Source organism: Phyllobates terribilis, unplaced genomic scaffold (assembly GCF_046119375.1).
Source record: "Phyllobates terribilis strain yellow unplaced genomic scaffold, ASM4611937v1 Scaffold_3__8_contigs__length_932513732, whole genome shotgun sequence".
Lineage (NCBI taxonomy): Eukaryota > Metazoa > Chordata > Amphibia > Anura > Dendrobatidae > Phyllobates > Phyllobates terribilis.
Window position 1 is genome coordinate 53,400,075 of NW_027362763.1, and position 288,358 is coordinate 53,688,432.

Sequence of the window (288,358 nt, forward strand, 5' to 3'; positions counted from 1 at the left end):
CATTGTATGTACCACTGACCACCAGGGACCAGACGCAATGATAGATTGATAATGAACAGGTCACTGTCACCAGGGCCAATCATTCTACTTACCACTGACCACCAGGGACCAGACGCAGCGATAGATGGATAATGAACAGGTATTTGTCACCAGGGCCATTGCATTTACCACTGACCACCAAGGACCAGACGCAACAATAAATGGACAATAAATAGATCACTGTCACCAGGGTCAATCATTCAATTTACCACTGACCACCAGGGCCCAGATAATGGACACCCATGGTTGGATAATAAATACGTCACTGTGGCCAGGGCCAATGAACAGGTTACTGTCACCAGACTCAATCATTGTATTAACCACTGACCACCAGGGTTAAGACGTAACGATAAATGGATAATGAACAAGGGCCATTGGATTTACCAATGTCCACCAAGGACCAGATAATGGATACCCATAGATGGATATTAAATAGGTTACTCTCACTAGGGCCAATCAATTCATTTACCACTGACCACCAGGGACCAGATGCAACAATAAATGGAAAATGAATAAGTCACTGTCACCAGGGCCATTCATTTTATTAACCACTGACCACCAGGGGTCAGATACAATGATAGTTGAATAATGAACAGGTCATCACTGACCACCAGTCACCTGGTGGCTCCTTAGTTGCTTTTGCTGATATCATCAGTCGGTCGTGGCATGCTGGGAGTTGTAGTTTTGCAACAGCTGGAGACCCGCAGGTTGGAGACCCCTGCAGGAATCACCTTGTCGGACTTCTCTCTACTCTGGTTCTCCATTGGGGTCTCTCATCCGTGACAAGTCTATAACCAAATAGGACATGTGGAAAGCCCCTTTAAATCTGCGATGCGGGTGCCTCATAGTTAAAGGACCAAACTCAGAGACTTGCAGAGCATTTCATCCGGGATTTATAAGATAAGCACAGGGGCGTAGCTTTCAATTATTCATCACCGTGTAAATGGAGAAAGTAAAATGTGAGTCCGACGTCCTGGGAGCCGAGGAGATCGCTTTATAGCCACGAGCCTGGAAGACGTCTGAGCAGTAAATTCCTCTATTTTTAGTCGCAGCTTCCAGCTCTGACTTATATTCTTATCTTTCACAGTCAGCTGCAGAAAACCAGCACGAAGCCCCGAATAACACCCCGGGAAATTGGTGCTTGACCTGACAGCTGAACCGTAAGAGGAGCGGAGGACGGATATGACAATGCGCCTTCATTGAGCGTCAACGCGCCCTCACAGCGATGTCAGACCGGAGAGGTCGGGATCTGTCTACGAAGGGCGCGGCGGTGCCACGGGCGTGGCTGCACATGTCATCCACTACATTGCAATTCTCAATTTGTCATTTAGACCCTATGAGACGGCACAATCAGGCTTCGAGAAAGCATGGATCCGTAAAAAACGGAGCAAAAAAAACGGATGCAAAGTGGAAACCAACGCTTTTGTTTTTGAAATAATTCATCTTTAAAAAAAAAAAAAATGCGTATAAAAACGGACACCTGGGTATCCGTTCCGAATCCTTTCTGGATCCATTTTTACTGGATGCATCTCTGATCCCACAATCCATAATGATCCGTTTCCCATAGACTCTCCATTTTTTTTGGCAGGATGAAAAAGTTGTGCAGGAGATGTCAAACTTCAGGTATAAGACGGAAGACATTTTATGACACTTCCGTTCCGATTCACACGATCATGTCCTGCACCGGAACGTTTTATTTCCACATTTAATGATTCTAAAAATAGATCAAAATACGGAAATGATTACTGGACATGTGAACAGAGCCTTAGAGCACTGCGTGGCAATATTATTTAGGCACTGTCGCTCTTTTATTTGAGCATTGTATTGCAGTATTATAACAGCACTGTATACCATATAACATTGTCACTTAGGCAGTATATAGTGGTATTATTGTGGCACTGTATGGCATTATTATTTAAGCACTATGACACTCCTTTATTTTAGCTTTTTAATGTAAAACATTAATATCTCATCACTATATACAGTGCAAATAAAATGTCTACACGCCCTTCTTAAAATGCCAGGTTTTTGTCAAGTAAAAAATCCTACCAAGAAGAATCATTTCAGATCTTTTCCATGTCGCCCATAAGCTGTACAAATCCATTGAGAAAACAAAGTGGAATCTTTATTTCCCATCTGAGAAGGGAAATAACAACAACAAAACTAAAATAATGTAGCTGCATAAGTGTGAACACCCTCTTATAATTGTGGATGCGATCATGTTCAGAATTGGCCAATCACATTTATACATTTTAAAGCAAAAGCCGTGGTCTGTAAACAGCTGACAACACAGCAAAGGGATCTCATTGTTGAAAGTTATCAATCAAGAGAATTTCCCAAGCATTAGATCTACCGTGGACACTGTAAAGACATCATTAAGAATTGGCTTAAATTTGGCACAATGACATTACCTAGAACTGGACGTCCCTCTAAAATTGATGAAAAGACAAGAGGAAAATTAGGTAGGCTGCCAAGAGGCCAACAGCAACATTAAAGGAGCTGCAGGAATTTCTGGCCATTCCTGGTTGGGTCCTGCATGTGACAGAAATTTCCCGTATCCTTCATATGTCCAGCCTGTCGAGTGGGTAGATGGAAGCCTTTTCTTACAAGAAAAACATTCAAGTCTGGCTATCTTTTAAGAAAACCTACATCAGGTCTACTAGAAACATGTCTTATGAGACCATAATTTCAAAAGATATGTATGAAGGCTGTCATAAATTTAGAGGGGACTTCAGAAAAGTAATGGTGTGCAGATTTATGCTACCACATTATTTTAGTTTTTTTCTTTTTACACCTGAAAATATTTGTTTCTTTTTTTAAGGGATTTGTACAGATTCTTGATTCTTTTTGGTAGGATTTTTTTTTTTTTTTTTACATGAAAACAACCTGCCATTTTAACAGGGGTGTGTAGACTTTTATATTCACTGTAACTTTGTCAATTAGGCAGTGGACATTGTACATTTTTCATCTGTTTTTACATTTGCAGGCTCTATCTTAAATTTTCAGTTGTCTCTGAGCTTGTGGGTGGGGACCAGCTGCAATGATGTCTCCCATACACAGCACACGCAGACATGCACCACAAGTCTGTGTGTCTCACCATGCTAAGTGCTCCTCATTCTTTCTCAACCCTCTTTATCCATAGCGTATAATTGGATTTGAGCTGATTTTTTTCACAGTGAATGATAATTTCAGGAGGCAGGGGAAAGAGAAAAAGTGTCTCATAAGTGGAGAAATAAGCTTTTTTTTCTCTGATATATTTTTCAAAGTTACTTATATTCACTAATATCATTTATTTATGCAACGTATGTTGAAATGACAGTAATCATTTAAGTCTATGTAGAGGTGAGGAGGAGGAATGAGAAACAGAGAGCGAAAGAGAGAGAGAGAAAAAGAGAGTCACAGACACCAAGACTGGTGCTACTGCTTGTAAGTGTTTTATCTCACCCCAGAGTTGTTTTCACAGGTACACTGCTGAGTACTGTGTATAATGTCCTCCATGATATTGCTTCCCAGTAAGTGTTTTATCTCACTCTAGAGCTGGATTCACAGTTACACTGCTCAGTCCTCTGTACCGCAGCTGCTTCTGTGCTACATAAAGACAGGAGAGCAGGAATTCCTCATGTCTATGCGCTGTTTATGGGAGGTATACTAGCATCTAGTCTGTACCCACCAGCTCAGAGATAACTAACAATTAGAGATAGGTCAAAAATGTTAAGAAATGCAGGATACAAGTCATATAATGGCCACAAATAGTGTTTTCCTCCAGTACACACAAGGGACAGCCTATTCTGAAAAGTCCCCAAAAATTACATGTATGCTTTAATCATATGACTGTTAAAAATGCAACCGCTCTGCTATAGATTTCTTAAAGACACTGATGTTTTAACTACTAAGCCCCTCCAGACCACCAGGGACTTTACACAAATGATCTCCTAACCTTATGTAAATATGTGTGATGGAATAAATGAAGAGATAAAAAGTAAAAGTAACTGGGGTGAAGATGAAGTAGGAGAATTTTGCCATCACCATTGAGAATGCTGGAAGCCTAAGCAAGTGGAAACGCCCCATGGAAAATCTGCATTTGCCCCTGAATATACTGCTTGGCATAACATTTTCTTAGCATATTACAAAAAAACCTACATGATTTTTTTTTTTTTAAAGAAAGACAGTTTGATCAGCCCCTTTTTTAGTTAGTCCTCCATCCATGAATTGGATGCGAGGAGCAGCAATTTCAGTTTCCAGAGCTGTGTAATTCCTCATTACACCTTCGGAGGCACTGCAGGGAAATTAAACACTTGCAGGGGCTGAAGGTCCATACTGTGGAACATCCTGTTCTTAAAGGGATTGCATGAAATGTAACAAATAGAGCTAAAGGTAATCTCTCATGGTCCAGCGCTGATACTCCGGTGGTCCCCGCTAGTCACTGTTTTAAGCTCATTTGACCACTGCAGCGCATCACTGGCCTCTGCAGTCTCATACCAAAGATGCCAGCGTCACCTCTGAGGGCGATATAGTCACAAGCATGTAGCACATGTCCCAGCTTCAAGGAGCTAAACTGCTGCAGTGTCAGTCCGAAACTTGTGACATATTTTTTAGTTTTATCTAAATTCCTGCTATTAATATTAACAGGGATTATCCAAAAGGAGACAACCCTCTCAGTATCGCTCAGGAAAAAAAGGCGTTTGCACACAAGTAATGTGCATGTGAATTAGTATGAGACCCTGGAACGTCCCAATGAGTGGTACAGATCCAGATTGTGAATGAAGAAGCTCTTTCTTCCCCTCTCACTGTAGGAAGTCACAGCATAATATCAACCTTAGATGATCAAGTAAGATTACAAGCAGCAGGAGGTAAAAAAAAATTTTCTGCACAAACTCTAAATATTATTCTTCAAGAAAGTCTTCATTTTTTTGCCACAAGCCAAAGGGCAAAGTTCAGTAAAAGTTGGGTAAAACTCCTCCCAACAGGGTAACACTTTCATACCGCCAACCGTTGCTTGCACTGGATTTGGGCACTTTGCTGTTTACAAATCTATTTTAGAGTCAAGCAATGCAAAGTACGGAGAATTGTCTCTGGATCTCTGATGAATACTCCTGCTCGGCTGATATGGTGTTGGCGCTCTTAACCACTGACCCTCCCCCATCCAGCCTCGGGTTCTGTGAGTCACTAAATGCTGCTTGGCTTTGGGGATTTCTCAACAGTTTTGTAGAGAGACGTTCTTCACTTTCGAGCCTGAATTTCGATGACGGCGTTGGTAATGAGCTGCAACGTGTCAGATGAGGAGGCATCATTGTGACACAGAAGTTCTCAGGTTCGTGTTGGAATTGGTTTTACCTAGATCTCCAGAGAGCTTTTCGACCTTATCCTGCGGGATTGTTACCGTTATCTCCTTTACTGCGGTGTCGGGTACCTGTATCTCAACTCTTTGGCCATGGGGTCACATTGCGATCCGAAAGGTACAGCAACAAGCAAGTTGCAAAAAATGGAACACAGTCTTAAACTTCTCATTCTCTAAACTATGGTATTTTGGGGCTCACCTAGTAAGGGGGATTCTCTAAGCCATAGGTCAGGGTGAGCGGCACGGAATGAAGGCGATGGCACAGTGGGCAGGACTTGCCAGATAGCACGTGGATCAGTGAGGACCAGAATAGATTTTTTTGGACTACTTCTGATTCGGGGGATTACGTCGGATCTTCATGTTTTTTTTTTTTATTAATTGGTAAGCGAGGCGTACGGGAGTGTTTTTTAAAATAAAATTTTTGTGTGCGTTTTGTTTCTTTTAATTTAGTGGGTTGGTAATGGGGGTGTCTGATAGACCCCTCTCCATTGCTAACCCCTGGGCTTCATGCCAGTTGACATCCCAATAAACCATTACTCCGACTGCCAAAGCACAAGGGAAATTGGGAAGAGCCGAGGCTAAGAGCCAGAATTGGCGCATCTGTGATGCACCAATTCTGGGATGGCTGAGGGCTGATATTTTTAGGCTGGGAAGGGGCCAATAATCAAGGACCTTCCCAGCCTGATAATATCAGCTCACAGTTGTCTGCTTTACCTTTGCTGGTTATTAAAAATAGGGGGGACCCCACGTCATTTTTTAAAATTATTTAATAGGTTTAATAAGGCTAAAAAAACACTTTAGTGCCACATGAAACGTACTAAAGGATGAAAGTTTATTATATGTAGGGGGCTTGTGAAATTATATGTCTAAGGATATCTATCTATCTATTATCTATCTATCTATTATCTATCTATCTATCTATCTATCTGTCTATAATTGTATATAAGATTGCTTAATTAGTTTTGTAAACTAGTTTTTAAATTACATCGAGAATTACAGTATGTATAAGATGACAGTATGATGATGATAAAAACGCATTGCATATGGATGTCGTACGTATAATAGGTTAGAAAAATCACATTGTACTCGTGTGGCTCCCCTGAGGTTTCAGTCGCCACAAGGGTACTGCACCTCAGTAGAAATGTGGTATCTCCTCTTCCAGGTAAGGATGGAGCATCACCCAGGACCCTGCTTCACACTCAACACTACACCACTCCTGTCCTGCAGGGGGCCTAAATGCACCAGGGTACTGCCCCGTTCCGGGATAGAGGAGATGGGGGGGAACCAAAGATAGGGGGAACCTAGTAGTGGGTGAGGGTGGAGGACACACTTACAGGAAGCACTTATAGCAACATATATATCCAACGGCCATCTTAAGTTCAAGGTCTTTTGATTGTGGTCTTCTGTCAGGGTCCAGCAAGAGTCTGTAGCTGGCGGAAGATTCACGGTCCTCGTTCTCAGGCCTTGAGACGAGGAGCGAGTCAGAGTTAACCACTGTCTCTGCCCGGTCAGGGTCCCGTTCTAAGAAGGCCTTGGAGGGGAGCAGAGGAGATAGGCTCCACAGGCAAAAGGATCCCAGGCGGATACGGACGGAGCGGAGTCTCCACCTGTATTCTTTACTCTGGCTTAGCCAGAGGGATTCCTGCTGCAAGAGGGGTGACCGGCCCCCGATATCTGACTGTGTACTTCACGTCACTGTTGGAAAAGCCCGGCGGCTTAGTGGATCCCAGGGAGGGACACAAGCGGGAGGAGAAGGAGGAGAGGAACACACCAACGGGGTCTTGACAGGTGCTCCTGATCTACCTGGGAAGTGCTGAACCCCCTTCCTGGTGGCCGCAGCGCGCCACAAGAAGCAGAGAGAAGCTTTGCAGCGGCTACTTGACTAAAGTGAGTAAAACCTGGATGACTTCATTTACCATCTCCGCTTGGTTATTCCCGCGCGGCCCTGCACCCACCATCCCTCCACTCAGTTCATCTAACACTGCCCTGAGGCCTACTCCGCCTGTGGGGAGTAGTATCAACCAAGCTGCCAGAACATCAGCCTCAGAGGACTGTTGCAGCGCTGGTGGCCCTCACCAGACACCACAGGTGGCGTAGTCAAATAACCACTCATCAACGAGCCCATTTTTCATGTGACAGCCCTGGGCACGGACCGGGTCACGGCCACGATGACATCCCACACTGCCACCCTACATCGGCCCGGCTCCGGGTACCCCACCGCTCAGGGAGGGCGAGTCACTCGCATGAGACTCGTCCTTTTCTGGATCAACATTGGGCTGATATTTTTATATTCTAGTGTGACTCTAGCCTTATAGTAATATTCAGGTGCTGTATGGCAGTTTTATAATATCACTGGGAGGCACTGCTACGTACTTAACATTTCCTGCCACTATTCAGGCACAGTTTGGCAGTTTTATACATTTACTGTATTAAACGTCTATGATGGTATTATTTATCTGGATTATTTAGATACAATTGCCATATGACACTACTATGTAGGTACTGTGCGGATGTATTATTTAGGTGCAGTGGCAGGTTTATACCTTTACTGTATCAACCTTCTATGAAGGCACTACGTATCATGTTGTTTTATTTAGGCAGACTATAACAGTTTTACACATTCACCATATAGCACTACTATTTAGCTACTGTATATGGTTAAATTATAGTATGGCATTTGAAAACATTCTCTTCAGAGTAATATGATGTAGATACTGTTTGATGCTGTGATTTTTATAAAGTACCGAACTTTTAAACATTCACCTTAGTTATGACACAATGATGTCATGCCCAAGTTTCCAGACTTCCTCTTGTCTCCTGTCTTTTCTATTCTTTTTTTCTTTCCTTTTGTGTATGGTTTTTGGTTGTTTTTTTTGCTAGGAGATTTATTGGATACTTTGTAAGATTAATTGTCCATTGTGAGTGCATGGATAGGAATAGCAGAAAAAAAGAAAGAAGATATACAGTAGAAACCGTGTTACAAAGTTGTAAAACTTTTTATTATACGGGGATTAAAGGGGTATTCTTCACAAACCCAATAACAAATGTTAATTAATGTGCCCAAATGTTACTTAATTCTTTATCTAAAGAAGCATGTTCCCATTTTCTGACAACGAGCAGAGATCTTGCAAATGGTGAGAAATTAACGCACAAAACATATTAGAAAGTTGCAGAACTTTTTGCAAACGGGAAATCTGATACATTAGGTTGTGGGTGCTTGACTTTTAGGGGCGCAAAAAAAGGGGAGATGTAAGCTGCCAAACCAATGGTGTGCAAAAATGAGGCACTCACCCCAGGTAACTTACACCCGAAGGCCAAAAATTAGATTGTGAGCTCCGAGGGCCAGTTATGTGAAAACAGCCTGAAATCTATATGATGGCTCCATGTGGAGCACGATAAGAAGAGCTGGGGCTAACGTAACCTTTTCCTGCCGAGCGGAGCTGACATGATGAGGAGCACAGACAGTTTAATAAGGAGAGATGACAGCGCCGTCACTGTGAATGAGCCGAGCCCCGGCTCAGCGCCGCCGCTTTCCATTCCACCTCATTGTTGTGGTTGTCACTTGTGCCGTGGAGTGAAATGCACCTTGACAAGACGTCTTCTAGACTCCTGGGAATGGTGACGAGAAATTAACTTCATTGCAATTGGCGAATCTTAACCCTTCGCAGGACATTGGGAGCTCACTGTAAAAAAAAAAAATTAAAAAAAATGGCGCAATTATTTAGTAGAAAATGTGCGGCATACTTTTAGCTCTTCCACTTTTGCAAAACTATAACACCCAGCATGTCTGGGTATATGGTATCCTAACCGGGGATTAAATATTCAGGCCCCTTTATGGAACACACGGTGGGCCCGAAATAACCGGCCGTGATTACAGACCACCTGCCAGAACAGATAATTACACACATTGCCCATAAGATAGGGTAGGAAGATCGCAACAACTTTAGGCAAATATAATTTCCATGACCATACATCTTTAAAGGCCACCCCACTCTCTGACCCCGCAATGGAAGAATTCGTTGCTTTTCGGGAGGGTTTAGGAGGATTTGGAAACACCCTGGAGCAAGGCTTTAACTATACTGGGTGCAGGGGTTGCAGTTGCACCCAAACGTGTAAAATATGTTGGCACAAAATGCTCCTTTGACTTATAAGTGCTATTAAAGACCCTGTTGGGTTTCTGGCATTATAACCAGTAGCATAGCTATTGGGGGCAAAGGGTGCCCCCGGCTTCCCTTCAGAGGGGCCCACCCAGGACTGTCAACTATATTGGCACGCTGCCCCCTATGTAAATAATACTGCCCCTATGTACAAGAATATAACAACTATAATACTGTCCCTATGTACAAGAATATAACTACTATAGTACTGCTTCTATATACAAGAATATAACTACTATAATACAGCCCCTATGTACAAGAATATAACTACTATAATACTGCCCCCTATGTACAGGAATATAACTACTATAATACTGCTGCTATGTACAAGAGTATAACTACTATAATACTGTCCCTATGTACATGAATATAACTACTATAATACTGCTTCTATGTACAAGAATATAACTACTATAATACTGCCTCCTATGTACAAGGATATAACTGCTATAATACTGCTCCTATGTACAAGAATATAACTACTATAATACTGCTCCTATGTACAAGGATATAACTGCTATAATACTGCTCCTATGTACAAGAATATAACTACTATAATACTGTCCCTATGTACAAGAATATAACTACTATAATACTGCCCCTATGTACAAGAATATAACTACTATAATACTGTCCCTATGTACAAGAATATAACTACTATAATACTGCCCCTATGTACAAGAATATAACTACTATAATACTGCTCCTATGTACAAGAATATAACTAATATAATACTGTTCCCTATGTACAAGAATATAACTGCTATAATACTGCTCCTATGTACAAGAATATAACTACTATAATACTGCCCCTATGTACAAGAATATAACTACTATAATACTGCCCTATGTACAAGAATATTACTACTGTAATACTGCCCTCTATATACAAGAATATAACTACTATAATACTGCCCCCTATGTACAAGAATATAACTACTATAATACTGTTCCTATGTACAAGAATATAACTACTATAATACTGCCCCCTAGGTACAAGAATATAACTACTATAATACTGCCCACTATGTACAAGAATATAACTACTATAATATTGCCCCCTATGTATAAGAATATAACTACTATAATACTGCTCCCTATGTACAAGAATATATCTACTATAATACTGCCCCTATGTACAAGAATATAACAACTATAATATTGCCCCCTATGTACAAGAATATAAGTAATATAATACTGCCCCTATGTACAAGAATATAACTACTATAATACTGCCCTATGTACAAGAATATAACTACTATAATACTGCTCCAATGTACAAGAATATAACTACTATAATACTGCTCATATGTACAAGAATATAACTACTATAATACTGCCCCTATGTACAAGAATATAACTACTATAATACTGCCCTATGTACAAGAATATAACTACTAAAATACTGCTCCAATGCACAAGAATATAACTACTATAATACTGCCCCCTATGTACAAGAATAGAACTACTATAATACTGCTCCTATGTACAAGAATACAACTACTATAATACTGCCCCTATGTACAAGAATATAACTACTATAATACTGCCCTATGTACAAGAATATAACTACTATAATACTGCTCCAATGTACATGAATATAGCTACTATAATACTGCCCCCTATGAACAAAAATATAACTACTATAATACTGCCCTATGTACAAGAATATAACTACAATAATACTGCTCCAATGTACAAGAACATAACTGCTATAATACTGCCCCTATGTACAGGAATATAACTACTATAATACTGCCCTATGTACAAGAATATAACTACTATAATACTGCTCCAATGTACAAGAATATAACTACTATAATACTGCCCCCTATGTACAAGAATATAACTACTATAATACTGCCCCTATGTACAAGAATATAACTACTATAATACTGCCCTATGTACAAGAATACAACTACTATAATACTGCCCCTATGAAAAAAAAAACTACTATAATACTGCCCTATGTACAAGAATATAACTACTATAATACTGCTCCAATGTACAAGAATATAACTACTATAATACTACCCCCTATGTATAGGAATATAACTACTATAATACTGCCCCCATGTACAAGAATATAACTACTATAATACTGCCCCTATGTACAAGAACATAACTACTATAATACTGCCCACTATGTACAAGAATATAACTACTATAATATTGCCCCGTATGTATAAGAATATAACTACTATAATACTGCTCCCTATGTACAAGAATATAACTGCTATAATACTGCCCCCTATGTACAACAATATAACAACTATAATATTGCCCCCTATGTACAGTACAAGAATATAACTACTATAATACTGACCCCTACGTACAGGAATATAACTACTATAATACTGCCCCTATGTACAAGAATATAACTACTATAATACTGCCCTATGTACAAGAATATAACTACTATAATACTGCTCCAATGTACAAGAATATAACTACTATAATACTGCTACTATGTACAAGAATATAAATACTATAATACTGCCCTATGTACTAGAATATAACTACTATAATACTGCCCCTATGTACTGGAATATAACTACTATAATACTGCCCTATGTACAAGAATACAACTACTATAATACTGCCCCTATGTACAAAAATATAACTACTGTAATACTGCCCTATGTACAAGAATATAACTACTATAATACTGCTCCATTGTACAAGAATATAACTACTATAATACTGCCCCCTATGTACAGGAATATAACTACTATAATACTGCCCCTATGTACAAGAATATAATTACTATAATACTGCCCCCTATGTACAGGAATATAACTACTATAATACTGCCCCTATGTACAAGAATATAATTACTATAATACTGCTCCCTATGTACATGAATATAACTATTATAATACTGCCCCCTATGTACAACAATATAACAACTATAATATTGCCCCTTATGTACAGTACAAGAATATAACTACTATAATACTGCCCTATGTACAAGAATACAACTACTATAATACTGCCCTATGTAAAAGAATATAACTACTATAATACTGCCCTATGTACAAGAATACAACTACTATAATACTGCTCCAATGTACAAGAATATAACTACTATAATACTGCTCATATGTACAAGAATATAACTACTATAATACTGCCCCTATGTACAAGAATATAACTACTATAATACTGCCCCTATGTACAAGAATATAACTACTATAATACTGCCCCCTATGTACAAGAATATAACTACTATAATACTGTTCCTATGTACAAGAATATAACTACTATAATACTGCCCCCTAGATACAAGAATATAACTACTATAATACTGCACACTATGTACAAGAATATAACTACTATAATATTGCCCCCTATGTATAAGAATATAACTACTATAATACTGCTCCCTATGTACAAGAATATAACTACTATAATACTGCCCCCTATGTACAAGAATATAACAACTATAATATTGCCCCCTATGTACAAGAATATAACTACTATAATACTGCCCTATGTACAAGAATATAACTACTATAATACTGCTCCAATGTACAAGAATATAACTACTATAATACTGCTCCTATGTACAAGAATATAGCTACTATAATACTGCCCCTATGTACAAGAATATAACTACTATAATACTGCCCTATGTACAAGAATATAACTACTATAATACTGCTCCAATGTACAAGAATATAACTGCTATAATACTGCCCCCTATGTACAACAATATAACAACTATAATATTGCCCCCTATGTACAGTACAAGAATATAACTACTATAATACTGACCCCTACGTACAGGAATATAACTACTATAATACTGCCCCTATGTACAAGAATATAACTACTATAATACTGCCCTATGTACAAGAATATAACTACTATAATACTGCTCCAATGTACAAGAATATAACTACTATAATACTGCTACTATGTACAAGAATATAAATACTATAATACTGCCCTATGTACTAGAATATAACTACTATAATACTGCCCCTATGTACTAGAATATAACTACTATAATACTGCCCTATGTACAAGAATACAACTACTATAATACTGCCCCTATGTACAAAAATATAACTACTGTAATACTGCCCTATGTACAAGAATATAACTACTATAATACTGCTCCATTGTACAAGAATATAACTACTATAATACTGCCCCCTATGTACAGGAATATAACTACTATAATACTGCCCCTATGTACAAGAATATAATTACTATAATACTGCCCCCTATGTACAGGAATATAACTACTATAATACTGCCCCTATGTACAAGAATATAATTACTATAATACTGCTCCCTATGTACATGAATATAACTATTATAATACTGCCCCCTATGTACAACAATATAACAACTATAATATTGCCCCTTATGTACAGTACAAGAATATAACTACTATAATACTGCCCTATGTACAAGAATACAACTACTATAATACTGCCCTATGTAAAAGAATATAACTACTATAATACTGCCCTATGTACAAGAATACAACTACTATAATACTGCTCCAATGTACAAGAATATAACTACTATAATACTGCTCATATGTACAAGAATATAACTACTATAATACTGCCCCTATGTACAAGAATATAACTACTATAATACTGCCCCTATGTACAAGAATATAACTACTATAATACTGCCCCCTATGTACAAGAATATAACTACTATAATACTGTTCCTATGTACAAGAATATAACTACTATAATACTGCCCCCTAGATACAAGAATATAACTACTATAATACTGCACACTATGTACAAGAATATAACTACTATAATATTGCCCCCTATGTATAAGAATATAACTACTATAATACTGCTCCCTATGTACAAGAATATAACTACTATAATACTGCCCCCTATGTACAAGAATATAACAACTATAATATTGCCCCCTATGTACAAGAATATAACTACTATAATACTGCCCTATGTACAAGAATATAACTACTATAATACTGCTCCAATGTACAAGAATATAACTACTATAATACTGCTCCTATGTACAAGAATATAGCTACTATAATACTGCCCCTATGTACAAGAATATAACTACTATAATACTGCCCTATGTACAAGAATATAACTACTATAATACTGCTCCAATGTACAAGAATATAACTACTATAATACTGCCCCCTATGTACAAGAATATAACTACTATAATACTGCTCCCTATGTACAAGAATATAACTACTATAATACTGCTCCATTGTACAAGAATATAACTACTATAATACTGCCCTATGTACTAGAATATAACTACTATAATACTGCCCCTATGTACAAGAATATAACTACTATAATACTGCCCTATGTACAAGAATACAACTACTATAATACTGCCCCTATGTACAAAAATATAACTACTATAATACTGCCCTATGTACAAGAATATAACTACTATAATACTGCTCCGTTGTACAAGATTATAACTACTATAATACTGCCCCTATGTACAAGAATATAACTACTATAATACTGCTCCTATGTACAAGAATATAATTACTATAATACTGCCCCTATGTACAAGAATATAACTACTATAATACTGCCCCCTATGTACAAGAATATAATTACTATAATACTGCTCCCTATGTACAAGAATATAACTACTATAATACTGCCCCCTATGTACAAGAATATAACAACTATAATATTGCACCCTATGTACAAGAATATAACTACTATAATACTGCCCTATGTACAAGAATATAACTACTATAATACTACTCCAATGTACAAGAATATAACTACTATAATACTGCCCTATGTACTAGAATATAACTACTATAATACTGCCCCTATGTACAAGAATATAACTACTATAATACTGCCCTATGTACAAGAATACAACTACTATAATACTGCCCCTATGTACAAAAATATAACTATTATAATACTGCCCTATGTACAAGAATATAACTACTATAATACTGCTCCATTGTACAAGAATGTAACTACTATAATACTGCCCTATGTACTAGAATATAACTACTATAATACTGCCCCTATGTACAAGAATATAACTACTATAATACTGCCCTATGTACAAGAATACAACTACTATAATACTGCCCCTATGTACAAAAATATAACTACTATAATACTGCCCTATGTACAAGAATATAACTACTATAATACTGCCCCTATGTACAAGAATATAACTACTATAATACTGCTCCGTTGTACAAGAATATAACTACTATAATACTGCCCCCTATGTACAGGAATATAACTACTATAATACTGCCCCTATGTACAAGAATATAATTACTATAATACTGCCCCTATGTACAAGAATATAACTACTATAATACTGCCCCCTATGTACAGGAATATAATTACTATAATACTGCCCCTATGTACAAGAATATAATTACTATAATACTGCTCCCTATGTACAAGAATATAACTACTATAATACTGCCCCCTATGTACAACAATATAACAACTATAATATTGCCCCTTATGTACAGTACAAGAATATAACTACTATAATACTGCCCTATGTACAAGAATACAACTACTATAATACTGCCCTATGTACAAGAATATAACTACTATAATACTGCCCTATTTACAAGAATACAACTACTATACGACTGCTCCAATGTACAAGAATATAACTACTATAATACTGCTCATATGTACAAGAATATAACTACTATAATACTGCCCCTATGTACAAGAATATAACTACTATAATACTGCCCCTATGTACAAGAATATAACTACTATAATACTGCCCCCTATGTACAAGAATATAACTACTGTAATACTGTTCCTATGTACAAGAATATAACTACTATAATACTGCCCCCTAGGTACAAGAATATAACTACTTTAATATTGCCCACTATGTACAAGAATATAACTACTATAATATTACCCCCTATGTATAAGAATATAACTACTATAATACTGCTCCCTATATACAAGAATATAACTACTATAATACTGCCCTATGTACAAGAATATAACTACTATAATACTGCTCCAATGTACAAGAATATAACTACTATAATACTGCTCCTATGTACAAGAATATAACTACTATAATACTGCCCCTATGTACAAGAATATAACTACTATAATACTGCCCTATGTACAAGAATATAACTACTATAATACTGCTCCAATGTACAATAATATAACTACTATAATACTGCCCCCTATGTACAAGAATATAACTACTATAATACTGCTCCCTATGTACAAGAATATAACCACTATAATACTGCCCCCTATGTACAAGAATATAACAACTATAATATTGCCCCTTATGTACAGTACAAGAATATAACTACTATAATACTGCCCTATGTACAAGAATACAACTACTATAATACTGCCCTATGTACAAGAATATAACTACTATAATACTGCCCTATGTACAAGAATACAACTACTATACTACTGCTCCAATGTACAAGAATATAACTACTATAATACTGCTCATATGTACAAGAATATAACTACTATAATACTGCCCCTATGTACAAGAATATAACTACTATAATACTGCCCCTATGTACAAGAATATAACTACTATAATACTGCCCCCTATGTACAAGAATATAACTACTGTAATACTGTTTCTATGTACAAGAATATAAGTACTATAATACTGCCCCCTAGGTACAAGAATATAACTACTTTAATACTGCCCACTATGTACAAGAATATAACTACTATAATATTACCCCCTATGTATAAGAATATAACTACTATAATACTGCTCCCTATGTACAAGAATATAACTACTATAATACTGCCCTATGTACAAGAATATAACTACTATAATACTGCTCCAATGTACAAGAATATAACTACTATAATACTGCTCCTATGTACAAGAATATAACTACTATAATACTGCCCCTATGTACAAGAATATAACTACTATAATACTGCCCTATGTACAAGAATATAACTGCTATAATACTGCTCCAATGTACAATAATATAACTACTATAATACTGCCCCCTATGTACAAGAATATAACTACTATAATACTGCTCCCTATGTACAAGAATATAACCACTATAATACTGCCCCCTATGTACAAGAATATAACAACTATAATATTGCCCCCTATGTACAAGTATATAACTACTATAATACTGCCCTATGTACAAGAATATAACTACTATAATACTGCTCCAATGTACAAGAATATAACTACTATAATACTGCTCCTATGTACAAGAATATAACTACTATAATACTGCCGCTATGTACAAGATTATAACTACTATAATACTGCCCTATGTACAAGAATATAACTACTATAATACTGCTCCAATGTACAAGAATATAACTACTATAATACTGCTCCTATGTACAAGAATATAACTACTATAATACTGCCCTATGTACAAGAATATAACTACTATAATACTGCTCCAATGTACATGAATATAGCTACTATAATACTGCCCCCTATGAACAAGAATATAACTACTATAATACTGCCCTATGTACAAGAATATAACTACTATAATACTGCTCCAATGTACAAGAACAAAACTGCTATAATACTGCCCCTATGTACAGGAATATAACTACTATAATACTGCCCTATGTACAAGAATATAACTACTATAATACTGCTCCAATGTACAAGAATATAACTACTATAATACTGCCCCCTATGTACAAGAATATAACTACTATAATACTGCCCCTATGTACAAGAATATAACTACTATAATACTGCCCTATGTACAAGAATACAACTACTATAATACTGCCCCTATGAACAAAAAAAAACTACTATAATACTGCCCTATGTATAAGAATATAACTACTATAATACTGCTCCCTATGTACAAGAATATAACTACTATAATACTGCCCTATGTACAAGAATATAACTACTATAATACTGCTCCAATGTACAAGAATATAACTACTATAATACTGCTCCTATGTACAAGAATATAACTACTATAATACTGCCCCTATGTACAAGAATATAACTACTATAATACTGCCCTATGTACAAGAATATAACTACTATAATACTGCTCCATTGTACAATAATATAACTACTATAATACTGCCCCCTATGTACAAGAATATAACTACTATAATACTGCTCCCTATGTACAAGAATATAACCACTATAATACTGCCCCCTATGTACAAGAATATAACAACTATAATATTGCCCCCTATGTTCAAGAATATAACTACTATAATACTGCCCTATGTTCAAGAATATAACTACTATAATACTGCTCCAATGTACAAGAATATAACTACTATAATACTGCTCCTATGTACAAGAATATAACTAATATAATACTGCCCCCTATGTACAAGAATATAACTACTATAATACTGCTCCCTATGTACAAGAATATAACCACTATAATACTGCCCCCTATGTACAAGAATATAACAACTATAATATTGCCCCCTATGTTCAAGAATATAACTACTATAATACTGCTCCAATGTACAAAAATATAACTACTATAATACTGCTCCTATGTACAAGAATATAACTACTATAATACTGCCCCTATGTACAAGAATATAACTACTATAATACTGCCCTATGTACAAGAATATAACTACTATAATACTGCTCCAATGTACAATAATATAACTACTATAATACTGCCCCCTATGTACAAGAATATAACTACTATAATACTGCTCCCTATGTACAAGAATATAACCACTATAATACTGCCCCCTATGTACAAGAATATAACAACTATAATATTGCCCCTTATGTACAGTACAAGAATATAACTACTATAATACTGCCCTATGTACAAGAATACAACTACTATAATACTGCCCTATGTACAAGAATATAACTACTATAATACTGCCCTATGTACAAGAATACAACTACTATACTACTGCTCCAATGTACAAGAATATAACTACTATAATACTGCTCATATGTACAAGAATATAACTACTATAATACTGCCCCTATGTACAAGAATATAACTACTATAATACTGCTCCCTATGTACAAGAATATAACTACTATAATACTGCCCTATGTACAAGAATTTAACTACTATAATACTGCTCCAATGTACAAGAATATAACTACTATAATACTGCTCCTATGTACAAGAATATAACTACTATAATACTGCCCCTATGTACAAGAATATAACTACTATAATACTGCCCTATGTACAAGAATATAACTGCTATAATACTGCTCCAATGTACAATAATATAACTACTATAATACTGCCCCCTATGTACAAGAATATAACTACTATAATACTTCTCCCTATGTACAAGAATATAACCACTATAATACTGCCCCCTATGTACAAGAATATAACAACTATAATATTGCCCCCTATGTACAAGAATATAACTACTATAATACTGCCCTATGTACAAGAATATAACTACTATAATACTGCTCCGATGTACAAGAATATAACTACTATAATACTGCTCCTATGTACAAGAATATAACTACTATAATACTGCCGCTATGTACAAGATTATAACTACTATAATACTGCCCTATGTACAAGAATATAACTACTATAATACTGCTCCAATGTACAAGAATATAACTACTATAATACTGCTCCTATGTACAAGAATATAACTACTATAATACTGCCCTATGTACAAGAATATAACTACTATAATACTGCTCCAATGTACATGAATATAGCTACTATAATACTGCCCCCTAAGAACAAGAATATAACTACTATAATACTGCCCTATGTACAAGAATATAACTACTATAATACTGCTCCAATGTACAAGAACAAAACTGCTATAATACTGCCCCTATGTACAGGAATATAACTACTATAATACTGCCCTATGTACAAGAATATAACTACTATAATACTGCTCCAATGTACAAGAATATAACTACTATAATACTGCCCCCTATGTACAAGAATATAACTACTATAATACTGCCCCTATGTACAAGAATATAACTACTATAATACTGCCCTATGTACAAGAATACAACTACTATAATACTGCCCCTATGAACAAAAAAAAACTACTATAATACTGCCCTATGTATAAGAATATAACTACTATAATACTGCTCCCTATCTACAAGAATATAACTACCATAATACTGCCCTATGTACAAGAATATAACTACTATAATACTGCTCCAATGTACAAGAATATAACTACTATAATACTGCTCCTATGTACAAGAATATAACTACTATAATACTGCCCCTATGCACAAGAATATAACTACTATAATACTTCCCTATGTACAAGAATATAACTACTATAATACTGCTCCATTGTACAATAATATAACTACTATAATACTGCCCCCTATGTACAAGAATATAACTACTATAATTCTGCTCCCTATGTACAAGAATATAACCACTATAATACTGCCCCCTATGTACAAGAATATAACAACTGTAATATTGCCCCCTATGTTCAAGAATATGACTACTATAATACTGCCCTATGTTCAAGAATATAACTACTATAATACTGCTCCAATGTACAAGAATATAACTACTATAATACTGCTCCTATGTACAAGAATATAACTACTATAATACTGCCGCTATGTACAAGATTATAACTACTATAATACTGCCCTATGTTCAAGAATATAACTACTATAATACTGCTCCAATGTACAAGAATATAACTACTATAATACTGCTCCTATGTACAAGAATATAACTACTATAATACTGCCCTATGTACAAGAATATAACTACTATAATACTGCTCCAATGTACATGAATATAGCTACTATAATACTGCCCCCTATGAACAAGAATATAACTACTATAATACTGCCCTATGTACAAGATTATAACTACTATAATACTGCTCCAATGTACAAGAACATAACTGCTATAATACTGCCCCTATGTACAGGAATATAACTACTATAATACTGCCCCCTATGTACAAGAATATAACTACTATAATACTGCTCCAATGTACAAGAATATAACTACTATAATACTGCCCCCTATGTACAAGAATATAACTACTATAATACTGCCCCTATGTACAAGAATATAACTACTATAATACTGCCCTATGTACAAGAATACAATTACTATAATACTGCCCCTATGAACAAAAAAAACCTACTATAATACTGCCCTATGTACAAGAATATAACTACTATAATACTGCTCCAATGTACAAGAATATAACTACTATAATACTGCCCACTATGTATAGGAATATAACTACTATAATACTGCCCCCATGTACAAGAATATAACTACTATAATACTGCCCCTATGTACAAGAATATAACTACTATAATACTGCCCACTATGTACAAGTATATAACTACTATAATATTGCCCCGTATGTATAAGAATATAACTACTATAATACTGCTCCCTATGTACAAGAATATAACTGCTATAATACTGCCCCCTATGTACAACAATATAACAACTATAATATTGCCCCCTATTTACAGTACAAGAATATAACTACTATAATACTGACCCCTAGGTACAGGAATATAACTACTATAATACTGCCCCTATGTACAAGAATATAACTACTATAATACTGCTCCAATGTACAAGAATATAACTACTATAATACTGCTCCTATGTACAAGAATATAACTACTATAATACTGCCCTCTGTACTAGAATATAACTACTATAATACTGCCCCTATGTACTAGAATATAACTACTATAATACTGCCCTATGTACAAGAATATAACTACTATAATACTGCACCTATGTACAAAAATATAACTACTATAATACTGCCCTATGTACAAGAATATAACTACTATAATACTGCCCCCTATGTAAAGGAATATAACTACTATAATACTGCCCCTATGTACAAGAATATAATTACTATAATACTGCCCCTATGTACAAGAATATAACTACTATAATACTGCCCCCTATGTACAAGAATATAACTACTATAATACTGCCCCTATGTACAAGAATATAATTACTATAATACTGCTCCCTATGTACATGAATATAACTACTATAATACTGCCCCCTATGTACAACAATATAACAATTATAATATTGCCCCTTATGTACAGTACAAGAATATAACTACTATAATACTGCCCTATGTACAAGAATACAACTACTATAATACTGCCCTATGTAAAAGAATATAACTACTATAATACTGCTCTATGTACCAGAATACAACTACAATAATACTGCTCCAATGTACAAGAATATAACTACTATAATACCGCCCCTATGTACAAGAATATAACTACTATAATACTGCCCCTATGTACAAGAACATAACTACTATAATACTGCCCCTATGTACAAGAATATAACTACTATAATACTGCCCCCTAGATACAAGAATATAACTACTATAATACTGCCCACTATGTACAAGAATATAACTACTATAATATTGCCCCCTATGTATAAGAATATAACTACTATAATACTGCTCCCTATGTACAAGAATATAACTACTATAATACTGCCCCCTATGTACAAGAATATAACAACTATAATATTGCCCCCTATGTACAAGAATATAACTACTATAATACTGCCCTATGTACAAGAATATAACTACTATAATACTGCTCCAATGTACAAGAATATAACTACTATAATACTGCTCCTATGTACAAGAATATAACTACTATAATACTGCCTCTATGTACAAGAATATAACTACTATAATACTGCCCTATGTACAAGAATATAACTACTATAATACTGCTCCAATGTACATGAATATAGCTACTATAATACTGCCCCCTATGAACAAGAATATAACTACTATAATACTGCCCTATGTACAAGAAGATAACTACTATAATACTGCTCCAATGTACAAGAACATATCTGCTATAATGCTGCCCCTATGTACAGGAATATAACTACTATAATACTGCCCTATGTACAAGAATATAACTACTATAATACTGCTCCAATGTACAAGAATATAACTACTATAATACTGCCCCCTATGTACAAGAATATAACTACTATAATACTGCCCTATGTACAAGAATACAACTATTATAATACTGCCCCTATGAACAAAAAAAACTACTATAATACTGCCCTATGTACAAGAATATAATTACTATAATACTGCTCCAATGTACAAGAATATAACTACTATAATACTGCCCCCTATGTATAGGAATATAACTACTATAATACTGCCCCCATGTACAAGAATATAACTACTATAATACTGCCCCTATGTACAAGAATATAAATACTATAATACTGCCCACTATGTACAAGAATATAACTACTATAATATTGCCCCGTATGTATAAGAATATAACTACTATAATACTGCTCCCTATGTACAAGAATATAACTGCTATAATACTGCCCCCTATGTACAACAATATATCAACTATAATATTGCCCCCTATGTACAGTACAAGAATATAACTACTATAATACTGACCCCTACGTACAGGAATATAACTACTATAATACTGCCCCTATGTACAAGAATATAACTACTATAATACTGCCCTATGTACAAGAATATAACTACTATTATACTGCTCCAATGTACAAGAATATAACTACTATAATACTGCTCCTATGTACAAGAATATAACTACTATAATACTGCCCTATGTACTAGAATATAACTACTATAATACTGCCCCTATGTACTAGAATATAACTACTATAATACTGCCCTATGTACAAGAATACAACTACTATAATACTGCCCCTATGTACAAAAATATAACTACTGTAATACTGCCCTATGTACAAGAATATAACTACTATAATACTGCTCCATTGTACAAGAATATAACTACTATAATACTGCCCCCTATGTACAGGAATATAACTACTATAATACTGCCCCTATGTACAAGAATATAATTACTATAATACTGCCCCTACGTACAAGAATATAACTACTATAATACTGCCCCCTATGTACAGGAATATAACTACTATAATACTGCCCCTATGTACAAGAATATAATTACTATAATACTGCTCCCTATGTACATGAATATAACTACTATAATACTGCCCCCTATGTACAACAATATAACAACTATAATATTGCCCCTTATGTACAGTACAAGAATATAACTACTATAATACTGCCCTATGTACAAGAATACAACTACTATAATACTGCCCTGTGTAAAAGAATATAACTACTATAATATTGCCCTATGTACAAGAATACAACTACAATAATACTGCTCCAATGTACAAGAATATAACTACTATAATACCGCCACTATGTACAAGAATATAACTACTATAATACTGCCCCTATGTACAAGAATATAACTACTATAATACTGCCCCTATGTACAAGAATATAACTACTATAATACTGCCCCCTATGTACAAGAATATAACTACTATAATACTGTTCCTATGTACAAGAATATAACTACTATAATACTGCCCCCTACATACAAGAATATAACTACTATAATACTGCCCACTATGTACAAGAATATAACTACTATAATATTGCCCCCTATGTATAAGAATATAACTACTATAATACTGCTCCCTATGTACAAGAACATAACTACTATAATACTGCCCCTATGTACAAGAATATAACAACTATAATATTGCCCCTATGTACAAGAATATAACTACTATAATACTGCCCTATGTACAAGAATATAACTACTATAATACTGCTCCAATGTACAAGAATATAACTACTATAATACTGCTCCTATGTACAAGAATATAACTACTATAATACTGCCCCTATGTACAAGAATATAACTACTATAATACTGCCCTATGTACAAGAATATAACTACTATAATACTGCTCCAATGTACAAGAATATAACTACTATAATACTGCCCCCTATGTACAAGAATATAACTACTATAATACTGCTACCTATGTACAAGAATATAACTACTATAATACTGCCCCCTATGTACAAGAATATAATAACTATAATATTGCACCCTATGTACAGGAATATAACTACTATAATACTGCCCCTATGTACAAGAATATAATTACTATAATACTGCCCCTATGTACAAGAATATAACTACTATAATACTGCCCCCTATGTACAGGAATATAACTACTATAATACTGCCTCTATGTACAAGAATATAATTACTATAATACTGCTCCCTATGTACAAGAATATAACTACTATAATACTGCCCCCTATGTACAACAATATAACAACTATAATATTGTCCCTTATGTACAGTACAAGAATATAACTACTATAATACTGCCCTATGTACAAGAATACAACTACTATAATACTGCCCTATGTACAAGAATATAACTACTATAATACTGCCCTATGTACAAGAATACAACTACTATAATACTGCTCCAATGTACAAGAATATAACTACTATAAAAATGCTCATATGTACAAGAATATAACTACTATAATACTGCCCCTATGTACAAGAATATAACTACTATAATACTGCCCCTATGTACAAGAATAAAACTACTATAATACTGCCCCTATGTACAAGAATATAACTACTATAATACTGCCCCCTATGTACAAGAATATAACTACTATAATACTGTTCCTATGTACAAGAATATAACTACTATAATACTGCCCCCTATGTACAGGAATATAACTACTATAATACTGCCCCTATGTACAAGAATATAATTACTATAATGCTGCCCCTATGTACAAGAATATAACTACTATAATACTGCCCCTATGTACAGGAATATAACTACTATAATACTGCCCCTATGTGCAAGAATATAATTACTATAATACTGCTCCCTATGTACAAGAATATAACTACTATAATACTGCCCCCTATGTACAACAATATAACAACTATAATATTGTCCCTTATGTACAGTACAAGAATATAACTACTATAATACTGCCCTATGTACAAGAATACAACTACTATAATACTGCCCTATGTACAAGAATATAACTACTATAATACTGCCCTATGTACAAGAATACAACTACTATAATACTGCTCCAATGTACAAGAATATAACTACTATAATAATGCTCATATGTACAAGAATATAACTGCTATAATACTGCCCCTATGTACAAGAATATAACTACTATAATACTGCCCCTATGTAAAAGAATATAACTACTATAATACTGCCCCCTATGTACAAGAATATAACTACTATAATACTGCCCCCTAGGTACAAGAATATAACTACTTTAGTACTGCCCACTATGTACAAGAATATAACTACTATAATATTAACCCCTATGTATAAAAATATAACTACTATAATACTGCTCCCTATGTGCAAGAATATAACTACTATAATACTGCCCTATGTACAAGAATATAACTACTATAATACTGCTCCAATGTACAAGAATATAACTACTATAATACTGCTCCTATGTACAAGAATATAACTACTATAATACTGCCCCTATGTACAAGAATATAAATACTATAATACTGCCCTATGTACAAGAATATAACTACTATAATACTGCTCCAATGTACAAGAATATAACTACTATAATACTGCCCCCTATGTACAAGAATATAACTACTATAATACTGCTCCCTATGTACAAGAATATAACCACTATATTACTGCCCCCTATGTACAAGAATATAACAACTATAATATTGCCCCCTATGTACAAGAATATAACTACTATAATACTGCCCTATGTACAAGAATATAACTACTATAATACTGCTCCAATGTACAAGAATATAACTACTATAATACTGCTCCTATGTGCAAGAATATAACTACTATAATACTGCCGCTATGTACAAGATTATAACTACTATAATAGTGCCCTATGTACAAGAATATAACTACTATAATACTGCTCCAATGTACAAGAATATAACTACTATAATACTGCTCCTATGTACAAGAATATAACTACTATAATACTGCCCCTATGTACAAGAATATAACTACTATAATACTGCCCTATGTACAAGAATATAACTACTATAATACTGCTCCAATGTACAAGAATATAACTACTATAATACTGCCCCCTATGTACAAGAATATAACTACTATAATACTGCTCCCTATGTACAAGAATATAACTACTATAATACTGCCCCCTATGTACAAGAATATAACAACTATAATATTGCCCCCTATGTACAAGAATATAACTACTATAATACTGCCCTGTGTACAAGAATATAACTACTATAATACTGCTCCAATGTACAAAAATATAACTGCTATAATACTGCTCCTATGTACAAGAATATAACTACTATAATACTGCCCTATGTACTAGAATATAACTACTATAATACTGTCCCTATGTACAAGAATATAACTACTATAATACTGCCCTATGTACAAGAATGCAACTACTATAATACTGCCCCTATGTACAAAAATATAACTACTATAATACTGCCCTATGTACAAGAATATAACTACTATAATACTGCTCCATTGTACAAGAATATAACTACTATAATACTGCCCCTTATGTACAGGAATATAACTACTATAATACTGCCCCTATGTACAAGAATATAATTACTATAATACTGCCCCTATGTACAAGAATATAACTACTATAATACAGCCCCCTATGTACAGGAATATAACTACTATAATACTGCCCCTATGTAAAAGAATATAATTACTATAATACTGCTCCCTATGTACAAGAATATAACTACTATAATACTGACCCCTAAGTACAACAATATAACAACTATAATATTGCTCCTTATGTACAGTACAAGAATATAACTACTATAATACTGCCCTATGTACAAGAATACAACTACTATAATACTGCACTATGTACAAGCATATAACTACTGTAATACTGCCCCCTATATACAAGAATATAACTACTATAATACTGCCCCCTATATACAAGAATATAACTACTATAATACTGCTCATATGTACAAGAATATAACTACAATAATACTGCCCCTATGTACAAGAATATAACTACTATAATACTGCCCCTATGTACAAGAATATAACTACTATAATACTGCCCCCTATGTGCAAGAATATAACTACTATAATACTGTTCCTATGTACAAGAATATAACTACTATAATACTGCCCCCTAGGTACAAGAATATAACTACTATAATACTGCCCACTATGTACAAGAATATAACTACTATAATAATGCCCCCTATGTATAAGAATATAACTACTATAATACTGCTCCCTATGTACAAGAATATAACTACTATAATACTGCCCCCTATGTACAAGAATATAACAACTATAATATTGCCCCCTATGTACAAGAATATAACTACTATAATACTGCCCTATGTACAAGAATATAACTACTATAATACTGCTCCAATGTACAAGAATATAACTACTATAATACTGCTCCTATGTACAAGAATATAACTACTATAATACCGCCCCTATGTACAAGAATATAACTACTATAATACTGCCCTATGTACAAGAATATAACTACTAGAATACTGCTCCAATGTACAAGAATATAACTACTATAATACTGCCCCCTATGTACAAGAACATAACTACTATAATACTGCTCCCTATGTACAAGAATATAACTACTATAATACTGCCCCCTATGTACAAGAATATAACAACTATAATATTGCCCCCTATGTACAAGAATATAACTACTATAATACTGCCCTATGTACAAGAATATAACTACTATAATACTGCTCCAATGTACAAGAATATAACTACTATAATACTGCTCCTATGTACAAGAATATAACTACTATAATACTGCCCCTATGTACAAGATTATAACTACTATAATACTGCCCTATGTACAAGAATATAACTACCATAATACTGCTCCAATGTACAAGAATATAACTACTATAATACTGCTCCTATGTACAAGAACATAACTACTATAATACTGCTCCCTATGTACAAGAATACAACTACTATAATACTGCCCCTATGGACAAGAATATAACTACTATAATACTGCCCTATGTACAAGAATATAACTACTATAATACTGCTCCAATGTACAAGAATATAACTACTATAATACTGCCCCTATGTACAAGAATATAACTACTATAATACAGCCCTATGTACTAGAATATAACTACTATAATACTGCTCCAATGTACAAGAATATAACTACTATAATACTGCCCTATGTACAAGAATATAACTACTATAATACTGCTCCAATGTACAATAATATAACTACTGTAATACTGCCCCCTATGTACAAGAATATAACTACTATAATGCTGCTCCTATGTACAAGAATATAACTACTATAATACTACCCCTATGTACAAGAATATAACTACTATAATACTGCCCTATGTACAAGAATATAACTACTATAATACTGCTCCAATGTACAAGAATATAACTATAATAATACTGCTCCTATGTACAAGAATATAACTACTATAATACCGCCCCTATGTACAAGAATATAACTACTATAATACTGCCCTATGTACAAGAATATAACTGCTATAATACTGCTCCAATGTACAAGAATATAGCTACTATAATACTGCTCATATGTACAAGAATATAACTACTATAATACTGCCCTATGTACAAGAATATAACTACTATAATACTTCCCCCTAGGTACAAGAATATAACTACTATAATACTGTTACAAGAATATAACTACTATAATACTGTCCACTATATACAAGAATATAACTACTATAATATTGCCCCCTATGTATAAGAATGTAACTACTATAATACTGCTCCTTGTGTACAAGAATATAACTACTATAATACTGCCCCCTATGTACAAGAATATAACAACTATAATATTGCCCCCTATATACAAGAATATAACTACTATAATACTGCCCTATGTACAAGAATATAACTACTATAATACTGCTCCAATGTACAAGAATATAACTACTATAATACTGCTCCTAAGTACAACAATGTAACTACTATAATACTGCCCCTATGTACAAGAATATAACTACTATAATACAGCCCTATGTACAAGAATATAACTACTATAATACTGCCCCTATGTACAAGAATATAACTACTATAATACTGTCCTATGTACAAGAATATAACTACTATAATACTGCTCCAATGTACAAGAATATAACTACTATAATACTGCCCTATGTACAAGAATATAACTACTATAATACTGCTCCAATGTACAAGAATATAACTACTATAATACTGCCCCCTATATACAAGAATATAACTACTATAATACTGCTCCCTATGTACAAGAATATAACTACTATAATACTGCCCCCTATGTACAGGAATATAACTACTATAATACTGCCCCTATGTACAAGAATATAATTACTATAATACTGCTCCATATGTACAAGAATATAACTACTATAATACTGCCCCCTAAGTACAACAATATAACAACTATAATATTGCCCCTTATGTACAGTACAAGAATATAACTACTATAATACTGCCCTATGTACAAGAATACAACTACTATAATACTGCCCTATGTACAAGAATATAACTACTATAATACTGCCCACTATATACAAGAATATAACTACTATAATACTGCCCCCTATATACAAGAATATAACTACTATAATACTGCTCATATGTACAAGAATATAACTACTATAATACTGTCCCTATGTAAAAGGATATAACTACTATTATACTGCCCCTATGTACAAGAATATAACTACTATAATACTGCCCCCTATGTACAAGAATATAACTACTATAATACTGTTCCTATGTACAAGAATATAACTACTATAATACTGCCCCCTAGGTACAAGAATATAACTACTATAATACTGCCCACTATGTACAAGAATATAACTATTATAATATTGCCCCCTATGTATAAGAATATAACTACTATAATACTGCTCCCTATGTACAAGAATATAACTACTATAATACTGCCCCCTATGTACAAGAATATAACAACTATAATATTGCCCCCTATGTACAAGAATATAACTACTATAATACTGCCCTATGTACAAGAATATAACTACTATAATACGGCTCCAATGTACAAGAATATAACTACTATAATACTGCTCCTATGTACAAGAATATAACTACTATAATACTGCCCCTATGTACAAGAATATAACTACTATAATACTGCCCTATGTACAAGAATATAACTACTATAATACTGCTCCAATGTACAAGAATATAACTACTATAATACTGTCCCCTATGTACAAGAATATAACTACTATAATACTGCTCCCTATGTACAAGAATATAACTACTATAATACTGCCCCCTATGTACAAGAATATAACAACTATAATATTGCCCCCTATGTACAAGAATATAACTACTATAATACTGCCCTATGTACAAGAATATAACTACTATAATACTGCTCCAATGTACAAGAATATAACTACTATAATACTGCTCCTATGTACAAGAATATAACTACTATAATACTGCCCCTATGTACAAGATTATAACTACTATAATACTGCCCTATGTACAAGAATATAACTACCATAATACTGCTCCAATGTACAAGAATATAACTACTATAATACTGCTCCTATGTACAAGAAAATAACTACTATAATACTGCTCCCTATGTACAAGAATACAACTACTATAATACTGCCCCTATGTACAAGAATATAACTACTATAATACTGCCCTATGTACAAGAATATAACTACTATAATACTGCTCCAATGTACAAGAATATAACTACTATAATACTGCCCCTATGTACAAGAATATAACTACTGTAATACAGCCCTATGAACTAGAATATAACTACTATAATACTGCTCCAATGTACAAGAATAAAACTACTATAATACTGCCCTATGTACAAGAATATAACTACTATAATACTGCTCCAATGTACAAGAATATAACTACTGTAATACTGCCCCCTATGTACAAGAATATAACTACTATAATGCTGCTCCTATGTACAAGAATATAACTACTATAATACTGCCCCTATGTACAAGAATATAACTACTATAATACTGCCCTATGTACAAGAATATAACTACTATAATACTGCTCCAATGTACAAGAATATAACTACTATAATACTGCTCCTATGTACAAGAATATAACTACTATAATACCGCCCCTATGTACAAGAATATAACTACTATAATACTGCCCTATGTACAAGAATATAACTGCTATAATACTGCTCCAATGTACAAGAATATAACTAATATAATACTGCTCATATGTACAAGAATATAACTACTATAATACTGCCCCTATGTACAAGAATATAACTACTATAATACTTCCCCCTAGGTACAAGAATATAACTACTATAATACTGTCCACTATGTACAAGAATATAACTACTATAATATTTCCCCCTATGTATAAGAATGTAACTACTATAATACTGCTCCTTATGTACAAGAATATAACTACTATAATACTGCCCCCTATGTACAAGAATATAACAACTATAATATTGCCCCCTATGTACAAGAATATAACTACTATAATACTGCCCTATGTACAAGAATATAACTACTATAATACTGCTCCAATGTACAAGAATACAACTACTATAATACTGCTCCTATGTACAAGAATATAACTACTATAATACTGCCCCTATGTACAAGAATATAACTACTATAATACTGCCCTATGTACCAGAATATAACTACTATAATACTGCCCCTATGTACAAGAATATAACTACTATAATACTGTCCTATGTACAAGAATATAACTACTATAATACTGCTCCAATGTACAAGAATATAACTACTATAATACTGCCCCCTATGTACAAGAATATAACTACTATAATACTGCTCCCTATGTACAAGAATATAACTACTATAATACTGCCCCCTATGTACAAGAATATAACAACTATAATATTGCCCCCTATGTACAAGAATATAACTACTATAATACTGCCCTATGTACAAGAATATAACTACCATAATACTGCTCCAATGTACAAGAATATAACTACTATAATACTGCTCCTATGTACAAGAATATAACTACTATAATACTGCCCCTATGTACAAGAATATAACTACTATAATACTGCCCTATGAACAAGAATATAACTACTATAATACTGCTCCAATGTTCAAGAATATAACTACTATAATACTGCCCCTATGTACAAGAATATAACTACCATAATACCGCCCCTATGTACAAGAATATAACTACTGTAATACTGCCCTATGTACAAGAATATAACTGCTATAATACTGCTCCAATGTACAAGAATATAACTACTATAATACTGCTCATATGTCCCAGAATATAACTACTATAATACTGCCCCTATGTACAAGAATATAACTACTATAATACTTCACCCTAGGTACAAGAATATAACTACTATAATACTGTCCACTATGTACAAGAATATAACTACTATAATATTGCCCCCTATGTATAAGAATGTAACTACTATAATACTGCTCCTTATGTACAAGAATATAACTACTATAATACTGCCCCCTATGTACAAGAATATAACAACTATAATATTGCCCCCTATGTACAAGAATATAACTACTATAATACTGCCCTATGTACAAGAATATAACTACTATAATACTGCTCCAATGTACAAGAATATAACTACTATAATACTGCTCCTATGTACAAGAATATAACTACTATAATACTGCCCCTATTTACAAGAATATAACTACTATAATACTGCCCTATGTACAAGAATATAACTACTATAATACTGCCCCTATGTACAAGAATATAACTACTATAATACTGTCCTATGTACAAGAATATAACTACTATAATACTGCTCCAATGTACAAGAATATAACTACTATAATACTGCTCCAATGTACAAGAATATAACTACTATAATACTGCTCCTATGTACAAGAATATAACTACTATAATACTGCCCCTATGTACAAGAATATAACTACTATAATACTGCCCTATGTACAAGAATATAACTACTATAATACTGCCCCTATGTACAAGAATATAACTACTATAATACTGCCCTATGTACAAGAATATAACTACTATAATACTGCTCCAATGTACAAGAATATAACTACTATAATACTGCTCCTATGTACAAGAATATAACTACTATAATACTGCCCCTATGTACAAGAATATAACTGCTATAATACTGCCCTATGTACAATAATATAACTACTATAATACTGCTCCTATGTACAAGAATATAACTACTATAATACTGCACCCTATGTACAAGAATATAACTACTATAATACTGCTCCTATGTACAAGAACATAACTACTATAATACTGCTCCCTATGTACAAGAATACAACTGCTATAATACTGCCCCTAACTACAAGAATATAACTACTATAATACTGCCCTATGTACAAGAATATAACTACTATAATACTGTCCCCTATGTACAAGAATATAACTACTATAATACTGCTCCCTATGTACAAGAATATAACTACTATAATACTGCCCCCTATGTACAAGAATATAACAACTATAATATTGCCCCCTATGTACAAGAATATAACTACTATAATACTGCCCTATGTACAAGAATATAACTACTATAATACTGCTCCAATGTACAAGAATATAACTACTATAATACTGCTCCTATGTACAAGAATATAACTACTATAATACTGCCCCTATGTACAAGATTATAACTACTATAATACTGCCCTATGTACAAGAATATAACTACCATAATACTGCTCCAATGTACAAGAATATAACTACTATAATACTGCTCCTATGTACAAGAAAATAACTACTATAATACTGCTCCCTATGTACAAGAATACAACTACTATAATACTGCCCCTATGTACAAGAATATAACTACTATAATACTGCCCTATGTACAAGAATATAACTACTATAATACTGCTCCAATGTACAAGAATATAACTACTATAATACTGCCCCTATGTACAAGAATATAACTACTATAATACAGCCCTATGTACTAGAATATAACTACTATAATACTGCTCCAATGTACAAGAATAAAACTACTATAATACTGCCCTATGTACAAGAATATAACTACTATAATACTGCTCCAATGTACAAGAATATAACTACTGTAATACTGCCTCCTATGTACAAGAATATAACTACTATAATGCTGCTCCTATGTACAAGAATATAACTACTATAATACTGCCCCTATGTACAAGAATATAACTACTATAATACTGCCCTATGTACAAGAATATAACTACTATAATACTGCTCCAATGTACAAGAATATAACTACTATAATACTGCTCCTATGTACAAGAATATAACTACTATAATACCGCCCCTATGTACAAGAATATAACTACTATAATACTGCCCTATGTACAAGAATATAACTGCTATAATACTGCTCCAATGTACAAGAATATAACTACTATAATACTGCTCATATGTACAAGAATATAACTACTATAATACTGCCCCTATGTACAAGAATATAACTACTATAATACTTCCCCCTAGGTACAAGAATATAACTACTATAATACTGTCCACTATGTACAAGAATATAACTACTATAATATTTCCCCCTATGTATAAGAATGTAACTACTATAATACTGCTCCTTATGTACAAGAATATAACTACTATAATACTGCCCCCTATGTACAAGAATATAACAACTATAATATTGCCCCTATGTACAAGAATATAACTACTATAATACTGCCCTATGTACAAGAATATAACTACTATAATACTGCTCCAATGTACAAGAATACAACTACTATAATACTGCTCCTATGTACAAGAATATAACTACTATAATACTGCCCCTATGTACAAGAATATAACTACTATAATACTGCCCTATGTACCAGAATATAACTACTATAATACTGCCCCTATGTACAAGAATATAACTACTATAATACTGTCCTATGTACAAGAATATAACTACTATAATACTGCTCCAATGTACAAGAATATAACTACTATAATACTGCCCCCTATGTACAAGAATATAACTACTATAATACTGCTCCCTATGTACAAGAATATAACTACTATAATACTGCCCCCTATGTACAAGAATATAACAACTATAATATTGCCCCCTATGTACAAGAATATAACTACTATAATACTGCCCTATGTACAAGAATATAACTACCATAATACTGCTCCAATGTACAAGAATATAACTACTATAATACTGCTCCTATGTACAAGAATATAACTACTATAATACTGCCCCTATGTACAAGAATATAACTACTATAATACTGCCCTATGAACAAGAATATAACTACTATAATACTGCTCCAATGTTCAAGAATATAACTACTATAATACTGCCCCTATGTACAAGAATATAACTACCATAATACCGCCCCTATGTACAAGAATATAACTACTGTAATACTGCCCTATGTACAAGAATATAACTGCTATAATACTGCTCCAATGTACAAGAATATAACTACTATAATACTGCTCATATGTCCCAGAATATAACTACTATAATACTGCCCCTATGTACAAGAATATAACTACTATAATACTTCACCCTAGGTACAAGAATATAACTACTATAATACTGTCCACTATGTACAAGAATATAACTACTATAATATTGCCCCCTATGTATAAGAATGTAACTACTATAATACTGCTCCTTATGTACAAGAATATAACTACTATAATACTGCCCCCTATGTACAAGAATATAACAACTATAATATTGCCCCCTATGTACAAGAATATAACTACTATAATACTGCCCTATGTACAAGAATATAACTACTATAATACTGCTCCAATGTACAAGAATATAACTACTATAATACTGCTCCTATGTACAAGAATATAACTACTATAATACTGCCCCTATGTACAAGAATATAACTACTATAATACTGCCCTATGTACAAGAATATAACTACTATAATACTGCCCCTATGTACAAGAATATAACTACTATAATACTGTCCTATGTACAAGAATATAACTACTATAATACTGCTCCAATGTACAAGAATATAACTACTATAATACTGCTCCAATGTACAAGAATATAACTACTATAATACTGCTCCTATGTACAAGAATATAACTACTCTAATACTGCCCCTATGTACAAGAATATAACTACTATAATACTGCCCTATGTACAAGAATATAACTACTATAATACTGCCCCTATGTACAAGAATATAACTACTATAATACTGCCCTATGTACAAGAATATAACTACTATAATACTGCTCCAATGTACAAGAATATAACTACTATAATACTGCTCCTATGTACAAGAATATAACTACTATAATACTGCCCCTATGTACAAGAATATAACTGCTATAATACTGCCCTATGTACAATAATATAACTACTATAATACTGCTCCTATGTACAAGAATATAACTACTATAATACTGCACCCTATGTACAAGAATATAACTACTATAATACTGCTCCTATGTACAAGAACATAACTACTATAATACTGCTCCCTATGTACAAGAATACAACTGCTATAATACTGCCCCTAAGTACAAGAATATAACTACTATAATACTGCCCTATGTACAAGAATATAACTACTATATTGCTGCTCCAATGTACAAGAATATAACTACTATAATACTGCTCCTATGTACAAGAATATAACTACTATAATACTGCCCCTATGTACAAGAATATAACTACTATAATACTGCCCTATGTACAAGAATATAACTACTATAATACTGCTCCTATGTACAAGAATATAACTACTATAATACTGCCCCCTGTGTACAAGAATATAACTACTATAATACTGCCCCTATGTACAATATAACTACTATAATACTGCCCCTATGTACAAGAAAATAACTACTATAATACTGCCCCTATGTACAAGAATATAACTACTATAATAATGTTCCTATGTACAAGAATATAACTACTATAATACTGCCCCCTAGGTACAAGAATATAACTACTATAATACTGCCCCCTATGTACAAGAATATAACTACTATAATACTGTTCCTATGTACAAGAATATAACTACTATATTACTGCCCCCTAGGTACAAGAATATAACTACTATAATATTGCCCCCTATGTATAAGAATATAACTACTATAATACTGCTCCCTATGTACAAGAATATAACTACTATAATGCTGCCCCCTATGTACAAGAATATAACTACTATAACACTGCCCCTATGTACAAGGATATAACTACTATAATACTGCCCCTATGTACAAGAATATACTATAATACTGCACACTATGTACAAGAATATAACTACTATAATATTGCCCCAATGTACAAGAATATAACTACTATAATACTGCCCCTATGTACAAGAATATAGCTACTATAATACTGCCCACTATGTACAAGAATATAACTACTATAATACTGCTCCTATGTACAAGAATATAACTACTATAATACTGCTCCTATGTACAAGAATATAACTACTATAATATTGCCCCCTATGTATAAGAATATAACTACTATAATACTGCCCCCTATGTTCAAGAATATAACTACTATAATACTGCCCCCTATGTACAAGAATATAACAACTATAATACTGCCCCCTATGTACAGGAATATAACTACTATAATACTGCCCCTATGTACAAGAATATAACTACTATAATACTGCCCTATGTACAAGAATATAACTACTATAATACTGCTCCAATGTACAAGAATATAACTACTATAATACTGCTCCCTATGTACAAGAATATAACTACTATAATGCTGCCCCCTATGTACAAGAATATAACTACTATAACACTGCCCCTATGTACAAGGATATAACTACTATAATACTGCCCCTATGTACAAGAATATAACTACTATAATACTGCCCACTATGTACAAGAATATAACTACTATAATACTGCCCCTATGTACAAGAATATAACTACTATAATACTGCCCCTATGTACAAGAATATAACTACTATAATACTGCCCACTATGTACAAGAATATAACTACTATAATACTGCTCCTATGTACAAGAATATAACTACTATAATACTGCTCCTATGTACAAGAATATAGCTACTATAATATTGCCCCCTATGTATAAGAATATAACTACTATAATACTGCTCCCTATGTACAAGAATATAACTACTATAATACTGCCTCCTATGTACAAGAATATAACAACTATAATACTGCCCCCTATGTACAGGAATATAACTACTATAATACTGCTCCTATGTACAAGAATATAACTACTATAATACTGCCCCTATGTACAAGAATATAACTACTATAATACTGCCCCTATGTACAAGAATATAACTACTATAGTACTGCTCCTATGTACAAGAATATACAGTAACTACTATAATACTGCCCCCTGCGTACAGGAATATAACTACTATAATACTGCTCCTATATACAAGAATATAACTACTATAATACTGCTCCTATATACAAGAATATAACTACTATAATACTGCTCCTATGTACAAGAATATAACTACTATAATACTGCCACTATGTACAAGAATAGAACTACTATAATACTGCCCCCTATGTACAGGAATATAACTACTATAATACTGCCCCTATGTACAAGAATATAACTACTATAATACTGCCCCTATGTACAAGAATATAACTACTATAATACTGCTCCTATATACAAGAATATAACTACTATAATACTGCCCCTATCTACAAGAATATAACTACTATAATACTGCCCCTATGTACAGGAATATAACTACCATAATACTGCCCCTATGTACAGGAATATAACTACTATAATACTGCCCCCTATGTACAAGAATATAACTACTATAATACTGCCCCTATGTACAAGAATATAACTACTATAATACTGCCCCTATGTACAGGAATATAACTACTATAATACTGCCCCTATGTACAGGAATATAACTACTATAATACTGCCCCCTATGTACAAGAATATATCTACTATAATACTGCCCCTATGTACAGGAATATTACTATAATACTGCCCCCTATGTACAAGAATATATCTACTATAATACTGCCCCTATGTACAGGAATATAACTACTATAATACTGCCCCTATGTACAGGAATATAACTACTATAATACTGCCCCCTATGTACAAGAATATAACTACTATAATACTGCCCCTATGTACAGGAATATAACTACTATAATACTGCTCCTATGTATAAGAATATAACTACTATAATACTGCTCCCTATGTACAAGAATATAACTACTATAATACTGCCCCCTATGTACAAGAATATAACTACTATAATACTGCCCCCTATGTACAAGAATATAACTACTATAATACTGCCCCCTATGTACAAGAATATAACTACTATAATACTGCCCCTATGTACAGGAATATAACTACTATAATACTGCTCCTATGTATAAGAATATAACTACTATAATGCTGCTCCCTATGTACAAGAATATAACTACTATAATACTGCCCCCTATGTACAAGAATATAACTACTATAATACTGCCCCCTATGTACAAGAATATAACTACTATAATACTGCCCCCTATGTACAAGAATATAACTACTATAATACTGCCCCTATGTAGAGGAATATAACTACTATAATACTGCTCCTATGTATAAGAATATAACTACTATAATGCTGCTCCCTATGTACAAGAATATATCTACTATAATACTGCCCCCTATGTACAAGAATATAACTACTATAATACTGCCCCCTATGTACAAGAATATAACTACTATAATACTGCCCCTATGTACAAGAATATAACTACTATAATACTGTCCCCTATGTACAAGAATATAACTACTATAATACTGCTCCTATGTACAAGAATGTAACTACTATAATACTTCTCCTATGTACAAGAATATAACTACTGTAATACTGTCCCCTATGTACAAGAATATAACTACTATAATGATGCTCCTATATACAAGAATATAACTACTATAATACTGCTCCTATGTACAAGAATATAACTACTATAATACTGCTCCCTATGTACAAGAATATAACTACTATAATACTGCCCCCTATGTACAAGAATATAACTACTATAATACTGCCCCCTATGTACAAGAATATAACTACTATAATACTGCCCCCTATGTACAAGAATATAACTACTATAATACTGCCCCTATGTACAGGAATATAACTACTATAATACTGCTCCTATGTATAAGAATATAACTACTATAATGCTGCTCCCTATGTACAAGAATATAACTACTATAATACTTCCCCCTATGTACAAGAATATAACTACTATAATACTGCCCCCTATGTACAACAATATAACTACTATAATACTGCCCCTATGTACAGGAATATAACTACTATAATACTGCTCCTATATACAAGAATATAACTACTATAATACTGCCCCTATGTACAATAATATAACTACTATAATGCTGCCCCTATGTACAGGAATATAACTACTATAATACTGCCCCTATGTACAGGAATATAACTACTATAATACTGCCCCCTATGTACAAGAATATATCTACTATAATACTGCCCCTATGTACAGGAATATTGCTATAATACTGCCCCCTATGTACAAGAATATATCTACTATAATACTGCCCCTATGTACAGGAATATAACTACTATAATACTGCCCCTATGTACAGGAATATAACTACTATAATACTGCCCCTTATGTACAAGAATATAACTACTATAATACTGCCCCTATGTACAGGAATATAACTACTATAATACTGCTCCTATGTATAAGAATATAACTACTATAATACTGCTCCCTATGTACAAGAATATAACTACTATAATACTGCCCCCTATGTACAAGAATATAACTACTATAATACTGCCCCCTATGTACAAGAATATAACTACTATAATACTGCCCCCTATGTACAAGAATATAACTACTATAATACTGCTCACTATGTACAAGAATATAACTACTATAATACTGCCCCTATGTACAGGAATATAACTACTATAATACTGCTCCTATGTATAAGAATATAACTACTATAATGCTGCTCCCTATGTACAAGAATATAACTACTATAATACTGCCCCCTATGTACAAGAATATAACTACTATAATACTGCCCCCTATGTACAAGAATATAACTACTATAATACTGCCCCCTATGTACAAGAATATAACTACTATAATACTGCCCCTATGTACAAGAATATAACTACTATAATACTGCCCCCTATGTACAAGAATATAACTACTATAATACTGCCCCTATGTACAAGAATATAACTACTATAATACTGCCCCTATGTACAAGAATATAACTACTATAATACTGCCCCTATGTACAGGAATATAACTACTATAATACTGCTCCTATGTATATTTTTTCTCTGCTATAGTTCTGGCACCTCTGACATGGACAATTAGATCCTGCATTGTTGTGTTAGGAGCACAGTCTCTCTCACAAGCAGTAGAGTCTCCTCATTCTGTGGAACCACTGGATGTGATCAGGAATGGTTGGAGCTTGGGTTTCCAGAATGACTCGGTGGGTTTCCCCCATCACCACCACCTCCTCGGGGCTCATGTGATGCTCATTCCCCTTTTCTGAGGTGATAATCGCCTATTATGGGATTACACTGAATGGAGACTGTATACAGCAGTATCATTGTGCACCCTGAGCTTTCAGAAAGGATTGCAGTATTTGGGGAAGCAATCATTGGGATCCTGTAGCGTTGGCTCCATTTTAGTCCTTGTTTCCATTAGTACACTATTATGACTCCAACTTTGCAGCGTTGTTTATTAGGAGCTCCAGCGAGTCTGAAATCCTCTCCAGTGTCATTAGTGTCTTAGATTGCTGCATTATCCCTCCACCTTACTTTACACTGCAGCTGCACTTGTTCCTTGATTTTGCTGCCATTCGACCAGTCTCTAACCTTCTAGCTACACATTGACCTTGCCTTTTCTTGCTGATTACTATAGTTCACTAGTTTCCTCCCATTAGAAACTATCTGTGGGATTGAGATCTGCCACCATATTATCTCGGGTGCATCTCTCCCCATATAAAGATGGGGTCCTCTCTACTGAAATCTATGGACAGTTTTGGAGATTATTTACCCAGCAAGTCCAATAAAAGGTAATGCACTAAAAGTATTAAATAAAGACACTTAAAAGGATTGTAGATCCATCAACAGCAGCTTGCTGCTGGTTTCCATTTTGCAACAAGAATCTGAAGGCATGGATGGACGGCTGTGCAATAAACAATACACCAATACACCGATCGAATAATGCCATTAAGAGGCTTTATGAATTACACAAGGTAGAATAAGTTTCCATCTGCAATATCAACATTCATTTCCAGGCTGCGGTTTGCAGAGATTATTTGTACTTCTAAATTAATTTTCAGCACATTAGTAGTGAACGTTTCCCATTTACATGATAATGATCTAACGTTCTCCAATAACCTGCAGTATATTAAATGGAAAGCAGAGCTGATAAAGCCACGGACGAGGCGGCGGCGGCGCTTTAAAACAAATTTGCACTAAAATATTAAAGACTAATTTATTCTTTCCATATAAATGTCATTTTAATTAATCGTAGCCGGCACTTTTTACATTAGTTAAAGATCACCGTGCTCCTGGCGCTGATCAGATTCCGGTCGCCATTGTTCAGAGTTCACATGGAGTCTACATTGAGTCCTGCCCCCTGTTGTGAAATAAGTCGTGAAAGTTCTGCTTATATTCTGGAGAAAATAATTATTCATGTTTTATTTGCGAATCTGATTTTTAATTTCACATTACAAACTGGATACATTACCAAACAGATCTCGTAGACCTGACCTTAAAACTCGATGTCAGAATGGCTGTTCAGTCCTCTTTGTAAGTTTACATTTCAATCTCCCCTACCTGACCTAATTGACAGTTCCTCAATATCCCTCCTCCTCTGCTTCTGCTTAATTTCCACCCATCTATTATGATTGACAGCTCCTCAATATCCCTCCTCCCCTACTGCTGCTGAATTTCCACCCACCTATTATGATTGACAGGTCCTCAATATCCCTCCTCCCCTGCTGCTGCTGCTGAATTTCCACCCACCTATTATGATTGACAGCTCTTCAGTCCCTCCTCCCTGCTGATGAATCTTAATGCTCGTATCTTGATTGACAGCTCTTCAGTGTCCCTCCTCACTGCTGCTGAATCTCCATCCACTGAATGTGATTGATAACTCTTTAGTGTCCCTCCTTCCTGCTGTTGACAATTCTTCTCATATCTGTCCTAATATACAGCATCTCGGTGTCCTTTTTCTAGTCTGCTGCTGAGTCTCCACTCACTTATCCTGATCCACAGCTCCTCACTGTGTCCCTCCTCATTGCTGCTGAATTATCTGCCCACCTAGTCTGATTGACAGCATCTCAGTGTCCCTCCTCCCTTTTGCTGCTGAATATCTGCCCACCATCCTGATTGATGGCTCTTTATCATTCCTACTCCTTGCTGCTGAATATCTATTTACTCAGTGTCCCTCCTTCCTGTTTGCTGAATCTCCATCCACAAAGTCTGATTCTAAGCTCTTCAGTGTCTCCTCCCTACTGCTGTTGAATAGCCACCCACCAGCCTGATTGACAGCTCCTCATTGTCACTCCTTGTCAGGGATTCCAGCATACACACAGAGGGACGACACCAGGGAGATCATGCGATATCTCGCCGTTGCCATCACGCTGTTAGTATTTCGTCCAGAGTCACGAGCACGTGATCCAGACTACTCACTGCGTAGGTATCGGTAAGCGACCAGTGAGCGTATGGCAACACACCTCTGGGTTCCAAAAGCCTCTAATCCGTGTTTAGCGCCCTCCGTATAGTCACTGTCAGCTTCACGATAGCCTAATTATTACTATTCTCTGCCACCACCGGCCGAATTTGAAGTATAATACAGGCCGGCCGGACGCCTGCGTTTTGGTAGTGTATATGGCTTCGGAGAAGGGAACGATTACAAAACAAAAGAAACAGGACTATTAAATTTTATATTTAATCCAAAAGGGAGGCAGTGTTCAAGAAAAATATATACAAGGATGTTACAAAGGAGACATTAAAATAAATAGGCAGTTACATAAAATAAACAGGATAAAAGAAGATAACTTACACTATACGATCGCTGAGACGATTCAATATAGGTGTAGGAGGGGCTCAACAGTTGGTTTGAGCATTATCGAACGCGACTCGTTGCTTATAATTCTTATTTTCCCCTGGCAATGAGTGCTCCTGCACTGTCCATGAGTTCTCTTATACCTAAGGGAAGATCTAGCCGCATGCCCCTTGTGGTGACATCATGTGGGCTGGTCTCCAACCTGTACATTTTTATTAAAAATGCAAACTTCTGCAATAACTCATCACTCATTGATCGCAGAAGCTTGCAACCGACGCCACTTTTTCCCTTATGATTTTATCTTCAGTTAGAGACCACACACCGCATAGATGCAGTCTGCTATTCTGGTGTTTTTGCGATACAGCTCCCTGATTTTGCTTACAGCCCTGGAAAACTACATATACATTCCTGGTCTGATTTGGTCACTAAACATATGGGTCCCGTTACTGTCAGACGTACAGTACAGACCAAAAGTTTGGACACACCTTCTCATTTAAAGATTTTTCTGTATTTTCATGACTATGAAAATTGTACATTCACACTGAAGGCATAAAAATTGTGAATGTGGAATGTGGAATTATATACTTAACAAAAAAGTGTGAAACAACTGAAAATATGTCTTATATTCTAGGTTCTTCAAAGTAGCCACCTTTTGCTTTGATGACTGTTTTGCACACTCTTGGCATTCTCTTGATGAGCTTCAAGAGGTAGTCACTGGAAATTGTCTTCCAACAATCTTGAAGGAGTTCCCAGAGATGCTGCGGTCCAGCTCACCCCAAACCATCTCGATTGGGTTCAGGTCTGGTGACTGTGGAGGTCAGGTCATCTGGTGTAGCACCCCATCACTCTCCACCTTGGTCAAATAGCCCTTACACAGCCTGGAGGTGTGTTTGGGGTCATTGTCCTGTTGAAAAATAAATGATGGTCCAACTAAACGCAAACCGGATGGAATAGCATGCCGCTGCAAGATGCTGTGGTAGCCATGCTGGTTCAGTATGCCTTCAATTTTGAATAAATCCCGAACAGTGTCACCAGCAAAGCACCCCCACACCATCACACCTCCTCCTCCATGCTTCACGGTGGGAACCAGGCATGTAGAGTCCATCCGTTCACCTTTTCTGCGTCGCACAAAGACACGGTGGTTGGAACCAAAGATCTCAAATTTGGACTCATCAGACCAAAGCACAGATTTCCACTGGTCTAATGTCCATTCCTTGTGTTCTTTAGCCCAAACAAGTCTCTTCTGCTCGTTGCCTGTCCTTAGCAGTGGTTTCCTAGCAGCTAGTTTACCATGAAGGCCTGCTGCACAAAGTCTCCTCTTAACAGTTGTTGAAGAGATATGTCTACTGCTAGAACTCTGTGTGGCATTGACCTGGTCTCTAATCTGAGCTGCTGTTAACCTGCGATTTCTGAGGCTGGTGACTCGGATAAACTTATCCTCAGAAGCAGAGGTGACTCTTGGTCTTCCTTTGTTGGGGCGGTCCTCATGTGAGCCAGTTTCTTTGTAGCGCTTGATGGTTTTTGCAACTGCACTTGGGGACACTTTCAAAGTTTGCCCAATTTTTCGTACTGACTGACCTTCATTTTCTAAAGTAATGATGGCCACTCGTTTTTCTTTATTTAGCTGCTTTTTTCTTGCCATAATGCAAATTCTAACAGTCTATTCAGTAGGACTATCAGCTGTGTATCCACCTGACTTCTGCACAACACAACTGATGGTCCCAACCCCATTTATAAGGCAAGAAATCCCACTTATTAAACCTGACAGGGCACACCTGTGAAGTGAAAACCATTTCCGGTGACTACCACTTGAAGCTCATCAAGAGAATGCCAAAAGTGTGCAAAGCAGTCATCAAAGCAAAAGGTGGCTACTTTGAAGAACCTAGAATATAAGACATATTTTCAGTTTTTTCACACTTTTTTGTTAAGTATATAATTCCACATGTGTTAATTCATAGTTTTGATGCCTTCAGTGTGAATGTACAATTTTCATAGTCATGAAAATACAGAAAAATCTTAAATGAGAAGGTGTGTCCAAACTTTTGGTCTGTACTGTATGTAACTCACAATATTTAATATTTCATTTCAGAGTCGACGCGGCTAGAAATTTCTGTTAAACTCTCTTTGAAGCTTGGGAAAGCAACTTTCCCTGTTACACGCGAATTAGTGCAACCCTGCCAGTAATTACCCCCCCCTGCGTGTGCCAGGGACAAGATTCTTGCTTCTAAATGAAGTTATAACACTCCTTGGCTGCCCTTTTTTTGTGTAAGCTATTTCTCAGGCGTGTGTTAATTGGGGCTTTTGTGCTGAGCAGAAGGGGAATAAGGGAGAGGGGTGAACATCTATGTCAGGCAGATATGGAAGGACATTTTCCTGACATTAATATTTTCTTTACACTCCTCCATGCTGCTGAATATCCACCTACTCAGTGTTCCTCCTCCCTGTTACTGTATATCCGCCTAATCAGCGTCCATCCTTGCTGTTGCTGAATTTTCATCCACCAAGCCAGATTGACAGCTTCTCATTGTCACTCCTCCCTGCTGCTGAATTTCTGCATACTCAGTGTTCCTCCTACCTGCTGCTGAATATCCTCTCACGAGACTGATTGACAGCTCCTCAGTGTCCCTCCTCCCTGCTGCTGAATATCCACCCACTCAGTGTCCTTCCTTCCTGTTGCTGAATCTCTATCCACCAAGACAGATTGACAGCTCTTCAGTGTCCTTCCACCCTGCTGCTGTTGAATATCCTCCCAGTAGCCCGATTTACAGCTCCTCATTGTCCCTTCTCCCTGCTGCTTAATATTAGCACACCTGGCCTGATTGACAGCTCTTCAATGTCCCTCTTCCCTGATGCTGCATCTCCTTCCATCTATCCTAACATTCAGCCTCTCAGTGTCGTTGTTCTTTTCAGCTACTAAATTTCCACCCACCTGGACAGTTTAAGAGATTCTTGTGTCCCCCCTGCCTGCTGCCGCTGAATTTCTTCCCACCCATCGTGATTGACAGCTTCTCGGTGTTACTTCCCATGCTGCTATATCTCTGCCCACCTAGCCATAATGACATCTCCTTAGTGCCCCTCCTACCTGTTGGTGCTGAGATCTCACACTGCTCACTACAAGCTGCGGCTCTCAGTTAATATTTGTGGGCTAAGAAAAATGCCATATTTTTGTATCCAGATTAGAGTCATTCACTTACTTGGATTTACAAAGTAAGTATACTAGTCTCTTCAAGCCTAAGAAATCTATTTAATAAAGTATGAAGTTTGTATTGTGAGATTTTATTACGAACACCCTTTTTGCTTCATATAAATCAACGCAGGCTGAAAGTTTGGATTATAATAAATTAGTATTTAAAATTCTGTAGTAGCAAGTTTGGCATAAAAAAAAAAGGCTTCAATAATTTGCTAATGGGGAAATCATTTCATTGCTCCCAGTCAATGGGAAGGTGGGAATTTAAGTGTCACGCAAGGTATGGGAAAGACTAAGTGCAACACGAAGGGAAGAGGGGAAGGGAGCCCAGACTCTTGGGAAATGCGGAGTGGAGACCTCCTAGGATGATCTGATATCACTCTGTCTCCCCTATCTTCCCTATATGGGTTCCTCACCAATCGCCGCACAGGAACCTAAACCCTGTATTTCCCTAGTGCTTGACTCTGGATAGGGAAGGGGGGGATGAGCACTAGTTAGTCCCCACTAAAAACTAAAGACAACAAAGGAGACAAACACGGGGGAAAGTAACTTAGCTTGAGCCGACTTCAGGGAGATTACACCACCCGTCCTAACTCCAAAGAGGAAGTAAGCAAACTGCAATAGCTCCAAGCCTTCACAAGAGAATATGTGAATGTCACCGAAGCCTCCCTATAACAAACAGCAAGTATTTAAACACCCAGGCCTGTGTGTCAATTAGCAGGAGGGAGGTAGCCGCTGGGTCCTAAAGTGAGACAGATTTAAGAAGGTGTCTGTAATGAAATCTTCTGCAACCAACTGCAGGGTGACTGTCTGCCACTTCTGACACACCTGTGACATTACGGATTCTCAAGAGCTAGATCTTCTTTCTAAAAGACAGAGAAAAACTATGAGCAGCCGGGCTTGGCACCCAAGTATTCCTTTGGTTGTGCCCGGGATTGGGGGCAGAGGTAGGTGGAGTAGGCAGCTGCTGAGGTCGCCATTAGGAAGGGGGTGCAAAGTATGGAATCAAAAACAATGCTCTTTTCCTAAATGTTTGGGAGGTGAGCGGAGAATTTTTAGGGGCACGATCGATTGACTGCATTTCCTCCACCCATTCTGCAAATGGCAACTTTGGGCATATAATAAAGTGCAATGTGCAGGTTTATTTTTCCCATTCCTCATGTTTAGAGCCCTCTGTGATAGCATCACTCATTTCTCTATGATGATCACTCATTGCTCCTTTGTAACACTGCACTGAACCCCAAAAAAAAAAATCATCCTCGGAAGACGCGCTAATTACCTTCCTTCTTGACTTTTATAAATTGCTATTAAATTGATGAATTATTGCGGCTCCATTCGTCCGCACCGTCACAGGTTCTTTTTAACAAGAAGCTTGAAAAATTCTTCTAAAAATCAAAGAGGAGATGAGATTTATGATGTAAATAGTGCGTGTGCTAAATGAGGATGGAAATAGGTCAGCACATTTACATTGCAGGCGCTCTGCTCTACTCAGACGAGCATATGTTTAGCACTGAGAAAAGCAAAAAAAAACGGACTGGAAAATGTGGGAAATAGTGATCACTGCCCAAAATGAGAAACGGGCTTTGTATCTAACCATTGATTTAAAGGGAAATTACAGTGAGAAACTATTTAAAGAGGTTTAGGGATTGTCTCAAGGTAAGCCGGGGCTACACGGAGACTTTGGCCCCACAAGACCTAAGATGTGTCGCTACATCAAAACCTGCAACCCCTGCGACAAGCAACTGGCAAAAAGTTGGATTTTTTTGCAACTTGCTTGTCACGGTCTCTGCAACTTGGTTCACCTGCACTATGCTGCGTGTCGCCATACTATATATAATACAGTCCAAATATTACAATCATATATAATGACCTACTAATACAATGACGTAATGCTCAAATTATACGATGATACAGTGCACAAAAAACAGTGTCAAATAACACAACGATAGGATGCCTAAATAATACTGTCATACAGTGCCCATATACTTTGATTCAGTGTTCAAATCACACAATGACAATGTAACAAAATAATACCGCCATACAGTGCTGAAATACTACAAATATGTAATACCCAAATAGTACAACGATTTAGTGCCCAAATCACACAGTGATACGGTACTAAAATAATACAATTATACAATGCTCTGATAACAACTCTACAGGGCTTAAATAATACAGCCATACAGTGACTAAATAATAAAATCAATCAAATAATACAACAGCATAATACAACAATATAAGCATACAGTACCCAAATAATACAGTCAGACCGTGCCTAAATAATAAAATCATACAGTGCTCAAATAATACAACCGCATGATACGACAATATAAGCATACAGTACCCAAATAATACAGCCAGAACATGCCTAAATAATAAAATCATACAGTGCTCAAATAATACAACCGCATGATACAACAATATAAGCATACGGTACCCAAATAATGCAAATATATGATACAGTGACTCAGTGCCCAAATGATGCAGTACTAAATAATGCAATCATACATTGCTGAAATAATACAGCCATACAATTGTCAATTAATACATCCTTACACAGCATAAATAACACAAATGTATAATGCCCAAATAGTGGAAGGACACAGTGACAAGTAAACGCAATCGAAGTCCAAATAATACAATGTCCAAATGATATAATAACACAAATTTATAGGACGTAAATATTACAGCAATGGAGTGCCAATAATTTTACCGTACAGTGACTGAATAATACAAAGATTTGATTCCCAAATATATATTCCCAATCATACGGTGCTCAAATTATAAAATCATACAATGTATAAATTATGCACAAATAATACAATGATGCAGTCCCCAAATAATACAGCCACACCAAACCAAAATAATATAGGTGTATAATCCATAAATAATATAAATGTATGATGCCCAAATAATACAGTAATACAATGCTCACATACAACCGCCATACAATGCCCTATAGATCCAGACACACATTGCCCAATTAATTAAAGCAAACAGGACCCATATAATACAAACACACAGTCACTAAATAATATTAAGGTATAATACCAACTTATGCAAACATGCAGTAATTAAATAATGCAGCCATACAGTACCCAAATAATAAAATCATACAGTGCACAAACAATATACAATGCATAAATAATAGAGCCCGCATTATACAATAATGCAAGCATGAAGTGCTCAAATAATACGGCCATACCGTGCCAATAAAATATAAACAAAAACAGTTACCAAATAATGCAGTGAGTCAGGGCTCTATTCAATAATCCTGCAATACTAAATAATACAATGCTAAAATAATATTTACACCATGTAGGCCAAAATAATGCAACTATACAGTCACCAAACAATACAATCATACAATGCTCAACCATTACAACCATTTAGCGCCTAAATATATAGCCATTAGGACCTAAATAATACAGCCATTCAGTGCCCAAATAGTGAAATCATACAATGTGAAAATAATATAATCATACAATGCACAAATAATACTGTGTCCACATAATACAAGCATACAGTACCCAAATAATACAGCCATGCAGTGCCAAAATAATGCAGTCATACAGTGCACAAATAAACAACCATTAAGTGCCCAAATATGCAATCAAATATTGCCTAAATTATACAGCCAACCAGTGCCAAAGTAATGCAGTCATACAGTACCCAAATAATACAGCCAAGCACTGCAGAAATAATGCAGACATACAGTGCACAAATAATACAGCCAACCAGTGCCGAAATAATGCAATCATACTGTGCACAAATAAAACAACCATTAAGTGCCCAAATATGCAATCAATTGCTGCAGTTTCTGCTGGTGAAGGCATCGTCGCCTGTGGGGAACATGTTGGATTTCATGGAGCCAGTCCAAAGGAATAACTAGTTGTGACGAGTTTGGAAGTGTAAAAGCTGTTCTCTTGTGGGGGGTTTCCATTCTGGTCAATAAATGAGGCATCCTGGGTGGTGGCCCACAACTATCAGAATATCTGCAGCTAAATCAAAATGTTATGCAACCCAATATCCAATACCTCATCATCTATGGACCCATTCATGACTGCAACAGATTTTGCTGGATGTTAGGTGGCCATGGACATTAACCCCAACCAATTTTTCTTGAGTCTGCTAATACTCAGGTATCTTTGGTCCACCCTGAAGGAATCTCAGTAGATGCCACCAAATTTTTCTTCCTACAAATATTTGACTTCCATGACCACCTATAGATAACACGTTGCCCCTAAAGCTGGCTGTACACATGCATTGACCAAAATATGGCCAATCAACCATATGTCAGAACGTTTTTATGAATCATACAGCCAACAAATAGCCATCATGACCAATCATCAAGTTTTTGGGTTGACATTAGTTTGTCATCGTCCATCACGAACTATCGCTTACATGCAATCCTAAAGCAGTTATCTGCGATAAATGTTTTACGTTGGCTCATTTTGGCCTGTGTGTTTGGGCAACTTAAGAGGACAACCTGTCCTCGATGTTTGCCTTCCTTCCTATAGTTTTAGTCTCCTCCGGAGGGACCAGCCTCGGGAAAAAGCAGGTGGTCTCTCCATAAAGCCGAACTGGGAGTATCTGCTCAATGTCTTTTCAACTTGTGGTTCAGTTGTGATTTTTTTTGGTGGGGGCAAACAGATTGTCTCAAATTGTACCTTGTTCAGCTTTTTTTTGCCGTAATGTTTCAGTAAACGGTTTACAGGTTTTAACTTGGTCATCATCGCTCTAAGATAGTTCAGGTCATGCTTTGACTGACCCTCCGATGTTGTCCAGACTCATGACTCCAAAGGTCCAGCAGAAGACAATGCCATTCAGAGGTGACTTTGGAGCCTCTTTCATTTATTATTCCTTATTGATGATTTGTCTAGATTAGTATAGATGGAGGGTGAGCCAAAAGAACCTCAACCCAATGCTGATCTGAACACCAAAGTCCCATGGAGCCAAGATAGTAGACATTTGACTGAGCGATCTAAAAAGCTGACCGGCAATGTTGGATTGCATTACTTGGTCTGGTTGGACTGTATGAAATTGATTTATAAGGCCGCTCAAGCTCGAAGGAGAGAGGCATAAGAGGCCTGATAATAACATCTCCATATCTAGAAGTTCTCAGGTCAAGCTTCTTGCCTTGTAGCCTGTTGCTAAGATATATTCCTTATGTAAATGATATTTTCAACAACATCTTTACAAATACACATATTTTTAAGGATTACCATGGAAATGTAAACCTGGCAAGCACGACTGAAGCTTATACAGAAGCTACCTGTATAGTAAGCATCGAAGAACATGGCTTGGACTTCAGATGGACTCATCTCCGAGGTTAAGGTGCAAGTGTAAGAGAGATTTACTGCAAAGATAAGTCAATGACAGGAGCCGACTGTTACTGCAGACATTTCCCCAATATTGCGATGTGTGTGCAACATATGTCTAGTACATGAATTGTGTGTGTGCGGCACATGTCCTGTATGTGAGTGTCCCAGGTGAAATATGTCTTATGTGTGCAGCATATGTCTTATGTGTGTCCTGTATGAATGTAACAGTTGAACAGACCACTTTATTTTCCGTCACAACAGATGATGGTTATAGCTCGCCTACGGTGATTCAAAACACTTGAGGGTTGCAGAACTTAACTTTATATTCACTCATGAGTGGTCCTGTTCTGGGCCCTGGGGGAGCCGTACAATATTCCGTAAGTCCACCTTCATGTTGGGTTTGAAGTGTCTACCAGCTTTTGCCCATATTTTAGTGTCTCTGTGGGTCTCCACCTGTCACAGATTGTCCAGCCTATATGTTATTAGTAGGTCATCTGCCAATCTGTATAGTAAGCCCGGTATTTGCATGGGTCCTTGTGACCACTAGGCTACTTCTTTCCATGGATTTTACTCCCAATCACACTTAGCTACAGATTTCAGGGACCAACTGCACAGCTTCCCCTCAGGTGCACAGTCACTTGCTGCAGCCTATTGGCGAAACCATAGGTTGACGAGCTCAGGTGTACTACTATATGTAGTTTCAGCACCCATACACGGGTATGTGATCACCAATGACCCGCTAACCTGCCCCACAGCTAAACTCCTTTCTTCCCCAAGAACAGAGGCTGCTGTCCTCACAGCTGGTCCTCATGTGCCACAATCTTTTGATGACATTGGGGCTGACTTTGAGCCTGCTGCAACCATTTCACCAATATTTTGTCTCGCTGCAGCTATTGCTATTTTACTTAGTGTGGGTTCTTTTGGGGTATCCCAATGTTAGTCTCTTTTTTGAAATCACGCCCAATCTCACTCCTGTTTTTCTTTTCTCCTTAGTGCAGGGGATCTCTCCCTGACACGAGGCTTCAGCCACACACTGACCTTCTTCCTTCTAGCAGCCACTTTATATCAACTCCACTTGGTCTCTGCAACAACATAGCCATCTAGTGGCAACAGATAACATTACAGTCTAAACTCTTTATTGGGCTGCACACAGACAATGGCAAGAAAGAAAACATTGGAAACATTTGCATAGGTAAACAATCACATTAGCAATGGGTGGTAAGGCGCCATCATTTCAGTATCTGTCAGAATTAGTTTGGAGCTTCCCGTATTGTTAAAGAACGCCAATAGCCACATTATATATGGAGTCCTAGATCTAGACTATAAATGGTACGAGAATGTGATGTCTATAGGAATGGTCTTCATCAATGGTTATCCAGCTTTCGGAAAACTACAACTTCCAGACCACGGCTATCATCTGGGAATAGATTGTCACGGGTGTGTCAGATGTGACAGACAGTCGCTCTGGATCCGGCTGTAGAAGGTCACTGCACTTGGTATTGCAGACGCCTTCTTGATCCTCTCATCTCTGTAGTATTGTGATATCCTTCTCCCTTTAGGACCCAGTAGCGACCTCCACCTTCTGCTGCTGATTGACACACGCTTGCTTGGTAGTTAAAAACTCTCAGTTTCTCCAGAGAGTCGCCGGTGATAGTTCTATGTATCTCTGTGCAGGCTTGGAGTTCTAGCAGTCGGCTAGTGTCATCTCTGGTGCCCTTCGAGGACAGTTGGCATTATCTCTCTGGTGTCTGCTTAAACTAAGTGTATCCCCTCTGTTTGGTTACCTTGGTGTCTTTAGTTTGTAGTGGGGCCTGACTAGTGCTCACCCCGTCCCCTCCCTATATAGGGCCTCATTCTAGGGATATTCAGGGTTAAGGTTCCTGCCCGGCGATAGGTGTGGAACCTATGTAGGGACGGTAGGGTAGGCAGGCTGATATTAGATCTGCTAGGGGTCTCCACTCACCCTTTCCCTAGTTGTTGGGCTCCCTCCCCCCTCTTCCCGTCGTTGTACACTTATTCACTTATTCCTTCCCTCACCTTGCGTGATATAGATGTCATTTATAACATTGTCTATAGTAGAAAATGGAAGAGAAATCATAGGGCGCCACGGCAGTTATGTGCTCTGGTCATACTCTCACAGAATGTACAGGAGTCTTCTGGAAAAAAGAGGGGACCTCCTGGTTTCCAGGAAAAGTAGACTCATCTCTTGGGCACCACCAAGGACTTCCAAAATCTCCTGGAAAACAGTATTTCTGGAAGGATACTTGCACATTCTGGAGGGGCAGAAGAGGCGCGGAGCGGGTATGAAAAGGGGCATAGAGGAACGGAGGAAAATATGCACTGTTATCGGAACGTTATCCCTAAAAGCTGTCGATGGCAGCTCTACTGATATCAACAACAGTAACATTTGCACTTTCCTGGCCAGAACCATGTACCATGTAGGACGTCGTCAGCTGCGGCACTCGACAATAACGCCGTCAGTTGTAGAAATGTAAATGATGAATATGCATATAGAATAAATCCGCACCTTTCTCATTTCTCGGCAGCTGTCGGGGGAGGACGGTATAAATAGATCTCTCGTTAGGAGCACATTATGTGATTCGAGGTGTTAATCTGTAGACTGCGGGGCGAGAACAGGTGGTCATGTGACCCATTTAATTTTTTAATATTTAATTCTTGGTCAATATATTCTATTTATGCATTTCATACATGAAAGTTCTAACGACGTATACCAGCCTTACGGGGATCAGATGGACGCACATCTGATGTCCTTTGGGGAAATGGGGGCCAGTGGGTACGTTTGGGGCCACAATATCACTCTTATCTGCATTGGCAGCCATTAGGGCTGGCCCCACTGCGGGCGCTCCAGGTTTTAGCAGTCAGACTTTTGCTTGTGTGCAAACACTGAGAAAAACTTGTAAATGAATGTCACACGTGGAAATAATTACGGTAATTCCCGGCTTCTTCTACATCAAGTGGTAAAATGTGCAGAAATCTACGTTTTCAAATGAAATTCTGGAAATCAGGGGCGTAAGAATCTCATGGGTTCTAATCTGAGGTGTATCTAGTGGTTCCACTCAGGGAAGGGGGAACTTCTGAGTGGGCCCCTAACCGGTAACCCTGATTACAACTATGGTGGTGCACCCTAATAGTGGATGTAGGAGAACCTCAGCAGATGACCGTGCTGTTACTGAAAATAATCTCTATACAAAGACCAACACTGATATTTCCGCCATATGGTGACCATATAGTGGTACATATCAGTCCTGCAGAACATATAAGAGATTACAGTACAGTTATTGACGGTGACTTACAGCTGACGATCTCTTTGGTGGAATCATTCACTTTTCCCATGTTTTACATCTGGCCCAGACCGACATGACAACTTCTCCAGCCAGGACTTGTCTGCAGAGATTACAACACAGACACATCTGACTTCTCACATTTCCAGCCCCGTCCCCATCTATCCCCAACCTGAACAAACTCATCATCCTACTGATCCCCCAATACTGAGCCGCTGCTGCCATATGTGTCCCTATTACTGCTCCTGCTGTGTGGTATAATAACATTTCCTCTTACTGCCCCTCCTAGTAAAGCCACCACTGTGCCCCTTACATAGTAATAATGCCTCTTTGTTCCCTCACAGTAACCCCCACATTCTATAATGGCCCCACACTTTATGAGGGCCCCCACAATAGCCCCTAAACTGTATAATGGCCCCCTCATTAGCTCATACACAGTATAAAGGCCCCCAAAGTGGTCCACACAGTTTATGACAGCACCCCCACAGCAGTCCCCACACTGTATAATGGCTCAAACAGTTTGACAGCCCCCCACAGTAACTCCTACTCTGTATATAGCTCCCCACACTGTATGATGGCCCCCTCTGTGTTAGAACTCTCCTGTTAGGTTTTTTTTAGTTTGCTGGTCACATGACCATTTTTGCCTTTTTAATCCGGCTCCGCCCTCCTGGTCTTGCTGGACTTCATTGTATTTACTACTCTTGAGCTAGCTTGGTGCTCTGTTGCCGTTCTCTGTTAGTTTTGCTAGGTCTTCTGACCTCTATGCTTTTTGTTGTGTGTTTGTCTTTGACTGCTACTATTTCTGCTAGGAGGTGTCCAACTTATCCCAGTCCCTAGTTCTTGTAGGGATCCCTCCCTCACATCTATAGGTCTTCGTTCAGACTAGCCGAGGACTTTAGCGGGTCTGATCGCAGGATCAGGTTCCCCGTTACATCGTAGGGATCTAGTTTAGTTCTATTGTAGGGACAGTTCTCCTGTCTTTCCTTAGTCCCTGTAGCAGATCATAACAGTAAGTCCAGCCCTAAAAGAAAAAAAAAAAAAAAAATTTCTCTAAGGAAAGACCTCCAGTTTTCTATCATGGTCTCGGTTCAAGATTTAGCTCAACGCTTGCAGGGACTCTCTCTGGAGGTGGCCAAGCTCCAACAACACGTGAGTAGCTGTTCTGGAGCACATTTGGTAGAGCCAAAGGTACGTCTTCCTGATTTATTTTTTGGCGAACAACAAGATTTTTTTTGTTTTAAAAATGCTTGTTTATTGTATTTTCGTTTGAGACCCGGATCCTCTGGTGATGAATCACAGCGCATAGGGTTCATAATGTCACTTTTGCGCAAAGATCCTCAGGGATGGGCCTTCTCTCTCCAACCTAGTGATCCGTGCTTTAGATCAGTGGATAGTTTTTTTTCTGCTTTGGGTTTGTTGTATGATGATCCTGATCATGTCTCATCTGCTGAGTCTGAATTGAGACGTTTGAGGCAGGGATCAGGTAATGTGGAAAAATATTGTTCTCACTTCCGTCGGTGGTCTGCCCAGGTGGGGTGGAACGATTCAGCTTTGAAAAGCTTGTTTCTTGCAGGGCTAGGTGAAAGGGTTAAGGATTTACTGATTGCTTATCCCACACCTGGAAACTTGCAGGAGGCTATGCAATTAGCTATACGGGTGGACAGGAGACTGCGTGCAAGGGTTAATGAGAGCAAATCCTCTGCTATGTCAGCTCCGAGTCTTGAGAGGGTCTGTGCTGACAATGGAGAGCCGATGGAGATTGGGGCGATGGCACCCCGCTCTCAGGAAAAAGACCGCAGACTTTCTGAAGGCTTGTGCTTCTATTGCGGAAATTCTGGTCATTTTATTAAGAACTGTGTGCTTTGTTTGAAGAAAGAAAAAAAAATGGTCAGTTATGCCCGTATTGCCTGTTTAAATTCTAAGGGAGTATTCCTATCTGCCACTACTGCAGCTCAGGATGAATTAATTGAATTTCGGGTATTTGTGGATTGTGGTTCTACTCTGAATGTGATTGATGGGGGATTCTTGGAAAAACTTAGATTAGAACCTAAAACTTTGTCATCCCCTATTGCTGTGGTTTCTGTTGATGGCTCTCCCTTGAAGAGTGTTACTCATAAGGTCTGTGAATTTCCCCCTCACTATTAATGGTATTCACCAAGAGAATTTGGATTTGGTGGTATTGGATAATTTGCCTTCTCCAGTAATATTGGGGTTACCCTAGTTAAAATTGCACAATCCTGTACTGGATTGGTCTACCAATGAAATTAAGTCCTGGAGCCCTAAGTGTTATGACAAGTGTTGTAACGGGCGCATTGCTGCTGTGGATAAAGGGGAATTGCCTGTACCTATTCAGGATTTTTGGAGAGTTTTTTCTGAGGAGGAGTCACAAATTTTGCCTCCCCATAGAGACTATGATTGTACCATTGAATTTGTCCCTGGAGCGACTCTTCCTAAAAGTCGTTTATTTAATCTTACTATTCCTGAGAGGAAGGCTTTGGAGGAATACATACAGACAAGCTTGGACGCCGGTCACATTAGGCCTTCCAAGTCTCCTGTGGCTGATGGATTTTTTTTTGTAAAAAAAAAAGATGGCGGTTTACGTCCTTGTCTGGACTTTCGTGAGATTAATAAAATTACTGTACGCAATCCTTACCCACTGCCATTGATTCCTGATTTATTTAACCAGTTAGTGGGGGCCAAGTGGTTCTCTAAAATTGATCTCCGGGGGGCATACAATTTGTTGCGCATGAAGGAGGGTGATGAATGGAAGACTGCTTTTAACACTCCTGTGGGTCATTTTGAGAATCTGGTTATGCCTTTTGGTCTTACTAATGCTCCAGCATTTTTTCAGAATCTGATTAATGACATCCTTAGACCTTTAATCGGCAAAAATGTGGTTGTGTATTTGGATGACATTCTGATTTATTCGCCGGATCTGGAGTCTCATTGGCGGAGCGTACGTGAGGTATTACAGTTGTTAATGGACAATTCGCTTTTTGCTAAGCTGGAAAAATGTGAGTTCGCTGTACAGAGAATTAGTTTTTTGGGCTACATTATCTCCAGCGAGGGCTTTGAGATGGACCCGGTTAAAGTTCAAGCTGTGCAGGAATGGCCTAGGCCTATTGGTTTGAAATCGATACAGAGGTTTTTGGGTTTCGCCAATTATTACAGAAAATTCATAAAAAAAAATTCTATTATTGTCAAACCGCTGACCGATCTCACCAGGAAAGGTGCTGATGCGGTTCAGTGGACTTATGAGGCCATTGAAGCTTTTGTGTTTCTAAAGGAGAGGTTCACCTCTGCTCCCATCCTTATGCAGCCTGATGTGACTAAGCCGTTTTTGGTTGAGGTTGATGCTTCTTCTGTGGGGGTCGGTGCGGAGTTGTCTCAGGAAATCAAGGATGGATTACATCCCTGTGCCTTTTTTTCAAAAAAATTTTCTGAGACTGAACTTAATTACGATATTGGTAATCGGGAATTGCTGGCGATTAAACTCGCATTTGAACACTGGCGTCACCTCTTGGAAGGTGCTGAATTTCCCATTCAGGTTTTCACTGATCATAAAAATCTGATCTATCTTGATGCTGCCAAGCGCTTGAATGCCCGTCAGGCTAGGTGGGCACTTTTTTTCTCGCGGTTTAATTTTTCCGTTACTTATGTAGCACCCTGAGGATTCGGCTGCTACAGGGGTATTGCACCTCAACCCAGAGGTGTGATATTCCACTCCCGGGTAAGGATGGAGTGTGGAACTGAGCTCAGTAAGCTGCATGCACTACACACATCCCATTTCCGAGGAACAGACCAACGGTACTCCCACTTAGAAATGTGCAGGTACGACCGAGTCTGTTCCTGGCTGGAGTGGGAGGGGGGTGGTACATCCCAGTAGTGTAGGGGCAGATAGGGGGAGCAGCCTGGGTAAAGTTAGGAGCTCATTGGGTGCTGGTCACCTGAGCTCACACATAGAGGGAGTATTTAAGGTGGGCACCATCTAAGATCAGGGTCAGTCTGTGAGAGGTCAGTCAGTCTGCCAGAGTGTAACCTGAAGAGAGCAGAGGAGCAGAGCAGCCCAGCCCAAGAGTGAGAGAGGAGAGCCAGAAAGACCCAGAGGGGGAGACAGAAAGGAACTCTGAGAACCCAAGTACAACCCCAGGGTGAAGAGTTGGCAATAGGGTACCGGATCCCAAACTGGTGGGGGCTAAAGCATACCTCAGCCAGAGACCGGAGGCCGTGGGCAGGATCTGCCACGGCCACCCACCACATCCACCCTGAAGGCAAACCACGTGTAGGGTCAGGGAACCCAAGGCCAAGGGTCTCCCAACAGAAGGCCCGAGGGAGCTGGACCTAGGTGGATCCCTGGTGGGGACGGCCAGAAGAAAGGACAAGAAGGAGGGCTCAGGGACACGCTCCGGACTTGCTTGGGGGTTGGCTGAATCCAGGACCTGGTGGACGCAGCACGGCTCGGGTGGTCACTGAAGGCCGGAGTGACCGGAATATCTGCAGTAAGTAAACACCCTGAACTGCACAACCCGACTCTGTCTTTAATTATCATCTACGCTGCACCACCACAACCCCCATCCTCTGCACCTGACCCCCTGAGGCCATACCCCTCCCTTTGGGGGTTATACTATCTAAAGCTGCACCAACACCATCAGCCTCAGCGGACCCTGCTGCAGCGGCGGCCGTAGTGACCGCAATCCAACGGGTGGCGTAGTCGACATAACGAACTTTGTAACATCTGTAGGACTGCCACATACTCTGAGCTTGACACCCTGGGCACGGACCGGGTCACAGCCACTCGGAAGACTACAACCCCCATCTGATCCGGCTCCGGGTATTCCCCTAAAGAATATGGCCCAGGGGGCGCGTCAACTTTGGCGTAGTCGGCAGGATCACGTGCCCGCAACACCCGGGTACTTCGTGCCTGAAGAAAAGAACAAGTTTACCTCAAAAAGAAGTCTCCTGCCGGTTCCGGAGGGTCCCCGCCATCGGACTCCATCACAGATCGATTCCCGCCGGTTGTCCGCCATTAACAGCTTTTTCCCGCCATCCGCAGAGTTTCCCGCCACTGGGAGACGATTCCCGCCATTTCCAAAGGTTTCCCGCCTTGGAAGAGCGGACGCCATTATGGGCGTGCCAGAGGATGGCAAGAGGCCGCCTCCCATCGTGGGCCAGGACCGAAAATGGCGCCAAAAGTGGAAACCGCCCCCACCAACAGAGACTGTGATGCTAGAGGTGTCTGTCAGCGTGAAAGAACTGCCCCTGGAGCTGACAATCACCAAGTGGCCCTGGGACCGCCCTCGAAGTGGGAGGACTGAGAAGAAGAGAGCAAAGATGGGTGTCGCCTGGAGCAGTCTGGAGAGAGCGCACCCGGAGACAAGAAGCCTAGAGCTGAGTCCAGAAGAAGCTTACCCGGAGATGGGAGAAGAGCAGAGCAGCACCGGCCCGCTGGCCAGGAGCCTGCTGGAGACAACGGAAGGAGAGCAGAGCAGCACCGACCCGTTGGTCAGGAGCCTGCTAGAAGCAACGACCCCACTAGGTTTAGTGGAGGTCCTGGCACAGCTCCCCCGAGATCGGGAGTGTGCGCAGACTGCGCTGGAGGGCCTCGCACGGAGGATGGCCCGGGTGCAACGAGAGACGTTGGCGGAGTGGAGCCGAGAGATGGCCCAGCGGACCGAGACTCGTCAGCGGAGCACGCCACCCGAGACGAGGAGACAGACCGCCTCTGAGGATGGCGCAGGAGGACTGAAGGCCGGAGACGGCGCCGAGAAGGGAGCCGAACGAGTGGAGGCAGGTAAAGGGGACGTCTCTACCCCAAACCGGGAAACCGCGCACCTGCCCCAGCTCCCCGTCGCAGAGTCCGAAGTACCCCCTGCCGTGCCCGTAACCGCAACGTCACCGCCACAGACTAGGCCTCAACCGGAAGCCGCAGCCGCGACCCCTGTGACGTCACACGCCTCGACCCCGAGCGTGACCAAGCAGGAAGTACCACAAGCCTGGTCGCAAGGCCTAGTACCCCCGGGCGCCGCAATACCAACAGCGCCCCCTACCTCCGCGGAGCCACCGGCCTGGTCGCAGGGCCAAGTAGCCCAGGGCGCCGCCGTCCTTACGGTGCCCTTCACTTTCCAGGTGCCCCAGGCCTGGCCGCAAGGTCTGGGCAACCCGGGCGCCACCACCACAGCGCCCGTAACATCAAGAGTGCCGCACCTGGGTGAAGACCTGTTCGCCCAACATACGTGCCCGGATGGGCAGCCCTTCATATGGCCACCGGAGTTTCACCATCCTCGACTCCGGAAAGAGAGACCCCTAGACGAACCCCTGATTCCGGTTACAAAGCCCGTAAAAAGGACCTCGCCCCCGCTAGAGGAGGCACAGTTTGAGTGGGACCCCACCGGAGAAGACCTCATGGGGTTCACTCAGGAGACCCGGGCAGCTGCAGCGGAGCGTGCAGAGTGCTGCCGGCAGCAGCTCGAGGTCTTTGAGAGGGAGCGGAGAGAGAGGCGGGTCCGAGAACAACAAGCCCAAATAAGGAGCGCGGAGCAGAAGAGCCGGGCCAGGAGGAGTCCCCGTGCAGCCCATGGTCCCCCTTCCACCGGGACTGTGATCAAGTTCAATATGCAGCACGGGTGGGGCTTCATCCGAGATCACCGCACCCCAGGCGACGTCTTCGTGACAAGGAGAGACGTTGAGTCCCACCTACCGGAGGGGCACAGAGGTCGTGACCTGTATATAGGGGACGAGGTCACCTTCACCCGGCACAAGTGTGCCAAAGGACCCTACGCCCTCCATGTGCATCGCCTGACGGAGGAGGAGCTGCGGTGTGAGGAGGAGCAAGAGGACCCGGACGGGTCTGAAGCTAAAGTGAATCACAAAGAAAGAGCAGGAGGACGTCGTCGTTGAGTACAGCGGAGTAGAAGCTGTATATAGTTGCCCGTCGGGGCACAGTAAACTGTTGCTGCTATTATAGTCCCCGTTGGGACCAGCAAATTGAACTGTTACCCGTATTTCCCTTAATCCCTCTGACCGAGGACTGAGAGCGGTCATCCCTTTCCTAATACCTGGCCGAGGACTGAGAGCGGCCATATCCCCTTGTAAATAGTTGCGCTTCCTAAAGCGCCCCCTACCGGTTTTATAGGAAGACCATTTTTCTAGAGAAACTGTTGCACTTTTCCCGGGCACACGTTGCACAGTGTCCGGAGGAGAAGCTAGAAGCAAGAAACGACTACGAGAAAGTTTTATATGAAAAGTTTTAATGATGCTGCTAATATATGTTGTTTTATATGTTTTATTATGTTGTTTATGCAAAAGTTGTATGTTTTGGTGTTGTTTTATATCTTACAGCCCGAGGACGTGCTGTGATTTACCAGGGGGGAATGTAGCACCCTGAGGATTCGGCTGCTACAGGGGTATTGCACCTCAACCCAGAGGTGTGATATTCCACTCCCGGGTAAGGATGGAGTGTGGAACTGAGCTCAGTAAGCTGCATGCACTACACACATCCCATTTCCGAGGAACAGACCAACGGTACTCCCACTTAGAAATGTGCAGGTACGACCGAGTCTGTTCCTGGCTGGAGTGGGAGGGGGGTGGTACATCCCAGTAGTGTAGGGGCAGATAGGGGGAGCAGCCTGGGTAAAGTTAGGAGCTCATTGGGTGCTGGTCACCTGAGCTCACACATAGAGGGAGTATTTAAGGTGGGCACCATCTAAGATCAGGGTCAGTCTGTGAGAGGTCAGTCAGTCTGCCAGAGTGTAACCTGAAGAGAGCAGAGGAGCAGAGCAGCCCAGCCCAAGAGTGAGAGAGGAGAGCCAGAAAGACCCAGAGGGGGAGACAGAAAGGAACTCTGAGAACCCAAGTACAACCCCAGGGTGAAGAGTTGGCAATAGGGTACCGGATCCCAAACTGGTGGGGGCTAAAGCATACCTCAGCCAGAGACCGGAGGCCGTGGGCAGGATCTGCCACGGCCACCCACCACATCCACCCTGAAGGCAAACCACGTGTAGGGTCAGGGAACCCAAGGCCAAGGGTCTCCCAACAGAAGGCCCGAGGGAGCTGGACCTAGGTGGATCCCTGGTGGGGACGGCCAGAAGAAAGGACAAGAAGGAGGGCTCAGGGACACGCTCCGGACTTGCTTGGGGGTTGGCTGAATCCAGGACCTGGTGGACGCAGCACGGCTCGGGTGGTCACTGAAGGCCGGAGTGACCGGAATATCTGCAGTAAGTAAACACCCTGAACTGCACAACCCGACTCTGTCTTTAATTATCATCTACGCTGCACCACCACAACCCCCATCCTCTGCACCTGACCCCCTGAGGCCATACCCCTCCCGTTGGGGGTTATACTATCTAAAGCTGCACCAACACCATCAGCCTCAGCGGACCCTGCTGCAGCGGCGGCCGTAGTGACCGCAATCCAACGGGTGGCGTAGTCGACATAACGAACTTTGTAACATCTGTAGGACTGCCACATACTCTGAGCTTGACACCCTGGGCACGGACCGGGTCACAGCCACTCGGAAGACTACAACCCCCATCTGATCCGGCTCCGGGTATTCCCCTAAAGAATATGGCCCAGGGGGCGCGTCACTTACATCCCGGGTACCAAGAATGTTAAAGCGGATGCTTTGTCTCGCAGCTTTTCTCCCATGGTCGGTGTTGAGGAGGAGGAGGAGAGCATTTTACAAGAAGGTGTTGTGATTGCTGCTTTGGACTCCGTTTTGGAGGATGAGATTCTTAAAGCTCAGGAGAATGCCCCATCTAACACTCCCCATGGGAGGTTGTTTGTGCCTAGGACCTTTAGGAGAGATTTGTTTGTTGAGTGTCATGAGTCTCGGTTGGCAGGTCATCCAGGAATTTCTGAGACCAAGAGACTTGTGGGTCGCAGTTTTTGGTGGCCTGGATGGCAGAAGGAAGTCATTAAGTGGGTGCACCAATGTACTGTGTGTGCTAGATCCAAGTCTTCGCATGCTCCTGCTGCGGGGTTGCTTTGCCCTCTGGAGGTTCCTAGTGCACCGTGGACACATCTGGCTATGGACTTTATTACTGACCTTCCCCCCTCTGAAGGTTACACGGTCATCTGGGTGGTCGTGGACCGTTTTAGCAAGATGTGTCACTTGGTTCCCTTCATCAAACTGCCTTGCGCTAAGACACTCGCTAAGGCCTTTGTCAAGGAAATTGTCAGACTACATGGTGTTCCTACTGACATTGTTTCTGATAGGGGACCTCAGTTCGTGGCTCGTTTTTGGCGTGCCTTTTGTGACAGGTTGGGAGTTCATTTGTCGTTTTCATCTGGATATCATCCTGAGTCTAATGGCCAGACAGAAAGGAAGAACCAAGATGTTGAGCAGTTCTTGCTTTGTTTTGTGGCAGACAATCAAGAGGGGTGGTCTGAGTTTCTGCCACTTGCTGAATTTGCTCTTAACAACCATACATCCTCTTCTGCTGGGTGTTCGCCTTTTTTTTGTTGTTCTGGGAGACATCCGTCTTTTGGGTCATTCTCCAAATTGGTTTCGGCTGTGCCTGAGGAGGAGAGTTTTTCCGGTGATTTGGAGAGAGTTTGGACGGATGTGCGTGGTAATCTTCAGGAGGCTAACAAAAAATCTAAGAGGTACTTTGATAGGAAACGGCAAGAGGTTTTGTTTGCTGTTGGTGACATGGTTTGGTTGTCCTCTAAGAATCTGCGATTGAGGATTCCTTCTAAAAAATTGGGTCCCAAGTTCGTAGGGCCCTTTAAGGTGCTTCAGATAGTTAACCAATCTGCTGTTAGGTTGGAGGTTCCTACGTCCTGGAAGATTAACCCGGTGTTTCATGTTTCTCTGTTGAAAAAAGCTGATGTGTCTGATGGTGACGCCTCTGCCACTGTTCCTCCGGTGGTGGAGGATGGGGAATATGAAATTTCCCGCATCCTAAATTCTAGACGGTATAGAGGGAGTTTGCAGTATCTCGTCGCTTGGAAGGGTTTCGGACCTGAGGATAACTCATGGGTGAGGGCGGATGATGTTTCTGCTTCCAGACTTGTCAGAGCGTTTCACAGGAGGTTTCCTGGTAAGCCTGGGCCTAGGGGATCCGGAGGATCCTCTTAGAAGAGGGGGTACTGTTAGAACTCTCCTGTTAGGTTTTTTTTAGTTTGCTGGTCACATGAACATTTTTGCCTATTTAATCCGGCTCCGCCCTCCTGGTCTTGCTGGACTTCATTGTATTTACTACTCTTGAGCTAGCTTGGTGCTCTGTTGCCGTTCTCTGTTAGTTTTGCTAGGTCTTCTGACCTCTATGCTTTTTGTTGTGTGTTTGTCTTTGACTGCTACTATTTCTGCTAGGAGGTGTCCAACTTATCCCAGTCCCTAGTTCTTGTAGGGATCCCTCCCTCACATCTATAGGTCTTCGTTCAGACTAGCCGAGCACTTTAGCGGGTCTGATCGCAGGATCAGGTTCCCCGTTACATCGTAGGGATCTAGTTTAGTTCTATTGTAGGGACAGTTCTCCTGTCTTTCCTTAGTCCCTGTAGCAGATCATAACATGCAGTAGCCTTCAAACTGTATAATGGGCCCCATATTAGCTCCCACACTGTATATAGCCCCTGCATTAGCTCTCACACTGTATAATTGCCCTCACATTAGCTCCCACACTGTATATAGCCCCCGCATTAGCTCTCACACTGTATAATGGCTACCACAGTAGCACCCACATCGTATGATGTACCCTATGGTGGGCTTCAAACTATATAATGGCCCCCGCATTAGCTCCCATGCTGTACAATGACTCCCATATTAGCTCACACACGGTATAATGGCCCCCACATTAGCTCCCACACTGTATAATGACCCCCGCATTAGCTCCCACACTGTATAATGGCCCCATATTAGCTCCCACGCTGTATAATGGCCCCCACATTAGCTCCCACGCTGTATAATGGCCCCCACATTAGCTCCCACACTGTATAATGACCCCCGCATTAGCTCCCACACTGTATAATGGCCCCATATTAGCACCCACGCTGTATAATAGCCCCCGCATTCTCCCACACTGTATAATGGCCCCATATTAGCTCCCACACTGTATAATGACCTCCGCATTAGCTCCCACACTGTATAATGGCCCCATATTAGCTCCCACGCTGTATAATGGCCCCCACATTAGCTCCCACGCTGTATAATGGCCCCCACATTAGCTCCCACACTGTATAATGGCCCCATATTAGCTCCCACGCTGTATAATGGCCCCCACATTAGCTCCCACGCTGTATAATGGCCCCCACATTAGCTCCCACACTGTATAATGGCCCCATATTAGCTCCCACACTGTATAATGGCCCCATATTAGCTCCCACGTTGTATAATGGCCACACACTAGCTCCCACACTGTATAATGGCCCCATATTAGCTCCCACACTGTATAATGGCCCCATATTAGCTCCCACGTTGTATAATGGCCACACATTAGTTCTCACGCTGTATAATAGCCCCCGCATTCTCCCACATGTGTATAATGGCCCCATGTTAGCTCCCACACTGTATAATGGCCCCATATTAGCTCCCACACTGTATAATGACCCCCGCATTACCTTCCACACTGTATAAGTGCCTCCCACAGTAGCCCCCCCCATTGTATGAGGGTCCCCCATACTTTACGATGCCCCCACAGTCCAACCACACATTTTAAATAAAATAAAAAACATCCTATACTCACCTAATCCAGGATCTTGGCAAGACACCCAGTAAAATGTGGGCAGACCAACGTGCTGTCGCACGTACAGGAGTCCCGGTGTCATGATGTCAGTGCACCGGGACTCTGGAGTCTTGTGCATGCGTCGGCGCATGCCCTGCTGTTCCGTAGGCCGCAGGCTTAAAGCGACTTGAGGTCTATTTATGATTATCCTGAGCTTGAATAGAAAGCAATGTGGTTTCTATCATATCCGAACGCAAAATACATTACTTTCTCCTTAATGTTATTTGAAACCGATAGGCTTCTTTAAATCGGCGTGTGACGATATGGTTATGATGTTTGAAGGGTTCAATTTAGCTCTGTAATCCGGCTTTTTTAGACTTATAGACTTAGGCCACGGCCCCACTATCAGTATTTGGTCAGTATTCGGCCAGTATTTTTTCTTAGGTGTGGGAGTCAAAACCAGGAGTGGGTGATAAATGCAGAATTGGTGACTTGTTTCTATTCTACCTTTTCTCTGATTGTTCCTCACCTGGTTTTGGCTTCCACTCCTGAGAAAAATTACTGACCGAATACTGACCAAATACTGATAGTGGGGCCGTGGCCTTATTTATGCAACCTCATTATTTGAATTTTTTTATTTTCTTTTTCCACCCAAAAATATTTCTATTTATTTTTCAATGGATTTGTGCAGATTATGGCGACATTAACCCCTTTACCACCTTGGATTTTTCCTTTTTTGCGGTTTCGTTTTTTTTGCTCCCCATCTTCCCAGAGCCATAACTTTTTATTTTTCAATTAATATGGCTGTGTGAGGGCTTGTTTTTTGCGGGATGAGTTGTACTTTTGAACGACACCATTGGTTTTACCATATCGTGTACTGAAAAACGGGAAAAAAAATTCAAAGTGCTGTGAAATTGCAAAAAAAGTGCAATTCCACAATTGTTTTTTTTTTTGTTTTTTTTTTACCATGTTCACTAAATGCTAAAACTGACCTGCCCTTCTGATTTTCCAGGTCATTACGAGTTTGTAAATACCAAACATGTATAGGTTCTTTTCTTTTAGCATCCCGGCAATGACAACCGCAAGAGTCTCCTGCAGACCCCAGGTTGTCATGCCAACCCATCGGCGACCCACGGTCAAGTGACACGGGCACCGATGGGCGGGATTAGTGAAACGCCTCCGGCGCGACCATGTTAAATGCCGCGGTCAGAGTTTGACTGCTGTGGGTAGATCGCAATTCCACCCGCGGCTGTTAGGGGCACATATCAGCTGCTCAGATCAGCTGTCATGTGCCCGAAAACATGCGGGCTCAGCACCAGTGCCCAAAAGCATGCAGGCTCAGCACCGGAGCCCGCATGGAGGGCAGGGATACGACCTTGGAGGTACTCATACGTCCAAGTTTGTAGAGGGGTTCAAGGTGAAAAAAGTTCTAAATAATTTTACTTGGTAGGATTTTTTTTACTTGACAAAAACCTGCCATTTTAATAGGGGTGTGTAGACTTTTTACATACACAATATAGGGTCTGAGAGGAGCACTGTACTGCAGAATGCTTCAGTGCTTCAGTATATAGAGGCAGCAAAAGGAGCGATGTACTGCAGGATGGGACTGCATATACTGTAGAAGAGCAAAAGAGCAATTTACTGCAGGATGAGGCTGTACATAGAGGAGCAGAAGAGCGATGTACTGTAGGATAGAGCTGTATATAGAGGAACTGAAGAGTACTGATAAGCGAGTATGCCTCATTAACCCTTTCAGCAAGCACGCTCGGGTTGCCCACCAAGTATTTTGGCGTGCTCGGCGTTTCAATCATTGTCGCCTAGCCTGCAGGTGTCACGGCTGTTAGACAGCTGTGACAAATGCAAATGTGACGCCCCTGCGGGTTCAGTCGCCACAGAGGTATTGCATCTCACCCAGAGGTGTGGTATCTCATTCTCAGGTATGGATAGAGTACTACCCGGGACCCTAACACCTGCATCCAACACTACACTGCTCCAGACCATATGTAAACAGGAGAAGAAACAAGTGTATTGGCATACAAAAATTTATTAGTAATTCATATAAAATTCCATTAATAAATGGCAAAAAGTATATATTGTAAAGTGCACGCCTCTCGAAAAAGCACCCGAGAAACGCGCGTCGAGGCTGCCCTCCACGACAGACACCTGCCCTCATGTGGTCCCCTCTCTACATGTGACAATATTTGGGGTGAGTCACCAGTGTACTGTACATGATATGCACTATGGCAACTGATTAATTGTACAGGACTATGGTATACGTGATCCCCACACACTTAGTGGTATGTTTACTGTCCATGTATACCACCTCTTTCTGCCCCGCTTTATTTCCCCTTTTTTTTACCTCTACTGTCTTGTCATTATTATTTAATACTTATTGCATCCCCTCCTTTTAGGAGTATATGTGTGTAATATTTGTATGTTTTATGACATTTATGTAATTTCTTGTATATATCTATATTACCCTTCCTTTTGGGCTATAGATTAAATGGGGTTCTCTGATCTGCATATATACACTTGTTTCTTCTCCTGTTTACATATATCTTGTTCGAGTTGGCGACACGGATATGGGGTGTGAGTGGTATTTCATCCACACCAACTTAGTGTGAATCTCAATATGTGGGCTACTGTGTTTCTCACTACTCCAGACCAGCAGGAGGGGCAAGATGCGTCGCACTTCCTGCTGAGCCCTGACCCTGGTTGGAGTAGGGGGAACCAAAGTAGAGGGAACCATGTAGTGGTTGTAGGTGGAGGACGTAGATCAGGGGAGCACTTGTTAGAAGTGGTATAAAAAAGGGAACCATCTTGGAAAGACAAGCCAGTCAGTCAGTGGAGTTTGAGGGGAGCAGGAGCTCTGCTTGAGAGGAGGGCCTAGTGACGCGCCCCCTGAGCCTGTGTTGTGCAGGGAATACCCGGAGCCGGATCGCTGGGAGTTGTAGTCTCCGTGGCGATGACCCGGTCCGTGCCCAGGGTGGTCAAACCAGTGGCAGTTTTAGTATTATGCTAATTGTCCGACTACGCCACCCGTGGATTGCGGTCAGTGGGGACCGCCGCTGCAGGGCAGACCGCTGAGGCTGGTATTATGTGTGCAGCTTAGAATGGGATGACTCCCCACGGGAGGAGTATAGCCTCAGGGCAGCTAATGTGAATGATGGGAGTGAAGGTGTGAGCGTCCCAGTACTAATGGTGCTGGCGCGGCGAAGAAGCACAGAGACGTGTGGTTGCAGTTTCCAATGCTTTACTCACAGTTCTTTACTGGTCCTAGTCACCTCGGTACCGGCGGTGACTGCCCAAGCCGTGCTGCGTCCACCAGGCAAGGGGCTCGACCAACTCCCAGGCAATTCCAGAGCATGGCACAGGGCTCCCTTCTCTTCCCTTCTCTGGCCGTGCCCCACCAGTGACTCTACGTTTGTCCGGCTGCCTCGAGCCTTCTCTGGGCACACTGATCTCTGCGTCCCTGACCCTATGTGGTGTGCCTTCCTGGTAGGTGTAGTGAGGGGTCGCACCGAGATATAGTCACGACCGCCAGTCTTTGGCTGAGGATTAGTCGCCTCCACCAATTTGGGATCCGGTACCCTGTTCTGCTAACCCGTCACCCACAATCTCCTGGGCCTATGGGGTTCCTTCTTCTATCGTGTCTCTGGGTCTCTCTTAATGTGCTGTTCCTTGTTTCCTTTCTGTTCCTGTTCCTTGCTGTTTCTGTTCCTCTCCTCTGGCTCTGGCCTCCTCTCCAGGCCTGCCTCGTGGAGCTGGGCCCAGACTGAGCCACAGCTCCCTGTCAGCCCTCCTGGCTGAACTCCTCTCTGAACTGAACCAACTGTCCTAAGATGGTGCCCACCTTTTATACCTCCCTCTATGTGTGAGCCCAGGTGACTAGCAACCAATGGGCTCCTACCTATGCCCAGAGACCCACCCCTATCTGCTCCTACACCACTGGGTTTTCCTCCCCCTCCCCACTCCAGCCAGGGACAGATGCTGTTGTGCCTGCACTTCTGTCTAGTGGGAGCACCGTTGAGCTGTCCCTCGGAAATGGGGTGTGTGTGGTGCATGCAGCCTACCGAGTCCTGGTCCACACTCCATCCTTACCCGGGAGTGGAATATCACACCTCTGGTTTGAGGTGCAATACCCCTGTAGCAGCCGAGCCCTCGGGGTGCTACACTAGCAGAAAGGCTCAAGACTGAGAAGGAGAGGAGGAAGGAGAGAGGAGCAGGAGGAAGGCTCCAGGAACGTGAAAGGGATCCCAGCGGTACGGGCAGTGATGGAGGCCACCCGTACGCCCGAATCCGCCAGGCGGTGGAGGGATTGGGCCGCAGAGGGGACCGGCCCCTAATCAGTGAGAATTACAAAGTTCAACTGGAAACCGGAGGCTTCTGTACTTTCAGGGTGCAGTTGCCACATCCGCACTCAAGTCGCCAAAAAGGTAACCACATAGGATCCAGGGAACTCCAGGTTGCCCAAAAAGATCCGAGGATACCGGCTTGGGACATTGTTTGGCGAGGCGCAGGGCAAGAAGGGTGAGAGCCAGCACAGAAAGACGGCTGAGAAGGTCATATAGAACAGGGTCCTGTCAGGCACTCTTGAAACACCTGGGAGTTTGCTGAATCCCTGCCCGGTGAACGCAGCTCGACGTGGGAAGTAATAATCTGCAGTTGTAACCAGGAGCAAAGAAAGAACTGTGAGTAAACCCTGAAGACTGCACCCCACTGTCTCTGTGAAATTATTGCTGCGCCATCACCCCCTGCACTACACACCAACATCTTTAACATCTACACAGCCATATATACAGGGGATGAGAGGAGCAATGTACTGCAGGATAGTATTGTATATAAAGGGGCTGAGAGGACTTACATCCTGCAGATGGTACCATATATAAAGGGGCTGAGAGGAGTGATGTACTGCAGGATGGTACGGTTTATAGAGAGGCTGAGTGAAGCAATGTACTGTAGGATGGTACGGTTTATAGAGAGGCTGAGTGGAGCAATGTACTGCAGGATGGTACAGTATATAGAGGGGCACAGAGGAGAGATGTACTACAGGACAGTATGGTATAGAGAGGGGCTGAGAGGAGCGATGTACTGCAGGATGGTACCATATATACAGGGGATGAGAGGAGCGATGTACTGCAGGATAGTATTGTATATAAAGGGGCTGAGAGGACTTACGTCCTACAGATGGTACCGTATATAAAGGGGCTGAGAGGAGTGATGTACTGCAGGATGGTACGGTTTATAGAGAGGCTGAGTGGAGCAATGTACTGCAGGATGATACAGTATATAGAGGGGCGGAGAGGAGAGATGTACTGCAGGACAGTATGGTATATAGAGGGGCTGAGAGGAGCGATGTACTGAGGGATGGTACGGTATATAGAGGGGCTGAGAGGAGCGATGTAGTCCAAGAGGATTCTGACCTCCAAAGGTGAACGGTGGCAAGCAGCCGGCAACTGAGCGAGGTAGACAATGACTGTACTGGAGCCATAATTTCTAGAATTTTTTACCTTCATAAAAAGATTTCTGACTTTAAATGTTCAAGGCTGAATTACTTATAAATAAATAAATAAATATTACAGGAATTTTGGTGTTTTTAGATTGTCGAGGATCTCGGAATTACTCTACACTTGCTATTTTTCATCTTTCCTATTCAGACTGGAAGCATGAGAAGATTGTACAACAAACCCTGCTGCTTTACAGGGGATGTCCATTATTACCATGACCCATATGAATTGACAAGTGGTTGTCCAAGTAGTGGACATTGACCCCTTTAATATATAACAAGGCGGTAAAGTATCTGGGACCTGACATATGTGCTACTTATGTACTAAGAAGCCGGCTCTCTGGAGACATTGTGCGCTGCACAGAGGAGCTGTAATTACTTTTGACCATTACCTTTATTATTTATTTGATATCAGAGGAGAATTTCTTCCCTAATCCGTCCTGTAGGAATATCTGTCAGCTCCGATCACCATCTACACGTGACTGAGGTTGACTTCATTTCCATGTCAATGGCTACAAATCCCCGGATTCTACTCAATCCCCGGCGCATAAAACTCAGTGATGAAGCTTCGTCTAAACTTTTCACTTTTCATAATTTCCAGCTTTATAATGAAAGCGGAGCCACAGAAGGATCTCTCATTCATCATCCGCTCCCCTGACGGGCACTTTTTTTTTTCCTTTTTTTACATCTCTTTCCAGTTTAGGTAATTATATTTCTGAGCACAAAAGGAACAATTATTCTTAAATGTAACAGACACAATAAGTCGAGAGCAGGACAACCCCAAAATCAATATCGCAATCAGCTCTTTCTGTTCAGGTCGGAGAAGAAACTTTTCTCTATCGAGAAAAATGAAAAATAAAGGGAAGTTCTGCTTTTTCCACTATTGAGCTTCTCCTAAAGGGCCAGTGCTGTTGATTAGCTGCAGTGGTGATGTCACATCAACAGCACTGCAGCCAATCGATGAGCTCAGCAGGTCTGCCGACATAGACGATTCAAGATGCTGAGCTCAATGATTGGCTGCAGTGCTGTTAATGTGACATCACCACTGCAGACAATCACACAGTAGTAGCAGGGGAGACCGAGCACTGGATCCAGGGAGGCTAAATAAAGCTCAGTTAGTTTGTTTGTTTTTTTTGCACAAAACGGAGCCTTATGGTAAAAAAGTTTGTTGAAGGGGGACGGTCCCTTTAATTTTCCCATATAATGTGCTGAAAAACTGAAAAAAAATTCCAAATTTGTTGAAATGGTGAAAAAAAATCAAAATTTTTCTGTCGTGTGTTTCCTTTTTAGGGCGTTCATCTTGTGGTAGAAATAACCCAACAATGTGATTCTTCGGTTCAGTATGACTACAGTGATACCAAACTACTTTAGTTTTATACTTTAGTGGTTAAAAACAAATGAAAGAACTTTGTAAAAAAAAAAAAAGTTTAAGTCGCTATTTTTTGTTCTTCATCAATGGAGCTGTGTGAGGGTTTTTTATTTATTTTTTTGTACGGTGAGCTGACTTTCTTATTGATACCATTTTGGGACAAAAATAACATTTTGATCATTTTTTATTTCATTTTTGAGGAAGGTGCGATGACCGAAAAATGGTATTTTTTGCCTTTCAATTTCTCTTATTTCTTTATTATTCTTTATTACCTTACAGGTTAATTCATTTTATATTTTGATATTGGACTTTTACAGTAGTGACAATACTAAATATATGGTTTTGGGATATATAAATATGTATATATATATGCAGGGTGGTCCAAAAGTAGGTGGCCAGAAAATAATAACATTTATTTTTATTTACCGTATTTTTCGGACTATAAGACGCACCGGACCATAAGATGCACCTAGGTTTTAGAGGAGGAAAATAAAAAAATAAAAATTTAAGCAAAAAATGTGTTCATGATGCACTTTTAAGGGGGAGGGGGTCTTCTGCTGACACTGGTATAGGGGTAATGTCCCCCAATTCTGACAATATCCCTCATCCTGGTATATATGCCGCCCCCCTTTCTTTTGTATGTGGTCCCCATCCCCATCCTGGTATGCCTGGCATCCCTCCATCCTGGTATGCATGGTACCCCTCATCCTTATCCTGGTATGCATGGCACCCCTCATCCCTGTCCTGGTATGCATGGCACCCCTCATCCATGTCCTGGTATACATGGCACCCCTCATCCCTATCCTGGTAATGCATGGCACCCGTTATCCCTGTCCTGGTATGCATGGCACCCCTCATCCCTGTCCTGATATGCAGACACCCCTCATCCCTGTCCTGGTATGCATGGCACCCCTCATCCCTGTCCTGGTATGCATGGCACCCCTCATCACTGTCCTGGTATGCATGGGACCCCTAATCCCTGTCTTGGTATGCATGGCACCCCTCATCCCTATCCTGGTATGCATGGCACCCCTCATCCCTGTCCTGGTATGCATGGCACCCCTCATACCTATCCTGATATGCATGGCACCCCTCATCCCTGTCCTAGTATGCATGGCACCCCTCATCCCTGTCCTGGTATGCTTGGCACCCCTAACCCCTGTTCTGGTATGCATGGCACCCCTCATCCCTGTCCTGGTATGCATGGCACCCCTCATCCCTGTCCTGGTATGCATGGCACCCCTCATCCCTGTCCTGGTATGCATGGCACCCATCATCACTATCCTGGTATGCATGGCACCCATCATCCCTATCCTGGTATGCATGGCACCCCTCATCCCTGTCCTGATATGCATGGCACTCCTCATCCCTGTCCTGGTATGCTTGGCACCCCTAATCCCTGTCCTGGTATGCATGGCACCCATCATCGCTATCCTGGTATGCATGGCACCCATCATCCCTATCCTGGTATGCATGGCACCCCTCATCCCTGTCCTGATATGCATGGCACTCCTCATCCCTGTCCTAGTATGCTTGGCACCCCTAATCCCTGTCCTGGTATGCATGGCACCCCTAATCCCTGTCCTGGTATGCATGGCACCCATCATCTCTGTCCTGGTATGCTTGGCACCCCTAATCCCTGTCCTGGTATGCTTGGCACCCCTAATCCCTGTCCTGGCATGCATGGTCCCCCTAACCCCCATCAGGCTGCACATTAAAAAAACATAAACACTCATACTCACCTTTCTTCTCTCCTCCAGCGCTGCATCCTGTCTGCCTGCACTGATCTCTCCATGTGAGCCGCGAATGATGTCACTGCCATGCGCGGCTCACAAGGAGAGATCAGCTGCCGGAAGTCACTGCTCCCCACGCCGAGTCTGTGTGTGCGGGGAGCAGTGACTTCACTCTCCTTCATAGCCGGCACACAGCGGAGCGCAGCGCTGCGGCTCCTGATGCTGCCGGCTGTCTCCTGTGCCCGCTCATTAAAGGGCATGAATATTCACCCCCTCCCACGCCCATGGGCGTGGAGAGAGGTTGAATATTCATGCCCTTTAATGAGTGGGCACAGGAGATAGCCGGCAGCAGCAGCCGCAGCGCGGCTACACTGTATACCGCTATTAAGGAGCATGAATATTCAGTGCTCCCCACGCCCCCCATGGGCGTGGGGAGCAGTGAATATTCATTTTCTTTAGCAGCGGGGACAGTGTGGGCTGCAGCAGGCGGCTGCTGTCTCCTGTGCCCCGCTCCTCCACCGATACTGCTCCCCCCACACCACACATATATATACACCCCCCCCCCCCAACATTCGGACCATAAGACGCACCCCCTATTTTCCTCCAAACTTTTGGAGGAAAAAAGTGTGTCTTATGGTCTGAAAAATACGGTATATATAAAATTATATTTACTAACTCAAGTAGAACATTGACAATTAAATTTTATTCTGAACAATAATATAAAAGCCCTTAAATTTTATCAGCGCAGGTGCTCACACTGTTTTCCATTACAATTTGCACAGCTTTGAAGTCGCCTCTTACGCTTCGACAAACTTTTTTGCACAAGTCTCTTAATTTCTTGAAATGCATCTCTTATGTAATTTTTCAAATCACTGACACTTTTTGGTTTTCGACTATAAACTTTGTTCTTGAGTACTCCCCAAAAGAAAAAATCCATTGGGGTCAAGTCTGGTGAACGTGCCGGCCAATCAAGTGGGCCTCTTCGGCCAATCCATTTATTAGGAAATGTTTCATCGAGATCCTCGCGGACCACTCTTGAATAATGTGGAGGGGCCCCATCTTGTTGGAAATAAAGGTCATGTGAATTAGGCTGTTGCTGTAACTGGGGAACAACTTGATTCATTAGAATTTCGAGATACTTATCTCCTGTGACTCTTCCATCAAAAAATATTGGTCCTAAGACACCAAAACTTGAAATACCCCAAACATTGACACCAGGCTCATTTAGTTGTTGCTCTAATGTTAAGTGCATGTTCTCATTATACCAGTAAATACAATTATGTCTGTTAATATGGCCGGAGAATTGGAAAGAAGCTTCATCACTCCACATAATGTTATCTAAAATTACTGGATTTTCTTCAATTTCGTTAAGCATAATCTCACTAAATTGCAGCCGCCTGTCTGGATCGTCCTCCAATAAACCATGAATTAGACGTGGACGATCAGCTTCCACCCAATAGATTTCAGGATTCGCATGATAGAAACTTGTGAAATTCCCAATTCCAAAGAGGCTCTTCTCGTGGACTTTTTTGGACTCTGAACAAATGTTTCAGCAACAAGTTGTTTCTTCTCTTCTGTACAGACTGTTTTGGGTCGACCAGTTTTTGGAGCATTAAGGATTGAGCCAGTGGCATTGAATTTGTCACGAATGCGATAAATGGTTTGTCTCTTTGGCGCTTGAGCACCAAATGTTTCAACACAATTTGCTCTAACGGTTTCAGCATTTTGAGATTTCCAATACTCTGTTAAAATCCATTTTCTTTGATCTGTATTTAAATTATTTGCCATTATGTGTTATCTGAATTATCTGAAAAGAAAACAGATTTGGGGGAGATCTATCTGTGAAAACTAGATCTGTGAAACTGGCTTAGTTGCCCTTAGCAACCAATCAGATTCCACCTTTCATTTTCCAAAGAGCCTATGAGGAATGAAAAGTGGAATCTGATTGGTTGCCAAGGGCAACTGAGCCAGTTTCACTTTACCCCATGTTTGATAAATCTCCCCCTTTATAACCTTATTACACTTTCTGTCCACCTACTTTTGGACCACCCTGTATATATATATATATATATATATATATATATATATGTATATATATATATACAGTGCCTACAAGTAGTATTCAACCCCCTGCAGATTTAGCTGGTTTGATAAGATGCAAATAAGTTAGAGCCTTCAAACTGCATTCGAGAGTAGAATTTATGAACAGAAGCATAAATCTTACAAACCAAAAAGTTATGTTGCTCAGTTGAATTTTATTAAATTTTAAACATAAAAGTGTGGGTCAATTATTATACAACCCCTATGTTTAATATTTTGTGGAATAACCCTTGTTTGCAATTACAGCTAATAATCGTCTTTTATAAGACCTGATCAGGCCGGCACAGGTCTGTGGAGTTATCTTGGCCCACTCCTCCATGCAGATCTTCTCCAAGTTATCTAGGTTCTTTGGGTGTCTCATGTGGACTTTATTCTTGAGCTCCTTCCACAAGTTTTCAATTGGGTTAAGGTCAGGAGACTGACTAGGCCACTCCAACACCTTGACTTTTTCCCTCTTGAACCAGGCCTTGGTTTTCTTGGCTGTGTGCTTTGGGTCGTTGTCTTGTTGGAAGATGAAATTACGACCCATCTTAAGATCCTTGATGGAGGAGCGGAGGTTCTTGGCCAAAATCTCCAGGTAGGCCGTGCTATCCATCTTCCCATGGATGCGGACCAGATGGCCAGGCCCCTTGGCAGAGAAACAGCCCCACAGCATGATGCTGCCACCACCATGCTTGACTGTAGGGATGGTATTCTTGGGGTCGTATGCAGTGCCATCCAGTCTCCTTAGTCACGTGTGTGGTTGGCACCAAAGATCCCGATCTTGGTCTCATCAGACCATAGAACCTTGAACCAGTCTGTCTCAGAGTCCTCCAAGTGATCATGAGCAAACTGTAGACGAGCCTTGACATGACGCTTTGAAAGTAAAGGTACCTTACGGGCTCGTCTGGAACGGAGACCATTGCGGTGGAGTACGTTACTTATGGTATTGACTGAAACCAATGTCCCCACTGCCATGAGATCTTCCCGGAGCTCCTTCCTTGCTGTCCTTGGGTTAGCCTTGACTCTTCGGACAAGCCTGGCCTCGGCACGGGAGGACACTTTCAAAGGCTGTCCTGGCCGTGGAAGGCTAACAGTAGTTCCATAAGCCTTCCACTTACGGATGATGCTCCCAACAGTGGAGACAGGTAGGCCCAACTCCTTGGAAAGGGTGTTGTACCCCTTGCCAGCCTTGTGACCCTCCACGATCTTGTCTCTGATGGCCTTGGAATGCTCCTTTGTCTTTCCCATGTTGACCATGTCTGAGTGCTGTTCACAAGTTTGGGGAGGGTCTTAAATAGTCAGAAAAGGCTGGCAAAAGAGATCTTTAATCCACACATGTGAAGCTCATTATTCTTGGTGCCTGAACTACTTCTTAATACTTTTGGGGGACCAAACAGAATTCTTGTGGTTTGAGGGGTTGAATAATAAATGACACTCTGAATTAACTTTTTAAAAAAAAAAAAATTTGCTGCAGTGCATTTCCCACTTCCAGGCTGATCTACAGTACAAATGTCACAATGCCAAGTTAATTCCGCATGTGTCAACCAGCTAAATCTGCAGGGGGTTGAATACTACTTGTAGGCACTGTATATATAGATATATATATATCTATATATATATATATATATATATGTATTTATTTTCTATTTATTATTTCCAAATTGGGAAGACAAGTCATTCAAATTTCTATTATTTACTTAGTTTTTTTATATTTTTAATAACTTTTTTTTTATTGTTTTTTATTTATTTTTTTTAGGCTCCCAACTGGACTTGAACTTGTGATTACTTGTACTATAAGCTGCAATACTTCAGTATTTCAAAATATAATAATAACAATGATCTCGAATGAGGTCGAAGGCGATGATGGCAATGTCAACTTATCGGCACCCTGCAATTGTGTCGGGAAAGAAGGGGGACAGTGGATGCCGGAATGGACAGAAATTTATAGTAACATTTAAGTAAACAACAATGACTGGAGCTAGCTGTGATCACTGCTGTTTGAGGTGCCAGCTATATGACACAGCCGAAACCTCACCCTTGTATGAAGCGAGCACTGTCTGTGCACCTACAGGTGTATCTCACTAAATTAGAATATCATCAAAAAGTTAATTTATTTCAGTTCTTCAATAAGTGAAACTCCTATATTCTATAGAGTCATTACACACAGAGGGATCTATTATATAGAGTCATTACACGCAGAGGGATCTATTATATAGAGCCATTACACACAGAGGGATCTATTATATAGAGTCATTACACGCAGAGGGATCTATTATATAGAGCCATTACACACAGAGGGATCTATTATATAGAGTCATTACACACAGAGGGATCTATTATATAGAGTCATTACACACAGAGGGATCTATTATATAGAGTCATTACACACAGACTGATCTATTATATAGAGTCATTACACACAGAGGGATCTATTATATAGAGTCATTACACACAGAGGGATCTATTATATAGAGTCATTACACACAGAGGGCTCTATTATATAGAGTCATTACACACAGAGGGATCTATTATATAGTCATTACACACAGAGGGATCTATTATATAGAGTCATTACACACAGAGGGATCTGTTATATAGAGTCATTACACACAGAGGGATCTATTATATAGAGTCGTTACACGCAGAGGGATCTATTATATAGAGTCACTACACACAGACTGATCTATTATATAGAGTCATTACACACAGAGGGATCTATTATATAGAGTCATTACACACAGACTGATCTATTATATAGAGTCGTTACACGCAGAGGGATCTATTATATAGAGTCATTACACACAGAGTGATCTATTATATAGAGTCATTACACACAGACTGATCTATTATATAGAGTCATTACACACAGAGGGATCTATTATAGAGTCATTACACGCAGAGGGATCTATTATATAGAGTCATTACACACAGAGGGATCTATTATATAGAGTCATTACACACAGAGTGATCTATTATATAGAGTCATTACACACAGGGGGATCTATTATATAGAGTCATTACACACAGAGGGATCTATTATATAGAGTCATTACACACAGAGGGATCTATTATATAGAGTCATTACACACAGAGGGCTCTATTATATAGAGTCATTACACACAGAGGGATCTATTATATAGTCATTACACACAGAGGGATCTATTATATAGAGTCATTACACACAGAGGGATCTGTTATATAGAGTCATTACACACAGAGGGATCTATTATATAGAGTCATTACACACAGAGGGATCTATTATATAGAGTCATTACACGCAGAGGGATCTATTATATAGAGTCATTACACACAGAGGGATCTATTATATAGAGTCATTACACACAGAGGGATCTATTATATAGAGTCATTACACGCAGAGGGATCTATTATATAGAGTCATTACACGCAGAGGGATCTATTATATAGAGTCATTACACACAGAGGGATCTATTATATAGAGTCGTTACACGCAGAGGGATCTATTATATAGAGTCATTACACACAGACTGATCTATTATATAGAGTCATTACACACAGAGGGATCTATTTTATAGAGTCATTACACACAGACTGATCTATTATATAGAGTCGTTACACGCAGAGGAATCTATTATATAGAGTCATTACACACAGAGTGATCTATTATATAGAGTCATTACACACAGACTGATCTATTATATAGAGTCATTACACACAGAGGGATCTATTATAGAGTCATTACACGCAGAGGGATCTATTATATAGAGTCATTACACACAGAGGGATCTATTATAGAGTCATTACACACAGAGGGATCTATTATATAGAGTCATTACACACAGAGTGATCTATTATATAGAGTCATTACACACAGGGGGATCTATTATATAGAGTCATTACACACAGAGGGATCTATTATATAGAGTCATTACACACAGAGGGATCTATTATATAGAGTCATTACACACAGAGGGCTCTATTATATAGAGTCATTACACACAGAGGGATCTATTATATAGTCATTACACACAGAGGGATCTATTATATAGAGTCATTACACACAGAGGGATCTGTTATATAGAGTCATTACACACAGAGGGATCTATTATATAGAGTCATTACACACAGAGGGATCTATTATATAGAGTCATTACACGCAGAGGGATCTATTATATAGAGTCATTACACACAGAGGGATCTATTATATAGAGTCATTACACACAGAGGGATCTATTATATAGAGTCATTACACGCAGAGGGATCTATTATATAGAGTCATTACATGCAGAGGGATCTATTATATAGAGTCATTACACACAGAGGGATCTATTATATAGAGTCGTTACACGCAGAGGGATCTATTATATAGAGTCATTACACACAGACTGATCTATTATATAGAGTCATTACACACAGAGGGATCTATTATATAGAGTCATTACACACAGACTGATCTATTATATAGAGTCGTTACACGCAGAGGAATCTATTATATAGAGTCATTACACACAGAGTGATCTATTATATAGAGTCATTACACACAGACTGATCTATTATATAGAGTCATTACACACAGAGGGATCTATTATAGAGTCATTACACACAGAGGGATCTATTATATAGAGTCGTTACACGCAGAGGGATCTATTATATAGAGTCATTACACACAGAGTGATCTATTATATAGAGTCATTACACACAGACTGATCTATTATAGTCATTACACACAGAGGGATCTATTATAGAGTCATTACACGCAGAGGGATCTATTATATAGAGTCATTACACACAGAGGGATCTATTATATAGAGTCATTACACACAGAGTGATCTATTATATAGAGTCATTACACACAGGGGGATCTATTATATAGAGTCATTACACACAGAGGGATCTATTATATAGAGTCATTACACACAGAGCGATCTATTATATAGAGTCATTACACACAGAGTGATCTATTCTATAGAGTCATTACACACAGAGGGATCTATTATATAGAGTCATTACACACGGAGGGATCTATTATATAGAGTCATTACACACAGAGGGATCTATTATATAGAGTCATTACACACAGAGTGATCTATTATATAGAGTCATTACACACAGACTGATCTATTATATAGAGTCATTACACACAGAGGGATCTATTATAGAGTCATTACACGCAGAGGGATCTATTATATAGAGTCATTACACACAGAGGGATCTATTATATAGAGTCATTACACACAGAGTGATCTATTATATAGAGTCATTACACACAGGGGGATCTATTATATAGAGTCATTACACACAGAGGGATCTATTATATAGAGTCATTACACACAGAGTGATCTATTATATAGAGTCATTACACACAGACTGATCTATTATATAGAGTCATTACACACAGAGGGATCTAATATAGAGTCATTACACGCAGAGGGATCTATTATATAGAGTCATTACACACAGAGGGATCTATTATATAGAGTCATTACACACAGGTGGATCTATTATATAGAGTCATTACACACAGGGGGATCTATTATATAGAGTCATTACACACAGAGCGATCTATTATATAGAGTCATTACACACAGAGTGATCTATTCTATAGAGTCATTACACACAGAGGGATCTATTATATAGAGCCATTGCACACGGAGGGATCTATTATATAGAGTCATTACACACAGAGGGATCTATTATATAGAGTCTGTAACGGGTCTGGGAGGCGGAACCTCAGAGCTACTATACAAGGAGGCGGTCCTTGTAAGGGAGCGGGTGGCGACCAGGGAAGACGGGCTGGAAGTCTCAGCAGGTGAACGGGACAGTCTCTGAGTGAACGGGACAGTCTCTGAGTGAACGGGACAGTCTCTGAGTGAACGGGCTGGAGGTCACGGCAAGTGACCGGGGCAGTCTCTAGGTATAGGGTTGTTACGACCTGTGGCGGCTGAAGATAGACGTGAGCTCCCAGGTGAGCAGGCGAGAGTCTCTGGATGATCGGGTGGTCACAGCAAGTGACGGCGGAGCCTCCAGGAAGACCAGCGGACAGGCGACAGATGAGCGCTCCCAGGTGAGCGGGCAGAAGTCTCTGGACAGGCGGGTGGTCACAGCACGTGACGGCGGAGCCTCCAGGTAGGCTAGCAGGCAGATAGCAGATGTGCGCTCCCAGGTGAGCGGGCAAGCTGGTCCATAGACAGACTGACAGGAGTTGGAAGGCAGACCGTCGGACCTCAGGCAGGTAGCTGATGTGCGCTCCCAGCTGAGCGGACAGGCTGGTCCATAGACAGACTGACAGGATTAGTAAGGCAGACCGTCGGACCTCAGTCAAGCTGGCAGGTATCAAGTAATCAGGCAGGAATCTGGCAGGTAACTGGCAACGGGACCTGAGGGCTGAAGCACAGGTGAGACACAGGTGCAAACAACATTGCTCGGGCACCTCCATTTTGGAGGAGGTGCCTTATATACGGTAAAGTCCTCCGGCCATTGGCCGGGGACTCTTTAGGACGGCGCGCGCGGCCCCTTTAAGAGGGAGGGAGGGCGCGCGCGCGCGCCCTAAGCACAGTGGCCGGGAAGGAGCGCGCGCTGCCAGCAGAGCGGGAGAGGGACGCCGGGCACGGAGCAGAGCGGTGAGGGGAACAGCGTCCCTGCCTAGCAGAGGGCAGGGACGCCGGCACTACAGTACCCCCCCCTTTAGGCCCCCCCTTTTTTAGGCCAGATAGAAATTTAGCTAGGATGAGAGGGGCATGGATGTTCTCCCGGGGCTCCCACGTTCTCTCCTCAGGACCAAACCCCTTCCAATCTACCAGAAAAAAGGTCTTTCCTCTTACCCTTTTGGTGGCAAGAATGTTCTCTACCTCAAACTCGTCCTCAGCAGAAACCGGAGCAGGAGGCGTACCTGTAGACTTGGAAAAAGAGTTAAGCACCACGGGTTTGAGGAGAGATACATGGAAGGAGTTGGGGATCCGTAAGTTGGCCGGGAGTTTCAATTTATAGGCCACCGGGTTGATCTGACTGATGACCTCCAGAGGGCCGATGAACCGAGGCCCTAACTTGTAAGAAGGTATCTTGAGTCGAACATATTTAGATGAGAGCCAGACTTTATCTCCTGGACGAAATTGTGGAGGATCCAGGCGTTTTTTGTCAGCGTGTCTTTTCATACGCTCGGATGACAGAAGGAGTGCGGACCGGGTACTCTCCCATATGGAGGAAAATTTGCTAACGAGAGATTCCGCAGCCGGGTTGTCCACAGAGGTGGAGACAGGAAAAGGAATCCGAGGATGCTGACCAAAGACTACAAAAAACGGGGATTTGGAGGAGGATTCGCTCTCGTGATTATTATAAGAGAACTCGGCCCATGGTAGGAGATCCACCCAGTCAGAATGGTGGGCATTAACGAAGTGCCGGAGGTAACTGGTCAGGTTCTGATTGATCCGCTCCACTTGACCATTGGACTGTGGGTGGTAAGCGGAAGAGAAGTCCAGGGTGACGTCTAGTAGTTTACAAGTGGCTCTCCAGAAACGTGAGGTGAACTGTACCCCACGATCCGACACGATGTGGAGGGGCAGGCCATGAAGACGGAAGATGTGGCGGATAAAGTCTTTAGCCAGCTCGGGTGCAGACGGAAGGCCTGGCAGGGGAATAAAGTGAGCCATCTTGGAAAAGCGGTCAGCGACCACCCAAATGACCGTACAACCGGCAGAGACGGGGAGATCAGTTATAAAGTCCATTGCTATATGCTGCCAGGGGGCAGCAGGTACAGGAAGCGGAAGGAGGCGTCCGGCTGGCAGATGTCTCGGGACTTTGTTGCGGGCGCAGGACACACAGGCAGAAACAAAGTCTATTATGTCCTTGTGCAGGGTAGGCCACCAATAGTGCCGGGCAATAAGCTGGAGGGTCTTTTTCTGACCGGCGTGGCCAGCTAGTTTAGACGAATGGCCCCAGTGTAGGATCTTCTCCCGATCAGGTACTGAAACAAACGTCTTACCGGGAGGGAGACGATTTAGACTCACGGGAGCCACCTGCATTACTCTGGCGGGATCGATGATATGTTTAGGTTCTTCCTCGAGATCGGACACCAGAAAGGATCGGGACAAGGCGTCTGCTTTGACGTTTTTGTCAGCCGGGCAAAAATGAAGAACAAAATCAAAACGAGCAAAAAACAAGGACCACCGGGCTTGGCGCGGGTTAAGTCTCTGGGCATGCTGGAGGTAAGCCAAGTTCTTGTGGTCAGTGTAAATTATTACCGGATGAAGAGCCCCCTCGAGTAGGTAACGCCACTCCTCCAACGCCAGTTTGATGGCCAATAACTCTCGGTCTCCTATGGAATAGTTGCGCTCAGAAGAGGAGAAGAGTTTGGAGAAGAAGCCACAAGTTACCATTCTCCCGGAAGATGATTTTTGAGTAAGTACCGCTCCGGCTCCAGAGGAGGAGGCGTCAACTTCCAGGAAGAACTGCTTGTTGCCGTCCGGGCGATGCAGCACCGGGGCAGAAGAGAAGGCCTGTTTTAGGGAAAGAAAGGCCTCCTCTGCTTCGGGCGGCCACTCTTTGGGATTAGTACCCTTACGGGTGAGTGCGGAAATTGGGGCAGTCCGGGAAGAGAAGTGCGGGATGAAGAGGCAGTAATAGTTGGCGAAGCCCAGGAACCGTTGAATAGCCTTCAACCCCTCTGGTCGGGGCCATTTCTCGATGGCAGACAGTTTCTCAGGATCCATTTGTAGGCCGGTCTGAGAGATAATGTAGCCCAGAAACGGAAGCGAGGTCTGCTCAAAGAGGCACTTCTCATATTTAGCGTAGAGATGGTTCTGCCTGAGCCTGAGCAGGACCTGACGAACGTCCCTCCGGTGAGTCTGGAGATCCGGAGAGAAGACCAAGATGTCGTCCAGGTACACCACTACGCAGGAGTAGAGAAGGTCCCGGAAGATGTCATTGACCAACTCTTGAAAGACGGCAGGAGCGTTACAGAGACCAAAGGGCATTACCAGATATTCATAGTGGCCGTCCCGGGTGTTGAATGCCGTCTTCCATTCATCCCCCTGACGGATACGAACCAGGTTGTACGCCCCACGGAGGTCCAGTTTGGTGAAGATTCTAGCCCCCCTCAGACGATCAAATAACTCCGGAATGAGCGGATGGGGGTACTTATTCTTCACCGTGATCTGGTTAAGGCCTCTATAGTCTATACAGGGACGGAGAGAGCCGTCCTTCTTTTTGACGAAAAAGAAGCCTGCTCCCGCCGGGGAGGTAGATCTCCGAATGAATCCCCTGGCCAGATTTTCCTCAATATATTCGGACATCGACCGGGTCTCAGCAGCGGATAATGGATAAATACGCCCACGGGGAGGAGAAGTACCAGGTAACAGGTCGATAGGACAGTCGTATGGTCTATGAGGGGGTAGTGTCTCTGCCTCCTTTTTATTAAAGACATCAGCATAAGACCAATAAGGAATCGGAAGTCCAGGTAGATTAGCTGGGGTAGGAGAAGGACGGACGGGATGAACGGGAACCAGACAGGTCTTATGGCAGCCCTGTCCCCAGCGAAGGACTTCTCCGGTCTGCCAGTCAAGAACGGGTGCATGTTTCTGGAGCCAAGGTAGGCCTAGCAAGAGGGCGTGAGAGAGTCCAGGCAGAACATGGAAGGAGATACTTTCAGAATGCAGCATTCCCACCTGGAGAGTAATGGATTCGGTGATGAGTTGGATGGGGCGTGGTAAGAGCCCCCCATCCACGGCAGCAACAGACAAGGGTACAGCCAGAGGTTTGGTGGGGATGCGGTATTTCTCTACCAGGGACTGTGAAATAAGATTCCCGGCTGCTCCAGAGTCCAGTTGGGCTAGTTCGAAATAACGGTTCTCCCCGTAGACGATTGAAACTGACAACAGCAGGGATGGAGAGGATTTATTCTTGTCTAGGTGGACCTCTCTGAGCGAACCTAGACACAGGCGTTTCCCGATCTCTCCGGGCAGGCACGGATCCGGTGCTCCTTACTGCCACAGTAGAAGCAGGTCCCCTCGGCACGACGTAAGTCCTGACGGGTCTTGACCATCTTGGTCTGGTCGACCTGCATAGGCTCAGGAGGGTGTACCTGGTTAGAGACAGAAGGAGTGACGGGTTTCTGAAAAGTAGGAGCTAGACGTGGTAACCTCCTCTCACGGGTGACCTCTCTGGCACGCTCCTGGAACCGTAGGTCAATCCGGGTGGCAAGAGTTATTAAGTCATCGAGAGTGGTAGGAATGTCCCGACCGGCAAGTTCATCTTTAATACGGCCGGACAGACCCTCCCAGAAGACGGAAACCAGAGCGTCGTTATCCCAGGCCAGCTCCGAGGCAAGGGTACGGAACCGTATGGCATATTGGCCCACGGTGAGACTTTCCTGACGGAGGCGTAGCAACGATGATGCGGATGAGGTCTTCCGTCCGGGCTCGTCGAAGACTTTCCGGAAAGCCGTGAGAAAAGCAGGCAAGTTGGACACCAGGGGGTCTCCTCTCTCCCATAGAGGATTTAGCCAGGCCAGGGCCTCCCCGGTGAGATGGGACATGATGAATGCAATTTTGGCTCGGTCGGAGTTAAACTGGTGGGACAAAAGTTCAAAGTGCAGGGTGCACTGATTTATGAAGCCCCAAGCCTGAGCGGAGTCGCCTCCGAAGCGAGGAGGTGCAGAAAGCCGGGGTCCATGGTTGGATACCATGGTATTAGTGGGCAGCGGAGCTGCCGGATTGCGAGACATGGCACTGGCGGAGGTTGCTGGTGGAGCAGTCAGAGTGTCCAGGCGAGTATTGACATTCCGCAGGTGACCCAGGATGGACTCCTGTTGGGACCTTTGACGGGACAGTTCATGACACAGGTCCGAGAGCGAGGGAGCTTGGGTGCCACCGGGTTCCATGGCCCGAGCAAACTGTAACGGGTCTGGGAGGCGGAACCTCAGAGCTACTATACAAGGAGGCGGTCCTTGTAAGGGAGCGGGTGGCGACCAGGGAAGACGGGCTGGAAGTCTCAGCAGGTGAACGGGACAGTCTCTGAGTGAACGGGACAGTCTCTGAGTGAACGGGACAGTCTCTGAGTGAACGGGCTGGAGGTCACGGCAAGTGACCGGGGCAGTCTCTAGGTATAGGGTTGGTACGACCTGTGGCGGCTGAAGATAGACGTGAGCTCCCAGGTGAGCAGGCGAGTGTCTCTGGATGATCGGGTGGTCACAGCAAGTGACGGCGGAGCCTCCAGGAAGACCAGCGGACAGGCGACAGATGAGCGCTCCCAGGTGAGCGGGCAGAAGTCTCTGGACAGGCGGGTGGTCACAGCACGTGACGGCAGAGCCTCCGGGTAGGCAAACAGACAGGTAGCAGAAGAGCGCTCCCAGGTGAGCGGGCAGGAGTCACTGGACAGGCAGGTGGTCACAGCACGTGACGGCGGAGCCTCCAGGTAGGCTAGCAGGCAGATAGCAGATGTGCGCTCCCAGGTGAGCGGGCAAGCTGGTCCATAGACAGACTGACAGGAGTTGGAAGGCAGACCGTCGGACCTCAGGCAGGCAGGCAGGTAGCTGATGTGCGCTCCCAGGTGAGCGGGCAGGCTGGTCCTTAGACAGACTGACAGGATTAGTAAGGCAGACCGTCGGACCTCAGACAAGCTGGCAGGTATCAAGTAATCAGGCAGGAATCTGGCAGGTAACTGGCAGGTAACTGGCAACGGGACCTGAGGGCTGAAGCACAGGTGAGACACAGGTGCAAACAACATTGCTCGGGCACCTCCATTTTGGAGGAGGTGCCTTATATACGGTAAAGTCCTCCGGCCATTGGCCGGGGACTCCTTAGGACGGCGCGCGCGGCCCCTTTAAGAGGGAGGGAGGGCGCGCGCGCGCGCCCTAAGCACAGTGGCCGGGAAGGAGCGCGCGCTGCCAGCAGAGCGGGAGAGGGACGCCGGGCACGGAGCAGAGCGGTGAGGGGAACAGCGTCCCTGCCTAGCAGAGGGCAGGGACGCCGGCACTACAGAGTCATTACACACAGAGTGATCTATTATATAGAGTCATTACACACAGAGGGATCTATTATATAGAGTCATTACACACAGAGGGATCTATTATATAGAGTCATTACACACAGAGGGATCTATTATATAGAGTCATTACACACAGAGGGATCTATTATATAGAGTCATTACACGCAGAGGGATCTATTATATAGAGTCATTACACACAAAGGGATCTATTATATAGAGTCATTACACACAGAGGGATCTATTATATAGAGTCATTACACACAAAGGGATCTATTATATAGAGTCATTACACACAGAGGGATCTATTATATAGAGTCATTACACACAGAGGGATCTATTATATAGAGTCATTACACACAGAGGGATCTATTATATAGAGTCATTACACACAAAGGGATCTATTATATAGAGTCATTACACACAGAGGGATCTATTATATAGAGTCATTACACACAGAGTGATCTATTATATAGAGTCATTACACACAGAGGGGTCTATTATATAGAGTCATTACACACAGAGGGATCTATTATATAGTCATTACACACAGAGTGATCTATTATATAGAGTCATTACACACAGAGGGATCTATTATATAGAGTCATTACACACAGAGGGATCTATTATATAGAGTCATTACACACAGAGTGATCTATTTCACGTGTTTATTTCTGTTAATGTTGATGATTATGCCTTACAGCCAATGACAACACAAAAGTCATTATCTCAGTAAATTAGAATGCACCTGCATGAAGCGCAGTTTGTGGCTGGGCTTCATAGTCATAGGGAATGGATAATTTAAAAAAATATATATATATTTAAAAACAACATAACAACAACATAAAAAAACAACAAAAATACATAAAACACCAACAACAACATATCAGGCTATGTTCACACAGCATGTTTTTTTCAGCGTTTTTTGATGCAGTTTATGCAAATTTTCAGCTGCCTTTTGCATTACCAACAAAGTCCATGAAAAAAAAAGAATTCTCTGCTCACACATCATGGTTTTTTTTTTTGTTCAGGATTATGTGCTTTGCATGGTTTTTTGGAAAATAGAGCAGGTCACTTCTTTCAGCATTTTTTCACCCATAGGAAGTAATGGGTGGTGAAAAAAAACACTGAAAAAACACATGAAAAACACACCAAAATTTGTTTCAGCGTTTTTTCAGTGTTTTTGATGCCAAAATAGAATGGGGTTCTTTTTTTCACAGAACTTTATGTACATGCATAAAAAGAGACAAAAGCACAGTGAAAAAAAATGCTGAAAAAAACGCAACAAAACAAATGTATCAAAAAAGCACCAAAATTGCAAGAAAAATCCTGAACAAAATGCCCTTGAAGATCAGGTTTTGCTGTAGAAAATTGATGCAAAAAAAAAAAAAAAAGATGATGTGTGAACATAGCCTAAAAGTACAAATCAATTTCTTTTGTCGGAATGCAAATAAAGTCTAAAAAGCAATCAAATTAACATATTTTATATTGCAACTGTCTGAATTATTAAGATATTATAATATTTATCAAATTCAGTGAATGGCAAAAAGAAAAAAAATGAAAAAAAAAAAAAATCTAAATTTACCTGCAAAAAAAAACTAGATTAAAAAGTGATCAGAAAGATTTTGGGAAACCCAAAAGGTAGAAAGAAATAAAAACTAAAGTCGTACCAGAGTTCAACTCTAGCAAGCTAAAGTGAAAAAAAAAATCAAAAAGTTCTAGCTCTTGGAAGGCGAATGAAGAGGAGACCACTGGGATTCTGCCGCCCAAGAGCCCCGCAAAGACCTGGAGCCGGGACCGGACTGGATGTAAGCGACACTTCTGGGCTCTCTGGGGTGTCTGAGATATGAATCATTCCCTTTGATAAGTAGATGCTGTAATTACAGATCTGCCATTGGAAATGAAGAGTGACATATTCCATTGTGATGTCCCCGCACAGTCTATGGAGACCGCTCCTCGTCAAGGTGAGGACAACATTCTGCGCCTCTTTAATTGCCTGTTGAAGGTAATTCCAGCTATAACCTTTTATCTGGATAAAACGGTTAATTTTAAGAGGAATTCCATGATTAAGTGCCCAAACAACAGTGCCACACCTGTCCACAGGTGGTATATGGTACTGCAGCACATCCTCATAAAGTTCGATAGAGCTGAGCTGCAATACCAGACACATTGGATAAATGCTGGGTCCTCCACCGATCATGAGACGTTTCAGTCCTCCACCGATCATGAGACGTCTCAGTCCTCCACCGATCATGAGACGTCTCGGTCCTCCACCGATCATGAGACGTCTCGGTCTTCCACCGATCATGAGACGTCTCAGTCCTCCACCGATCATGAGACGTCTCAGTCCTCCACCGATCATGAGACGTCTCGGTCCTCCACCGATCATGAGACGTCTCGGTCTTCCACCGATCATGAGACGTCTCGGTCCTCCACCGATCATGAGACGTCTCGGTCCTCCACCGATCATGAGACGTCTCGGTCCTCCACCGATCATGAGACGTCTCGGTCCTCCACCGATCATGAGACGTCTCGGTCCTCCACCGATCATGAGACGTCTCGGTCCTCCACCGATCATGAGACGTCTCGGTCCTCCACCGATCATGAGACGTCTCGGTCCTCCACCGATCATGAGACGTCTCAGTCCTCCACCGATCATGAGACGTCTCAGTCCTCCACCGATCATGAGACGTCTCAGTCCTCCACCGATCATGAGACGTCTCAGTCCTCCTTGAATAGCTAGAAGGGAAGAAAGCTTCATTAGATGGATGTGCACACTGCTATACACCTAAACACCAGGTGGCGCCATAACTATGGAAGAAAAATGTCAACAACTCTTTACTGGATTATTTTTTTTAACAGAAAGTAAATTGCAGATATTTCTCACTTTTTATGATCTATACAATACATGTGATTTGTAATGATGGGATTACCCCTTTAACTCCCTCCCGGTAGTAGGACATACAGGTACAGGCTCAGGAGCTGAGACCGTTCCACACGTAGTGGCTGCCAGCTGTGTTATACAGCCAGCACCCAACTCTAAGAACCTGTCGATCTATGACAATAGCATTTAAATGTGCGCGCACCAACATTCGGGTCCCAGTCGCTGCCCTCTTTGTGCTCCCGTCAAGCCTGGACTTCATAGAAGATCGTTATTGTTACTCGTTATTTTGATGTTTTAATTCCCCAACAGAGACTAAAAAAAATTAATTGAATGGTAGTTTTAAAAAAAAAAATTAACACCCTGCCCCCTTTTTCACAGTCCTAAAATAAGGAAATTAAAAAAAAATATGAAAAAATGATATTCAGTATCTTCCACAAAAGTCCAATCTGCAAAAAAATATTTTAAAAATAGTTAAATACTGTAAGGCTCCGTTCCCATGATCAGTTTTTGCTGAGTTTTTTTATGCAAAAAAACGCACGTAACCTATTTGCTCCTACTGCAAATCTGCAACATCGAAAACTCACCAAAAGCTCATAGTGGGAACGTAAACTAAAGAGACAAAAATCTACACACCTGAATTGTGCTTTTTCTGTTATTTCGTTACACACAAAAAATGGAAAAAAAAAAGCGATTAAAACGTAATATTTAATCCAACATGGTACTGATAAAGTTTACGGCTCGGCATACAAAATTAATTAATTAATTAAAAATAAAAAAAAATCCCTACACAATTTTATTGAAGTTACTACTCTTATAATATGGTGACACAATCCAATTTTCATTTTTTAAATGTACTAAAATTTTAAAAAAAAAACTTTATGTTTGTTATTGCCCTAATCGTATTGATCTGGAGAATCTACCGTAATCGCCAGGTCATTTATTCTGCACATTGTACACTGTAAGGCTATGTGCCCACGATGCAGATTTTTCCTGAGCGTTTCTGCATCTCCCTGGCAGAAAAAAACCATGCGGATTGTACATGCGGATTGTACATGCGGATTGTGCATGCGGATTGTGCATGCGGATTGTACATGCGGATTGTACATGCGGATTGTACATGCGGATTGTACATGCGGATTGTGCATGCGGATTGTGCATGCGGATTGTACATGCGGATTGTACATGCGGATCGTACATGCGGATCGTACATGCGGATTGTCCATGCGGATTGTACATGCGGATTGTACATGCGGATGTGAAGCGTTCTTCACTTGCATTTCCGCATGCGGGTTGACAAGCGATTTTAGCATCACTTGGAAAGTGCTTGACAACTTGGTCACACTATATAATGCAACCGGTATGGATTTATATAGTGTGACCAAGTTAACAGTTAAAAAAAAGAATAAAAATGGTAAAAAATATACATTATACTCACCTTCTGATGGCCCCCGGTCTCCTTTTCCGATACGACAGGTCTTCCCGGTGTCTCGCAATGGTCTAAAAGGACCTTCCATGACGTCATTTAGTCATGTGACAGGTCACAGGACCACCGAAGTCAGCGGTCACGTGACCCGTCACATGACTAAATGACGTCATGGCAGGTCCTTTTAGACCATCGCGAGCCGCCGTGGAGCCAGGACGCATCGTACAGGAGACCGGGGGCCATCAGAAGGTAAGTATAATGTATAGTTTTTATTTTATTATTTTTTTTACAGATTCTATGGTACCCGAGTCTGGATGAGAGTCTCCTCTTCTCCAGAACCGGGTACCATACGCACATTGAATCGCTTAATATCCGCATGTGCACATGTAGTGATGCTGATATTAAGTCAATGCAAGTCAATGGCGGCGAAAACACCACGATTACGCAAAATAATTGGTAGTGCTGCGTATTTTTCCGCAATGATAATCCGCAGCGGAAATTTCCGCAGCATGTACACAGCACATGCGGATTATCATTGGGGAACATGGCAGACCTACTACCAAGCGTTTTTTAAGCGTTTCTGCAGGGGAATTGCCGCTGCGGAAACGCTTAAAAAACGCATAGTGGGCACACAGCCTACAGAAAACAATGGCAAAATTGTTTTTTCCACAATTTCACCGCACTTGGAATTATTTTTTACCGTTTTGGCAAAGTGAATGGTGTCAAAGCTGCAACTTGTCCTGTAAAAAAAAAAAAACAAGCCTTCATATCGGTATGAAGATGGAAAAATAAAAAAAAAATTATTGCTCGTGGAAGAAGATTAGGGAAAAAGTGCAAAATTGAAAATATACAACATCACTCAGATGTCTCAATATATATACTGTATATAGCAACATTGCATGTACATGAGCCTTCAGTACAGACTTGACGACTTTGTATCACTTTGATAACTTTTTTGTTCCAATTTTTGAAAATAAAATAAAATGTGCTGCCATGCTGTGCGAGATATAAGACCTCACCTGCCGTGACAGCCGCAGTAATATGTCATCTGTAGACGAGCTGTCAGCAGCCACTTCTCTGTGTTTTCTTTGCTCATTACGGTCTCTGCAACATGTTTCTTTTTATGATGGAGATCACATGAAAAATTACAGATCTCCACCGACAAAACCCATAGAACAGGTTTATGTTCCCAACGAGCCGGTAAGTGGTGCGGTCACCCGATAGCCCATCTGTCAATGTCACCGGTTCCTCAGAGCTGACACAAGAAGCCACGAGGCCGAGACAAAGCTTGAGTGAGCCATGTATCCAGCCGATGGATAATATAACAGATTAGGAGGGTTTAGTGTCAATGCCACAAATACTAGGAGAAAAGCCGAAGAAGAAGAAGATCATTGACAGGAGGATTTGTAAGGCTGAGGCCATCATCCAGAAGAAGATATTACAGATTCTACTACAACATCGTAAACCCATCTGAGCTTTCTAATTCTGAAGCCACGGACCGTGAAGGGATTGTCCAGTCTAGAAAACCCATTTATTGACCATAATAACTCTAAATTATTGGGGTGTCCTCTGCTCAGATTCTTTATCTCTTGCTTTTAAGTTTCATTTTTGGCTCTTTACACCATCATGCGGCAGAGAGCTCCATAGTCTCACTGCTCTTACAGTAAAGAATCCGCGTCTGTGATTATGATTAAACCTTCTTTCCTCCAGACGTAGAAGATGCCCCCTTGTCCCAGTCTCAGGCCTCAGAGTAAAAAGACCAGTAGAAACAGGGGCGTACATAGGAATCATGGGGCCCCATAGCAGAAGTTCTAATTGGGCCCCCCCCCCCCCCAAAAAAAAAGTAAATAATTGTCGGAGTCACAGAAGAGCAGATCTCACAACTTTCCAGCCTTTACATAGTAATTTTCTTCCTGCTGACATCCTAGATTCCTTTTTTATTGCCCCATAAAGTGTGATGCCAACAAAAGTGTCCCCCAAACACAGTATGATACCCCCATGGTGAATTCCTCCACATTCACAGTATAATGACCCTATTGTACCCCACCTCAACTCCCAAGGCAAAGTATGGTGACCCCAACACAGTATGATCCCCCAACTGTGACCCCCACACAGCCCTCCATGCAGTATAATGGGCCTACATACAGTATAATGGCCCCCACACCTCTCCACACTCCACAGAGTATAATACACTCGCCATGGTCCTCCATACAGTATAAGGCACTCGCCATGGTCCTCCACACCGTATAATGCACTGGCCATGGTCCTCCACACAGTATAATACACTCGCCATGGTCCTCCACACAGTATAATGCACTCGCCATGGTCCTCCACACAGTATAATGCACTGGCCATGGTCCTCCACACAGTATAATGCACTCGCCATTATCCTCCATACAGTATAATGCACTCACCATGGTCCTCTATTTAGTATAATGCACTCACCATGGTCCTCCACACAGTATAAGACACTCGCCATGGTCCTCAACACACTATAAGACACTCTCCAAGGTCCTCCACACAGTATAATGCACTCGCCATGGTCCTCCACACTGTATAATGCACTCGCCATGGTCCTCCACGCAGTATAATGCACTCGCCATGGTCCTCCACGCAGTATAATGTACTCCCCATGGTCCTCCACGCAGTATAATGCTCTCCCCATGGTCCTGTATGCAGTATAGTGCACTCGCCATGGTCCTCCACACAGTATAATGCACTCTCCATGGTCCTCCAAGCAGTATAATGAACTCCCCATGGTCCTCCAAGCAGTATAATGCTCTCCCCATGGTCCTTTATGCAGTATAATGCACTCGCCATGGTCCTCCACACAGTATAATGCACTCGCCATGGTCCTCCACACAGTATAAGACACTTGCCATGGTCCTCCACACAGTATAAGACACTCGTCATGGTCCTCCACACGGTATAAGACACTCGTCATGGTCCTCAACACAGTATAAGACACTCGCCATGGTCCTCCGCACAGTATAATGTGACGCGCCCCCTGGGCCGGGTAGGGAACCCGGAACCGGGCCTTTTGTGCGATGCTGTGGGTTGTAGTCACCGTGGCGGTGACCCGGTCCCGTGGCTCAGGGTGGTCAAACCAGTGGCAGTCTATTTATGGGGTTTTTGTGGTTTAATGTCCGACTACGCCACCCGTGGATTGCGGTCAGGATGAACCGCCGCTGCAGGGCAGACTGCTGAGGCTGGAGTTGTGGGTGCAGCAGAGTGTAGTACAACTCCCCACGGGAGGAGTATAGCCTCAGGGCAGTGTAGAGTGATGATGGTGGTTGTGGTGCGGGGCGTCCCAGTACTAGTAGTGCTGATGCGGTGAGAAAGCACAGAGACAAGGTGTTGCAGTTCAGGTTCTTTACTCACAGTTCTCATCCAGGTCACTTGTGCACAGATAGGACCGCCCGAGCCGTGCTGTGTCCACCAGGCAGGGGGCTCGATCATCCCCCAGGCAATTCCGGAGTGTGGCACAGGACTCCCTTCTATCCTTTCGTCAGCCGTGCCCCACCAGTGACACTACTTCTGTCCAGCTGCCTTGGGTCTTCTCCTGGGAGGACTGGGTGTCCACTTCCCTGACCCTATGTGGTGTGCCTTTCTAGTAGGTGTAGTGAGGGGTCGCACCAGTAAATGGTCACGACCGCCGGTCCTTGGTTAAGGATTAGTCGCATCCCACAACTTGGGATCCGGTACCCTGTTCTGCCAACCCGTCACCCGTAATCTCCTGTGTCCTTAGGGTTCCTTCTGCCTTCGTGTCTCTGGGCCTTTCTACACTTTGGGTACTTCTCTTTCTTTGCTGTTCCTTTCTGTTTCTGATCCCTTCTTTTTCTGTTCCTTCCTTCTGGCTCCGGCCTTCACCCAAGGCCTGCCTCGTGGGGCTGGGCCCAGACTGAGCCACAGCTCCCTGTCAGCCCTCTCTGGCTGAACTCCTTCTCTTCTCCTCCTGACTGTCTGACCTTCTTCTCTTTTCCCACCAGAACTAAGATGGTGCCCAACTTATATACCCTCCCCTAGTGTATGAGCCCAGGTGACTTGCAACCAATGGGCTCCTACCTATGCCCAGAAACCGTCCCCTTCTGCTCCTATATCACTGGGTTTTCCTCCCCCCTCCCCACTCCAGCCAGGGACATGTTCTGTCGTGCCTGCATTACTGTACTAATGGGAGCACCGTTGAGCTGTCCCCCGGAAATGGGGTGTGTGTGATGCATGCAGCTAACTGAGTCCCGGTCCACACACCATCCTTACCCGGGAGTGGGATATCACACCTCTGGTTGAGGTGCAATACCTCTGTAGCGACCGAACCCTCGGGGCGCTACATTCCCCCCCGGTAAACCACAGCACGTCCTCGGGCTGGAAAAGAGCAAAGACAATTCAAAAACATACAAAATTTTTAGAATGCATTCGCATATAAGACAATAACCATTTAACCCCTCCCTTTGTGGGAGGCACTTTTCTCTTTCAACAGATATTACACATATAAAATACCATAAAACTCTTTTAGCAGCATATAAAACTTTTCAGTATAAAACATTCTCAAGTAAAACACATTCTTGGGTACTGGCCGCCATGCAACTTGCGACCAGGTGTCCTTTCTTCTTAAAGGTGCAACAGTCCAGTAAACTTGTCTTGAGGTAGACGTTGCAGTCTTTTTTATAAAACCAGTAGGGGGCGCTTTAGGAAGCGTAACTATTTACAGGGACGGCCGCTCTCAGTCCTCGGCCAGGTAGGGAGGGGGGTGGCTGTTCTCAGTCCCCAGCCAGATTAGGGAAAAGGGATGGGGCAATTTTTATTAGTTAACTGTCCCAACGGGGACCACACTCTCAGTGGAAACAGTCCCACAACAGTTCTTATACCCTGACGGGTAACTACATACATTTGTGCGCTGCCACTTTTCAGTAGTGGTGTCCTCCTTGCGCACCTTCTTCCGGGTAGTCTTCAGGCCCGTCCTGGCCCTCTGGGTACTCGGGGTCCGAGTGGTACTGCTCCTCCTCTCTTACCACTCTATGGACGTGGAGGGCGTACAGTCCTTTTGCACCCTTGTGCCGGGTGTAGGTGACCACGTCGCCAGGGTATAAATCTCGTCCGCGATGTCCCTCTGGCAGGTGGCTCTCGACGTCCCTGCGGGTCACAAAGACGTCGTCGGTGGTTTTAGGGTCCTTGATGAAGCCCCAGCCGCGATCCATCTGAAACTTCACCACGGTCCCGGTGACTCTGGGACCGCTGGCAGCTCGGGGTTTCTGTCGGGCTCTTCTTTTCTGCTCCGCACTCCGTGCTTGGAGCCGCTCCTCCCTGACACGTCGCTCCTGCCACTCCCTCTCAAATGTCGCCAGCTGTTGGCGGCAGGACTCCAGTCGACGGGCTGCGTCCCCCCGGGTTTCCTGGGTGAACCCCATCAGGTTTTCTCCAGTGGGGTCCCACTCGAACTGGGCGTCCTCCAGTGAGGGATGGCTTATCTCTCTGGGCTCCGGAGCCGGTATCAGAGGTTCACGCGGGGGCTGGTCTCTCCATTGGTGGCTGCTGATCAGGTCGGTCGGCCATACCAGGGGCAGTCCGTCCGGGCCGGTGTGCTGGGCGAATAGATCCGCGCCCAGGGGCAGTATGGCAGGGGGCCCCGGTTCGGGAACAGCGCCCGGGGGCACTCGTCCTGGCGACCAGGCCGGTGGGCGTCTTCCGGTTGTGCCCGGGAGTGGCACCGTCAAGGAAGGGGGCGCTCGTGAGGCTGTGGCGCCCGGGTGCACGAGGCCTTGCGACCAGGCCTGTGACGTCTGTCTTTCGACCGCGCCCGAGGTTAAAGGGCACGGCGCAGGGCGGGGCGTAGCCGCGGCTCTTGCCGCCTGAGGCCTAGCCGGGAGTAGCGGAGGCATGGTGGCAGGTACGGTCCCCGGGGCTTCGGGTCCCGCAACGGGAGGCGGGGGCAGGCTTGCGGCCTCAGGGCTTTTGGTGATGATGTCCCCGTTACCTGCCTCGGTCTTTATGGCCTCCTCCGCGGCGTCGTCCCCGGACTCCGGTCCACCTTCACCGCCCTCAGAGGCAGGCGTGCGGCTGACCGGTGGTAGCGCCTCCTGCGGTCGGGTCACGGCTTGCCGAGCCAACTCCTCCCTCCACCCAGCGATCACATCCCGCTGTGCCCGGACCATCCTCCAGTCCAGGTCTTCTAGCGCAGCTTGCGCATGCTCCGGGTCTCTGGGGAGCTGTGCCAGCAACTCTGTCAGGCTGCATGGCGGTTCAGCCTGCAACAGTCTACGGACCTAGGTGCTTGTGGTGTTTGGTGTTCCTTCCATTCCCGGGTGCGGTCTGTCCAGACTGATCCAGACCGCACCCTGCCCCACAGATTTCTTTCCTGTCTGCCCCCATTGGGGGTGGTCTTGGGGCCATCTGCTGACAATCACTTTCAGGGGCAGCTCCCCCACGTTGATGGACATCTCTACAGCCGCACTCATGGCTGTTGTGGGCGGGCTCCTTCTTTGGCGCCATTCTGGGACCTGGCCCACAATGGGAGGTGGCTTCCTGTTGTCTTTTGGCGCGCACATTATGGGGTCCGTTCTGCTGGGGCGGGCGCCATTTTCGACACAGTCAATTTCAATTAAACAGTCTCTTTCTCTTCAGGCGCGCAATACCCATTTGTGGCGGGTTGGTAACGATCCTGCCGACTACGCCAAAGTTGACGCGCCCCCTGGGCCGGGTGGGGAACTCGGAACCGGGCCTTTTGTGGGATGCTGTGGGTTGTAGTCACCGTGGCGGCGACCCGGTCCTGTGGCTCAGGGTAGTCAAACCAGTGGCAGTCTATTTATGGTGTTTTTGTGGTTTAATGTCCGACTACGCCACCCGTGGATTGCGGTCAGGATGAACCGCCGCTGCAGGGCAGACCGCTGAGGCTGGTGTTGTGGGTGCAGCAGAGTGTAGTACAACTCCCCACGGGAGGAGTATAGCCTCAGGGCAGTGTAAAGTGATGATGGTGGTTGTGGTGCGGGGCGTCCCAGTACTAGTAGTGCTGACGCGGTGAGAAAGCACAGAGACAAGGTGTTGCAGTTCAGGTTCTTTACTCACAGTTCTCATCCAGGTCACTTGTGCACAGATAGGACTGCCCGAGCCGTGCTGCGTCCACCAGGCAGGGGGCTCGATCAACCTCCAGGCAATTCCGGAGTGTGGCACAGGACTCCCTTCTATCCTTTCGTCAGCCGTGCCCCACCAGTGACACTACTTCTGTCCAGCTGCCTTGGGTCTTCTCCTGGGAGACCTGGGTGTCCACTTCCCTGACCCTATGTGGTGTGCCTTTCTAGTAGGTGTAGTGAGGGGTCGCACCAGTAAATGGTCACGACCGCTGGTCCTTGGTTAAGGATTAGTCGCCTCCACCAACTTGGGATCCGGTACCTTGTTCTGCCAACCCGTCACCCGTAATCTCCTGGGCCTTTGGGGTTCCTTCTGCCTTCGTGTCTCTGGGCCTCTCTTGGTGTTCTCTTCCTTCTTACTTTCCTCTCTGTTCCTTTCTGTTTCCGTTCCTTTCCTCTGGCTCCGGTCTCCACTCCAGGCCTGCCTCGTGGAGCTGGGCCCAGACTGAGCCACAGCTCCCTGTCAGCCCTCTCTGGCTGAATTCCTTCTCTTCTCCTCCTGACTGTCTGACCTTCTTATCTTTTCCCACCAGAACTAAGATGGTGCCCACCTTATATACCCTCCCCTAGTGTATGAGCCCAGGTGACTTGCAACCAATGGGCTCCTACCTATGCCCAGAAACCGTCCCCTTCTGCTCCTACATCACTGGGTTTTCCTCCCCCCTCCCCACTCCAGCCAGGGACATGTTCTGTCGTGCTTGCATTACTGTACTAATGGGAGCACCGTTGAGCTGTCCCCCGGAAATGGGGTGTGTGTGATGCATGCAGCTAAGTGAGTCCCGGTCCACACACCATCCTTACCCGGGAGTGGGATATCACACCTCTGGTTGAGGTGCAATACCTCTGTAGTGACCGAACCCTTGGGGCGCTACAAATGCACTCGCCATGGTCCTCCATACAGTATAATGCACTCGCCATGGTCCTTCACGCAGTATAATGCACTCGCTACGGTCGTCTACGCAGTATAATGCTCTCTCCATGGTCCTGTATGCAATATAATGCATTCGCCATGGTCCTCCACACAGTATAATGCACTCCCTATGGTCCTCCACACAGTATAATGCACTCCCCATGGTCCCCCACGCAGTATAATGCTCTCCCAATGGTCCTCAACACAGTATAATGCACCCCATGGTCCTGTACGCAGTATAATGCAGCCCCCCATAGGGTAAAATGCAGCTTCCCCCCACCATAGGGTAACATGCAGCCCCCGTCCTCCAGTTTTATCAGTACTCACTGATTTATAAATAAATATACACTTACCGCTCCTTGTTCCCCGCTGCTTCAGTCTCTGCAGCACATCTCTGTCATCACCTCAGCAGCTGCCAGCTCCACTGTCTGACACAGCATGGCGCGTCAGAAGCAGAGGAGCAATGATGGGAGAGAGAGTGTCACATGACGTTCCCTCCTCCATCATTGCTATCAACCAGGGCCGACTCCAGGTTTTCGTGGGCCCCGGGCGAAAGAGTCTCAGTGGCCCCTTTAATACAGCATTCATGATGCACAGATACAACGGAGAAATATAGGTATACAACACAGGGCCCAGGCTGTCCCCTCATCCTTCATATATGTAGACATGCACACACACAGTACGCAGACGCGCACACACACAGTACGCAGACATGCACACACAATACGCAGACATGCACACACACAGTATGCAGACATGCACACACACATAGTACGCAGACATGCACTCACACAGTATGCAGACATGCACACACATAGTACGCAGACATGCACACACACAGTACGCAGACATGCACACACACAGTACACAGACATGCACACACACAGTACGCAGACATGCACACACACAGTACACAGACATGCACACACACAGTACGCAGACATGCACACACACAGTATGCAGACATGCACACACACATAGTACGCAGACATGCACACACACAGTACGCAGACATGCACACACACAGTACGCAGACATGCACACACACAGTACGCAGACATGCACACACACAGTACGCAGACATGCACACACACAGTACGCAGACATGCACACACACATAGTACGCAGACATGCACACACATAGTACACAGATGACTCGCCCCCTGGGCCGTGGGGCACTTGGAGCCGGGCAATAGGGAGACGATGGGGGTAGTAGTGGCGACCCGGTCCCGTGGCTCAGGGTGGTCAGACCAGTGGTAGTCCCTTTATAAGTTTTAAGTGATGTCCGACTACGCCACCCGTGGATTGCGGTTATTATGAACCGCCGCTGCAAGGTAATCCCCTGAGGCTGATGGTGTACGCAGCTGAGGTTGTTTAACTCCCCACGGGAAGAGTGTAGCCCCAGGGTTGTGCAATAGATGATGGGGGTGATGGTGCAGGGAGTCCCAGTACCGGTAGTGCTGGAGAAGCGAGAAAGTACACAGACAACGTACTGCAATCCAATGTCTTTTACTCACAGTTCATGTGCTCCGGGTCACTTCTGTACAGGTAGTGACCGCCCGAGCCGTGCTGCGTCCACCAGGTGTGGGGCTCGGTCAACTCCCAGGCAGTTCAGAAGTCTGGCTCAGGACCCCCTTTTGTCCTTTCTCTGGCCTGCCTCACCAGTGACCCACTTTTGTCCAGCTGCTGCGGATCTGCGCGGGTAAACGTGGGCCCCGTTCCCCGCTGTCCTATATGGTGCCTTCCTAGCAGGTTTGATGAGGTGTCGCACCAATAAATGATCACGACCTCCGGTCTTTGGCTGAGGGTAGTTTCTTCTCCACCAACTTGGGATCCGGTACCCTTAATCTGCCTGACCCTTCACCCGGTAATCTCATGGGTTCTTAGGGTCCCTTCCATCTTCTTGTTCCTGAGCCCTTCTGTTTCTCTGTCTCTTCTCCTTCTTTCCTGTTCCTTCTCTTCTCAGGCCCCGACCTTTTCTCTAGGCCTGCCTCTGAGCAGAGCTCCTACAGAGCCTCTGCTCCCTGTCTTCTCTGACTGAGCTGAACTCGACTGAACTCAGATCTAAGATGGTGCCCACCTTTTATACTTCCCTCTAAAGCATGAGCCCAGGTGACCAGCAACCAATGGGCTCCTGTCTTCATCAGGGCCCCCCTCCTGCTCCACCGGCGCTGCTTAATTGACTGCACCTCATCAGGGCCCCCTCGGGGCCTCCTTTCATCAGTGCCCCTCTCGGGGACTGCCTTCATCAGGGCCTCCCTTCATCAGGACCCCTTCTTCATCGGGCCCCCCTCCTGCACCCCCCGCTCCGCTGCCTGATTGCCGTCGCTGGCTCCCCGGCACTGTTTTCAGGCATGGCCGCGCGCTGTGCGCTGTGCTGCTGTGTCTGCTAGTAATGACGGCAGGGGCGACACAAGCACAATTAAAGGCGCAGTGTCGCCCCTGCCGTGTCATTACTACAATACACAGCCGCACAGCGCACTGCGCGCTGCCATGCCTGAAGACAGTGCCGATGGGTGGCGGCAGCAATCAAGCAGCTGAGCAGGGAGTGCAGGAGGGGGGCGACTGCTATGGGGCCCCCCCAGCTCACGGGCCCCATAGCAGTCGCGTGGCCTGCCGCCATTGGCGGTACGCCACTGAGTAGAAAGGTCTTTGTACTGTCCCCTCATATACTTGTACATAGTAATAAGATCACCCCTAAGCCTTCTTTTTTCCACAGTAAATAACCCCAAGTGTAATAACCTGTCTTGGTATTGCAGACCCCCCAGTCCTCTAATAACCTTGGTCGCTCTTCTCTGCACCCGCTCTAGTTCAGCTATGTCTTTCTTATACACCGGAGACCAGAACTGTACAGAGTATTCTAAGTGTGGTCGCACTAGTGACTTGTATAGAGGTAAAATTATGTTCTCCTCATGAGCATCTATGCTTCTTTTAATGCATCCCATTATTTTATTTGCCTTTGCAGCAGCTGCCTGACACTGGCCACTAAACGTGAGCTTGTCATCCACCAATACACCCAGGTCTTTTTCAGTGACAGCTTTGCCCAGTGTTTTACAATTAAGTATACAACTATACATTTTATTTCCTCTGCCCAAGTGTATTACCTTACATTTATCCCCATTAAAGCTCATTTGCCATTTATCAGCCCAAGCTTCTAGCTTACGTAGATCCTCCTGAAATATAAAATTGTCCTCCTCTGTATTGATTACCCTGCAGAGTTTAGTGTCATTTGCAAATATTGAAATACTACTCTGTATGCCCCCTACAAGGTCATTAATAGATATGTTAAAAAGAAGGGGGCCCAATACTGACCCCTGTGGTACCCCACTGTTAACTGAGACCCAGTCTGAGTGTGTTCCATTAATAACCACCCTTTGTTTCCTATCACTGAGACAATTCTTAACCCACATACATATATTTTCCCCTATCCCCATTGTTCTCATTTTATGTATCAACCTTTTGTGTGGAACCGTATCAAAAGCTTTGGAAAAGTCCATATACACAACATCCACTGCATTTCCTTGGTCCAGTCCAGAACTTGCCTCCTCATAAAAGCTGATCAGATTAGTTTGACAGGAACGGTCCCTCGTAAACCCATGTTGATATTGGGTCATGAGGTTATTCTTCTTCAGATACTCTAATATAGCATCTCTTAGGAAACCCTCCAGGATTTTACCCACAGTAGAGGTTAAGCTTACCGGCCTATAATTTCCAAGTTTGTTTTTTGTCCCCTTTTTGAATATTGGCACCACATTTGCTATACGCCAGTCCTGTGGTACAGACCCCATTATTATGGAATCTTTAAGGATTAAAAATAATGGTCTATCTATGACGTTACTTAACTCCTGCAGTACTCGCGGGTGTATCCCGTCCGGGGATTTGTTAACTTTAGTGATTTTTAGACGCACTTCCTGCTGGGTTAAGCAAGTGACATTTAATGGAGAATTTTTGTTATCACTGATCATGTTTTCTGTCATGCGATTTTCTTGTGTAAATACGGTTGAAAAAAAATCATTTAGCATATTGGCTTTTTCCTCATCCTCATCCACCATTTCACCCAGACTATTCTTAAGGGGGCCAACACTATCATTTTTTAGTTTTTTTACTATTTATGTAGTGAAAGAATATTTTGGGATTATTTTTACTTTCTATGGCAGTGAGTCTCCGTCTCAATTTTTGCTGCCTTGATTTGGTTTTTACAGTGTTTATTTAATGCCTCATCACTACCTACTTGCTTTAGTTCTCTAAATGCTTTTTTTTTGTCACTTATTGCGCCCCTTACAGCTCTATTTAGCCATAGTGGTTTCCTCCTATTTCTAGCATGTTTATTCCCATAGGGTATATATTGTGCACAGGTCCTATTCAGGATACTAATAAATGTCTCCCATTTGCTTTGTGTAGCTTTATGTCTCAGGATATCGTCCCAGTTTATTGCACTAAGATCATCTCTCAACCGTTGGAAATTTGCCTTCCTGAAGATTATGTCCTTGTAACCCCTCTACTACACATCTTATTAAAGGATACATGAAAACGTATTATTTTGTGACCACTATTACCCAAGTGACCCCCAACTCGTATATTTGATATGCGGTCTGGCCTATTGGTTAATATTAGGTCTAGCAGTGCCCCCCTTCTTGTTGGGTCCTGAACCAGTTGTGAAAGGTAGTTGTCTCTCATAGTAGTCAAAAACCTATTACCTTTGCTTGAACTACAGGTTTCTGTTCCCCAATGTATTTCAGGGTAGTTAAAATCTCCCATAATAATGACTTCTCCTTGAGTCGCTGCTTCATCTATTTGCTTTACGAGGATATTCTCCGCTGCTTCCATTATTTTTGGAGACGTATAACAAACCCCTATCAGTAATTTATTATTTTTTCCCCCTCCCCTTATCTCCACCCACAGGGACTCTACATTTTCATTAGATTCACATATATTCTCACGCAAGATGGGTTTTAAGGATGATTTTACATATAAACACCCCCCCCTCGCTTGTTTGTACGGTCATTTCTGAACAGACTATAGCCCTGTAAATTAACTGCCCAGTCATGGCTCTCGTCCAGCCACGTCTCAGATATCCCTACCATGTCAATTATTATCCAGCAAAATTAATTCTAATTCCTCCATTTTCTTGGTGAGGCTTCTGGCATTAGTGTACATGCATTTTATGTATCTCTCTGTACCTCTATTCCTTCTTACTATATTGACTGTTCTAACCCCACCCCCAATTTCTTTATTTGTGCCCAGGGCACTATCTGCACTATCTTCCCCACCTATAAAATGAATACCCATCCCCCCAATCCCTAGTTTAAACACTCCTCCAACCTTCTAGCCATTTTCTCCCCCAGCACAGCTGCACCCTCCCCATTGAGGTGCAGCCCGTCCCTAGCGTAGAGTCTGTAGCCAACTGAGAAGTCGGCCCAGTTCTCCAGGAACCCAAATCCCTCCTTCCTACACTAATTCCCTGAAATCATCTTTAAGGACCTTCCACTTTCCTCTAACTTTGTCATTTGTGCCAATGTGCACCATGACCGCTGGGTCCTCACCAGCCCCTCCCAGTAATCTGTCAACCCGATCAGCGATGTGGCGGATTCGAGCGCCGGGTAGGCAGCACACTGTTTGACGATCCCTGTCTTAGTGACAGATTGCCCTATCTGTTCCCCTAATAATTGAGTTCCCCACTACCAGCACCTGCCTGGCCTGCCCTGCTCTCCTATTTCCCCCTTTACTGGAGCTGACACTCCTCCGGCTTTCAGGGGACATGCCTTGCTGCAGCAGTAGTACCCCTGTACCGACACCGCCCTCATCTGCCAACTTTGCAAACTTATTGGGGTGTGCCAGATCAGGACTAGCCTCCCTGGCACTCTTCCCTCTACCCCCCCTTCTAACTGTCACGCAGCTAGCTGCCTCACTGTCCTGCAGCTCCCGACTACCACCCTCCCCCACATCTGCCCCAGTGAGCAGCAGACTCCTTTCCATATTGTCTATGGATCTCAGTGTTGCCAGCTGCTCATTTAGATCCAGTACCTGGGCTTCCAAACGCACAATGTGCACACATCTTGCACAGCAGTATGCACCCACGACCGTCTGTTCAAGGATTGCATACATGTGGCAAGATGTACACTGGATAGCATTGTCAATAATGGAGCTCATTTCCTAATGGGGATTGCACTAGACAGAAATGTTAAGTAAAAAGAAATGTAAAGAATTAAGAAAATACAGACAGCAATTCAGTCCAAATTCTTCCCATCCAAACTCCCTGAATCCAAAGTCAGTCACTGAATCACAAGTCACACACTTACTTCCGTTTGCACTTACGCTCCGGTCACACTCAGCTCGTTCACACTCGCTAAGGAAGAAGATTTAAAGAATTTTTTTTCCCCTTTAGCAGCAATCCAACCTACAGCTCAATGCACTTCCAAAAAGCCAGGTTAAGCCCAGGGCCAGCGAGGGCTTAGGCACGTGATCGCGCACTGGGGGAAGGACCCGTCTAGGGAGGGTGGGGTTGCTTAGGGACAGACACAGATTGGTGTCAGGAGGTGTCCCTTCCCTCATTATCCCTTCCCTACCACTAGGGCTCTCCTTCCCCCTCTATCTCCCATTACATCTGTGTGTTGAGCCCTCCACCGGACATCTTCTTGTCGTTCAGTGACACCTATGGAGCTTCGCTGTCAGAACAAGGCTCCATAGGTTGCATTACAGAATCGGTGGACGACGTGGGAACGTCATGGATTACTTCGAAGCTGCAGGGATAATAGATGAATGAGGGACTGTCTCTTATCTTTATTTATTTGATTCTCTCTTTTCATGTGTTTCAGGTTGAGAATTGTGGGCCACGTCGGAATCCTTTGTCTAATTTGGACCAGCATGGCTTTTTTTTTTTTTTTTAATAAATTGGTGAACCAGGGAGTCGGGAAGTGGTTTTTTTTTATATAAAATATTATTGTGTGTGGTTTTTTTTTCCTTTTAACTTATTGGGTTAGTAAAGGGGGTATCTGATAGACACCTCTCAATTACTAACTGCTAGGCTTGATGCCAGCTGACATTGCAAAGCTGATATCAACCCCAAAAAATATTACCACGATTGCCAAAGCACTAGGGCAATCGGAAAGAGCTGGGCAAAGCACCAAAAATAGTGCATCTAATGTGACGTGCCAATTCTGGGGCGGCTGCAGGCTGGTATTTTTAGGCTGGGAAGGGCCAATATCCATGGACTTTCCCAGCCTGATAATATCACCCCCAAGCTATCTGCTTTGCCTTGGCTGGTTATAAAAATTAGGGGAGACCACTCGTCGGTTTTTTTAAATAATTTATTTATTTAGTTCCCAGCAGCGACCTGGGAGTCTGAGATGAGTCCAGGCGTCTTCCCCATGCTGTTACCATTTGAGCACTGTTTCCATCCATTTCAATAATTATCCCCCCCCCCCTCCTCCTGTTAGGGTCTCCTGGAAAAATGATCAAGTTTCCCATTGACCACCATTATATTCGTTACTTGAGTCGAGCCCGTCCGAGCGGCCGACCTGCTCGATTTCAGTACCGAGCACGCGAGCATTTTGGTGCTCGCTCATCACAAGCTTTAATCAGTGCCAGATTTCTTATCCCCTCTGAAAACCCATGCACTGAGGTTTATTCACAGCCCGGGTCAGAATAATTGTTTTATGGAAGAAAAATTATATTGCAAAAAAAAAAATAACATTTAAAAATTCTACTAACCGAACCTTACAATGATATTATATCTGTTCTTCACCATAAATCTTTATTTCGTCCTCTATTATAGAATATTCGCTACATTTTTGTAAAGAAATAAAAAAAAAAAAAGCTCTAGAAACAATGTAATCTCAACCATTAGTTCCTGCACATAATATATTACTCGTGCATAGGGAAGTCACGGCACTTAGCAATTCCACATGGTAAAATTCCAAGGTTATTACGTCTCTGCTGAAGGTGATCAGTCTCCAGAGACAGACAATTTCAGATTTTAATTAATACATTTGTGAGGGTCATCAATGGGCCTCCTATCTCAGGAAACACTCCCGGGCAAGAGCTGATCGCCTGACCTCCATCCCACCCCACATCCTCATGATTACTTTTATACAGCTGTTTTCCAAGATTTGCCCTTCTGGAAGGATTACGCTAATTGTCACATGGCGAGTAAATACTTAGAGGAGGCTTGATGGCGTGGAAATCCATTATCTGGAAAAAGGCAATAAAAAAGTGGAAAATGTATCAAATCGTGTAAAAGATCAACATACTGTATGTGATAAAAACTGCAAAAAAATGATTTTGATTTGACACATTTTTATGTTGAACAATTTTTTTCTAATTTTACATGTGACTGTTTTAAGATAAGCCTGAAATCTTGCAGTTTTCACTCTTGTTACATAGACTCCAATTAGGATGATCACTTCTCCGCAGTTATCTCCATTATCGTCACAGACAGGCTTCATCTCCAGTAAACAGAGGAAGCTGATGAAAAGCTGACCACCTTTTAAACAGATCGGTTCACATTGACTTCAATGGTTTAGCAAATGGATCCAGCTGAAATCTTTTTTTTCAGTTGGACAAAAGAGTTAAGCAGTCGGTTTTGTTCCGGCTAAGAAAATGGACTGCAGATGGATCCGGTTTGTTAAATCATTGATGTCAATGTGAACGCATCCGTTTTAAAGTGCATTAGTTACGCTATTTTTTAAAAAAGCGATGGTTGTATTGGATAAAAGTACAAAAACAAAGTGTTACTTATACCACACTGTAAATAATATACAGACGTGACCCATATATCTGACTAATAGAGGTAAAAAAAACATTGATTTAGTCATTTATCCTGAGAAACCGAAACGAGGAAAGTCGCGCACTTGTAGTAGTTTGGGGGATGTAATGTTGAGAGGAGAAATCTTTATTCAGACTCCGTGTTTATTCTTTTCACATTCCAATCTGTAAAAAATAAACATCAGAATTGAAAGAGCAGGAAAAAGATTTCATGTGGTTACTGTAAGAAATTTAAAGGGGTTTTCTTATCTCAACAATCCCTTTCAATATTTTCTATAAGGTCGAGCAAAAAGAAATTCATAGGCGCTAAGGCTACTTTCCCACCATGAGTATTTGTTGCGTTTTTGGTGCAGCAGATTTTCTGCACCTAATAGGTGTGTTCGGATTACTTTAGTGGGCAGTTGTTTCAAAGACATTCTGCCAGTACTATAGGTACTTGAACTCACTCTCTATATGCGTGTATACGGTTTGACAGATAAGAGATCAGGAGCAGAAAGACATAAACCCGCCTTCACTTCTTGTAGCCACCCCTCACTTCCTGTAGAGAGATAAATACCTACCCCCACTTCCTGTAGAAAGATAAATACCCTCCTCCCACTTCCTGTAGAAAGATAAATACCCTCCTCCCACTTCCTGTAGAAAGATAAATACCCTCCTCCCACTTCCTGTAGAGAGATAAATACCCGCCCTCACTTCCTATATAGAGATAAATACCCACCCCCCACTTCCTGTAGAGCAATATATACGCACTCCCTGTAATCAATAAATACCCTCCTCCCACTTCCTGTAGAGGGATAAATACTCTCCTCTCACTTCCTGTAGAGAAATAAATACCCACTCCACTTCCTATAGAGAGATAATTATCCCCCTCCCACTTCCTGTAGAGAGATAAATATCTGCCCACCACTTTCTGTAGAGAGATAAATAGCCGCCCCCACTTCTTTTAGAAAGATAAATACCTGCCCATCACTTCCTGTAGAGAGATAAATACCCACGCCCTGACGTCCTATAGCGAGATACATACCATCCTCCACTTCCTGTAGAGCGATAAATAACCTCCCACATCCTGTAGAGAGATAAATACCCTCCTCCCACATCCTGTAGAGAGATAAATACCCTCCTTCCACTTCCTGTAGAGAGATAAATACCCGCTCCCCCCACGTCATATAGAGAGATATATACCAGCCCCCACTTCCTATAGAGCGATAAATAATCTCCCACTTCCTGTAGAGAGATAAATTTATGCCCCCATTTCCTGTAGAAAGATAAATACCCTCCTCCCACTTCCTGTAGAAAGATTAATGCCTGCTCCTCACTTTCTGTAAAGAAATAAATACCCATCCCCACTTCCTGTAGAGAGATAAATACCCTCCTCCCACTTCTGTAGAGATAAATACCCACCCCCAAGTCCTATAGAGAGATACCTACCAACCCCCACTTCCTGCAGAGCGATAAATAACCTCCCTCCACTTCCTGTAAAGAGATAAATACCCTTCCCCCACTTCCTGTAGACAGATAAATACCCTCCTTCCACTTCCTGTAGAGGGATAAACACCCACCCCCACTTCCTGTAGAAAGGTATATACCCTCCTGCCACTTCCAGTAGAAAGATTAATACCTGCTCCTCACTTTCTGTAAAGAAATAAATACCCACCCCCACTTCCTGTAGAGCGATAAATAACCTCCTCCCACTTCCTGTAGACAGATAAATACCCTCCTTCCACTTCCTGTAGAGAGATAAATACCCGCTCCCCTCACGTCCTATAGAGAGATACATACCAACCCCCACTTTCTGTAGAGAGATAAATAATCTCCCACTTCCTGTAGAGAGATAAATCTCCGCCCCCATTTCCTGTAGAAAGATAAATACCCTCCTCCCACTTCCTGTAGAAAGATTAATACCTGCTCCTCACTTTCTGTAAAGAAATAAATACCCACCCCCACTTCTTGTAGAGAGATAAATACCTGACCCCCACTTCCTGCAGAGCGATAAATAACCTCCCTCCACTTCCTGTAAAGAGATAAACACCCACCCCCACTTCCTGTAGAAAGGTATATACCCTCCTGCCACTTCCAGTAGAAAGATTAATACCTGCTCCTCACTTTCTGTAAAGAAATAAATACCCACCCCCACTTCCTGTAGAGAGATAAATACCCTCCTCCCACTTCTGTAGAGCGATAAATACTCGCCCCCAAAGTCCAATAGAGAGATACCTACCAACCCCCACTTCCTGTAGAGCGATAAATAACCTCCTCCCACTACCTGTAGAGAGATTAATACCTGCTCCTCACTTTCTGTGAAGAAATAAATACCCACCCCCACTTCCTGTAGAGAGATAAATACCCGCTCCCCTCACGTCCTATAGAAAGATACATACCAACCCCCACTTTCTGTAGAGCGATAAATAATCTCCCACTTCCTGTAGAGAGATAAATTTCCTCCCCATTTCCTGTAGAAAGATAAATACCCTGCTCCCACTTACTGTAGAAAGATTAATACCTGCTCCTCACTTTCTGTAAAGAAATAAATACCCACCCTCACTTCTGTAGAGAGATCAATACCCACCCCCCAAGTCCAATAGAGAGATATCTACCAACCCCCACTTCCTGTAGAGAGATAAATACCCTTCCCCCACTTCCTGTAGAGAGATAAATACCCACCCCCACTTCCTGAAAGGATACACGGACCCATCCACACTTTTTGTAATCTGTCTCGACATCTCTGATGATAGTGACAGATTACACTTTACAACATGCAGATCTCACGCCTGCCCTGATATTTTGTTACAATGTATCAATCGATATACAGTACAGACCAAAAGTTTGGACACTTAAAGATTTTTCTGTATTTTCATGACTATGAAAATTGTACATTCACACTGAAGGTATCAAAACTATGAATTAACACATGTGGAATTATATACTTAACAAAAAAGTGTGAAACAACTGAAAATATGTCTTATATTCTAGGTTCTTCAAAGTAGCCACCTTTTGCTTTGATGACTGCTTTGCACACTCTTGGCATTCTCTTGATGAGCTTCAAGAGGTAGTCACCGGAAATGGTCTTCACTTCACAGGTGTGCCCTGTCAGGTTTAATAAGTGGGATTTCTTGCCTTATAAATGGGGTTGGGACCATCAGTTGTGTTGTGCAGAAGTCTGGTGGATACACAGCTGATAGTCCTACTGAATAGACTGTTAGAATTTGTATTATGGCAAGAAAAAAGCAGCTAAGTAAAGAAAAACAAGTGGCCATCATTACTTTAAGAAATGAAGTTGGGAAAACTTTGAAAGTGTCCCCAAGTGCAGTTGCAAAAACCATCAAGAGCTACAAAGTAACTGGCTCACATGAGGACCTCCCCAGGAAAGGAAGACCAAGAGTCATGAAAATACAGAAAAATCTTTAAATGAGAAGGTGTGTCCAAACTTTTGGTCTGTACTGTATATTATGTTATTCTGTGATTGTCTGGGATGGATGCAAATGTTTCAAACCTTTGACTTTGACATCTAGATAAGCAAAATTGTGGAAAAAAAAAATTTTGCACCACTTTTTAGGTTGTTTTTAAATTTAATTTTTCCACAACAACTTTGCTTATCCAGACCTTTTAGTCATATTAATAAAATGCAACTTTTACCAAATGTCACATTTTTGGGGGCCGTCTCACTGAAGTCACTCCTTGGAATAAGGTTTCTGGAGGATTATTCAATTTAGTTTATTTTTGCTAATTTTTAGCAAAAAAAAATTGCAAAAATTGTTAAAGACATTTATGCTTCCTGACAACTGTGAAAATGCAATAAAGAAGATTAGATTTAAAGTGATGATAAAGAAAGAGGGATGAAGGCTGTAAGGCAGCAATGCCCAGGATGGCGTCCATCATAGAGGAGGGGGCTGAGCGCTCTCACTCACTGTATGGTAAGGCTGATGAAGCCTATTCTGCCCATCTTCACTTTCAATTCTTTCTCCTCACCTTCCACGAGATAGACCTTTTTTATTTTTTGTGACACCCCAATTTCCACAGCCAACACTAAAGAGCCCCCTGACGGAGGTAGCGAGCTTGTGTATACAGTATTGTCCAAAATATCGACTAATGCCTCAGGCATTTTTATCATCTTATTCATCTTTTTGTTGTACATTTGTCATCTTTTGCAGGGTGCAGCCGGGCATTTAAGTGTTGGCTTGAGGAATTGGGGTGTCGGTCCCTATGGGGTGCACTTATATAGTGCTGGGCAGCCACCTGATCTACTAGTTTAGTCATCAATAATAGACTGCAAGCCAGACACTGAGCACTACACGTACCTGTGTGACTGGCGCCCAATACAAGAGTCATCTGTGTGCATTTATAATACTAGCAGGGGTGTAACTACAGTTGTTGCAGAGGTCGCCACCGTGACCGGGTCCGGCAGGTGAGGGGCCCACCGATGCCAGCAAATACTTCAGCTGGATGTGCATCCAAGGACGCAAATTCTCCTGAAATGTATTGTGGCTGGTCCATGCACGGCAATACTTGCTGCCGAGTCACTGTGTACATACATTACATTACTGATCCTGTACTGATCCTGAGTTACATCCTGTATTATACTCCAGAGCTGCACTCACTATTCTGCTAGTGCAGTCACTGTGTACATACATTACATTACTGATCCTGAGTTACATCCTGTATTATACTCCAGAGCTGCACTCACTATTCTGCTAGTGCAGTCACTGTGTACATACATTACATTACTGATCCTGTACTGATCCTGAGTTACATCCTGTATTATACCCCAGAGCTGCACTCACTATTCTGCCGGTGCAGTCACTGTGTACATACATTACATTACTGATCCTGAGTTACATCCTGTATTATACTCCAGAGCTGCACTCACTATTCTGCCGGTGCAGTCACTGTGTACATACATTACATTACTGATCCTGAGTTACATCCTGTATTATACTCCAGAGCTGCACTCACTATTCTGCTGGTGCATTCACTGTGTACATACATTACACTACTGATCCTGTACTGATCCTGAGTTATATCCTGTATTATACTCCAGAGCTGCACTCACTATTCTGCTGGTGCAGTCACTGTGTACATGCATTACATTACTGATCCTGTACTGATCCTGAGTTACATCCTGCATTATACTCCAGAGCTGCACTCACTATTCTGCCGGTGCAGTCACTGTGTACATACATTACATTACTGATCCTGAGTTACATCCTGTATTATACTCCAGAGCTGCACTCACTATTCTGCCGGTACAGTCACTGTGTACATACATTACATTACCGATCCTGAGTTACATCCTGTATTATACTCCAGAGCTGCACTCACTATTCTGCTGGTGCAGTCACTGTGTACATACATTACATTACTGATCCTGTACTGATCCTGAGTTACATCCTGTATTATACCCCAGAGCTGCACTCACTATTCTGCTGGTGGAGTCACTGTGTACATACATTACATTACTGATCCTGTACTGATCCTGAGTTACATCCTGTATTATACTCCAGAGCTGCACTCACTATTCTGCTGGTGCAGTCACTGTGTACATACATTACATTACTGATCCTGAGTTATATCCTGTATTATACTCCAGAGCTGCACTCACTATTCTGCTGGTGCAGTCACTGTGTACATTCATTACATTACTGATCCTGTATTGATCCTGAGTTACATCCTGTCTTTTACTCCAGAGCTGCACTCGCTATTCTGCCGGTGCAGTCACTGTGTACATACATTACATTACTGATCCTGAGTTACATCCTGTATTATACTCCAGAGCTGCACTCGCTATTCTGCCGGTGCAGTCACTGTGTACATACATTACATTACTGATCCTGAGTTACATCTTGTATTATACTCCAGAGCTGCACTCACTATTCTGCCGGTGCAGTCACTGTGTACATACATTACATTACTGATCCTGCACTGATCCTGAGTTACATCCTGTATTATACTCCAGAGCTGCACTCACTATTCTGCTGGTGCAGTCACTGTGTACATATATTACATTACTGATCCTGAGTTACATTCTGTATTATACTCCAGAGCTGCACTCCTTCTTCTGCTGGCTTCAGAGCTGAACTCTCCCAGTATTCTAAGGCTACACAGCTCTGGTGATTTGCATTCTGGAAAGTGTCATTTGTACAGTATTTGTACAGTAATCTGCATTATAGAATCTCAACTATCCTGTTATTGTTGTGTTTGGTAACAATCTTACTGACTGTTTCCATACCCGTTGTCAGTACTATGAATCTCTCTCTGGTGTGTTTCTCTGTCACTTTGTAGCTTGTGGTAGATATTAATATTCTGTGTCTGCTCTGGTGATGGGATAATTATACTGTGATGAGTCATCACGGTTTCTTCATCTTTTCTTTCTCTGGATGTTGCATTATCTGGTAATATTTATCTGGGGTACCGGCTGGGATCCTCCTTGCTCTCACTGCTTACAGACCCGGACTAGGTAATGTCACCACACCGGTCCCTGGTGACTGCAGCGAGGAGCCGCGACCTTCATGATACGCTGTGACATTGTGCACACAGGGGACACTCCTGATAACATCCCTCCATTACAGAAGGTAAATCCTGTACCATAATTGCTGCCCCCAGCCCCCCACACACCTGGACCGGAGCCGCAATAGCAAAGTAATAGAGGCTGACTTTCTGTTCTGTGGCCGTCACTGGTACATGGACACTGTGGCCATCACTGGTACATGGGCACTGTGGCCGTCACTGGTACATGGGCACTGTGGCCGTCACTGGTACATGGGCACTGTGGCCGTCACTGGTACATGGGCACTGTGGCCGTCACTGGTACATGGGCACTGTGGCTGTCATTGGTATATGGACATTGTGGCTGTCACTGGTATATGGACATTGTGGCTGTCACTGGTACATGGGCACGGTGGCCGTCACTGGTACATGGGCACTGTGGCCGTCACGGGTATATGGACATTGTGGCTGTCACTGGTATATGGTGCGGTAGATCGGCTCACTCGACAGCACACGGAGGTAGACACAGGAACACTGTCTCTTTAAATTCTTCCCAGGTTTATTAGACAGGCAGCATAAACTGTGGTGAAGTAAAAATAAACACGGCCCTTTTGGCAAAAACAGGAAAACAAAACAAAATCGTAGCACAAAGCACAGACCTTTTGGCAGCAGGGATCCGCCCGCTCAGAGTTTAGCAAACAAACTATTCAGCTTTTCCTTCTGCCCAAAGTCGTGGTTTTGGCACCTTCAGTCATCAAACAGGGAAGTCTACACAGGGCATCTGCATTACCGTGTAGCTTCCCGGGCCTGTGCTTCACATGAAAACTAGAAACAACCTAGTCACGCGGGCATTCTTCCCCTTTCTTTCCCTCATCCATCTCAGGGGAGCATGATCTGACACTAGCCTAAAGTTTTGGCCTAATAGGTAGTACCTCAGGGTGTCAATTGCCCACTTGATGGCCAAGCACTCTTTTTTTCACGATGGCATAGTTTTTCTCACAGTTACAGAGTTTTCTGCTCAAATACAGGATGGGCTGTTCCTCTCCATTTACTTCTTAGGACAAAAGGGCTCCTAACCCGAACTTTGAGGCGTCCGTCTGAAGTACGAACTCCTTACTGAAGTCCGGTGCAACCAAAACTGGTCGCTTACACAAGGCGAGCTTCAACTCTTGGAACGCCAAGATTGTAGACCCTTGCCTGGGCCTCTTTTGCTTGAAGGAGGATCTCCTTCACAATCGGTATCACCCTCTCGATCCGGTACTGCATCTGGGCCACATGCTCGATGATGCTCTAGTGTGGTGTAACCTCTGCTTCCCAGGTATCCTTCACAATATCCAGAAGTCCCCGAGGGTGCCGTCCGTACAGCAGCTCAAACGGTGAGAATCCTGTAGAGGCCTGGGGGACTTCCTTAATGGAGAACAGCAGATACGGCAATAGGCAATCCTAGTCTCGCTTATCCTTCTGTACGACCTTCTTCAGCATGGATTTCAAGGTCTTATTGAATCTCTCATCCGTTTGCGGATGGTATACCGACTTCCGGGGTTGTGTAATCTGGAGAGCCTCACACAACTCCCTCTTTATCTTAGACATAAAAGGAGTTCTTTGGTCTGTCAGGATCTCCTTTGGCGAGGCTGTCTGGGAGAAAATAAGAACTAGCTCTTGGGCTATACTCCTGGCAGAGGAGTTTCTCAGTGGTATCGCCTCCGGGTACCGAATTGCATAGTCCAACACCACAAGGATGTATTGGTGCCCCCTGGCGGACTTAACCAAGGGCCCAACAAGGTCTATGGCAATCTTGTCAAATGGGACCTCTACAATAGGCAATGGCACTAGGGGACTTCGGAAGTGAGATACGGGAGAAGCTAGCTGACAGGCAGGGCAGGCCCGGAAGTAGTTAACAATCTCTCTGTGACAGCCAGGCCAATGGAACCTCTTAAATACCTGCTCTTGGGTTTTCTCTACTCCCAGATTCTTACCCAAGACATGAGAATGGGCCAAATCGAATACCCTACGCCTATAGGGACCCGGCACCAACAACTGCTCTGTCACTTCTTCTCTTAGTTTAGTGACCTGATGTAGCAGCTCCTCATTTAAAGCGAAATGTAAAACCTGGTGTCAGCCCCCGGCTCTTGAGCAACCCCATTTACCACAGACACATTGTCAAATGCCCCTTTTAACGCAAGATCCCGCATTCGAGCTATCCCAAAATTCCCCCCAGAAACACCCAATTCAGGATTCTTGGCCTGATTGGTCACCGTCTTGTCCTCGTCACCAGCAAGGACACACAAGGGGAACTCATCCGCCCGTGATTTCAATGGGGATTCATTATGGGTGTACCGACTCCTGTCTGAGTCACTTGGCACCCCCGCCTTCCGCCATAAGTCCCAGAACAAGCTAAAGTTCTGCCTTATTATCACTGGGTGTAGCAGGTCTTTAACCACTCCAACCTCATGGGAATAAGCGCCGCAATTCGTTTTTATAGTCACTCTGGCAACAGGGTAGTCCTTGGTGTCACCGTGAATACAGCGGACGCCCACGTTTTTCCCAGGGATCAACTGGTGGGGGAGTGTGTCCCTTATCAGAGTCAGCAAGCTTCCCGAGTCCAAGAGTCCCATCACCAGTATCCCATTTATTGTTACGGGACATGCCTGTGGCCCCTCACCAGGCTGACAGTCCACACTGCTGGCTGGATAGGCATAATACTAAGGCTGTGTGCCCACGTAGCGTTTTTCAAGCGTTTATGCTGCGGAATTTCCGCAGTCGAAACGCTTGTAAAACGCTAGGTAATCCGCACCCCATGGTCCCCAAGGGGATTCCGCATGTTCTATGCACATGCTGCGGATTTTTCCGCAGCGTTTATGCTGCGTACAAAAATCCGCAGCATGTCATTTAATTTTGCGGAAGTGCAGCGGAACTCCCGCCATTGACTTGCATTGAGACGCACAGAAACCGCGACTGTACATTTTTACAAGCGGCTTCTATGCGTCTCTATGTGCGGATGGTGCCCAGTTCTGGAGGAGAGGAGACTCTCCTCCAGACCTGGGTACCATTGTACCTGTAAAAAAAGAATAAAATAGCAAATAAAGTTTATACTCACCTGTCCGGCGTCTTCTCTCTGAATGCCAGCAGCGCTGAAGGACCTTCGGTGACGTCACAGTCATGTGACCGCAGGCCCTTCACCGCTCTGTCTCGCGATATGCCGGCAGCTGGGAACCAGCCAGGAAGCAGCGCTGCAGCCACGCCGGGGCCTCGGGGGTGAGTATAGCTTTATTTGTTTTAATTTTTACGGTTCACACTATATATGCTGTTTGCATGGATTTATACAGTGTGACCTAGTTGTCAAGCACTTTCCAAGTGATGCTATCGCCTGGAAAGTGCTTGTCAATCTGCATGCGGAAACGCATGTGAACCCGCATGTATTCTGCAGGAAAAACGCATGCACAATCTGCATGCGTTTTTTTCTGCCAGGGAGATGCAGAAATGCTGCAGAAATTTTCTGCTTCATTTCTGCATCGTGGGCACATAGCCTAACAGTGCATCCCCATGCTGCAGTCCATCTGTTTGGAGGACATAGGACATCGGGCATCTATGTGTCCAGGACTGTGACATCTCCAACAGGTCAAGTCTTTTCCAGCGGCTTTTGGCAACCCCTCAGTGACCCCTTGGGGCCTCAAATTTCCACCAGTTGTTGCTCTACTACCCCTCTTTTGAGATTCGGGCTCCTTCTGGGTATCCCAGTATGGAGATGCAACAATGCCTGGCTTCCTTAGGGACCTCTCAACCACCTGGTACGTTTCTACTAAGCCAAATAGGTTGTCTGCATTTTGGGGGTCCCCCTGGGCAACCCAGGTCTAGGAAGGGAGTTGATAAATTTGTCCATTACGACCTTCTCTACCATCTGGGCTGGGCTGGAGGACTCCAGCTGCAGCCACTTCTGTACCAGATGCAGCAGATCGAACATTTGGGAGAGAGGGGGTTTATCAACACAATACGCCCGGTGGTGGACCGTTTGAGCTTGTACAGACATAGTTACCCCTCAGCGTGCAAGTATCTCAGCTTTTAATATGATATATTCCCGGGCATCCTGTAATGCCAGGTCATAATAAGCCTTCTGGGGCTCGCCAATTAAATACGGGGCCTGTACCTCCGTCCACTCCTCCGGCGGCAGCATCTCCCACTCTGCTACCCTTTCAAACAATCAAAAAAGCTTCCACATCATCGCCAGGGGTCATTTTTTGCATCGCTCGTCTTACTGCCTTCTGGACGTATGTCGTCTCCTGAACTTAGCAGAGGGGCTGCCGGCCTTCCACGAACCACCTCTGTGAGTAACTGGTCTTGTTGCTGCTGTTGTCAGAGCTGGTCTTGGTGATGCTGCTGTTGTTGGATCTGTTGCATCAGCAGCTTACTTGTCTCCTGATGTGCCATCTGTTGCTACTGTTGGGCTTGCTGTTGCTGTTGTTGAGCTTTCACAAGGTGCTTAATCAGGTCTTCCATGCTTTCTAACTTCACTTCCTGGCTCACAGTTGACTTCATACAAGACATGCAGGTTATCCGCCGCCGTCACACGTGCTCCCTGGGAAACTTGCCAGCACTTCTAGCACCACCTGTGGTACATCAGCTCACTCGACAACACACGGAGGTAGACACAGGAACACTGTCTCTTTAAATTCTTCCCAGGTTTATTAGACAGGCAGCCTAAACCGTGCTGAAGTAAAAATAAACACGGCCCTCTTGGCAAAAACAGGAAAACAAAATAGTAGCACAAAGCATAGTCCTTGTGGCTGTGGAGATCCGCCCGCTCAGAGCTTAGCAAACAAAGGGTTCAGCTTTTCCTTGTCAGTACAAAAAGCACTGGAGTTCCTCTCTCCAGCCTTTCCGAATACTGAATGATTAAAAAAGCTGGCTATTTATAGCCCACACCACACCCTGGGGTGGAGATATGGTGAACAGCCTCCCACCCGCTCTACAGCTGTTCACATAAAATCCTAGCCCATTAAGAATGGCCGATTAACCCCTAGACACATAGTGTGCTGGAGCAAACTTTTAGGTTTCCCATCACTGAAGCAAATAGCCTCAGTGAAACATATCTCCCCTCCAGTACTTTGCCAATGACTTTGTCACAATGGGCACTGTGGCCATCACTGGTATATGGGCACTGTGGCCGTCATTGGTATATGGGCACTGTGGCTATCACTAGTATATGGGCACTGTGGCCATCACTGGTATATGTTAGAACCCTCCTGTTTGTTTTTTCTATCATTTTTTTTGCGGTCACGTGACCATCTGCCTTTATATACCAGCTCCGCCCTTTTGGCTGTGCTGGACTTCAGTGTTGTTTGACTATTTTGCTAGCCAGGTGCTTCTGTGCCTTTCTCTGTCAGTTCGCTTGGTCCTTTTGGGACCTCTAGTACCTTTTTGTCAGTTTATCTTTTTGTGTTCTGCAACAACTTCTCTGTTCAGGAGGTGTCCCATTTTTGTTCCAGTCCTTAGTTCATTTAGGGACCCCTCCCCTTTATGCTTTAGGTCTTCGTTCAGACTAGCCGAGGACTAAGGCGGTTCTGTTCGCAAGGAACAGGCAGCCCGCTACATCGTAGGGATTCAGCTTAGTCTTACTGTAGGGATAGCTTTCCCTTTTCTTTCCTTAGTACTTGTTGCAGATCATAACAGTAAGTCCAGCACAAAAAAAAAACTAAAGGAAAGAAATTCTGGGACCAGTATGGCTTCCGTCCAAGTTTTGGCTCAACACTTGCAGGGATTGTCTCTGGAGGTGGCCGAGCTCCAGCAACACGTGAGTAGCTGTTCTGGAGCGCATTTTGTGGAACCCAAGGTAGGACTGCCTGATGTTTTTTATGGTAAACAGCAAGATTTTTTTTCCTTTAAAAATGCTTGTTTGTTATATTTTCGTTTGAGACCAAGGTCCTCTGGGAATGAATCACAGCGCATTGGTTTTATTTTGTCACTTTTGCACAATGAACCACAGGGGTGAGCCTTTTGTCTCCAACCTAATGATCCAAGCTTAAGGTCTGTAGAAGAATTTTTTTCTGCAGAGGCAGAGCTCAGGCGTTTGAATCAGGGTCAGGTAATGTTGAAAATTATTGCACAGACTTTAGAAGGTGGGCTTCAGAAGTCAACTGGAATGATCCTGCTCTGAAATGTCTATTTCTTGCTGGTCTGAGTGAAAGGTTTAAGGATTTGCTAATTGCATTCCCCGCACCTGAGACTCTCAGGATGCCATGTAATTAGCTGTTCGTGTGGATAGGAGGCTGAGATCCAGGCAGAATGAGGTAAAGACTCCTGTAATGCCAGGTCCTAGTCCCCAGAAAATCTGCTCAGACGGCGGAGAACCGATGGAGGTTGGGGCGAAGTCGTTCCCCTCTCAGGAAAGAGACGGGAGGTTCGCCGAGGGATTGTGTCTTTATTGTGGTAAAGCTGACCATTTGATTAAGTATTGTGAGCTTCGTTTCAGTAAAGAAAAAAAAAAGGTCAGGTACGCCCGTATAGCTTGTTTACGCTCTGCAGGAGTATTTCTTTCAGAGAGTACTACTTTTCAGGAAAATTTGATTGAATTTCAGGTATTTGTGGATTGTGGTTCAACACTTAATGTGATTGATAAAGGGTTTTTGGAAAAACTTAAATTGAAATCCAAACCTTTGTCATCACCTATTTCTGTGATTGCAATTGATAACACTCCCTTGAAATGTATTACTCACAAGGTTGCTGCATTTCCCCTCACTATCAATGGACTTCACCAAGAAATTTTGGACTTGGTTGTATTAAATAATTTACCCTCTCCGGTCGTTCTAGGTTTGCCTTTGTTAAAACTGCACAATCCTTTACTGGACTGGTCTACTAATATGATAAAGTCTTGGAGTCCAAACTGCTATGATAAATGTTGTAATGGTCGCATTGCGGCTGTGGGAAAAGGGGAATTACCTGTACCTATTCAAGATTTTTGGAGGGTTTTTTCGGAGGAGGAGTCGCAAATTTTACCTCCTCATAGGGATTATGATTGTGCCATTGAGTTTGTTCCTGGAGCTACTCTTCCCAAGCGTCGCTTGTTTAATCTGACTATCCCTGAAAGAAAGGCCTTGGAGGAGTACATACAGACGAGCCTGGCTGCTGGTCACATTAGACCTTCTAAGTCGCCTGTGGCTGTTGGATTTTTACGTCCATGTCTGGATTTTCGTGAAATTAATAAGATTACCGTACGCAATTCCTACCCATTGCCGTTAATTCCTGACTTGTTTAACCAGTTAGTGGGGGCCAAGTGGTTCTCTAAGATTGATCTCCGGGGGGCATACAATTTGTTACGAGTGAAGGAGGGTGATGAATGGAAAACTGCTTTTAACACTCCGGTGGGTCATTTTGAGAATCCGGTGATGCCTTTTGGTCTTACCAATGCACCTGCATTTTTTCAGAACCTTATTAATGACATCCTGAGACCTTTGATTGGTAAGAATGTGGTTGTGTATTTGGGTGACATTTTGATTTATTCACCAGATCTGGAGTCCCATTGAAGTTTTGCAGTTATTGAGTGATAATTCACTTTTTGCTAAGCTGGAGAAATGTGAGTTCGCTGTGCAGAGAATTAGTTTTTTGGGCTACATTATCTCCAGCGAGGGCTTTGAGATGGACCCTGTGAAGGTTCAGGCTGTGCAGGAATGGCCTAGGCCTATTGGTTTGAAATCTATACAGAGATTTTTGGGTTTTGCCAATTATTACAGGAAATTCATTAAGAATTTTTCTATAATTGTTAAGCCTCTAACCGATCTCACCAGGAAAGGTGCGAATACGACCCAGTGGACTACTGAGGGCATTGAAGCGTTTGAGTATCTCAAAGAGAGGTTCAGTTCTGCCCCTATCCTTATGCGCCTGATGAGACCAAGCCTTTTTTGGTCGAGGTCGATGCTTCATCGTTGGGGGTCGGAGCAGTTTTGTCTCAGGAGAACAGGGATGGAGTACATTCTTGTGCCTTCTTTTCGAAAAAAATTTCAGAAACCGAACTAAATTATGATGTTGGAAATCGGGAGTTGCTGGCTATTAAACTCGAGTTTGAACATTGGCGTCATTTTTTGGAAGGCGCTAGATTTCCTATTCAGGTTTTCACAGATAATAAGAATTTGATCTATCTGGATGCTGCCAAGCGCTTGAATGCCCGTCAAGCTAGGGGGGCACTTTTTTTTTTCTCGGTTTCATTTTTCTGTTACCTATATCCCTGGTACTAAGAATGTTAAAGCCGATGCTTTATCTCGCAGCTTCTCTCCTACGGTCGGTGCCGAGGAGGAGGAGAGCATTTTACAGAAAGGAGTTGTGGTGGCGGCATTGGACTCCGTTTTTGAGGATGGGATTCTGAAAGCACAAGATGATGCTCCATCTAACACTCCCCATGGGAGGTTGTTCGTGCCTAGAGCCTTTAGGAGAGATTTCTTTGTGGAGTATCATGAGTCTCGGTTGGCAGGTCATCCAGGAGTTTCTGAGACTAAGAGACTTATCAGTCGCAGTTTTTGGTGGCCTCGATGGCAGAAAGAAGTCATCAAGTGGGTGCGTCAGTGTACAGTGTGTGCTAGGTCAAAGGCTTCACATACTCCTGCTGCGGGGTTGCTTTGCCCTCTGGAGGTTCCTAGTGCGCCTTGGACGCATCTCACAATGGATTTTATTACCGATCTGCCTGAGTCCGAGGGTTTTACTGTCATCTGGGTGGTCGTGGACCGTTTTAGTAAGATGTGTCATTTGGTTCCATTCATTAAGTTGCCCTGCACCAAGACACTCGCTAAAGCGTTTGTTAAGGAGATTGTCAAGCTCCATGGCGTCCCCACGGATATTGTTTCTGATAGAGGACCTCAGTTTGTGGCTCGCTTTTGGCGTGCTTTTTGTGACAGGTTGGGAGTCCATTTGTCATTTTCGTCTGCGTATCATCCTGAGTCTAATGGACAGACTGAAAGAAAGAAACAGGATGTAGAACAGTTTTTGTGTTGTTTTGTGGCGGACAATCAAGAGGGGTGGTCTGAGTTTCTGCCTCTTGCAGAATTTGCTCTTAACAATCATACATCATCCTCTGCTGGGTGTTCTCCGTTTTTTGTTGTACTGGGAGACATTCGTCGTTTGGTTCGTTCTCCAAATTGGGGTCGGCTGTGCCGGAGAAGGAGAATTTTTCCGGTGATTTGGAGAGAGTTTGGACTAATGTACGTTGCAACCTTCAAGAGGCTAACAAGAAGTCCAAGAAGTATTTTGACAGGAAACGTAAGGAGGTTTTGTTTACTGTGGGTGACGGGAATTGGATGTTTCGCCCCCAGCAGTTCGCCCCCAGCAATTCGCCCCCGGGTACATTTCGCCCCCGCACATTTCGTCCCCAGCATTTGGCCCCCATGATGTTTTGCCGCCGCACATTTCACCCCCGCACATATCACCCCCAGTTTGCCCCGGTCCGGGGGCAAAATGTGTGGGGGCGAAATGTGTGGGGGCGAATCTTCCTGGGGGCGAAATGATAGGGGCAAAATGTGCGGGGGCGAGGTTGTCCTCAAGGAACTTGCAGTTGAGGATTCCCTCTAAAAAACTGGGTCCTAAGTTTGTGGGTCCATTTAAAGTGCTTCAGGTTATTAACCCGTCTGCGGTTAGGTTGGAGGTTCCCTCCTCCTGGAAGATTAATCCTGTGTTTCATGGGACGCCACTGTCACAGTTCCTCCTGTGGTGGAAGACGGTGAATATGAAATTTCTCGTATCTTGAATTCTAGATGGCATAGAGGGAGATTACAGTATCTCGTCTCCTGGAAGAGTTTCGGTCCCAAAGACAACTCCTGGGTAAGGACGGATGATGTCTCTGCTCCTAGGCTTGTTAGAGCTTTCCACAAGAGGTTTCCGTCACTGGTATATGGGCACTGTGGCTTTCACTAATATATGGTCATTGTGGCTGTCACTGGTACATGGGCACTGTGGTCATCATTGGTATATGGGCACTGTGGCCATCATTGGTATATGGGCACTGTGGCTATCACTAGTATATGGCCACTGTGGCCGTCACTGGTATATGGACACTGTGGCCGTCAATAGTATATGGACACTGTGGCCGTCACTGGTAAATGTTAGAACCCTCCAGTTTGTTTTTTCCATCTTGTGTTTTGCGGTCACGTGACCATCTGCCTTTATATTCCAGCTCCGCCCTTTTGGCTGTGTTTGACTTCAGTGTTGTTTGACTATTTTGCTAGCCAGGTGCTTCGGTGCCTTTCTCTGTCAGTTCGCTTGGTCCTTCTGGGACCTCTAGTGCCTTTTTGTCAGTTTGTCTTTTGTGCTCTGCAACAACTTCTCTGTTCAGGAGGTGTCCCATTTTTGTTCCAGTCCTTAGTTCTTTTAGGGACCCCTCCCTTTATGCTTTAGGTCTTCGTTCAGACTAGCCGAGGACTAAGGCCGGTCTGTTCGCAAGGAACAGGCAGCCGGTACATCGTAGGGATTCAGCTTAGTCTTACAGTAGGGATAGCTTTCCCCTTTCTTTCCTTAGTACTTGTTACGGATCATAACAGTATATGGGCACTGTGGTCGTCACTGGTATATAGGCACTGTGGTTGTCACTGATATATGAGCATTATGGCCGTCACTGGTATATGGGCACTGTGGCTGTCACTGGTATATGGGCATTGTGGCTGTCACTGGTATATGGGCAATGTGGCTGTCACTGGTATATGGGCACTGTGGCTGTCACTGGTATATGGGTATTGTGGCTGTCACTGGTATATGGGTATTGTGGCCGTCACTGGTATATGAGCACTGTGGCCATCACTGATATATGGGCATTATGGCCGTCACTGGTATATGGGCACTGTGGCTATCACTGGTATATGGGCACTATGGCCGTCACTGGTATATGGGCATTGTGGCTGTCATTGTTGACTGGGCACTGTGGCCATCACTGATATATTGATATATTGGCACTATGATTGTCACTAATATATGGACACTGTGGCTGTCACTGGTATATGGGCATTATGGCCGTCACTGGTATATTGGCACTGTGGCTGTCACTGGTATATGGGCACTGTGGCCGTCACTGGTATATGGGCACTGTGGCCATCACTGATATATGGGCATTATGGCCGTCACTGGTATATGGGCACTGTGGCTGTCACTGGTATATGGGCACTACGGCCGTCACTGGTATATGGGCACTGTGGCTGTCACTGGTATATGGGCATTATGGTCATCACTGGTATATGGGCACCACGGTCGTCACTGGTATATGGGCATTGTGCTGTCATTGTTGACTGGGCACTGCGGCCATCACTGATATATTGGCACTATGGTTGTCACTGATATATGGACACTGTGGCAGTCACTGTTATGAATGCAGCCCGCCTGCAGTGTGTGTGTGCATAGTGAGCTGTCACTCAAAGTGCCAGGGCAGGATTACCACCATGCTCCTAATATTCTGAGGAGCCACACAGGGTTTTAGCGCTATTTACCTGCAGATTAGCGCCATATAAAGTTAATTATAAATAATGAAATTCTGTGCATTACATATGTAGCGCCCCGAGGGTTCGGTTGCTACAGGGGTATTGCACCTCAACCAGAGGTGTGGTATTCCACTCCCGGGTAAGGATGGAGTATGGACCAGGGCTCAGTTAGCTGCATACACCACACACACCCCATTTCCGGGGGACAGCTCTACGGTGCTCCCATTTGTATATATATGCAGGCACATCTGACTATGTCCCTGGCTGGAGTGGGGAGGGGGGAGGAAAACCCAGTGGTGTAGGAGCAGATAGGGGTTGGGTTCTGAGCATAGGTAGGAGCTCATTGGGTGCTGGTCACCGGAGCTCACACACAGAGGAGGAGGTATAAAAGGTGGGCACCATCTTAGTTCTGGGAGAAGAAAGAGAGAAGTTCAGTGGGGAGGTGACAGGGAGCAGAAGCTCTGTAGGAGTTCTGCTCAGAGGCAGGCCTAGAGAAAAGGCCGGGGCCAGAGAGGAGGAAGGAAGGAGAAGTAGGCCTAGAGAAGAGGCCGAGGGAAGGGGGAGAAGAAGGAACAGGAAAGGAGGAGAAGAGACAGAGAAGCAGAAGGGCTCAGAAACAAGAAGGAAGAAGGGACCCTAAGAACCCACGAGATAACGGGTGAAGGGTCAGGCAGAATAAGGGTACCGGATCTCAAGTTGGTGGAGGAGAAACTACCCTCAGCCAAGAACCGGAGGTCATGATCATTTATTGGTGCGACCCCCCTCCAAACCTGCTAGGAAGGCACCATATAGGATAGCGGGAAACGGGGCCCACGTTTGCCCGCATAGATCCGCGGCAGCTGGACAGAAGTTTGGTCACTGGTGGGGCACGAGCCAGAGAGAGGACAGAAGGGAGTCCTGTGCCATACTCTTGAATTGCCTAAGGGTTGACCGAGCCCCTCACCTGGTGGACGCAGCACGGCTTGGGCAGTCACTACCTGTACAGAAGTGGCTTGGAGTATACGAACTGTGAGTAAAAGACCCTAGACTGCAACACGTTGTCGTTGTGTTTCTTACCGAGCCAGCACTAACGGTACTGGGACGCCCTGCACCACAACCCCCACCATCTACGCTCACTGCCCTGAGGCTACACTCCTCCCGTGGGGAGTTGTACTATTCCCTGCTGCACCCACAACACCAGCCTCAGCGGTCTGCCCTGCAGCGGCGGTTCACTCTGACCGCAATCCACGGGTGGCGTAGTCGGACATTCATAACCATATAAATACACTGCCACTGGTCTGACCACCCTGAGCCACGGGATCGGGTTGCCACTACTACCCCACCGTACACTAGAAGGCCCGGTTCCGAGTACCCCACGGCCCGGAGTACCCCACGGCCCAGGGGGCGAGTCACATATATAGAGATTTGATACAATGTAATGCACAAAAATAAAAGTGAAAAAAAAAATAAAGATGCACTATAATCAAACATTCCCCCAAAAATAATAGAATGTGTCACCACATCGTCCAACAGCTCACAACCCGATGCGCGTTTCGACCCTACTTTATCTGGACGACCACTTAAGCTCTGAACTGCTGAGCATAATTTCCTCCTCTCCTTTATAGGTATGTGCTAAGTTTCTTACTTGTATAAGGAAAATATATATTCTTGTACCGTGTTAGCCAGTAGATAGAAAAATATTTAGATTTGAGAGTCCTCAGTGGTTGATACCTTTTAATGGCTAACTGAAAAGATGGTGATATATAAAGGATATATAAAGGAGATGAAAACCTCTGGAAGATTCCTTGTACCAGCCTGTTCACTAAGCTGCGCCCTTTCTGCGGGCATCTGTGCCTGTTGCAGATTTCAGCAAAATCATCAATTCTTAGACAATGTGGAAGAATGAACTGTTTCACTTGGGACATGCAGTAACCGTTATCTGCATCATCATAACATGGAAGATTATAGGAAGAAACAGAACACATACAAGCCACTGAGAAGTCATACAGTACAGGGAGGACTGACCACACATATCAATTAACTGTAACAGTTCACACAGTGCCATCTGCTGTGCCTCAACAGTATACGCCTGCAGCTGTTGTATACTCCAACAATAACCTCTTTCACCTTGTGCTGCAGAGTGTGGCACACTCGCAAGACTTCTATCAGAGCGCGATCAGTATTTTATAATCACTTTCTAATAAATACCTATGTGTGTGAGGAATGAAGCGTAAGCTGGGAACATTTCCGGTCCTAATTAAGTTAGGGTTCTTTTATATAAGCCACGTCTTCTAAAAAGCCACTGCTATTTTTGCCATGACCTGCTGCTCAATTATCACCCTGTTAAGAGCTCTCGAAGGTTGAAATCTTTGAGTCATACCTCCCAACCATCCCGGATCCAGCGAGACAGTCCAGCTCTCTGTCCCGCTGTCCTGGGCAATGAGCCAAATGTTTCGCCCTGAACTCATTTGTATAGTGCTGTGCAGCGTGAGCACTCACCTGCTGAGCTCACACTGTGCAGCGCTGAGTATCCCCTGAGAAGGCAGAAGCGGTTTATCACCACCTCTGTCTTCTCTCCTGCAGGCACAGAGCACTCAGTGAGCCAGTGTGCTAAATAGAAGCATCGGCACATGATCGCAGGGTCTCTAGTTGTCACAGAGCTGCTGAGCCCTAGCTCACCCAGATCAGCTCTACCAGTGACTTATCAGTGGATATTGTCCCTCCTAGAGATGCCTCAGCTACAGTGGAAATATGTACAATAATGAAAAAAGATATGTATGTCCCCCAGCTATGAGGTCTTGGGGGACAAATTAAGTTAAAAAAAATGTTTTAATTATCTATCTATCAAAATAAATGAAAAAAGACCCCCCCTCTAAATAATATACCATAATAATACAATAACATTTCATTATATAAGTTAAAGGGAACCTGTTCCTGAGCAAATGGCCTGAGGGCACAGAGCACCACTGAGGAGACGGCCCCAAGGCAGAGAGAAACACTGAGAGGGCAAAGTGGAGCGCTGAGGAGATGGCCTGAGGACAGAGAGGAGTGTTGAGCATACCACGTAAGGGCAGAGAGGAACGTTGAATAGACGGCCTGAGAGCAGAGAGTCAGAGAGGAATGGTGAAGAAATGAAATGATAGCCGAAAGGAATGCTGAGATGACCTGAGGACAGAGAGGAGCGCCGAGGAGACAGCCTGTGGACAGAGAGGAACACTGAGGAGATGGCCTGAGGACAGAGAGGAGCACAGAGGAGACAGCCTGAGGGCAGAGAGGAGTGCTGAGGAGATGGTCTGAAAACAGAGAGGAGCGCCAAGGAGATGGCCTGAGGACAGAGAGGAGCGCTGAAGAGACGGCCTCAGGACAGGGAGGAGCACCGAGGAGACAGCCTGTGGACAGAGAGGAACACTGAGGAGATGGCCTGAGGGAAGAGGAGAAGTGCAGAGGAGACAGCCTGAGGGCAGAGAGGAACACTGAGGAGATGGCCTGAGGGCAGAGAGGAGTGCAGAGGAGACAGCCTGAGGGCAGAGAGGAGTGCTGCGGAGATGGCCTGAGGACAAAGAGGAGCGCCAAGGAGACGGCCTGAGGACAGAGAGGATCGTTGAAGAGACGGCCTGAGGGCAGGGAGGAGCACCGAGGAGACAGCCTGTCGACAGAGAGGAACACTGAAGAGACAGCCTGAGGGCAGAGAGGAGTGCAGAGGAGACAGCCTGAGGGCAGAGAGGAGTGCTGAGGACATGGCCTGAGGACAGAGAGGAGCGCCAAGGAGACAGCCTGTGGACAGAGAGGAACACTGAGGAGACGGCCTGAGAGCAGAGAGGAGCGCCAAGGAGACGGCCTGAGGACAGAGAGGAGTGCAGAGGAGACAGCCTGAGGGCAGAGAGGAGTGCTGAGGAGATGGCCTGAGGACAGAGAGGAGCGCCATGGAGATGGCCTGAGGACAGAGAGGAGCGCCATGGAGATGGCCTGAGGACAGAGAGGAGCGCCATGGAGATGGCCTGAGGACAGAGAGGAGCGCCATGGAGATGGCCTGAGGACAGAGAAGGACGCTGAAGCGATGGCCTGAGGTCTGATGGGAGTGCTGAGAAGACGGCCTGAGGACAGAGAGGAATGCTGAAGAGAAAGCCTGAGGAAAGAGAGAAGCACAGAGGAGAGAGACAAAGGGCAGAGAGCAATACTGAAGAGACGGCCTGAGGGCAGAGAGCAATACTGAGGAGACAGCCTGAGGGCAGAACGGTGAAATAATCCGACGGCCTGAGAGCAGGGAGGATCACCGAGGAGACAGCCTGTGGACAGAGAGGAACACTGATGAGACTGCCTGAGGACAGAGAGGAGTGCAGAAGAGAAAGCCTGAGGGTACTAAGGAGCATTGAGGAGATGGCCTGAGGCCAGAGAAGAACGTTGAGAAGACGGCCTGAGTGTGGACTGATAGGATCAAGAATTTAGGTTTGAAATGTGATGGTCAGAAAGGTGACAAAGCTCATTGTAGTCAGTGGGGTTGGTTGGACTCTGTTGTGCGTTCGATGCGTTCTATTGCTCTGCTCCTATAATGGACAGGACAACCAAAGGATTTAGCAGTAGTGTGAACACAGCCTTCAAGGGTTGTCCACCACTTTCTAAACTTTTCTTAACGTGGCCAGGTGAGAATGAAGTGGTAAATGGGAGAGGTTGTGAGAGTGGTTAATGGAGTGGCCTAAAATTTTGCCTCGTGTGCTACACAAGTTCTGTCCCTCTTTCTCTTCCCTGAGTATAGTTTGTGATGTTTTGTTTAAAGGGGAACACAGCAATCTCAACCATTCTTTACAGGTCAGTACACAAACCCCAAAACGTTTTTTTTATCTACAGTATGTATATTACATGAAACTTCTGATAAATCCGCCCCATGGTGCCAAGGGAGGCCCCAACCTAACAAGTGAAGCAATTATGAAGGAAGCCATTCTACATAACAGAAACCTTCTGATTCCTAATATTGCAAATTGCTTTTTCGCAGCTGACTGACTCGGTTTCTCACTGCGCGCCTTTACACTGGATGCCTCCATCCTCATGCGGCTGGAGCAGCTGCCACCATCAAAGAGTACATGAGTCACGTCCATATGTACAAGGAATGGGCAGCCGCAGCCTCTTATTACTGCCGATGATGATGGCATACAATTGCTAGGAAAGCATGGTGCCATTATAATGGCATAGCAACCAGTAAAAGTATAGATGTCGTTAATGTATCACACACGCCGATAATGATACAGACCGGGCCACAGAGCTTCTAATAAATGAAGTAACAGAGGAGACAAACAGCACTGTGATAGCAGTTTGGATGCTAGTCTAAAGATTTTGACCTTTTTGTAGATCAAATAAAAAATGGAAACACTCCAAAAATTGAAACGGGAAGTGATAAGTAGGGATGGACAAACCCGTACGGTAAAGTTGTTACTGTTCGGGTTTGGCAGCCCGAACAAAGCTTGTTGAAAGGCTGAAGCGCAGCCAATCAACAAACTTTTCCGGTGTGGGCACTTCCGGCTCCATCACAGCCTTGCCAAGTATTGGCATGGCTGTGATTGGCCGGCACAATATGTAAAAAAAAAAAAGACGTAGGGTCGCCTCTATTTTTGATAACAAGCGTAGGTAAAACAGACAACTGCAGGCTGCAGCTATACCAGCTGTTTGCTTTATCTTGGCTGGTTATCAAAAACATAATTAAAAAAAACAGTATGGGGTCCCCCCTTCTTTTGATAACCAGCCAAGGTAAAGCAGATAGCTGGGGGCTAGTATTCTCAGTATGGGAAGCTCCATGGATATTTGGCCCTCACCAGCCTAAAAATAGCAGCCTGCAGCTGCTCCAGAAAAGGCGCATCCATTAGATGCGCCAATTCTGGTGCTTTGCTTGGCTCTTCCCACTTGCCCTGGTCATTGGCAAGTGAGGTAATATTTTGGGGTTGATTTCAGCTGTGTAGTGTCCGCTGACATCAAGCCCAGGTGTTAGTAATGGAGAAGCTTCTATAAGACACCCTCATTACTAACTCGTAGTCAAAAGTAATAAACACACAGCTAGAGTAAAGTCCTTTAATTGTACAATACACTCCCTGACCCTCTTTTACCCATTTATTGCCTTTAAAAAATTAAATAATCCACAGGGGGTCCGCCGTAAATCCATCCCATGACAATCCCTGACTCTGCTACATCCAAATGCAGTGGTGAGTGGTGACATCAGTGATGTGACCTCTCAGTATAACAGCCAGAACACACTGTCAGTAGCATGTGAATCCGGTTGCTGCGACGAGCGCTGACATCAGTAAGGTTATTGCAGTTCATAGCCGATGAACTGCGGTAACTTTACTGACGTCACTGCTCACAGCGTGAGAAATTTCTTGTCACAGCAGTGGGATTCACATGCTACTGCCATTGTGTTCCGGCTGCCGTGCTGAGCGGTCACATTACTGATGTCACCGCTCACCACTGCATCCGGATGACGACTTTATTCTTCAGGTTGGTGCGATTACAGCTATACAAGAATCATATCGGGTTTTTATGATTGACAGCTGTCACACACTAAAAGACGCATTTTTTTGTAAAATCTAGTTTTTGCATCACCATATTTTGAGAGCTATAATTTTTCCATATTTTGGCCGACAGAGTCATGTGATGGCTTGTTTTTTGCGGGATGAGTTGCCGTTTTTATTGGTACCATTTTCAGGCACGTGACATTTTTTAATCACTTTCTATTTTGCTTTTTGGGCGGCAGATTAAACAAAAAAAATTTTTTTTATGCTGTTCCACGTGTGGTAAAATTGATAAGATAACTTTATTCTTCGGGTCAGTACGTTTACAGGTGTACCGCATTTATATAGTTTTTTTTATGTTTTGGCGCTTTTACACAATAAAAGCTATTTTGATAGAAAAAAAATTCTTTTGCATCGCTTTATTCTGAGAGCTATAACTTTTTTATTTTTTGGCTGATGGAGCTGTATGGTGGCTTGTTTTTGGCGGGACAAGATGATGTTTTCAGCGGTACCATTTTTATTTATATTCGTCTTTTTGATCGTATGTTATTCCATTTTTTGTTTGGCGGTATGATGATAAAGCATTGTTTTTTGCTTTGTTTCTTATTTTTATTTTTTACCATGTTCACTAAAGGGGTTAACTAGTGGGACAGTTTTATAAGTCAGGTTGTTCCGGACGCGGCGATACCAAATATGTGTACTTTTATTGTTTTGTTGTTGTTTTTTTTCATAATAATATTTATTGATGGGTACATTATATTTTTATTTTTGTTGGATTATTGTATTTATTTTTTTTATATTTTTACAATTTTTTATTTTTTCATTTTTTAACACTTTTTGGACTTTTATACTTTTTACATTCTGATCGCCTGTGTAGCCTAGGGATGGAGCACTATCCCTGTGCTATACAGGCTGTCAGCGCTGCAGATGCAGATGATACTTTGGTCATGCACTGCGCATGACCAAAGTATCTTCCTGCTGTCTGGTGACCCGGATGTTGTCATGACATCGGGTCGTCATGGCAACATCCGGGAAGCCGCGGCAGACAGCGCTGGAGGCCGGGAGAGATGGTGAGTATCGCATTGGGGGGTTAATGTGCCAGGAGCGGTGTGGGACTGCTCCCTGCACTTAGCACTGGGTGTCAGCTGTGACAATCAGCTGACACCCGGCGGCGATCACGCCCGCACAGCCTGTGTGCGAGCGAAATCAACAGGGCGTACTAATACGTACCTGGCTCATAAAGCCCAGGGTGCAGATACGTATTAGTACGCCTTTGGCTGTAAAGGGGTTAAAGGACTTTTCTCTCTGTCTGTGTTTATTACTTTTGACTATGGAATTACTAATGGCGGTGTCTTATAGAAACTTCTCCATTACAAACCCCTGGGCTTGATGTCAGTGGACATTACACAGCTGAAATCAACCCAAAATATTACCTTGCTTGCCAATGCACCAGGGCAAGCGTGAAGTGCCGAGGCTAAGTGCCAGAATTGGCGCATCTGATGGATGCACCCTTTCTTGGGCAGTTGAGGTCTGGTGTTATTAGTATGTGAGGGGGCCAATATCCATGGCCCCTTCCCAGCCTATTAATATCAGCCCGTAGCTGTCTACAGGTCATTTTTTGGGGGGTCTCCCTTTTTAATAACCAGTAAAGACTAAGTAGACAGCTGTGAACTTATATTAATAGCCTGGGAAGCTCCATGTTTATTGCCTCCTTTCCCTCAGCTGGTTATTAAAAATAGGGGGACTGCACACCATTTTTTTTCTTTTATTTCTTTATTAGCTAAATACATGTACAGTAAGTTACACATGCACTAATTATATCTCACTGATATATTTCTCACTATGTACAGGCGCCGACTGGTGAATACTCTCATCAGCGTCGCCTGCTCTCGCTGCTATCAGCAAGAGCAGGCAAACCTGATGAGAGTAGAAGTCGTCAGCCAAATCCTGAACGGCGGTAACCTTGTCACAAATGGTCACAGCCGCTGGCTCATATGCTGTCCTCTGCGTGACAGCGTTGAAACCCGCAGCAGTCCACGATACCTAGCGGCTGTGACTGGCGGTGACTTCAGTAAGGTTACAACCGGTCAGAGCAGTTGTTTCCCACCCTGTTACACAGATGACAGTGTGGGAACCGCCGGATGTTCGGGCTCTCCATTCTGTTGAATGGGCTTTGGGTACCGTTCTGGTACCCGAAGCAAATTTTTTTATAAAGTTCAGACGGACCCGAACATCCACGGTTCCACCCATCCCTAGTGATAAGGAAACATTAATTCCCTATGTAATAATTAGACATCTTGGTCCCACATGGAACATTTCTCAGCAATCTTTTTTGAATGATTTTGTATGTTTGAAGTGCTGTCATTTTTTGCTGAACGCTAGTAGATACAAAAAAAGAAAAATATGAGATAACACAAAGATAGATAGATAGATAGATAGATAGATAGATAGATAGATAGATAGATAGATATAGGGGCAAACATATTGTCGGTGCAGCTGCAGAAGGGTATCAAAAAGGAGGGGTACAGAAAATTTGGACTACATCATTAAGCTAGTACCAACAGTAGCAGTAGGCAGAAGAAGAAGGAGCCCAATCCAGCACCATTCATTCACTGCAGATCGAGACTGGGGGAAAGCGGAGCAGAGGGTCAGCCTGATGCCTGCTCTGGTGTCTGTACTACAGTAGGCTACCGTACTGCAGTCACATATAGAACAGCTAGTGATGGGGAAGAGGCCGTCACATACAACAAATATGCAGGAGCACAGTTCTGCAGTGGTTGGGCTGCTTAAGCTCTTGATCCAGTGAAAATAAAGTAATGGAGACACTAACTTTTGTACAGGGGAAGTCTGAGAAGGCGCCCTCTGGCTGGTTGCTGCAGATGAGTGTGACATGCATTACTTGTCTGGTCTGTCTAACATATATGGTGTGCTTAATGTATACTCATGTGGCCCTCGTGAGACATGTGCGCTGTGCTTGTATGACTCATGCATTGTGCTCATGCAACGTGTGCTGTGCCTATTTAATATGTACACTGTGCTCGTGTGATGTGTCTGATGTGTGCACTGCAAAGCGTCTGATGTGTGCGCTGTGCTTGTGTGACGTGTTTGACATTTGCGCTGGGCTTGTATGTCGAGTCTGATGTATGCGCTGAGTTTGTTTGATGCATCTGATGTGCGCTGAGCTTGTGTGACAGGCCTGATGTGTGCGCTGTGCTTGTGTGATAGGTTTAATGTGTGCGCTGTGATTGCGTGATATGTCTGATGTGTGTTCTGGCCTTGTATGAAAGGTCTGATGAGTGCGCTATGCTTGTGTGACAGGTCTGACATGTATACTGTATTTGTGTGATGTGTCTGATGTGTGCACTGTGCTTGTGTGATATGTCTGATGTGTGCACTGTGCTTCTGTGATGCGTCTGATGTGTGCGCTGTGCTTGTATGATGCGTCTGATGTGTGCACTGTGCTTGTATGATGCGTCTGATGTGTGCACTGTGCTTGTGTGACGTGTTTGATGTGTGCGCCACTGTTCTTGTGTGATATGTCTGATGTGTGCGCTGTGCTTGTATGATGCGTCTGATGTGTGCGCTGTGCTTGTATGATGCGTCTGATGTGTGCACTGTGCTTGTGTGACGTGTTTGATGTGTGCGCCGCTGTTCTTGTGTGATGCGTCTGATGTGTGCGCTGTGCTTGTATGATGCGTCTGATGTGTGCGCCACTGTTCTTGTGTGATATGTCTGATGTGTGCGCTGTGCTTGTATGATGCGTCTGATGTGTGTGCTGTGCTTGTATGATGCGTCTGATGTGTGCACTGTGCTTGTGTGATGCGTCTGATGTGTGCGCTGTGCTTGTGTGATGTGTCTGATGTGTGCACGGTGCTTGTGTGATGCGTCTGATGTGTGCAATGAGCTTGTGTGACAGGTCTGACATTTGCACCGTGCTACATGTCTGATGTGTGCGCTGTGCTTGTGATGCGTAGGCTGTTTCCTCTGCATGAACTGTAACATAACGGATGTGTCTTGTGTGCTTGAATAATGCATAAGAAGCGTGCGTTGTTGCTTATTTCAAATGTCTGATGTGATGAAAGTTACACTCATCAACACTGAAATTGTAACACCAAGAAGGAAAAGTGATGGAGTGATGGAAATCACAGGATGGAGATGTTACTTATCTGCAAATGATGCAAAAATGGAAACAACATTTTCAAAACATCTGGATTTATTCAGTCTGGATATTGCAGAAAGGTTTGCAGGAAGATTCTGAAGGCACTTGGGCAAATCATCAAGATCCGCTGCTGGCAGCTCCTATGTCATCACCGCCCAATGACGTCCCATATGTGCTCGATGGGAGACAAGTCTGGAGACGCTGCAGCCATGAATGCTTATAGTAGCACCAGCAGCATACACACCTGACGTTGCATCACTCACTGCATCATCTTTACTCATCCCACACAATACGGACAGTGCAGTGACACATTCGGCTCTGCTATACCTGTCTATAAATCGATATATCCTTTGAGTAAGTCTCTACCAGTGGTTTAATTTCCCAGTATCTGGTTTTGTAGAGCTTCTCCTGTGCTGTCGAGGTTGGTGCCTTTAAGGCTCGTAGCTCTCTCCAAGGTCATATATAAAGATCGGTTGTCACTCGTGTGAAGGTAATGGCTTCTGTGAACAAGCTGCGGATAATCAGATCCATTTGTCTCAGTGTCCGGGATAAAGAGCGCAGGAATGTGATAGTTATGCAGCAATGTGGTGCGCAGTCATTAACGCGGCCGCTCTAACCGGAGCCATCCATTCTTCAGCCGTAAGAAGTAGACAACAGTGGTAATTGGAACAAGGCTTGGGAGTCTACCGGCGCGCCGGCCTATTTCTCAGCAAGGATAATTCTGATTATTCACCTGCGAGAAAGCAAGTTTCAATGGAGGGAAACAAGTGTCGAAATAGCGGCAAATTGTGCGTATAATAGCCGTTGTTTAACTCTTGAAGTGCAACTGCATTTAGTAAATGCGAAATGATGCCGGCTCTTAGCCTTTAATCTACTAAGAGAAAATTCAACTTTTACAACCCTTATAAATGGTATACAGTGTTCTAAAAATATGTGTCATATATCACCATGTTCAAATAAAGCCGCCATACACTTGTCAAAAAGAATGGTTATACAATGCGCATACTCATACAATACTGGTAGACAATGTGAGATATTTTTACTATTAATGTCACAGGTGTGCCAGGTGTTATAGATAGTCACTCTGATTCTGGCTGTAGAAGGTCACTGTATTTGGCATTGCAGACGCCTTCTAAATCCTTCTCACTTTAAGACCCCTCCTGCTGTCAATTGACACACCCTTGCAGGGGAGTTATAACCCTCAGTTTGCTACAGGGAACCGCCGGTGATATTTCTATGTTTCTTGGCTCTGGCTGGAGTACTAGCAGCTTCTTCTCTGGTGCCCTTGAAGGACAGTTGGCGTTTCCCCTCTGGTGTCTGCTCAATCTAAGTTAGCCCCTTTGTTTGTCTTCCTTGTTGTCTTTAGTTTGTAGTGGAGCTTGACCAGTGCTCACCCCTCCTCCGCTCTATCCAGGGCCTAGCTCTAGGGATATACAGGGATTAGATTTTCTGCTCGGTGATTGGTGTGGAACCAATATAGGGATGGTAGGGTAGGCAGGGTGTTATTAGATATTCCTCGGGGTCTCCACTTCCCCTTTCCCTAGTGTTTGGGCTTCCTTCCCCTTTTCCCTTCATGTTGCACGGAGTCTTTCCCACACCTTGCGTGACAATTAATGAATTCCTAAATAATGCAATAATAAAAAGAGCAAAAAACACTGTTATATTATACCACTTTAATTGTAAAGTGCTGGGGAATATGTTGGCGCTATATAAATAAAATGATTATTATTATTATTATACCAGAATAATGCAGTAATGCACTGATCATATAATATAATAATACTGTAGACTTATAGAGCTGCCATATAAATTGAAAAGTAAGCAATTTTTGGACCATGCCGAAATAATCCAATGAAGCACTGCGCAAACAACACGGTAATACTTTGTTGAAATGAAACCGCCATATACTTGTCCAAAGTGTCTAAGGTGGAACATTTCTCCTTGTGCGTAAGGAGACTTATATGCCATGCAATTCTTCTCTGGGTATTAAATATGCAAATAGCTCTTATACCCTGTCAAATGCCTCAAATAAGACCTCCTGCTTTGTACTGATGAGGGGCAATCACCCTGAAACAGGTGTCTGCAAATGGAGTGTCTGGTTTGGCTTCTTATTATCTAAGTAGTCAATGTTGACTTTTAACATTGCTACCCCACCCCCCATATGTGGCTCTAGAGTTCCTGTCCTCTTCCTTTCTGAAGAGGCTATTTGCATATATTACCAAACCATATGAAAAGTATCGTTATACAGCGGACATACTATCATAGAATCATAGAATGGTAGAGTTGGAAGGGACCTCCTGGGTCATCTGGTCCAACCCCCTGCTCAAAGCAGGATTCAGTAGATCATCTCAGACAGATGTCTGTCCAGCCTCTGTTTGAAGACGTCCATTGAAGGGGAACTCACCACCTCTCGTGGCAGCCTGTTCCACTCATTAATCACCCTAACTGTCAAAAAGTTTTTTCTAATATCTAATCTGTGTCTCCTCCCATTTAGTTTGATCCCATTGCTTCTAGTCTTTCCTTGTGCAAATGAGAATAAAGATGATCCTTCTACAATGTGACAGCCCTTGACATATTTGTAGACAGCTATTAAGTCTCCTCTCAGTCTTCTTTTTTGCAAGCTAAACATTCCCAAATCCTGCAACCGTTCCTCATAGGACATGGTTTGCAGACCAGTCACCATTCTGGTCGCTCTTCTCTGAACTTGCTCCAGTTTGTCTATGTCTTTTTTAAAATGTGGTGCCCAAAACTGTACACAGTATTCCAGATGAGGTCTGACCAAAGAGGAGTAAAGACCGATAATGACTTCACGTGATCTAGACTGTATGCTTCTGTTAATACATCCCAGAATTGTATTTGCCTTTTTTGCTGCTGCATCACACTGTTGACTCATGTTCAGTCTACGATCTATTAGTATACCTAAGTCTTTTTCACATGTACTGTTGCTTAGCTCTATTCCTCCCATTCTGTATATGCTTTTTTCATTTTTATTGCCCAGATGTAGTACTTTGCATTTTTCCCTGTTAAAAACCATTCTGTTGGTTGCTGCCCACTGCTCCAGTTTATTTAGGTCTTTTGAATCCTCTCTCTCTCTTCTCTAGTATTAGCTATCCCTCCTAGCTTTGTGTCATCAGCAAATTTAATCAGTTTACCCTCAATTCCTTCATCTAAATCATTGATAAAGATGTTGAACAATACAGGTCCCAGGACGGAGCCCTGTGGTACCCCACTTGAGACATTCATCCAGCTGGATGTGAAGCCATTTACAACCACCCTTTGAGTCCGATCACTAAGCCAGTTATGAATCCACCTAACAGTTGCCTGGTCCATTGCATACTTGGTCATTTTTTCAATAAGGATGGTGTGAGATACTTTGTCAAATGCTTTGCTGAAGTCAAGATATACTATATCTACAGCATTTCCCTGATCCACCCAGTCAGTGATTCTGTCATAGAAGGAAATTAAGTTAGTCTGACATGACTTGTTAGTTACAAACCCATGCTGACTCTGGTTAATCACTTCATTCTTATCCATGTACTTACATACATGTTGTTTAATAATTTGTTCAAAGATCTTTCCTGGTATAGAAGTCAGACTCACCGGCCTATAGTTCCCTGGGTCCACCTTCTTCCCCTTTTTGAAGATAGGAACAACATTTGCTCTTCTCCAGTCTTCTGGGACTTCTCCTGTTCTCCAAGAATTTTCAAAGATTATGGAGAGTGGTTCTAAAATTTCTTCTACGATCTCCTTCAGTACTCTGGGGTGTAATTCATCTGGACCTGGAGACTTGAACTCATTTATGTTAGCTAAATATTCCCTCACAATCTTTCTGTTTACAGATAACTTGGATTCCTCTATTCCTTTAAAAGGACAGTGAAGATCAGTTGATGTTACATTTTCTTTCTGAGAGAAAACAGATGCAAAATAGGAATTAAAAAGTTCGGCCTTCTCAACATCCTCTCTTACCATTTCTCCATTTTCATCCTGTAAAAATCCTATAGCATCTTTGACTTTTCTTTTACTTTTGACATACCCCCAAAATCCTTTTTTATTGCTTTTGACATCTCTTGCAAGCCTTAATTCATTGTCAGCTTTAGCTAACCTGATACGTGCCCTGCAGGATCTGCAGACTGCATTATAATCTTCTTTAGATATGCCTCCCTCTTTCCATTTAATAAACATTTCTTTCTTTCTTTTTAGCATGTGTTTAAGTTCTGTGTTCATCCATCCTGGTTTCCTTAAATGCTTCCCATTCTTCCTACTTTTCGGGATTGTTAACGATTGTGCTTTGAGAATCTCATTTTTAAAAATTTCCCATCCTTCCTGGACATTTTTGTCCTTAAGGACATCCAGCCATTGGATCCCTCCTATTCTCTTTCTGAGTCTCTTAAAATCTGCCTTTCTAAAATCTAACCTTGAAGTCTGAGTCTTCACATGTCTTCCTCCTCTAGTTATCCAAAATTCTATAATAGCATGATCGCTGCCTCCTAGGGTCCCAGCCACCTTTACCTCCTCAACCATTTCCTCCCTGTTTATAAGGATTAGATCCAAAGTAGCAGATCCCCTTGTTTTCTCCCCTACCTTTTGGAAGATAAAGTTGTCAGCAAGAGAGGATAAGAATTTGCTTGACCTGTTAGTTTTACTTGAGAGAGATTCCCAACAAATGTCTGGATAGTTGAAATCTCCCATGACCACTACGTCATATTTTTTGGAGAACTTGGTCATTTGATACATAAAGAGTTCATCCATATCTTCAGCTTGCCCAGGTGGCCTGTAGTAAATGCCTACAATGGTGTCCTTTCCGTTGTTCTCTCCTTGTATTCTTACCCAAACAGTTTCCACAGAACTCCCAGTCTCTGAAGCTTCAATCTCTGTGCAGATATACGCTTTTCTAACATACAATGCAACACCTCCTCCTCGTTTATCAAGTCTGTTTCTTGCAAATAAGTTGTATCCTTTTAGCCTTTTATTCCAATCATGTGTATCGTCCCACCAACTTTCAGTGATTCCAATGACATCATATTCCTTTTCCTGCATTAGTAGTTCCAATTCTCCTTGTTTGTTGCCCATGCTTTGTGCATTTGTATAAAAACATTTTAGTTTGTGATTGGTTTCTCTTCCTCCCATATTTTTATTATTTAAATTGTTTTGTCTTTGTTCTTCCTTTCCACTTCCAGTAGCAGAGATCTCAATAGTATTTGTCAGCTGTATGGCTTTTTCTGGCCTTTTGCTTCCCTTCCCACATTGTTCTAGTTTAAAGCTCTTCTGATGAGTGTAGCAAGGCGACTTCCAAATACATGTTTTCCAGTCTTCGTAAGGTGCACCCCATCTCTAGCAAGTAGTCCATCGTATAGGTAATTCATTCCGTGATCCAGAAATCCAAATCCTTGTTGACGGCACCATCGACGTAGCCAGTTGTTCACCTGTAGAATCTTATTCCACCTCATTGTTCCATGGCCATCCACTGGGAGGATGGATGAGAAGACCACCTGCGCTCCCAGTTCTTTCACTTTCTTGCCTAAGTCTTCAAAGTCACTGCAGATGGTTTCCAGGTCCTTTCTTGCGGTGTCATTTGTCCCCACATGTATTAGCAGGAATGGGTAGTGATCTGTAGGTCTGAAGAGTCTTGATATCCTGTCAGACACATCTTTAATTTTTGCTCCTGGAAGACAGCACATTTCTCTTGAGGTTATGTCTGGTCTGCAGATAGCGGCCTCTGTTCCTCTTAACAGGGAATCCCCCATGACCACCACTCTCCGTTTTTTCTTCACAACATTCTTCTTTCTCCATCCAGGAGGATTCTGAGGGCTTACAAGGTTATTCATTGCTGGCAAAGTCTTATCTTGCTGTATTTCTTCATGGTGCTCCTGCGAGAGAGCCTGTTACTGGTTCCTGAGCAGTATGGGTGCTGACTGCCTCTCGATCCTCCTGCTTCTGTGGGTCACATGCTTCCATTCCTCTGTTTCGTCAGGTGCAGTTCGAATTTCTTCTCTTTCTGAATCATGAAGAGATAATTCTGCTCTGTCTAAGAACTCTTCACCTGCCTTAATGATTTTCAAGGTAGTTAACCTCTCTTCTAGATTTCGCAACTTTTCCTCCAACAGGGACACAAGCTTGCATTTCTGGCATGTGAAGTTTGGCTTTTCCACTGGCAAGTCTGTGAACATGTAGCAGGATATGCAGCTCACCAAATGGCTCCTGGACTCTTCCATGTTCTTACTGTTAATGTTCTGAAAACAGTGAAAAAAAGCTTAACAAAAAAGCTTAAAAATGCGCGCGCCGTTAGGCACGCGGTTTACCGATGTCCTCTTTTCAGCTCCAACAGCCAAAATCCAGTGTTCTTTGAGCTCGCGGAGACTCTTCACTTACCCCAAAATGCAGTGGGAATATGCAAATTATCTCCTCAACACTCCTCCCCTGGTTTACCGATGTCCTCTTTTCAGCTCCAACAGCCAAAATCCAGTGTTCTTTGAGCTCGCGGAGACTCTTCACTTACCCCAAAATGCAGTGGGAATATGCAAATTATCTCCTCAGGACTCCTCCCCTGGTTTACCGATGTCCTCTTTTCAGCTCCAACAGCCAAAATCCAGTGTTCTTTGAGCTCGCGGAGACTCTTCACTTACCCCAAAATGCAGTGGGAATATGCAAATTATCTCCTCAGGACTCCTCCCCTGGTTTACCGATGTCCTCTTTTCAGCTCCAACAGCCAAAATCCAGTGTTCTTTGAGCTCGCGGAGACTCTTCACTTACCCCAAAATGCAGTGGGAATATGCAAATTATCTCCTCAGGACTCCTCCCCTGGTTTACCGATGTCCTCTTTTCAGCTCCAACAGCCAAAATCCAGTGTTCTTTGAGCTCGCGGAGACTCTTCACTTACCCCAAAATGCAGTGGGAATATGCAAATTATCTCCTCAACACTCCTCCCCTGGTTTACCGATGTCCTCTTTTCAGCTCCAACAGCCAAAATCCAGTGTTCTTTGAGCTCGCGGAGACTCTTCACTTACCCCAAAATGCAGTGGGAATATGCAAATTATCTCCTCAGGACTCCTCCCCTGGTTTACCGATGTCCTCTTTTCAGCTCCAACAGCCAAAATCCAGTGTTCTTTGAGCTCGCGGAGACTCTTCACTTACCCCAAAATGCAGTGGGAATATGCAAATTATCTCCTCAGGACTCCTCCCCTGGTTTACCGATGTCCTCTTTTCAGCTCCAACAGCCAAAATCCAGTGTTCTTTGAGCTCGCGGAGACTCTTCACTTACCCCAAAATGCAGTGGGAATATGCAAATTATCTCCTCAGGACTCCTCCCCTGGTTTACCGATGTCCTCTTTTCAGCTCCAACAGCCAAAATCCAGTGTTCTTTGAGCTCGCGGAGACTCTTCACTTACCCCAAAATGCAGTGGGAATATGCAAATTATCTCCTCAGGACTCCTCCCCTGGTTTACTGATGTCCTCTTTTCAGCTCCAACAGCCAAAATCCAGTGTTCTTTGAGCTCGCGGAGACTCTTCACTTACCCCAAAATGCAGTGGGAATATGCAAATTATCTCCTCAGGACTCCTCCCCTGGTTTACCGATGTCCTCTTTTCAGCTCCAACAGCCAAAATCCAGTGTTATTTGAGCTCGCGGAGACTCTTCACTTACCCCAAAATGCAGTGGGAATATGCAAATTATCTCCTCAGGACTCCTCCCCTGGTTTACCGATGTCCTCTTTTCAGCTCCAACAGCCAAAATCCAGTGTTATTTGAGCTCGCGGAGACTCTTCACTTACCCCAAAATGCAGTGGGAATATGCAAATTATCTCCTCAGGACTCCTCCCCTGGTTTACCGATGTCCTCTTTTCAGCTCCAACAGCCAAAATCCAGTGTTCTTTGAGCTCGCGGAGACTCTTCACTTACCCCAAAATGCAGTGGGAATATGCAAATTATCTCCTCAGGACTCCTCCCCTGGTTTACCGATGTCCTCTTTTCAGCTCCAACAGCCAAAATCCAGTGTTCTTTGAGCTCGCGGAGACTCTTCACTTACCCCAAAATGCAGTGGGAATATGCAAATTATCTCCTCAGGACTCCTCCCCTGGTTTACCGATGTCCTCTTTTCAGCTCCAACAGCCAAAATCCAGTGTTCTTTGAGCTCGCGGAGACTCTTCACTTACCCCAAAATGCAGTGGGAATATGCAAATTATCTCCTCAGGACTCCTCCCCTGGTTTACCGATGTCCTCTTTTCAGCTCCAACAGCCAAAATCCAGTGTTCTTTGAGCTCGCGGAGACTCTTCACTTACCCCAAAATGCAGTGGGAATATGCAAATTATCTCCTCAGGACTCCTCCCCTGGTTTACCGATGTCCTCTTTTCAGCTCCAACAGCCAAAATCCAGTGTTCTTTGAGCTCGCGGAGACTCTTCACTTACCCCAAAATGCAGTGGGAATATGCAAATTATCTCCTCAGGACTCCTCCCCTGGTTTACCGATGTCCTCTTTTCAGCTCCAACAGCCAAAATCCAGTGTTCTTTGAGCTCGCGGAGACTCTTCACTTACCCCAAAATGCAGTGGGAATATGCAAATTATCTCCTCAGGACTCCTCCCCTGGTTTACCGATGTCCTCTTTTCAGCTCCAACAGCCAAAATCCAGTGTTCTTTGAGCTCGCGGAGACTCTTCACTTACCCCAAAATGCAGTGGGAATATGCAAATTATCTCCTCAGGACTCCTCCCCTGGTTTACCGATGTCCTCTTTTCAGCTCCAACAGCCAAAATCCAGTGTTCTTTGAGCTCGCGGAGACTCTTCACTTACCCCAAAATGCAGTGGGAATATGCAAATTATCTCCTCAGGACTCCTCCCCTGGTTTACCGATGTCCTCTTTTCAGCTCCAACAGCCAAAATCCAGTGTTCTTTGAGCTCGCGGAGACTCTTCACTTACCCCAAAATGCAGTGGGAATATGCAAATTATCTCCTCAGGACTCCTCCCCTGGTTTACCGATGTCCTCTTTTCAGCTCCAACAGCCAAAATCCAGTGTTCTTTGAGCTCGCGGAGACTCTTCACTTACCCCAAAATGCAGTGGGAATATGCAAATTATCTCCTCAGGACTCCTCCCCTGGTTTACCGATGTCCTCTTTTCAGCTCCAACAGCCAAAATCCAGTGTTCTTTGAGCTCGCGGAGACTCTTCACTTACCCCAAAATGCAGTGGGAATATGCAAATTATCTCCTCAGGACTCCTCCCCTGGTTTACCGATGTCCTCTTTTCAGCTCCAACAGCCAAAATCCAGTGTTCTTTGAGCTCGCGGAGACTCTTCACTTACCCCAAAATGCAGTGGGAATATGCAAATTATCTCCTCAACACTCCTCCCCTGGTTTACCGATGTCCTCTTTTCAGCTCCAACAGCCAAAATCCAGTGTTCTTTGAGCTCGCGGAGACTCTTCACTTACCCCAAAATGCAGTGGGAATATGCAAATTATCTCCTCAGGACTCCTCCCCTGGTTTACCGATGTCCTCTTTTCAGCTCCAACAGCCAAAATCCAGTGTTCTTTGAGCTCGCGGAGACTCTTCACTTACCCCAAAATGCAGTGGGAATATGCAAATTATCTCCTCAGGACTCCTCCCCTGGTTTACCGATGTCCTCTTTTCAGCTCCAACAGCCAAAATCCAGTGTTCTTTGAGCTCGCGGAGACTCTTCACTTACCCCAAAATGCAGTGGGAATATGCAAATTATCTCCTCAGGACTCCTCCCCTGGTTTACCGATGTCCTCTTTTCAGCTCCAACAGCCAAAATCCAGTGTTCTTTGAGCTCGCGGAGACTCTTCACTTACCCCAAAATGCAGTGGGAATATGCAAATTATCTCCTCAGGACTCCTCCCCTGGTTTACCGATGTCCTCTTTTCAGCTCCAACAGCCAAAATCCAGTGTTCTTTGAGCTCGCGGAGACTCTTCACTTACCCCAAAATGCAGTGGGAATATGCAAATTATCTCCTCAGGACTCCTCCCCTGGTTTACCGATGTCCTCTTTTCAGCTCCAACAGCCAAAATCCAGTGTTCTTTGAGCTCGCGGAGACTCTTCACTTACCCCAAAATGCAGTGGGAATATGCAAATTATCTCCTCAGGACTCCTCCCCTGGTTTACCGATGTCCTCTTTTCAGCTCCAACAGCCAAAATCCAGTGTTCTTTGAGCTCGCGGAGACTCTTCACTTACCCCAAAATGCAGTGGGAATATGCAAATTATCTCCTCAGGACTCCTCCCCTGGTTTACCGATGTCCTCTTTTCAGCTCCAACAGCCAAAATCCAGTGTTCTTTGAGCTCGCGGAGACTCTTCACTTACCCCAAAATGCAGTGGGAATATGCAAATTATCTCCTCAGGACTCCTCCCCTGGTTTACCGATGTCCTCTTTTCAGCTCCAACAGCCAAAATCCAGTGTTCTTTGAGCTCGCGGAGACTCTTCACTTACCCCAAAATGCAGTGGGAATATGCAAATTATCTCCTCAGGACTCCTCCCCTGGTTTACCGATGTCCTCTTTTCAGCTCCAACAGCCAAAATCCAGTGTTCTTTGAGCTCGCGGAGACTCTTCACTTACCCCAAAATGCAGTGGGAATATGCAAATTATCTCCTCAGGACTCCTCCCCTGGTTTACCGATGTCCTCTTTTCAGCTCCAACAGCCAAAATCCAGTGTTCTTTGAGCTCGCGGAGACTCTTCACTTACCCCAAAATGCAGTGGGAATATGCAAATTATCTCCTCAGGACTCCTCCCCTGGTACTCATACAGTACTGTTAATCTATGCTTAATCTTATCACTATTTTGCGAAAGCCTAAATAATACAATAATAAAAAGTGTCATACTTTAGCCAGTGTATGGCGGTATTATTTTGGCAGAGTTTGACATTGGGTTTTGGGAACGTTATTACTGTATTGTGTAAACATTTACTAAATAAAGATAACATTTAGCTGTGTATGGCAGCATGACAAGTCCACTGTATAACTGTATTATATGACCAGTGTATGGCAGTATTATTTAGGCAGAATATGACATTCGATTTTGGTAACTTTATTGCTACACTATGTAAACATTTACTAAATAATAATAACATTTAGCTGTGTATGGCAGCATGACAAGTCCACTGTATAACTGTATTATATGACTAGTGTATGGCAGTATTATTTGGGGAAATATAGTTATATATTACACTTATCATACCGCCATACATAGCTAAATGTTACCACTGTTTTGTGAATGTCTACATAATGAAATAATAAAGTGCCCATAACCCCATGTCACAGCATGCCCAAATTATACCGTCATACACTGGTCAAATAAAATAGTAAAATACAGTGGACATATAATTTTACCATGCAGTGCTAAATATTACGGTTCAGTGCATGACTAAACAATACTGTATCATACAGTGCCCAAATAATACCACCATACATTGGTGAAGTGATACAGGCATGCAGTGGACATAATAATAGTGCCATTGCATACACATACCAGAATAGTACAGCCACGCAGTGTCATTGCATCCGCATGATAATTTCTATGTCTTCATTCATAGGATTTCCGACAAAGTTCTGACTTAGTTTGAAAAACTTTCTTTTTCTCTTGTCACTTCTATCAGGAACTCGATCCTCCAAGGTTTCCAGACCCAGAGACCACCAAGAGTAGTATTCGTGCCCTGAGACCCTGGCAGTAGGTAACCCTGAATCTGAATCTGTGTTGCCTGGAGGGGTCAGGTGTGCACGGCTCGGAGGTGATCGTCCTGTGCGCTGATCCTTTTATTAGATCATTATGCTTCTTGTATTTTTTACTCTCTTGTTACAGCCTGTAGAGATAATGATTTACGGAATATGTCAGCGGGAATCCAGGAAGGGGAATAACCCCAGACCACATCTGACCAAAGGAGCTTTTTGGAGCTTTTGGAGCTTTATGGAGCAGGATTTAAAGGGGTTTCTCTAGAATTTCTCTGAGCTCCACTGAAATGATTCGGAGTGACTGGAACTGTTGAATGCTTCATCCTCAGGTCACTACGGTTCAAGACTGCAGAGGCGACTCACCTTTATTACAAATGTTGAGTGTCGTGGACAAACACTTATTAATAGGAGTGCCACTTTTCATATTCATCTTTAGCACCAGTTTAAAAAATTAAGAGATCCTCTTCCTTAAAAGACATTTAAAGGACAGCTCTATAGGAACAGCAGACTTAAAACGCCAACAACGCTGAATGTACATGTCTGAAAATGGAAACCAGGAATAATTTTTGGACTTGTTTGCGCTGCTGATTATTGAAGACGCCAATTTCAGAAAATTAGTGAGACATGCGGTTTTATTCTACGCGTTTTGAAGTATAATACACGTCTTCCTCAGGAAAAAAACATACAGCTATGCTTCAAAAAACATTGAATAAAACCGCATGTCTCACTAATTTTCTGAAATTGGCGTCTTCAATAATCAGCAGCGCAAACAAGTCCAAAAATTATTCATGGTTTCCAAGTGGTTTGACAACCCATGGATCCGCAGCAGCTGAACAACATTCTAAAACGCACAATTCTACGGATCAGGTTAGTACAATCTGCTATTCTTAATTCTGAATGTTTAGCAGATAAGAGCTTATTGCGCTATCCTTTCTCCAGCCTATTTACTTACGACTGAAAATGGGTGTTACGGATCCGGGTGGTGGAACCTCTGTGCTGCGGCGAAGGAGGGACCAGAGGTGCGTGACTAAGTGCCTACTCAGACCGACCCAGGTCACACGGCGGCTCAATCGACTCCGTGAACCATGGAGGGACCGGGCAGGTGGACCAGGTGCCACTCTGGGACCGACCTTGTGTGAGAGCAGGTGACTCCCACAGGTCAGATGACAGGAACTGACCGGTACAGCAGATGAGCACGGCAGGAAGACTGGCGGGTGATCCGGGTAGACAAGCAGGCGGATACGGCGGATAGCCAGAGAGGTACTCCGGGTAAACGAGCAGGTGGGTATGGCAGGTAACTTGACAGGTGCTCCAGGTAGGCAGGCTGACGGGCACGGCTGATAGACTGGCAGGCAGGACTGTTAGACAGACTGGCGGGCAAGGAACCTGAGGGCTGAGGAGAGTGTTAGCACACAAACAACAACCTTGCGCAGGCACCTCCATTTTGGAGGAGGTGCTTAATATAGGGGCAGTCCTCCGGCCATTGGCCGGGGACTCTTTAGGACGACGCGCGCAGCCCCTTTAAGAGGGAGGGAGCGTGCGCCCTAAGCACAGTGCCCGGGAAGCTGCACGCAGTGCGCGCCTCAGCAGAAGGAGAACAGGAAGACGCCAGACCGGGACCGCGGCGGTGAGGGGAACGGCATCTCTGCCCAGCAGGAAGCAGAGACGCCGATGCTACAGTGGGTTACAACTTGTATGAAACAAACTCCAGTGCTGCACTCCCTGATCTGCTGGTGGAGTCACTGTGTACATACATCACTTATCCTGTATTATACTCCAGAGCTGCACTCACTATTCTGCTGGTACAGTCACTGTGTACATACATTACATTACTGATCCTGAGTTACATCCTGTATTATACTCCAGAGCTGCACTCACTATTCTGCTGGTACAGTCACTGTGTACATATATTACATTACTTGTACTTCACTAATTCTGAGTTACCTCCTGTACTATACTCCAGAGTTGCACTCACTATTCTGCTACCCAATTGTAAGGAATTATGGTTCTGTGCTCTCACCTGGGAATGCTGCAGGTCCGGTGCTACACTACTCCGGTCGCAGGCGCCACCATTGTCCTGACCCTGGAGGCGGAGCTTCTAAGTGTGCTGGGAAACCGTCCCAATCTTATGGAGCATCGTGTTCTGGTGTTGTAGAATGTGTGAGGACTCGGGACTGTGTGTCTCTCACTGATTTATCTGCCCGGAGAACATGGGACACCATGTTCCCCGGTTGCCAGACAATACAGGACGCTGCTGTGTCTGGCGCTAGGCAGTAGTGGGATTGTTTACATTCTGCTGTGGAAGCTAGCAGGGAGTGGCTGTCTGGGGATGATTGGGAAGTATTCAACACCTGATCATTAGGCAGGGTATTTAACTCTGCTTCCTGCTCAGTCATTTGCTGTTTATTGCAGTTCCCATGTGCTGCAGTGGTGAGTGGTGCTAGCAGTACATTTTCTACCTTTTCAGCGGTTTTCTCTTTTTCTCCTCTGGTTTCATTTCCTGGGGTTCTTGCAGAGATACTCACCTGGTCCTGGACTAGTCACCAGCCGCATCACTACAGTAGACGCCAGCTGTCCAGCGACAACGGGCCTGGGAAGGACTCTGCCAAAGTCCCCCTTCCATTACTGGGAGCTGGGTGAAAAGTATTCTCGGCCCTCAAGGGCTCGCCTAGCTGGGCAGCTTGTGCCAAGTGCATCTGTGGCTGCACCTTTGCTGGTTTGATGCCTGTCTTGCTGGGTCCCTCTACACAGCGCAAACACCAATTCATTAATGAAATAAAGAAGTTTTTTTTTTCTTTATGGAGCGGTGAGTGCGACCTGTTTTCTTTCTATTCTGCCACAATGCTTGCTGATGCATCGTTTCTTGGGGAGCACCCATAGCTCCTTGGATGCGGCTCAGACTGAGATATTTTCTCCATATAAGGACTATCAAGTAGGTTGTAATTCATATGGTGCCAGCATACTCTTTTTCAGTGTACATACATTACCTTGCTTGTCCTGAACTGATCTTGTATTAAACTCCGGAGCAGCACTCACTATTCTGCTGGTAGGGTTTCTATGGTAAATACATACATCACATTACTTTTCTTGTATGAAATTTTTATTATACTTACATATAGCTACCTCCAATTTTACAAGCTTCAGAGTTGAAAACTTGTAGCATAACCTGCTTGTGTAGAGTCTGCACAGGGCTTGCTCTGATGATTTGCTTGGAAAGTGCAGTCCATACCGTAGACTAGATGTGGGGAATCTCCAGCCCACGGGCCAACATAATTTACTCCAGCCCCCAAGCAGACTCCCGGGGACCAACAGCCCTTTAGTTCTTGCTCGGGCAGCCGGCCATTTAATTCTTCCCTAGAGTGTGTGTGCACGCGCATGTAGCATTCACTGCTGACTGAATACCTCGGCACACACAACACTGGATTCCATCCTGATACTGGTCAGTGCCACGTGCTCTGCACTCCCCTCCTGCTCGTTTCACCTTGTGTCACTGTCTACTGCAGCATGGCATATCCAATGTGATGTATACACCATCCTCAATATCTCCTATGTGATGTGTATACAGCAGTCTCAGTATCTCCTATGTGATGTATATACAGCAGCATTGGTGTCTCTTATGTTATGTATAAACATCAGTCTTAGTGTATGCTATGTGATGTATATACAGTTGTACCGTATGTGATGTACAGGTGAATTTCACTAAATTAGAATATCATCAAAAAGTTAATTTATTTCACTTCTTCAATACAAAAAGTGAAACTCATATATTATATAGAGTCATTACACACAGAGGGATCTATTATATAGAGTCATTACACACAGAGTGATCTATTATATAGTCATTACACACAGAGGGATCTATTATATAGAGTCATTACACACAGAGGGATCTATTATAGAGTCATTACACGCAGAGGGATCTATTATATAGAGTCATTACACACAGAGTGATCTATTATATAGAGTCATTACACACAGAGCGATCTATTATATAGAGTCATTACACACAGAGGGATCTATTATATAGAGTCATGACACACAGAGGGATCTATTATATAGAGTCATTACACACAGAGTGATCTATTATATAGAGTCATTACACGCAGAGGGATCTATTATATAGAGTCGTTACACACAGAGGGATCTATTATATAGAGTCATTACACGCAGAGGGATCTATTATATAGAGTCATTACACACAGAGTGATCTATTATATAGAGTCATTACACACAGAGGGATCTATTATATAGAGTCATTACACACAGAGGGATCTATTATATAGAGTCATTACACACAGAGGGATCTATTTCTAGTGTTTATTTCTGTTAATGTTGATGATTATGGCTTACAGCCAATGAAAACACAAAAGTCATTATCTCAGTAAATTAAAATAATTAACAAAAAACACCTGCAAAGGCTTCCTAACCGTTTAAAAAGGTACCTTAGTCTGTTTCAGTAGGCTTCACTATCATGGGGAAGACTGTTGACGTGACAGATGTCCAGAAGGCAGTCACTGACACTCTCCACAAGGTCCCAGAGTCTGGAGGAAGAGTGGAGAGGCCACAATCCAAGCTGCTTGAGGTCTAGTGTGAAGTTTCCACAATCAGTGATGGTTTGGGGGGCCATGTCATCTGCTGGTGTAGGTCCAGTGTGTTTTATCAAGACCAAAGTCAGCGCAGCCGTCTACCAGGACATTTTAGAGCACTTCATGCTTCCCTCTGCCGACAAGCTTTTTGGAGATGGAGATGTCATTCTCCAGCAGGACTTGGCACCTGTCCACACGGCCAAAAGTACCAATACCTGGTTTACACACAACAATATCTCTGTGCTTGATTGGCAGCAAACTCGCCTGACCTTAACCCCATAGAAAATCTATTATAGAGAATCTATGGGGTATTGTCAAGAGGAAGATGAGAGACACCAGACCCAACAATGCAGACGAGCTGAAGGCTGCTATCAAAGCCACCTGGGCTTCCATAACCCCTCAGCAGTGCCACAGGCTGATCCCTCCATGCCACATTGCCGCATTGATGCAGTAATTGATGCCAAAAGCTGCCCCGACCAAGTATTGAGGGCGTTTACTGAACATACATTTCTGTAAGCCAACATTTCAGATTTTAAAATAATTTTTCAAGCTGTTGTTATAAAGTATTCTAATTTACTGAGATAATGACTTTTGTGTTTTCATTGGCTGTAAGCCATAATCATCAACATTAATAGAAATAAATAATTGAAATAGATCACTCTGTTTGTAATGACTCTATATAATATATGCGTTTCACTTTTTGTATTGAAGAACTGAAATAAACTTTTTGATGATATTCTAATTTTGTGAGATGCACATGTATATACAGCACTCTCAGTGTCTCCTATGTGGTGTATATAAAGCAGTCTCAATGTCTCCTATGTGGTATATATACAACAGTCTCAGTGTCTCCTACATGGTGTATATACATCAATCTCTGTCTACTATGTGATGTATATACATCAGTTTCAGTGTCTCCTATGTGATGTATTCACAGCAGTCTCAGTGTCTCCTATGTGATGTATATACAGCAGTTTCAGCGTCTCCTATGTGATGTATATACAGCAGTCTCAGTGTCTCCTATGTCATGTATTAACAGCAGTCTCTGTGTCTCCTATGTGATGTATATACAGCAGTCTCAGTGTCTCCTATGTGATGTATATACAGCAGTCTGTGTCTTCTATGTGATGTATATACAGCAGTCTCAGTGTCTCCTATGTGATGTGTATACAGTTGTCTTGGTGTCTCCTATGTGATGTATATACAGCAGCCCCAGTGTCTCCTATGTGATGTATATACAGCAGTCTCAGTGTCTCCTTTGTGATATATATACAGCAGTCTCGGTGTCTCCAATGTGATGTATATACAGCAGTCTTGGTGTCTCCCATGTGATGTATACAGCAGCCCCAGTGTATACTATGTGATGTATATACAGCAGCCTCTGTGTCCCCAATGTGATGTGCACAGCAGTCTCAGTGTCTCCTATGTGATGTGTATACAGCAGTCTTGGTGTCTCCTATGTGATGTATATACAGCAGTCTCAGTGTCTCCTTTGTGATATATGTACAGCAGTCTCGGTGTCTCCAATGTGATGTATATACAGCAGTCTTGGTGTCTCCCATGTGATGTATACAGCAGCCCCAGTGTATCCTATGTGATGTATATACTGCAGCCTCTGTGTCTCCAATGTGATGTGCACAGCAGTCTCAGTGTCTCCTATGTGATGTGTATACAGCAGCCCCAGTGTCTCCTATGTGATGTATATACAGCAGTCTCAGTGTCTGCTTTGTGATGTATATACAGCCGTCTCGGTGTCTTCAATGTGATGTATATACAGCAGTCTTGGTGTCTTTTATGTAATCTATACTCAAGTCTCGGTGTCTCCTATGTAATGTGTATATACTGCAGACCTCCCACTGCTTGAGTTCTGTAAATATAAGGTGCGCAGTGATGTATTTCCCACTGTGAGGCGACCTGCAGTGTAATATACATCTGTGTTCAGAACTTACTGCTGCGAGTTCTTTCCAAAACTTATCACCAAGAGTCGTCTGTGCTCCAGACTGAAGCAAACCTGGAAAAGCAGTTACGAGTAGCAACATCATCCATACCAGCTAACATCACAGCGGCACCAAAGAGAAGCTGCTTCAGCCTTCACATTAAGGGTGAGTAAATAAACCGTGTGACCAAATATAGCAGGATCATTTTTAAGTTGATCATTTTGTACGGCAGCAAATAATATTATAAATATCCAAATGGCCCTTGCCAGAATAAAATGTTCCCCACCCTTGTAGTAGACTATGCACAGGGACATTATGTAATAAAAAACTAACTGCACCCTGAATTACGGGAACTCATCTAAACTGCTAGGGCTTGACATTCTTGCTGTTTCTGATGGACACTATCAGTCTGCACTTGGCATGTGTGATGGCCTTTTTCATACAAATCAGTTGGATTCATATGTCTGGTTCAATATTCCTTCACATCATCCAGCAGAGGCCGATCCACATTCACTGCTTATAAGTTACTCATCATTTTAGAGCAGGGATGTAAAACTCAAAACACGCAGAGGGCCAAAATGAAAAACTTGGACAAAGTCGAGGGCCAACCAGTATACAGAATAATGGGCCCCACATAGTCCTCCATATCGAATAATGGCCCCACATAGTCCTCCATATAGAATAATGGCCCCACCCAGCCCTCCATACAGTATAATGGACCCAACATAGTCCTCCATACAGTATAATAGGCCCCACATAGTCCTCCATACAGTATAATGGCCCCACATAGCCCTCCATACAGAATAATGGCCCCACCTAGCCCTCCATACAGTATAATGGGCCCAACATAGTCCTCCATACAGTATAATGGGCCCCACATAGTCCTCCATACAGTATAATGGCCCCACAGAGTCCTCCATACAGTATAATGGCCCCACATAGTCCACCATACAGTATAATGGCCCCACATAGTCCACCATACAGTATAATGGGCCCCACATAGTCCTCCATACAGTATAATGGGCCTCACTCACATAGTCCTCCATATAGTATAATGACCCCACATAGATTTCCATGCAGTATGATAGGCCCCACAAAGTCCTCCATGCAGAATAATGGTGCCACATAGGGGTGGTGGTTCTGGTGTTGCGGGCCAGAGTTTGACACGTGTGTTTTATAGAAAGACATTAGTGGGTATCCGAGGATCCTTCCCTTCCCCTGATAACCTAAATAAGAGGTCCTCACAAATAATACAGTCCTGCTCCTCGTTATTGGCACCCATGAAGTGTAAGTACATAATGTGGAATATCTCCTGAAAAAAATGAATCAAGTGAAACAGTTTTCTGTATAGAGACTCGTGTTAAATACAAAAGAGCAAATGATAAACATTAATTTAAAACCAAAAACAATGGGAGGGAAAAATAGAAAAACCTAAAACTTGCTGTGTACACTGGTTTTGGCACCCTTCATGAATTTTGTATGAAAACACATTTTGACTCGCCTGTGGTAAATCACAAAAGAGATTCTCCTGTGATTAATTGTCGGTGCCCATGTGACATGAATTAGCCAATGAATGATGGCTTTACTGTTTTAAAAAGCCACATGGTAGGCCCTGTTCCTTTGTCACAATGATGAAGACAAAAGAGCTGTCTGAGGACATCAGAACTGCTATTATTAGCAAAAAAAGACTTCCAAACGGTATAAGGCCATCTCAAAAGACCTTGGTATCCCAGTTTCAACAGTGTGCAATGTTCTTAAGAAGTTTGCCAAGCATTGAAACCATCAAGAACCTCCCTGGGTGTGGGTAAAAGAGGAAAATTGACAAGAGATGTCTTCGAAGGTTGGTGCGAATGGTGGAAAAAACACCACGTCAAACATCCAAATACCTGAATGCCAACCTGGAACAGTCTGGGGTCATGGCTTCAACAAGTACCATAAGTCACGCACTAAACTAAGCAGAGCTTTATGGGCGAAAGCCAAGGAAAAAAACATTGCTCAAGAAAAAAAGGAACGACTGATCTTTGCCAAAAAGTACCTTGACAAACCACAATCCTTCTGGGAAAATGTTTTGTGGACAGATGAAACAAAAATAGAGCTTTTTAGCAATACAAACCAACAGTTTGTTTACAAACATCACAATGAAGCTTCTAAGGAAAAAAACACCTTACCAACTCTTAAGCATGGTGGAGGATCCATAATGCTGTGGGGTTGCTTTGCTGTGTCTGGTACTGGAGGCCTTGACTGTATCACAGGAATCATGAAATCAAGAGAATTATCAAGAGATTTTAGAGCGAAATGTCCTACCCAGTGTAAGAAAACTTGGTTTCCAGTCAAAGATCATGGGTCATCCAAGAAGACAATGACCCAAAGCACACATCCAAAAGTACACAGGGATGGTTGAAAAATAAAAAATGGACTACAGTAGTCCCTCTCTATATCGCGGTTCACTTATTGCGGCCTCACTGTATCGCGGGATTATATTTAATTATTTATTGCAGATCTTTCCCTATATTGAGGGATTTTGCGGTACTGTACATGGCACACTATTGGCTGATTGATGGAATGCGACCGACCAGAGCATTGTCTTGTGTATCCTGAGTGCTGGGTGTATCCTGGGAACGATTAATAAGGGACTGGGAACGGTTTATAAGTGTGTGGGAAGGGTTTATAGAGCCTTAAAATACACTGCTCAAAAAAATAAAGGGAACACTCAAATAACATGTTACGGATCCAGGTGGTGGAACCTCTGTGCTGTGGTGCAAGGAGGGACCAGAGGGGCGTGACTAAGTATCTACTCGGCCTGACCAAGGTCGCACGGCGGCTCAATCGACTCCGTGAACCAGGGAGGGACTGAGCAGAGGGACCAGGTGCCACTCTGGGACCGACCTTGTATGAGAGAGCAGGTGACTCCCACGGGTCAGAAGGCAGGAACTGACCAGTACAGCAGAAGAGCACGGCAGGCAGGCAGGCGGGTGGTCCAGGTAGTCAGGCAGGCTGATTCGGCTGATAGCCAGACAGGTGCTCCGGGTAGGCAAGCTGGTGGGCACAGCAGATAACAGGCAGGTGCTTCCAGGTAAGCAGGCAGGCGGGCACGGCAGGTAAAGGCAGGCAAGCGGGCACGGCAGGTAACAGGCAGGTGCTTCCAGGTAGGCAGGCTGGCGGGCACGGCAGGTAACAGGCAGGTGCTTTCAGGTAAGCAGGCAGGCAGAGCCCATAGACAGACTGGCGGACTGGACTGTATGCAGACTGTCAGGTTGGAAAGTAGTCAGACTGGCGGACTGGACTGAAGATAAGACTGGCGGACAGGACTGACTTGCAGAGGACCTGAGAGCTGAAGCAAAGTAAGTATCACAGAGCAACAACCTTGCACGGGCACCTTCATATTGGAGGAGGTGCCTTTTACAGAGAAAGTCCTCCGGCCATTGGCCGGTGACTTTTTAGGACGGCGCGCGCGGCCCCTTTAAGAGGGAGGGAGCGCCCTAAGCACGGTGCTGGGGAAGCTGCACGCACCAGCAGCAGGGAGGCCGGAAGACGCCGGAGCAGGGCCGCGGCGGTAAGAGGAACGGCGTCTCTGCCTGCCAGGGGGCAGAGACGCCGACGCTACATAACACATCCTAGATCTGAATGCATGAAATATTAACATTGAATACTTTGTTCTGTACAAAGTTGAATGTGCTGACAACAAAATCACACAAAAATCATCAATGGAAATCAAATGTATTAACCAATGGAGGCCTGGATTTGGCGTCACCCCCAAAATTAAAGTGTAAAAACACACTACAGGCTGATCCAACTTTGATGTAATGTCCTTTAAACAAGTCAAAATGAGTCTCAGTATTGTGTGTGGCCTCCACGTGCCTGTATGACCTCCCTACAACGCCTGGGCATGCTCCTGATGAGGCTGAGTATTGTGTGTGGCCTCAACGTGCCTGTATGACCTCCCTACAACGCCTGGGCATGCTCCTGATGAGGCTGAGTATTGTGTGTGGCCTCCACGTGCCTGTATGACCTCCCTACAGCGACTGGCCATGCTCCTGATGAGGCTGAGTATTGTGTGTGGCCTCCACGTGCCTGTATGACCTCCCTACAACGCCTGGGCATGCTCCTGATGAGGCTGAGTATTGTGTGTGGCCTCCACGTGCCTGTATGACCTCCCTACAACGCCTGGGCATGCTCCTGATGAGGCTGAGTATTGTGTGTGGCCTCCACGTGCCTGTATGACCTCCCTACAGTGACTGGCCATGCTCCTGATGAGGCTGAGTATTGTGTGTGGCCTCCACGTGCCTGTATGACCTCCCTACAACGCCTGGGCATGCTCCTGATGAGGTTGCGGATGGTCTCCTGTGGGATCTCCTCCCAGACCTGGACTAAAGCATCCGCCAACTCCTGGACAGTCTGTGGTGCAACGTGACGTTGGTGGATGGAGCGAGACATGATGTCCCAGATGTGCTCAATCGGATTCAGGTCTGGGGAACGGGCGGGCCAGTCCATAGCTTCAATGCCTTCATCTTGCAGGAACTGCTGACACACTCCAGCCACATGAGGTCTAGCATTGTCCTGCATTAGGAGGAACCCAGGGCCAACCGCACCAGCATATGGTCTCACAAGTAGTCAGAGGATCTCATCTCGGTACCAGAATGACAGTCAGGCTACCTCTGGCGAGCACATGGAGGGCTGTGCGGCCCTCCAAAGAAATGCCACCCCACACCATTACTGATCCACTGCCAAACCGGTCATGCTGAAGGATGTTGCAGGCAGCAGATCGCTCTCCACGGCGTCTCCAGACTCTATCACGTCTGTCACATGTGCTTAGTGTGAACCTGCTTTAGTCTGTGAAGAGCACAGGGCGCCAGTGGCGACTTTGCCAATCCTGGTGTTCTGTGGCAAATGCCAAGCGTCTTGCACGGTGTTGGGCTGTGAGCACAACGCACATCTGTGTACGTCTGGCCCTCATACCACCCTCATAGAGTCGGTTTCTAACCGTTTGTGCAGACACATGCACATTTGTGGCCTGCTGGAGGTCATTTTGCAGGGCTCTGGCAGTGGTCCTCCTGTTCCTCTTTGCACAAAGGAGGAGGTAATTGTCCTGCTGCTGCGTTGTTGCTGTCCTATGGCTCCCTCCACATCTCCTGGTATCTGCTCCATGCTCTGGACACTGTTCAGACAGACACAGCAAACCTTCTTGCCAGAGCTCGCACTGATGTGCCATCCTGGATGAACTGCACTACCTGAGCAACTTCTGTGGGTTGTACTGTAGACACCGCCTCATGCTACTGTACCTCTAGGGGTGAGAGCAATGGCAAAATGAAAAAGTGACCAAAACAACAGGCAAAAAGGATGAGAACAGAGAAATGGTCTGTGGTCCCCACCTGCAGAACCCCTCCTTTATAGGGGGTATCTTGCGAATAGCCGATCATTTCTACCAGTTGTCTGTTCCATTTGCACAACAGCAGGAGAAATTGATTCACAATCAGTGCTGCTTCATAACTGGACAGGTAGATTTCACAGAAGTTTGATTGACTTGGAGTTACATTGTGTTGTTTAAGTGTTCCCTTTATTTTTTGAGCAGTGTATATACTGTATAAATACTAAAATAAATTTAAGGTTTCTACTTTGCAGATTTTCACCTATCGCGGGGAGGTCTAGAATGTAATATCCGCGATAAGTGAGGGATCACTGTATTTTAAAATGGCCAGCAATGAGTCCTGACCTTAATCCCATTGAAAATCTTTGGGGTGAGCTGAAATCAGCCATTGGGAAAAAGAATCCTGCAAACATTCAAGAGCTCGAACAAACTGGAAAGGAAGATGGGAGAAAACTCCAGCTGAGAAGAGCAAGAAGCTTATAGATGGCTACAAGAAACGTGTGGAGGCTGTCAGCAATGCCAAAGGGTGTGCAACCAAGTATTAATTAGGGGGGCAACCAAGTATTAATTAGGGGGCCTTTATTGCTGCACATGCTGTTTATTCTGTTTCTTCTTTGAAATTGCAGCATGGAAGTTGAAAAACAATGTTTTATTGTTGTATTTCTTTGGACCACTAATTAAAAATCCTGAGGATATAACTTTGGTACATTTCCATTTACTTCTGAAGATATTGTACAGTCTATGAAAAAAATGAAAGGGTGACAATAATGGTGAGCAGCACTATATATTTTATTTTATTAGCCAGATTACAGAAATCCCCTCACTGAAAAAGGGATGCTGGTACCTGGCTGTCATTTATTAATTTCCAGTAGGAATAACAGAGAAACAGCAGTGGAAATTAAGCTCCAACAACTATATTCTACAATTCCAGAGCCAACGGGTCTCTTTTAAAGGTTAACTGGGGTGATTTGAAATTATATATGATTATTATATCCAAGTTTGGATGATGCTAAGAAGACAATGGTGGATTGGGGTGGTGAGAGAATGATGCACTGTTATGTGCAAGTTTCTTCTTGCAGGTACTATATAACCGAGCATTCACCTGGCACAAAAAGCCTTTGAGTTTCCCTTGTACTTTTGCCAAACATTGCTAACATTTTTTGTGTCGTTGCCGGCTCAGACGACGCAGGTGAAGGCTAGTCAGCAAACATTCATTACAAGTTATGGTATCGGTTTGAATAGTCAGTGCTCCGTATTTTTTCTGATGTCCGTACACAGTGCCCTGCATATATGGAGAACGGAGGCTGGGGTGTAAGAAAGTCTGGAGGTTACTATGGTCATTCAAAAATGTTGCGGAGACTAGCAACTCCGCAAGAGAATTTGACATGCTGTGATCCTGAAAGGCGCGCCGCATGTCAGGGTCCGCGGGTGATCCGCAGCCTCAGATGCACGCATAGTGGACATGGGATTTCTAGAAATCCCATCCACTGTGCTGTAACATCTAGACGCTGTGGGTTTCGCAGTATAAACATGCAGCTTCAAACCTGCAGCGGCTCCAGATCGTGGCCACATACTCCAAACTCACCCGCAGCATATCAATTTCTGTAGCGGACTCGCTAGTCTCCGCTGCAGATTTTGACGGACTGAAATGTCATTATATGCTGTGGATCCGCAAGTATTGACAATAAAAGTGCGGCATTAGAACACAACGTTTTGGACGCAGCGAAAATACGCTGCGTCCAAAGCGCTGCTTGTTGCTGTTCGTGAAGACGCAGCGGCTAATGAAACAGCTGTGAGCTGCTATTAATAGCCAGGGAACATGCTTTCCTAATAGCACCTTCCTAGGCTAAAAATAACAGCTCTCCGCTGCCCCAGAAATTACTTGAATGGAAATGTTAATGAGATTGGGTGTATGGGATTAGCTGAGACCTAGCCCTTTTGTTTGGTGATGACAAGGTGTCAATCAGAACCTTTCATTACTAAAAGCTAATTAAAGTAAAGTAAAGAGTTAAATAAACACACTCACAGAGTAAACACTTTATTTGAAATACAACAGACACATTCTTTAATCATTTAAATTAACCAATATACTCACCCCAGGTCTGACGGTAATCTGGCCTTTATGGAAGAGTGGCAAGAAGAAAGACATTTTTGAAAGCAAGCCATAAGAAGTCCTGTCAGCAGTTTCCAAGAAGTCATGTACGAGACACAGCGAGCATGTTGAATAAGGGGCTCTGGTCAGATGAGACCAAAGGAGAACTGTTTGGGCTACATGCGAAACGCTGTGTGTGGTGGAAAACTAACACTGCACATCACCTTGAAAACACCATCCCCACCGTCACACATGGTGGTGGCAGCATCATGCTGTGGGGAGGCTTTTCATCAGCAGGGACAGGGAAGCTGGTAGGGCTGATGGTGTAGGGATTCACTTTCTCTGGTAGTCATTAGGCCTTAGGTAGCGCTCACACAGGCAATGCAGTTTTGGTCCAAACACATGCAGTTTTTATTGCTTTCCACAGGTTGCATAGCACCCAAACAAACACATAAACATAAATCCCTAGCCTTGTCCAGGCACTAACTAAACAGAACAAACCCTGGCTACTCATACACGGCTGACCCAGCCTCAGTTCGGTCAAGCAAAACAAAATAGCTATAGTCCATAGCAATTACTGATACTTGCGATTCTCCGCACATGGCATGTGCATTTAATCATGATCACATATGTTAGTGCGGGCTCACCTGAACAGATTACAGTTCTTTCTCCCGGAGAAAACTTCATACACAGAAGAGGCAGGATCCAGTTGTGGTATCCCCTTCCGCCTGGGCTCCAGCAGCTCCCAGCGACAAACAGAAGTATTCAACTCGGGGCACAGTTCACACTGAACAGGCTGCAGCTTCCACACGGTTCTCTGCAGCTCTCACAAACAGACTGCTTAACGCAGTCTCCCTTCAGAATGAGACCCCTGCATGACTCTCTCTCAGCTACAGTTCACATTTTGGCTGATAACTCACCAGCAGCACACTCGACTCTTCTTCATCCAGCAGACTGACACTCTCTCAGACCTCTCAAAAGACTGCCACTCCATGATGCTACTTCCTGATTCTTAGCAAAACCCTACATGTGCATCTAATCAAGGCCCTGCAGAGCTGGGATTTAACCCTGTCCTTCCCAGCTAAGCAACATAGGGAAGATGGATGGATCTAAATACAGTGTAATCCTGGAGGAAAACATGTTAGAGGCTGCAAAAAACTTGAGACTGGGGCGCAGGTTCACCTTCCAGCAGGACAACGACCCTAAACATCCTGCCAGAGATACAATGAAAGGTTTAGATCAGAGCATATTCCTGTGTGTGAACTGCGCAGTCACAGTCCAGACCCAAATCCCAGAGAATCTGTGACAAGATGTGAAAACTGCTGATCACAGACGTCTCCATCCAATGTCAATGAGCGAGAGCAAGTGTGCAAAGAAGAAGGGGCAAAATGTCACCTCTAGACGTGCAAAGCTGGAGAGACAGACCCCAAAAGACTGCAGAGAAAGCTGGAGAGACAGACCCCAAAAGACTGCAGCAGAGAAATCTGGAGAGACAGACCCCAAAAGACTGCAGCAGAGAAAGCTGGAGAGACAGACCCCAAAAGACTGCAGCAGAGAAAGCTGGAGAGACAGACCCCAAAAGACTGCAGCAGAGAAAGCTGGAGAGACAAACCCCAAAAGACTGCAGCAGAGACAGCATAGAAAGGTGGTCCTACAAAGTACTGATACAGGGGGCTGAATACTAATGCACATCACAATTATCAGATTTATGTTTTTTAAATAATTAGAAAACCCTGTATCATTTCCTTTACACTTTGTAGCGTCGGCGTCCCTGCCTCCTGCTAGGCAGGGACGCTGTTCCCCTCACCTCTCCACTCCGTGCCCGGCGGCTTCCTCCTGCTCTGCTGGCAGCGCGCGCTGCTTCCCGGCCACTGTGCTTAGGGCGCGCGCGCTCCCCCTCTCTTAAAGGGGCCGCGCGCGCCGTCCTAAGGAGTCCCCGGCCAATGGCCGGAGGACCTCTACCATATATAAGGCACCTCCTCCAAAATGGAGGTGCCCGAGCAATGTTGTTGCAAAGCCTTCACTCTGCTTCAGCCCTCAGGTCCCGTTGCCAGTTACCTGCCAGTCACCTGCCAGATTCCTGCCTGTTACCTGCCAGTCACCTGCCAGATTCCTGCTTGATACCTGCCTGATATCCCTTTACCTGCTTGCAAGCCTGCGGTCTGACGGTCTGCCTTCCGACACCTGTCAGTCTGTCTATGGACCAGCCTGCCCGCTCACCTGGGAGCGCTCATCTGCTACCTGCCTGCTAGCCTACCTGGAGGCTCTGCCGTCACTTGCCGTGACCACCTGCCTGTCCAGAGACTCTTGCCTGCTCACCTGGGAGCGCTCACCTGCTACCTGTCTGCTAGCCTACCTGGAGGCTCTGCCGTCACTTGCCGTGACCACCTGCCTGTCCAGAGACTCTTGCCTGCTCACCTGGGAGCGCTCACCTGCTACCTGTCTGCTAGCCTACCTGGAGGCTCTGCCGTCACTTGCCGTGACCACCTGCCTGTCCAGAGACTCTTGCCTGCTCACCTGGGAGCACTCACCTGCTACCTGTCTGCTAGCCTACCTGGAGGCTCTGCCGTCACTTGCCGTGACCACCTGCCCGTCCAGAGACTCTTGCCCGCTCACCTGGGAGCGCTCACCTGCTACCTGCCTGCTAGCCTACCTGGAGGCTTTGCCGTCACTTGCCGTGACCACCTGCCTGTCCAAAGACTCTCGCCCGCTCACCTGGGAGCGCTCACCAGCCACCTGCCTGCTGTCCTTCTACCCAGAGACTGTCCCTGTCACTTGCCGTGAGTACCCGTATTTCTACTCAGAGACTGCCTCTGTCACTTGCCGTGACTACCTACCCTTCTACCCAGAGACTGTCCCTGTCACTTGCCGTGACTACCTGCCCTTCTACCCAGAGACTGTCCCTGTCACTTGCCGTGACTACCTGCCCGTCTTCTCTGGGAGCCACCCGCTTCCTTACAAGGACCGCCCCCTTGTACAGTTGCTCAGAGGTTCCGCCTCCCAGACCCGTTACAGTTTGCTCGGGCCATGGAACCCGGTGGCACCCAAGCTCCCTCGCTCTCGGACCTATGTCATGAACTGTCCCGTCAGAGGTCCCAACAGGAGTCCATCCTGAGTCATCTGCGGAATGTCAACTCTCGCCTGGACACTCTGACTGCTCCACCAGCAACCACCGCTAGTGTCATGACTCACAGCCCGGCAGCGCCGCTGCCCACCAGTACCATGGCATCCTGCCCAGGACCCCGGCTTTCTGCACCTCCTCGCTTCGGAGGCGACCGCGCTCAAGCTCGGGGCTTCATAAACCAGTGCACCCTGCACTTTGAACTCCTGTCCCACCAGTTTATCTCCGACCGGGCCAAAGTAGCCTTCATCATGTCCCATCTCACGGGGGAGGCACTGGCTTGGCTAAATCCTCTATGGGAGAGAGGAGACCCCCTGGTGTCCAACCTGCCAGCCTTTCTCACGGCTTTCCGGAAAGTCTTCGACGAACCCGGACGGAAGACCTCATCCGCATCATCTCTGCTACGCCTCCATCAAGGAAATCTCACCGTGGGCCAATATGCCATACGGTTCCGTACCCTTGCTTCGGAGCTGGCCTGGGATAACGACGCCCTGGTGTCTGTCTTTTGGGAGGGTCTGTCCGGCCGTATTAAAGATGAACTCGCCGGTCGGGACATACCTACCACTCTCGACGACTTAATAACTCTTGCCACCCGGATTGACATCCGGTTCCAGGAACGCGCCAAAGAGGTCACCCGTGAGAGGAGGTTTCCACGTCTAGCCCCTACCTTTCAGAAACCTGTCACGTCTCCCGCTACTCCCCAGGCGCACTCACCCGAGCCTATGCAGGTCGACCAGACCAAGATGGTCAAAACCCGTCAAGAGTTACGCCGTGCCGAGGGGAGCTGCTTCTACTGTGGCAGTAAGGAGCACCGGATCCGTTCCTGCCCGGAGAGGTCGGGAAACGCCTGTGTCTAGGATCGCTCAGAGAGGTCGTCCTAGACAAGAGTAAACCCTCTCCATCTTTGTTGCTGTCGATCTCTATCATCTGCGGGGAGAACAGTTATTTTGAACTAGCCCAACTTGACTCTGGAGCTGCCGGAAATCTCATTTCTCAGTCTCTGGTAGAGAGATACCGCATTCCCACCAAACCTCTAGCTGTACCCTTATCTGTCGCTGCCGTGGATTGGGGCCTCTTACCACATCCCATCCAATTCATCACCGAATCCATAACCCTGCAGGTGGGAATGCTGCACTCTGAGAGCATCTTCTTTCATGTTCTACCTGGACTCTCTCACGCCCTATTGCTGGGGCTACCTTGGCTTCAGAGACATGCACCCGTGCTTGATTGGCAGACCGGAGAAGTCCTTCGCTGGGGACAGGACTGTCATAAGACTTGTTTAGTTCCCGTCCATCCTGTCCGTCCTTCTCCTACTCCAGCCAATCTACCTGGTCTTCCGGCTCCTTATTGGTCGTATGCGGACGTCTTTAATAAAAAGGAGGCAGAGACATTACCCCCTCATAGACCATACGACTGCCCAATCGACCTGATGCCCGGCGCTACTCCTCCCCGTGGGCGCATTTACCCTTTGTCCGCTGCTGAGACCCGATCCATGTCAGAATATATTGAGGAGAATCTGGCTTGGGGATTCATCCGGAAATCTACTTCCCCGGCGGGAGCAGGCTTCTTCTTCGTCAAAAAGAAGGATGGCTCACTCCGTCCCTGTATAGACTATAGAGGCCTTAACCAGATCACGGTGAAGAATAAATACCCCCTTCCGCTCATTCCGGAATTATTTGACCGTCTGAGGGGGGCTAGAATCTTCACCAAGCTGGACCTCCGTGGGGCGTATAACCTGGTCCGTATCCGTCAGGGGGATGAATGGAAGACGGCATTCAACACCCGGGACGGCCACTATGAATACCTGGTAATGCCCTTCGGTCTCTGTAACGCTCCCGCCGTCTTTCAAGAGTTGGTCAATGACATCTTCCGGGACCTTCTCTACTCCTGCGTAGTGGTGTACCTGGACGACATCTTGGTCTTCTCTCCAGATCTCCCCACACACCGGAGGGATGTTCGTCAGGTTCTGCTCAGGCTCAGGCAGAACCACCTCTACGCTAAATATGAGAAGTGCCTCTTTGAGCAGACCTCGCTTCCGTTTTTGGGCTACATAATTTCTCAGACCGGCCTACGAATGGATCCTGAGAAACTGTCTGCCATCGAGAAGTGGCCTCGACCAGAGGGGTTGAAGGCTATTCAGCGGTTCCTGGGCTTCGCCAACTACTACCGCCTCTTCATACCGCACTTCTCTTCCCGGACTGCCCCAATCTCTGCGCTCACCCGTAAGGGCACTAATCCCAGAGAATGGCCGCCCGAAGCTGAGGAAGCCTTTCTTTCCTTAAAACAGGCTTTCTCTTCCGTCCCGGTGCTGCATCGCCCGGACGGCAACAAGCAATTCTTCCTGGAAGTTGACGCCTCCTCCTCTGGAGCCGGAGCGGTACTTACCCAAAAATCGTCTTCCGGGAGAATGGTAACTTGCGGCTTCTTCTCCAAACTCTTCTCCTCTTCCGAGCGCAACTATTCTATAGGAGACCGAGAATTATTGGCCATTAAGCTGGCATTGGAGGAGTGGCGTTACCTGCTCGAGGGGGCTCTTCACCCGGTAATAATTTACACGGACCACAAGAACTTGGCTTACCTCCAGCATGCCCAGAGACTTAACCCGCGCCAAGCCCGGTGGTCCTTGTTTTTTGCTCGCTTTGATTTTGTTCTTCATTTTCGCCCGGCTGACAAAAACATCAAAGCTGACGCCTTGTCCCGATCCTTCCTGGTGTCTGATCTTGAGGAGGAACCTAAACACATCATCGATCCTGCCAGAGTAATGCAGGTGGCCCCCGTGAGTCTAAATCATCTCCCTCCCGGTAAGACGTTCGTAACGGTACCTGATCGGGAGAAGATCCTACACTGGGGTCACTCGTCTAAGCTTGCTGGCCATGCCGGTCAGAAAAAGACCCTCCAGCTTATCTCCTGGCACTACTGGTGGCCTACCCTGCACAAGAACGTAATAGACTTTGTCTCTGCCTGTGTTTCCTGCGCCCGCAACAAGGTTCCGAGACACCTGCCAGCCGGTCGCCTCCTTCCTCTTCCAGTACCTGCTGCCCCCTGGCAGCATATAGCTATGGACTTCATAACAGATCTCCCTGTCTCTGCCGGTTGTACGGTCATTTGGGTGGTCGCTGCCCGCTTTTCCAAAATGGCTCATTTCATTCCCCTGCCAGGCCTCCCGTCTGCACCCGAGCTGGCTAAAGACTTTATCCGCCACATCTTCCGTCTCCATGGCCTGCCCCTCCACATCGTGTCGGATCGTGGGGTTCAGTTCACCTCACGCTTCTGGAGAGCCACATGTAAGCTGCTAGACGTCACCCTGGACTTCTCCTCCGCATACCACCCTCAGTCCAATGGTCAAGTGGAGCGGATCAATCAGATCCTGACCAGTTACCTCCGGCACTTCGTTAATGCCCACTATTCAGACTGGGTGGATCTCCTGCCATGGGCCGAATTCTCTTACAATAATCACGAGAGTGAATCTTCCTCCAGATCCCCGTTTTTTGTAGTCTTCGGTCAGCATCCTCGGATCCCATTTCCCGTCTCCACCTCGGTGGACAATCCGGCTGCGGAATCTCTCGTTAGCAAATTTTCCTCCATTTGGGAGAGTACCCGATCCGCACTCCTTCAGTCGTCCGAGCGGATGAAAAAACACGCTGACAAAAAACGCCTGGATCCTCCACAATTCCGTCCTGGAGATAAAGTCTGGCTCTCGTCCAAGTATGTCCGCCTCAAGATTCCTTCCTACAAGTTAGGGCCTCGGTTCATCGGCCCACTAGAAGTTATCAAACAAATCAACCCAGTGGCCTATAAATTGAAACTCCCGGCCAACTTGCGGATCCCTAACTCCTTCCATGTATCTCTCCTCAAACCCGTGGTACTTAACTCTTTTTCCAAGTCTACAGGTACGCCTCCTGCTCCGGTTTCCGCTGAAAACGAGTTTGAGGTAGAGAACATTCTGGCCACCAAAAGGGTAAGAGGAAAAACCTTTTTTCTGGTAGATTGGAAGGGGTTTGGTCCTGAGGAGAGAACGTGGGAGCCCCGGGAGAACATCCATGCCCCTCTCATCCTTGATAAATTTCTGTCTGGCCTAAAAAAGGTGGGGCCTAAAGGGGGGGGGGGTACTGTAGCGTCGGCGTCCCTGCCTCCAGCTAGGCAGGGACGCTGTTCCCCTCACCTCTCCACTCCGTGCCCGGCGTCCTCCTCCCGCTCTGCTGGCAGCGCGCGCTGCTTCCCGGCCACTGTGCTTAGGGCGCGCGCGCTCCCCCTCTCTTAAAGGGGCCGCGCGCGCCGTCCTAAGGAGTCCCCAGCCAATGGCCGGAGGACCTCACCATATATAAGGCACCTCCTCCAAAATGGAGGTGCCCGAGCAATGTTGTTGCAAAGCCTTCACTCTGCTTCAGCCCTCAGGTCCCGTTGCCAGTTACCTGCCAGTCACCTGCCAGATTCCTGCCTGTTACCTGCCAGTCACCTGCCAGATTCCTGCCTGTTACCTGCCAGTCACCTGCCAGATTCCTGCTTGATACCTGCCTGATATCCCTTTACCTGCTTGCAAGCCTGCGGTCCGACGGTCTGCCTTCCGACATCTGTCAGTCTGTCTATGGACCAGCCTGCCCGCTCACCTGGGAGCGCTCATCTGCTACCTGCCTGCTAGCCTACCTGGAGGCTCCGCCGTCACTTGCCGTGACCACCTGCCTGTCCAGAGACTCTTGCCTGCTCACCTGGGAGCGCTCACCTGCTACCTGTCTGCTAGCCTACCTGGAGGCTCTGCCGTCACTTGCCGTGACCACCTGCCTGTCCAGAGACTCTTGCCTGCTCACCTGGGAGCGCTCACCTGCTACCTGTCTGCTAGCCTACCTGGAGGCTCTGCCGTCACTTGCCGTGACCACCTGCCCATCCAGAGACTCTTGCCCGCTCACCTGGGAACGCTCACCTGCTACCTGCCTGCTAGCCTACCTGGAGGCTTTGCCGTCACTTGCCGTGACCACCTGCCTGTCCAAAGACTCTCGCCCGCTCACCTGGGAGCGCTCACCAGCCACCTGCCTGCTGTCCTTCTACCCAGAGACTGTCCCTGTCACTTGCCGTGAGTACCCGTCCTTCTACTCAGAGACTGCCCGTCACTTGCCATGACTACCTGCCCTTCTACCCAGAGACTGTCCCTGTCACTTGCTGTGACTACCTGCCCGTCTTCCCTGGGAGCCACCCGCTTCCTTACAAGGACCGCCCCCTTGTACAGTTGCTCAGAGGTTCCGCCTCCCAGACCCGTTACACACTTCACAAATACTTACAACTATGTGTTGGTGTCATATAAAACCCCAATAAAATACATTTAAGTTTGTGGCTGTAACAAAAAAATGTGGAAAAGTTCACTGGGTATGAATACGTTTTCAAGGCATTGTAACTACTATAATACTGCCCCCTATGTACAAGAGTATAACTATTATAATACTGCCCTCCTGTGTACATGAATATAACTACTATAATACTGCTCCTATGTATAAGAATATAACTACTATAATACTGCTCCTATGTACAAGAATATAACTACTATAATACTGCCCCAATGTACAAGAATATAACTACTATAATACTGCTCCTATGTACAAGAATATAACTACTATGATACTGCTCCTATGTACAAGAATATAACTACTATAATGCTGCCCCTTATGTACAAGAATATAACTACTATAATACTGCTCCTATGCACAAGAATATAACTACTATAATACTGCCCCTATGTACAAGAATATAACTACTATAATGCTGCCCCTTATGTACAAGAATATAACTACTATAATACTGCTCCTATGTACAAGAATATAACTACTATAATACTGCCCCTATGTACAAGAATATAACTACTATAATACTGCCCCTATGTACAAGAATATAACTACTATAATACTGCTCCTATGTATAAGAATATAACTACTATAATACTGCCCCAATGTACAAGAATATAACTACTATAATACTGCTCCTATGTACAAGAATATAACTACCATAAATACTGCCCCTATATCCAAGAATATAACTACTATAATACAGCCCCTATGTACAAGAATATAACTACTATAATACTGCCCCAATGTACAAGAATATAACTACTATAATACTGCTCCTATGTACAAGAATATAACTACTATAATACTGCCCCCTATGTACAAGAGTATAACTACTATAATACTGCCCCTATGTACATGAATATAACTACTATAATACTGCCCCCTATGTACAAGAATATAACTACTATAAATACTGCCCCTATGTACAAGAATATAACTACTATAATACTGCCCCCTATGTACAAGAGTATAACTACTATAATACTGCCCCCTATGTACAAGAGTATAACTACTATAATACTGCTCCAATGTACAAGAATATAACTGCTATGATACTGCCCCCTATATACAAGAATATAACTACTATAATACTGCCCCCTATGTACAAGAATATAACTACTATAATACTGCCCACTATGTACAGGAATATAACTACTATAATACTGCCCCCTATGTACAAGAATATAACTACTATAATACTGCCCCTATATCCAAGAATATAACTACTATAATACAGCCCCTATGTACAAGAATATAACTGCTATAATACTGCTCCTATGTACAAGAATATAACTACTATAATACTGCTCCTATGTACAAGAATATAACTACTATAATACTGCCCCTATGTACAAGAATATAACTACTATAACACTGCCTCCTATGTACAAGAATATAACTACTATAATACTGCCCCCTATGTACAAGAATATAACTACTATAATACTGCTCCTATGTACATGAATATAACTTCTATAATACTGCCCCTATGTACAAGAATATAACTACTATAATACTGCTCCCTATGTACAAGAATATAACTACTATAATACTGCTCCTATGTACAAGAATATAACTACTATAATACTGCCCCTATGTACAAGAATATAACTACTATAATACTGCCCCCTATGTACAGGAATATAACTGCTATGATACTGTTCTGTATCAGGAGATGATAGGTAATACATAGAGTGGGGTATTGGTGTGTTCCTAATTCCGGCCTCTCTGCTTGTATATCTTACGCTGTTGCTCTGCTGTGGCAATATGCCTTTAATAATGACAGCTGGATACATCCGGCTGCCAAAACCCCAAACTTTCCAGATTCAGTAAGTCATGTCTTGGAGCTGCAGATCTTCTCCCACAATGCACAGTATTTGCCAAGGGATTAAAAGAATTTTCTGTAAACTTTGTACACAGTTACGGATCAGGGGTCCTGTATGTAGCTGCTCCTGGGCCCCTACAGTCTGAAGAAGCTTTTAGAATTAATGACATGGTTTGCTAAAACATTATTTTACCAATTTAAATCCCTTTATTCTGTGTCCTCCCTTCTGACTGTGCAGATACGGGGAGGTGACAAGTACACGAGAGAGAAGTACAGCAGGCAGGATTTATGATCCATTCGTGGTCTGGGCACAGCTGGGTGATGAGCACTTTGGGCAATGTGCCGCAAGCTTTGGTGAAGGATAGAGAAACGAATAAATGCCACCACAATGGCTCATCTGCACGAGACTATAGTGACCGATAAAAGACAGCAGATCGGCTGCATGAAAGCCGATCGGCAGTCAGTTACTGGCCTGATTACACAGGCAGACAAAGTTCATGTATCAGGTTATCGACAACACATCACCTGATTACACGGGCAATGTGCCGCGAATGATTGTCCACCGGCTGCAGTTTGCTTTAAAAAAAAGAAAGAAGGAAGCATGCATTACTCACCCTCCCCGAGTCCAGCGCTGAGTCCTGACGACTGAGCTCAGCAGCTCTGCCTGAGTTTCCGACACGAACCACTAAGCTCAATGATTGTCTGCAGCGCTGTTGACGTGACTTTAAATGGGGTTGTCTGGGACTTCAACATTGATGGCCTATCCTTAGGATAGGCTATCAGTGTGTGATCGTTGGGAGGGCGACACTCCGCAAGCACCCAGAGATCAGCTGCTTCCGGTATCGGTGGTGGCCGGAACTGCTCCTTTACGGAGCCGTGTTAATGGAAAGGAATAGTGGCCGCGGCCAGGTACTGCACTGCACATCCGCTCCGTATTGATCTGAATAGGTTTTGGATGTGCAGCATCCGGCAGCTGGCACTATATAATTGATAGAGCTGTGCAGCTCCGTAACAGAGCAGTTCCGGCCGACACCGGGAACAGCAGATCAGTGGGGATACCGGGTGTCGCACCCCCACCGATCACACACTGATGGCCAATCCTAAGGATGAGCCATGAATGTTAAAGTCCCAGAGAATCCCTTTAACGCTACCAGACACCAGGAGTAGCGGCGTAGACTCAGCGCTAGAATTGGGGAGGGGGAGTAAAGGACAGTTTGTTTGGTTTCTTTAAATAAGTTGCAGATGGTGGAAAAGGGTTTTCCAAAACGGGAAAACCCCTTTAAACCATAATTTAAAGATCATTGCGCCTGACGAATAGACCGTAAATGTGCATGATAAACCTGTCATGAGTAGTAGTGTCAGCATTAAGTAACAGTCACAGTTCCCCCATAACAATGACATCTAAAGTGCCCCCATAACAATGACAGATCGCTCATCTCAGTGAGAGCCACAGATCCCCCATATTAGTGACAGCCACAATGTCCTAATAACATTGACATTCGCAATACTTTTTTCGGGGCACATGGATGTGACATCGATGACCTCTCCCGTCGATTCCATCACACGTCCCCCCTTTGTCAGTCCATTCAGCCATTGCCCAGTAATGTCACTTCAAGATGGTCCATAGGTTGTTCTCTCCATGCTTCTTTCTCCTAAGGGTGCCATAATAGTAATACAGGGGCTACCTAACGACCTGTCTGGCAAAGCCGCCCCCCCGTGAGTGATTGCTGAGGCACAAGTCCTGCTCTGAGAATTGGCATATTGCACCGGAGGGTTAATGTTTGGATTCATCTGATTCTGGCATTGCTACAGTGTCAGTGAGTGTGATTAGATGTGACACTATGTACACACATCCGGATTGTCCCCTCTTGCAGAGTAGTAGTACCATTTACAGCTAATTGGCGTCTCTGATGGCAGACGTGGGGGGTGTGCGCCCGGCGCGGTGCGTAATACACGGATCCGCTGCCACTGCTGACCTTTATGGTATTTAAAGAGAGACAACATGAGAGGTTGCCAAAGAAACAGAGACTGGATGACGCAGTGTATGTATACAGCGGGTACAACTCCGAGACCGGCACCACAGGAAACACAGAGCAACAGCGGCCATGTAGAAATAAACAGTGCAGGAAAGTATCTGCCCCCTCCAGATGTCCGACCGAAGAAAGAAGACTGTCTGCACTGTCAAAAAAGACGTCATGATGGATGTGACGGAGACAAAATTATCACCCATAGGATAAGTAATGTATGTACACCGTGACTGCACCAGCAGAATAGTGAGTGCAGCTCTGGGGTATAATACAAGATGTAACTCAGGATCAGTAATGTAATGTATGTACACAGGGACTGTGTAGCACCCCGAGGGCTCGGCTGCTACAGGGGTATTGCACCTCGATCCAGAGGTGTGGTATTCCACTCCCGGGTAAGGATGGAGTGTGGACTAGAACTCAGTTAGCTGCATACACTACACTCGCCCCATTTCCGGGGGACAGATCAACGGTACTCCCACCAGATAGATGTGCAGGTACGACAGCGTCTGTCCCCGGCTGGAGTGGGGAGGGGGGAGGAACATCCCAGTGGTGTAGGAGCAGACAGGGGAGGGACTCTGGGCATAGGTAGGAGCCCATTGGTTGCTGGTCACCTGGGCTCGGGTGTCAGAAGGAGGTATATAAGGTGGGCACCATCTTAGGAGGTCGGTCGGTGCAGAGAGGAGCTCAGCCAGAGAGGGCTGACAGGGAGCTGTGGCTCAGTCTGGGCCCAGCTCCAGAGCCAGGCCTGGAGTGGAGACCTAAGGCAGAGAGAGAGAGAGAAGGAAGAAGAAGTAACAGGAACACCAGGAAAGGCCCAGGGATGCAAGCAAAGAGGGAACCCTAAGATCCCACGGAATAACGGGTGAAGGGTTGGCAGAACAGGGTGCCGGATCCCAAACTGGTGGAGGCCAATTATCCTTAGCCAGGAACCGGAGGTCGTGGTCAAGTTTTGGCGCGACCCCTCGCCACATCCACCAGGAAGGCATACCATATAGGGTCAGGGAAACCGGGAAAGGTTTCACCACCAGAAGGCCCGAGGGAGCTGGACAAAGGTGGGTCCCTGGTGGGGACGGCCAGTAGGAAGGAAGAGAGGGGAGCTCAGGACCACGCTCTGGAACTGCCTGGGAGTTGGCCGAGTCCCGCACCTGGTGGACGCAGCACGGCTCGGGTGGTCCTAACTGTGCACAAGGGACCTGATAAAGAACTGTGAGTAAAGCTGTGAAAACTGCAATTGCACGTCTCAGTGATTCCTCGTCGGACCGGCACCATCAGTGCTGGGACATACACACCATCTCTCCCAACATCATTCACATCCTCTGCCCTGAGGCCATACCCCTCCCGTTGGGGGTTATACCATCCACGCTGCACATCCGTACCACCGGCCTCAGCGGACTGCCCTGCAGCGGCGGCTTCATAGCTGCATTCAACGGGTGGCGTAGTCGGACACTAATACCATCATACCAATAACGCCACTTAGTTTGACACCCTGGGCACGGACCGGGTCACCGCCACGTGGACTACTACCCCTATCGGATCCGGCTCCAGGTATTCCCCGCGTGCGCAATGCTACACAACATGGCCCAGGGGGCGCGTCAACTTTGGCGTAGTCGGCAGGATTTCGTGCCCGCAACCACCGGGTACTGCGTGCCTGAAGGAAAGTTCACAGGTACCTTAAAAAGAAGTCTCCCGCCGCTTCCAGAGGGTTCCCGCCATCGGACGCCATCTGGGGTCGTTTCCCGCCGTTTGCCCGCCATCTGCAGCCTTTGCCCGCCATCTGCGGAGTTTCCCGCCATCGGTGGACGATTCCCGCCATCTTGGACAGTTTCCCGCCCTGGCAGAGCGGACGCCATTGTGGGCGTGCCAGAGGGTGGCAAGAGGCCACCTCCCATCGTGGGCATGGTCCCAGAGTGGCGCCAAAGGAAGAGACCGCCCCCACCAGCCGAGAGTACAATAATGGAGATGTCCATCAGAGTGGGGGGGCTGCCCCTGAAACTGACAGTCACCAAGTTGCCCCGGGACCACTCCCCATGGGGGCGGATAGGGAACAAAACTGAGAGGATGGGTGCGGCCTGGAGGAGTCTGGACGGATCGCACCCGGGAATGGAGGAAGCGGCCAGCAATGCCAGCACCTCGGGCCGGGGCCTGCTGCAGGCCGCAACGCCAGCCAGCCTAGTGGAGGTCCTGGCACAGCTCCCCAGAGATCCGGAGCGTGCACAGGCTGCGCTGGAGGACTTGGACCGGAGGATGGCCCGGGCACAGCAGGATGCGTTGGCCGAGTGGAGAAGGGAGATGGCCCGGCAGGCTGGGATCCGCCAGCAGGAGGCGCCACCCGCAACGAGGAGCATGTCCGCCTCTGAGGATGGTGCAGGAGGGACGAAGGCCGGAGACGACGCCGCGGAGGGAGCTGCAAGGATGGAAGCAGGTAATGGGGACGTCACTACCCCGAGCCCAGTAGCCGCAAGCCTGCCCCAGCTCCCCGTCGCAGAGCCCGAAGACCTACTCACCGCGCCCGTTGCCGCGCCGCCACTGCTCCCAACTAGGCCTCAAGCGGCAGGAGCCGTGGTCACGCCCTCTTCCGCGCCACGCCCCTTGACCCTGAGCGCGGCAAAACAGGAAGTGCCACCGGCCTGGTCGCAGGGCCGAGTACCCCCGGGCGCCGCGGCCCTCACAGCGCCCTCTACCTCAACAGTGCCACCCCTGGGCGCGGATCTCTTCGCGCAACACACCAGCCCGGACGGGCTGCCCTTCGTGTGGCCACCGGAGTACGTCAACCCCCGACTCCGGAAGGAACGGCCCCTGTGCGAGCCTCTGATCCCGGCTCCGGCGCCCGCCAAAATCACTCCGCTTCCACTGGAGGATGCCCAGTTTGCATGGGACCCCACCGGTGAGAACCTAATGGGGTTTACCCAGGAGACCCGGGCGGACGCAGCCCGGCGTGAGGAGTGCTGCCGTCAACAGCTGGAGGTCTTTGGAAGAGAGCGGCGAGAGAGGCGGATCCGCGAAGAACAGCTGCAGGTCCGGAGCGCGGAACAGAAGCGCAGGGCCCGACAAAACTCCCGTGCAGCCCACGGTCCCCGCGCTGACGGGACCGTAATAAAGTTCCAGCTAGAGCATGGCTGGGGCTTTATCCGGGACCACCAAACTCCCGGCGACGTCTTTGTTACCCGCAGGGATGTCGAGAGCCACCTGCCGGAGGGACACCGTGGACGTGATCTCTACCCGGGTGATGTGGTCACCTTCACCCGGCATCAGTGTGCTAAAGGACCGTACGCCCTTCACGTACACCGGCTGACTGAGGAGGAGATGCAGTATGAGGAAAGCCAAGAGGACCCGGACGGGTCTGAAGATTACCCTCAGGAGGGAGCACGGAGAGGACATAGCTACTGAAGGGAAGTAGCATGAACAAGGAACTGTATATAGTTACCCGTCGGGGTACCTAAGTTGCTGCTAATCAGAGTGTGGTCCCCGTTGGGACTAGTATGGAACTATTAAAGAACTGTTACCTGTGTTCCCCTAATCCCTTACCAGGCTGAGGACTGTGAGCAGCCATTCCCCTATTCCCACTGGACGAGGACTGAGAGCGGCCACCCTGTAAATAGTTGCGCTTCTTAAAGCGCCCCCTATTGGTTTTATAGAAGAACTACTTTTCTACCTTGGAATTAGTGACTGTTGCACTTTACCTGGTCACAAGTTGCACCGTGGCCAGAAATCAAGGATATGTTTTGAAAATGTTTATTTGAAAATGTCTTATAATGAAGAGTTTAAGATGCTGCTGAAACAGTAATGCAGAAGTTTTATATAGTGTTTACAAAAGAGTTCCGGTGGCATTAGCAAAGTGTTGTATAGAAATGTTTTATACTAAAAAGAGAGAAAAGTACCTCCCATAAAGGGATGATTGAAAGTTAATGTCTTATTTATGAGTGTACACTTTAAAATTTTTTGTAAGTTTGTAATTGTTTTGCTCTGTTTCAGCCCGAGGACGTGCTGTGATTTACCAGGGGGGAATGTAGCACCCCGAGGGCTCGGCTGCTACAGGGGTATTGCACCTCGATCCAGAGGTGTGGTATTCCACTCCCGGGTAAGGATGGAGTGTGGACTAGAACTCAGTTAGCTGCATACACTACACTCGCCCCATTTCCGGGGGACAGATCAACGGTACTCCCACCAGATAGATGTGCAGGTACGACAGCGTCTGTCCCCGGCTGGAGTGGGGAGGGGGGAGGAACATCCCAGTGGTGTAGGAGCAGATAGGGGAGGGACTCTGGGCATAGGTAGGAGCCCATTGGTTGCTGGTCACCTGGGCTCAGGTGTCAGAAGGAGGTATATAAGGTGGGCACCATCTTAGGAGGTCGGTCGGTGCAGAGAGGAGCTCAGCCAGAGAGGGCTGACAGGGAGCTGTGGCTCAGTCTGGGCCCAGCTCCAGAGCCAGGCCTGGAGTGGAGACCTAAGGCAGAGAGAGAGAGAGAAGGAAGAAGAAGTAACAGGAACACCAGGAAAGGCCCAGGGATGCAAGCAAAGAGGGAACCCTAAGATCCCACGGAATAACGGGTGAAGGGTTGGCAGAACAGGGTGCCAGATCCCAAACTGGTGGAGGCCAATTATCCTTAGCCAGGAACCGGAGGTCGTGGTCAAGTTTTGGCGCGACCCCTCGCCACATCCACCAGGAAGGCATACCATATAGGGTCAGGGAAACCGGGAAAGGTTTCACCACCAGAAGGCCCGAGGGAGCTGGACAAAGGTGGGTCCCTGGTGGGGACGGCCAGTAGGAAGGAAGAGAGGGGAGCTCAGGACCACGCTCTGGAACTGCCTGGGAGTTGGCCGAGTCCCGCACCTGGTGGACGCAGCACGGCTCGGGTGGTCCTAACTGTGCACAAGGGACCTGATAAAGAACTGTGAGTAAAGCTGTGAAAACTGCAATTGCACGTCTCAGTGATTCCTCGTCGGACCGGCACCATCAGTGCTGGGACATACACACCATCTCTCCCAACATCATTCACATCCTCTGCCCTGAGGCCATACCCCTCCCGTTGGGGGTTATACCATCCACGCTGCACATCCGTACCACCGGCCTCAGCGGACTGCCCTGCAGCGGCGGCTTCATAGCCGCATTCAACGGGTGGCGTAGTCGGACACTAATACCATCATACCAATAACGCCACTTAGTTTGACACCCTGGGCACGGACCGGGTCACCGCCACGTGGACTACTACCCCTATCGGATCCGGCTCCGGGTATTCCCCGCGTGCGCAACGCTACACAACATGGCCCAGGGGGCGCGTCAACTGCACCAGCAGAATAGTGAGTGCAGCTCTGGAGTATAATACAGGATGTAACTCAGGATCAGTAATGTAATGTATGTACACAATGACTGCACCAGCAGAATAGTGAGTGCAGCTCTGGAGTATAATACAAGATGTAACTCAGGATCAGTAATGTAATGTATGTACACAGTGACTGCACCAGCAGAATAGTGAGTGCAGCTCTGGAGTATAATACAGGATGTAACTCAGGATCAGTAATGTAATGTATGTACACAGTGACTACACCAGCAGAATAGTGAGTGCAGCTCTGGAGTATAATACAGGATGTAACTCAGGATCAGTAATGTATGTACACAGTGACTCCACCAGCAGAATAGTGAGTGCTGCTCTGGAGTATAATACAGGATGTAACTCAGGATCAGTAATGTAATGTATGTACATAGTGACTGCACCAGCAGAATAGTGAGTGCAGCTCTGAAGTATAATACAGGATGTAACTCAGGATCAGTAATGTAATGTATGTACACAGTAACTGCACCAGCAGAATAGTGAGTGCAGCTCTGGAGTATAATACAGGATGTAACTCAGGATCAGTAATGTAATGTATGTACACATTGACTGCACCAGCAGAATAGTGAGTGCAGCTCTGGAGTATAATACAGGATGTAACTCAGGATCAGTAATGTATGTACACAGTGACTGCACCAGCAGAATAGTGAGTGCAGCTCTGGAGTATAATACAGGATGTAACTCAGGATCAGTAATGTAATGTATGTACACAGTGACTGCACCAGCAGAATAGTGAGTGCAGCTCTGGGGTATAATACAGGATGTAACTCAGGATCAGTAATGTAATGTATGTACACAGTGACTGCACCAGCAGAATAGTGAGTGCAGCTCTGGAGTATAATACAGGATGTAACTCAGGATCAGTAATGTAATGTATATACACAGTGACTGCACCAGCAGAATAGTGAGTGCAGCTCTGGAGTATAATACAGGGTGTAACTCAGGATCAGTACAGGATCAGTAATGTAATGTATATACACAGTGACTGCACCAGCAGAGTAGTGAGTGCAGCTCTGGAGTATAATACAGGAGGTAACTCAGGATTAGTAATGTAATGTATGTACACAGTGACTGCACCAGCAGAATAGTGAGTGTAGCTCTGGAGTATAATACAGGATGTAACTCAGGATCAGTACAGGATCACTAATGTAATGTATGTACACAGTGACTGCACCAGCAGAATAGTGAGTGCAGCTCTGGGGTATAATACAGGATGTAACTCAGGATCAGTAATGTAATGTATGTACACAGTGACTGCACAAGCAGAGTAGTGAGTGCAGCTCTGGAGTATAATACAGGGTGTAACTCAGGATCAGTACAGGATCAGTAATGTAATGTATGTACACAGTGACTGCACCAGCAGAATAGTGAGTGCAGCTCTGGAGTATAATACAGGATGTAACTCAGGATCACTAATGTAATGTATGTACACAGTTACTGCACCAGCAGAATAGTGAGTGCCGCTCTGGGGTATAATACAGGATGTAACTCAGGATCAGTAATGTAATGTATGTACACAGTGACTGCACCAGCAGAATAGTGAGAGCAGCTCTGGAGTAGAATACAGGATGTAACTCAGGATCAGTAATGTAATGTATGTACACAGTGAGTGCACCAGCAGAATAGTGAGTGCAGCTCTGGGGTATAATACAGGATGTAACTCAGGATCAGTACAGGATCAGTAATGTAATGTATGTACACAGTGACTGCACCAGCAGAATAGTGAGTGCAGCTTTGGAGTATAATACAGGAGGTAACTCAGGATCAGTAATGTAATGTATGTACACAGTGACTCCACCAGCAGAATAGTGAGTGCAGCTCTGGAGTATAATACAGAATGTAACTCAGGATCAGTAATGTATGTACACAGTGACTCCACCAGCAGAATAGTGAGTGCAGCTCTGGAGTATAATACAGGATGTAACTCAGGATCAGTAATGTAATGTATGTACACAGTGACTGCACCAGCAGCATAGTGAGTGCAGCTCTGGAGTATAATACAGGATGTAACTCCGGATCAGTAATGTATTGTATGTACACAGTGACTGCACCAGGAGAATAGTGAGTGCAGCTCTGGAGTATAATACAGGATGTAACTCAGGATCAGTATTGTAATGTATGTACACAGTGACTGCACCAGCAGAATAGAGAGTACAGCTCTGGAGTATAATACAGTATGTAACTCAGGATCAGTACAGGATCAGTAATGTAATGTATGTACATAGTGACTCCACCAGCAGAATAGTGAGTGCAGCTCTGGAGTATAATACAGGATGTAACTCAGGATCAGTACAGGATTAGTAATGTAATGTATGTATGTAGTGCCCCGAGGGTTCGGTCGCTACAGAGGTATTGCATCTCAACCAGATGTGCGATATCTCACTCTCAGGTAAGGATGGAGCGTGGATCAGGACCCCGACACCTGCATGCATTACACCACATTTCCGGGGGGCAGGGCGACCGATATGCTCCAAGTGGAGCACGACAGTCCCTGTCCCTGACTGGAGTGGGGGGGAGGGAACACCGAGGAAGGGGGAACCCTGTAGTGCATAGGAGGGAGAGGGTAGTTCCTCGGTACACTGAGAAGGAGGTATAAAAGGTGGGCACCATCTTAGTTCTGAGTTCAGTAAGAGGAGAAGACAGGGAGCAGAGGCTCAGACCGAGCTCTGCTCCGCAGGCAGGCCTGAGAGAGCGGCCGGAGCCTGGAGGAAGGAGAAGGAAGGAAGAGGAGAGGAGGAGGCTCCAGGAACGAAGGGACCCCAGGGGTGTGGACCGGCGAGTCGCCACCGCACGCCCGAATCTACCTGCGTAGGGGGGTCAGGCCAAAGGGGGAGACCGGTCCCCGAAACTAGTAGAGGCGGGGAACTACCCTCAGCTAGAAACCGGAGGCTGTGACATTTTATGTGGCGCAGCCCCTCGCTACACCCGCTAGGAAGGCACCACATAGGGTCAGGGAAACTGGCGCCAAGTTTACCAAGAGAAGGCCCGAGGCAGCCGGACAGAAGCGAGGTCACTGGTGGGGTATGACAGGCCAGAGAAAGGACACACAAAGGGGGTCCTGTGAAACGCTCCAGTTATCTGGGATTAGGTCGAGCCCCTCACCTGGTGAGCACAGTGCGGCGTAGGACGTTATGACCAGCTGGAGTAATGTGAATAAAGAACTGTGAGTAAATACTCTGGACTGCATTACAGGACTCTGTGTCATTACTGCTGCTCCCGCGCACCATCACCCCCAACATCCACACTCGCTGCCCTGAAGCTATACTCCTCCCGTGGGGAGTTATACTACCCTCTGCTGCACCCTCAACACCAGCCTCAGCGGTCTGCCCTGCAGCGGCGGTTCACTCTGACCGCAATCCACGGGTGGCGTAGTCGGACATTCAGCATATAGACTGCCATTTGGTTTAACCGCCCTGGGCACGGACCGGGTAGCCGCCACGGAGACTGCAACCCCCAGCATCCACAAAAGGTCCGGTTCCGGGTATCCCCACACACACATGGCCCAGGGGGCGCGTCATGTACACAGTGACTGCACCAGCAGAATAGCGAGTGCAGCTCTGGAGTATAATACAGGATGTAACTCAGGATCAGTAATGTAATGTATGTACACAGTGACTGCACCAGCAGAATAGTGAGTGCAGCTCTGGAGTATAATACAGGATATAACTCAGGATCAGTACAGGATCAGTAATGTAATGTATGTACACAGTGATTGCATCAGCAGAATAGTGAGTGCAGCTCTGGAGTATAATACAGGATGTAACTCAGGATCAGTACAGGGTCAGTAATGTAATGTATGTAGACAGTGACTGCACCAGCAGAATAGTGAGTGCAGCTCTGGAGTATAATACAGGATGTAACTCAGGATCAGGACAGGATAAGAAATGCAATGTATGTACACAGTGACTGCACCAACTTGATCCCCCTTCTCCAGTTGTCTCCCCTCCTTAGTGCCCCTTTTCAAGGAATCTCCTCCCCTTAGTGCCCCTTCCCCAGATGTGTCCTCTCCTTCGTTCCATCTCCAGGTGTCTCCCCTGTTTAGTTCCCTTTCTCCTTGTGTCTCCTCCCCTTAGAGCCCCTTCTCCAGGTGTCTCCCCTCCTTAGTGCCCCTTCTCTAAGTGTCTCCCCTCCTTAGTTCCCCTTCTCCAGGTGTCTCCTCTCCTTAGTGTACCTTCTCCAGGTATCTCCTCTCCTTAGTTCCCCTTCTCCAGGTGTCTCCCCTCTTTAGTTCCCCTTCTCCATGGGTCTCCCCTCCTTAGTTCCCCTTCTCCAGGTATCTCCCCTCCTTAGTTCCCCTTCTCCAGGTATCTCCCATCCTTAGTGCCCCTTCTCCGGGTGTCTCCCCTCCATAGTTCCCCTTCTCCAGGTGTCTCCTCTCCTTAGTTCCCCTTCTCCAGGTATCTCCCCTCCTTAGTTCCCCTTCTCCAGGTATCTCCCCTCCTTAGTTCCCCTTCTCCAGGTATCTCCCCTCCTTACTTCCTCTTCTCCAGGTATCTCCCCTCCTTAGTTCCCCTTCTCAAGGTGTCGCCTCTCCTCAGTTCCCCTTCTCCAGCTCCAGGTGTCTACTCTCCTCAGTGCCCCTTCTCCAGGTGTCTTCCCTCCTTAGTTACCCTTCTCCAGGTGTCTCCCCTCCTTAGTGCCTCTTCTCCAGGTGTCTCCCCTCCTTAGTGCCCCTTCTCCAGGTGTCTCCCCTCTTTAGCTACCCTTCTCAAGGTGTCTCCTCCCCTTAGTTCCCCTTCTTGAGGTGTCTCCTCAGTTCTCTTTCTCCAGGCGTCTCCTCTCCTTAGTTCCCTTTCTCCAGGTGTCTCCCCTCCTTAGTTCCACTTCTCCAGGTGTCTCCCTCCTTAGTTCCCCTTCTCCAGGTGTTTTCCCTCCTTAGTTTTCCTTCTCTAGGTGTCTCACCCCCTTAGTTTCCCTTCTCCAGGTATCTCCCCTCCTTAGTGCCCTTTCTCCAGGTATCTCCCCTCCTTAATTCCCTTTCTCCAGGTATCTCCCCTCTTTAGTTCCCCTTCTCCAGGTATCTCCCTTCCTTAGTTCCCCTTCTCCAGGTATCTCCCCTCCTTAGATCCCCTTCTCAAGGTGTCTCCTCTCCTCAGTTCCCCTTCTTGAGGTGTCTCCTCAGTTCTCCTTCTCCAGGTGTCTATTCTCCTCAGTTCCCCATCTCCAGGTATCTCCCCTCCTTAGTTCCCCTTCTCCAGGTATCTTCCGTCCTTAGTGCCCCTTTTCCAGGTGTCTCCCCTCTATAGTTCCCCTTCTCCAGGTGTCTTCCCTCTTTAGTTACTCTTCTCCAGGTGTCTTCCCTCTTTAGTTCCTCTTCTCCAGGTGTCTTCCCTCTTTAGTTACCCTTCTCTAGGTGTCTTCCCTCTTTAGTTCCCCTTCTCCAGGTGTCTTCCCTCTTTAGTTACCCTTCTCCAGGTGTCTTCCCTCTTTAGTTACCCTTCTCCAGGTGTCTTCCCTCTTTAGTTCCCCTTCTCCAGGTGTCTTCCCTCTTTAGTTACCCTTCTCCACGTGTCTTCCCTCTTTAGTTCCCCTTCTCCAGGTGTCTTCCCTCTTTAGTTCCCCTTCTGCAGGTGTCTTCCCTCTTTAGTTACCCTTCTCCAGGTGTCTTCCTTCTTTAGTTCCCCTTCTCCAGGTGTCTTCCCTCTTTAGTTCCTCATCTCCAGGTGTCTTCCCTCTTTAGTTACCCTTCTCCAGGTGTCTTCCCTCTTTAGTTCCTCATCTCCAGGTGTCTTCCCTCTTTAGTTACCCTTCTCCAGGTGTCTTCCCTCTTTAATTACCCTTCTCCAGATGTCTTCCCTCTTTAGTTCCCCTTCTCCAGGTGTCTTCCCTCTTTAGTTCCCCTTCTCCAGGTGTCTTCCCTCTTTAGCTCCCCTTCTCCAGGTGTCTCCCCTCCTTAGTTCCCCTTCTCCAGGTGTCTCCCCTCCCTAGTGCCCCTTCTCCAGATGTCTCCTCTCCTTTGTTCCATCTCCAGGAGTCTCCCCTCTTTAGTTCCCCTTCTCCAGGTGTCTTCCCTCTTTAGTTCCCCTTCTCCAGGTGTCTCCCCTCCTTAGTTCCCCTTCTCCAGGTGTCTCCCCTCCCTAGTGCCTCTTCTCCAGATGTCTCCTCTCCTTTGTTCCATCTCCAGGAGTCTCCCCTCTTTAGTTCCCCTTCTCCTGGTGTCACCTCCCCTTAGTGCCCCTTCTCCAGGTGTCTTCCCTCCTTAGTGTCCCTTCTCCAGGAGTCTCCCCTCCTTAGTGCCCCTTCTCCAGGTGTCTTCCCTCTTTAGTTACCCTTCTCCAGGTGTCTTCCCTCTTTAGTTACCCTTCTCCAGGTGTCTTCCCTCTTTAGTTCCCCTTCTCCAGGTGTCTTCCCTCTTTAGTTCCCCTTCTCCAGGTGTCTTCCCTCTTTAGCTCCCCTTCTCCAGGTGTCTCCCCTCCTTAGTTCCCCTTCTCCAGGTGTCTCCCCTCCCTAGTGCCCCTTCTCCAGATGTCTCCTCTCCTTTGTTCCATCTCCAGGAGTCTCCCCTCTTTAGTTCCCCTTCTCCAGGTGTCTTCCCTCTTTAGTTCCCCTTCTCCAGGTGTCTCCCCTCCTTAGTTCCCCTTCTCCAGGTGTCTCCCCTCCCTAGTGCCCCTTCTCCAGATGTCTCCTCTCCTTTGTTCCATCTCCAGGAGTCTCCCCTCTTTAGTTCCCCTTCTCCTGGTGTCACCTCCCCTTAGTGCCCCTTCTCCAGGTGTCTTCCCTCCTTAGTGTCCCTTCTCCAGGAGTCTCCCCTCCTTAGTGCCCCTTCTCCAGGTGTCTTCCCTCTTTAGTTCCCCTTCTCCAGGTGTCTTCCCTCTTTAGTTCCCCTTCTCCAGGTGTCTCCCGTCCTTAGTTCCATCTCCAGGTGTTTCCCCTCCCTAGTGCCCCTTCTCCTGGTGTCTCCTCCCCTTAGTGCACCTTCTCTAGGTGTCTCCTCTCCTTAGTTCCCCTTCTCCAGGAGTCTCCCCTCTTTAGTTCCCCTTCTCCTGGTGTCTCCTCCCCTTACTGTCCCTTCTCCAGGTGTCTCCTCTCCTTAGTGTCCCTTCTCCAGGTGTCTCCCCTCCTTAGTTCCCCTTCTCCAGGTGTCTCCCCTTTTTACTTCCCCCTTCTTCAGGTGTTACCTCCCCTTAGTGCCCCTTCTCCAGGTGTCTCCCCTCCTTAGTTCCCCTTCTCCAGGTGTCTCCACTTTTTACTTCCCCTTCTCCTGGTGTCACCTCCCCTTAGTTCCCCTTCTCCAGGTGTCTCCCCTCTTTGGTTCCCCTTCTCCAGGTGACTCCCCTCCTTAGTTCCCCTTCTCCAGGTGTCTCCCCTTTTTACTTCCCCTTCTCCAGGTGTCACCTCCCCTTAGTGCCCCTTCTCCAGGTGTCTCCCCTCCTTAGTTCCCCTTCTCCAGGTGTCTCCCTTTTTTACTTCCCCTTCTCCAGGTGTCACCTCCCCTTAGTGCCCCTTCTCCAGGTGTCTCCCCTCCTTAGTTCCCCTTCTCCAGGTGTCTCCCCTTTTTACTTCCCCTTCTCCTGGTGTCACCTCCCCTTAGTTCCCCTTCTCCAGGTGTCTCCCCTCCTTAGTGCCCCTTCGCCAGATGTCTTCCCTCCTTAGTTCCTCTGCTCCAGGTATTATTACACCACACAGAATAAATCAGTACAGGTTGGTTTTACAGCAAAAGTTAACTTTCTTTACGGCACAGTCGCCTCACCAGCCTCTACGCCCTCTGGGCACACACAGGAAGGATCGGCATCACCATGACAACGCTGGATGCGGCCGCCAGAGGGAGCTGTGGGCTCAGAGCATGTGTTATCTCTGAAGGAGCGCGTGCACGCAGCTGGGCGGGAACAGAGCGGCGCCGAGCACAGTGATGGGCGGAGTCATGACAGCGGTGGAATCTCGCGAGACTTGGCAGCTCGGCGGTGCGTTCTCCTCCAAGGCAGCGGTGTACAGTGCGAGGCGGAGACACCGGGCGGCGGTAAGAGGGGAACCGGGGGGGATACAGAGGGGGAGTAGGAGTGAGAGACTGACGAGCGGTCACCGGGTGTTACTGAGCGCTGGTGCACAGCGAACGGCGCCCTCCTGTCCTTTGTATTTATGTATACTGCCCTCCTGTATCTGACCATGTATACAATGTACTGTGCCATTTATCACATCCCCCTCCTTATATATTATACACCCTGTGTCATTTATCACATCCTCCTCCTTATATATTATACACCCTGTGCCATATATCACATCCCCCTCCTTATATATTATACACCCTGTGCCATATATCACATCCCCCTCCTTATATATTATACACCCTGTGTCATATATCACATCCCCCTCCTTATATATTATACACCCTGTCATATATCACATCCTCCTCCTTATATATTATACACCCTGTGCCATATATCACATCCCCCTCCTTATATATTATACACCCTGTCATATATCACATCCTCCTCCTTATATATTATACACCCTGTGCCATATATCACATCCCCCTCCTTATATATTATACACCCTGTGCCATATATCACATCCCCCTCCTTATATATTATACACCCTGTGCCATATATCACATCCCCCTCCTTATATATTATACACCCTGTGCCATATATCACATCCTCCTCCTTATATATTATACACCCTGTGCCATATATCACATCCCCCTCCTTATATATTATACACCCTGTGTCATATATCACATCCCCCTCCTTATATATTATACACCCTGTGTCATATATCACATCCCCCTCCTTATATATTATACACCCTGTGTCATATATCACATCCCCCTCCTTATATATTATACACCCTGTGTCATATATCACATCCCCCTCCTTATATATTATACACCCTGTGCCATATATCACATCCCCCTCCTTATATATTATACACCCTGTGCCATATATCACATCCCCCTCCTTATATATTATACACCCTGTGCCATATATCACATCCCCCTCCTTATATATTATACACCCTGTGTCATATATCACATCCCCCTCCTTATATATTATACACCGTGTCATATATCACATCCCCCTCCTTATATGTTAAACACCCTTTGTCATATATTACATCCCCCTCCTTATATATTATACACCCTGTGTCATATATCACATCCCCCTCCTTATATATTATACACCCTGTGCCATATATCACATCCCCCTCCTTATATATTATGCACCCTGTGTCATATATCACATCCCCCTCCTTATATATTATACACCCTGTGCCATATATCACATCCCCCTCCTTATATGTTATACACCCTGTGCCATATATCACATCCCCCTCCTTATATGTTATACACCCTTTGTCATATATTACATCCCCCTCCTTATATATTATACACCCTGTGTCATATATCACATCCCCCTCCTTATATGTTATACACCCTTTGTCATATATTACATCCCCCTCCTTATATGTTATACACCCTTTGTCATATATCACATCCCCCTCCTTATATATTATACACCCTGTGTCATATATCACATCCCCCTCCTTATATATTATACACCCTGTGTCATATATCACATCCCCCTCCTTATATATTATACACCCTGTGCCATATATCACATCCCCCTCCTTATATATTATACACCCTGTGTCATATATCACATCCCCCTCCTTATATATTATACACCCTGTGCCATATATCACATCCCCCTCCTTATATATTATACACCCTGTGCCATATATCACATCCCCCTCCTTATATATTATACACCCTGTGCCATATATCACATCCCCCTCCTTATATATTATACACCCTGTGCCATATATCACATCCCCCTCCTTATATATTATACACCGTGTGTCATATATCACATCCCCCTCCTTATATATTATACACCCTGTGCCATATATCACATCCCCCTCCTTATATATTATACACCCTGTGCCATATATCACATCCCCCTCCTTATATATTATACACCCTGTGTCATATATCACATCCCCCTCCTTATATATTATACACCCTGTGTCATATATCACATCCCCCTCCTTATATATTATACACCCTGTGTCATATATCACATCCCCCTCCTTATATATTATACACCCTGTGCCATATATCACATCCCCCCCCTTATATATTATACACCCTGTGCCATATATCACATCCCCCTCCTTATATATTATACACCCTGTGCCATATATCACACCCTCCTCCTTATATATTATACACCCTGTGCCATATATCACATCCCCCCTCCTTATGTTATACACCCTGTGTCATATATCACATCCCCCTCCTTATATGTTATACACCCTTTGTCATATATTACATCCCCCTCCTTATATGTTATACACCCTTTGTCATATATTACATCCCCCTCCTTATATATTATACACCCTGTGTCATATATCGCATCGAACACCTTATATATTATACACCCTGTGCCATATATCACATCCCCTCCTTATATATTATACACCCTGTGCCATATATCACATCCCCTCCTTATATATTATACACCCTGTGCCATATATCACATCCCCTCCTTATATATTATACACCCTGTGTCATATATCACATCCCCTCCTTATATATTATACACCCTGTGTCATATATCGCATCCCCCTCCTTATATATTATACACCCTGTGCCATATATCACATCCCCCTCCTTATATATTATACACCCTGTGCCATATATCACATCCCCTCCTTATATATTATACACCCTGTGCCATATATCACATCCCCTCCTTATATATTATACACCCTGTGTCATATATCACATCCCCTCCTTATATATTTTACACCCTGTGTCATGTATCACATCCCCTCCTTATATAATATACACCCTGTGTCATGTATCACATCCCCTCCTTATATATTATACACCCTGTCATATATCACATCCCCCTCCTTATATATTATACACCCTGTGTCATATATCACATCCCCCTCCTTATATATTATACACCCTGTGTCATATATCACATCCCCCTCCTTATATATTATACACCCTGTCATATATCACATCCCCCTCCTTATATATTATACACCCTGTGTCATATATCACATCCCCCTCCTTATATATTATACACCCTGTGTCATATATCACATCCCCCTCCTTATATATTATACACCCTGTGTCATATATCACATCCCCCTCCTTATATATTATACACCCTGTGCCATATATCACATCCCCCTCCTTATATATTATACACCCTGTGCCATATATCACATCCCCCTCCTTATATATTATACACCCTGTGTCATATATCACATCCCCCTCCTTATATATTATACACCCTGTGTCATATATCACATCCCCCTCCTTATATATTATACACCCTGTGTCATATATCACATCCCCCTCCTTATATATTATACACCCTGTGTCATATATCACATCCCCCTCCTTATATATTATACACCCTGTGTCATATATCACATCCCCCTCCTTATATATTATACACCCTGTGTCATATATCACATCCCCCTCCTTATATATTATACACCCTGTGTCATATATCACATCCCCCTCCTTATATATTATACACCCTGTGTCATATATCACATCCCCCTCCTTATATATTATACACCCTGTGCCATATATCACATCCCCCTCCTTATATATTATACACCCTGTGTCATATATCACATCCCCCTCCTTATATATTATACACCCTGTGCCATATATCACATCCCCTCCTTATATATTATACACCCTGTGCCATATATCACATCCCCCTCCTTATATATTATACACCCTGTGTCATATATCACATCCCCCTCCTTATATATTATACACCCTGTGCCATATATCACATCCCCCTCCTTATATATTATACACCCTGTGCCATATATCACATCCCCCTCCTTAAATATTATACACCCTGTGCCATATATCACATCCCCCTCCTTATATATTATACACCCTGTGCCATATATCACATCCCCCTCCTTATATACTATATACCCTGTGACATATATCACATCCTCCTCCTTATATATTATACACCCTGTGCCATATATCACTTCCCCTCCTTATATATTATACACCCTGTGTCATATATCACATCCCCCTCCTTATATACTATATACCCTGTGTCATATATCTCAACCCCCTCCTTACATATTATATACCCTGTGTCATATATCACATCCCCCTCCTTATATATTATACACCCTGTGTCATATATCACATCCCCTCCTTATATATTATACACCCTGTGCCATATATCACATCCCCCTCCTTATATATTAAAAAACTCCTTCTTATTCATATTATATACCCTGTGTCATATGTCACATTCCTTCTTATACAGCCATGTCCGAAAGCGTTGGCACCCTTTAAATTGTTCCAGAAAATAAAGTGTTTTTCCCAGAAAACTACTGCAATTACTCATATTTTGTTATATACATGTTTATTTCCCTTCTATGTATTGGAACAACACAAAAAAAGCAGTAAAAAAGGCAAATTGGACATAATTTCACACACAGCCCCAAAAATGGGCCGGACAATATTGTTTATACCTTTCCAGAATTGTGAATAAACCACTTGTTTCAAGCATGTGATGCTTGTTCACACTCACCTGTGGCAAGTAACAGGGGTGGGCAATATGAAAATCACACCTGAAACCAGATAAAAAAGGGAGAAGTTGACTCAATTTTTTCATTGTGTTTGTGTGTGCCACACTAAGCATGGGTAACAGAAAGAGGGGAAGAGAACTGTCTGAGGACTTGAGAACCAAAATTGTTGAAGAATATCAACAATCTCAAGGTTACAAGTTCATGTCCAGGGATCTTGATGTTCCTTTGTCCACAGTGCGGAACATAAAAAGTTAACAACCCATGGCATTGTAGCTAATCTCCCTGGATGTGGACGATAGAAAAATTGATGAAAGGTTGCAACGAAGGATAGTCCAGATGGTGGAAAAGCAGCCGCAATCAAGTTCCAAAGAGATTCAAGCTGTCCTGCATGTTCAGGATACATCAATGTCAGTGCGAACTATCAGTTCACATTTGAATGAAATGAATCGCTATGGCAGGAGACCCAGGAGGATCCCACTGCTGACACACACATAAAAATGCTAGACTGCAGTTTACCAATATGTACGTTAGCAAGCCAAAATCCTTCTGGGAAATCGTCTTGTGGACAGATGAGACCAAGATAGAGCTTTTTGGTAAAGCACATCATTCTACTGTTTACCGAAAACAGAATGAGGCCTACAAGGAAAAGAACACAGTACCTACAGTCAGATATGGCGGAGGTTCAAATATGTTTTTGGGTTGTTTTGCTGCCTCTGGCACTGGGTGCCTTGACTGTGCAAGGCATCGTGAAATCCTGGAGATTATCAAATCATTTTGGGTGGCGGTGTAGTGCCCAGTGTCAGAAAGCTGGGTTTGTATACTAGGTCATTGGTCTTCCAGCAGGGCAATGACCCCTCATCAAGAAAATGCCAAGAGTGTGCAAAGCAGTCATCAAAGCAAAAGGTGGCTACTTTGAAGAACCTAGAATATAAGACATATTTTCAGTTGTTTCACACTTTTTTGTTAAGTATATAATTCCACATGTGTTAATTCATAGTTTTGATGCCTTCAGTGTGAATGTACAATTTTCATAGCCATGAAAATACAGAAAAATCTTTAAATGAGAATGTGTGTCCAAACTTTTGGTCTGTACTGTACTTCAAGAAGTCACAGAAATGGATAGAAACAAAGCACTGGAGAGTTCTGAAGTGGCAGCAATGAGTCCGGATCTAAATCCCATTGACACCTGTGGAGAGATCTTACAATTGCTGTTGGGAGAAGACGTCTTCACATATGAGAGACCAGGAGCATTTTGTAAGAAGAGTCCAAAATTCCAGGTGAGAAGTGCAAGAAGCTGATGGTTATAGGAAGCGATTGATTAGTTACTTATTCCAAAGGAAGCGACCAAATATTAAGTTGAGGGTGCCAACAATTTTCTCCAGCCAGTTTTTGGGGTTTTGTTTGAAATTATATCCAATTTGTCTTTTTCTCTGTTTTTGTGTTGTTCCAATACACACACAGGAAATAAACGTGTATAACAAAACGTGTAGAATTCAATAATTTTCTGGGAGAAATACTTCATTTTCTGGAACAATTTCAAGGGTGCCAACACTTTCAACCATGACTGTATATTATATATATTGTGTCATATATCACATTCCTCCTTTTTATTGTTTATTTTGTGTTACATATTATATACACTATCCATGTGCAAGAGTTTGACAGTTGTGGAGTAAAATATGCTGCAGAGTCAAAATCTTTCAGAAATGCAAGTGGTAATTGTTAAGTCATAAAGTTCAAAGTGAATGAAGGAAGGAGAATTCTAAATCCCATCAGTGTCTGGCGACGGGCCGTCGCCTCCCGTCGTCCGTGTCTGGCGACGGGCCGTCGCCTCCAAAAAAAAAAAAAAAAAAAAAAAAAAGCTAGGCTTCAGTCCCCTTCCCATTAGCCGCTGACCACTTAGTAGATTGGTTGTGGCATTGGTATGTACTAAGGCCCTGTGTGCGCTCCAGCTCGGCCTTGTCGTGCCCTCTGTGAGCGGGGACACTTTGAAGAATTCTGCCAGTTTGCTAACAGTCCTCATTAAAAATATTGTTTTATGTCTCTGGTTGCTGTGCCGTATACGTTTCCATAGTAACAGACAGCAAACAAAACCCTGTGTAGTCTCTTCCTGCGGGCATATTTCCTTCTGTCATCTGCTTGCTTACCCCTCCATTGTGAATGCATTGGAGAATCAATAAAAAAAAAAAAAAAAATTTCTACCGTGTAAGTCTGTGTGCACACATTATGCCTTTGCTGCATTTCTGTTGCATTTTTTACTACACAGTTTTGTCACAAAAACTGAAGCAATTCTTGGAACCAGCAATGAGATTCGTGAAGTCTCATGCACACGCTGCTTATTTTTTCCTTGCAGATTTGAAGAAGTTTCATCTTTGCAGAATGTCAATTATTTCATTATTTTTGCAGCGTTTTTCTCCCATTACAATATATGTGAAATATATGTATCAAAAATGTAAGCGTAAAAAGAAAAAAAGCCTGCATTTTTCTTCTACACGTAGACTAACTAGTCTTCAGGTTTTTTTTTTTGTTTTTTTAAACAGATCTGTTAAAAAAAAATCACTTTTTTTTCTGCAGCGAAACCTGCTCTCTTGACAGGAAAGAAGCCGCATCAAAAATGCAGGTTTTGGTGCTTTTTCAGGATCCCAAAGTTCAGCTTTGCTTCTACCACATAATCATGAACACAGGTAACCAATGTAAGACACATGTTCATGAAAAAATACACATTACAAATGTAACAGCTCCCCCCCCCCGCTGTTACATTTGTGAGTTGTTCAGGTATAGCTTACCTAAGACATTGGCAGAGCATTGAGTTTGTAGGACACTGTTTACTTTCACACTTTGGTCGGCCATTGAGTTGCTCAGGCATTGTTCAATTTCACACCTTGGTCGGCCACAGGTATTATTCAATCTCACACCTACTCACATCTACTTTTGATGCATCACTAATTTAATTAAACTGTACTAATCCAAACTTAGATCCCTTTCTTTCATGACCTTGTTCTTAGTTGTGAGTGATCCCCCTCCATGGATGAGAAGCCCCCACACGAGTGTTCTCCGGATACTTTACTGTTGGCAGACACAGGACTCGTGGCAGCGCTCACTTTTTCTTATCCGGGTTATTTTTCCAGACTTTCCAAACAATCTAAAGGGGTTTCATCAAAGAAAATAACTTTACCCCGGTCCTTCTAAAGTCCAATCCCTGTACTTCCTGTACAATATCAGTCTGTCATTGATGTTTTTCTTGGAGAAAAGTGGTATATTTGCTTCACTACTTGAAACCAGGCAAGGACCGAAAGCCTTCACACTGTGCATGCCGATACTGTCGCCTGTCCGCCAGCTCTGCGCTTGTGTAGAACCGATCCCTTAGCTCAATCCTCTTTAGGATACTTTCCTGCCACTTGCTGGACTTTCTTAGCCACCCTGAAATCGTCTTCAACAAAATTGGACCTTTTTGAAGTTTTTGATGAGCCAATAAATCTTACAAGTGGCAATGTCCTTGCCTGTGAAGCCCTTTCGATTTAAAACCATGATGACTGCATGTGTTTTCTTAGGAAGTAACCATGGTTAATGGAAGACTTCAGCACCAGTCCCTTTTTTTTTAGAGCAACCAGTCTGCTCCTATAATCCAGTCAGCATAACAGATTGATATCCGCTGCCTTGTCCTCGTTAACACTTTCTCCTGAGCTGACAAAATCATCACTGGAATGATGTCAGCCGGTCATTTTGTGGCAGGGCTGAAAGTCATTGGAAAAGGGAGTTTTGTAATTTTAAAATCGCTTTCATGGCAAGGAGGGACTGCAAAACTTTGCAATTCATCTGGCCCTCTTCAGAACTTTCTGGAGCGAATGCAAATTGTTACTATAAAAACAGAAGTAGGAAAAATTTTGTGTCCAAACAATATTGGCCGCCTGTTCCACTCATTGATTACCCTCACTTTAGCAAAGTTTTTTTCTAATAGAATATAGGGCCTGATTTGTGATTGCGTTTCCTCTTTTTGGTCTAGTTTTTTGTTTGTTTCCTTATTTTTCATTTGCACCTGATTCCTCTATTAATTTGCACTTTTTTTTTTCTGTTAGCGTATTTTTTCCCCCCACTATTGTGCCCTGGGTTTGGGATTTCTTGATGTTCCACGGAGCATTATTATGTGCTCCCAGAATTTTTCTTCAAACATCATGCTACATCTTAACGGAACATTAGACTTTTTAGAAAAAAATTTGACGCAAAAGAGGATCAGGATAAAGACAAAATCTATGAACCGCATGCGCTGTTTTGAAAACCAAGAAAAAGAAAAGTGACTTAAAATAAAACAAAAAAATGATGGCTCGGATCCATAAGATGAATGCGTCTTGCACTCATCCGTCTGTGTATGTGTAGCCGTGCGAGGTGTAGAGAGGGCAGCCGCTCCGGCTTGTCGCACAGCCGTGCCCGTACCTTGGCGTTCATTCCCCTCGAGCTGACGGCTGCGGATGTCCTTGTTCAGTCCTTAGGGAGCAGCGGAGTCCCAACGCTCGTCCTTTCTGCCTTTATTCTTCTCTCGCTCAGCTTTGCCCTGTTAACCCCCCTGATGCTCCTTTCTTCCCAGTTCCACTTCTTGAGAAATCCTAATGACGATAATATCTGTTCCTTAGGCTGCAAAGTGTGAGCCATTATAGGAAATTTGAGCGGCTTATTTTTTTTTTTTTTCTTTGCAATCCTTCTGGTTAATACTTTTAAGGACTTTTTCTTTTAATACAATATATTATTTTTTTGATATTTGTTGCATTTTTTTTTTTTTTTTTTGCAATATATTTTTCTAATATTTTGTTACATATGTTTCTTTTTTTTTAATACAATCTTTTTTTATATATTTTTGTTACATATTTTTCTTTTTTTTAAATATATATTTTTTCTGATTTTCGTTACTTTTTTTACCATATATTTTTCTTTTATACAAGATATTATTTTTTTTCCAGATATTTCTGTGATATGGGATACGGTATAGTCTGATATTTTTTACATATTATTTTTATACTTTTTTTTTTTTTTTCAGATATTTTTATTACATTTTTTTTTTATTTTTTTCCTATATATATATATTTTTTTTTCGTTTTGTTTTTGCTACATCCTTTCTCGTTCTCTGGGGCTGACAATATTTGGCTGACCCATAGTCTGATTGTTTCACTGGGAAACCAAATTGCAAGATCAAAATGAGCCACCTCCTCGGACCTTACCGGGGTCACTTGTGACTGGAGCGATCAAAGGGGTAAAAATCCATGATCAGAGGTTCCTCCGATCACTTTTATGTAATTTAATACTTGAGTCTCATGATTCATAGAGGCAGCAAAAACTGTCACTATAGATTTAATCCCTACCTGCTTACATTGCATTAACCCGGCTTGTGTACCCCTCGTGGTACGTGTACTGTGGAAATGAGGACCACTTTTGGATCTACCGCCCTGACTTTTTGGGCAGGTCCTTTATTTGGCTGCAGGGATGGGCCCAGATTTAGACTGTGCACACCGACTTTCCAGGTTTTAAAGCAGGCGATTAATTTCCCCCAATTACACCCAGATTACCTCTCCATTTGTGCAGCAGTGACAGAACTCTGCACATTAGCACTTATTAATGAAAGCTTATCTGCGGCCATAGATTATTTCACAGAGGTAGGCGAGTCCACTTTGTGGCAAGATAACAGTCCCAGCCGAAGCAGTGACTTGTATGAATAGACCTGTAATAAGTGATAATACAGTGACTAGTCACATGGAGCTCAAATCTACATGCTGAACGAGATCCTGCCATGTTGTATCTGTAGACGGCACCCTATAGAGAAGGAGAAGCTGAGCATAATGATGTATAGGTTTGTTGGAAAAGATTGGGAAATCCATGATGTTTGTATGTACGAGTCCAGTGGGCGGTCCTAGTCAGTGATCGACAGTCTTCTCTATGACTGCATGCAGAGATTAGCTGTCAATCACTGATAAAGACCTCCCTCTCTTTTCCGACAAAGCTATATCATTCTGCTCCACTTCTCCTTCCCTATACTGTGCTGTCCACAGATACATGACAGGTACGACTTTCTGCAGGTTATAATGCAGATCGATGTATCGCTGGACTCCGGGGGCGGCCCCGCTGGACTCCGGGGGCGGCCCCGCTGGACTCCGGGGGCGGCCCCGCTGGACTCCTAAGCCTACCGTGAACAGAGATGTCGGTTAATAATATAGAACTAGTCTGAATCTTAGCCCTTTTAAAGCTCTGCTCACACTCCTACAATAATTAGGAGTCTATCAGTGTGACCGCCCACTGGACTCCGGACAGCCCACTGGACTCCTAATCCTTCAGTGAGAAGGTGTCAATCTATGATTTAAAACTAGGCTGAATCTTTCCCCCAAAAACTATGTATTAGTGCTCTGACTGCGTGGACATCTCCATCGTGCCCACATGAGCAGGACCACGGCTGAAATACACTGCCACAGTCCTGCCCGAACAATGGAGATAGGAAACACCTGATCACAGACACTTTATTCGTTGTAGGGAAATGGTCTACATGACCTCATCTGCTGCAGACTTAATATCCATCATTAACGATCAATGATCTTATGGGACTTAAAAGCAACACCACACACAACCTCTTTACAGGTTGTGTGTGGCATTGGTGCTCTGTTCCTTTGAAGTACTACCTAAAAACTGGTTTGGAAATAAAGTCGCCATATTCTAATCCTATACAATCTCTTCAAATGCTCCCATACAGTTAAGATTGAAGTCAGATCATTTCAATCGTACACGGCGGCCTCTGGACAGGTTATGTCGGGAGTTAGAATCTTGTTGAATTAATTACAAAGCCCAATCATTTTCTTCCTAAGGGTGCGGCCAAAGATGTGGGAAGTGTCCCGCTTATCTCCTCCACATTGATACCGCGTACAGACTCGGCCGAGCAGAGTGCGCATGTATATGGGGCAGTCGGAAGAGAGAGCTGTCTGCTAAACCAGCTCTGAGGTGACTGATAATCTAGGTGCTCGTTCAGACAGGCATGTTTTCGGTCTGTGCTTTCCATGTGACAGTACACGAACCAACAAGTCAGGTTACTAAAGCCCATGGGCGTTCTTAGATCTACACGGAACAAAATTCAGAATGCACTTTTCTAACCATCCGCAATGTAGATGAGCACATGGAGACAATTGCGGCTACAATTCGTAGAAGAGACTGGCCCAATTTTTCTTCTGGCTGTCTGAACCTGACATTAAGGTCTGCCCGAATTACGTATATATGCCTTTAAGTGATAGGAAGCATTCCACGTGCTCATTACGGTTCATCAACGTCTAGTGATTTTAATGGACACCAGTTGTAGAAGGGGCTCCTAAGTGGGGTGTTGGCCCATCCGGCAGCCATATGCAACATAGTGTCCAAACCAACTGTTTATCAAGTGCCGGGGCATTGATTTCTAATGGCCCTGTAGCCTGTTACCAATTTTAAAGGGGTATTCAGAGATATTGAAAGTTGTCCCCCTATCCATACGATACAATGTACGGAACAACTAGTTCTGAATGGAGTGGAGATCCATCTCCTGCCAAGAAATAATTTCTGCAAATCCCCCTTCATTCTTCCGTGCACTGTCATGCTCCGAGGCGTCTGCAATATTCCTCCTCCATGCAGTCCCAGACGTTCCTTGGTTGCCCACCATTAACGGGTGATTTATGACACACAGGTCTATGGGTTGAATATCTAATAGAAATTGCACTACATAAAATGGGAAATATCCAGATCTATTTGTTTCTGGATCCAACTTCATAGTCCAACTAGTTATTTTAGACAGTCTTGGTTGATAGGGATTCTCTTCCAGCCAGTAGATAATTAGGTGATCATTCAGCTTATTCCAGTCTCGGATCTGCCAATAATGGGTTGTTGCATCGGTGTCTGATATAAAAGTGGAGATCCCACTCTTTTAGGCTTTTGGGCCTACATTTTCCAGCAATGTACTTTGTTTTTATGCTTTTATTGCCGTCCATTAGCGTGGAGTAATACTTGTTTTAATATTTTGAAGGTCTTTTTCTTGATTTTGTTTCGAAGCGTACGTTCACATCTCCACTTTCTTCTTTCAGGCCTGAAGCATCGTCTGAAGTGTCCAGTGATTGCGATATATCTGGGAAATTGCCTTTTCTTCTTCACCATGGATCTCGAGCACCTATTCAGTTAACCAAGCCATTACGATGTCAAGTAGAGCAGAAAGTGTCTACTGGGTACAGACGGGCTTCTCACCGCCCCAGCAAACCCTCCGAATAACTCATTTATTACGTCTGGGATAAAACATGCATGATTGAGCCCGATCTTTACGAGCCTTGCGTTGTTGGTTTTAATATTACGCCCTGGAAAATGAAATTTCCATTTTATTGGCTTGTTGTTACTCAGACAGAGTAATTCTTCTTCAACAGTCCAAAATTTTGGTGGCATGGCTACTGACCCGACGTGATCTGTCGGTGTCACTCTTGAACTCATGAGTGGGTACACCATGCTACGCAATGGGGGATTGGGGAATGGAGGTCAACCGTGGATGCTACGTTGGTCCAGTCGGATCAGACTCTCCTGGCTGAGCTTCACGTTGTTCATCATCCTGGTTTTCTTCCCTCTGATCGCCCATTATTACCTCACCACCATCGACGACGCCAACAACGCAGGGAAGCCGATTTTCGTCCCTCGGACGGGCAACGAGCTCTGTGAGGTGAAACACGTTCAGGATCTATGTCGGATACGCGAATCTGTCAGCGAAGAGCTCCTGCAGTTGGAAGCCAAGCGTCAAGAACTCAACAGCGAGATCGCAAAGCTAAACCTAAAGATCGAGGCGTGTAAAAAAAGCATCGAGAACGCAAAGCAGGACCTTCTACAACTCAAGAACGTCATCAGTCAGACGGAACATTCCTACAAGGAACTGATGGCCCAAAACCAGCCAAAGCTTTCATTGCCAATCCGGCTGTTGCCAGATAAAGACGATGTTGACTTACCATTGCCAAAGTCCAAAAGGAACTGCCGGCTACATAATTGTTTTGACTACTCGAGGTGTCCGTTGACCTCGGGGTTCCCCGTGTTTGTGTACAACAGTGATCAGTACCCTTTCGGCAACGTGATAGACCCTTTGATCAAACAAGCCTTGGAGGCCAGTGTCAGAACTAATGTCTACTTGACCGAAAATGCAAATATTGCTTGTATATATGTAGTTTTATTGGGGGAAATGCAGGAAACATTGATGCCAAAACCTACTGATCTAGAGCAACAGTTGCACTCTTTGCCATATTGGAGGACTGATGGCCACAACCATCTAATAATAAATTTATCCCGAAAATCCGAGACCCAGAATTATCTCTATAACGTCAGCACTGGCCGCGCCATGATCGCCCAGTCCACGTTTTACGATTCTCAATACCGGCCAGGCTTCGACATAGTGGTGTCGCCATTAGTCCATGCCATGTCCGAACCAAACTTCTTAGAAATCCCAGCACAGGTACCCGTCAAAAGGAAATATCTATTCAGCTTCCAAGGCGAGAAGATCGAATCTTTACGCTCAAGTTTGCAAGAAGCTCGGTCGTTCGAGGAAGAGATTGAAGGCAATGCCCCGGCGGACTACGATGACCGTATCATCACCACTCTTAAAGCTGTCCAGGACAGTAAATTAGATTTTGTTATGGTTGAGTTTACCTGTAAAAATCAGCCAAAGGCGAGTCTGCCCACTGAGTGGGCGCTATGTGGGGGAAGAGAAGACAGGATAGAGCTACTGAAGCAATCCACCTTTGCACTGATCATAACCCCCGGGGATGCCCAGCTGGTCATATCTGCTGGCAGTGCCATGCGGCTTTTTGAGGCTCTTGAGGTTGGAGCCATTCCTGTCATTCTTGGGGAGCAAATCCAGTTACCCTACCATGATATGATCCGGTGGAACGAGGCCGTGTTAATCATACCAAAACCCCGAATTACAGAAGTGCATTTCTTGTTGAGGAGCATATCGGACAATGACCTCCTTGCCATGAGGAGGCAAGGACGTTTCTTGTGGGAAGCTTACTTTTCTACATCAGACACAGTTTTTAACACCATCCTGGCCACTATAAGAACTCGTATCCAAATTCCCGCCGCCCCTATTAAGGAGGAACCGGCTGTGGAAATCCCTCACCGTTCCGGTAAAGCTGCCGGTACGGACCCTAACATGGCTGATAACGGAGACTTGGATCTAGGTCCGGTAGAGACAGAACCTCCTTACGCTTCCCCCAAGTACCTGCGGAACTTTACACTGACAGCAACCGACATTTACCGTAACTGGAACTCTGCACCGGGTCCGTTTCACCTCTTCCCTCATACGCCTTTCGATCCAGTCTTGCCTTCCGAAGCAAAGTTCCTAGGCTCTGGAACTGGGTTTAGACCGATTGGTGGTGGGGCAGGTGGTTCGGGAAAAGAGTTTCAAGCTGCACTTGGTGGCAATGTCCCCCGGGAGCAGTTCACGGTGGTGATGTTGACTTACGAACGCGAGGAAGTATTAATGAACTCCTTGGAGAGATTGAACGGTCTCCCATATTTAAACAAGGTTGTGGTGGTGTGGAACTCCCCTAAGTTACCATCCGAAGACCTTCTGTGGCCCGACATTGGTGTGCCCATCGTGGTAAGTGGTACCTCCATTATCATTTGCCCAACATATCTTGTATTTTTTTTCCATCTTGAATTGAAAAAAGTTTTCCTTTCCTTTTGGCTGAATATTAGACCCGATGTTTTTTTTCACTGCATCTGTTTAGGTTTTTTTTTTTTGCCATAATGTTACCCTCAATTTTGGAGTGTAGGATTCTAATAACTTCATATAAGTCTTTATAGGACTCTAGATGGTGGCCCGATTCAAACGCATTGGGTATTCTAGAATATGTATGCGGTACACCGGGCACAATCAGCAGAGCGGTGTTTAAATTTGGCACCAATATCGCTGATTGGTCGTGGCCGGCGGCCAATCAGCGAACCGTGTTAGTGAGGGACGGAGAGCCTGTTTAAATTTGGCGCCAATCAGCACAGCGGTTTTTAAAGTTGGCGCCAATATCGCTGATTGGTCGCCGGCGGCCGGCGGCAGCGAGGTCAGCAGCGATGCAGCCGAAGTACCCTAACCGACGGCGCCGCTGACCTCCATGCGGCTACCGTCGGGAGATCAGCGGCTAGGGCCGCTGATCTCCTGACGGCAAGTGTGAAGGGAGGACAGGGGAGCGGCGCCGCCAGTCGGGATACTTCTGCGAGCAGCCGGTCGTCTCCCGCTCCCTGATCCTCACTAATACAATTCGCTGATTGGTCGCGGCCGCCGGCAACGACCAATCAGTGATATTGGCACCAAATTTAAACACCGCTGTGCTGATTGGCGCAGAGCGGTGTTTAGACTTGGCACCAATATAGCTGATTGGTCGCGACCGTCGGCAACGATCAATCAGCGTCGTATTAGTGTGGGCCCGGGAGCAGCGCTGCTTGTGCGGGTACTTCCGCTGCGAGCAGCTGGGAGATGACCGGCTGCTCGCAGCAGAAGCATCCCGACTGGCGGCGCCGCTCCCCGGTTCTCCCTTCACACTTACCGTCGGGAGATCAGCGGTCCTAGCCGCTGATCTCCCAACGGTAGCCGCATGGAGGTCAGCGGCGCCGCCGGTCGGGGTAGTGCTGCTGCGATCAGCCGGGAGATGACCAGCTGGCGCCGGTCATCTCCCGGCTGCATCGCCGCTGACCTCCGTGCGGCAGATGAGCTCCTAACGGCCGCCATCTTTTTTCTGAAATCCCGCGTCGCTGATTGGCCGCGGCCGGACCAATCAGCGTTATTTATTTGTGATGGTGAGTGTATTTAAAAGCACAGCATCCCAAATTGTCAAATGGAGGCCAGAAAGAAAGCAGTTTTTGGTACTGTGGAATCAAGTGACTTGCCTCTACCCATTAGGCCAGGGGTGGGCAATTAATTTTCTCAAGGGGCTACATGAGAGACCATGACTGTTGTGGAGGGCTGAACCAATAGGCTGAAATTAATTCTGATTAATATTAACATATAATTTTATATTGTATCACTTAATATTGAGCAGAATTAAGTATTATGACATCCCCCTATATACCATAGGAGTCCACACACAGCCCCCTTATAAATCGTATGAGCCCCCACATAGCCTCCCATATACTGAATGAGCCCCCACATAGCCTCCCATATACTGAATGAGCCCCCACATAGCCTCCCATATACTGAATGAGCCCCCACATAGCCTCCCATATACTGAATGAGCCCCCACATAGCCTCCCATATACTGAATGAGCCCCCACATAGCCTCCCATATACTGAATGAGCCCCCACATAGCCTCCCATATACTGAATGAGCCCCCACATAGCCTCCCATATACTGAATGAGCCCCCACATAGCCTCCCATATACTGAATGAGCCCCCACATAGCCTCCCATATACTGAATGAGCCCCCACATAGCCTCCCATATACTGAATGAGCCCCCACATAGCCTCCCATATACTGAATGAGCCCCCACATAGCCTCCAAATATACAGAATGAGCCCCCACATAGCCTCCCAATATACAGAATGAGCCCCCACATAGCCTCTCTATGTACTACAGCGCTGAGCCCCCCCCATGTAGCCTCCCTGTGTACTACAGCGCTGAGCCCTTCCCATGTAGCCTCCCATACACATGAAAATAAAAACCACCACATACTCTCCTCGTTCCCCCATCGCTCTGCTCTTGTCTACGGTGCACTGACTCCACAGGGCACAGCTGACGCGATTAAATTATGTCATCGCGTCAGCTGTCTCACGCTGATTGGTGGCAGCAGAGTCCGGCAGTCCCTCCTCCACCAATGTACTCACCACTGTCTGCATCCCGAGGATGCGGATAGCAGTGACTGCGGCGGGCGGGGGAGGGCACTGTTTTGAGCCCTTTGGCTGTGTCTGTTCACGAGCTGGACTGGACTAGCCAGAGGAATGGGTGCGGGCCGCCCTTTGCCCAGATCTGCATTAGAGTCTCAGAAAAGGATCACGTGTCTTATAGTAAATGACTCTTAAAAAGCAGAAGACACCATATGGGTTTTTGGCTCCTCAGGGGCGGGGCAGTTTAGTGGATTTATTCACCCTACCTGTATAATTGTTTTTTTATTGCTCAATTCTGCTGCGGGTGTTGAACGGGGACCGATGACCTCACTTCTACAGACTCCTGCCGCCTCCCGCGTGTGAACAGCATGTAGCGAACACCTGTCCTTTTTGTGATGCGTACCGCTTGTGTAGGTGAGCGGGGCTGGTGACCTGGCGGTGCGGCAGTCTTGTCCATAGGACATGTCGGATATTACAACTCGAGCCCTTTTTTTTTCTACAAGCTTTGCTTCAGATACGCTCTCGTCGTTGCACAATTACAAACGTTTTTATCTATTATAATAAATAAGACCCGTAACTAATCTGCACTCCGTCAAAAATTCAACAGATTTTTTTTCTTTCTTTTTATTGCCGCTTATTCCCTGAAAGCCGTCAAGGTTGCTTAGTAACAAAAGTGCAAATGACTTGAGATGAATCCCCTTCCGACGAGTTTAGCGAGCGCAGGATCTTGCGGCGTCAGCTGTTTATATAGTCTGCGTAGTATTTCTTGTGTGGCGCGCGCGCGCGCCTGTCTACGCCTCCATGGATTTTACTTTCTCGCCTCGGCCAAACAATCGGGTGTCACTCAGACGATGGTGCGTGCCAACTGGGCTGCATGCGCGGATGACGGAGCACGTGGTTACCTCTTATTTAGAGGCAAAACTTATATTTCCACCTAAAATAACAGTACCAGCAAAAACTGAGATTTCAGAAATCTCATGCACACACTTATTTATTTATTTTTTTCCCTGACTGGATTGGAAAACCGCTGCGTTTTTGAAAGCTGCAGCATGTCACTACTTTCAGCGTTTTTTTCATCCATAGAAAGAAATGGGTAAGTGCAAAAAAAAAACTCAAGTATCTGGTTTTGTTGCGTTTTTAGTGGGAAAAAAAGCTGGATGTGAAACACATTTATTTTTGTGATCTTTCTCAAGTTTAAACCATAATATCTTGGTCTCCTCACCTGAGATGGCAGTTAGGATTAGTACAGTTTAATTAAATCAGTGATGCTTAAAGGGTTGTCCACCACTTTAGATTACCCCCCCCCCCCCAATGTATCCCCCCATGGCCCCTAAGCCTTTTTGTAATTAGCTTACGTTGCAGATAATGCCTGTGAGCGGCGCTATCACTGGCTGCTCACAGGCATCACGTGACCCCCGGCTGCAGCCGGCTCTGACATCCGCTGATGTCACGACAAGTGCTGGCAGCAGCCGGGGGTCTTTTTCTTCCTGGTTCCAGGTGGAGGCCAGGCTGTGGGCAGGGTTACCCCGCACGTCACACCCGGCATCCACCGGGCACTCTGCCTCTCCCCATTCATTGGGAAATCGCGCGCTGGATGCTGGGTGTGACGTGGGGGGTAACCCGGCCCACAACCCAGCAGCCACCGCGGGGACCCCAGCGCTGAGTCACCCTTCACTTGTCGTGACGTCAGCGCGGGGTCACGTGATGCCTGTGAGCTGCCACAGATAGCGCCACTCACAGGCATTATCTGCAACAGAAGGTATTTACAAAAATGCTTAGGGGCACCGGGGGGGGATATATTGGGGGATTAATCGTTCAGAAGTAAACATTGGCTGACCAAGTTGTGAAATTGAACAATACCTGAGCAACTCAAGGGCCGACCAAAATGTGAAAGTAAACAATGTGCTACAAACTCAGTGCTCTGCCAATGTCTTAGGTAAACTATTCCCGACCAATTCACCCCCCCTCCCCCCGTTATATATGTAGTTGTGTATTATTTTCATGAACTTTTTTGTTCATAATAGTCACTATTTTTCTCAGACATACAAATCTTTTTTCACTAAATAATTTGATCCAATTGCCCTATTTTACAAAAATGGTTTTATGGTTTCACATACAGTGCCTACAAGTAGGATTCAACCCCCCTGCAGATTTAGCTGGTTGACACATGCGGAATTAACTTGGCATTGTGACATTTGTGCTGTAGGTCAGCCTGGAAGTGGGAAATGCACTGCAGCAAATTTTTTTTTTTTTTTTTTTAAAACGTTAAAAGTTAATTCAGAGTGTCATTTATTATTCAACCCCTCAAACCACAAGAATTCTGTTTGGTCCCCCTAAAGTATTAAGAAGTAGTTCAGGCACCAAGAATAATGAGCTTCACATGTGTGGATTAAAGATCTCTTTTGCCAGCCTTTTCTGACTATTTAAGACCCTCCCCAAACTTGTGAACAGCACTCAGACATGGTCAACATGGGAAAGACAAAGGAGCATTCCAAGGCCATCAGAGACAAGATCGTGGAGGGCCACAAGGCTGGCAAGGGGTACAAAACCCTTTCCAAGGAGTTGGGCCTACCTGTCTCCACTGTTGGGAGCATCATCCGTAAGTAGAAGGCTTATGGAACTACTGTTAGCCTTCCACGGCCAGGACAGCCTTTGAAAGTGTCCTCCCGTGCCAAGGCCAGGCTTGTCCGAAGAGTCAAGGCTAACCCAAGGACAACAAGGAAGGAGCTCCGGGAAGATCTCATGGCAGTGGGGACATTGGTTTCAGTCAATACCATAAGTAACGTACTCCACCGCAATGGTCTCCGTTCCAGACGAGCCCGTAAGGTACCTTTTACTTTCAAAGCGTCATGTCAAGGCTCGTCTACAGTTTGCTCATGATCACTTGGAGGACTCTGAGACAGACTGGTTCAAGGTTCTATGGTCTGATGAGACCAAGATCGAGATCTTTGGTGCCAACCACACACGTGATGTTTGGAGACTGGATGGCACTGCATACGACCCCAAGAATACCATCCCTACAGTCAAGCATGGTGGTGGCAGCATCATGCTGTGGGGCTGTTTCTCTGCCAAGGGGCCTGGCCATCTGGTCCGCATCCATGGGAAGATGGATAGCACGGCCTACCTGGAGATTTTGGCCAAGAACCTCTGCTCCTCCATCAAGGATCTTAAGATGGGTCGTAATTTCATCTTCCAACAAGACAACGACCCAAAGCACACAGCCAAGAAAACCAAGGCCTGGTTCAAGAGGGAAAAAGTCAAGGTGTTGGAGTGGCCTAGTCAGTCTCCTGACCTTAACCCAATTGAAAACTTGTGGAAGGAGCTCAAGAATAAAGTCCACATGAGACACCCAAAGAACCTAGATAACTTGGAGAAGATCTGCATGGAGGAGTGGGCCAAGATAACTCCACAGACCTGTGCCGGCCTGATCAGGTCTTATAAAAGACGATTATTAGCTGTAATTGCAAACAAGGGTTATTCCACAAAATATTAAACATAGGGGTTGTATAATAATTGACCCACACTTTTATGTTTAAAATTTAATAAAATTCAACTGAGCAACATAACTTTTTGGTTTGTAAGATTTATGCTTCTGTTCATAAAACCTACTCTCGTTTGCAGTTTGAAGGCTCTAACTTATTTGCATCTTATCAAACCAGCTAAATCTGCAGGGGGTTGAATACTACTTGTAGGCACTGTATGTCTTGCATTGGTGACCTGTGTTCATGCTTCTGTGGTGGAAGCAAAGCTGAATTTTGAGGTCCTTAAAAAAACACAGCAGAACTTGCCATGAGAGCAGGTTTTGCCGGCAGAAAAAAAAACACAGCAAAAACGCAACGTGTGGACATAGCCTAAGAGTGATAATACGGTTATAATCTTGTCTCCGTTGTTCTCTGCACGCACTCAAAATTTGTCTTGTAGAAATCTTACCGAAAACATGGAGGCTTGATCTCCTGCTAATCTGGAAGACAGCAGATTTGTCAAGAGTGGTGGTGGGGGTGGGGGGGGGAGGGGGGGAGCTTAACAATATTTTTGTCCGAGGGAGAGGCTTCTGCTGCAGATGGTTATCCTACATCAAGACAGTAGACATGGCTGATATCCTCGGTCATATAGATGAGATTTCTTAGGTTTAAGAAAGCATGTCTACACTGGATGGGGTCGCTGTCAGAGAAGGTTGTCAGGTGGTGTTGGCTGTATACCACAGCCTGCACCCACCTACACGCCCACCCCCCAGTTTTGGCTTGTACTCCACAATGCCGGACTATAGGAACTTGGATATATTTAATGTATGATGACTGAAACGGACAGAAATCACTTTAGTTAGCGGCCGCGGCAAATTTAGTAGTAGCTCGTTTTCCTTGTCACGAACCTACACAAAGAGGAGTACTGCACACCTGGCGTCATTCATGTTATCGGGACGTGAGAGAGTCGCTGGAGGAGCAAAGTACAAAGGCCGGGGGATATACTGTGTGAACATAGTGCTGGGTTTATTGCTGATTCAGTCACTGTATACTCAGCACTCCGTAATCACTGCCAGTGTCCTACAGGGTGTGGAAGGGCTTTTCTGCTTCAAAAGATCCCGTCCATTTATGCTAGAAGGTACTCTTGATAAGCTGATCACAGGGAGATCTGCTGCATACATCTCAACCGATCAGCAGCAAGTGTTCACTTAGCCCACAGTGCCCCCGCAGGAAAAATGAAGCATTACACAGTTCTTATTGAAATCAATCGGCAGTGGATGAATGGACATACTGTGTTCTCCAGACTTGGATGCATTATTTTTTGACAATCTCTGCACTAGTTAATAGATGGTTCTGAAGCTCAGCCCAGTCAATTCAACGGGAGCTGAGGTGCAGTACCCAAAAGCTGCCACTACACAGCGTTCCGGCTCTGTACACCGTCCACTTCTGCAGGAGTGGCTAACATCTGATTGGTGGGATGCTCAGTGTTAGACCCCCCATTCATCTAATATTGATGACGTATCCTACGTAAGGGTAGGCCATCTATATCAAGATGGATGACCCCTTTAGCTTGCTATACACTTTAGATAATGTTACCTGAATGCTCATTTGGCCGACATTTATACCGCTATACTTCCCCACTTACTCCTGGGGTAATGACTTGTCTGCGATAGAAGTAAAGATCAGGCATATTGAGAGCCAATATGCCCAATTCTTTCTTCCGACCTCTGCTTTTAAGGTGGAGTGTGATGATCATCATACACATTGGATGGCCGAATCGATGTTTAGTTGATATATACACAATTTGTATAGACAAAGGGAAATGGAGGGGGAGGAAGAGAAGGAGGGAAGATTATTACTGCATTATGTAGTTATCCGCGCAGTAGTTGGGGACTGTGTGAGATATCTGTGTGGGGACCATGCACATCATGAAGGATATAACTACTATAATACTGACCCTATATACAAGAATATACTACTATAATACTGCCCCTATGTACAAGAATAGAACTGCTATAATACTGCCCACTATGTGCAAGAATATAACTACTATAATACTGCCCCCTATGTACAAGAATATAACTACTATAATACTGCCCCTATGTACAAGAATATAAGTACTATAATACTGCCCCCTATATACAAGAATATAACTACTATAATACTACTCCCTATGTACAAGAATATAACTACTATAATACAACCCCCTATGTACAAGAATATAACTACTATAATACTGCTCCCTATGTACAAGAATATAAGTACTATAATACTGCCCCCTATATACAAGAATATAAGTACTATAATACTGCCCCCTATATACAAGAATATAACTACTATAATACTGCTCCTATGTACAAGAATATAACTACTATAATACTGCCGCTATGTACAAGAATATAACTACTATAATACTGCCGCTATGTACAAGAATATAACTACTATAATACTGCTCCTATGTACAAGAATATAACTACTATAATACTGCTCCTATGTACAAGAATATAACTACTATAATACTGCTCCTATGTGCAAGAATATAACTACTATATTACTACCCCCTATGTACAAGAATATAACTACTATAATACTGCCGCTATGTACAAGAATATAACTACTATAATACTGCCCCTATATACAAGAATATAACTACTATAATACTGCCCCTTATGTACAAGAATATAACTACTATAATACTGCCCCTATGTACAAGAATATAACTACTATAATACTGCCCCTATATACAAGAATATAACTACTATAATACTGCCCCCTATATACAAGAATATAACTACTATAATACTGCCCCCTATATACAAGAATATAACTACTATAATACTGCCCCTTATGTACAAGAATATAACTACTATAATACTGCCCCTATGTACAAGAATATAACTGCTATAATACTGCCGCTATGTACAAGAATATAACTGCTATAATACTGCCGCTATGTACAAGAATATAACTGCTATAATACTGCCCCTATGTACAAGAATATAACTACTATAATACTGCCCCTATGTACAAGAATATAACTACTATAATACTGCCCCTATATACAAGAATATAACTACTATAATACTGCCCCTTATGTACAAGAATATAACTACTATAATACTGCCCCTATGTACAAGAATATAACTACTATAATACTGCCCCTATATACAAGAATATAACTACTATAATACTGCCCCCTATATACAAGAATATAACTACTATAATACTGCTCCTATGTACAAGAATATAACTACTATAATACTGCCCCTATGTACAAGAATATAACTACTATAATACTGCCCCTATATACAAGAATATAACTACTATAATACTGCCCCCTATATACAAGAATATAACTACTATAATACTGCTCCTATGTACAAGAATATAACTACTATAATACTGCCCCTATGTACAAGAATATAACTACTATAATACTGCCCCTATGTACAAGAATATAACTACTATAATACTGCTCCTATATACAAGAATATAACTGCTATAATACTGCCCCTATGTACAAGAATATAACTACTATAATACTGCTCCTATGTACAAGAATATAACTACTATAATACTGCCCCCTATGTACAAGAATATAACTACTATAATACTGCTCCTACAGTGCCTACAAGTAGTATTCAACCCCCTGCAGATTTAGCTGGTTGACACATGCGGAATTAACTTGGCATTGTGACATTTGTACAGTAGATCAGCCTGGAAGTGGGAAATGCACTGCAGCAAATTTTTTTTTTTGTGTTTGTCTTTTTTTTGTTTTTTTAAAACGTTAAAAGTTAATTCAGAGTGTCATTTATTATTCAACCCCTCAAACCACAAGAATTCTGTTTGGCCCCCTAAAGTATTAAGAAGTAGATCAGGCACCAAGAATAATGAGCTTCACATGTGTGGATTAAAGATCTCTTTTGCCAGCCTTTTCTGACTATTTAAGACCCTCCCCAAACTTGTGAACAGCACTCAGACATGGTCAACATGGGAAAGACAAAGGAGCATTCCAAGGCCATCAGAGACAAGATCGTGGAGGGTCACAAGGCTGGCAAGGGGTACAAAACCCTTTCCAAGGAGTTGGACCTACCTGTCTCCACTGTTGGGAGCATCATCCGTTAGTGGAAGGCTTATGGAACTACTGTTAGCCTTCCACGGCCAGGACAGCCTTTGAAAGTGTCCTCCCGTGCCGAGGCCAGGCTTGTCCGAAGAGTCAAGGCTAACCCAAGGACAACAAGGAAGGAGCTCCGGGAAGATCTCATGGCAGTGGGGACATTGGTTTCAGTCAATACCATAAGTAACGTACTCCACCGCAATGGTCTCCGTTCCAGACGAGCCCGTAAGGTACCTTTACTTTCAAAGCGTCATGTCAAGGCTCGTCTACAGTTTGCTCATGATCACTTGGAGGACTCTGAGACAGACTGGTTCAAGGTTCTATGGTCTGATGAGACCAAGATCGAGATCTTTGGTGCCAACCACACACGTGACGTTTGGAGACTGGATGGCACTGCATACGACCCCAAGAATACCATCCCTACAGTCAAGCATGGTGGTGGCAGCATCATGCTGTGGGGCTGTTTCTCTGCCAAGGGGCCTGGCCATCTGGTCCGCATCCATGGGAAGATGGATAGCACGGCCTACCTGGAGATTTTGGCCAAGAACCTCCGCTCCTCCATCAAGGATCTTAAGATGGGTCGTAATTTCATCTTCCAACAAGACAACGACCCAAAGCACACAGCCAAGAAAACCAAGGCCTGGTTCAAGAGGGAAAAAGTCAAGGTGTTGGAGTGGCCTAGTCAGTCTCCTGACCTTAACCCAATTGAAAACTTGTGGAAGGAGCTCAAGAATAAAGTCCACATGAGACACCCAAAGAACCTAGATAACTTGGAGAAGATCTGCATGGAGGAGTGGCCCAAGATAACTCCACAGACCTGTGCCGGCCTGATCAGGTCTTATAAAAGATGATTATTAGCTGTAATTGCAAACAAGGGTTATTCCACAAAATATTAAACATAGGGGTTGTATAATAATTGACCCACACTTTTATGTTTAAAATTTAATAAAATTCAACTGAGCAACATAACTTTTTGGTTTGTAAGATTTATGCTTCTGTTCATAAAACCTACTCTCGTTTGCAGTTTGCAGGCTCTAACTTATTTGCATCTTATCAAACCAGCTAAATCTGCAGGGGCTTGAATACTACTTGTAGGCACTGTATGTACAAGAATATAACTACTATAATACTGCCCCCTATGTGCCAGAATAGAACTGCTATAATACTGCCCCCTATGTACAAGAATAGAGCTGCTATATTACTGCCCCCTATGTGCAGGAATAGAGCTGCTATAATACTGCCCCCTGTGTACAAGAATAGAACTGCTATAATACTGCCCCTATGTACAAGAATATAACTACTATAATACTGCCCCCTATGTACAAGAATATAACTACTATAATACTGCCCCTATATACAAGAATATAACTGCTATAATACTGCCCCTATGTACAAGAATATAACTACTATAATACTGCTCCTATATACAAGAATATAACTACTATAATACTGCCCCCTATGTACAAGACTCTAACTACTATAATACTGCTCCTATGTACAAGAATATAACTACTATAATACTGCTCCCTATGTACATGAATATAACTACTATAATACTGCTCCTATGTACATGAATATAACTACTATAATACTGCCCCCTATATACAAGAATATAACTACTATAATACTGCCCCCTATATACAAGAATATAACTACTATAATATTGCCCCCTATGTACAAGAATATAACTACTATAATACTGCCCTCTATGTACAAGAGTATAACTACTATAATACTGCCCCCTTATGTACAAGAATAGAGCTGCTATAATACTGCCCCCTATGTGCAAGAATATAACTACTATAATACTGCTCCTATGTACAAGAATATAACTACTATAATACTGCCCCTATGTACAAGAATATAACTGCTATAATACTGCCCCCTATGTGCAAGAATATAACTACTATAATACTGCCCCCTGCTGTCAGTGGTGTAGACCTGCTCCTGCATTTGGTTGCTTCTTGAGGATACATATACCAGTCAGGGGGATTTTCTGTAGACTGAGTTCTCTGGTGTCTCGGCACAGAATTTGTGGTGATCGGGATCAGCAGTGACTTCAGGACGACCTGTCCCCGGCCTCTGTCTAATTATATGCTATATTCTGATATTTCTGTCTTTTGCAGTCTATATTTAAAGCTGCGCTCACTCTCGTGTATTTATAGTGTTTCCTGCTCTCTCGGACATGTATGTGTGCGCACTATTTTAGAACATGTTTTAATGGAGCTATATCTGTCCGATGCGTCCCAGATGTGGTGCGTCTTACAGGATTGTCTCATATGTCTTAAAGGAACATTGCCGTCATAAGGCCTGGTGTGAGACCTGGGGAGTGACTTTAATGTTAGTGAATGCCTTTGTCATGCAATCCTTCCCTTTACTCCTTGGAGGGGTCTTTTAGTTGTGTCCAGGAGGTGGTATATAGTTATAGTTGCTTGTAGTTTACTGTCATTTTGTTTCATTATTTTTCTACTGATCCTGTACTTACACCCAACAGCCAATGTGAACAAGCAGTGCTGCACTGTAAAGCATTGAGGTGGGGATGAGCTGACTCTGAGCCTCTGGAGTTGATTTCAGGGCTGTAGTTGTCCATGCTGCTAAACTGGGGTTAGTAGTTATAGCATATAGAAGAGAACTGCATTCACAATTCTTCAGGCTTCAGAGCTGAAATCTCCCAGCGGTCCATGCTTGTTCAGCGTCTGCACTAGTGATTTGCATTCTGGGAAGTGGATATTCACATGTAGGAAAAAAACGAACTGTCTCCCACCACTATTCCTGCATCACAGAAGCTGTTAGGGGACCAGCTTACTGATGGTTTCCCTGTATGTGCACATTTAGTTACTCTGGGCTTTCTTTTGTTTAGGGGGGAATCCACGGTGGCTTGTGCTGTGTAGATGGGATAAGAGGAGGGGAGGGAGCCGGTATGTGGTACAACCTGCTGCAGTGGAATTTTGTGGGGTGTGTGGAGATCCCGCACTTCAGTATCCGCCGGCGAGTCTGGGAAAAACATGTTCTCCTGCAGGCGATGGAAGTAATGCGATACCGATCCTCCGCCATCGTCCTGCAGCGCTGCAAGGAGGCTACACGCTGTCATCCTGAGACCTACATACACTTGTATCCAGTCCACACAATCCTCTGCCGTCCTGTGATACATTGTAGCAAAGCAGCAGATGAGCAAATCCATTCCCAGACAATTGGATTAAGTTCCGAATTTACCAAAAGCTTCCGATTCGTCAGAATCCAAAACTTTTTCAATCAACCGAGCAGCCGGTTCTTTAAAAGATAGTAAAATAAAACTCGCCCTCCGTGACCCCGCGAGGCCGAGACTGCACCGTAAGATCCGAGGACCAGGCGGGAAGCTGCATCTCCAGGACAGGCGAGGATCTTTTTTTTTTATTTTTGATCCCCCTTGTTGGCCCTCTGTTTATGCTTTGGGGGTCTGAGGAGACGTTGGAGAATAAAAAGTGCCCCCGAAAAGATTTTAAGTTGGAACTAGTTTATTTAGACTCAATTGATTCTATGGGATTCGCTCACCTCTACTCCTGATGTGTTTCGGTCTAGACTGGATACAATTGAGCAGGATTAGATAATGTAGGGTTCTCCTGCACTGACCGCAAACCGTTCCATAGGATAGAAACGATGGCAAATGTACAAGGAAGAATCTCCACTACTCGCCTCTTTGCTGCAGCACTGACCGTCCGACGGTTCTTAGTTTACGAGCGGCCAGCACAGAGTGATCATATCAATGATTGTCTGCAGCGGTCATATGTTGGCTATTACTTTATTATTACTATTTTTTATTATTATTAATAATAATAGTAAGAAATAAAAATATATAGCAATAATAAAAATGTTAGTAATAGAGTGATTAATGCGATAATAAAAAATAGTAATTAATAATTCAATAATAAAAAAGAAATACAATAGTAATTAATATAATAATAAAAAATAATACAAATACAATTTTATTTTTTATTGCATTAATTTATTTTTATTGTATTTTTTTTTTATTGCTATAAATTTTTAGTAACTATTTATTGCATTACTCTTTATTCTGCGGTAATTAATATATAAAAAATAAATATATATATATATATAAATTTTTTATGTTTTGGGGTTGAACGCTCATTTATCACAGGTACATGGCACTTATATGATGCACACATGACGTCAGTCATGAGCTCGACGCTTGTAGAAGTTGTGGGTCAGGATCCATTGCCAGACACAGCTCTGCGATCACACAATAGAAGTCAATGGAAATCCTGCACAACTGCAAAGGTCGTTCACCATTTCTGACACAGGAGAGCGACTCTCATCATTGCCTCCTGCTGCCCCGGCAGGTCGCAGTCTCCTGTGCACAACCCCTCTAAGCTCCTCCTGTATGGAGCGGCCTGTGTGATACCTGCATTAGCTGCAGTACATTACATGTTCGGCCTCAGCCTCCTCTTCTTCACGAGAGGTTATGACCTCGATTCGTCTCCGTCATGCCGCAGAGAGGCCGCTATGTGCGGAAAGCCCTCGTCACAAGTGTTGGATGCATCCTGCGGAGGATAGCAGTGAGTATCATTGTACAGTTAGGAGTGATCACCTGTGGGTGGTGAGGCTGAGCGGCATTGGCGTGCTGGGATTTGTAGTACACAGCGGCTCCGCTGGATTCTGTTGTGCTCAGACTTCCACTTTTAGGAATGATACCGGACAGGTGAGAGCCCTGTTTCAGGTTTTGTATTGGGGAGCTGGAGCTTTAAGTTGTCCCTTTAAACCCCACTAAGGTTTGTATGCCGAAGGACCCCTTTAAGAGAGGGGCCACCAGGTGCATCGCCCGTCATAATCAGTAATATTTTAGTCGTCTTCACTGACGGAGCCAAATATTTTATTAGTGCGTCCCGGGATTATGCACATTATTTTTTCCATCCACATAAATGTTAATGACTCTTAGACATAATATTTGACAAAATCATTCCGCTGCCGACACAAAATGAGGCTTCTTTATGGCTCGTCAGCTGGATGGAGACGTAATTAAAGGCTGACGATAATGATTGACACATCACCCGCCGCTCGTTATCCCCCCCCCCCCCCCACACACACACACACACACACACATACATACACCACCACCTTCAGCCTGGGAAGGCGACGGCGCTCCGACACCCCACCTACTGCAACATCAAAACAAGATTATTTATGCTGAAGACACATGAAGGAGCGAAATGCCGGCATCCAGGAGACACACGGCAGATTAATAGCTGGTAAACAATGAATATGGATGTGCCAGAAATGTTCATCACTACGAAGCAAGATAATGTATAATAAAGGGGACAAATCACACTGTACCGCCACCCCCAGGTAATAAAGGGCGAGCAATCCCCGGAGATGCAACATCAGAGCCGAGACTGCGAGGTGGCACAGATCAGGAGCGTCAGTGTCTGCAGGGTAAAGGAAGCGTGTACAGAGTATACCAGATATACAGAGAGGGCCGTATTATAGTAGTTATATCACTGTACATAGGGAGCAGTATTATAGAAGTTATATCACTGTACATAGGGAGCAGTATTATAGTAGTTATATTCTTGTACATAGGGGGCAGTATTATAGTAGTTATATTCTTGTACATAGGGAGCAGTATTATAGTAGTTATATTCTTGTACATAGGGGGCAGTATTATAGAAGTTATATCACTGTACATAGGGAGCAGTATTATAGTAGTTATATTCTTGTGCATAGGGGGCAGTATTATAGTAGTTATATTCTTGTACATAGGGGGCAGTATTATAGTAGTTATATTCTTGTACATAGGGAGCAGTATTATAGTAGTTATATTCTTGTACATAGGGGGCAGTATTATAGTAGTTATATTCTTGTACATAGGGGGCAGTATTATAGAAGTTATATCACTGTACATAGGGAGCAGTATTATAGTAGTTATATTCTTGTGCATAGGAGCAGTATTATAGTAGTTATATTCTTGTACATAGGAGCAGTATTATAGTAGTTATATTCTTGTACATAGGGGGCAGTATTATAGTAGTTATATTCTTGTACATAGGAGCAGTATTATAGTAGTTATATTCTTGTACATAGGGGGCAGTATTATAGTAGTTATATTCTTGTACATAGGGAGCAGTATTATAGTAGTTATATTCTTGTACATAGGGGGCAGTATTATAGTAGTTATATTCTTGTACATAGGGGGCAGTATTATAGTAGTTATATCACTGAACATAGGGAGCAGTATTATAGAAGTTATATCACTGTACATAGGGAGCAGTATTATAGTAGTTATATTCTTGTACATAGGGGGCAGTATTATAGAAGTTATATCACTGTACATAGGGAGCAGTATTATAGTAGTTATATTCTTGTACATAGGGGGCAGTATTATAGTAGTTATATTCTTGTACATAGGGAGCAGTATTATAGTAGTTATATTCTTGTACATAGGGAGCAGTATTATAGTAGTTATATTCTTGTACATAGGGGGCAGTATTATAGTAGTTATATTCTTGTACATAGGGGGCAGTATTATAGTAGTTATATTCTTGTACATAGGGGCAGTATTATAGTAGTTATATTCTTGTATATAGGAGCAGTATTATAGTAGTTATATTCTTGTACATAGGGAGCAGTATTATAGTAGTTATATTCTTGTACATGGGAGCAGTATTATAGTTATATTCTTGTACATAGGGGGCAGTATTATAGTAGTTATATTCTTGTACATAGGGGCAGTATTATAGTAGTTATATTCTTGTACATAGGGGGCAGTATTATAGTAGTTATATTCTTGTACATAGGAGCAGTATTATAGTAGTTATATTCTTGTACATAGGGGCAGTATTATAGTAGTTATATTCTTGTACATAGGGGCAGTATTATAGTAGTTATATTCTTGTACATAGGGGCAGTATTATAGTAGTTATATTCTTGTACATAGGGGCAGTATTATAGTAGTTATATTCTTGTACATAGGGAGCAGTATTATAGTAGTTATATTCTTGTACATAGGGGGCAGTATTATAGTAGTTATATTCTTGTACATAGGGAGCAGTATTATAGTAGTTATATTCTTGTACATAGGGGGCAGTATTATAGTAGTTATATTCTTGTACATAGGGGGCAGTATTATAGTAGTTATATTCTTGTACATAGGGGGCAGTATTATAGTAGTTATATTCTTGTATATAGGGGCAGTATTATAGTAGTTATATTCTTGTACATAGGAGCAGTATTATAGTAGTTATATTCTTGTACATAGGGGCAGTATTATAGTAGTTATATTCTTGTACATAGGGGGCAGTATTACAGTAGTTATATTCTTGTACATAGGGGGCAGTATTACAGTAGTTATATTCTTGTACATAGGGGGCAGTATTATAGTAGTTATATTCTTGGACATAGGGGGCAGTATTATAGTAGTTATATTCTTGTATATAGGGGCAGTATTATAGTAGTTATATTCTTGTACATAGGGGCAGTATTACAGTAGTTATATTCTTGTACATAGGGGCAGTATTACAGTAGTTATATTCTTGTACATAGGGGGCAGTATTATAGTAGTTATATTCTTGTACATAGGGGCAGTATTATAGTAGTTATATTCTTGTACATAGGGGCAGTATTATAGTAGTTATATTCTTGTACATAGAGGCAGTATTATAGTAGTTATATTCTTGTACATAGCAGTATTATAGTAGTTATATTCTTGTACATTGGGGCAGTATTATAGTAGTTATATTCTTGTACATAGGGGGCAGTATTATAGTAGTTATATTCTTTTACATAGGGGCAGTATTATAGTAGTTATATTCTTGTACATTGGGGCAGTATTATAGTAGTTATATTCTTGTACATAGGGGGCAGTATTATAGTAGTTATATTCTTGTACATAGGGGGCAGTATTATAGTAGTTATATTCTTGTACATAGGGAGCAGTATTATAGTAGTTATATTCTTGTACATAGGGGGCAGTATTATAGTAGTTATATTCTTGTACATAGGGGGCAGTATTATAGTAGTTATATTCTTGTACATAGGGGGCAGTATTATAGTAGTTATATTCTTGTATATAGGGGCAGTATTATAGTAGTTATATTCTTGTACATAGGAGCAGTATTATAGTAGTTATATTCTTGTACATAGGGGCAGTATTATAGTAGTTATATTCTTGTACATAGGGGGCAGTATTACAGTAGTTACATTCTTGTACATAGGGGGCAGTATTACAGTAGTTATATTCTTGTACATAGGGGGCAGTATTATAGTAGTTATATTCTTGGACATAGGGGGCAGTATTATAGTAGTTATATTCTTGTATATAGGGGCAGTATTATAGTAGTTATATTCTTGTACATAGGGGCAGTATTACAGTAGTTATATTCTTGTACATAGGGGCAGTATTACAGTAGTTATATTCTTGTACATAGGGGCAGTATTACAGTAGTTATATTCTTGTACATAGGGGCAGTATTATAGTAGTTATATTCTTGTACATAGGGGCAGTATTATAGTAGTTATATTCTTGTACATAGGGGCAGTATTATAGTAGTTATATTCTTGTACATAGAGGCAGTATTATAGTAGTTATATTCTTGTACATAGCAGTATTATAGTAGTTATATTCTTGTACATTGGGGCAGTATTATAGTAGTTATATTCTTGTACATAGGGGGCAGTATTATAGTAGTTATATTCTTTTACATAGGGGCAGTATTATAGTAGTTATATTCTTGTACATTGGGGCAGTATTATAGTAGTTATATTCTTGTACATAGGGGGCAGTATTATAGTAGTTATATTCTTGTACATAGGGGGCAGTATTATAGTAGTTATATTCTTGTACATAGGGGGCAGTATTATAGTAGTTATATTCTTGTACATAGGGGCAGTATTATAGTAGTTATATTCTTGTACATAGGGGCAGTATTATAGTAGTTATATCCTTGTACATAAGAGCAGTATTATAGTAGTTATATCCTTGTACATAGGGAGCAGTATTATAGTAGTTATATTCTTGTACATGGGAGCAGTATTATAGTAGTTATATTCTTGTACATAGGGGGCAGTATTATAGTAGTTATATTCTTGTACATAGGGAGCAGTATTATAGTAGTTATATTCTTGTACATGGAAGCAGTATTATAGTAGTTATATTCTTGTACATAGGGGGCAGTATTATAGAAGTTATATCACTGTACATAGGGAGCAGTATTATAGTAGTTATATTGTACATAGGGGGCAGTATTATAGTAGTTATATTCTTGTACATAGGGAGCAGTATTATAGTAGTTATATTCTTGTACATAGGGGGCAGTATTATAGTAGTTATATTCTTGTACATAGGGGGCAGTATTATAGTAGTTATATTCTTGTACATAGGGGCAGCATTATAGTAGTTATATTCTTGTATATAGGAGCAGTATTATAGTAGTTATATTCTTGTACATAGGAGCAGTATTATAGTAGTTATATTCTTGTACATAGGGGCAGTATTATAGTAGTTATATTCTTGTACATAGGGGGCAGTATTATAGTAGTTATATTCTTGTACATAGGAGCAGTATTATAGTAGTTATATTCTTGTACATAGGAGCAGTATTATAGTAGTTATATTCTTGTACATAGGGGGCAGTATTATAGTAGTTATATTCTTGTACATAGGGGCAGTATTATAGTAGTTATATTCTTGTACATAGGGAGCACTATTATAGTAGTTATATTCTTGTACATGGGAGCAGTATTATAGTAGTTATATTCTTGTACATAGGGGGCAGTATTATAGTAGTTATATTCTTGTACATAGGGGCAGTATTATAGTAGTTATATTCTTGTACATAGGGGGCAGTATTATAGTAGTTATATTCTTGTACATGGGAGCAGTATTATAGTAGTTATATTCTTGTACATGGGAGCAGTATTATAGTAGTTATATTCTTGTACATGGGAGCAGTATTATAGTAGTTATATTCTTGTACATAGGGGCAGTATTATAGTAGTTATATTCTTGTACATAGGGGGCAGTATTATAGTAGTTATATTCTTGTACATAGGAGCAGTATTATAGTAGTTATATTCTTGTACATAGGGGGCAGTATTATAGTAGTTATATTCTTGTACATAGGAGCAGTATTATAGTAGTTATATTCTTGTACATAGGAGCAGTATTATAGTAGTTATATTCTTGTACATAGGGGCAGTATTATAGTAGTTATATTCTTGTACATAGGGGCAGTATTATAGTAGTTATATTCTTGTACATAGGAGCAGTATTATAGTAGTTATATTCTTGTACATAGGGGCAGTATTATAGTAGTTATATTCTTGTACATAGGGAGCAGTATTATAGTAGTTATATTCTTGTACATAGGGGGCAGTATTATAGTAGTTATATTCTTGTACATAGGGAGCAGTATTATAGTAGTTATATTCTTGTACATAGGGGGCAGTATTATAGTAGTTATATTCTTGTACATAGGGAGCAGTATTATAGTAGTTGTATTCTTGTACATAGGGAGCAGTATTATAGTAGTTATATTCTTGTACATAGGGAGCAGTATTATAGTAGTTATATTCTTGTACATAGGGGGCAGTATTATAGTAGTTATATTCTTGTACATAGGGAGCAGTATTATAGTAGTTATATTCTTGTACATAGGGGGCAGTATTATAGTAGTTATATTCTTGTACATAGGGAGCAGTATTATAGTAGTTAAATTCTTGTACATAGGGGGCAGTATTATAGTAGTTATATTCTTGTACATAGGGAGCAGTATTATAGTAGTTATATTCTTGTACATAGGGGGCAGTATTATAGTAGTTATATTCTTGTACATAGGAGCAGTATTATAGTAGTTATATTCTTGTACATAGGAACAGTATTATAGTAGTTATATTCTTGTACATAGGGGGCAGTATTATAGTAGTTATATTCTTGTATATAGGGGCAGTATTATAGTAGTTATATTCTTGTATATAGGGGCAGTATTATAGTAGTTATATTCTTGTACATAGGAGCAGTATTATAGTAGTTATATTCTTGTACATAGGGGCAGTATTATAGTAGTTATATTCTTGTACATAGGGGGCAGTATTACAGTAGTTATATTCTTGTACATAGGGGGCAGTATTACAGTAGTTATATTCTTGTACATAGGGGGCAGTATTATAGTAGTTATATTCTTGGACATAGGGGGCAGTATTATAGTAGTTATATTCTTGGACATAGGGGGCAGTATTATAGTAGTTATATTCTTGTATATAGGGGGCAGTATTATAGTAGTTATATTCTTGTACATGGGAGCAGAATTATAGTAGTTATATTCTTGTACATAGGGGGCAGTATTATAGTAGTTATATTCTTGTACATAGGGGGCAGTATTATAGTAGTTATATTCCTGTACATAGGGGGCAGTATTATAGTAGTTATATTCTTGTACATAGGGGGCAGTATTATAGTAGTTATATTCTTGTACATAGGGGGTAGTATCATAGTAGTTATATTCTTGTACATAGGGACAGTATTATAGAAGTTATATTGTTGTACATAAGAGCAGTATTATAGTAGTTATATTCTTGTACATAGGGGGCAGTATTATAGTAGTTATATTCTTGTACATAGGGGGCAGTATTATAGTAGTTATATTCTTGTACATAGGGGGCAGTATTATAGTAGTTATATTCTTGTACATAGGGGCAGTATTATAGTAGTTATATTCTTGTACATAGGGGGCAGTATTATAGTAGTTATATTCTTGTACATAGGGGCAGTATTATAGTAGTTGTATTCATGTACATAGGGGGCAGTATTATAGTAGTTATATTCTTGTACATAGGGGGCAGTATTATAGTAGTTATATTCTTGTACATAGGGGGCAGTATTATAGTAGTTATATTCTTGTACATAGGGGCAGTATTGGAGCTGAAGAACCTCACTTAGATGCCGCTACTAGTGCTGAGCGATAACGTCTTATACGAGCATGCTAGGGTGTTATCCAAGTATCTTGGTCGTGCTCGGATAATATGGTTGAGTCCCCTCGACTGTTTACAGCCACAACTCAGCGGTGATTATCCGAGCCCGTTCGCTCATCACTAGTCTCTTGCCTTTCTGTGTGTAGTCACAGTAATCCTGGCGGACGTCTCCTGCCCTTTGTAAGATTATATAATGTTGGTGCTTCATCTTTTGAGGATAGTCAGTGAAGCTCTTCGGAGTATATGGGATGTATCGTATGTATACAGTACTGTGCTGTTGGATAGTGCACAGTGTGATGATATCGCTGCTCTGCCTGTTGCTGGCTTTATGCTAGTAGTCATCAGGCGTCATCACCACATGTGAGTTGTAGTCCGTCCATTGTGATGGTAATTTTGTCTCTCAACCAGGAATTATTAATAGACGTTTTCAGAGTAGATTTGTGCGATTTCATGAGCTGCCAGGCACAAGTGATGATAGCGGAGGAACATTTATTAATTACAGTCTTGGAGTCTGCAGAGATTTGGGATCCGTTTTATCTCTGCTGCTCTGTATCGTTCTGTGCAATGCAAATGATGTCGGAGAAGAACGAAAATACAAGGGGCAACAGCTGTGCTGTACTGAGGGCGAGCGGTGACAGACCTCTTCAGAACACCGCTGATGGCTGTAACTGCAAACAGTCAGCAAGTATTGTAGAAGAAATTCCATAAATAGCTGATCTGAAGCATGGCTAGTGGAGAAGGCTGAATAATGAGTGCAGCTCTGGAGTATAATGCAGGATGTAACTCAGGATCAGTAATGTATGTACACAGTGACTGCACCAGCAGAATAGTGAGTGCAGCTCTGGGGTATAATACAGGATGTAACTCAGGATCAGTAATGTAATGTATGTACACAGTGACTGCACCAGTAGAATAGTGAGTGCAGCTCTGGGGTATAATACAGGATGTTACTCAGGATCAGTAATATAATGTATGTACACAGTGACTGCACCAGCAGAATAGTGAGTGCAGCTCTGGAGTATAATACAGGATGTAACTCAGGATCAGTAATGTATGTACACAGTGACTCCACCAGCAGAATAGTGAGTACAGCTCTGGGGTATAATACAGGATGTAACTCAGGATCAGTAATGTATGTACACAGTGACTGCACCAGCAGAATAGTGAGTGCAGCTCTGGGGTATAATACAGGATGTAACTCGGGATCAGTAATGTATGTACACAGTGACTGCACCAGCAGAATAGTGAGTGCAGCTCTGGGGTATAATACAGGATGTAACTCAGGATCAGTAATGTAATGTATGTACACAGTGACTGCACCAGCAGAATAGTGAGTGCAGCTCTGGAGTATAATACAGGATGTAACTCAGGATCAGTACAGGATCAGTAATGTATGTACACAGTGACTGCACCAGCAGAATAGTGAGTGCAGCTCTGGAGTATAATACAGGATGTGACTCAGGATCAGTACAGGATCAGTAATGTAATGTATGTACACAGTGACTGCACCAGCAGAATAGTGAGTGCAGCTCTGGAGTATAATACAGGATGTAACTCCGGATCAGTAATGTAATGTATGTACACAGTGACTGCACCAGCAGAATAGTGAGTGCAGCTCTGGAGTATAATACAGGATGTAACTCTGGATCAGTAATGCATGTACACAGTGACTGCACCAGTAGAATAGTGAGTGCAGCTCTGGAGTATAATACAAGATGTAACTTAGGATCAGTAATGTATGTACACAGTGACTCCACCAGCAGAATAGTGAGTGCAGCTCTGGGGTATAATACAGGATGTAACTCAGGATCAGTAATGTATGTACACAGTGACTGCACCAGCAGAATAGTGAGTGCAGCTCTTGGGTATAATACAGGATGTAACTCAGGATCAGTAATGTAATGTATGTACACAGTGACTGCACCAGCAGAATAGTGAGTGCAGCTCTGCAGTATAATACCGGATGTAACTCAGGATCAGTAATGTAATGTATGTACACAGTGACTGCACCAGCAGAATAGTGAGTGCAGCTCTGGAGTATAATATAGGATGTAACTCAGGATCAGTACAGGATCAGTAATGTAATGTATGTACACAGTGACTACAGCAGCAGAATAGTGAGTGCAGCTCTGGAGTATAATACAGGATGTAACTCAGGATCAGTAATGTAATGTATGTACACAGTGACTGCACCAGCAGACTAGTGAGTGCAGCTCTGCAGTATAATACAGGATGTAACTCAGGATCAGTAATGTAATGTATGTACACAGTGACTGCACCAGCAGAATAGTGAGTGCAGCTCTGGAGTATAATACAGGATGTAACTCAGGATCAGTAATGTATGTACACAGTGACTGCACCAGCAGAATAGTGAGTGCAGCTCTGGGGTATAATACAGGATGTAACTCAGGATCAGTAATGTATGTACACAGTGACTGCACCAGCAGAATAGTGAGTGCAGCTCTGGGGTATAATACAGGATGTAACTCAGGATCAGTAATGTAATGTATGTACACAGTGACTGCACCAGCAGACTAGTGACTGCAGCTCTGCAGTATAATACAGGATGTAACTCAGGATCAGTAATGTAATGTATGTACACAGTGACTGCACCAGCAGAATAGTGAGTGCAGCTCTGGAGTATAATACAGGATGTAACTCAGGATCAGTAATGTATGTACACAGTGACTGCACCAGCAGAATAGTGAGTGCAGCTCTGGGGTATAATACAGGATGTAACTCAGGATCAGTAATGTAATGTATGTACACAGTGACTGCACCAGCAGACTAGTGAGTGCAGCTCTGCAGTATAATACAGGATGTAACTCAGGATCAGTAATGTAATGTATGTACACAGTGACTGCACCAGCAGAATAGTGAGTGCAGCTCTGGGGTATAATACAGGATGTAACTCAGGATCAGTAATGTAATGTATGCACACAGTGACTGCACCAGCAGAATAGTGAGTGCAGCTCTGCAGTATAATACCGGATGTAACTCAGGATCAGTAATGTAATGTATGTACACAGTGACTGCACCAGCAGAATAGTGAGTGCAGCTCTGGAGTATAATACAGGATGTAACTCAGGATCAGTAATGTATGTACACAGTGACTGCACCAGCAGAATAGTGAGTGCAGCTCTGGAGTATAATATAGGATGTAACTCAGGATCAGTACAGGATCAGTAATGTAATGTATGTACACAGTGACTACAGCAGCAGAATAGTGAGTGCAGCTCTGGAGTATAATACAGGATGTAACTCAGGATCAGTAATGTAATGTATGTACACAGTGACTACAGCAGCAGAATAGTGAGTGCAGCTCTGGAGTATAATACAGGATTTAACTCAGGATCAGTAATGTAATGTATGTACACAGTGACTGCACCAGCAGACTAGTGAGTGCAGCTCTGCAGTATAATACAGGATGTAACTCGGGATCAGTAATGTAATGTATGTACACAGTGACTGCACCAGCAGAATAGTGAGTGCAGCTCTGGAGTATAATACAGGATGTAACTCAGGATCAGTAATGTATGTACACAGTGACTGCACCAACAGAATAGTGAGTGCAGCTCTGGGGTATAATACAGGATGTAACTCAGGATCAGTAATGTAATGTATGTACACAGTGACTGCACCAGCAGACTAGCGAGTGCAGCTCTGCAGTATAATACAGGATGTAACTCAGGATCAGTAATGTAATGTATGTACACAGTGACTGCACCAGCAGAATAGTGAGTGCAGCTCTGGGGTATAATACAGGATGTAACTCAGGATCAGTAATGTATGTACACAGTGACTGCACCAGCAGAATAGTGAGTGCAGCTCTGGAGTATAATACAGGATGTAACTCAGGATCAGTAATGTATGTACACAGTGACTGCACCAGCAGAATAGTGAGTGCAGCTCTGGAGTATAATACAGGATGTAACTCAGGATCAGTAATGTAATGTATGTACACAGTGACTGCACCAGCAGAATAGTGAGTGCAGCTCTGGAGTATAATACAGGATGTAACTCCGGATCAGTAATGTAATGTATGTACACAGTGACTGCACCAGTAGAATAGTGAGTGGAGCTCTGGGGTATAATACAGGATGTAACTCAGGATCAGTAATGTAATGTATGTACACAGTGACTGCACCAGCAGAATAGTGAGTGCAGCTCTGCAGTATAATACCGGATGTAACTCAGGATCAGTAATGTAATGTATGTACACAGTGACTGCACCAGCAGAATAGTGAGTGCAGCTCTGGAGTATAATACAGGATGTAACTCAGGATCAGTACAGGATCAGTAATGTAATGTATGTACACAGTGACTACAGCAGCAGAATAGTGAGTGCAGCTCTGGAGTATAATACAGGATGTAACTCAGGATCAGTAATGTAATGTATGTACACACTGACTGCACCAGCAGACTAGTGAGTGCAGCTCTGCAGTATAATACAGGATGTAACTCAGGATCAGTAATGTAATGTATGTACACAGTGACTGCACCAGCAGAATAGTGAGTGCAGCTCTGGAGTATAATACAGGATGTAACTCAGGATCAGTAATGTATGTACACAGTGACTGCACCAGCAGAATAGTGAGTGCAGCTCTGGGGTATAATACAGGATGTAACTCAGGATCAGTAATGTAATGTATGTACACCGTGACTGCACCAGCAGACTAGTGAGTGCAGCTCTGCAGTATAATACAGGATGTAACTCAGGATCAGTAATGTAATGTATGTACACAGTGACTGCACCAGCAGAATAGTGAGTGCAGCTCTGGGGTATAATACAGGATGTAACTCAGGATCAGTAATGTATGTACACAGTGACTGCACCAGCAGAATAGTGAGTGCTGCTCTGGAGTATAATACAGGATGTAACTCAGGATCAGTAATATATGTACACAGTGACTGCACCAGCAGAATAGTGAGTGCAGCTCTGGAGTATAATACAGGATGTATCTCAGGATCAGTAATGTAATGTATGTACACAGTGACTGCACCAGCAGAATAGTGAGTGCAGCTCTGGAGTATAATACAGGATGTAACTCAGGATCAGTAATGTAATGTATGTATACAGTGACTGCACCAGCAGAATAGTGAGTGCAGCTCTGGAGTATAATACAGGATGTAACTCAGGATCAGTAATGTAATGTATGTACACAGTGACTGCACCAGCAGAATAGTGAGTGCAGCTCTGGAGTATAATACAGGATGTAACTCCGGATCAGTAATGTAATGTATGTACACAGTGACTGCACCAGTAGAATAGTGAGTGCAGCTCTGGGGTATAATACAGGATGTAACTCAGGATCAGTAATGTAATGTATGTACACAGTGACTGCACCAGCAGAATAGTGAGTGCAGCTCTGGAGTATAATACAGGATGTAACTCCGGATCAGTAATGTAATGTATGTACACAGTGACTGCACCAGTAGAATAGTGAGTGCAGCTCTGGAGTACAATACAAGATGTAACTTAGGATCAGTAATGTATGTACACAGTGACTCCACCAGCAGAATAGTGAGTGCAGCTCTGGGGTATAATACAGGATGTAACTCAGGATCAGTAATATAATGTATGTACACAGTGACTGCACCAGCAGAATAGTGAGTGCAGCTCTGGAGTATAATACAGGATGTAACTCAGGATCAGTAATGTATGTACACAGTGACTCCACCAGCAGAATAGTGAGTACAGCTCTGGGGTATAATACAGGATGTAACTCAGGATCAGTAATGTATGTACACAGTGACTCCACCAGCAGAATAGTGAGTGCAGCTCTGGGGTATAATACAGGATGTAACTCAGGATCAGTAATGTAATGTATGTACACAGTGACTGCACCAGCAGAATAGTGAGTGCAGCTCTGGGGTATAATACAGGATGTAACTCAGGATCAGTAATGTATGTACACAGTGACTGCACCAGCAGAATAGTGAGTGCAGCTCTGCAGTATAATACAGGATGTAACTCAGGATCAGTAATGTAATGTATGTACACAGTGACTGCACCAGCAGACTAGTGAGTGCAGCTCTGCAGTATAATACAGGATGTAACTCAGGATCAGTAATGTAATGTATGTACACAGTGACTGCACCAGCAGAATAGTGAGTGCAGCTCTGGGGTATAATACAGGATGTAACTCAGGATCAGTAATGTAATGTATGCACACAGTGACTGCACCAGCAGAATAGTGAGTGCAGCTCTGCAGTATAATACCGGATGTAACTCAGGATCAGTAATGTAATGTATGTACACAGTGACTACAGCAGCAGAATAGTGAGTGCAGCTCTGGAGTATAATACAGGATGTAACTCAGGATCAGTAATGTAATGTATGTACACAGTGACTGCACCAGCAGACTAGTGAGTGCAGCTCTGCAGTATAATACAGGATGTAACTCAGGATCAGTAATGTATGTACACAGTGACTGCACCAGCAGAATAGTGAGTGCAGCTCTGGGGTATAATACAGGATGTAACTCAGGATCAGTAATGTAATGTATGTACACAGTGACTGCACCAGCAGACTAGTGAGTGCAGCTCTGCAGTATAATACAGGATGTAACTCAGGATCAGTAATGTAATGTATGTACACAGTGACTGCACCAGCAGAATAGTGAGTGCAGCTCTGGGGTATAATACAGGATGTAACTCAGGATCAGTAATGTATTTACACAGTGACTGCACCAGCAGAATAGTGAGTGCAGCTCTGGAGTATAATACAGGATGTAACTCAGGATCAGTAATGTATGTACACAGTGACTGCACCAGCAGAATAGTGAGTGCAGCTCTGGAGTATAATACAGGATGTAACTCAGGATCAGTAATGTAATGTATGTACACAGTGACTGCACCAGCAGAATAGTGAGTGCAGCTCTGGAGTATAATACAGGATGTAACTCAGGATCAGTAATGTAATGTATGTATACAGTGACTGCACCAGCAGAATAGTGAGTGCAGCTCTGGGGTATAATAAAGGATGTAACTCAGGATCAGTAATGTATGTACACAGTGACTGCACCAGCAGAATAGTGAGTGCTGCTCTGGAGTATAATACAGGATGTAACTCAGGATCAGTAATGTATGTACACAATGACTGCACCAGCAGAATAGTGAGTGCAGCTCTGGAGTATAATACAGGATGTATCTCAGGATCAGTAATGTAATGTATGTACACAGTGACTGCACCAGCAGAATAGTGAGTGCAGCTCTGGAGTATAATACAGGATGTAACTCAGGATCAGTAATGTAATGTATGTATACAGTGACTGCACCAGCAGAATAGTGAGTGCAGCTCTGGGGTATAATACAGGATGTAACTCAGGATCAGTAATGTAATGTATGTACACAGTGACTGCACCAGCAGAATAGTGAGTGCAGCTCTGGAGTATAATACAGGATGTAACTCCGGATCAGTAATGTAATGTATGTACACAGTGACTGCACCAGTAGAATAGTGAGTGCAGCTCTGGAGTACAATACAAGATGTAACTTAGGATCAGTAATGTAATGTATGTACACAGTGACTCCACCAGAAGAATAGTGAGTGCAGCTCTGGGGTATAATACAGGATGTTACTCAGGATCAGTAATATAATGTATGTACACAGTGACTGCACCAGCAGAATAGTGAGTGCAGCTCTGGAGTATAATACAGGATGTAACTCAGGATCAGTAATGTATGTACACAGTGACTCCACCAGCAGAATAGTGAGTACAGCTCTGGGGTATAATACAGGATGTAACTCAGGATCAGTAATGTATGTACACAGTGACTGCACCAGCAGAATAGTGAGTGCAGCTCTGGGGTATAATACAGGATGTAACTCAGGATCATTAATGTAATGTATGTACACAGTGACTGCACCAGCAGAATAGTGAGTGCAGCTGTGGGGTATAATACAGGATGTAACTCAGGATCAGTAATGTAATGTATATACACAGTGACTGCACCAGCAGAATAGTGAGTGCAGCTCTGCAGTATAATACCGGATGTAACTCAGGATCAGTAATGTAATGTATGTACACAGTGACTGCACCAGCAGAATAGTGAGTGCAGCTCTGGAGTATAATACAGGATGTAACTCAGGATCAGTAATGTATGTACACAGTGACTGCACCAGCAGAATAGTGAGTGCAGCTCTGGAGTATAATACAGGATGTAACTCCGGATCAGTAATGTAATGTATGTACACAGTGACTGCACCAGCAAAATAGTGAGTGCAGCTCTGGAGTATAATACAGGATGTAACTCGGGATCAGTAATGTATGTACACAGTGACTGCACCAGTAGAATAGTGAGTGCAGCTCTGGAGTATAATACAAGATGTAACTCAGGATCAGTAATGTATGTACACAGTGACTCCACCAGCAGAATAGTGAGTGCAGCTCTGGGGTATAATACAGGATGTAACTCAGGATCAGTAATGTAATGTATGTACACAGTGACTGCACCAGCAGACTAGTGAGTGCAGCTCTGCAGTATAATACAGGATGTAACTCAGGATCAGTAATGTATGTACACAGTGACTGCACCAGCAGAATAGTGAGTGCAGCTCTGGGGTATAATACAGGATGTAACTCAGGATCAGTAATGTATGTACACAGTGACTGCACCAGCAGAATAGTGAGTGCAGCTCTGGGGTATAATACAGGATGTAACTCAGGATCAGTAATGTAATGTATGTACACAGTGACTGCACCAGCAGAATAGTGAGTGCAGCTCTGCAGTATAATACCGGATGTAACTCAGGATCAGTAATGTAATGTATGTACACAGTGACTGCACCAGCAGAATAGTGAGTGCAGCTCTGGAGTATAATATAGGATGTAACTCAGGATCAGTACAGGATCAGTAATGTATGTACACAGTGACTACAGCAGCAGAATAGTGAGTGCAGCTCTGGAGTATAATACAGGATGTAACTCAGGATCAGTAATGTAATGTATGTACACAGTGACTGCACCAGCAGACTAGTGAGTGCAGCTCTGCAGTATAATACAGGATGTAACTCAGGATCAGTAATGTAATGTATGTACACAGTGACTGCACCAGCAGAATAGTGAGTGCAGCTCTGGAGTATAATACAGGATGTAACTCAGGATCAGTAATGTATGTACACAGTGACTGCACCAGCAGAATAGTGAGTGCAGCTCTGGGGTATAATACAGGATGTAACTCAGGATCAGTAATGTAATGTATGTACACAGTGACTGCACCAGCAGACTAGTGAGTGCAGCTCTGCAGTATAATACAGGATGTAACTCAGGATCAGTAATGTAATGTATGTACACAGTGACTGCACCAGCAGAATAGTGAGTGCAGCTCTGGGGTATAATACAGGATGTAACTCAGGATCAGTAATGTATGTACACAGTGACTGCACCAGCAGAATAGTGAGTGCAGCTCTGGAGTATAATACAGGATGTAACTCAGGATCAGTAATGTATGTACACAGTGACTGCACCAGCAGAATAGTGAGTGCAGCTCTGGAGTATAATACAGGATGTATCTCAGGATCAGTAATGTAATGTATGTACACAGTGACTGCACCAGCAGAATAGTAAGTGCAGCTCTGGAGTATAATACAGGATGTAACTCAGGATCAGTAATGTAATGTATGTATACAGTGACTGCACCAGCAGAATAGTGAGTGCAGCTCTGGAGTATAATACAGGATGTAACTCAGGATCAGTAATGTAATGTATGTACACAGTGACTGCACCAGCAGAATAGTGAGTGCAGCTCTGGAGTATAATACAGGATGTAACTCCGGATCAGTAATGTAATGTATGTACACAGTGACTGCACCAGTAGAATAGTGAGTGCAGCTCTGGGGTATAATACAGGATGTAACTCAGGATCAGTAATGTAATGTATGTACACAGTGACTGCACCAGCAGAATAGTGAGTGCAGCTCTGGAGTATAATACAGGATGTAACTCCGGATCAGTAATGTAATGTATGTACACAGTGACTGCACCAGTAGAATAGTGAGTGCAGCTCTGGAGTACAATACAAGATGTAACTTAGGATCAGTAATGTATGTACACAGTGACTCCACCAGCAGAATAGTGACTGCAGCTCTGGGGTATAATACAGGATGTAACTCAGGATCAGTAATATAATGTATGTACACAGTGACTGCACCAGCAGAATAGTGAGTGCAGCTCTGGAGTATAATACAGGATGTAACTCAGGATCAGTAATGTATGTACACAGTGACTCCACCAGCAGAATAGTGAGTACAGCTCTGGGGTATAATACAGGATGTAACTCAGGATCAGTAATGTATGTACACAGTGACTCCACCAGCAGAATAGTGAGTGCAGCTCTGGGGTATAATACAGGATGTAACTCAGGATCAGTAATGTATGTACACAGTGACTGCACCAGCAGAATAGTGAGTGCAGCTCTGGGGTATAATACAGGATGTAACTCAGGATCAGTAATGTATGTACACAGTGACTGCACCAGCAGAATAGTGAGTGCAGCTCTGCAGTATAATACAGGATGTAACTCAGGATCAGTAATGTAATGTATGTACACAGTGACTGCACCAGCAGAATAGTGAGTGCAGCTCTGCAGTATAATACCGGATGTATCTCAGGATCAGTAATGTAATGTATGTACACAGTGACTGCACCAGCATAATAGTGAGTGCAGCTCTGGAGTATAATACAGGATGTAACTCAGGATCAGTACAGGATCAGTAATGTATGTACACAGTGACTGCACCAGCAGAATAGTGAGTACAGCTCTGGAGTATAATACAGGATGTAACTCAGGATCAGTACAGGATCAGTAATGTATGTACACAGTGACTGCACCCGCAGAATAGTGAGTGCAGCTCTGGAGTATAATACAGGATGTAACTCAGGATCAGTAATGTATGTACACAGTGACTGCACCAGCAAAATAGTGAGTGCAGCTCTGGAGTATAATACAGGATGTAACTCCGTATCAGTAATGTAATGTATGTACACAGTGACTGCACCAGCAGAATAGTGAGTGCAGCTCTGGAGTATAATACAGGATGTAACTCGGGATCAGTAATGTATGTACACAGTGACTGCACCAGTAGAATAGTGAGTGCAGCTCTGGGGTATAATACAGGATGTAACTCAGGATCAGTAATGTAATGTATGTACACAGTGACTGCACCAGCAGACTAGTGAGTGCAGCTCTGCAGTATAATACAGGATGTAACTCAGGATCAGTAATGTATGTACACAGTGACTCCACCAGCAGAATAGTGAGTGCAGCTCTGGGGTATAATACAGGATGTAACTCAGGATCAGTAATGTATGTACACAGTGACTGCACCAGCAGAATAGTGAGTGCAGCTCTGGGGTATAATACAGGATGTAACTCAGGATCAGTAATGTAATGTATGTACACTGTGACTGCACCAGCAGAATAGTGAGTGCAGCTCTGGAGTATAATACAGGATGTAACTCCGGATCAGTAATGTAATGTATGTACACAGTGACTGCACCAGCAGAATAGTGAGTGCAGCTCTGGAGTATAATACAGGATGTAACTCAGGATCAGTAATGTATGTACACAGTGACTGCACCAGCAGAATAGTGAGTGCAGCTCTGGGGTATAATACAGGATGTAACTCAGGATCAGTAATGTAATGTATGTACACAGTGACTGCACCAGCAGACTAGTGAGTGCAGCTCTGCAGTATAATACAGGATGTAACTCAGGATCAGTAATGTAATGTATGTACACAGTGACTGCACCAGCAGAATAGTGAGTGCAGCTCTGGGGTATAATACAGGATGTAACTCAGGATCAGTAATGTATGTACACAGTGACTGCACCAGCAGAATAGTGAGTGCAGCTCTGCAGTATAATACCGGATGTAACTCAGGATCAGTAATGTAATGTATGTACACAGTGACTGCACCAGCAGAATAGTGAGTGCAGCTCTGGAGTATAATACAGGATGTAACTCAGGATCAGTAATGTATGTACACAGTGACTGCACCAGCAGAATAGTGAGTGCAGCTCTGGAGTATAATACAGGATGTAACTCAGGATCAGTACAGGATCAGTAATGTATGTACACAGTGACTGCACCAGCAGAATAGTGAGTGCAGCTCTGGAGTATAATATAGGATGTAACTCAGGATCAGTACAGGATCAGTAATGTAATGTATGTACACAGTGACTACAGCAGCAGAATAGTGAGTGCAGCTCTGGAGTATAATACAGGATGTAACTCAGGATCAGTAATGTAATGTATGTACACAGTGACTGCACCAGCAAAATAGTGAGTGCAGCTCTGGAGTATAATACAGTATGTAACTCCGGATCAGTAATGTAATGTATGTACACAGTGACTGCACCAGCAGAATAGTGAGTGCAGCTCTGGAGTATAATACAGGATGTAACTCCGGATCAGTAATGTAATGTATGTACACAGTGACTGCACCAGCAGAATAGTGAGTGCAGCTCTGGAGTATAATACAGGATGTAACTCAGGATCAGTACAGGATCAGTAATGTATGTACACAGTGACTGCACCAGCAGAATAGTGAGTGCAGCTCTGGAGTATAATATAGGATGTAACTCAGGATCAGTACAGGATCAGTAATGTAATGTATGTACACAGTGACTACAGCAGCAGAATAGTGAGTGCAGCTCTGGAGTATAATACAGGATGTAACTCAGGATCAGTACAGGATCAGTAATGTATGTACACAGTGACTGCACCAGCAGAATAGTGAGTGCAGCTCTGGAGTATAATACAGGATGTAACTCAGGATCAGTAATGTAATGTATGTACACAGTGACTGCACCAGCAGAATAGTGAGTGCAGCTCTGGAGTATGACATAAGTAATGAAATTTATGAGGAAAGTGATACATATTATTTAGATTTATTTGTCAGGTAAAGTGATGATCAGAAATGGAGCTGCCCTTTTAGCTTGCTTGGTAGGTAGATGTCTTGGAGGTCTCTGGGCTTTGTGCGTCTCCTGCTGACCGCCGTGTTATATGGATATTGCCGTCCTATTATTAGACTTCCCGCTTTCCTCTCTCCTCTGAGACTGACACTAGATACACGGTATACGGGGGCAGTGTTATATTCAGGATCTGCGGACAGCTGGGTGATGGCCGCTTGTACCGGGAACCTGCTTCATCCAAGATAATTGGGATATATAAGAGATGGCACATAGGATGGCGGGGATGACTGCGTCTCTGTGCACTTTGTCACTGACATCATTATGTAACAATATGGGGGGAGGGGGTCCTTACATTAATTGCCTTGTATAAAACTGATAGATCTGAGTGGCCGCTCCTTACGCTCCTGGAAATCGAGGACACATGTAAGTGTATGCGGTTGTCACCGGTTTTCCTGTCTTAGCAGCTGCTTTGAGCTGGTAATTCCCGGGGCAGAGGACGTCCTGTGACGAGGCCCCGGATCAGTGGGGGGCTCCCTGCTTTTATGGGGTAACTTCACTAATAACCATTTAACCATTGTTTCCCTTCACCTGCTGTCCTGGGTTTCTTTTTTTTGGCTGGTTGTGACTTTTGTTACCTATTTAAGTTTATCCTTTCCCCCAGCTGGCTCCATGCACGTGCGCGCTTGCATCAGTAAAGCCCCCCTGTGCACGTGCGCGCTTGCATCAGTAAAGCCCCCCTGTGCACGTGCGCGCTTGCATCAGTAAAGCCCCCCTGTGCATGTGCGCGCTTGCCTCAGTAAAGCCCCCCTGTGCACGTGCTCGCTTGCCTCAGTAAAGCCCCCCTGTGCACGTGCGCGCTTGCCTCAGTAAAGCCCCCCTGTGCACGTGCGCGCTTGCATCAGTAAAGCCCCCCTGTGCATGTGCGCGCTTGCCTCAGTAAAGCCCCCCTGTGCACGTGCTCGCTTGCCTCAGTAAAGCCCCCCTGTGCACGTGCGCGCTTGCCTCAGTAAAGCCCCCCTGTGCACGTGCGCGCTTGCCTCAGTAAAGCCCCCCTGTGCACGTGCGCGCTTGCATCAGTAAAGCCCCCCTGTGCACGTGCTCGCTTGCCTCAGTAAAGCCCCCCTGTGCACGTGCGCGCTTGCCTCAGTAAAGCCCCCCTGTGCACGTGCACGCTTGCCTCAGTAAAGCCCCCCCTGTGCACGTGCACGCTTGCATCAGTAAAGCCCCCCCTGTGTACGTGCACGCTTGCATCAGTAAAGCCCCCCTGTGCACGTGCACGCTTGCCTCAGTAAAGCCCCCCCTGTGCACGTGCACGCTTGCCTCAGTAAAGCCCCCCCTGTGCACGTGCACGCTTGCCTCAGTAAAGCCCCCTCTGTGCACGTGCACGCTTGCCTCAGTAAAGCCCCCCCTGTGCACGTGCACGCTTGCCTCAGTAAAGCCCCCCCTGTGCACGTGCACGCTTGCCTCAGTAAGGCCCCCCTGTGCACGTGCACGCTTGCCTCAGTAAAGCCCCCCTGTGCACGCTTGCCTCAGTAAAGCCCCCCTGTGCACTGTTGCCTCAGTAAAGCCCCCCTGTGCACTGTTGCCTCAGTAAAGCCCCCCTGTGCACTGTTGCCTCAGTAAAGCCCCCCTGTGCACTGTTGCCTCAGTAAAGCCCCCCTGTGCACTGTTGCCTCAGTAAAGCCCCCCTGTGCACTGTTGCCTCAGTAAAGCCCCCCTGTGCACGCTTGCCTCAGTAAAGCCTCCCCTGTGCACGCTTGCCTCAGTAAAGCCCCCCCTGTGCACGTGCACGCTTGCCTCAGTAAAGCCCCCCCTGTGCATGTGCACGCTTGCCTCAGTAAAGCCCCCCTGTGCACGTGCACGCTTGCCTCAGTAAAGCCCCCCCTGTGCATGTGCACGCTTGCCTCAGTAAGGCCCCCCCCTGTGCACGTGCACGCTTGCCTCAGTAAAGCCCCCCCTGTGCACGTGCACGCTTGCCTCAGTAAAGCCCCCCTGTGCACTGTTGCCTCAGTAAAGCCCCCCTGTGCACTGTTGCCTCAGTAAAGCCCCCCTGTGCACTGTTGCCTCAGTAAAGCCCCCTGGGGTGCCACGCTTGCCTCAGTAAAGCCCCCTGGGGTGCCACGCTTGCCTCAGTAAAGCCCCCTGGGGTGCCACGCTTGCCTCAGTAAAGCCCCCTGGGGTGCCACGCTTGCCTCAGTAAAGCCCCCTGGGGTGCCACGCTTGCCTCAGTAAAGCCCCCTGGGGTGCCACGCTTGCATCAGTAAAGCCCCCTGTGCACGTGCACGCTTGCACATTATCTGTGGCAAAAGGGTATTAAACATTCAATATGCTCAATCCCTCCCCCCCCCCCCCCCCCCCCCTCTAATACGAGATTGTGACTCCTCCATACAGGTACTTACAAGTAGTGGGGAGTGAGCTGCTGCCAGACGGTGGCTCCTGATTATAGCGCAGCGCCCTGCGGTGATCTCCTGGCATTGAGCTTACATCATGGCGCATTGTGTGAGGTCCTGGCTGTAGATGAAAGGCAGCGGGAAGCCACTGGGTGACTCTGCTTGTATGGGGGTCGCTAACCGGTCTCCGTGACCTTTCAGCGGCTCGCTCTGTGTTTGTATATCTTCTGCAAATACTCCAGGTACACAAGGATAGGTGATCTGATTGCTTTCTAACCCCTTTGCTGCTGACCCGGGGCAGCTATGATGTATTATCTTGGGGGCTTCTCTGCTATGGATGGGGGGTGGGGGGGATACTACCTCTGTTATTTATATTGGGTGAAATGCCGGTTACAAGTAGTGACTCCCCTGTTTTAAAGTGTTTGTCTCATCATTGCCGTTCAGGAGCGCACCGCTCCTCTACCTCGGATACCAGCTCGCTGGGGGGGGCGCTGCGCTCTTGAATGATTGACAGGTTGGGCCGGGGACATGGGTCTGCTGCTGGGCCGATTTGTGCTCTCTCCCGTACTGTAAGCCAAGGCGGCGTCTGGGGGAGCGCGAGGGCCCCTGTATATATGCCAGAGGGGTTTTTGACCTCAAGAGGAGATGTTAAATGGTAAAAAAAAAAAAAAAAGAGGAGATGTTAAATGGTAAAAAAAAAAAAAAAAATTCTATATATGTATATTAAGGTCTTCACATGCATGAGACTGGTGCAGTTGCATTCACAGATGGGGCCGGGAGTCTGTCCACCTCCAGGAGAAGGGTCTGGGCGGGGGGCGCTATTGTTCTCCATTGTCCTCGCCTTTCCTCTCTGGGGCACAGAGGATTTTGTGAATGAGCAGCGCAGTTTCCGGCCAGTGGGACACTTCGGCCTTCTCTCCTATCACATATATGAATCAGGCAGAGGGTGAGAATAGAAGCAGAGCGATAATGAATGTAGAAAGTCTTCCCCCCCCCCCCCCCCCTTACTGGAAATGCCAGGCAGAGCAGTCACACCGTGTAGGAGACGTGCCGACCAAAGGACAAGCGCCAGCATGTTCACCAGGAGAATGCCGGGATCAGCACGCTGACAGCGAGTGTGCTGCTAAAGTGCCGACTCCACTGCAGAATCTGTAGGGTGGCAGCGGAGCGTGATTATTCCCCACAGGATGGCAGCAGAGGGTGATTATTCCCCGCAGGGCAGGGGCAGCGGAGCGCGGTTATTCCCCGCAGGGCAGCGGAGGGCGGTTATTCCCCGCAGGGCAGGGGCAGCGGCAGTGGGGGTCCTTTGCCACCGGCTGGCTGCGGAGGGGGGGAGGGGTGTCTGGTGCCGGTGGAGGGCAGGCTGGTGCTGCAGGGCAGCTGTGAGGTGATTGTGCCTTTCAGACAATAAACTATTTTAGGGAGTTGTCCGTATTCGATTGTCCACTATATCAGAGTCCAGGTTTATCCGTTTATTATGGTAAAGGGGCTTATTTTCCTTATACAGCAGAACCCCGGAGATCTCCAGTCCTCTCCAGATCGGAGCCGGCCGCCCCCGGCGTTCCTGTTCTGCTGCATTCCTCATCGCTCCTGTGTCATCCCAGGTCAATAAATCTCTGCTCCAGGTTTTAGTAGTTACCTGCGGCCACAGGCCGGTACCTGCCGCCTCCACCGTCCAGCCGTGCGGCTCCGCTGATTTCCCAGGGGAGTCCTGCGCCTGATGTTATATGGGGATCACATCACGTGATGGCTCCTTGTATGAAGGATAACTAACGGCGGCGCAGATCTGTGCCCACATGTAGTAAGGCCAGGCCCAGCCGCCACCATGATGCTGGGTTTCCTGATTAATCCCTTTTAACAGGGAGAAAATGAAAGGCCTTCTCTACTCTCTGCCTGATGATTTCTTTCTGTAGCTCGGGGTAATATGGCGAGAAGAGCGCGGATACGACACTGCCGGCCTCTTCGTGCCTGGGGTTATTGTACAGTTCTTACAGCCCGGCTGTGACTGCTGGGGAGAGACGGGCGATTACTATGGGGAGGGCGACCTGCTGCAATTACTGGGGAATCCTCTGTGAGCTAAACACAGCAGCTCTCTTGTTTTAATAGGTTTGCAACAATGTATCAGTGCAGATTAAATCTATTATATATTGTTTTCTGTGACTGAGCTTTGTGTGCAGCAGATGCAATTGTACCAGACCCTCAGTTGTGAAAACTATTACTTTTTTTTTTTTTGGAACTTTCTAGATGTACACAAGAATGATCTTATTCCTTGACAGTCAGCCGTGATCTTGAAAATTGCTGAACTTTTCATTATTAAGTTACATAAGACCAGATAATACCACAGCGAGGGCTCCGTCTGCATTTTGTTCTCCTTCTCTGACCACATCCTGTAGTTATCACCGGTCACACTCACTGATGGCTGATAACAGAGAGGAATAGACTACATTGGATTACACAATATTAAAGATAGGATTTCAGTTATGGAATATAATTTTCTCCTGCCCATGACGGATATCTGTGCTTTACCTGTATACACCTGTGTGTGGTTTACCTGTATACACCTGTGTGTGGTTTACCTGTATACACCTGTGTGTGGTCTGTGTGACAGTCGCCTCATGGCGCCCCACGTGGGGTCAGGGTCAGCCAGTGATCGGCAGCGCCTCCTGTATAATAACTGCGTCCTCCTCCTCCTTCAGGTGGTGCGAACAGAGAAGAACAGTCTGAACAATCGCTTCCTCCCCTGGGATGAGATCGAGACCGAAGCCGTGCTCTCCATCGACGACGACGCTCATCTCCGGCACGATGAGATCATGTTTGGCTTCCGGTATGCTTTCTTGTGTTTTCTTCTTGAGACCTGGTCTGTGTGTTACATTGTATCTACTCACATCGTAAATCCTATATTAATCTTGTATTGTACTTCAGAGCTGCACTCACTATTCTGCTGGTGCAGTCACTGTGTACATACATTACAGTACTGATCCTGAGTAACATCCTGTATTATACTCCAGAGCTGCACTCACTATTCTGCTGGTGCAGTCACTGTGTACATACATTACAGTACTGATCCTGAGTAACATCCTGTATTATACTCCAGAGCTGCACTCACTATTCTGCTGGTGCAGTCACTGTGTACATTCATTACAGTACTGATCCTGAGTAACATCCTGTATTATACTCCAGAGCTGCACTCACTATTCTGCTGGTGCAGTCGCTGTGTACATACATTACATTACTGATCCTGAGTTACATTCTGTATTATACTCCAGAGCTGCACTCACTATTCTCCTGGTGCAGTCACTGTGTACATATATTACATTACTGATCCTGAGTTACATCCTGTATTATACTGCAGAGCTGCACTCACTATTCTGCTGGTGCAGTCACTGTGTACATACATTACATTACTGATCCTGTACTGATCCTGAGTTACATCCTGTATTATACTCCAGAGCTGCACTCACTATTCTGCTGGTGCAGTCACTCTGTACATACATTACATTACTGATCCTGAGTTACATCCTGTATTATACTCCAGAGCTGCACTCACTATTCTGCTGGTGCAGTCACTGTGTACATACATTACATTACTGATCCTGAGCTACATCCTGTATTATACTCCAGAGCTGCACTCACTATTCTGCTGGTGCAGTCACTGTGTACATACATTACATTACTGATCCTGAGTTACATCCTGTATTATACTCCAGAGCTGCACTCACTATTCTGCTGGTGCAGTCACTGTGTACATACATTACATTACTGATCCTGAGTTACATCCTGTATTATACCCCAGAGCTGCACTCACTATTCCGCTGGTGCAGTCACTGTGTACATACATTACATTACTGATCCTGAGTTACATCCTGTATTATACCCCAGAGCTGCACTCACTATTCTGCTGGTGCAGTCACTGTGTACATACATTACATTACTGATCCTGAGTTACATCCTGTATTATACCCCAGAGCTGCACTCACTATTCTGCTGGTGCAGTCACTGTGTACATACATTACATTACTGATCCTGTACTGATCCTGAGTTACATCCTGTATTATACTCCAGAGCTGCACTCACTATTCTGCTGGTGCAGTCACTGTGTACATACATTACATTACTGATCCTGAGTTACATCCTGTATTATACCCCAGAGCTGCACTCACTATTCCGCTGGTGCAGTCACTGTGTACATACATTACATTACTGATCCTGAGTTACATCCTGTATTATACTCCAGAGCTGCACTCACTATTCCGCTGGTGCAGTCACTGTGTACATACATTACATTACTGATCCTGTGCTGATCCTGAGTTACCTCCTGTATTATACTCCAGAGCTGCACTCACTATTCTGCTGGTGCAGTCACTGTGTACATACATTACATTACTGATCCTGAGTTGCATCCTGTATTATACTCCAGAGCTGCACTCACTATTCCGCTGGTGCAGTCACTGTGTACATACATTACATTACTGATCCTGTGCTGATCCTGAGTTACCTCCTGTATTATACTCCAGAGCTGCACTCACTATTCCGCTGGTGCAGTCACTGTGTACATACATTACATTACTGATCCTGTGCTGATCCTGAGTTACCTCCTGTATTATTCTCCAGAGCTGCACTCACTATTCTGCTGGTGCAGTCACTGTGTACATACATTACATTACTGATCCTGAGTTACATACTGTATTATACTCCAGAGCTGCACTCACTATTCCGCTGGTGCAGTCACTGTGTACATACATTACATTACTGATCCTGAGTTACATCTTGTATTATACTCCAGAGCTGCACTCACTATTCTGCTGGTGCAGTTACTGTGTACATATATTACATTACTGATCCTGTATTATACTCCAGAGCTGCACTCACTATTCTGCTGGTGCAGTCACTGTGTACATACATTACATTACTGATCCTGTGCTGATCCTGAGTTACCTCCTGTATTATACTCCAGAGCTGCACTCACTATTCCGCTGGTGCAGTCACTGTGTACATACATTACATTACTGATCCTGTGCTGATCCTGAGTTACCTCCTGTATTATACTCCAGAGCTGCACTCACTATTCCGCTGGTGCAGTCACTGTGTACATACACTACATTACTGATCCTGTGCTGATCCTGAGTTACCTCCTGTATTATACTCCAGAGCTGCACTCACTATTCCGCTGGTGCAGTCACTGTGTACATACACTACATTACTGATCCTGTACTGATCCTGAGTTACATCTTGTATTATACTCCAGAGCTGCACTCACTATTCCGCTGGTGCAGTCACTGTGTACATACACTACATTACTGATCCTGTACTGATCCTGAGTTACATCTTGTATTATACTCCAGAGCTGCACTCACTATTCTGCTGGTGCAGTCACTGTGTACATACATTACATTACTGATCCTGTACTGATCCTGAGTTACATCCTGTTTTATACCCCAGAGCTGCGCTCACTATTCTGCTGGTGCAGTCACTGTGTACATGCATTACATTACTGATCCTGAGTTACATCCTGTATTATACCCCAGAGCTGCGCTCACTATTCTGCTGGTGCAGTCACTAGTGATTTTGGGTTGTCGCTTCACTCCGTTCTGCAGTGAGGACCCCGCTCCTGTTGCCACTATGACGCCCTCACGTGGTTTATGGTTTTATGATAAGTTTTTATTTCTCCCGTTTAATCAGGGTGACAAAGGTAAAATAAAATGATTCCTTGTGTTAGATTGTGCGCAGCCTTCAGGGTCTCGTGAGTGATTATCCCCCGGCTGATTCACGCAGTCAGAAGGACGTCCTACCCGCCAGCCTCACACTGAGACCCCGCACTGCCCCCTGGTGGTGAAGCCGGAGCAGCGCAGCTCTGCTGCCAGTGTAGAAGCCATAACGGAGATTTACCATGGACGTGTCTGCGCCGCTCAGCGCCAGGTTCGCGAGTTCCTCTGGTGAAATTACCCTCCGCTATAATATCTTATTGCAGCACTGCAGGGGAGACCTAAACATGGCGGGGTCGCGTCGTAACTGTCAGCTGGAGGCGAGAATAAAAGTGATAGTGTAAGCGGAGATGAAGATGGGGGGCCGCACTGTTTTGAGCTTCAGTGCGGTTTTGTTAATCCGCAGGCTGTCGTCTTTTTCGCATTTTTGTGTAACTTTTCAGACTTTCAGATTAATGGAACAAAAACGCATCAAGAATGAACTTGTTGTACACAACTTTTTTTCCTGCCAACGTTGGTTTTTGTTGCAGAAAAATCTGCAGCAAAATAGCTGCGTGTGAACATGACTTTACAGGAACTTCCAGGATTAAGAAACATCTGATAATCTACAGTCAGCATCTATTGGGCTCCATATGGGATCAGGATGGGTGCGAGCAGGAGGCAGAGAGGACGCGCACTGTAATTACTACTGTCCATAGACAATCACCTGCGAGGACATCGCTATAAGCCGAGTGTTGTGTCCTTGTATTCACCTCATTACTAGGCCCTCGACACAAGATGGCTGTCGGCTGAACATTCATTTGTCTCACTGCTATCTCCACTTTCTCCCCCTTGCACAGGAAATTCAGCAGAGGGGGCGCTGCGCGGGAGAGAGAGGAGGGGGCGCTGCGCGGGAGAGAGAGGAGGGGGCGCTGCGCGGGGCGAGAGGGGGCGCTGCGCGGGGCAAAAGAGAGAGAGGGGCGCTGCGCGGGGCGAGAGAGGGCGCTGCGCGGGGGAAAGGAGAGAGAGAGAGAGGAGGGGGCGCTGCGCGGGAGAGAGAGGAGGGGGCGCTGCGCGGGAGAGAGGAGGGGGCGCTGCGCGGGTGAGAGAAGAGGGGGCGCTGCGCGGGGCAAAAGAGAGAGGGGCGCTGCGCGGGGCAAGAGAGGGCGCTGCGTGGGGGAAAGGAGAGAGAGAGGGGGGCGCTGCGTGGGGGAAAGGAGAGAGAGAGGGGGGCGCTGCGCGGGAGAGAGAGGAGGGGGCGCTGCGCGGGAGAGAGAGGAGGGGGCGCTGCGCGGGAGAGAGAGGAGGGGGCGCTGCGCGGGGCAAAAGAGAGAGAGAGGGGCGCTGCGCGGGGGAAAGGAGAGAGAGGGGGGCGCTGCGTGGGGGAAAGGAGAGAGAGAGAGGGGGGCGCTGCGCGGGGGAAAGGGGCGAGAGAGGGCGCTGCGCGGGGGAAAGGGGCGAGAGGGGGGCGCTGGCGGGGGGGAGAGAGAAGGGGGGGCGCTGCGGGGGTGGGGAGGAGAGAGAAGGGGGGGCGCTGCGGGGGGGAGAGAGAGGGGGGCGCTGCGGGGGGGAAAGGAGAGAGAGAGAGAGGGGGGCGCTGCGCGGAAGGAGGAACGTTGCTTATAAGGGAGGAGTGGCGCTGAGTGTTGTCACCAGTTACCGTTGTCGGCATCGGGTTCATCCATTGTGGCTCTCGTTGTCTGTAGGGTCTGGAGAGAGGCCCGGGACCGCATCGTTGGCTTTCCTGGCCGCTATCATGCCTGGGACGTCCCTCACCAGTCGTGGCTCTACAACTCCAACTACTCATGCGAGCTGTCCATGGTGCTGACCGGAGCCGCCTTCTTCCACAAGGTATGGGTGGGATTCTGATGACTCTGTATCTTATGGGCTTTGGGATAAGACCCCTGCAGACATCTCCGGCTCTTCTGGGGCAGCCTTACATCCTGGGGGGGCGCGGGTCTGATTCTCTGTAAAGCCGCTGACCGTATGTCATCTCCCCCTGCAGTACTACGCCTATCTCTACTCTTACGTTATGCCACAAGCTATCCGGGACATGGTGGACGAGTATATCAACTGCGAGGACATCGCCATGAACTTCCTGGTTTCTCACATCACCAGGAAACCTCCCATCAAGGTGAGTTCCGGGGGTCCGCAGCCTCCACCGTGCTCTGCTTGTGCCGCCTGCTTACAGCTCCCTAGTGCACGTAAATACTCTGTAATTGACTGCTGCATCGGATGCCGGGCCGGTGTCCAGGTCTGAGCTGGGGGAGGAGGCAGCTCCTGCAGCTGCCACAGTCTGGGGTGTTTAGGCAGCGAGCTACAAAACCGCTGCGTCATTACTTCACCCAACATCTCCACGTCGTAGAAGTCAAACCCGAAGCCGTATTACTCTTGCGGATAATGGGGAAAGTAGTTCTGCTTATGAAAGGGCTATACTGTAGTCACCCCCAGAGCTGCATTAAGAATCTTCCTGATCTCCAATTACTGCTAAGGCTGCAAGTTCTGTGAGAAATGCGAGTTTCCTGCCAAACCACAACTCCCATTATTCCGTGCCCAGCGGGTGGCGTAGGTGCCAAGATAAGCAAATCACCTTCATTTAAAAAGTCATTAAAAGTTTTGCAACTTCCTAATGGCCCCGATTCATCCACACTGGTGTTCTGCACGCCAGCTGCGATGAAAGGTCGCCAAATTAATTTAAGAAGTGCGCTCCTGTTTCATCCATCCTGTATGAATTTCAGTCATGTGGCGTAAATTCTGAGAAGTCGTCGACATCCCCTCCCGACTTTTCAAAAAGTTAACATAGAAAAAAAAGTTGCTCGAAAGTTCTTCAACTTTTCAAACAAGTTTACATGAGCAAATTCTGGCACAAACTGTGTGATGAATCCCGATCCTGAAAAGCTGGTCACTTGGTAAAGTTGGTTGAGATTAGACAAGTGGGTGGGGCTAATGACTCCTAGTCTCCGAGCTTACCATTGGCCAATTTAAAGTAATTTTATGGCAAATACAAGTAATAAAATTGACATCTGTGCCCGTTTTTTTGCCGTTTCAGGTGACGTCTCGCTGGACCTTCCGCTGCCCCGGCTGCCCGCAGGCTCTCTCCCACGACGACTCTCACTTCCATGAGCGCCACAAATGCATAAACTTCTTTGTGAAAGTGTACGGATACATGCCGCTGTTATACACCCAGTTCCGCGTGGACTCCGTTCTCTTCAAGACTCGGCTTCCCCACGACAAGACGAAATGCTTCAAGTTCATTTGAAGACATCGTTCCCGGAAAAAAAAAAAAAAAAAAACCCCGTTCCGGTGCGGGGAGAGAGAAAGGGGGAGTCTTCCCAACGTCTCGATTCCAAGACGATTGCCTCAAGTGTTCTCTAGTCTTAAAGTTAAAAAAAAAAAAAAAAAAAAAAAAAAGTTGATGAACTATAGGATGATATGAAAACTTTAAATACACTGAAGGAGACGACGGTCTTTTTTTTTTTTTTTTTTTTTTTTTTTTTTTTTTTTTTGCTGTAAATTTATATTTTTTAATTGTTTTTTTTTTTTTTTTTTTTTTTTTTTTTTCTTTTTTGGCCACAGATATTTTACAATGAATCTTTTATCTGACGTCTCCAAGAGAGCAAATCAAGTCATCTTAACCCTTTAGACTGAGTATCTCCAAAAAAGTTACTCTAATCCGTTTTTACACCCCTAATGTGTTTTTTTTTTTTTTTTTTTTTACAAAAACTAAATGATGAAATAATCGCTACAACAAAACAAGAGATCGCAACGCACAAAACTGCCAACCTAACGACGATGCTCGATCCTCCAGACCCCCCCCCCCCCCCCCGACTGTCGCTCCCCTCACCTACAGCTTTGGTCTTACCAATAAAGCACAGAAGAAGAAGAATTACCACCCTCTTCATTCTCAGATTCACATTTGTACATTTAATAAATTGCTGTACAGCTCGATTGATGATGTAGACAATGTAATTAGAAAGTTTTGGGATTTTTTTTTTTATTATTTTTTTGGTTGGGGGAGGGGGCGGCAATTTAAATGGTTACTGTTTACAGTCCTAGACATTGATAATGATCGCGGGGGAATCATGTTTTGGGTCAGAAGACATTTTGAGCAGACTGTAAGATTCAACCCGTCCCTGGCCGTAAGTCTTATTCTACCAGGTACGATTATGTGCTGGTATTAAAGGAAAATCTTTATTTTTATTTTTTTTTTTTAGGATTAGCGATGTAGTCTCAACCTGTGGTAATTATCATTTCTATTAATTTTATTATTTTTACTCTCAACAAACAAAAGTTGAATAAAAGCCGTTGGTGAACACTGACATTTTCATGAAAACAACAACAAAAAAAGTGGTTACAGAGTGCCCTTCGCGTTTTTTATTTTTTTTTTTTTAGTCCAATTTCTCAGTATTATTCTTTTATCTGTACAATTCGGGATCAACCTGTTCAAAATGTATTAAAAGTGCTAAATATGTGGCCGAGACCGAGCACAATCTGTGAACAAATGTGGTGACTGCTTATAACTGGGAGTAGTTATTTTGCCAGATGAATAAATAAGGGACACCGATATTATATATTTCATATTATGAGCCATTTTTGGTTTTGTAAAGATGTATTGCCCCCTCCACTCTGCAAACTGTTATAATCTGCTTTCCACCCTAGCTCTAGTCTTTGCAGCCTGTGTGATCTGCCCTTCCAGAAGACTTAGATGCTTTCCTTCCTCTCCACACTCTGAACTGCTAAATTTTTTTTTTTTTTTTTTTTTTTTAACCTGCTATCTATCACTGAGACAAGGGAGCACAGAGAAAGCTTTCAGAGCCAGGTACTGTGACCGATTGGCAGAAAAACTAACTAGGTGATGGACTTGCACACTCTGCAGCAGCAGAACAGTGGCAATTTTTTAATAAAGGCTTCACATTTCTGATCTGTACAGTCTGATCTGCCCTTCCAGAAGACTTAGATGCTTTCCTTCCTCTCTACATTTTGATCTGCACTTTAAAGGTTTTCCTAATCTAAACAAAAGCTACCACCTTTTAACACCTCTTTTACCACAGTCCAGCAATCTGTATGTAAGCCCCCAACTCCCTCAGGATGTCCCCAAAAAATACCTGCTTTTGCTCTGCGCCTTCTCTATAGCCCAATTGAGGGCAGAGCAACGTCCTGTAATGGGCATACGCTGGGAGAGGACGATGAGCGTTGATGACCCGGTAGTAAATCTGCGCACCAGCATTACGGTAAAGAGGGGGAGCTGAGCAAGACCAGTAATGCCCATAGGCCTGGGGCTTATGCACAGGGTGTGGGACTGCAGTAAATTAAAGCTGGTGACTTTAGTCTATTTAGGAAAACCTGGTGACAGGTTTCCTTTAAAATCCCCTTCCCTGCTGTCACAACCAGGCAGAGTCGGCGCTGATGGGTTTGTATCAGTTTTGTAAGTGACAGACTTGTACACTACGCAGCATCAAAAACAGTAAAAAGTTTTTAATTAAGGTTTTGTATTATGTCCAAACAATCTCTGAAGACTTAGATGCTTTCCTTCCTCTCCATACTCTAATCTACACTTTACCATCTCGTTTCCTTCCCTATTGCTATTTCTATCACCGAGGGAGTCTGCAAAGGTCTGTGTGTCAGCTTTGTAGACCTGCAAGTTCGGTGATGGACTTGCACAATCTGCAGCAGCAAAACAGTAGGTGATTTTTAGTGAATGCTTGGTATCTTGTCTGCTCTATTCTATTCAGTCTGTGTGACCTACCCTCCCTGAAGATGTGGTTGCTTTCCTTCCTCTCCACACTCTAATCTGCATTATAAGATCTGATCCCCCATCTCTGCTCAAATCTATTGATCATGCCCTGATCCAGCAGTCAGGTCCCTATTCTATGACCGGAGTCTTACCTGCCAGCATTCCCAGCTCCTCTTTTAATTTGCCAACGTCTTGTAACGTCATCGTTGCGGCACGGCACATACATGATGTATTGCCAACTAATCTAAAGAAGATGCCGGCAGGCAGGAGGTGGTCCACAGAGCTCCCATGACATACTGACCTGACTGCTGGACTAGGGTCCTGTTTCACTCAACACGCCTCTTCTGTGTGATTGTCCCTTCCTGAAGACTTAGTTGCTTTCTTCCTCTCCACACTCCAATCTGCAATATAACATCTAATTCCCTTCCATTCACCGAGACTGATCCAGATGAAATTGTCTGCTCTGCAGTCCAGCTGCCGCAGCAAAATGTTTTTTTTTTTTTTAATGCAGACTATTTTAAAAAAAATTGCATAAGTTTTGCATTTAAGAAACAATAAAAGAAGAATTCCAATGCTTTTAAATCTTCAATGCTGAGAACCTCCCTAAAGCCATTCTTCTATGACTGCGGTTCTTCTATTATCTGCCAATTAGTTGTAGTGCTCCTATAAACAAACTCTGTAGAACGTAAAGTACTCGGCCAACTCAACAATATAGCATTGATCACTGCGGCATGTATGTAAAGTGCCAAATCCCCTTTATAGACCTAAAGTTAAAACATAACTACCAGCTGCTACCACTAGAGGGAGCTCACTGCACTCTGTTAAACATTGATCTCGGCAATGCATTAGCTCCCTCTAGTGGTGGCTGCAGGTAGTCAGCATGTTAGCATTTGACTACAAAGTATGCAGGGGGATTTGGATCTTCGTATCGGTCAAATAAACCTCAATGAAAAGGTATGATCAGTAATCATAATATAGGAAGTAGTCATTTAATTTAAAGTGCAACCAGCTAATCTATGGCTATACAAGAGACCAGGCCATGAGGTGTCTCCTTTAACAGCTTCTTTTTTTTTTTTATGGTGCAGGAGACCACCCCTTTAAGGTTGAATTATTTCCATAGCACCTTGTGCCTCTATATAGCGACATTTATTACGTGACATCGTATAAGGCGTACTGGCCCTTTAAGGCTCTGCCCGTAGTGTTTTGTTTTCAAAACTTACGTGAAAATGAACCAGTCCGTAGACGACAATAAAGCGGCTCCGACACCCCAGTAATTGGCGCAGATATCGGCCTGATACATTTGCAAACGAGAAAAAAAATTCGATCGGTGGTTTAATAGGTGGGAAAGCGTCTGAATGTTTAATTGTCTCCCTCCATTGATTTTATATCCGCAGTAAAAACTCCGCAGCAGAGAAAATTGCCAGCAACTCCTGCGGGAAGGAAAACTAGAAAAAAGGCGAATTTAGGAGGCTCAGAAACTTCATCGAACAGGAAACTTTTTTTTTACATTTCTTTTATTCTTATAAATAGATTCTTTGACTCCAATGAAATAAGAGCAAATGGTGGTGGAACTACAACCTCCAGCATGCCGCAATAACCTGTAGTCATGGTCAGGTATAATGGGAGTTGTAGAACCTATAGAAAACATAGGAGTCATGACCCTTGAATAACTAAAAAGGTAAAGTTTTATTGATACAAATATTAAAAATATACAAATAACATCCCATAAAAAGGCAGAGTACAAACTACTGGGTTCGCATTAGATCTATGTTCTCTATGGTTAAATTTTGAAGGGACCTTCGTGTGATAGATTCTGAGGATCATTGTTGTATCCATAATGGGAGTTGTAGTTTTGTCAAAGACTGCAGTGTACAAAAGTCTGGGTTTGGGGATTCCAGGAGGACGTTACCCCTCCTTGACTGCATTGTGCCCGCTGTACAGATGGTGGAGGAGGATAATGCTATGGGCTTGTCATCTGGGGTCGGCATTGGGCCCTTAGCTTTAATAAAGGGAAATATTAATCTTCAGCACAAGACATTGTGGAGAATTGCAGCTTCAGCTTTGTGGGAACAGTTTGGGGAAGTGCACAAGGTCCATCCAGCCAATCTATTACACCCCTTGACTGCATTGTGCCCGCTGTACAGATGGTGGAGGAGGATAATGCTATGGGCTTGTCATCAGGGGTCGGCATTGGGCCCTTAGTTTTAATAAAGGGAAATATTAATCTTCAGCACAAGACATTGTGGAGAATTGTAGCTTCAGCTTTGTGGGAACAGTTTGGGGAAGTGCACAAGGTCCATCCAGCAAATCTATTACCCCCCCTCTACTGATTGTCACAATGTATCAGTGCACAGAAGCTTGTGAAACTGAAGACAAGATTGTTCACTTTACGGAAGACTAATCTGGTCAGCAGCCATTAGTAACAAACCCTCAGATGTGAGAGTTATCAGGGCTGGAGAGAATTTCTGCATCTGGATTAAAAACAATGGATGTTGCAATTCACTGCAAGGAAGCAGAGATCCTGCACAAACCAAATACGTGAAACACCCAGGAGCCGGGTTGCTCATATGCAAATTAAAAGAATTTAGCACAAACAGGCTAAAAACACAAAAAACTAGAAAGGAAAAAATGCAGAAATGAGATAATCGGATCCAACGTCCTGAAGTTGTCTTCACTTTCCTCCAGCGGCTCCAGGTTCTGTAGAGTAGACGGAGGAGAATGATTCCTATGTCGGTCTCCGGGGGGCGCCTTATTAAGTGGAAGCCGAGCATTTATAACTCTGCATGCCGTTCCTGCAATTCTGTGAATGCCGCCACCAGGCTGAGGAATAACGGCGGTGCTGGCAATGATGCGCCTGACCGTCCTGCAGCTCTTGTGTATGAGGGTAATGGCCGCCGATATCGATTGTTGAGCTGTAAGAATGATGGGAGCCGAGATCAGTCTGCAACCGCTTCTTTACTTAGATACTTCATGTCATACTCCAGTTACAGCCAAAGCTGCATTCTCAATTCCTCTGATTGCAATTTGCTTTCCCTCTGCAGGACGACCTCTTATCGATGCCCTCGGACCTTCCTGGACATTTACAGTAATTTAGTGGACCCAAATACAATGCATGCAGCGAGCTAAAGGGGTATTCCAGCCCAAGTAATGGCATCATTAGGATGTGATCAAAAGGGTCTGACCCTCGAGACCCCCACTCATTCTGAGAATGGAAGGGAGAAAAAAAAAGAAGTGCAGGACCTTAGGCACATGGTGGTCAGTGGCTGTGCAAACTTTCTGCTGGCGATCATTCTGCTGTAACCCCTTCTAAGATGCTGTAACCGCTGTGTACCCCCTCCTCCAAAGATGCCAGCTTACCGCTGTACCCCTCCTCCTAAATTGCCATCATCCCGCCGTACCCCTTCATAAATTGCCGTCATCCCGCTGTATCCCCTCCTCTTAAACTGTCATCATCCCGCCGTACCCCCTCCTAAACTGCCATCATCCCGCTGTACCCCCTCCTCCTAAACTGCCGTCATCCCGCCGTACCCCCTCTTCCTGCCGTCATTCCGCTGTACTCCTCCTACTAAACTGCCGTCATCCCGCTGTGCCTCCTCAAATTGCCATCATCCCACTGTACCCCCTGCTCCTAAACTGCCGTCAGCCCGCCGTACCCCCTCCTCCTAACCTGCCGTCATCTCGCCGTACCTCCTCCTCCTAACCTGCCGCCAGCCCGCCGTACCCCCTCCTCCTAACCTGCCGTCATCTCGCCGTACCTCCTCCTCCTAACCTGCCGCCAGCCCGCCGTACCCCCCCTCCTAACCTGCCATAACCCCTCCTCCTAACCTGCCATCATCCCGCCGTACCCCCTCCTCCTAACCTGCCTTCAGCCCGCCGTACCCCCCTCCTAACCTGCCGTACACCCCCCTCCTACCCTGCCTTCAGCCCACCGTACCCCCCTCCTACCCTACCGTCAGCCCGCCGTACCCCCTCCTCCTAACTTGCCGTCATCTCGCCGTACCTCCTCCTCCTAACCTGCCGCCAGCCCGCCGTACCCCCCTTCCTAACCTGCCGTCAGCCCGCCGTACCCCCTCCTCCTAACTTGCCGTCATCTCGCCGTACCTCCTCCTCCTAACCTGCCGCCAGCCCGCCGTACCCTCCTCCTAACTTGCCGTCATCCCGCCGTACCCCCTCCTCCTAACCTGCCGTCATCCCGCCGTACCCCCCTCCTCCTAACCTGCCGTCACCCCGCCGTACCCCCCTCCTCCTAACCTGCCGTCAGCCCGCCGTACCCCCCTCCTCCTAACCTGCCGTCAGCCCGCTGTACCCCCCTCCTCCTAACCTGCCGTCATTCTGCTGTCCCGCCTCATGGAAGTATCAATGTTCAGACCCTCACTGATCATAAGCGATTGTGATCGCCGTCACTTTACGAGGCCAGAGTACCCCTGTAACTCAGCTGTGTCTGTCCGAGCGCAAATCAGCAGCTTTGGATGGGACTGGAGTACAGACAAGATAGTCACTCCCTTCCATCCAAAGTAAGAGCAGATCCTGCACTTCCCAGAGCTCCGACCGCTCTATAGGGGTCTTGTCTCGGTTAGGAATTAAAGGGGTTGTCCGGCACGTTTCCTGACGATTGCGTCATGTCTGTTATTGCAGTTCCTACTGGCCCAGAAGACCATCATGGGTCATTTATGGGGGCACCCATCATCCAACCAGCCTTGTGTTCTGTTCTCCTATAAAATTCTCCTTTCTTAACAAAGAATATTATTTTTTTTTTATAAAAAAAAACCATTTACATAAACGAAGTAAAAATATTCTACATGTGCTGTACATGAGCGCGGAGTGTAACGCTGCCCTAGTATCACTACAGGCCGATGGTCCATCCCAGCATCTGCTGGTTCCAGTGTGATCGCACGGCGCCCTCTGCTGGCCACCACAGGAACTGCGGCCTCTTCTGCTTGTGCTCGGCAGGCGACGTCATCTAGAACTTCTGCAGGACCTTCAGGACCAGATCCCGGAGTCGGACCCTCAGCCGCTCGTCATGTTCACAGATTATGTGCGTGGAGTCATCCTCGAACTGGATGAGCGTGTCGGCCTCCTGGAGGTGCACGATGTGGCCCTTACTGGTGTCTTCTATCTTCACATCGGAGAAACCGTGCTGAGAAGAGGAACGAAGGATCAGAGAACTGGGACCATTATAGGAGAAGAACCAGAGACGCTTAGATACAGCATCTCAGTAACCCCCATCGTGTACTGAACGCCATAGCCAGCACCTGTGATAGTGGTTGATGAGGGGTTATCTAAGCCAAAATGGTGTATCTGATCCTATTATATTAGAACATGTGCTGCTGAAGTGGTGTATCCAAGCCGCTTATGTGTAATACACTTTCCTAAGTCACTGTATCTGATCCCATCACATGCAATACTGCCCCCAAGTGGTGATTTCCCCCAAAAAGGGACTGCATATATCTGTATGCAGGGAACTCGCCCTAGTGGTGGCTGTATACTAAATCTGTATGCAGTGAGCTCCCCCTAGTGGTGGCTGTATACTAAATCGGTATGCAGTGAGCTCCCCCTAGTGGTGGCTGTATACTAAATCGGTATGCAGTGAGCTCCCCCTAGTGGTCGCTGTATAAATCGGTATGCAGTGAGCTCCCCCTAGTGGTCGCTGTATAAATCGGTATGCAGTGAGCTCCCCCTAGTGGTCGCTGTATAAATCTGTATGCAGTGAGCTCCCCCTAGTGGTCGCTGTATAAATCTGTATGCAGTGAGCTCCCCCTAGTGGTCGCTGTATAAATCTGTATGCAGTGAGCTCCCCCTAGTGGTCGCTGTATAAATCTGTATGCAGTGAGCTCCCCCTAGTGGTCGCTGTATAAATCTGTATGCAGTGAGCTCCCCCTAGTGGTCGCTGTATAAATCTGTATGCAGTGAGCTCCCCCTAGTGGCCGCTGTATAAATCTGTATGTAGTGAGCACCCCCTAGTGGCGGGTGTATAAATCTGTATGCAGTGAGCTCCCCCTAGTGGTCGCTGTATAAATCTGTATGCAGTGAGCTCCTTCTAGTGGTGGATGTATAAATCTGTATGCAGTGAGCTCCCTCTAGTGGTGGATGTATAAATCCATATGTAGTGAGCTCCCTCTAGTGGTGGATGTATAAATCTGTATGCAGTGAGCTCCCCCTAGTGGTCGCTGTATAAATCTGTATGCAGTGAGCTCCCTCTAGTGGTGGATGTATAAATCCGTATGTAGTGAGCTCCCCCTAGTGGTGGATGTATAAATCTGTATGCAGTGAGCTCCCTCTAGTGGTGGATGTATAAATCTGTATGTAGTGAGCTCCCTCTAGTGGTGGCTGTATAAATCTGTATGCAGTGAGCTCCCCCTAGTGGTCGCTGTATAAATCGGTATGCAGTAAGCTCCCCCTAGTGGTCGCTGTATAAATCTGTATGCAGTGAGCTCCCCCTAGTGGTGGCTGTATAAATCTGTATGTAGCGAGCTCCCTCTAGTGGGGACTGTATAAATCTGTATTTAGTGAGCACCCCCTAGTGGCGGGTGTATAAATCTGTATGTAGTGAGCCCCCCTCTAGTGGTGGCTGTATAAATCTGTATGCAGTGAGCTCCCTCTAGTGGTGGCTGTATAAATCTGTATGTAGCGAGCTCCCTCTAGTGGTGACTGTATAAATCTGTATGTAGTGAGCTCCCCCTAGTGGTGGCTGTATAAATCCGTATGTAGTGAGCACCCCCTAGTGGTGGCTGTATAAATCTGTATGCAGTGAGCTCCCCCTAGTGGCCGCTGTATAAATCTGTATGTAGTGAGCACCCCCTAGTGGCGGGTGTATAAATCTGTATGCAGTGAGCACCCCCTAGTGGTGGCTGTATAAATCTGTATGCAGTGAGCTCCCCCTAGTGGTGGCTGTATAAATCCGTATACAGAGTGCTCCCTCTAGTGGTGGCTGTATAAATGTGTGTGTAGTGAGCTCCCTCTAGTGGTGGCTGTATAAATCCGTATGCAGAGCGCTCCCTCTAGTGGTGGCTGTATAAATGTGTGTGTAGTGAGCTCCCTCTAGTGGTGGCTGTATAAATCCGTATGCAGAGCGCTCCCTCTAGTGGTGGCTGTATAAATCCGTATGCAGAGTGCTCCCTCTAGTGGTGGCTGTATAAATGTGTGGAGCTCCCTCTAGTGGTGACTGTATAAATCCGTATGCATAGCGCTCCCTCTAGTGGTGGCTGTATAAATGTGTGTGTAGTGAGCTCCCTCTAGTGGTGGCTGTATAAATGTGTGTGTAGTGAGCTCCCTCTAGTGGTGGCTGTATAAATCCGTATGCAGAGCGCTCCCTCTAGTGGTGGCTGTATAAATGTGTGTGTAGTGAGCTCCCTCTAGTGGTGCCTAAGGACAATTAAAAGAATAGCACTTGTATAAGGATTAGGAGAGTAAGACCTTGCTGTGCCCGCTATCTCTATCTATTACATATGGCAGAAGGGGGCGATTCTCTCACCTTCTCCAGAGTTTGGACAAACTGCTCCACAGGGATGGAGCCGTTCAGTAGTGGTTTGTACAGCTGAGTCTCTGGACTCTCCTCCGTCGCTCGCTTCCGCTTTTTGGTAGACTGCACAGGAGCTGCGGGCTTAGGGGGTGGCTGAGGAGAGAAGCAGAATAGTCACAGATCCCCCAAAACAGCGCGTCGTCGTCGTCCACAGATTCCCCCCCCCCCCATAACAGTGTCGTCCACATCTTACCCCCACGGACATTCGGCCGCTCACCTCTAGGACATTCGGCCGCTCACCTGTAGGACATTCGGCCGCTCACCTCTAGGACATTCGGCCGCTCACCTCTAGGACATTCGGCCGCTCACCTCTAGGACATTCGGCCGCTCACCTCTAGGACATTCGGCCGCTCACCTCTAGGACATTCGGCCGCTCACCTCTAGGACATTCGGCCGCTCACCTCTAGGACATTCGGCCGCTCACCTGTAGGACATGCTTGTTGTCTTTGGTATACAGAACGGCCGACACTGCTGCAAGGGAAACTCCGGGTTTAATCTCCATCGGCACCAGCGCCTCCGCCAGCTGAACCGGGAGAGAACAGGTAATTAGTCCCTGATGCAGGACTTATAGAGACCCCCTCAGTGCCCACCACACGTCTCACCTCAGGCATCAGTTCTATCTTCTCGTAGCGCCTCCTGAAGGGCAAGGTCAGCACCTCCGCCCGGCGGTAGGACATAGGAGGCGGCAGACAGTCGATCATGAGGTCGGAGCGGTGGGATTGGGATGCCGGGGGTTGGGTATACTGCTCCGGGCACACGACGTGCAGGGGCTGCGGGGAGAGCGGAGGGAAGGCGACTGCAGTCAGAACCGCCTGTCCTGATACATTGTAACAAACTATCAGGGGAGGTGAAATGTCTGCAGTAACGCTCCGAGCACCACTCCCTCTTTGACATCTAGGTAGTGCCCTGCTGGGACCTTCCACCTTAAAGGGGTAATCCCTAAATCAAAACTAGGACAGACAATAAGTCTCTGATATCGGGGACCCCTGGAGATCATGATTACGGGCGGAAGGAGGTCCGTGTATGAATGGGGCACAGGGACGTTGCTGCTCACTAGCCACAAGCCTCACCTGGACTTCCTTGAGAAGTTTTGACACCTGGATGAAATTGAGCCGCGTGTCGATGGGGCAGTAGACGCATTTCATGGCGAGCGGCTGGTACGGAGCCAGAGCGTCCAAGTAAGAGAAGTCGGGCTCTGCGAACAGAAAACAGCAGATTGCAAAGATGTCGGGCGCCGCTCTCCAGCGGAGACCTAGGACGAGCTGCCGAGCTCCAGGATTGCAGCCGTCGGACCCTACGTACCGGTGAAAATGATGGTGTTCAGGCTGGACTTCCCCCACAGCTCCATGAAATGAACCACGTCTCCGAAGCGCAGGGTGGGGTGACCCGTGAACACCACGCACGGCTGCTTGAAGTCGTTGCTGAAGTCTCCGTGGATGCTGGGGTAATGCTTCAGCTTATTGGTCTGGATCAACTGGAAAAAAACGCGTTAGTGCAGCTGCAGAAAGTAATATTTTCGATAGCATTATGGAGACGGTGGTCTTACCTCTGCGTGGGGGAACGGGGGCTCGGGGAGATAGACCTTCGTCTGTTTGTTGTGACACAGCCTGGGGTGGGGAAAAAGAGAAAAGGTAACTTACTGGTATCTGCTGCCATCTAGTGGCTACGATCGTGTACTACAGTCCAGATATTATAGCAGCAGGGGGGCGACCATCCGCAGAAGTGGCAGACTGGCTGCCACAGTCAGTTATGTTCAACCCTTGGGAGGAAGGTAACAACTTTGGCTTTAACCCTGTTGTTGCCAGGGGGTCTGAAGACAATTTTCACATTTAAGGACCTGCATGATATACTACAAATATACTATTACATCCCTATATATTAAAAAACTCCATCCAACATAATAATTGGGGGCATCGGAGTCTGTATCGGGGGGGGGGGGAAGACGACAGTAACATACTGTGATTGGCAAGATGGGTGATAACATGAAGAAAAGTTCCTTTAACATTCTATGGAGTAATTGGAGCCTGAAGAGGGCAGAACTAATAGTAACAGGCTGTGATTGCTAGGAGGAGTGATAACATGGAGAAAAGTTCCTGTATCACCCAATGGGGCACAGGCAGGTGTATAGGCAATAAATTATAGTAACAGGCTAAAAATTTACTTTCTTCTGTCACTTGCACCCCCCAGTGGTGTAACTATAGGGGCTGTAGCAGCTGAATGTCCACGACCCTATCCAGGGTCTGTGGATCTACATTTGTTTTGTTATTGCTCTTTGGGCTCAGGTCTTGTCTATTTGAGCTCTGCCATATTGGCTCCTGATCGCGATCAGCACCACTGGCGGTGCCCTGACCTAGGAGCAAGAGTAAGTACATGTAGCGTCTGGAGCACCCCTTCAGGGGGGGGGACATTTTGGGCCATGACAACACCATAAACCTTCATCTGCGCCTCTGCCTGCGTTATCTTCATACCCGCCCTCGTCATCCACGCCTTTGTCAACTGCCCGCCCTCGTCCTCCGTGCCCTCTTTGCCCACCCTAGTCATCCGCCCGTGTCATTCACACCCTCGCCATCCACGCCTTCATCATCCGCACCCTCTGCCCTCCTTCGTCATCCGCGCCCTCCGCTCACCCTCGTCATCCACCCGCCCTCTCTCTGCTCACCCTAGTCATCCACGCCCTCTGCCCGCCCTTTTCATCTGCGCCCTCGTTATTTGCCCGCCCTCTTCATATGCACCCTCTGCCCGCCCTCCAAATCCGCTAGTCATCTACCCACTCTCATCATCCGTGCCCTTGTCATCCACACCCCCTGCCCGCCCTCTGCCCACCCTCGTCATCCGCACCCTCTACCCGCCCTCTTCATCCGCACCCTCTGCCCGCCCTCGTCATCCCCACCCTAGTCATCCGCACCCTTTGCCCGCCCTCGTCATCCTCCTTCTGCCCGCCCTAGTAATCCAGGCCCTCTTCCTGCACAGACGCGCCGTCGCTGATCGCTCTCCCACCACGTACCACTCAGCGAAGATCTGGGAAAACTCCAGGGAGCTGTTGGCCACGGGAGAGATGAAGTAGAAGGGGACGCTGGAGAGTCCGGCCGAGTCGATGTACTGATACAGACACTCCAGGAGGTCGTAGATGACGCCAGATGGATAACACGGCACCAGCACGTTACCGCCATTACGTATCGTCATCGCTGTGGAGAGGCAGAGGCACACAATGGATCATATACTTTAGGATCCTCCTGACTGTGCTTATGCACAGAAGCCAAGCTGTGCTCCAGTGTAAAGTACAGGGGAGACGCAAAGAAGCAGCGCCATTCTCTGAGATAAGAGATGTAACAGACCAGCTTAGCTTTCCAAACATGATGGTGTTACTGATTATAGTTGTGTCCCAATGGATCAGAGTGGCAGTGTACAGTGCTGCTCACCATTATTGCCACCCCTTCATTTTTCTCATAGATTGTACAATTGTACATTTCCATTTATTTTTTAAGACAAAGTTATATCCTCAGGATTTTTTAATTAGTGGTCCAAAGTAATACAACAATAAAACATTGTTTTTCAACTTCCATGCTGCAATTTCAAAGAAGAAACAGAATAAACAGCATGTGCAGCAATAAAGGCCCCCTAATTAATACCTGGTTGCCCCCCCTAATTAATACTTGGTTGCACACCCTTTAGCATTGCTGACAGCCGCCAAACGATTCTTGTAGCCATCTATAAGCTTCTTGCTCTTCTCAGCTGGAGTTTTCTCCCATCTTCCTTTGCAGTTTGTTCAAGCTCTTGAATGCTTGCAGGATTCTTTTCCCCAATGGCAGATTTCAGCTCACCCCAAAGATTTTCAATGGGATTAAGGTCAGGACTCATTGCTGGCCATTTTAAAACAGTCCATTTTTTCTTTTTCAACCATTCCTGTGTACTTTTGGATGTGCGCTTTGCGTCAAACCAAGTTTTCTTACACTGGGTAGGGCATTTCGCTCTAAAATCTCTTGATAATTCTCTGATTTCATGATTCCTGTGATACGGTCAAGGCACCAGTACCGGATGCAGCAAAGCATCCCCACAGCATTATGGATCCTCCACCATGCTTAACTGTTGGTAAGGTGTTCTTTTCCTTATAAAGCTTCATTACGCTTTCAGTAAACAAACTGTTGCTTTGCATTGCCAAAAAGCTCTATTTTTGTTTCATCTGTCCACACAACAATTTGCCAGAAGGATTGTGGTTTGTCAAGATACTCTTTGGGAAAGATCAGTCGTTCCTTTCTATGTCTTTTCTTCATCAATGGCTTCTTCCTTGGCCTTGACCCATAAAGCTCTGCTTGGTTTAGTGTGCGGCGTATGGTACTTGTTGAAACCATGACCCCACTGTTCCTGGTTGGTCTTCAGGTCTTTGGATGTTTCACGTGGTGTTTTATTCGTACTCCCATGACAGCACCACGAGAGAGAGAGAGGATCCGCCCATCAAGGACAGGAAACCTACAGGTTAAAAAGGGTGGCACCTCTCTCCCGCCTCAGTTTAGATTTCCTGTCCTTGATGGGAGACCTGTCAGGCTTACCTGCAGGATGTAGATGGTCTCTTGCCCCAGATGGAATCGACAGGGTGTTTGGAGCAGTGAAGGTTCTCGAGCAAGTATAGTGGTGCTACAAAAGGTAAAACTTAACATTTATGAGAAATGAATAAAACATGATAAACAAGTCGCAAGGACCTAAAAGCAAGTATATGCCTGCCTGTGGTGGTGAGTAGCCATAATAGTCAGTAACTCATTATTTCCAGGGATGCGAGAATATGTTAAACAGACATGGTCTACCCGTAACATAACACAGATAAAATGGCAAAAAATGTGGAGCTCTCAAGACAATGTCTCAGCATATAGTGTCTCAGCATATAGTGTCTCAGCATATAGTGTCTCAGCATATAGGAACCTTCGTACATTTGAACAGATTATGGTGAGCATTTAAACCTTATATATACTATCGGAACAGCCTCACCAAATAAAATGTCGGTTCTTGCTCACTGGCTTTAAGACAGCTCCATGTGGTGGGGCATTTAAACCTTTTCAGCCTCCAACAGACCACAGCACACCGCTCCCGACGCGTTTCATTGCCTCAGCTAATCATCAGGGGAGAAGAGGGTGTCACACAGTATGGAAGCTGGCATCAGTCGCTCAGCCTCTCCATTAGACAGCGCAAAAGAACAAACAAATAAGTCCTCCTTTTGAATATGCCCGCGCTGACACGCGAGCGCGTCACTTCCGGTTCCGGCGGACTCACGTCCGGTATGTGGAACGCAAGTGCCGGCCGTGACGCGCAAACGTCACTTCCGGTGCGCGCGTCCTAAAGAAAACTGACGCGCTGACCAGGTGACGACATATCGGGGGAATGAACGCAGAGTGCCCACACGTGACACACTGCAGTGGGTGGTAACAAACCCCCACCCAAAATCACCCCGGCCCGGAGGAGTGTCCAAAACAGAACAGTATAGGACACTGCTCTGGCTACATACCATATACCGCGCAGTATCCAATAACCACGCGCAGCACACCCCAATGGTCAATAAACCGGAAAAAACTTCACGGGTCAAGTCAAACCAATGGTACTGGGGTAGAGGCAAAGAGCACACATAATACCCAAAAAGAAGCAAAAGTACAGAGAAGTTGAAGCAAAACAATCTCTTAAAGTACAAAAAACAGGGAGGAGACTGGGGAGGACCGCACCTCCAACTACAGGGGGAACAAAGGGGGGGGGGGGAGAGGAGGAGAAGAGAGAAAGAAGTGGGGGGAGAGGGTGGATGACAGGGTATGTTGCAGGAGTAGATATTAGTCATAAACAAAAAAATGAGACAAAGATATAAATAGGGGAGGAGGGAAATAACGAGGGGACTATAAGGCCCTATTAATGGACTAGTTAGAACTATCCCAACCTATCAGTGGAGGTTGGCACCCTAAAACCTGCACAAGTGGCGCCCCCACTCCGCGGCGGCTGCCCCTACTCTCCTCACCCTAACTCACCCTGCACTCATAGAAAAGACCTAAAAGACAACTGTTCATTAAGGCCGTGAGGGGCCATAGTCTGCAACTTAAAAATCCACTTGGTCTCCCTTTAAAGGATCAACTTGTCCCAGTCACCTCCTCTTGGCGGGGCAGTCACTTTATCGATTCCCATGAATCGTATAATATCCGTGCCATTAGGATGCACGTTGTTCACATGCCTTGCCAGGGGGGTGTCCCTTTTCAGGGCTATATCCCGTTGATGTTCCCCCACTCTTCTTCTCAGTTCTCTTTTAGTTTTCCCCACATACTCCACCCCGCACACACATGTGGCCATATAGATTATCCCCTTGGATCTGCAATTGATGAAATGCTTTATGACTAAGGTTTCTCCGGTGACATTACTCTTAAAGTCCTTTCCTTGTACCATTACTTGACATGATACACATCCACTACATCTGAAACTGCCATTGATCGAGCTTTTTAACCAATTGTTCCCCAGGTGGTCTGTGTAGTGACTGTGGACCAATCTGTCCCTAAGGGATCTGCCCCTTTTATAAGTGATCAGGGGTCTTAAGTCAACCAAATCACCAATGTCCTCATCCATTTGAAGGATCGGCCAATGTTTTTGTAGTATCTCACGAACTGTGTGTGCCTGATTGGAAAAAGTAGTAATAAGCCTAAATGGAGTGCTATCCTTGTTTGCTTTGGGAGGTGGGTGTAGTAAGGAGGTGCGGTCACTAGCCATAATCTCACCATAAGCCTCAGCCACCACCCTCCTCGGATAACCCCTCTCATGGAAACGCCGACAAAGGTCACTGGCCTGAGCTCTGAAGGTAACGTCTTCGGAACAGTTTCTTCGGATCCTCATGAACTGCCCCTTAGGAATACCCCTCTTGAGGGGGACAGGATGGTTACTCTCCCACCTGAGAAGGGAATTCGAAGCAGTCATTTTTCTATACGTGCTTGTCCCTATCTCGCCATCCATCCCTAACTGAATGAGGACATCAAAAAAAGGCAGTTCATGAGGACCAAACTCGAAGGTAAAGTGTAAGTTGAGGTCGTTGTGGTTCAGTACATCAACGAGGCCCCCAAAGGATTTTTTGTCTCCCTTCCACAATACCAGGACGTCGTCGATGTACCGAACCCACAACAGGATGTTTTCAGCACCCATGACGGGGATATCCCCAAAAACGACAGTTTCTTCCCACCAGCCCAGGTAAAGATTGGCATACGAAGGGGCACAGGGACTCCCCATCGCGGTGCCCCTGAGCTGGTGGAAGTACTTCCCGCCGAAAAGGAAAACATTTTTCGTCAGACAGAATTGAAGGGCCTCCATGACAAAGAGATTATGTCTCTCGAATTGCTTGCCCCTCCCGCTGAGAAAAAAACGAATCGCTTCCAAACCCCTATCATGAGGTATTGAAGAGTACAATGACTCGACATCGATACTGGCTAATGTCACATCTTTGTCTACCGTCATACCTTCCAATTTGCGGAGCAGGTCATTGGTGTCGCCAATGAAGGAGTTGAGGCTTAATACAAAAGGTCTGAGTACCTTCTCAAGGTATACTCCCAGATTTTGGGTCAGGTTATTAACCCCCGATACGATTGGGCGTCCTTTAAGTGGACTCAAACCCTTATGCACCTTTGGCAAGCTGTAAAAGGTTGCCATCACTGGGTGAACTGGGCAAATGAAGTCCCTCTCCTGTTTGTTCAAAACACCATCATTTAAGGCCCCATTCACCAGTTCCACCAACTGTCGAGAAAATCCCTTAGTGGGGTCCGCATTCAATATATGGTAACATTCACTGACATTCAGTATTACCGTACACATCGAGTGATACTGATTGGTGTCCATGATCACCACATTACCGCCTTTGTCCGACGGTTTAATAGTGATAGAATGATCATTTTCCAAGGACCTCAGTGCCTGCATCTCACGATGTGTAAGATTATACTTGGCCCATCCTTGATGGCTCTCAAGGTCTCTCAGATCTTTAGTCACCATGCTCAAAAACACATCAATTGGACTCAAATCATTTTGTGGTGGTGGCATTTTAGTACTCTTCAATTTAAGATTGGTAAACGGGCCCTTACCTTCCCAGTTAGGATCCGAATCACTGAGGTGAAAAAGGGTCCTAATATCGGGCAAAAGTTCCTCACGTACCCCAAGCTCAGCACAGGCCTGTTTATCGTTCCTAATGAAGTGCTTTCGCCACTTCAACTTACGCACGAACAGGTTTACGTCCTTGATGGCATCAAAGGAATTATAGTCCGTTGTCGGTACAAAAGTCAGGCCCTTACCCAGGACCTCCAATTCTGGAGGATTCAGTCTCCTAGAGGATAGGTTGATGATCTGGGGACTCATTGTGCCAGTGGGGGGTTGCTTACGTTGAGGCGGTTGCGCAGCGGATAACCCTCCTCTAAAAAATGAGTCCGGGGGGGGGGGGATCTCCTATTACTATTGTTGCTGCCGCGACCCCTTCCGCCCCCTCTTCCCTTCTGTCTACCTCGATGTGATTTGGATCTACCCTCAGACTCAGATAGATCCGTGTCAGTAGACGAGAGGTCTGTGTCTGGATGCCTCAAACCCCTACTGGTAAGAAAGTTGTAAGCCTTATTCTCCTTGAAATCCTGTAAGTCCTTAATAAAGAATTTGTGCTTACGTTCCTTCAGGTGATATTGAAATCTTTCTATTGTATTCTGAAGTAGTGTTTCTTTAGTACTAAATTCAGGTTCAAGAGAGAATTTTTTTGTTAGTTCCACTTGTGTTTTCAGTGATTCATTCCAAGTGGCCAGTGTCATTTTTTTCCTCATCCAGGAGCAATTTCATGAGCCTTAGGGAGCTCGCAGTCGCTTCCTTTTCCCAAAGATTTAACAGGGCCTGACTTTTGTACCGAAATGAAGGTAGCAATGTTATCCGAAGATTTCTAGGGACGATACCCGCACTAAGATAGTTGTCAAGTGTTTGCACTTCCCACCAAGACGTAATCTGCTGTTTATAGATTTTTGTCAGTTCCTTGAAGGCAGCCGAGAAGGTGGGGGTGTACTTTTTTTGGGCAAAAGTGCGCTCAGAAAAAACCTCTTTAGCCTCAGTGGCCCACTGGCTGGTGTCTATTCCCGCTGACAGAAATCCAGCCATACCACTTCTAATTCAAATAACAAAATACAGCAATAGGGTTTCAGAGGTAACCACAAAATAGAGTAGGTATTCGAGCAAGTATAGTGGTGCTACAAAAGGTAAAACTTAACACTTATTAGAAATGAATAAAACGTGATAAACAAGTCGCAAGGACCTAAAAGCAAGTATATGCCTGCCTGTGGTGGTGAGTAGCCATAATAGTCAGTAACTCATTATTTCCAGGGATGCAAGAATATGTTAGACAGTCTACCCATAACATAACACAGATAAAATGGCAAAAAATGTGGAGCTCTCAAGACAGTGTCTCAGCATATAGTGTCTCAGCATATAGTGTCTCAGCATATAGTGTCTCAGCATATAGGAACCTTCGTACATTTGAACAGATTATGGTGAGCATTTAAACCTTATATATACTATCGGAACAGCCTCACCAAATAAAATGTCGGTTCTTGCTCACTGGTTTTAAGACAGCTCCATGTGGTGGGGCATTTAAACCTTTTCAGCCTCCAACAGACCACAGCACACCGCTACAGACGCATTTCATTGCCTCAGCTAATCATCAGGGGAGAAGAGGGTGTCACACAGTATGGAAGCTGGCATCAGTCGCTCAGCCTCTCCATTAGACAGCGCAAAAGAACAAATAAGTCCTCCTTTTGAATATGCCTGCGCTGACACGCGAGCGCGTCACTTCCGGTTCCGGCGGACTCACGTCCGGTATGTGGAACGCAAGTGCCGGCCGTGACGCGCAAACGTCACTTCCGGTGCGCGCGTCCTAAAGAAAACTGACGCGCTGACCAGGTGACGACATATCGGGGGAATGAACGCAGAGTGCCCACACGTGACACACTGCAGTGGGTGGTAACAAACCCCCACCCAAAATCACCCCGGCCCGGAGGAGTGTCCAAAACAGAACAGTATAGGACACTGCTCTGGCTACATACCATATACCGCGCAGTATCCAATAACCACGCGCAGCACACCCCAATGGTCAATAAACCGGAAAAAACTTCACGGGTCAAGTCAAACCAATGGTACTGGGGTAGAGGCAAAGAGCACACATAATACCCAAAAAGAAGCAAAAGTACAGAGAAGTTGAAGCAAAACAATCTCTTAAAGTACAAAAAATGGGGAGGAGACTGGGGAGGACCGCACCTCCAACTACAGGGGGAACAAAGGGGGGGGGGGAGAGAGAGGAGGAGAAGAGAGAAAGAAGTGGGGGGAGAGGGTGGATGACAGGGTATGTTGCAGGAGTAGATATTAGTCATAAACAAAAAAATGAGACAAAGATATAAATAGGGGAGGAGGGAAATAACGAGGGGACTATAAGGCCCTATTAATGGACTAGTTAGAACTATCCCAACCTATCAGTGGAGGTTGGCACCCTAAAACCTGCGCAAGTGGCGCCCCCACTCCGCGGCGGCTGCCCCTACTCTCCTCACCCTAACTCACCCTGCACTCATAGAAAAGACCTAAAAGACAACTGTTCATTAAGGCCGTGAGGGGCCATAGTCTGCAACTTAAAAATCCACTTGGTCTCCCTTTAAAGGATCAACTTGTCCCAGTCACCTCCTCTTGGCGGGGCAGTCACTTTATTGATTCCCATGAATCGTATAATATCCGTGCCATTAGGATGCACGTTGTTCACATGCCTCGCCAGGAGGGTGTCCCTTTTCAGGGCTATATCCCGTTGATGTTCCCCCACTCTTCTTCTCAGTTCTCTTTTAGTTTTCCCCACATACTCCACCCCGCACACACATGTGGCCATATAGATTATCCCCTTGGATCTGCAATTGATGAAATGCTTTATGACTAAGGTTTCTCCGGTGACATTACTCTTAAAGTCCTTTCCTTGTACCATTACTTGACATGATACACATCCACTACATCTGAAACTGCCATTGATCGAGCTTTTTAACCAATTGTTCCCCAGGTGGTCTGTGTAGTGACTGTGGACCAATCTGTCCCTAAGGGATCTGCCCCTTTTATAAGTGATCAGGGGTCTTAAGTCAACCAAATCACCTATGTCTTGTTACCACCCACTGCAGTGTGTCACGTGTGGGCACTCTGCGTTCATTCCCCCGATATGTCGTCACCTGGTCAGCGCATCAGTTTTCTTTAGGACGCGCGCACCGGAAGTGACGTTTGCACGTCACGGCCGGCACTTGCGTTCCACATACCGGACGTGAGTCCGCCGGAACCGGAAGTGACGCGCTCGCGTGTCAGCGCGGGCATATTCAAAAGGAGGACTTATTTGTTTGTTCTTTTGCGCTGTCTAATGGAGAGGCTGAGCGACTGATGCCAGCTTCCATACTGTGTGACACCCTCTTCTCCCCTGATGATTAGCTGAGGCAATGAAACGCGTCGGGAGCGGTGTGCTGTGGTCTGTTGGAGGCTGAAAAGGTTTAAATGCCCCACCACATGGAGCTGTCTTAAAGCCAGTGAGCAAGAACCGACATTTTATTTGGTGAGGCTGTTCCGATAGTATATATAAGGTTTAAATGCTCACCATAATCTGTTCAAATGTACGAAGGTTCCTATATGCTGAGACACTATATGCTGAGACACTATATGCTGAGACACTATATGCTGAGACACTATATGCTGAGACATTGTCTTGAGAGCTCCACATTTTTTGCCATTTTATCTGTGTTATGTTACGGGTAGACTGTCTAACATATTCTCGCATCCCTGGAAATAATGAGTTACTGACTATTATGGCTACTCACCACCACAGGCAGGCATATACTTGCTTTTAGGTCCTTGCGACTTGTTTATCATGTTTTATTCATTTCTCATAAATGTTAAGTTTTACCTTTTGTAGCACCACTATACTTGCTCGAATACCTACTCTATTTTGTGGTTACCTCTGAAACCCTATTGCTGTATTTTGTTAGCAGTGAAGGTTCCCACCCTAGGTCGGTCCTGGAACTCTGGAGACGCCACGGCAGGGCTCATTGGGGCACCTCCATGTGCGTTGCGGCAGGCGTGACATCCCCTCTCGTGGAGGTAGATGTCCGCCATGTGTGGAGCCGCATGCGGGCATCCTCCCCCCCGCTATACTGCGCAAGAGATCCAGGCCGCGCCGGCGGGGAAAGTGACGGGCGCGGCCCTGTGACATGTTACCGGTGCGTCGGGGACTCCACTGGAAGTGGGCGGAGCTCTCGCGCGCAACCAGGAAGCCGCATGCGAGCATGATGACGCCGGAGCAGGAGTCCAGGAGCGTCCCGCTGGTACTGCAAACAGCGGCGATTAGCCCACCGGGGGTGGGGGGGTGAATTCTTTCCAGAGCCCCTAATAAAGAAAAAAAAAAAAGAACCACACAGGTACCAGGTGTGGGCAGTATAAAAAGTTCCTGGCAACATACGGAGGTGCTTCCCAGCCCATTGTTTTTTGCCTTGGTAAGCATGGGAGATACACAGGAGCAGCCCTCTGGGGAGCCCTCCCAACTGGCGGTGCAACGACGTTCCCGGTCTGGGTCCAATCGTTCGGCTAGAAAGTTCACTGCAAAAAGCAGGAAAGAAGGTCCGGTAGTTCGGCGTGATTCTCCGCCGGTTAAGATGGATTCTTCTGCTTCTACGGTACCAAATATTCCATGGGGTAAGTGGAATCTTCGTGAAAGTTCTACAAATTCTTCTTCCTCCTTCTCTGTCTATAACTTTCTTTCAGAGCAAGAAATGTTCATTTAAGTCTAAACATAAGGAATGTGCCCTATGCAGCAGTCCGCTCCCTGATGCATATGTTAAGAAATTGTGCCAACCTTGTATTGACAAGGTAATGACGGAAGAAACCCCGGGGTTTTCCTTAGGCCTAAAGACTTTAATTAGAGAAGAAATAGGCAAGGCCTTGCAGGGGAATTCTGAGTCCAGTCATGTTCCCCGGGACCCTCAGCCAGGCTCGGACTCTGATATCTCAAACATTTCTTCCTCCTCTCTCTCTCTTCCTCTGATAGCGAGTCGGATAGACAGTGTTTTCCTCTGCAGGAGGTTGATGCCTTGGTGAAAGCTGTCCGGACCAAAATGGGCATTGTAGACACGAGACCAGAAAAAATCTGTAGAGGATGTAATGTTTGGGGGATTAGGTCAGAAGAAGAAGAGATGTTTCCCCATAAATACAAAAGTCAAAGATCTCATTGATAGAGAGTGGCAAAAGCCAGACAGGAAGGGCAGCATTCCTCCCTCTTTCAAAAGGAGGTATCCATTTGATGGTGCCGCATGTACCTCTTGGTCAAAAGCACCAAGGTTAGATGTTGCCATTGCTAAGGCATCAAAAAAGTTTTCTCTCCCATTTGACGACATGGGAGCATTGAGAGACCCCCTAGACAGACGAGCCGATACCTTCCTGAAAGGTGCATGGGAGACAGCTGCAGGAGCCCTGAAACCAGCAGTAGCAGCCACCTGTACGTCCAGAGCCCTGATGATTTGGCTGGAACAGTTAGACAATCAGCTAAAGGAGGGTGTCTCCAGGAAGGAGATTATTTCTTCCCTTCCCCGGGTCTAGGGTGCTGCCGCCTTTCTTGCTGATGCGTCTGCGGACTCCGTTAGATTGGCAGCAAAATTATCAGCTCTATCAAATGCTGCTCGGCGAGCCCTATGGATTAAATGCTGGCCTGGAGATGTACAAAACGAAGTCTAGGCTTTGTACAATTCCTTGCGAGGGGAATATCTTTTCGGCCAGACCATGCACGAACTGTTGGAAAAAGCCGGAGACCCTAAGAAGGGATTTCCATCCGTACCTCTACCATCTTTTAAGAAATCGTTTCGGAAAAAGAAATTTCTCCGAAGATTTTTCAGAGAACAAGAAAAATTCGAAGAAAGAGGTCGCAAAGGTAAAGGCCTACTCTTTGGTGGTTCTTCCAAAAATGAGCAGAAGCCAGGGGAATCACAATCGGCCCAGGTGGGAGGGAGATTGTCGTTATTTTTCCCGGCTTGGGAACGTATTTCACATAGTAATTGGATTTTGAGCCTGATTAGATTTGGTCTTAAATGTCAATTTCAAACTCTTCCTTACAGAAGATTCCTGATTGTTCCCTCTAGTTCCTCCCCGGAGCGGCAGACTGCCCTCGTATCGGAAATTCAAGACCTAATAAAGAAAAACGTCCCGATTGAGGTTCCGGACTCAGAAGAGGGTCACGGATTCTACTCCCCGCTCTTCCTGGTCCCCAAACCGGATGGGTGTTTCAGGACAATCATAAATTTAAGATCCTTAAATAGCTTCCTTAAAATAGACACCTTTAAAATGGAATCCTTAAAAACGATAATAAAATTACTTTTTCCCCACTGTTATATGGTAGTTCTGGATCTTAAAGACGCATATTACCATGTTCCCATTCATAAGGACTATCAAAAGTATTTGAGGGTGGCCATTGAAATAAGTGGGGTGGTTAAACACTTTCAGTATACCGCCCTTCCCTTTGGGTTAGCTATAGCCCCGCGAATTTTTACCAAACTAGTGGCAGAGGTTATGGCCCATATAAGAGAAAAAGACAACTTAATAATCCCTTACCTTGATGATTTCCTGATAGTGGGGGAACTCCTTTGTCCAATGCGAGGCCCTCCTTCAGGTAACTCTATCCTGGAAGGACTAGGTTGGTTTCTAAATCTGGAAAAATCTAGGTTGACTCCACTAAAAGCTCAACAGTTTCTAGGGGTCATTTTAGATTCTGAAAGACAATTATGCCATTTATCAGAAGAAAAGATTGCAAAAATCCAGGGCTTAGTAAGACATTGTATGGATAGACCCTCTATGACACTCCGTAAAGCCATGTCATTATTAGGGTCCCTGACCTCGAGTTTTACCGCAGTGCGTTCGTCCCAACTTCACTCAAGGGCACTTCAATGGGATATATTGTATAACGACTCAATCCTAGATGGACATCTAGACCGGGAGTTTACATTGGCCCCTCGCTCATTACAATCCCTTCGTTGGTGGTTGGTACATACTAATTTTTCTAGGGGAGTCCCTTGGGAATTTAAGCCTACTGCAGTCTTGACTACAGATGCAAGTGCTACAGGTTGGGGAGCTCATTTTGAAGGTAACTTAATTCAGGGGACCTGGTCAGAAAATGAGGTGCGGTTTTCCTCGAATGTTAAGGAGCTTTTGGCGGTTGATTATGCGCTCAATGGGTTCCTTGTATATTTACAGGGCCAGGATGTCCGTATACTCTCGGACAATCAAGTCTCAGTAGCCTATATAAATCATCAAGGGGGAACCTGTTCAAAAGACTTAATGAGGGTAGCGGACAGACTTCTTCAGAATGCAGAGGATCATTGTCTCTCCCTTTCTGCTGTTCATCTAAGAGGGAAGGAAAACGTCACAGCAGATTTTCTCAGCCGTACTTCCATAAAAGAAGGAGAATGGTCCTTGAACCCTCAGATATTCTCCAGGATTGTGGCAATGTGGGGTCTTCCAACAGTGGACTTGTTTGCGACAAAATCCAATCGGAAGGTGACAGCGTTTTGTTCCCTAAACCCCAGGGAAAGGCCCCTGGCAGTGGACGCCTTCATGGTTCCCTGGGAATTCCCTCTGACTTATGCATTCCCTCCTATGGTCCTGCTTCCGTCAGTCATAAGGAAGATCAGGGCAGACAAAGCCAGAATAATCCTCATATGCCCCTTTTGGCCCAAATGACCGTGGTTCCCTTGCCTCTGGAGAATGTCCATAACAGACCCCTGGGTTCTTCCGGAGATTCCGGACCTTCTCACTCAGAGTCCGGTTTCCCATCCTCCAGCCTCAAATCTCCATTTAACGGCATGGAATTTGAAAGTGCGCTGTTAACCAGCAAAGAGTTCTCCACAAATGTAGTAAACACTCTCTTATGTAGCAGAAAACCCGTTACTACCCGCATCTACGCTAGGACCTGGAGAAAGTTTCTGTCCTTTTCGAAATTTAAACCAGAGGATGGGATCCCTATTGGGAAAATACTAGAGTTTCTGCAGCGGGGTTTAGAACGGGGCCTTACCACGAGTACATTGAAGGTACAAGTTTAAGCTTTAGGAGGTTTGTTTTTTTCCGATATAGCGGCTAATTATTGGGTAGCACGGATTATAAAAGCCTCTTTTAGGTGTAGACCTATTATAAAAACTAAATCCTCTCCCTGGGATTTATATCTAGTCCTAAATGCCTTGACTAACCCTCCCTTCGAGCCCCTAGATTCAGCCTCCCATAAAATTATTCTTCTTAAAAAGGCCCTGTTCGTTGCCCTGACTTCAGCCAGAAGAGTAAGTGACATCCAGGCTCTTTCTATATCCCCACCATTTACTCAAATTCTAGATAATAGAATTGTATTAAAACCTGACCCAGCCTTTCTTTCAGAGGTAGTCTCACGATTCCATAGGACTCAGGAGATTAATCTTCCAACTTTTTGTTTTCCCCCTAAAAATCAGAAAGAGGAGAAACTACACACATTAAATGTTAGGAGGGGCGTACTCAAATACCTGGAGGTTTCACACAGTTTTAGGAAAGATAGTTCCCTATTCATATGCCATCAGGGGGCTAGGAAAGGTTGCAAATAGAGATGAGCGGTGTTCGACTAGAACTGTTCGCCAATCTCAAATTCGAGCTGTTTTTGGCGGTGTTAGAGTCGTTCGACGAACGCGAACAATTTGCAAAAAATTCAGCTGTTCGAGGTTACGTTCGATAACTGTTCGTGCACCAAAAGCGTCCCTGCCCTCTGCTAGGCAGGGACGCTGTTCCCCTCACCTCCCTGCTCCGTGCCCGGCGTCCTCCTCCCGCTCTGCTGGCAGCGCGCGCTCCTTCCCGGTCACTGTGCTTAGGGCGCGCGCTCTCCCTTCCTCTTAAAGGGGCCGCGCGCGCCGTCCTAAGGAGTCCCCGGCCAATGGCCGGAGGACTTCACCATATATAAGGCACCTCCTCCAAAATGGAGGTGCCCGAGCAATGTTGTTGCACTGTTCTACTTTGCTTCAGCCCTCAGGTCCCATTGCCAGTTACCTGCCAGTTACCTGCCTGATTCCTGCCAGTTTGCTGTCTGTTTCCTGCCTGTTATTCCTGCTACCTGCTTGCTAGCCTGAGGTCCGACGGTCTGCCTTACAACTCCTGTCAGTCTGTCTAAGCACCAGCTTGCCCGCTCACCTGGGAGCGCACATCAGCTACCTGCCTGCTTGCTAGCCTGAGGTCCGACGGTCTGCCTTTCTACTCCTGTCAGTCTGTCTATGGACCAGCTTGCCCGCTCACCTGGGAGCGCTCCTCCGCTACCTGCCTGCTTGCCTGCCCGGAGGCTCCGCCGTCACGTGCTGTGACCACCTGCTATTCCAGAGACTCTTGCCCGCTCACCTGGGAGCGCTTCTCCGCTACCTGCCTGCTTGCCTACCTGGAGGCTTCGCCGTCACGTGCTGTGACCACCTGCTATTCCAGAGACTCTCGCTTGCTCACCTGGGAGCACACATCCTCCATCTGCCTTGCTAGCCTTCCTGGAGGTTCAGCCATCACAGGTCGTACCTACCCTTTACCTAGAGACTGCCCCGGTCACTTGCCGTGACCTCCAGCCCGTTCACCCAGAGACTGCCCCGGTCACTTGCCGTGACCTCCAGCCCGTTCACCCAGAGACTGTCCCGGTCACTTGCCGTGACCTCCTGCCCGTACACCCAGAGACTGTCCCGGTCACCTGCTGTGACTGCCTGCCTGGTCGCCACCCGCTCCCTTACAAGGACCGCCCCCTTGTATAGTAGCTCAGAGGTTCCGCCTCCCAGACCCGTTACAGTTTGCTCGGGCCATGGAACCCGGTGGCACCCAAGCTCCCTCGCTCTCGGACCTCTGTCATGAACTGTCCCGTCAGAGGTCCCAACAGGAGTCCATCCTGGGTCACCTGCGGAATGTCAATTCTCGCCTGGACACTCTGACTGCTCCACCAGCAACCACCGCCAATGCCATGACTCGCAACCCGGCAGCTCCGCTGCCCACCAATACCATGGTATCCTACCCCGGACCCCGGCTTTCTGCACCTCCTCGCTTCGGAGGCGACTCCGCCCAGGCTCGGGGCTTCATAAATCAGTGCACCCTGCACTTTGAACTATTGTCCCACCAGTTTAACTCCGACCGGGCCAAAATTGCCTTCATCATGTCCCATCTCACCGGGGAGGCCCTGGCCTGGCTAAATCCTCTATGGGAGAGAGGAGACCCCCTGGTGTCCGACTTGCCTGCCTTCCTCACGGCTTTCCGGGAAAGTCTTCGACGAACCCGGACGGAAGACCTCATCTGCATCATCATTGCTACGCCTCCGTCAGGGAAGTCTCACCGTGGGCCAATATGCCATACGGTTCCGTACCCTTGCCTCGGAGCTGGCCTGGGATAACGACGCTCTGGTATCCGTCTTCTGGGAGGGTCTGTCCGGCCGTATTAAAGATGAACTTGCCGGTCGGGACATTCCTACCACTCTCGATGACCTAATAACTCTTGCCACCCGGATTGACCTACGGTTCCAGGAGCGTGCCAAAGAGGTCACCCGTGAGAGGAGGTTTCCACGTCTAGCTCCTACCTTTCAGAAACCCGTCACTCCCTCCGTCTCTCCCCAGGTACACTCTCCTGAGTCTATGCAGGTCGACCAGACCAAGATGGTCAAAACCCGTCAGGACTTACGCCGTGCCGAGGGGAGCTGCTTCTACTGTGGCAGCAAGGAGCACCGGATCCGTGCCTGTCCAGAGAGGTCAGGAAACGCCTGTGTCTAGGTTCGCTCAGAGAGGTCAACCTAGACAAGAATAAATCCTCTCCATCTCTGCTGCTGTCAGTTTCAATCGTCTGTGGGGAGAACAGTTATTTCGAACTAGCCCAACTGGACTCTGGAGCAGCCGGGAATCTTATTTCACAGTCCCTGGTAGAGAAATACCGCATCCCCACCAAACCTCTGGCTGTACCCTTGTCTGTTGCTGCCGTGGATGGGGGTCTCTTACCACGCCCCATCCAACTCATCACCGAATCCATTACTCTACAGGTGGGAATGCTGCATTCTGAGAGTATCTCCTTTCATGTTCTGCCTGGACTCTCTCACGCCCTCTTGCTAGGTCTACCTTGGCTCCAGAGACATGCACCCGTGCTTGACTGGCAGACCGGAGAAGTCCTTCGCTGGGGACAGGACTGCCATAAGACCTGTCTGGTTCCCGTCCATCCCGTCCGTCCTTCTCCTACCCCAGCTAATCTACCTGGACTTCCGATTCCTTATTGGTCTTATGCTGATGTCTTTAATAAAAAGGAAGCAGAGACACTACCCCCTCATAGACCATACGACTGCCCTATCGACCTGTTACCCGGTACTACTCCTCCCCGTGGGCGTATTTATCCATTATCCGCTGCTGAGACCCGGTCGATGTCCGAATATATTGAGGAGAATCTGGCCAGGGGATTCATCCGGAAATCTACCTCCCCGGCGGGAGCAGGCTTCTTCTTCGTAAAAAAAAAGGACGGCTCTCTCCGTCCCTGTATAGACTATAGAGGCCTTAACCAAATCACGGTGAAGAATAAGTACCCCCTTCCGCTCATTCCGGAGTTATTTGATCGTCTGAGAGGGGCTAGAATCTTCACCAAACTGGACCTCCGTGGGGCGTACAACCTGGTTCGTATCCGTCAGGGGGATGAATGGAAGACGGCATTCAACACCCGGGACGGCCACTATGAATATCTGGTAATGCCCTTTGGTCTCTGTAACGCTCCTGCCGTCTTTCAAGAGTTGGTCAATGACATCTTCCGGGACCTTCTCTACTCCTGCGTAGTGGTGTACCTGGACGACATCTTGGTCTTCTCTCCGGATCTCCAGACTCACCGGAGGGACGTTCGTCAGGTCCTGCTCAGGCTCAGGCAGAATCACCTCTTCGCTAAATATGAGAAGTGCCTCTTTGAGCAGACCTCGCTTTCGTTTTTGGGCTACATTATTTCTCAGACCGGCCTACGAATGGATCCAGAGAAACTGTCTGCCATCGAGAAATGGCCTCGACCGGAGGGGTTGAAGGCCATTCAGCGGTTCCTGGGCTTCGCCAACTACTACCGCCTCTTCATACCACACTTCTCTTCCCGGACTGCCCCAATTTCCGCGCTCACCCGTAAGGGTACTAATCCCAAAGAGTGGCCGCCCGAAGCAGAGGAGGCCTTTCTTTCCTTAAAACAGGCCTTCTCTTCCGCCCCGGTGCTGCATCGCCCGGACGGCAACAAGCAGTTCTTCCTGGAAGTTGACGCCTCCTCCTCTGGAGCCGGAGCGGTACTTACTCAAAAATCATCTTCCGGGAGGATGGTAACTTGCGGCTTCTTCTCTAAACTCTTCTCCTCCTCAGAGCGCAATTATTCCATAGGAGACCGAGAGTTATTGGCCATCAAACTGGCATTGGAGGAGTGGCGTTACCTGCTCGAGGGGGCTCTTCACCCGGTAATAATTTACACTGACCACAAGAACTTGGCTTATCTCCAGCATGCCCAGAGACTTAACCCGCGCCAAGCCCGGTGGTCCTTGTATTTTGCTCGCTTTGATTTTGTTCTTCATTTTCGCCCGGCTGACAAAAACGTCAAGGCGGACGCCTTGTCTCGATCCTTTCTGGTGTCTGATCTCGAGGAAGATCCGAAACACATCATCGATCCCGCCAGAGTAATGCAGGTGGCTCCCGTGAGTCTAAATCGTCTCCCTCCTGGAAAGACGTTTGTTTCAGTACCTGATCGGGAGAAGATCCTTCACTGGGGTCACTCGTCTAAACTGGCTGGCCATGCCGGTCAGAAAAAGACCCTCCAGCTTATTACCCGGCACTACTGGTGGCCTACCCTGCACAAGGACGTAATAGACTTTGTTTCTGCCTGTGTGTCCTGCGCCCGCAACAAGGTTCCGAGACATCTGCCAGCCGGTCGCCTCCTTCCGCTCCCAGTACCTGCTGCCCCCTGGCAGCATATAGCAATGGACTTTATAACAGACCTCCCAGTCTCTGCCGGTTGTACGGTCATTTGGGTGGCCGCTGACCGCTTCTCCAAGATGGCTCATTTCGTTCCCCTGCCAGGCCTCCCGTCTGCACCCGAGCTGGCTAAAGACTTTATTCGTCACATCTTCCGTCTTCATGGCCTGCCCCTCCACATCGTGTCGGATCGTGGGGTACAGTTCACCTCACGCTTCTGGAGAGCCACTTGTAAACTGCTAGACGTCACCCTGGACTTCTCTTCCGCTTACCACCCACAGTCCAATGGTCAAGTGGAGCGGATCAATCAGAACCTGACCAGTTACCTCCGGCACTTCGTTAATGCCCATCAATCAGACTGGGTGGATCTCCTACCATGGGCCGAGTTCTCTTATAACAATCACGAGAGCGAATCCTCCTCCAAATCCCCGTTTTTTGTAGTCTTCGGTCAGCATCCTCGGATTCCTTTTCCTGTCTCCACCTCTGTGGACAACCCGGCTGCGGAATCTCTCGTTGGCAAATTTTCCTCCATTTGGGAGAGTACCCGGTCCGCACTCCTTCTGTCGTCCGAACGGATGAAAAGACACGCTGACAAAAAACGCCTGGATCCTCCACAATTTCGTCCCGGAGATAAAGTCTGGCTCTCATCTAAATATGTCCGACTCAAGATACCTTCTTACAAGTTAGGGCCTCGGTTCATCGGTCCACTGGAGGTCATCAGTCAGATCAACCCGGTGGCCTATAAATTGAAACTCCCGGCCAACTTACGGATCCCTAACTCCTTCCATGTATCTCTCCTCAAACCTGTGGTACTTAACTCTTTTTCCAAGTCTACAGGTACGCCTCCTGCTCCGGTTTCTGCTGAGGACGAGTTTGAGGTAGAGAACATTCTTGCCACCAAAAGGGTAAGAGGAAAGACCTTTTTTCTAGTAGATTGGAAGGGGTTTGGTCCTGAGGAGAGAACGTGGGAGCCCCGGGAGAACATCCATGCCCCGCTCATCCTTGCTAAATTTCTGTCTGGTCTAAAAAAGGGGGGGCCTAAAGGGGGGGGTACTGTAGCGCCGGCGTCCCTGCCCTCTGCTAGGCAGGGACGCTGTTCCCCTCACCTCCCTGCTCCGTGCCCGCTCACCTGGGAGCGCTCCTCCGCTACCTGCCTGCTTGCCTGCCCGGAGGCTCCGCCGTCACATGCTGTGACCACCAGCTATTCCAGAGACTCTTGCCCGCTCACCTGGGAGCGCTTCTCCGCTACCTGCCTGCTTGCCAGCCCGGAGGCTCCGCCGTCACGTGCTGTGACCACCAGCTATTCCAGAGACTCTTGCCCGCTCACCTGGGAGCGCTTCTCCGCTACCTGCCTGCTTGCCTATCTGGAGGCTTCGCCGTCACGTGCTGTGACCACCTGCTATTCCAGAGACTCTCGCTTGCTCACCTGGGAGCACACATCCTCCATCTGCCTTGCTAGCCTACCTGGAGGTTCAGCCATCACAGGTCGTACCTACCCTTTACCTAGAGACTGCCCCGGTCACTTGCCGTGACCTCCAGCCCGTTCACCCAGAGACTGCTCCGGTCACTTGCCGTGACCTCCAGCCCGTTCATCCAGAGACTGTCCCGGTCACTTGCCGTGACCTCCTGCCCGTACACCCAGAGACTGTCCCGGTCACCTGCTGTGACTGCCTGCCTGGTCGCCACCCGCTCCCTTACAAGGACCGCCCCCTTGTATAGTAGCTCAGAGGTTCCGCCTCCCAGACCCGTTACACAGGGATTGTCTGCCACTCACTGTAATGCCACAAGCATGGTGGTTGTGGCATTACAGTGGTTGCCCAAATCGATGGGAACAGTGCTCACAGTGAAACATGAAAAGCCGGCAATTCAGCAGCGGCATACACCGGTACCCGACAATTTATAACAGAAAGAACAGAGCATCACACATAGATTAGATAGATAGAAACATGTCAGTCACATATATATGAAGTACAGTGACAGTGTTGCTTACTGTACTTGTCATTTAGTGTAAAGGATTTATTAAAAAAAAAAATAATAATTGGCGTGGGGTTCCCCGTAATTTTAGTCTCTAGCGGAGGTTAAGCAGACAGCTGGGGCAGATGTTTGAAGCCTGGGAAGGGGGTAATACCCACGGAGCTTCCCAGGCTACTAATATCAGCCCCCAGCTGAATACCTAGCCTTTACTAGCTATTAAAATGGGGGACCCCCTCAAAAAAATGACGTGGGGTCCCCCCTATTTTAATAGCTAGCAAAGGCTAGGCAGACAGCTGGGGGCTGATATTAATAGCCCAGGAAGGGTGCCATGAATATTGGCCCCCTCCCAGGCTAGAAACACCAGCCGTCAGCCGCCCCAGAAATGGCACATCCATAGGATGCGCCAATTCTGGCACTTAGCATCGCTCTTCCCACTGCCCTGTAGCGGTGGCAGTGGGGTAATAGGGCTGGGGTTGATGTCAGCTTATAATGCCAGCTGACATCAAGCCCAGGTTAGTAATGGAGAGGCGTCTATAAGACACCCCCATTACTAACCCCATACTCAAAGTTAAAAAAAAAAACACAAACACCCAGAATAAAGTCCTTTAATTGAAATAAACACACAATTCTTTATTGTTCTAAATTAAACCATACTTACCGTCACGCCCATTCCAGCTGAAGCCAACGATCTCCTGCAATAAAAGTAAAATAAACCAACATCATCCTTACCTTTCCATGGTTCCCACGACGGCTCCAGCTCTGCTACATTCACATGACAGGCTGGATTGCAGCCGAAAGCTGCCATCCAGCTTGCCATGCCGCAGACACTGAGAAATGCAGGCATGCTTGCGCTCCTCAGTGTCTGGCTGTGACGGCATCCAGATGAGCCGAGGCTCACCTCATGCACGTCACTGACAGCGTGGGAGAATTCTCCTGCGCTCAGCGCTTGAGCAGGAGAATTCTCCCACGCTGGGATGGCATTGAGATGACAGGCTGGATCGCAGCTGAGCGCTGCCATCCAGCATGCCATCCTTCATAGACACTGCAGAGCGTTCAGCTGCGATCCAGCCTGTCATCTCAATGCCATCCCAGCGTGGGAGAATTCCCCTGCTCAAGCGCTGAGTGCAGGAGAGTTCTCCCATGCTGTCAGTGACGTGCATGAGGTGAGCGGAGTTCATTGGACATGACCTCGGCTCATCTTTATGCCGTCACAGCCAGACACTGAGGAGCGCAAGCATGCCTGCGCTTCTCAGTCTCTGCGGCATGGAAAGCTGGATGGCAGCTTTCGGCTGCGATCCAGCCTGTCATGTAAATGTAGCAGAGCTGGAGCCGACGTGGGAACCATGGAAAGGTAAGGATGAGGTTGCTTTATTATTTTTCTTTTATTGCAGGAGATCGTTGGCTTCAGCTGGAATGGGCGTGACGGAAAGTATGGTTTAATTTAGAATAATAAAGAATTGTGTGTTTATTTCAATTAAAGGACTTTATTCTGGGTGTTTGTGGTTTTTTTTTTAACTTTGACTATGGGGTTAGTAATGGAGGTGTCTTATAGACGCCTCTCCATTACTAACCTGGGCTTGATGTCAGCTGGCATTATAAGCTGACATCAACCCCA

General features: G+C 44.6%; 3 protein-coding genes across 7 annotated transcripts in view; 1 reads left to right on the top strand and 2 right to left on the bottom strand.

The window, feature by feature from the left end:
- Positions 1-8,439: 8,439 nt before the first annotated feature.
- On the bottom strand, positions 8,440-168,896 carry LOC141257918 (uncharacterized). Of its 4 annotated transcripts, XM_073672927.1 has the most exons (3): positions 168,800-168,867; positions 96,696-96,735; positions 92,355-94,427 (listed from the first exon to the last, which is right to left on the bottom strand). In XM_073672927.1, the coding sequence occupies exon 3, from the start codon at positions 94,399-94,401 to the stop codon at positions 93,397-93,399; it is 1,005 nt and encodes a 334-aa protein (XP_073529028.1). In that variant the 5' UTR covers positions 94,402-94,427; positions 96,696-96,735; positions 168,800-168,867; the 3' UTR covers positions 92,355-93,396. The 4 variants fall into 4 exon arrangements, 3 of the variants coding, with proteins under 3 accessions (XP_073529028.1, XP_073529027.1, XP_073529026.1); XR_012318121.1 differs by lacking the exons at positions 92,355-94,427; positions 96,696-96,735; positions 168,800-168,867 and adding exons at positions 8,440-9,060; positions 167,640-168,246; XM_073672926.1 differs by lacking the exon at positions 96,696-96,735 and having other exon boundaries at positions 168,800-168,896.
- A 23,554-nt stretch (positions 168,897-192,450) lies between these two features.
- On the top strand, positions 192,451-254,228 carry EXTL3 (exostosin like glycosyltransferase 3). Its single transcript, XM_073673875.1, has 6 exons — positions 192,451-192,585; positions 205,235-207,774; positions 247,533-247,660; positions 252,224-252,368; positions 252,523-252,651; positions 253,567-254,228. Exons 2-6 carry the CDS (start codon positions 205,627-205,629, stop codon positions 253,774-253,776), a joined length of 2,760 nt encoding a protein of 919 aa, XP_073529976.1. The 5' UTR covers positions 192,451-192,585; positions 205,235-205,626; the 3' UTR covers positions 253,777-254,228.
- A 5,980-nt stretch (positions 254,229-260,208) lies between these two features.
- INTS9 (integrator complex subunit 9) overlaps positions 260,209-288,358 on the bottom strand; it is a 40,020-nt gene continuing 11,870 nt past the window's right edge. For both annotated transcript variants that reach the window (XM_073673878.1, XM_073673877.1), the window contains exons 10-17: positions 266,775-266,955; positions 265,317-265,377; positions 265,073-265,244; positions 264,841-264,965; positions 264,373-264,540; positions 264,195-264,293; positions 263,723-263,863; positions 260,209-261,388 (exon numbers count right to left, since the gene is read on the bottom strand). In XM_073673878.1, coding sequence (XP_073529979.1) covers positions 261,212-261,388; positions 263,723-263,863; positions 264,195-264,293; positions 264,373-264,540; positions 264,841-264,965; positions 265,073-265,244; positions 265,317-265,377; positions 266,775-266,955 — 1,124 coding nt within the window. In that variant the 3' untranslated portion in view covers positions 260,209-261,211. The remainder of the gene's footprint in view (positions 261,389-263,722; positions 263,864-264,194; positions 264,294-264,372; positions 264,541-264,840; positions 264,966-265,072; positions 265,245-265,316; positions 265,378-266,774; positions 266,956-288,358) is intronic.

Coding starts and splice junctions, on each gene's coding strand:
- EXTL3 (XM_073673875.1), top strand. CDS start 205,627: ATGAGTGGGTACACCATGCTACGCAATGGGGGATTGGGGAATGGAGGT. Junction 207,775..247,532: donor ACATTGGTGTGCCCATCGTG/GTAAGTGGTACC, acceptor CTCCTCCTTCAG/GTGGTGCGAACAGAGAAGAA. Junction 252,652..253,566: donor CCAGGAAACCTCCCATCAAG/GTGAGTTCCGGG, acceptor TTGCCGTTTCAG/GTGACGTCTCGCTGGACCTT.
- LOC141257918 (XM_073672925.1), bottom strand. CDS start 167,679: ATGAAGTTTTCTCCGGGAGAAAGAACTGTAATCTGTTCAG. Junction 94,428..167,639: donor AAGAACTGTAATCTGTTCAG/GTGAGCCCGCAC, acceptor CTTCCCTTCTAG/CTATTCAAGGAGGACTGAGA.